General features: G+C 42.0%; 1 protein-coding gene across 3 annotated transcripts; it reads right to left on the bottom strand.

Annotated features, from left to right (window-relative positions):
- Positions 1 to 75,758: 75,758 nt before the first annotated feature.
- PDZRN4 (PDZ domain containing ring finger 4) lies at positions 75,759 to 267,022 on the bottom strand. Of its 3 annotated transcripts, none has more exons than XM_088456403.1 (8): positions 266,781 to 267,022; positions 142,121 to 142,374; positions 141,173 to 141,275; positions 118,156 to 118,254; positions 113,653 to 113,715; positions 93,576 to 93,677; positions 80,808 to 80,924; positions 75,759 to 77,433 (listed from the first exon to the last, which is right to left on the bottom strand). In XM_088456403.1, exons 1-8 carry the CDS (start codon positions 266,847 to 266,849, stop codon positions 75,910 to 75,912), a joined length of 2,331 nt encoding a protein of 776 aa, XP_088312529.1. In that variant the 5' UTR covers positions 266,850 to 267,022; the 3' UTR covers positions 75,759 to 75,909. The 3 variants fall into 3 exon arrangements, with proteins under 3 accessions (XP_088312529.1, XP_088312538.1, XP_088312546.1); XM_088456412.1 differs by having other exon boundaries at positions 75,759 to 77,430; XM_088456420.1 differs by lacking the exon at positions 80,808 to 80,924.
- Positions 267,023 to 288,358: the final 21,336 nt, after the last annotated feature.

Below are 288,358 nucleotides of genomic sequence, written 5' to 3'. Positions count from 1 at the left end.
AAAAGATGCACTAACATTGGGGATCATGGTAGATGCCCCTGAATAGCCCTGCTGAAGCTATTAGGGGTACTTAAATGCTCTCATTAGCTGCTAATTAGCGTCTTTGCACAAGTGGTGAAGAATAGCATTTAGCAGTTTTTTGGTGAAAATAACTAGTCCCAGCAAATTTGGGGTACATGAAAATTGATGCTAACATGGTTAAAAATCACTAAAGTGAGGATTTAAAAAAACATGAAAAACACACCTTTAGCAAGCACCTGCAATCGAAAAACCCCTCCCCCATACTTGCAGATCTCGCCAAAGTCTATTTCGCTAGTTTTTAAATTTGTACCCCAACTTTGTACTTTTTCGCCGCCTTTTTCAAAGTAATTTTTTGAGGTGTTCTTTTAAGTTATTTAAGTTCTTTTAAGTTTAAGGATTTTTTTGACGCAGTTTACCTTTTGGGACCTGTCCTAAGGATGTAGGGTGGCAAAGGAGGAGGGAGTGATAGACAGAGAAGAAACAGTGGATATGAGAAGAATGTAGCAGTTCTCCAGCCTCAGAGCTCCAAGATATTTATATATATATATATATATATATATATACGCGATGGCACACAATATCAACAGGTCATGTTTTAAGAATGTCTGTCTGTGGAAGCAGGTCTGATAAATACAGACCCATTGGTGGTACTTGGGGACTGGAGTTGAGAACCCCTGGTCTATGGAATGGTTGAGAGTCAAGGTTATTTATTGGAGGACGTGTGGGGTTGGGGGATGATAGTGAGAGTTATTTCAGTGTTTGATGAATGGTATCTTAGAGTAGGGAGTATATTTACTAAAGGTCCATTTTCATTGATTTTAAATCAATCAAAATCGATTAAAATTGACCTTTAGTAAATATACCCCTAGCAGTGGTAAGCGAGTACTGTATACAGCATTGGAGGATGAGCGAGAGGCATATCAATGGGTGGGTGGTGTATTAGGTTAGGGGTATGTGTGATGGGTGAGGTAGTGTTGTTATGGCAGTAGTAATTACACCTAAATTGGCCCCGGGCACTAAAATGTATTGATACAGCTCTGCATCAGGGGCCAATTGGGGTGACTGATGTCAGCCCATTTGAGCTGCACTGCCTGCACATGAAGATGTCTGTCTGTCACCGAACTGCACTGGTCAGACAGTGACAGGTTATGACATCACATCACTAGTCACACCCACTCAGGGCTGGTCACACCCCCTATGGTGGCACACAATAGGTCCTTCATAAATTTCAGCTCCAGGTGCATGTGGACCTTAATCTGGCACTGTGCGCATGCAATGCATTCCCCTTGTCTGCATATGCCATTCTACGCTATGGCTCATACTGCATTCACATCATACATCCCTATGGAGGCATGGTCACGTATGCAGTGTGCATATTCGCTCTTGTACACGTGTCTCGTGCTATGCATAGCATGAGTCACCATGCCATTGGCAACAATATAGCTGGAGCTCTGAGGACCTATGCCATCATGTGGGAGGCTTGTACCAAGCTTAGTTCCAGTGAGGTGAAGATGCTTGCACGGTGACTGACCTCATCTCCAGAGTACGTGATGAGAGGAGGAGGTAGGGACGGTGGATCTCCAGCAGTTGGAGGTATGGCGTCTGGAAATCTGAGGTCTGGACCAGGTTTATCTCCAGTGGAGAGGAGATGATGCTGCAGTGACTCGTCCTGCCCTCGAGGTGAGTGTGGAGTGGAGGAAGTGCCTGACGAGGGAGGAGAGATTGTGTGGGACTCGGGTGAGTCCTGGAAGGAGACCAGGGACCTGGGTGTGGCCAGTAGTGGGAAAAACACATGCATAAAAGGGAAAGGATGGAGTCCTAACCCATGGAAGTATACAGGCTAGAATTAAAGGCATCTACATTTATAGATATGTGCTTGAAAAGAGAAACACGGGAGAGGTGTGAGATCTAAATTATCTACTATTTGCTTGGGAAAAAAAGAGACTTACTGTATAATGGGGAAAATATAAAGTGAATAAGTGGCGAAAATACAATGTAAAATAAAGACTATTTGAATTTATTGAAAAAGAAAGCAGGGAGAACTCTTTTTACAAAGAAGAGAGCGTCTAATATATTGGATTGACTTTGGTTATAAATTGATTCTTTTTTGCAACAGCTTGGAGAATTAGCTAAATATAATTATTAGCATAATAGTGTATGGAGAGATATTTGTTTAAACCAATGCCGGGCAAACAACAAAAATTTAAAGGCAGAAAGAAGACGGGCTATGCCCATACCTAAGATGGCCACTGAAAGTTCACTGCAGTTTACATCTAAAGCCAGTTCTATTTTCTCATCACCAGAAAGTGTGGAGAGTGGGAATACACTTTCATATGCAGATATTGTCCAAGCACTAATAGAAACTGTAAGTCCTCTGTTGAAAGAACAACCGAAAGAACAAAATGTGAAAGTACAGCAAGCACTCAATTAAATAATAGATGAGATGCAGCAAATTAATCAAAATATCTCTCTAGTGGAACAAAGATGTTGAGAAACTTTCCAAGATATTCCAAGTATTAAAGCATTATCTGGAGAGTTTCAAAAATCAGAAAGACAAATATGATCAAAGATAGACAATATAAAAAATAGATCGAAAAGAATAATGGGATTGCCAGAAAGTGTAAAGTGCCCAGCATTGTATCAATTTCTAAGATAAACTCTTCCAGAACTGCTTAAGATACTAGAAAAATGTGTCGGCATAGTAATAGAGAGAGTCCACAGAATGAGACCCCTAGGGTGTCTCATGAGAAGACTCCAAGAATGGTTTTGTTTAAGTGCCTGAATTTTCTTCATAAATAAGCCATTTGGAGTGTGTCAAGGAAGAATAGAGAAATTATTTGGAATGACTCCAACTTAAAAATATTCCAAGATTATTCAGCAGACCTTGGAAGAGCCCAGAAAGCACTTTCATTTGATGCTCAAGACTACTGAAGCTATGGCGAAAATTTTCCTTGATGTACCTGGCTCGAATCCTTTAAGGAATTTTTGATGTTATCGAAAGTTGAAGCATATGCAAAAATGATAACCCAAATGGGAGAAGTATAAAATAAGCCTGAGATCAACTAGATGGGAGACAAACTTTTGGTGTACTTTTTGCTCTCTCATTTTATCACATTCTCTTCCCCTGTGGGATGTGTTTTTTTTTCTTCTCCTTTCACACTCTTCCCTCACCCATCTCTAATGTCCCTATTTATAGAATTAAGATAATAGATTGAGGGATAAGTTGACTGACACAGAGATGGATAGAGATATGTGGAATGGGTAGTATGAGCCAAAGAAAGGAAATAATATGTATTAGATAATAAGGAGATGAAGCACTGAAAAGTGGGTGATATGGGAAGGTTGAATATAGAATAGATATGGGTATAGTTATATCATAAAGAAATTCACTGATGTGCAATATAGGGGTATGGACAGATAAATTAAATTAAGGTAATAGTAACGTATAAAAGTAAAACAATTACGGATAAAATAGATAAAGATTTTTTATATTTTAGAATAAGGGAAATTGATTGACAGATGAGGTTAAAGCACAATTAAGGGAAGTAAGGGGGAGAGAGGAAAGAAGATAGAAGAGAAAGGGAAAGGGATGGAAATTTGTAATTTTTTCATTATTAATATTTCCGTTGGTCTAACAAGGGGAATTTGGAAATTAATAATAAAAATAAATAAATTATTAGAATGGAAGAACTAAGCATGATAAAAGGCAGGTACCACAAAGGGTATTATAAGGAATTTTTAGGGTAAGCTAGGATATATATTGTAGTAGGAAATTGGGGAGGAGAAAGTATTAAGGTAATAAATAAGTTAATGGAGCATTAGATAATTTGAGAGGAGAGTTAAAATTGGAAATACTGTAAAAGCCAAATGTGTTTTTTTTGTACAGTATATAAAACAGAGAGTGCTTGAGCCAAGATAAGAGCCTACAGTATATACAGTATTAGAAAAAATAAATAAAAATTGATAATAGGAAGGAAGCCAAGAAATATAAGAGAGACATTGGGCTGAAGAAGGTTCTAAGGATTAGGGAATGTTACTGCAAAGGTATGAATGGGGTGTATTTGTAGATATCAATGGTTTACACTTGATGTGGTTTACAAGGGGTCTGAAAAGTTCCTGACATATGGGAAAAATATTGGGATAATACAGAAAAAAGAGAATTATATACAGAATTATGAGTAAGAGTAAGATAGGATCGGAATGTGGGAGAAATGCATTCCCCAGTTAAAAGGAAAAATTTTTTAATGTATTGCAAGAAGTTGCATATGGATGTTATGTTATTATTATTATTATTATATTTTATTTATAGGGCGCCTCAAGTGGTCCACAGCGCTGTATATACGTCAACAGTAGGACAGTACAGGGTACACAGAACATTACATTACAAGTAACCAAAATATAAACCAAACACAAGTAACAATTAGCAACACAATTCTCCATACACAATACAGCTGGGAAGCTGAAGGCTGTCATTGAAGAGGGCTATGAGACAGTGGGGAGGAGGACCCTGCTCCTATGAGCTTACAAGAAACTAATTTGCTTCCCCCGGAAATAGAAAAGCTAAATATATTACGATGGAAAGTTGTGGCATCAGCGCCATATAATTCAGGGGCTAGAGGAGTACTTGTTTTAGTAATAAAAAAATTACATATAGAATATTGAGATCAGAGACAGATCCAGATGATAGTTATCTGATTATGGATAGTAAATACACAAGACAGCGTGGCGATTTGTGATGTATACTCACTTAAGTTATATGCAAAATAATTTTTTAGAACATTTATGAAAATTGTATCAATATATGTCGCTACCTTTAATTGTGGGAGGAGATTTCAATTTAATTACATTGAGATATTTGGATACAAATTCTAAATCTAGGAAGAAAAGGACTCTCTCTAAGTTGGGGATGTCACATTTTATGGAACAATTAAAGTTGTTGGATGTTTGGAGAACACAGCATCCACTGATTAAAGAATGTACATGTATGTCGGCAGCATATGGTACATTATCTAGGATAGATTACATCTTGGTGGCGGATACTTGTTCTCAAAGGTAATAATTGTAGAAATTGGACCCATATGCATCTCAGACCATGCTTTGGTTTGGGTTTAGTTAACAATGAAAATGGATAAGGGTGAATTTAGGCAGTAGAGTTTTCCAACATATGGGGAAGAATATAAGGTGAATAATATTCAATGTATAAATGAAAATCCATTACATTTTTGGCAAGCATCTAAATCAGTGATTAGAGGACGGATAAGAGAATATACATCTAAAAAGACAAAAGGAATTGTTATCAATATGTAAACAGGCACAAGAATCTTTGATGAAATTAAATATAAACTGACCCTTTCCAAGAAACTAGGAGGAAGTATAGTGATGCTAAAACACATTTTAATTAAATAATGAATAGGATGGAGAAAAATATTAATTTAACAAGCAATAAAAATTCCATGCATATGGAAATAAAACAGGGAAATTAATGTCAAACTATCGTAGAGGCTCTCAATCGACACCTATAGTTACTCACCTACGTAAAAGTGATGATACTAACACTAAAAACAGAAAAGAGGTTGTAGGAGTTTTTAGATTATTTTATAATTAAATATATACACAACAAGCAGTAGATGTTCAAGTGAAAAAGGAATTTTTGGATAAGGTGCGAATACCACAGATAGATAGAGAGATATTGAGCTGGTTATATATTCCAATAACTAAGGAAGAAGTAAAATGAGTATAACAAGATTAAAAATGGGGAAAACACCAGGACCCGGTGGTATGTCAGGAGAATATTATAAGATACTGAATAGTAGAATGTTTAATGCCCTTATGATGGCATTTAATTAAATTATAGCTACATATTCCATCAAAAAAATTTCTATAATGCTATTATAAAAATTATTCCAAAACCAGGTAAAAATCTTGAGTTACCAAGTTCATTACTATATACAGATTATAAAATATTTACAAAAATACTACTGGAAAGAATTAGGATGGTGTTCACAAGTATCATAGAGGGAGATCAAACAGGAATTATAAGGGGGAGACATGCAGAAAGCAAAGTAAGGAAAGTATTGACAGTGGGACAATGGATATTGAGTAGAACCACAATTTATTTTATTGATAAATGCTGAAAAAGTTTTTGATTTTATTGCTTGGGATCGTCTTTATATAACCATGGGCAAATTTGTGTTCCCAGATTAATTTATTGAATTACTTTCCACATTGTATTCAGAAGCAGCATCTAGAATCAGGGGTGCAGAGAGGGGGGAGTGGGTGCTTGCTAGAGGGGCCCAGCGGGGGCCCAGGTTTGGCACTGCTCCCCCTCCCCTTATCTCACAGCAGCCCAGCAAACACTGTGCAGTCTCCGATGCCTGTGGAGGGTAGCGATCAAACTGATCATGCTCCCATAGCTTTGCGCCAGGATGAGGGGCTCACAGCGCCCCCTTCCAATGCACAGCCACATCTTCTGTGGTTAGGCCACTCCTCCTTTACCCAGGCTTGGCGTGGCTCTTGATACCCCTGACTAGAATATCATATCTATCAGAAGAAATAAAAATACAAAGAGGCACGCACCGGGGATGTCCATTGTCTCCCTTATTATTTGAGATGGCCATTGAACCTAAGAAATAAGGGAGATTTTCAAGGATAAAAATTAAACAAACATAATTAAAAATAGCATTGTTTGCAGATGATTTTATTTTATTTATAACAAACCCAAAGAAAACTATTCAAGTGGTGCTAAAAGAAATTGTTACATTTGGCCATTTGACAGGGTTTAAAATTAATACATCTAATTCTGAACTTTTACTATTGAATCAGAACCCTCTTAATGTAGAGACTCTCGAAGAAATAGCACTGTTTCAAACTAATTCACATAATATTAAATATTTAGGGATACATATTACATATCCCTTAAAATATATATATTGTATATAGCTAACTAAGGCCATTATCATTATTAGGAAGACCGGCAGTAATAAAAAAATGTAATATTTCCCAAACTATCATATATTATTCAAATGTTACCAATTAGAATAACAAAAGCAGATAGTAAATTGTGTGAATTTTTTTCTCAAAGTTCTTGTGGGGGGTGGGGAGACCGTAACTACTGCCCCCGCAGCCCCCGCAGTGGCTTGGAGGCGCCGGGTAGCTTGGAGGCGCCGGGGGCAGTGGTTACACCACTGCAACTGTGAGCGCTGGCTTCTGAAGTGATCGGAGGCTAAGGAAGCCTCCGATCACTTCAGAGGCCAGTGTTCCCAGTAATGCATTGCGCGGGTGACGTCTTGACGTCACCCGCGCAGTGAGGAACCTGAGCGGCCGCGTCTGCAGCGCGGCAGTTGGGAGAGACAGCCGGATGACAGCTGCAGCCTGCACGGAGTCAGGTAAGTAGAGGGGGAACATCTACAGGGTGCACTAACTGAAGGGGCACAACTACAGGAGGCAGTGGGCACTACTTGATGGGGCACAACTTCAGGGGGCAGTGTGCACTACTTGAAGGGGCACAACTACCGAGGCACTTCTTGAAGGGGCACTATTCTAAGGGGCATAACTACAAGGGGCAATACTTTAAGGGACACAGCTACAGGGGGCACTACTTGAGGGGCACAACTACAGGGACACTACTTGAAGGGGCACAGCTACAGGGGCACTACTTGAAGAGGAACAATTACAGGGGCACTACTTGAAGGGGCACAATTACAGGGGGCACTACTTGAAGGAGCAGAATTACAAGGGGCACTACTTAGAGGGGCACAACTACAGGGGCAATACTTTAAGGGGCACAACTACAGGGGCACAGCTACAGGGGGCACTGCATATGGGCACAACTACAGGGGGCCCTGGATAATGGGTACTACTACAGGGGGTATTGCATAAGGGGCACTATTACAGGGGGCATTGCATATGGGGCACAACTACAGGGGGCACTATATAAGGGGCACTAATTTAATAGGTTATAAACTATGTTCCCAATAATCTGGTTCTACATGGACATAAAAGCTGTGCAAGCTGTCTTGAGCTGAGGTGACAGTCTGGCAGGAGCGGAGAGGAGGGTTGATGAAGTAAATCTGTCAGGGTGGGATGTAATGGGCATTATTGTGTGGCATAAAGTGTAATGGGCATTACTGTGTGCACAATGTGCTATTAGGGGCATTACTGTGTGGCATTATGTGTTATAAGGGGAATAATGTATAAGGGGCATTACTGTGTGGCATAATGTGTTTTGTGGCATAATGTGAAATAGAGGCATTACGGCATGGCATAATTTGTTATAAGGGCATCACTGTGTGGCATGTGTACAGTGCATTGCTGTGTGGCATAATGTGTTGTAAGGGGTATTATGGTGTGACATAATGTGTTATTGGGGCATTCCGGTGGGCATAATGTGTTATAAGTGGTATTACTTAGTGTGTCATAATGTGTAAGGCACATAACTGTATCATGAACATGAAACCGCACACCTTAAATGTCGTCTTTGGGTGTGTTCGTTTTTTGGGCGGGGGGCGCCTTGAACTTTTTTGGCATGGGGGAGCAAAATATATAGTTACGCCACTGTCGTATGTATATGGTTAAGTTAAAAATGAAAAGACAGGAAGGAGGCCTGGCGGTACCAGATATCGGGAGATTCGCATGAGCAGTTAATTTTAGATATATAGTAGATTGGCTGTTAGACAAACAAACATACAAATCTGAAAATACATTAAGAAATGGTACAGCCATACTCGCTTAGTGCTTTAATTCATACCTCACAAAATTATTACCCCCACAATTAACTGAAATCATGATACTTAAAGATACATATTTGACGTGGTGGGAAATAAATAAAAGGGTACATAGAAATCCACGATTCTCTAAATGTGTAGAGATTTGGGGAAACCTTTGTTTCCATCCAGCATTGGAGAACAGAATGTTTGATCAATGGAGAGAGAAGGGAATAAGTAAAATGTGTTTTTGACCTGGGAGGAAAGTTATTATCATTTCAAGAATTGGTTAATAAATATGGAATAAGTAATACACAATTATATATGTATTTACAATTGTGTCATTATATTCAATCAGAGGTGACATCAGAAGAATTAATGAAAGATATCGACCCAGTGATGATAGTTTTATCAAAAGCAAAATTAGAAACATATAAAACAAAATTTCTGATTTGGGAAGTAATATATCAAGATAAGGAGAAGATTTTGAAAAAGACGTTCGGAAAATAGACAGATGATTTTCAGGGCATAACTCAAATGTCAGACATTGATGGGAGTTTAGATAAAACATTAAAATATTTACATTCAGCACAGCTGCAGGAAGTACATATAAGAATGATGCATAGGGCGAATATAGCACAGGGACAGAGTAAACATATGATTAAGGAGAGACAGGTAAATGCCCAAAATGTGGAGTACAGAATGCACTTTTTGTTCATAATTTTTGGCATTGTCCTAGAATTAAACGGTTCTGGAATAAATTAGTAGTGTTTCTGAATACAGTTTAAATTATCCTTAAAATTGGATCCTCTAGCGTTAATGTGTGCAAATTTTAAGGTATGGAATTTAAGGCCTGTTTATAAACATCTTGAGCCTGTGCTGACGGTCATTGTGACAGTGGCAAGGAAAGTTATTTTGTCTAAGTGTATTAAACGTAATGCTCCTTTGGTAGAACACGTGACATCTATGCTTTTGAAACAAATTTATTTAGAAAGGCAAGAAATCGGGTCAGATTTAGAAACAGGAGGTGTGAGATTCTTTAAGAAATGGGGACCCTGTATTAAGATATTAGGGAATTCCACGCAATTATGAGATTCTTTGAATCTACAAATTGGTATATGTATCAACTGGAAAATGAAGAGAAGTTAGGATGATATAAGAGTATTAAATGAATCTGGTAAAGTAGACCATAGAAGTTTTTGATTATTGAATGTAGTAGGAGAGCAAGAGGGAAGGATGGATTGGAGGAGATTAGAAAGGAAAGTGAAAGTAAGAGGAAATATAAGGTGATAACAGAATGGAGTGGATTTTCAGAGATAGATATGTGATATATGTGTGAGATTTTAGAGATTGTATTTCAATGTATGTAAGAAATCAATTTGAAAATTAATAAAGAGAATTATGTATATAAAAAAATAATAGCAGTAGTAACGTGTACATAGTAAGCACAGCTCACACTCAAGCAGGAGGAGCCTGTCTCTTTATCTCCCCTTGACATGTACAGTTTAAAAAAACTGTGGGGCTGATTCAGAGATAGACACTATTGTGGCAGCCGCTGCATCGTTGCACTGGTTGTGCAACCATATGTAAATGCCGCAGGAGGAATCTTGTGTAAAACGATGCCTCCTGCCGTCTTCTCCAGTGTCAGACTGGGACATAATGGGCTCACAGGTGAATGAAATGTTAGGGGCCCGCTACAAAACTGCCAACCCGCCGTAGAACACATTTTATTGCCCCCTCCAATAGACCTCTAATCTAAGTACCCGCTGCATGAACCAGGGACTTGGGAAATGTAGTTAGTATAGTATAGACGGGACAGGCAGACACAATATAAGGAACACAGGGAGGACAGGCAGAAACAATATAAGGAACACAGGGAGGACAGGCAGAAACAATATAAGGAACACAGGGAGGACAGGCAGACACAATATAAGGAACACAGGGAGGACATGCAGACACAATATAAGGAACACAGGGAGGACAGGCAGACACAATATAAGGAACACAGGGAGTACAGGCAGACACAATATAAGGAACACAGGGAGGACAGGCAGACACAATATAAGGAACACAGGGAGGACAGGCAGACACAAAATAAGGAACACAGGGAGGACAGGCAGACACAATATAAGGAACACAGGGAGGACAGGCAGACACAATATAAGGAACACAGGAAGGACAGGCAGACACAATATAAGGAACATAGGGAGGACAGGCAGAAACAATGTAAGGAACACAGGGAGGACAGGCAGACACAATATAAGGAACACAGGGAGGACAGGCAGAGACATTGTTATGGAACCCAGACAGGCAGACACTAAGGATATGGAACACAGACATGACAAACACTCACATGGTATGGAACACAGACAAGACAGGCAGATGTAGGATATAGAACACAGACCGAATTGGCAAACACTGGGTATGAAGCACGGACAGGACAGGCATCAAACATCTGACCACTTAGCACTTACATTTACTGTGCTGCTATAATGGTCACTGTAGAGCTGGTAGCTGGATGAAACCATGTGAAGCAGAGGGGAGGGATTCCTACATGTGGAAGAGCAAACCACACTCCAGAGGCTTCCTCCTAGTCCATCTGTGTTGAAGCCCTGAAGGACAGCCACAGCGGTGCTGGTTGGCTCCTGCTCTACATTCTGGATGTATGAATGCTCTACATTCTGGATGCAGGACCTCTTGACAGCAAGAGGTCCTGCATCCACAGTTTTGAATACAGTTATGTATTCAACTGTATTCATTTATATTCAGTTTTTAAATTTTTACACACTACTTGAATAGCAGGGCCAGTTCTAGACCAAGAGGAGCCCAGGGTGAGAATTTCCTCAGGTGGAATAATCCCCCCTCAGACACACTGCCCCATACCCTCACACACATGCTGCCCCCATACCCTCACACACACACTGCCCCTATAGCCTCACACTTATTGCCCCCATAGCTTCACACACTCACTGCCCCAATGGCCTCACACACACACTGCCCCCATAGCCTCACACACACACTGCACTCATGGCCTCACACACACACACTTCCCCCATAGCAACACACACACACTGCCCCCATAGCCTCATACAAACACTGCCCCCATAACCTCACACATGCACACACTGCTCCCTCTTAGATCACAATGTCCCCACACACAGGAACCCCCTCACAGATCACACTGCTTCCGCACACAGGCACCTCTTTAGAGATCACACCGTTCCCCTTCACAGACACTGCCTCCACACACCGCCCCCTCACAAATCACACAGCCCTCACACACAAGCCCTCCCCTCAGATATCACACTGCCCACACATGCAGGACCCCCTCACAATTCACACTGACCACACACACAGGTCCCCCTTTAGAGATCACCCTGCCCTCACACATAGCCTCCCTTTAGAGATCACACTGCCCCCACACACAGGCACTCCCCTCATGGATCAAACTGCCCCAAAACAGAAAGCCCTCTACCTCACAGATCGCATTACCCCACCACAGTGTCCCCCTCTAACAGATCACACTACCTCCATACACAGGCTTCCCCCATTACAGATCATACTGTCCCCATACACTGGTCCTCCCTTCACAGATCACACAGACCCCACCACCCTCAAAGATCACACTGTCACTGTCCTAGATCAGTCTTATGATTGGCTAGGAGGGCAGACACACTGGGCAGATCCCCCACCCACCCACCCACCACCATCGTGGTCCACGTAGCACCCACCGATTGTGGCCAACGATGTTCTGCCCCTGATCACGTTCCACGAAACCCTGCCCCCTCTCTGAAAGTGGTGTGGCTTAAAATCAGTGGGGCCCACCATGGAATTACCCGGCTCCCCAGCAGCCCAGTCCAAGTCTGGTCTTCTCTGATCTGCTGCTGCATCTGAACGTAGCACTGGATCAACTACGTGAACAATGTACATCTGAGTAATACTCAGGTTACTCAGGATGTACAGGTAAAATGACACAACCACTGGTTTCGGCATGCCCAAAAAATTGGGCTGACATGCCCCTTTTCTCTGGAACGCTGACCCCGTCACTGCCCCCAAACACCAGCAGCATGTCAATCATGCTGTGGCATTTACAGCACTGCGACCAACATCACAGAAACAGATCTGCATGTGCGCAGTGCTGCTTCTATGCATACGCAGATCAGCAAACATCAGAGACTGACATAAATCTCTGAGTCAGGCCGTGCGCTTTTCTGTACACCAACACTGAGCAAACTAGATCTTTGGTCAGCTAAGCTTGAAATCACAGTATTTTCTCTGCCCTCATACACAATATAGGTTTTGCAGCACCTCATACAGTAACCTCCAGATGTGTAATCATGTTCTCAGCATAGATACCAAATTAAATATTTTATGAAAAATTGCATGTAGCAATTGATATTGTTTATCACAATTTGCTAAGCACTGGGCTTATTTTATTATATTGTATAGAACATTTCCAATTGTAATTAAAAAAACATTTGCAGTGGAATTATTTACATCACTGCAGTAATATAATAATGTCTCTGAACTATCAGATTGACTAAGTATAAAGTTAAACAATAATAAAGTTAAGCAATTTTCAAACCAATCAAGCAGCCGCAGCTCATTTGAAATATTTGAGGATGTAAATACAATTGTGACATGTTATCTAAAATAGGTTTAATATTGTCATACACACTTGATATGACATATGGCAGTATCATGCTAGAAGCTGATTTACATGTTAGACATCTATGAACATGATTTTTCTGTTATTTACTGCTGAGTCAGATTAAAGTGCAGGTGTAAACTGCAGACATTAATAGAGCATAGTAGATTTATGAAATACCTTCCTCGAGAGGTGAGGCTCACACAGATATCTATCACTTCTATTTAAGTTGCTCTTTGCTTTGGGAAAATATAAAGTGGTAAATCCTCTTTCTAATGTAATGTGAAGTAAGCATATGTGAGCCATTCTGGAATAATGAAATTTCATGTGCAGTGTTTGGTATTCCAGGATTGATAAAGGTTATCAGCAAGGCATTTATAATAAAAGCCCCTGTCCCTTTTTCCTAGCATGCATTAGGAGGAAGATGGTGCTATCAGTTTGACATTTCTGTCAGAGCTGGTATTTGAACCACTGGATGCTTCTTCCAAATGCCACTGCTGTCATCTGCTCAGTTTTAATTATACCTGACTGAAGTTTTCAATGGCAGAGAAGAATAAAATGCTTAATTAGTTAGTTTAAAAGCTGATGTTTAGTGAAGTCCCCACCTTGTGATATACAAACACCATAACTGCTTTTCTCCATTGGGTTTTCCTATAGTAATATAGACAAATGAAAAAATGATGACTTAGATACAAATTAAAATACAGCCGCTGCAAAAATGATACCTACTACAATGCAATGAGTGTCACTGCTTTTATGACTTTGCTAATTTATTGTCAAGTCATTTGTTAATGAGCCAGATTGCAGTCCCATAAAAATTAATACCTGCTGTCTGAATCTTGACAGATAAGCAAGGAAGAGCAGACTTTATTAGAACAATTACAGTGTATGTTTAATGATTTCTCTATTAAATGTAAACCTCCTAGTCTCCCTGTTTATGAAGTCAATAAAACTCTGTGCCCTTTCAGCCAGAGGAGTAATTAAAATGAGCACTGTTCCTGGTCCTGTTTAATAGCACAAAACACATTATAAGGCAAAGCGATTAAGTCATTTTTGCCAGTAACCTGTCTGTACCATAACAATATAATATAAAAGGAACTGTAACAAGTTGAAAAGGTGTTAGTGCTAAGTTATATATTTCAGATATATACATAGTTTACTTGCAGGATTTTTATCCATTGAGGTCAGTAGCCTGGCAATAAGAATCACAGCATTAGCAATAGAGATGAGTGGCTCGGTTTTGCTGATAATCGAACACACCCGAACTTTGATGTCCCGAGTCAAACAAAGTCCCGATTTGGATCACTTTTGGGGTTCTGAGTAGAACAGAGTCCCGGCTTGGGTATTCACGCAAGTCATATATTGGATCTAAAAGACGGATCTTGTTTTGATTGCATGATAGTCCCTCCCTTGTGATTTCAGGTGCCAATATTGGTTAAAATTTACGGGTAATGACTGGAAATTAATGTTATTGATGTTAATAATACCATAGGAACAAAACAGGTCCAAGTTACATGATTTTAGCTGTTTTTATAGATTTTATAAAGAAATACAAAACCAAATCAAAACACTTACGAGTAATTTTTGCATAAACAAAATGTGGGGGTCCACACACATCTTTAAATAGTAATTGTTATGAGGATCAAAGCTCAAGCTAGGTAAGTACAAGGCAGACACAAGGGAGGTAAGCAAGAAATAAGAAATACGAGTCAACAGGCAAGACACAGGAGTATGTGGAAGAGATAATGTGAAGATTTCAGAAATATTACAGAAAAGCAATGTCGGCGAAATTTCTGTGGTTGAAACTTGAAATACTTTGGGTGTTTGTGTGTTTTTGTTCATGTGTGTGTGTGTTATTAGCTAAGTGGGCTATGAGGAATGCCCAGCTCATATATTGCACCATGACCCAGTCGCTATGGCCATAATTTGGTTTGCTTGGTGCCTTGAAAGGCACTCTGCAACCTGAAGATGCACCTACCATATGCCTGGCACAACTTTAGGACACGTCCAGCTTTCAGTTTCTGTGGTCTGGCTCTTTCTTTGTGATATTATGTCATCACGTGTGGGTCGGGGCTAACCCAGAGCTCAGTATTGCCCTGCTCTGGTGGCATCAGTGGCCATTAACTACTCCACTGAATGGAAAAAGTCTAGCTGTACATTGCCTTAACTTGGTAATGGGATTTTGAAAATGACAAATCTGGTTGTAACCTACATTCTCCATTTACTGAGAGGGCATATGCTGCAATATTGCAGCCACAGGAGAGAGGGCTGTAGGGGTGCAGAGTGGATACTGGAAGTAAGCCTGAAAGTCTGCTCCTGGCACCTGGAGGAGAACACTTCCATTGACTCCAGAAGTTACATCGCTAGTTAACCTGCAAAACCAAAGTGTGGCCACAACATCCACTTTTTCTGTGATGAAAATGTTGTACTAGTATCATCTACACTGCCATGTTATGAGATAGTTCTTGGCTATCATTCAGTCAAAATTCTTGTCAGGTGGAAGCAACAATTATAAGCCAACATGGTGCAGGCAAAAATGCTGTGGGGCCATTAAAAAGATCAGTGACCCAATGCAGAAAAGGATTCCCTATCATCAAAAGATGCATTAAATTGAAGGAGGGAAAGTCTGCAGCAGCCAATGGTGGTGGTCTCCCTCAGGGTGGAACATATTGTACATCCTATGAAGAGGAAGTGCATCAAATCCTGGCCTCAGAAGTTATGGAAGGGATAAATGTGCACAACTCAAATACACCACCTTGAGAATCTCAGATTGGTGAGTGGGCTATTTATTATAACATTTGATAACAAATGTGTGTAGTAATATACTTGGTAGTACTATATACTTATAAAGATATCTCATATTATTAAGAATGTGCGCCGACCCCCATGTTTTGGTTTCCTGTTTTTTTATCTGAATTTGGTTTTGCCAAAACCACCCTTGTGTGTTTTGGTTTGGGATCTGTATTTTTTTTCTAAAAAAAATCATAAAAACAGCTAAAATCACATAATTTGGGCCTGTTTTTGTTCCTATGCTATTATTAACCCCAATAACATTAATTTCCACTCATTTTCAGTCAATATTGACCACATCACAGCTCACAATAATGATTTTATCTGGTTTAGGCCAAAAGGTTGCATCCAACTAGCTGGCTGACAACAGCGGGCGACACTAACATGTGGCAGTTCAGCTTCCAACATGGTACAGAGTGGTACTTCAGTGGTAGACAGGATGGCAGTTTAATAAACTATATGACCTCATAGGAAGTATAAAACCCAAGAATGTTTTTATTAATCAAGAACTATGTCAGATGCCCAAGGGAGTTGGAATATGTTTAAGGACTAAAGTCAGGGAAAGGATGGAAGGATTGATTAGTTTTTAATTTATTTATTTTAATGTTTTGATTCTTAAAAAATTTATGATGGATGATCACTGTAGAAATAAGTTCTTCAGCTGATGAAAGACATTGTTGATCTGGAAAAGGATTTTATACAACTAAGAAATGTAGTGGCCTTTTTGTGGAGGTGCAGGTAGTACACACTGTTGTGCTCAGGGAGTTGTTAGGGATAATGGGACCAAGACTTGCTGTTTACATTAAAGGAAAGCAGCCTGTAGCTCTCCAGCTGAACTAGAACTTCAAGCATCAATGTTATTCAAGAGGCCTGGAAGGGAGTTGGAGTATGTATGTAGTTGAAGGCAGGGAAAGAAAGGGTTGATTAGTAGTAAATTAAATTAAATTTTTTTATTCCAAAGCAAATTTATGAGAAAAAAGGGGAGGAGGCATTTACAAAAAATATTAAATCATTCACATCAGTCCTTGCCACAGAAGAATCCTTGAGCGCTATGCCTGATGCTGCTCCTGGGAGTGGATCTTCATCCCAGTAGTAGTTTAAAAAACAATTGACTGTTAAACAATCCTTTGCAAGGGGGAGCAAGTATGACAGCAGTCACCCAGTTGCACAGCGGATCACTGACACCATAACATCTATTCTGGTATTAGATGTGCATCCAATATCCAACAATAATGCAGTGAATTTAAGTTTTAGACAGTTAATTGAGGTCATGAGAAAAACGGGAAAGGGGAAAGAGGCCATTGAAATTCACCAAACCAATCTTGAGTAGAACTGTATAAATAGAATGTATTGTGGTTGCTCTAAGCACCTAAAAAATAATTGGATACGATAATACCGATAGTAATATAGGGTGGTGGTGCTACCCAGAGTAAATAAGTAGGAATCAGAAAAAAGGGGGTATAAGTTCGTTGAACTTCAAGCAAAAAACTCTATGGGGGTGCACTCTAATAGCTAGCATAAGAATAAAACATAACATTTATTAATATCTGCAATAAACTAAGAATAAAAGAGACTAACATAGATACCAAGCTTTATCTGACAAAAAGGGAGGGTTACGGTTGTAATAACCCAGATAAAGTAGGCAAAATATAGAGAAAAACATATAATAGACAATACAACATTAAACATGTATAACAATGATAAAAAACACCAGGTCAAAGGTATTGAAAAAGTTGCATCTAGTGAAAAAAAGTTAATTGGCAACCATGTGATGATACTGGATCAGAACCTCTATATACCACTGCCTATACCTTCTAATATCCTACCTATAAACCTCTAAGGATGACGCTAATTTGCGTACGCAGTCATACAGTAAATAAAGACTTAAGACCTGGAATCTGTGGTTCCAAAGCACAAGTATTATTCAGGTAAAAGTACAGTCAGTTACACGCTATTGATCCAGACACAATTCGGCGCAAAGGAATTATACAGACCCAAGTACAGTATACATACGCAGCACATTCTGGTCCAGATGTTAGGCATCAGCAAGAAACCCCTCAGTCAGCATTCAGCAAGAAGACTAAAAACCCAGTGCTTGAGCACACATATTTATACCCCCCCAGAATAGACAGGACAATAGAGAAGTTTCTTGCTTATGCCATTGGTTCTCAGGGGGGAAGCATCTGTTACAGAGCATTTAACAGGCTGGTTCAAATAGACTCATTCCAGCCTCTAACAACTGGGGGTCTCTGCCCTCCCACCCCATGCAATCATCCTAACAGTTGTTCATATAATATACATTTTGTTGCTTGAAGTCTCTCCGGTCCATAAGTTGAGAATGCATGATGCGATCTCCACACCGATAATACCGGAATTCTGTTGAAAGAGTACGCATCAATACGAAACCAAACACGGCTTTCTTAGCATGTATAAAACCTTAGTTATCAAATATCTTTATTTCACAGCATTTATACTAACTGAACAAACTTAAATCTTATACCTTAAAGCTTATTAAACCTTTTATGTGGATATGTAATGTGTGAGTATGCGGGGTTTGATATAAAGATGCTAGTTAACTTAGGGCAGATGCGTGCGCATGAAGCTAATAAAACAGTGATTTCACACAAGGTCTTATGCATTCGCTAATATGCAACTAGTTAACAGCGCAATTGTGTGCATTAATGTGTGTATGAGGAATGGTGCACTTAAATCTCACTTACTAAGTGAACACCTAGCAATGTTGAATGTTGAGCCTTATAGTTCCACATGCCCCTTCTCTCAGCAGCCCCCACCTTTCCCAGGCTCAAAAGAAAAGGCCCTTTATTCTCCCAGACTCTTATGTGAATGCAAATTAGCCCAGCTACAAGACCCAGACCTAAGATGACACTCTTGGCTTTGAAGTTATTTCATTGCAGGAAGCCTGCTAAGGTAAGGTGTGTATTCTAGCCAGGCCACCTGGAGTGAGAGCAGACGTTATCCAGGAAGCTTATCTACACAAGCTAGTTGTCACATGGCCATTTGCTCTGTTCAGCTAATGCAATCCAATTTTGACATACTGTAAAGCCATTTCTGAAATATATCCTTTATAATACGTAAAGTCATGAAATGGGCTTTTGGTAAATCGCCGTAACTTATGGCGATGGTCACAGATGCATTCGCATGATGCTAATAGTATTATCGCCACATGTACTAAAGTGTGAGTTTATCTAAAATGGCGCTTAGGTGACCATTCACAAAATGGCGTCTTGCGGCCAGTCGCAAGATGGTGTCGCTGCGATTCAATTTTAAACTGATCTTGTCTCAGCCAATAATCCAGTTTCGACACATGTGTAATAATGCCCTGTTGGGATCGTAACAGAAAAAATTAACAGGAAAGTATGGATAGGGAAGTTAGGGGTATCAGATCCAACACTAGGCTCTGCTGCTCCTTTCACACTAAAAAGTGGAGGAAGCAGAGTGAGAGATCTGCTAGTATGGTAACCTCTAAGAAAATAAGTCAACAGTGGTCCTAGTCATCAACCCCAATTGCTGCTGTCGGTTGTCTTACCAATGGTATAGGACAACAAATGAGTGAATCATTAGGTTGGTACGAGGGCCACTGGGAAAAAGTATAGACAGGTGCTAAATGTTGAAAAAGTGAATAGAGTAAAAGGGAACTAAAGATTCCGCAACTAGGCTCTGCTGCTCAGTCTCATACACAATTGTAGAGGAGAAGGAGTGAGAGATCTGCTAGTGAGGTAGTCCCATAAAAATAAAGTCAAGAGCGGCTTTAGTATTCAATTCCAATTTCTGCTGTTAGTTCTCATACCAAAAGGCCTTGGATAACCAATGAGAGACTCCTCAGGTTGGTAAAAACCGCTAGAAAAATAGAGATAAATGTTATATGCTAATAATCTGTAAACATCATACTTAAGGTGATGCACCCTATTGAATCATCAGAATACACATGCTTGGTCCCGAAGCAAAGATAGGTAATGGTATAAATACTTCACAGTATAATTCTGTACGTAGAGTGTCTATCATACAATCATTGTATAGACAATAAAGCAAGAAATAGATGACATCATGTGAAGTTTGACATTGAGGATGACTCTTAGCTTCAGCATATAACATAAAGTCTTGAAGACCAACAAGTTGATTAGGAATTGGTATGATTACCACCGGCCACATGGCCGGCGGTTCGATTCCCGTCAGCGGCAGCCTGGCAGGAGCAGAGTGCGACGCAGCGGAAGCCCGACAGCGCTGGAAATCCCGATCGTGGATAGGTAAGTATCCACTAATCTAACCTAACCCCCCTAACCCTCTTTAGGGGCGCCTAACCCTAACTTCCCCCCAAGTGCCTAACCCTAATCCCCCCTCTAAGTGCCTAACCCTAACCACCCCCTTCCCCGCTGCCTAAACCTAAGTCCCCCGGGGGGTGCCTAACCCTAAGTCCCCCCCGGGGGTGCCTAACCCTAACCCTCCCTCCCCCTAGCCTAACCCTAACCCTCCCGGGGGGGTGCCTAAGCCTAAATCCTCCCCAGGAGCCCTAAACCTAACCCTCCCCCCCCCGCGGCTGTCCGCTCGCGGCACCCGGCATCACTACGATCGGGATGCCGGGCGCTGGTCTGACAGCGTCGGGGAAATGCGGGTGTCTACATCTAGACGCCCAGCATTTCACCCTTGCCGGGATAAGACAGTCGGGAAGCCGGCTGCCGGTATTTAGGCAGTCGGCTACCCGATTGCCTCCCGTTGATTATACTATAAAAAGATCTTTATCAACAATGATGATTCCTGTTTAATCTGTATAAGCATATCAGGGTAACAAGCAGTTCAATAAACCATGGCAATCATATAGTTAATGAAAAAGTCATACTGCAAATAAATGCATGTGTAAAAGGACCCTTAGTAAATGCTGTGCATCAGTGCCAATATCGAGTGTGTCTGAAAAATCGACAAACACGCTAGCCAAGAAAGGGTAAATCATGCAAACATGTGCCATCTAATGAAACATCATGACGTAAGATGCATATATATAGATCCCTAAAAAGTACTATTCCTGTAAAATCTGATGCATACATATCAGGGTAACAAACAATTCAATAAACCATGGCAGTCATATAATAATGAAGTAGTCATGTTGCAAGAAAATGCATATGTAAAAGAACCCTTGATATATGCTATGCATCAGTACCAATATCAAGTGCATTTGAAAATCAACAAAAACACTAGCAATGAAGGGATAAATCCTGCAAACATGTACTGTCTAATGAAACATCATGGCATAAATGCATATATATAGATTCCTAAAAAAGTCCTGTCCATTTAACTGTTAACCAATTCATCAAGATAGGTACAAACACAGTGGCAGTGAAAGGGTAAATCCTAACTGTCGCAGCATGCACTAATAAATACACACAGGAATAACCTGCATTGTGGCACTGTGTAAGGGCATGTCCCTAGGGACTGCAACTGGACCTGGTGTTGGGGTGTCCCGTACTGCACAGTCACGGGGCACCCGTAGTACGTTCCGAGATGCGTTTCGCCTGGCGGGCTTGCTCACGGGGATACAGCTCACTCAATCTCCTGAAGTGCACATGTCTAAGCACATTCATGCATCCAATCAGGAGAACTGAGCGGAATGACAGGCAAAACGTGCGGACGGCGACTGGGGCAGTAGCTGGAGCCGGAGCAGGGATTCAGGTAATTTTATTTTTCTATTTTTTACTTGTATTTGTCTACACTGGGGGGACCACTACTGGGGGCACTACATAGGGAGGACCACTAGAGGGGGCACTGTATAACGGGCACTGGATAGGGGGGATCACTACTGGGGGCCTGCATAAGGGGGATCACTACTGGGAGAAGTGCATAGGGGGGACTACTACTGGGGGCACTATATAAAGGGCACTGCATTGGGGATACTACTACTGGGGGCACTGCATAGAGGAGGACTACTACTGGGGGCACTATATAAAGGGCACTGCATTGGGGATACTACTACTGGGGGCACTGCATAGAGGAGGACTACTACTGGGAGCACTATATAAAGGGCACTGCATAGGGGGTACCACTACTGGGGGCACTGCATAGGGGGAAGTACTACTGGGGGCACTATATAAAGGACAATGCATAGGGGGTACCACTACTGGGGGCACTGCATGGGGGGAGTACTACTGGGGGCACTATATAAGGGGAACTGCATAACGGGGGCCACTACTGGGGCACTGTATAAGGGGAATTAATGGGGGGCTGCATAAGGGGGACTACTACTGGGGGCACTTTATAAGGGGAACTAATGGGGGGCTGCATAAAGGGGATCACTACTGGGTACTGTATAAGGGGCACTACTAGAGGCCTGCATAAGAGGGACCACTACTGGGGACATTGCATACTGGGGGTACTGTATAAGGGGCACTACTGGGGTTAAGGTGCATATGGAAAGGAATGTTCAGAGTGATGAGAAAGGGGTGTGTGTCAAGTTGACACGCCCCATTTTTAAGTGACCATGCCCCTTGTGTTCACGCCCATTTTTTGCCGTCTGCGCACATAGGGGCGGGGGGGCTCCATTTTTAAATTTGCCTTGGGCTCCAAATACCCTAGTAATGCCACTGCAGTGGTGTCTGTCACTGTTAAACAATATGACATACCAAGGAGCCCTTGCAATTTTTAAAACATTAATCCATATTGTATGTGTAAAAAAACAGGTTGTAGGCCAAACACTATTCAAATTTTAATTGTGCCACAATTTGTGGCTTCTCTAACCACAAATGTTTTGACATTTACTTGTATGGCTGCCCTATTGTTATTCCAGAACTGCATGTGAATGTGTGAACTGTCAAAGTTGGGTGACACATATGCAAAGGGAACCAGACATAGCCAGATAAGTGGTATGAGTTGTCTCAGAGATATTTTAATGGTAAATTGGGCATAAAGAAATATTTTCTCATTGGCCCAATAGTCTTTGATTCAACCTCATTCATACAACAGTATACTGTACATTTGATCCACTTAATTCCCCAGCTGAAATGCAGTTATTAGAAAACCATATGTGTTTAAAAAGCACAGGAGAATCATAAAGAGGAGAAATACCAAGCAAAATACAAAGTCCTTGTTAAAAATAGAAAAATCTGTGAAGACAAAATACTAAAACCAGAGCGACATGAATAATTTACTCATTGGCGATATAAGTCAGATCATAATGTGCGTTTTTCGCCATATACTAGTGGATCTATCAGATGAAATATGGAAATTACATTACTTAAATAACTTCCTATATGAACGATGATGAGGCCGCCTAAATGATTAAGCGGAAGATACGTTATAATGAACTAAAGCCACTCGAGTGTAAGGTAATTTTAATTCAAATCTCCATCTGCTTATGTATAATTAAGACTCATTTAACAAGTTAATGCTTGGCAGAAAGAACGGATAAGTTAGGTATTTGAGATTCCTGCTAAAGTAAATTAAACTGTTGAATGGAGCTGTGTTTTTTTTTTATATGCTTTACCTGAATATAATGTAGGATCTAGACTTTGCAAATGCTTGCTAGAAAACAATAGAATTCTTTGGTAGAGCGCACAAGAAAGTACAGAAAAAATGGCACCTATTTTTTTCTTTGATACTGAATTTTGACAAGAGCTGACAGCACCACTGTTGACATAAATATTGATGCTATTCATCTTGTTCCCAGTATAACATGAATTATTGTAAGAATGTACAGCCTTTGCCTTCAAAACTATTTTTGCATTGCAGAATTTGCCATCTGAGTTATATTTAACTAAGAAAAAAGGCTATTGTATTCTGTTAAAATTCAAATTAGACATTATGTTAATTCTTTGCTAATACATATTCTAGTTCTGTACTAACTTTGCTGCTGCAAAATGTCATAATGTGAGTATACAACTAGGGTTGTATTATGAGTAACAGGAGTTAGTATATACAATATGATTAAATTATGTTTCAAAGCTACTGTGTATAGCTTACTTGTTTAAAACTTGTTTAGAACTATGATATCAGAACAGTCATTGGTCTTATGTAATAATATTATTATGATACATAAGAGATGCTAATATACTGTATGTATAATCTCCTCCTGTAATTAATGCCTATAAAAATTGTGAGTCATATTGCCATTTACAGTTACTGTTTGTCTGGAAAGTTTGTGGACAAAAACATAAACACAGTTTGAAACCTTGGACTTTCCTGCTAGAATTGGAACACTTGACAGATCATGTAGCTATGTCCTACCTCTACTTGCAAGTTGCAACCTTTAGTACTGCTGCTGCTGTTTTAAGCTCATACTTTCCAACTCTCCCTCAATGTCAGGGAGACGCCCTGAAACAGTAGCAATCTCCCTGTCTCCATAGCCTAGCAATCTCCCTGATTCTACATACCTTAACCCCAATATGAATATGTTATATATAAAAGTAAACAGAGATATTTACATTCAAATGGGATCATTAGTCCCTGCATTGGTTATAAGGCACAGTGATGCCTATGGCTACATGCATTTTCTGTAATATATTAGTGTGTTTTCATCAACAAATAGATCTTACTATCTGCTTTTGGCTTGTTAACATTAGGATGTAAGTAATTTTATGACACGCCTCTCAGATGTGGCAGTACACACCCACTTTACTGCGAGCTCATAGGTGCTGCTTTCACAATCTCCCCGAAATGCTTTTTCAAAAGTAGGCAAGCATGCTTAAGCTTTGTTGTTGCATGGCTGGAACTTGGACTTTTGGGTCTTGCTTGGAAAAGGGATAGGTTACTGTACTATTCATCTTCTTGAAAACTAAGCAATGCAAGAACAATCTAGGCCAATGTTTCCCAACTCAACTCCTCAAGAATCCCTTAAGCTGGCCATACACATAGTGATATTTTACCAGATCTGGACGATTCCAACACATTGTAATGACAGATCGTGTAAAATATGGTCAAGTCCTCAGTAAATCGTGAGTCTCCACTCACGATCACGATGCGATGCGCGTCCCCGCTGGTCGCACATTGCTTCGTCAGATCTGCCGTGCAGTAGGGCAGATCTGACAATCTAGGAGGCAATACACTGTGAAAGTCTGGATGCAGGAGAGATCATATGAAGATTGGACACCAAATTGTGTGCAGATTGTGTGGAGATCGTGTGCAGAGCTGCCGGGGAGAGTTTCAAGGGAAATCGTACACAAATCGTACACTTCGGCTGATCGTGAGCAGATCGCCATGTGTGTGGCCAGCATAACAGTGCATGTTTTACAGGTCTCCTCAGTATCACTATAGAAATTATTAGCTCCACCTGTGGATCTTTTAAAATGTGTCAGTCATTAATGAATACACCTGTGACCACATAGGAGATCTGGAAAACAAGCACTGTTAGGGGTTCCTGAGGACTGGAGTTGGGAAACACTGGTCCAGGTCCGTCATGCTACCAGCTTAAATATATATATATATATATATATATATACAAACAAGAAGCTTGCACTCCACTGCTATATATCCGCATCCAATTTGTGTTTGGTGCCTGCCTAAATAGTTCCCAAGCAAGGGTAACAAAATGCAAAGGAGGTGCTGGGCAGCATTACAGTATCCTGATGAAAATGCATTGTGCATTGATACGTTGATCCAAAGTACTTGCGGTCTCTGTGTCTTCTTCAAACAGCTGTTCTGAGTGCCGCCCAGCACCTCCTTTATATATATATATATATATATATATATATATACAGTCAGGTGCATAAATATTGGGACATTGACAGAATTTTCATATTTTGGCATCTATTCACCACCACAATGGCTTTGAAATGAAACAAACAAGATGTGCTTTAACTGCAGACTTTCAGATTTAATTTGAGGGTAATTACAGCCAAATCAGGTGAAAGGTGTAGGAATTACAAAGGTTTCTATATGTGCCTCCCACTTTTTAAGGGGCCAATATTTATGCACCTGACTGTATATATATATATATATATATATATATATATATAAAATGCATATGCAATGCGGCACTCTAAGAACAGATAAAAGTCACAAGACTTAAATGTTGAACACAAAACTTGACACAGTTTGCTGTTTATTCCTTCTTTAGATCCTTGGAGTGCCGCCATGCATGCATTATATTAGAGTTTGGTTTACCCTGGAGGGCACCTGGGCAAGTATACCCAATGTCATGACCACATACAGGAAACTTTGGATAGAGGGCTGGTAGTTGGGGTACTAGGGTGTGGAATGACAGCAGATGAGGAGGAAGTAGGTATGTCTCCTTAGCTAGATCTGAGTGTTGGTGAGACCTGACCTGAGGTCACAGAGTCTAACCCACTGGTGGTTTTCACCAGTGACCCCTCCATTTGAGATTTGGGCTTCACGGCATCCAGTGAGCAGGTCATGACCCTACGATCAGGTACCCGGAAACTACTGTAGCAATGAAACATGGTGGCAGGGTAGAGAGAGATAGCTACCCACACTGGGAAATTGCTTGTAAAGAACACACTGGTGAGAGACACGTAGAGAATGTACTTGAAGGATGACTCATAGATGGTACACTGGAGGATGGTACATTAGTGTATCATTGGAGAAAGGCTCGTAGAAGATACACTGGATAATTACACGTAAAGAATACACTGGAGAATTGCACATAGAAGATTCACTGGAAAATGGCACGTGGAAGATTCACTAGAGAATAACTTGTAGAAGAAACGCTGATGAGTGCCACGTAGGAAATACACTGGAGAATTACTCATGGGGAATACACTGGAGAATTGCTCATAGAAGGTTCACTGGAGAATAACTCGTAGGAGGTACACTGGGGAATATCACTAGAGACTAGAGAAAGTGTATTGAGTGCACTTGTGATCCAGGCACAGGACAGGGTACTGAGAGCACTTGGGATCCAAACACATAATAGTGTACTGCATGCACAATACACAGGAGACCAGCACAGAGACAGTAAAGATATATACTAGAGGTCAGCATGTGAGCTGAAACAATTAACACAAGGAATCAGCATGAGAGCTGAAATAATTAGCACAAGGGATCAGAGTGAGAGATGAAATAATATAATACAAGGGACCAGTATGAGAGCTAAATAATACAGCACTAGGGATCAGCGTGTGAGCTGAAATAATATAGCCCTAGGGATCAGCATGAGAGCTGAAATAATATAACACAAGGGATCAGCCTGAGAGCTGAATAATATAGCACTAGGGATCAGCATGTGAGCTGAAATATATGACACTAGAAATCAGCATAACTGAACACCAGAAATCAGCATGAGAGCTGAACACTAGAAACCAGCATGAGAGATGGCACACATGACACTAGAATTTGATGTGAGGGCTGAACACCAGAAATCAGCATGAGAGCTGAACACTATAAACCATCATGAGAGTTGAACACCATAAATCAGCATGACAGCTGAACGAGCACACTGGAGATCCTAAGGTGAAGAAGCACCAGAGAATATCTCAGCATGGAGCCTGGAGTGATGTGACAGCCACAATCACTGGAGAGTGAACAAAGTTGAGCAGGCCCCTTCCTGTTACCTGGATCCTGCTTATACCCTTAGGTAGCCGTCCATTGGAGGAGAGAGTCAGCTGAGAGCTGGCAAGGCTACCACTAGCTGAGGAACTAGTCAGGTGATAGGTACCAACATGGCTGCACCCATGACTGGACCACGGAACCAGGACACACACATGGAAGTCCTAGCAGACTCAGAGGAGAACTCTGGGTAGATAGTTCCTTACCAATCAGTGTGTAGCTAATAGCAGGGGGGCTGTGGTTAGAGTGGATATAAAAAGATTTCCCCATGTTTGGGAAAGACTGATCTACGAGGTAATACTTTGGTCAGGGTGATCTTGCCATCTGTGTGGAACTGGATAACTGGGACTTTGCCACTGTGCCACTTTGGACTCTTAACTGCCACCTGCTTGACTCTGCTACATACCAGGTTAATATTATTTATGCTTTACACTGTTGGCTTCCAGTATCATTAAGTGTACCTTCATTACCTAATAAATCTTCATTGGATTCATGTCTAGTGTTGGCCGGAGTGATATACAGATCCCTGTTTCCTCACAAATTATATATGTTTTCTTGACACATTTCTGTCTGGAGAATCTTCTCTATAGGTGCCCTATCAAAAATAATTTTCTGTTTACAAATTGTGCCCCTTCTGGCCATAAATGTCAATGTCAACTAAAATGCCTTGTGTTTTTTTTATATAATTCTATCGTGAGCATAACTATCCCTGGTGCTTTTCAGTTAGGCAAGAAAGTAGTTATCATTCCACATTTTCCACAGTAATGTGAGAATCTAAATATGTTTTACTATTATTGGATAATTTAGGCAACTCAATAACATCAAAATATATCTTATTAAAGTGATAAAAAAATACATCTGCAAATTCTTTCAGAAAAATTTGTTTTGCATATTCAGCTATTGACAAATAATCCAAAAACTTCCATTCCTATGCAATTGGTCTTAATGGACATGCCTGAAAAATAGCAGCCTGCATTTGATTATGATAGATAGACCAGCCAATGTTTTTGGGCTATAGTATATAGTCTAACCATATTGGAGTGTGATATTAAATATTGCTACAGATTTTAGCATTTTGGCTCTAATTGAGCTTTTTGTGTGTTTAAATTTCTGCTACTCAGTTAATAAGAGTATCCCCCGGATATGCTTCAAATTCATCCTAAAGGACAGGTGACTCCATTGTCTATGAAATCCAGTTCCCAATGTAAAAGCAGTTCAGAGCCTCCCATTAATTATTTATATATCCCAAATTTTTGTGCTTTTGACATGGCAAAATCAATGGATAATACCAGATGGAAGTGAACAAATATACCCCATGGCTTATAACAAACTTCTAAATAAATAATCTGCTATAAATAAGCACCAACTCTGTTTTGTAGAGTGAGTGATATAAGCTTGACAGACAAAGTTTCCAATGATTGACTGCTTTTAGAAGCCAACAGATAGAAAATTTACCCCTTGGGGGATCTCGCCGATGCCGGTATCTCGCAGGCTGTTACATTTCTTCCTGGGCCTCTGTGACCTAATGACTGAAACTCCAAGAGAGAGAAAAAGAGAGACTCTTTGTTGGGACACTCTTATCATGAATTATGTAAATTATGTAAAATTTAACCTTTATTTGGTCCTATTAAAAAGTATATAGTAGTTTTCCCTTTTCGTGTCAAACCAAAGATTATAAACAACAATCAATTTAAAATTATGCCCTCTTAGAACATATTATGCTCACTCTCAGCAATTATGTATGTCATACATCTATGTGCGATGAACAGGAAGCTGCTCTCCCGCTTAAAGATAACGACATAAGAAGCTAATCAAATTGTAATGTGAGATAATACCATAAATTTGGCAGGGTAGGTGTGTCAATTCACCTCTTCTGTTTACCTAATACCCCTTTGACACATACAACCTGGGAAATTTCCTCCTCAGACACGGGAATTTCTCCTGTGTAAAATCCCAGGTATTTGGTTGAGACCCCCCTTTCACACTACAGCTTAGACCCCTTTCAGACAAAAGCAGGATTTTTCAGTTTTTTACACTGGATGTCTGATAATAGCTGGTGTTGTAGGTGCTTTTTTAAAGTGAGATGGCTGAGACTGCAGAGTGAATGTTTTACGATCCTCCGCTCCTGCAGCTTCCTCACCTCTCACTTTCTCTCTGATGGGACAGCGCCACAGCCTATTCCAGACATGTCGCCCGCGATATTCTAGGGGACAGCGGGGGACTAGCCAGGCTAGAGCCGATACCGCCATCTGTAAGGGATCTCACAATTTAAGCCGGGATGACGCGCTGCGCTAGAGCCAAGCTCAGTGACCCCAGAAAACCCTCCCCAGTGACCAGGAGCAGCGGAGCCACCTCTTCCAGCATCCCCGGCTCTGCTCCTCACCATATCCAAGATGACGGCGAAGAATAGGAGCTACTGAAACACATGCACTGGCTGGACTTCAATGACGGTGAGGCAGCGTCTCTGTCAGTCATGACAGGAGTGACCGTCAGCCGGCCAATCAGAAGTAACTTACGGGTAGCACCATTCAGACATGAGCCGGGTAATTTCCCGGGAAATTCCCTGGCCGATTGAAGGGTCGGCTACCCGGGAAGGTGTTCCCAGGTAGGTACCTTTCAGACATATGTGGCAAACCGGGAATTTGGCTGAGGCAGGCCAAATTCCCGGGATTCTCGGTATGTCTGAAAGGGCTATAAGGGGCATCGAAGGTGAAAATATTTAGAGCATTAATGACCTAATAATCACACCAATGTATTTGATAATAAAGGTTCTATTATACCATTCTTCTTGTGTCCATTAATATGTCGTATATTATAAATTTTCACGTTATGTTAGCTATAATATAGCCACTTGCGCACAGTCACCATTTGTTTATGTCAACCAATATTAAATACACAATTTGTTGCTATGGGTAACCAATAAAGGTTACCAGAGAGTTTTTTTTCATCTTACAACTTGTTATTTCATAAGTTTGTTATTTAGCCTATAGTTGTTCTTATATAATGGCATGTAACAAAATGATCCCAATGATCGGCTATTCAGTACACAAAAGTATAAGATAAAAAGAAAACCAAATCAATTTAACAAAATAAAGAATAAACAGAAAGTTAAATCAATTTCAATTGAAGGGGATGGATAGTTATACATCAAATATTGTGGTGACTGCAATCATCCCAACACCCTCCTTATTGTATAGGGAATGTAGTGAAAAATTCTCAATTTATTGTGTGTAAATCACAGTTGATTCAAATATACATCCCCGATGGTCTGTACTTCACATCTATAAACCTAAATCAGATATCCTGTTATGTTTCACGTACAAAAAAGCCTTACTGATCATGCATTTAGGAGTTATCCAGAAAAAGTCATAGCTGGTTCTCAAAGTACATTTCATTTATTGCACATATTTGTGTGGTAGGACACTGAACCATAGATTAGAATATCTTGGATGACATTATAACATAAATTAGCACCTGTTACATTAAAGTGTTGCTTTCTCAAAATTCCACATCTGGCTTTACCAGAGTTTATTTCGCAATATACAAATAATATACGTCACCTGTGAAAATAAATGGTGTTATCATCTCTAAGTTATAACCATACATTTGCTAGATCACATGGTAATATACTCATTATTTTCAACATCCATTTCTGAAAATACTTTTAAGTTAAGGTGGGTACACACCTGACAGATATAACTGCAGATGATGGTCGTTCATACACACTGAACTGCCATCATCTGTTTGTGCCCTCGGGTCCCAGCAGCCGGGTGGCGGGGCCCGGCGGCTGGTGGGCATGTTGGAGGCGTGTCCCGTCTCCCTCCTTGCGGCTGCCGCTTTGTGTGTCTGCAGACCGCCCGTACACACCTGCCGATAGACAGATATGTCTGCAGACATATCTGTTCATCGGCTATGCAGCAGAGCCAACGCAATATTTTGTTGAACGGCGACGTTCACCGACATATCGCGGATACACACTTGCCGATGGGCAGCAGATACATTGGCCGATCAATTGATCGGCCAATGTATCTGTCAGTGTGTACCCAGCATTAGTTAAGGCTGTAAGAGGTAATTTTCCTGCTTCTGCTGCTCCTGTGTGTGCGTTCTGCAGTGAACACAGATAGTGAGAGAGCTTACTTTTCACCTCAGCCAGGACCGAAGAAAGTAAAAGGAATGGAATCTGCTTTTACCAGAGCCCAGGACATGGGGAGACAAAGAATAAGAGGACAGTCTATTATATAGTTTGAGCCAAAGTTATTTGCACTTAAATAATTGTTTTTACAGAGAAATAAAGTTTTAAATATAGAACAAAATATTGTAAGTTACACTAATGAGCAGACGTGTCAATGTTTTGACTTTGGGACTGATTCAGATTTGAAAAGCAAAAAAGGAGTAATTTTGTACTTTGGCAAAACCATGTCGCTCTGCAGGTGGGGCAGACTGAAAATGTGCAGAGTGCTGTAGATTTGGAAGGGGCGTGTCCTAGTTTAAATCTAAATTGCAGTCTATAAAAGAAGCTGTCCAACAATCATGGCTACATCTAAATGCAGACATATTTACTCTGCATGCAAAATAAAAATAAAAAGTAAATAAATAAATGTATTTGCATCCCTATCATTGCAACATGGGTTGTCCATGTGCCAAGTTACTCATTTTTTTGCAGTACCACTTGTTGCAGTACCATGTGCCTATCGGAGGTTAATTTGCTCTACTGCATTCCTCAGCAGTTAGCAAGCTGCACCCCTGTCTGACTGTTAAACCTCTGGCACTCACAGCCATCAGTCCGCCATTACCGACTCACTTGGGTACTATCAATGTCCCCTTTTGCTATGCTGACCTCCTTCTGGATAATAAAAGTGTAGTTTAATATGTGTAGTTTGCTGTTCCATCAGTTGCCCCAGCTACTTCCTGCCACTATTACAGTTTGAATACCATAGGCGGATTTCTAATACATGTTCAGTGTATGTTGCCTCTTCTTTTCCTGCTGCTCACTGTCCAGGATTACTAGGAGAGGCTGAGTGGTACGCAGAATTCAGCCAGCACTCTCTAGGTGTGGTGGCCCTGATCATTTGTTCGATTTCCTCGCTCATAAAGGAACAAGCCTGATTCTGGCTATCACTGGGCTTACCTAAAAAAGGGGAGGGTCCTTCTTTTACTTCCCTCCCTCTACCCATCCCTCGGCTTGTCAGAGTTTACTGCAGTGTATTTGCTGTTTAAAAACTGTAATCAAGCATTACCACATCCCCCTGCCCATACCAGCTACACACACTCATAATTCCTGCAGTTCTAAAGTGGTGATTAATATTTGTACAGGTTTGAATGCTATAGATGAATGGGTCTCATTCTTAGCATTTTCAGGGTACAGTGTATGTGGAGGAGTTCCTCTCGTCATTATCACCGAAGAGCTCAGACATGGAAAAGTGCATATGCAAATTGAATGTATAATCAGTATTAAAACAGTGAGAGCTTTTCCCAGTCTCTTGTAGTGCTGGACTTCTCTCCCAAGAACAGCCTTGGTTGGTGGCTTTATGATGAAAGGACATCCTATTTGTAAATCTTACATCTGACATAAGCCTTATCTATCACATATGAGCCCATTACAAAAGCTATGTACTAAAGATGTCATTCTCCTGACTAATACACAGCATACAGATTGGGTTTTGCTGTGTGAATAAGAATATCAGTTGAACAGATGATCTTCAGTATAGGCATTCTCTTTCTGTCTGATATAGACAGTGTGCATTACACTGATCTGTGGAAATAAGCTTGTACTTGTTGCTAAGCATACGTTGAACAGTCAACCCCAACCACAGTAGTAGTAGGGCTACATACTAAGAACCAAATGCAGGGCCGGATTAAGGTTTGTGGGGGCCTAATAATATAAGGAGGTGGGCCTCCAGTGGAGAGTGGGCTGGGGTGGAGGTGGACGGGGCGGTCTGCATCCTCCTTTGGTGGGGTTGGATCAGAGCAGTGAGCTGCACTGTGATGTGGCCAATAAGTCGCATTGTGATGACGTCAGTGCAGTGCAACTTTTGACAGGGAAATATTTGCCAGGTGGACCCCTAGAAATATAGCGTGGGGAAAAAGCTTTATATGTGTGTATGTGTGTGTTACAGTCTTGGAACTTTTTATTTAATGTGTACTATGTGTGTATGTGTGTGGTGTGTGTCTCGATGGAAATAAAATAGGGCAGCAATCTGTAATATATATATATATATATTAGGGGTGTGCATCGGCGACTTTTCGTGTTTTGTGTTTTGGTTTTGGATCTGGATCTTTCTTCGTGTTTTGGATCTGGATTGGTTTTGCCAAAACCACCCTTCCGTGTTTTGGGTTCTGGGTTTTGTGTTTTGGATCTGTATTTTTTTGAAAAAAAGCATAAAAACAGCTTAAATCACAGAATGTGTTGGTTTTTCTGCTCCTATGCAATTATTAACCTCAATAACCTTCATTTCCACTCATTTCCAGTCTATTCTGAACACCTCACACCTCACAATATTGTTTTTATGGCCAAAAGATTGCACCGAGGTAGCTGGATGACTATGCTAAGCGACACGAGTGGGCGGCACAAACACGTGGCCCATCTAGGAGTGACACTGCAGTGGCAGACAGGATGGCAGTTTGAAAAACTAGGCCCCAAACAGTACATACTGCAAAGAAAAAAAAGAGGTGCAAGATGGAATTGTCCTTGGGCCCTCCCACCCACCCTTATGTTGTATAAACAGGACATGCACACTTTAACAAACCAATCATTTCAGCGCCAGGGTCTGCCACATGACTGTGGCTGAAATGATTGGTTCGTTTGGGCCCCCACAAAACAAGCTGGCAATTAATGTGTCCCTGCACAAACTGGCTCTACGGAGGCAAGATGTCGTCCTCATCCTCCTCATCCACCGATTCCTTGGATAAAACAGGAAAAAGGGATTTAGGTGTCCCTGGACTGCTTACGGTCTTAGCCAAAGTTTCTGAACTTGACAGTAACTTTTTATGAACGCGCTGCAGGTGCCGTATAAGGGAGGATGTTCCTAGGTGGTTAACGTCCCTACCCCTACTTATTTCACCTTTACATATGGTACATATGGCAAGACAGTTGTTGTCCGGATTTGGATAGAAATATTGCCAGACCAAAGAGGTGGAATGTTTGGTCTTCTGCCCAGGCATGACCGTGATGGGCTTTTTCATCCTGATTTAAACAAGCCTGATTTAAACAAACCACATCACCATCAGAATCCTCCTCGCCAGCTTCCTCCTCAGTGCCAGCTACACCAGTATCCTCATCCTGTTGTACTTCAACAGTGACATCTTCAATTTGCATATCAGCAAGTGGACTGTGGGTGCTCCTTTCAGCACTTGCAGGGGGCGTGCAAATGGTGGAAAGAGCCACCTCTTCCCGTCCAGTGCTGGGAAGGTCAGACATCGCAACCGCCACCACACTTGGACTCTCCTTGGGGATTTGTGATATCTTCTTAGAACGCACAGTTCTTCGCTGTGCTTTTGCCAGCTTAACTCGTTTGATTTTTTTAGCGGGAGGAGGGCTTCCATCGTCATGTGAAGCTGAACCACTAGTCATGAACATAGGGAAAGACCTTAGCCGTTCCTTGCCACTCCGTGTCGTAAATGGCATATTGGCAAGTTTACGTTTCTCTTCAGATGATTTAAATGTTTTTTTCAAGGTCATTTTCCTGAACTTTGTCTTTTGGGATTGTATGTGCCCTCTACTATGACATTGGGCATCGGCCTTGGCAGACGACGTTGATGGCATGTTATCGTCTATGTCATGACTAGTGGCAGCAGCTTCAGCACTAATAGGAAGTGGTTCTTGATCTTTCCCTATTTTATTTTTATCGGATAAAGTTTGGTCCTCCATTTATGTTATATTGATATATACGTGCGGCTAAGGCGCACACAAACACAGAAAATAATTTTTTATTTTTGTTGGAGACTAGTGCACTTTGTGGGTTACACCACCCTTTAAGAAATGAGCCAGCCGGCCCTTTACTTATGGGACACAGGCGCACGCTTGGCGCTGCTTCTTCGTTGATGCACGTGCAGCCACAGTGCACACAATTCACAAACACAGAAAATATTTTTTTATTTTGTTTGGAGTGCCCTTTGGGGGTTACAGCACCCTTTAGCAGTCAATCCAGCCGGCCCTTTATTTATGGGACACAGGCGCACGCTTGGCACTACTTTGTTGATGCACATGCGGCTACTGCGCACACAATTCACAAACACAGAAAATATTTTTTTATTTTGTTTGGAGTGTACTTTGGGGGTTACAGCACCCTTTAACGGTCAAGCCAGCCGGCCCTTTACTTATGACACAGGCGCACGCTTGGCACTACTTTGTTGATGCACGTGCGGCTACTGCGCACACAATTCACAAACACAGAAAATATTTTTTTATTTGGTTTGGAGTGTACTTTGGGGATTACAGCACCCTTTAACGGACAAGCCAGCCGGCCCTTTACTTATGACACAGGCGCACGCTTGGCACTACTTTGTTGATGCACGTGCGGCTACTGCGCACACAATTCACAAACACAGAAAATATTTTTTATTTGGTTTGGAATGTACTTTGGGGGTTACAGCACCCTTTAATGGTCAAGCCAGCTGGCCCTTTACTTATGACACAGGCGCACGCTTGGCACTACTTTGTTGATGCACGCGCGGCTACTGCGCACACAATTCACAAACACAGAAAAAAAATATTTTTTTTAGCACTTGGGGGGAGCACCCCTGACGGACAGAGCACTCCCTGGACAACACTACAGCACCCCTTTAGGACTGGGACACTGCACAGGACTTTGGAGTGGACACAGCCCCTATGGACAACTGACTGCACAACACAGTCCAGCCAGCCCCTATGGACTTTGAAGTAGTGGACACAGCCCCTATGGACAACAGCAGCACAGCACAATACAGCCAGCCCCTATGGACTTTGAAGTAGTGGACACAGCCCCTATGGACAACAGCAGCACAGCGCAGCACAGCACAGCACAACACTCCTCTGCACTACACTACACTACACAGCCCAGCCAGCCCTAACTCCCACCCTCCCTCTTCACTGTCCACAGCCGAGTGAGAAAATGGCGCCGACGCGGGTACCTTATATAGGATCCAAAACCCGCGAGACCCGGAAGGCGGGATGATGACGTTTTGCCTCGATTTCAGATCCGAGTCAGGCGGGAAAAGTCGAGCCTGACTCGGATCGGCCTCGGATCGGGGGGGCTCGGGGGGGTTCGGATTTCAGAAATCCGAACCCGCTCACCCCTAAAATATATATATATATATATATATATATATATAGAAGAAAGTCATTTACAGGCTATTAAACTATACAGGGATGCCCTAATAAATTGAGCAGAGGAATGCAGGATAGTTAAAGTCTGACCTGCACTCTGAACATTCAGTCATTAATTAGTTGTTTTATTGCTTTCTGTCCCTACAGAACCTCTCTGTAGTTGACAGCTATGCTGTTTTTTACAGAACCACAGAGAAGGGATTGTTTAGAGCAGTCAGCTGAAGTGTAGGGTGGATGTGTAGCGCTGTGATAAAAAGTAATTTATAGCAGACCTTGCTCCGGGTGTCCTGAAGCAGGTTTTTGTTACTGAAGGAAGGAGTCACTGCTCCGAGTTCATCCTCTGACTTCTTCCCTCAAAGAGCCTGCCTGCCTCAAATTCTGCTGTTCACTAGGGGAATGTCCGTTCCTGAGGCTGCCGCCCCCTGCCTGCCTTATGGGGAGGAACTACCCGCTCTGTCACAGCCCCTGCTGCTCGTACTGTCTGAAGGAAACTTCTGAGTCCTGGCTCTCTGTTACTGCTACAGCTGGATGTCAATCAGAGCTGCCGCTCGTCAGTCCCCTCAGGAGTGCAGGTAATGAGTACACAGCAGGCAGGGTAGTGAGCTCCGCGGCGGACGCTGTATATGGAACAGCTGAGCTGCCGCCGGCGAGAACCGGAGCGCAGGCAGCGATATCCTGCTCTGCTCTCCTGTGTGGGGGCCCCCTATGTGTGGGGGCCCAGGGATGACTGCCCCTGTCGCCCCCCCTTTAATCCGGCCCTGTCCAAATGCATCTTATTTCAGGTAGCATGAAGGCACCAAAAATGACACAATTAAAAGGAACATGCATTGGGTTTCTTGTCTAAATGTCACAAAGTGAAATCTAGCCTGCGAAGAATATTATGCTCCCTAACTTTACATGTCTATATCCAGGCATGCTATATTCCAGCGATCTCCCTGATTGCACCTTACCCCCATTATGAAGCTATTATATAAAAAAAATAGAGATATATACTTTCAAATGAGATCATTAGTATAATTTCTATGCATTGGTTATAATAATAATGATCCCTATGGCTACATGCATTTTCTGAAAAGTGTGTTTTCATGAATAAATAGATCTTACTAACTGCTTTTGGGCTCGTTTACTTTTGGATATAAGTACATTTTATGGCAGGCCTCTACTGCACGCTCATATGTGTTGCTTTCACAATTTCCCTGAAATGCTATTACAAAAGTAAGCAAGTATGTGCTGATATTCAGCTTCAAAATAGGATTTTTTTAAAATCTGGAATTCTAAAAAAACGGTCAGCCTTTATTTATATTTCATTAGCATTTTGCACAGTGCTTTACAACCAGGGGGAAATAAAATTATCATACACTGATTAATAAATAAAGTAACATACAATGAACCAGAAGCTAGAGCTTATGATCTATAAATACAAACACATCAGGGACAAAATAATAAGGGGACTCATTTTATAACCGAGACTGTCCAGCAAGGCATCTCAAATTATATATATTTTAAATATCTAACAACTCATTAAAATATAAATATTAAAGTAGAATTTTTATTTAAACATTGCGTTTTGTTACTGCATACTGCAACAATATAAAGTCTCTGAAACATGCAAATTGTGTACTTTTCTATTATATTTACAATAGAGATTATTTCTTGGTTGATGGCTGCCTTATTTACAAGTGGGATTTAACGGAATAAAGGTTAGAATATCTCATGAGAGTATCTTCTTAGCAAGCACTTTTCCAAAGTATGCTATGAAATTATTTTTAACAAGCGACTTAGTAGAAAGTCGCATGGTTGGTTACCTTGCACAAATTAATTGCTTTGTATTTTGCATAGAAAACTGAATTGGTGTAAAATATTGATGGGCATGTCATTGTTTAAAGCTGACAATCATTTTATATTTAGGAATAAATATTTTTAAGTCATCATAACCCTTTTGTGTTTGCTACCATTATCTTTTCTTTCTTTTTCATTAGATTGCTGTCTAGAGACTTCCCTCTGACATTCAGAAGAGATATTTAAAAGCAAAAGAAAATCATCTCTGAGAAGCAATGTCATTCATTGATTTGCTAAGAGTTTACAATGAATTTTAATGTGAATGATAACTTGTAAATCTCAGGAGCAGCTAAGGCTGACTGAGTAGATAAAGGCGATTTAAGAACAAAAGGAAAATATACATATTATTTCTGATCTAATGAGGTCCTAGTACTCTGCTAAAACCTTGTTTAAGCCACCACAACCATATCTAATCCTGCTACTGGCTGCTTTGCTTAGTTATTGTCAAAACTTATGCACATTATATCTTTTAAAGGTAAATCCCCATTCACATTCTGCTTAAGTATTTACATAAAACTCTAAAAAACATTTCATTATAGTATGTAGAACAAACACACTTGTCTTTAGCATATATATTATATAGCATAATGTACTTTACTGTTCTTTATCTCGCAATTACAGAAAAAATAAAGGAATAAAAGAGAACCAGTATAAATGTAGCACTGTCTAACATCCATCATGACACCCACATAAAGCTGGGTATATCGTTCCGACGCGGATCTGAACTATACAGTATATTGTACACATCGTATAGGGTGCACGCCCAATCCGTCATTCCCAGGCATCATACATTGAATTGTCCCATCTGCTGTCCTGCACGTCATATGGGATGATGCAATGAATGACATGGTGCTGTTACATGCAGCATGTAACAATACATTGCACCATTGTACGACGGAACGTGCAGAGTGTACGGCGCTCGAGATGTATCATTACGCTGGGTCACACCATAGTATGGTGTGTACCCAACTTAAGAGTTGTTATCTTCCAGACAAAATAACCTAATTTACAGATGTAGCAAGCTTTTACACATACTATGAAAACTACTAATTTAACTTATTGCACCAATTATGTGTTATAATTTTGCATTGCATGATTATACCGTCCTCCGATTGGTAATAGTGTGTGACCAGTGTTGCCACACAGTGCGCATGGCTCTGTGAGTGGCCCCAACCAACTCCAATGGCACCTGCAACCAGGATCACGGCTGTGATAGTGCCAGAGCATCCTTTAGGCACTCCATACAGACACCCTGCAGTGTGTGCAGCTGATCTGGACCTTCCACAGGATGCTCCAATTCAGCGCTGCACTTAATGGTGCCACCTCTGCCTGATGTCATAATATCAGCAACAATGAAATTGGGGCAGGCAAAGGGTGCATATAAGCCCTGTTACAGCCCTTCCAGCATCTGACAGGTAGAACCGAGCTGGTGGTCACTAGGATCTACTGGAGCTCAGTCAGACAGGTCCCACCTCTGAGATGCGCTACTTTGCATGCATTGTGTCTCCACACATATTTACTGCCTGGCTTTCCATGAGGACAGACAAACCCAGGAGACTCTCACAGTATAGAGCCACCCAGAGCCACATAGCTGGATCGCAAGTCTACTATGCCACCAATGTTATAGTACAGGGCATCACCGCCTGTGTAATAGTCACTACCATGATGGCACACCACAAGGTCCAGCAAAACCCTGAGCTCCAGGTTGTCTATATGTATATAATCTGCAGTGATGTAGTCAGCATCCTGGCATGCGGGATGCTGACGGTCAAAATATCAGCGCTGGAATCCTGATAACATTGGGATCCCGACTCCAGAATCCCGACCGCCAGCATCCTTAAGGGGTTAGGGGGAGGGTTTGGTTTAGGGTTAGGGTTAGGATCAGGCACTAGGGGGAGGGTTAGGCACTAAGGGGGGAGGGTTAGGTTTAGCATGCAGGAAGGGGGAGGTTTGGTTTAGGCAATAGGGGAGGTTAGGGGCAAGGATTAGTGGTAGGAGACTTACCTAAAGGTGTCAGGATTCTGACTGTCGGGAGGCCACTGTCAGTATTCTGACCGGCAGGAATTCCAACCGCCATGATCCCATACCCAACCCAATCTGCATACTGCTGTTACACCTGTGATAACCCAGTGTAATTTGCCACTTATTGTTCTACCTGATCCAATAAATCTACAAACTGGTTAAGTTGTACCGCATTTGGACTGACCACCACCAGCACCAACAACTGCGTTATATACTTAACACCACATGTTTCTTGGTCAAGCACCTTAAACCCTGGTTTAACTATGGTCTGGAGGACTACTGCTCCCAGCACAATCTTCTTGCTCAATATAGTGACAGTCTACACTGTTATCAGGTTATAGCAAGCCTGCTGTTACCTGTATACTTTGCTAATATGTAAAAAATATGTACACTGTTGAAAATTTATGTTTTTAAACCAGTTTTTCATCAACTTGCATGATGCTGTGATCTATTGTCCCCTTGGAGCACAATGATATTTTCTTTAACTTTTTCATCTGTGTTTATCACAGTCTAAGCCAGTGCATACCACCAAGTGCACTGCCTTCAAAAACCTTGCCACAAAGAAGACCATCATTGGTGTAACTTCTGTACGTCTAATGATGTAATGGGAGAGCAAAATGCCTACTGACAGACATGTCTATTCATTGTCTTTATGTCTGTGTCAGACATTAGGTGGTGTATCAGGCATGAAATGGTACAGGAATGTAGCAACCAGACAGGCTATATATCCTCAAGGCATTATCTTTAGATAGAGATGCATGCGTTAGATTTTAGAGGGTCCTTGTCAGTAATTAACCAATAGAGTAGTTTGAAATAGGGTTATTCCCATATTAGTAAGTGTTGGTTGGGCATGACAAACAGGATGCTATATAAGTTTAGGACAAAGGAGATTCCAGTAGCCTTTGCCTTTCCATGGACCTTATCTGCATTTGGTGACCAGGAAATGATTTCTTTGAAATCCAGCTCCATTTTGTGGGGAATGAGGCTCCCGGATTAAGTGTCTGGTCATTTATATCCCAAAGCTCGAAGCTACGTAACGTACTATCTGCATATGTTGTTATTTTGTAATAAATAGAATTTTTCTGATATTGGTTTGTGTGGCTTGATTAACTCTTTGTATCCAAGAACCTTATTTTGTTCCACCGAGAACAAATTACTTCCTTAAATATACTGCAGGATAGCACTACTTTCACAAATTTCTCGACACAGCCAAACAAACATATATCTTATCTCATATCTCCTGCACTCTTCCAAGCCTTACCCAACATAGTTAATCTCTTTCTGTCTAAAGGGGCATATTTATCACAGTCTGCATCCCAGATGTGGATGGGATGTGATAAATTCTCATAAAATCAGAATGCAACAGTTGAATATATCGCAAGGTTGTATCAAATATCGCATACAGGAACAAAACTTGTGAGAAAGCTCTGTCCCTGCGAATCCTCTCCCCATACTTCTCATGGTATATTTCACATAAAATACAGACACTGTGCTTCCCCCATTATTTTTTCACAAATCAGTTTTAGTAAAGTTGAGAAGATCACATTTCTCATAACAATTATGGTACATGTGATCTGCCGACTAAAAAAAAAGTGATAATTAGGTCTTGGAGGATAATTTTTTCTCCTACAATTGCCCTTTAGTACATTTAGGTGATACTAAAATTATGTGAAAAGGGTGTGAAAACACCTGTTTTCACTATATTTTAGTAACAATATTTATAAATATGCCTGCTAGGGTATCTTTTCAGAATTATTTAAGTACTACAATTCTGTAAATAATGAATTCTAACCTAATACCTCTCTCACATGACCATGCCATCTTTCAACTCCCATTTCCCCCAAAGCTTTTAGAAAGGCTCACCTACAGTATATTCAACTCACATATTTCCTTTCTTCACATAACCTAGATGACACTCTTCAATCAGGCTTTCACTCCCAACACATCACAGGAATTTCACTGACTAAACTGGTACATGATTTCACCATTGCTAAACAAAAGGCCATTACTCACTCTTGGACCTCACTGTCGACCACTCTCATCTTTTCATACAAATCCTATACTCTTTAAGATACTCTCTTATCCTGGTTCTTATCCTACTTGTCAAACCATTCTGCAATGTACTTTTTCCTGCATACACTTCCTATCTGAATCTTCTATTGGCCACAGTGCTGTACCAGAAGGATCTGTACTAGGCCCTCTAATGCTACCTCACTTAATATCCTAAAAACGAATAATCTTCTGTGGATTTCAGTATAATAACCTCTATGCAAATTATTATCAAATGTTTCTATTCTCTCTGGATATCCCACAATCTGTGATGACTCTCTGACATTTCATTTTGAATTTCCCCCCACCTCCAGCCAGACAAAGCTTCCTATAGATATGTCTATAGCTGTGGATAATGCAAATATATATATAGATATATTAAATCCACAAGTCTACACTCAAGTACATTGGCAGATATAAAGGGGTGCATCCTTAGAAATAATCTATCCAGAGCATCCACAAGCATTGGAGTAAAAAGGGCATTCACCAAATAGAATTAACATGTCAAACAGAACATTTACTGCAACATAATAAATTTAGGTCAATCGACATTTTGGTTCTATATAGAAGCCATTGTTCAAGACAAATGCAGCAATAAGCAAGACATCATGGTGATGGACAAGGTAATGCAATTTTACTACTCACATTGTGAAACCACATCTCTATACTATCATGGGAAATATCTATGTATTTAGGCTGGAATACATCTGGCACCATTTCTGGTATTTCCTTGCTATGATAAAGATCCCTCCAGGGATGAAACATCAACTACCACGCTGACAGTTCTCATTGGGGAGGACCTGCAGAAGAGAGCTGTCGTTTCATGCAGTGCTGGGGGCCCAAAGACTGTCGGCAGTAGGATGACAGGGTCAGGACGTTGCTTGAGCTGGCTGCAATACTGGGAGTAGCTGACAGCTCCCTCTGGAGAGAGGAGCCAACATTACCCGAGCACTGCCGTCGGCAAATGTTGTTGCTGCTACATTACTGGAGTGGTTGACAGTCCCAGCCAGAGAGGAAGGAGTGCTGCCAGAGAGGTAGACAGTCCGGTGCCACCAGCTGGCTGTTTGGCATTACCGGCAAGAGTGATCAGAGACAATCGGATGCTGTGTCTAAGAAAAAGGAGAGAAAAGGGGTCTGGAGCTATGGAGGGGACCGGCATCACCACCACCACCTGGTAAGTCAGTGTACCCCATGTTCTAAACTTTAACCATGGAGTGCACTATGGCAATGAGTGGTCACTGTATAGGATGTGTAATTCCCCATAGCGATAAAGATACAGATGGTGTGGTGCAGGTGTAAGCTGGAGTTACTTTTATGGTGGCTCAATCTTCTGACTTCTTACTTTGGTTGCAATTCATTAGTCCATACCTCAGCAGAGAGGAAAGGGTTCCCCAACCAGACGCAGACAATGGGTGACAAAACTTATGCACATGCAAACTAGATTTATTTCTAGTAACCAAAAATTACTGGAATGGGTCACTGCTATAGAATAATGTGTTTGGTCAATGAACAATAAACATAAATAAATTACAATAACACACACTATTACAACTCTATTAACTACAGTTTTACAGATATTTCAAGAATATTCAAAGATCAACTATATTACTTAAAATTGCTAGAATTGGCTATTTGTTTCTTAATTGACTATTCTATACTCTAAGGACCTGATTCCTTAGTGCAAGACTTGGAAAGTTGTGGGATATACTACAGTAAAACTATTCCCAAAAATTAGATATACCAGCTTCTCCATGGATTTTGGACCTAGATGACCACACTTCCTACCCTCGATTTGAGGTCTCATACCCCTCAGTCTTCAGTGGAGTAAGAAAAATTAAAGGATCCAAAGTGAGACATAATAAAATGTAAAAATAAGTATGTACCATCAAAATGTTGTGTGCATGCATGCTTGTGTATGTGTAGGGGGTCTGCTGGAGGTCATTCAGAACCTTTGATCAGGCTTTGATAAATGCTGTAAGTTGTTACAAGAATTAAAAATTGATGTACTAAACGACATAGAGAGTTTAGAATACAGAAGTGTGACGGCTCTTTTTGCTGGGTAGTGAGTCATACATTCCCTCTTGCAGTCAGGTAACAAAACAAATGTGTGTGTCATTTGAACTAGGCAGGAAAGTTGATATAATTCTATAATACAAATGTATTTTGTCTGCATTGTATTATTGGTAGAGATGTGCGGCGACCCTCGTGTTTTGGTTTTGGATCTGAATCTGGTTTTGGATTTTTTTTCCTTGTTTTGTTTTCGTGTTTTGGTTTTGGATCTGGATTTTTTTCTTAAAAAAAACATAAAAACTGCTAAAATCACATACAATGGGCCTGTTTTTGTTCCTACAGTATAATTAACCTCAATAACATTTATTTCCAGTAAGTTCCAATTAATTTTGACCACCTCACAATATTATTTGCTTCATCTAGTTAAGGCCAAAAGGTTGCATCCAGCTAGCTGGCTGACTAAGCTAAGTGACACAGTGGGTGGCACTAACATGTGACAGTTCAGCTTCTAATTTCCAACATTTATACAGTCTGTTATACAGTGTGGGTTGGATACACCAATAGTGCACTTACTGTGACAGCAGTGTCGGCAGAGCGGGGCTGCTGACGGTGTCCTCAGTACATGGAATGGCAGTGCTGCGGAGCTGGCAGAGTCCTCAGTGAAGGGTACCGGTGATGTCGGCAGTGCGGGGGTGCCAGCGGTGTCTTAGTGCAGGTTTGCTGGCTGTGTTGGCAGTGTGGTGGTGACAGCAGTGTCGTTAGTGCAGGTTTGCTGGCTGTGTTGGCAGTGCGGCGGTGCCAGCAGTGTCTTTAGTGCAGGTTTGCTGGCTGTGTAGGCAGTGCGGGTGTGCAGCGGTGTCTTAGTGCCTGTTTGCGGGCTGTGTTGGCAGTGCGGGGGTGCCAGCGGTGTCTTTAGTGCAGGATTGCTGGCTGCGTCGGCAGTGCGGAGGTGCCAGCGGTGTCCTCATTGCAGGTTTGCTTAGTGTATCGGCAGTGCAGGGGTTGCTGGCGGTGTCCTCAGTACATGGAATGGCAGTGCTGCAGTGCTGGCAGTGTTCTCAATGCAGGTTTGCTGGCTGTGTCGGCAGTGCGGGAGTGTTCTCAGTGAAGGGTACCGGTGATGTCGGCAGTGCGGGGGTGCCAGCGGTGTCTCAGTTTCCCGCCTCATGCAAATCCTAACAGTTGTTCATATAATGTACATTTTGTTGCTTGAAATCTCTGCGGTCCATAAGTTGAGAATGCATGTTGCGATCTCTCCATCGATATTACCGGAATACTGTTGAGAGAGTATGCATCAGTACAATACCAAACATGGCTTACTTATCACGTATAAAACCTTAGTTACGAAACAACCTTTATTTTCTAGCAATGATAATAAATGTGCATACTCGAATCTTATACCTTAAAGCTTATGGAATCTTGTATGTGAATATGTAATGTGTGAGCATGTGGGGTTTGATGTAAAGACGCTAGTTAACTTGGGGCAGATGCGTGTGCATGGAGCTAATATTCAGCGTTTTCATACAGGATCTTATGCATTCGCTAAATATGCGACTAGTTAACAGCGCAATTGTGCATATTAATGTGTGTATGAGAAATGGTGAAAGGTGCAATCGCATGATGCTAATAGTAATATCGCCACATGTACTAAAGTGTGAGTTTACCTAAAATGGTGCTTAGGCGGCCATTCGCCAAAATGGCGTCATGCGATCTCATTTCCAAGATGGCGTCTTGCGGCCAGTCGCAAGATGGCGTCACTGCAATCCAATTTTAAACTGATCTTGTCTCAGCCAATTATCCAACTTCGACAATCTACCCTTTGATAGTGAACAACATGCTATCACAATCTGATTTTAAAAATTATTTTAGGCTTACATTTATGTACTAATTAGTGTTATTATGGGATGGCACAAGGTGGTTCTTAATCCATCAATAATGTGTCTCTGAGTGGGGACATAAAACTACTATTATACGCACACCGCTGATCTTGGAAGATCATGTGAAAGTTGTGGGGATACACCAGTCCTATAAAGGCAGTCTTGAAGGGGGAAATTTGAGACGTTACATTATCTGAGGTGTTTTAAAATAACATTTCAATAATACATTCTGTGCATGTCTAAATATAATACATTAAATGACGGTATTTCCTAGATCAGGGTTGTAATGCAGTTCTGTATTTACCTCAGTATTCATACTGACCACCATCATAATTTCGTTCTTTCGTTTTACTCTATTTTTACATTTTCCACACTTCAACACAATAGGAACACACCGGACACATATGCCAATTATTAAGATGACAATCAGTATAAGGATTAAGAATTTGCCGATGCTGGCGATCACTTCCTGGACCCATTCCCCTAGACCTGAGAACCATTTCACTGGGTTCAGCCATGAAACCTATCCTTCTATCTTCTCCACTACTTCAGCCACTGAAGCATTAGGGTTCTTATGAAATTCCCATTTTAGCTGCAGAATTTCATCCATCTTCCGGTCTATCACTTCCTTCGGGTCGCTGGTATCATTGGTGACATAGTTGCAACATTTTACTCCAAATTGGGTGGCCAACATTATGCAGTACCCTTCAAGAACAGCAGTTAAATAATGTAACACTAGCCTGTGTTGCACCAGTTCTTTCTTGTATGCTTGCAATTCTCTCCCTGTATACCTGAATGTGTCATCGTACATCTCGTGATATTATCTATCAATTTAGCAAGTTCCTGAATATATCTAAAGTTTAATGTACCCTGAGCGATCCTGGTGGGATCCAATGCGACTAGAACTTGAAAGCCAGTTGTCTCACTAATTAACTGAGTGGCTTTGTGCACGTCACCAGGTATCATATTTCGTTTGCCTCTGTGTTCATATTGTGTGCGAAGATATGGTGATGGTGTGTTTTTATGTATACCAAGCATTTCAACATGTGTGAGGGTCATAACTTCTGGGACTACTCTTCCCAGGTAACACAAACCTTCGGAACTCAGGGAGAGCCACTTATACGCTTTTCTTCCACATATAAAATATACATTATCAGGGAGAACATAAGGAATGGTATGCATCATTATCAATAGGCCGATTTCCCTTGCAAACAATCCTATTTCTGGGTCTTCCATCTGGTACATTCAAGTTTCTGGCTGTATTATTTTAGCACAATAACCATCTGGCACCTTACCAATAATTTCTTTAGTGGAACTCAATGCATACCGGTACCTAAAATGTCTCCCACTAGATTTAATTGAGCGTAACAGATCATGGTTTATGGACTCATTATCAGCTCTTTGTGAGAAGGTCATCGTCTGATTATTCCCTGTCACTTCCCAACTCCCGGGTTTATTGGGGTTGGTTATGTTTAAACACAAAAGTGATCTATCTACTTGGAATTGATAGAGTTTGAAATGAGGTGGTTTGGATGAGAGGAATTTTCCATCCAAGGTTTTCCCTTTCTGTAATTGTAAAATTTCCATGATATTCAGCGAAAATGGCACCAACCCTACATTATGCTGTCCCTATGTCACATGAGAACACACCCAGCAATCAGTTTGATTTAACACTTTGCCTACCATGCTATGATAATCCTCTAAAGGATACCCACCCCAGTACGGGTTATATTTAGGCTGGCACCGCTGGATACAATTCTCATCAACTAGGGACCCACAAAGCTCACAAATACAGGAATCTTCAGACGATAAACCTCCACACCGTCCCCGAGTATCAGGAATAACAGCTCTCTTAACAATAACAGTACTAAGATTGGTCAGACACTCCCCTGATTGGCATTGCACTCCTTCTGACTCCACTCCATCAGCACTGCCATCAACTCCCCTCTCCACAATCGGTCCCCCTTCACAGAAACCGGACATTCCCGAACCGACCAGGATGATGAACACTCTAAAAGAGAACATGAAAATTAACACAGCATGCCCATCCATTGCCACAACAAGACCTGCAGATTTTTTTTTCCAGGTATCTCACTACAACCTTTTCAGTCCTCCCGGGACAAGTTCGCGAGCCACAGGTCCACGCTATCAGCCTTGTCTCCGACTTGTTTCTCCACCGATTGATTGACCTTTTTGCAGTGAGTGGAATGGACCCAGGTATCTCTCTCAGCCACCTGTTTTAACTGCTTACTCATTGATATAAGATACTTTACAGTTACCTCGTTGTTACCTTTCAAGTCTTCCTGAGGACTTATAATCAAATGAGGTTGTCTACCGAACAGTATTTCAAAGGGAGACAGATTTAGAGGGGGTCTGGGAGTGGTCCTTATACTATGCAGGACCAACGGTAATGCTTCTGGCCAACCTAGTCCAGTCTCTGCCATGATTTTACTTAACTTATTTTTAATAGTCCCGTTCATCCTCTCTACCTTGGCACTGGATTGCGGTTGGTAGGGGGTGTGAAGTCGGCTATTAATACACATCAGCTTATACATATTTTGAAAAACATCACCTTTGAAATGAGTACCCCTGTCACTCTCGATGATTTTAGGGATACCATATCTGCATACAAATTCCTGAACTATTTTCTTGGCAGTAAACGCAGCAGTATTAGTGGCCGCTGGGTAGGCCTCAACCCAATTAGAAAATACATCAGTGCACACTTATACATACTTAAGATTCCTGCAGGGTGGTAATTGGATGAAATCAATTTGTATCACCTGGAAAGTGTCACAATCACGGGATTTAGAGGCTGTGTTCCCGGACTGGGCCTTGGACCTGTACTACTTGGCGCAGATGCTCGCTGGAGGAGACTTGGCTTGATAAAGTTCCTCCGCATGAGAGGGTGAAGTGAACTGATAAGGAGTTTGAGTATTGCAGAAGTAGCATGGTAGCTTGGAAGCCACTTGGAACGACTGGATAGCCTTGAGTGGACGTTAGGAGCTGGGAAGCTACTTGGAGCGGCTGGATAGCCGTGGGTAGACGTTTGTAGCTGGGTGGCTACATGGAGCGGCTGGATAGCCATGGGTAGACGTTGGTAGCTGGGTGGCTACGTGGAGCGGCTGGATAGCCATGGGTAGATGTTGGTAGCTGGGTGGCTACGTCGAGCGGCTGGATAGCTGTGGGTAGATGTTGGTAGCTGGGTGGCTACATGGAGCGGCTGGATAGCCTTGGGTAGACGTTGGTAGCTGGGTGGCTACGTGGAGCAGCTGGATAGCCGTGGGTAGATGTTGGTAGCTGGGTGGCTACGTGGAGCATCTGGATAGCCATGGGTAGATGTTGGTAGCTGGGTGGCTACTGAACTACATAGCAGAAAACACCTTTGGAGCACAGTGGGAAGGCTCACTTAGTAAACTAAGAAACTAGTTGCACTGGCAACTTGTGTCAGCATTGGGGATCCTTTTATAGTGGATGCTGAGAGTTGACAGGCTGAGAAAGAAGGAGAAGATTCCTCATTGGTGGTAGTGGAGTCACATGGGCAATCCAAGATGGCCATGCCCATGGACCGGAGGACAGCGCTTCTTGGAAGTAGCCAGCGGGGACCAGCGATCAGCAGGAGCCGGCGTGGAAGCAGCACAGCAGAGGGTCCCTCCAGAGGACAACAGCGGAGACTGCCCTGAGAGAGGAGGAAGCAGCATACAGCACGGGAGCCAGAAGACAGCGCCCGCAAAGGTAAGTGATGGGGTCTGTTTCTGGGGTCTTCAGAGCAGCGTGTGACAGTACCCCCTTCTTCATGAGTGGCCACCGGACACTTCCTTGGTTTATGAGGAAATTTCATATGGAACGCTTTGACCAGACGGGGCGCATGGACATCGGAGGCATTTATCCAGATTCGTTCTTCCGGACCATCATTTTTCCAGTCGATGAGTATGAGGTATTGTAGACGGTTGTATCGACAACGGAATCTAAGATTCTGTCAACTTTGAACTCCTCTCCTTGCTGTGTTTGAACACTAGAAGCTTTGGAAAGGACCTTCTGAAATCGGTTTAAGACCAGTGGTTTTAGAAGAGAAATATGGAAAGAACTTGGAATGCGAAGAAATGGAGGAAGTTTTAGCTTGTAAGCCACAGGATTCAAGACTTTGATGATTGGGAATGGACCTATGTATCTCGGGGCAAATTTCATTGAGGGTACTCGGAGTCTTAGGTTTCGGGTAGAGAGCCAGACCATATCCCCAGGTTGGAAATTGGGAACTGCTCGTCTTTGGCGGTCAGCAAATCTCTTGTACCGGGCTGAGGTTTTAGTCAGAGAGGAACAAACCTTTTCCCAGATGTTGGAGAACCGTTGAAGAGACATCTTGGCCACAGGCACATCTAATGTTGGAAGAAGAGGGAAATCTCGAGGATGATGAACAAAAACTGTAAAAAAAGGAGTTGAGTTGGTGGACGTGTGATAATGATTATTGTGAGCAAATTCGGCCCAAGGAAGAAGTTCAATCCAGTCATCTTGGGAGGAGGAGACAAAAGTGCGCAGGAACTGCTCCAGGTCTTGATTAACCCTTTCGGTCTGACCATTGGTCTGGGGATGATAAGCGGTAGAAAATTTGAGTTTTACTTGAAGGGCTGAGCAGAGTGACCTCCAGAACTTTGCTACAAACTGTACTCCCCTGTCGGAGATGATCTCTTGAGGAAGGCCGTGGAGCTTGAAGATCTCTTTTATAAAACTCTGGGCAAGTAGAGGTGCCGACGGAAGCACAGTAAGAGGTACAAAATGAGCCATTTTAGAAAAGTGATCCACGATAACCCAAATGGTGTTGTAGCCCCGAGATGGAGGAAGATCAGAGATGAAATCCATAGAGAGGTGAGTCCATGGCCTAAATGGAATTGCCAGAGGCTGGAGTTGACAGTGTGGAACCCGTCGAGGTATTTTGTGTTGGGCACATTTGATGCATGACGACACATAAGACCTGATGTCCTTTTTCATCGAAGGCCACCAATAGGACCGCTGGATGAATTCAAGGATTTTATCCATACCCAAGTGACCAGAGAACCGGGAAGCATGGGCCCAATGCAGTAACCTCTTGCGGAGTTCTGTAGTGACGAAAGTCTTCCCAACCGGGGGTATAGAAGATAATTTGGTAGAGGCGAAGAAAGCTGGATTCAGGATTGGTTGGGGCTGTTCCATGGGTAGATCAGGGTCGCTCGTCATGGAACGGGAGAGTGCGCCGGCTTTGAGGTTTTGTGAGCCGGGGCGATAGGAGAGTTTGAAGTTAAATCTGGAGAAAAATATTGCCCACCGGGCTTGACGAGGGTTCAAGCAATTTGCAGATTTAAGATAAAGCAGGCTCTTGTGGTCTGTAAAAATGGTAATGGGGTAATGAGCTCCTTCTAGAAGATATCACCATTCTTCGAGGGCTAGTTTCATGGCGAGTAACTCTTGATCTCCAATGGTGTAGTTCTTTTCTGCAGGCAAAAACTTCCGGGAATAGAAACCACAGGGATGAAGTTTTTCATCTTCAAACCACTGGGAGAGCACAGCACCGACACCTTCGGAGGATGCGTCCACCTCCAGGATAAATGGCCGGGTGGAATCCGGTTGCTTTAAGATGGGAGCGGAGATGAAGGCTTGCTTAAGAAGTTGGAATGCCAAGGTAGCTTCGACGGGCCATTTAGTTGGATCTGCTCCCTTACGGGTGAGGGCTGTAATAGGAGCTACCAGTGTCGAAAAACCTTTCACAAACTTGCGATAATAGTTGGCAAATCCTAGGAACCTTTGTATGGATTTTAAGGAAGAAAGAAGAGACCAATCAAGAATGGCTTGTAGTTTTGAAGAATCCATTTGAAGGCCTGTTCCGGAGATGATGTACCCCAGGAATGGTACACTTGAGACTTCAAACAGACACTTCTCTAATTTGCAAAAAAGTTGATTGGACCGCAACCTCAGAAGGACTTCTTTCACCTGGTCTTGATGAGTTTGGAGGTCTTGAGAAAAAATCAAAATGTCATCCAAGTAAACGACCACACACTTGTACAAAAGATCCTGGAAGATTTTGTTGACGAAGAACTGGAAGACGGCCGGAGCATTACAGAGGCCGAAGGGCATAACGAGATATTCATAGTGCCCATCCCTGGTGTTGAATGCCGTTTTCCATTCATCGCTTGGACGGATACAAATTAAACTATAGGCTCCTCTTAGGTCGAGTTTGGTAAAAACTGTGGCTCCCTTGACTTTATCGAATAACTCTGTTATGAGAGGAAGAGGGTAGCGATTCTTAACAGTTATTTCATTAAGACCCCGGTAGTCAATACACGGGCGCAGCCCACTGTCTTTCTTTTTTATGAAGAAAAATCCAACCCCGGCTGGAGACGTGGAAGGTGAAATGAAGCCTTTACTTAAGTTTTCCTTAATGTACTCTGACATGGCTTGAGTCTCAGGGAGAGATAGAGGGTAGGTTCAGCCTCTAGGATTATTCTTCCCGGGAATCAGATCTATGGGACAGTCCCAATCACGATGGGGAGGTAATAGATCTGAGCTCTGTTTGCTAAAGACGTCCAAAAACCCTTCATAAGCTTTGGGCAGGTCTGTAGAATCCTGTACGACGGAAGATTGGACAGGTACTACCCGCTGAAGGCAGCCTTTGAAACAATTGGAACCGCAGGAGGTTATTTGCATGGTGGTCCAATCAATTTGTGGTGAATGTCTCTGTAGCCAGGGTAATCCAAGGACTAAAGAATGAGAGGCTTTGGGAATCACTAGGAAGGACAGTTGTTCGAAATGGAGAACCCCAAAGGTAAGTCTAAGTGGTGTTGTACGATGGGTGATGGTTCCACTAGTAATGCAACTACCATCGATGGCGGTTAAAGTGATGACTCGAGGCAACACTTCTATGGGGATTTGATGTTTCTGGGGAAAGTTCTCTGCCGCTCCAGAATCCAGGAGAGCTAATACAGCTTTGGAACCTCGAGGACGCTTTAAATGAGCCTGGATGGTGGGATCAGACTTCCTATGTGATTCAATGGCAACTCCTAACTTAACCTCTCTATCATAAATTAGGAGGAGGCGTTTCCCGGATGAATTGGACGGATGGGACAGGATTTAACTAAATGTTGAGGAGATCTGCAGTACATACAGAGGTTCTGTCTCTGCCTTTTCTGTCATTCCACAGCCGATAGACGAGAGCGGTTGACCTGCATGGGTTCTTCGCCCATAGGAGGAGAGGGTAATCGGGAAGCTGGACGTGGCCTTCCATGATCAAGTCTGCCTCTTTCCAAGGCACGCTCCCTGTGACAAAGATCCACCTTGTTGCAAAGAGAAATTAAATCATCAAAATTGGTTGGAAGGTCATGGGAAGCTAGGTCGTCTTTGAGTCTTTCTGAAAGACCACTCCAGAGGGCAGCGATGAGGGCATCCTCGTTCCAATTGATTTCTGAGGCCAGAGTTTGGAACTGGGCAACATATTGGCCGACGGTCCGGCTGCCCTGACGGAGGCGTAGAATATCAGCTGAAGCGGAAGTGGTTCTTCCAGGTTCATCAAAGATCTTGCGAAATGTGGAAATGAATTCAGGGTAGTTGGAGAGCAGAGGATCTGACTTCTCCCAAAGGGGCGAGACCCAGTCGAGTGCTTGGCCAGAGAGCAGAGAGATGATATATGCCACCCTGGTTCTGGCTGTCGGAAAGTTGGCGGATTGTAGCTCGAACTGGATTTCGCATTGGTTTAAAAAACCCCTGCATAATTTGGGGTTGCCATCGAACTTGCTCGGAGGGGGAAGCTGAAGATGAGCAGGAGGTAGAACCGGGGGAGCAGGTGACACCACAGGAGGAGAGGCAGCTTGGGAGCCAGCGGGAGCGGGATGAGCCAGTAAGGACTGAATGTTGTCCAGGCATGACGACATATCTTGGTTGAACTGGATCAACTGGGCCTGAGAGGTCTCCTGTCTTTGCAGACGAGATAGTACATCCTGCGAGGGATCTACCCCAGACCCCAGATCCTTGACCACTTGCCGAGTCCATCTGGCCAGTGCAAACTGTCACAATCACGGGATTTAGAGGCTGTGTTCCCGGACTGGGCCTTGGACCTGTACTACTTGGCGCAGATGCTCGCTGGAGGAGACTTGGCTTGATAAAGTTCCTCCACATGAGAGGGTGCAGCGAACTGATAAGGAGTTTGAGTATTGCAGAAGTAGCGTGGTAGCTTGGAAGCCACTTGGAAAGACTGGATAGCCTTGAGTGGACGTTAGGAGCTGGGAAGCTACGTGGAGCGGCTGGATAGCCATGGGTAGACATTGGTAGCTGGGTGGCTACGTGGAGCGGCTGGATAGCCGTGGGTAGACATTGGTAGCTGGGTGGCTACGTGGAGCGGCTGGATAGCCGTGGGTAGATTTTGGAAGCTGGGTGGCTACGTGGAGTGGCTGGATAGCCATGGGTAGACGTTGGTAGCTGGGTGGCTATGTCGAGCGGCTGGATAGCCGTGGGTAGATGTTGGTAGCTGGGTGGCTACGTGGAGCAGCTGGATAGCCGTGGGTAGATGTTGGTAGCTGGGTGGCTACGTGGTGCGGCTGGATAGCTGTGGGTAGATGTTGGTAGCTGGGTGGCTATGTGGAGCAGCTGGATAGCCGTGGGTAGATGTTGGTAGCTGGGTGGTTATGTGGAGCACAGTGGGAAGGCTCACTTAGTAATCTAAGAAACTAGTTGCACTGGCAACTTTTGTCAGCATTGGGGATCCTTTTATAGTGGACGCTGAGAGCTGACAGGCTGAGAAAGAAGGAGAAGATACCTCATTGGTGGTAGTGGAGTCACATGGGCAATCCAAGATGGCCGCGCCCATGGACTGGAGGACAGCACTTCTTGGAAGTAGCCAGCACGGACCAGTGATCAGCAGGAGCCGGCGTGGAAGCAGCACAGCAGCGGGACCCTCCAGAGGACAACAGCGGAGACCGCCCTGAGAGAGGAGGAAGCAGCATACAGCACGGGAGCCAGAAGACAGTGCGGGTCAGCGCCTGCAAAGGTAAGCGACGGGGTCTGGTTCTGGGGTCTCCAGAGTGACGTGTGACAGAAAGGTCAATCAGTCGGTGGAATGTGGGATGGTTCGGTAGGAATCGTTTTCCCTATGTTCTTCCTCAAGCAGGTCAGACAGGACATTGCTATCTTTTCTGCTTGTGAAGAAAAACCTGGTGCGCACCAGTATGCTTTCACTAACTTGCACATACCTTGCTTTCCCAGATGAGTCAGACCGTGTGCTGCCTCAGCCAGGCTGGGGTAATATGCCTTGGGGGCTACTGGCTTAACTTGTCCGTCCCTCCAGAGCCTGGAGGACTCTTGCCCACATCCCTTGGACTTCCAAATGGACTTTTCCTGGATTGAACACACATTTTGCATCTCAATTAATTTCAGCATATCAATTGTTTGGAAAGACATAATTTTTTCAGTGGGAGAAAACATTTTTAACTCTGCTGCCCATTTTGCAGATTCATCGGCTCTGTTGTTGCCCAGTGACAAAGGGTCATCCTCACATTTATGGGCTTTACATATGATTACTGCCACCGCTTTGGGCAATTGGATTGCTTCTAAAAGATGTTTTATGTGTCGGGAAAGTGCAACTGGTGTGCCTGCTGCTGTCATAAAATTTCTAAGACACCATAGAGCCCCGAAATCGTGCACCACCCCAAATGCGTACCTCGAGTCAGTGTAAATGTTAGCAGATTTGCCTGCTGCCAGTTCACACGCTCTAGTTAGTGCTACTAACTCTGCCACCTGGGCTGAGTGAGGGAGACCAAGAGGTTTGGCTTCTATGATGTCTGTGTCATTTACAACAGCATAACCTGTACATAATTCACCTGTGTCTGTTTCTCTATGACAACTCCCATCCGTGTAAAAAGTCACATCTACATTCTCTAAAGGTGTGTCGTGTTTGTCAGGTCTAGCAGTAAAGGTCTGATTCAGATATTCCATACAATCGTGTGTATCATTATGTCCGCTGAACTCACCCTCCTCCAGCAACTCGTCTCCTTCCACCCTTTGTACATCATGTTGTACATATCAGTGCTCGAAGTGGGAATTTAGAGGTGGGGGTATGGTGAATGAATCTCTTCCCCCCCTCCCCTTGGGCCCCTGCTTCCATATCAGCCCATTGTACGTCTCACCCCACCCCCAGCTCTCCCTGCCTGCTCCCCTCTCTCACTAATTCCCTCTCTGTCACCCCCTACAATACTTACTGCCTGCCTCCCTACGTCTGCCCCTCTCTCTATTTCCTCTAACTACTTACCTCTGTCCTGCGCTCAGTGCGCTGCTGGAATGGAGCTGCCAGGACTCAGGAGCACCGGGTCCCACATTGCTGGTGCAGTTGTGCGAGCCAATGAGAAGCTGCCACTTGGCAACTTCTCATTGGCTGGTGGCTGCGAGCCCTGTGATTGGCTGACTGCCGCTAGGCCTGTGATTGGCTGGCAGCTGTGAGCCCCGTGATTGGCTTGCAGCCGTGAGCCTTGCGATTGGCTGGCAGCAAGTGTGTGCTGACTGTAGCCGGGACCGGATGCTTTGTCCCGGCTACATGCCAGCGTGTCCGCTCCTGCCGATCGAGATGTGTCTCCTGCGGGACACATCTCTACACATTTCCACCGCTGCTCCAGCGCTGGGATGCCATACTGCATCCCAGCGCTGGTGCATTCTTTTCTGCGGCTAAAATGAAGTGGGGTCGGGAAGTGGCGGAATGTCATACCGCCGTATACCACCCCACTTCGACCACTGGTACATATGGTAAATACGTTGCTGGATTCAGCATGCTGCAACATTTAACAGTGATGTTCGCAGGTGCGATTAGAGCTAGTTCCCATTTGGTAAACCTAGCCGAAGAGACGTGCCTGGTTTGAGCAGAGTTCAGCAGAGCAGATACAGCGTAGGGAGTATAGACAATCATATCATGACCCAATACTACGTCCTCACTTTTACTCACCAATAGAGTGGTAGCTGCTACACTTCTCAAACAGGTGGGGAGTGATCTTGCCACAGTGTCCAATTGGGCACTGTAGTATGCTACAGGCCTACTGGCATCACCATGTTTTTGTGTAAGGACACCTGCAGCACAACCATCGGCTTCCGTACTATACAAATCAAAAGGTTTTTCAGAATCAGGTATTCCCAATGCAGGTGCTTTGGTCAGACTATCCTTAAGATTAAGGAAAGCCTGCTCTGACTCCTCTGTGTGTATGACACGATCGGGCTTTGAGGAAGAGATTAAGTCCTGCAAAGGCAAGGCCAAAATAGAAAAACCTGGGATCCACATTCTACAGTATCCACACATTCCCAAGAAGGTATGAATTTGCTGTTGATTCTGCGGCAGTGTCATGTTCTGTATGGCCTGGATTCTATCATTTGTGAGATGTCTTAACCCCTGGGTTAGGCAGTGTCCCAAATATTTTATTCTGGATTGGCATGGTTGTAGTTTGTGTCCTGTATGCGAGAGATGTAGCAACAAAAGTTTAGTATCAGTCAAACATGACATAAACGAATCAGAACACAGCAATAAATCATCCACATATTGAATTAGAACAGATCCATTTGCAGGTTGAAAATATTGTAAACAGTCGTATAATGCTGGGAATAGATACTGGGGCTGTCTATGAAGCCTTGGGGAAACCGTGTCCATGTATATTGCACACCTCTGTATGTAAATGCGAATAGATACTGACAGTCAGGGTGGAGGGGCACAGAGAAGAAAGTAGAACAGAGGTCAATGACAGTGAAATGGGTTGCGTTTGGAGGGATCTGCATAAGAATGACAGCTGGATTTGGCACTACGGGGAATTGGCTCTCTACTACCTTATTAACACCTCTAAGGTCCTGTACCAGCCTATAACCCCTCCCACCACTCTTCTTCACTGGAAAGATGGGACTGTTAGCTACACTAGCTGTACAAACTAAAATTCCCTGTTGCAATAATCGTTCAATTATTGGAAAAACCCCTAATTCTACCTCCTGTTTTAGTGGGTACTGGGGAATTTTTGGAGCTTGCCTACCGCTTTTCAAATTTACCATTACGGGGCTTACATTTGCCATTAATCCAGTGTCCTGTCCATCCTTAGTCCAAAGGGAATCTGGAATTTGGGACAACATTTGATCTACCTGGGATAGATTTTCATTTAAACTGGTAGAGTGATACATTATCCTTTGGGGAGTGTCCAACATATCCTGCACCTCATGCGCAACTCTCTCAGGGATATCTAAAAATACACCATCAAGGGTCCAATATATAACACATCCCATCTAACATAAGAAGTCTCTACCCAGCAGGTTAGTTGGAGCCGCAGCAGCCATAAGGAAAGAATGCCTGGTATGCAACGGCACAATAGTAACCTCTGTGGACTTTGTTAAAGGATAATGTTCAGGGGCTGGCTGGCAACTTTTAGCCTGGGGGGCAAATGCATGCAAGCGGCCCTGGCAGAGGAGTAACGTGTAGCCAGGGTGCCCAAAGAACGTGCATGCTAAGGTGACGCCCCCCCTCAAGTGTTTCAGGGAGGAGGCGGGTCCGGGTCCATATGGGATTAATGTATGGTAAAATAAAGAAATGGGCAGTCGTAGTGCCCATATGCAGTGCCCCCATGTGCCACAGGAGAGAACACCCTTATGCAGGCCTCCAGTAGTGCCCCCAGTAGTGATCCCCCCCTATGCAGTGCCTCCAGTAGTAATCCCCTTATATAGTGCCCCGAGTAGTGGTCCCCCCTGTGCAATGCCCCTTGTGCCCCCAGTAGTAAGCCACTTATATAGTGCTCCCAATAGTGGTACCCCCTATGCAGTGCCCATTATATAGTGCCCCCAGTAGCAGTCCACCCCCCATGCAGTGCCCCCAATAGTGGTAACCCTTATGCAATGCCCCTTAAATAGTGGCCCCAGTTGTAGTCTCCCCCTATGCAGTACCCCCAGTATTGCCCTTTATATAGAGCCCCCAGCAGTGGTCCCTCGATGCTGTGCCCCCAGTGGTAGTCCCCTCCCCCTATGTAGTGGCCCTAGTAGTAGTACCCTCCCCCTATGCAGTGCCCCTAGTAGTAGTCCCCTCCCCTTGTAGTGCCCCTAGTAGTAGTCCCCCCCTTGTAGTGCCCCCAGTAGTAGTACCCCCTTGTAGTGCCCCCAGTAGTAGTACCCCCTAGTAGTAGTCCCCCCCATAGTAGCCCCCCCTTGTAGTGCCCCCAGTAGTAGTAGTCCCCCCCTTGTAGTGCCCCCAGTAGTAGTAGTCCCCCCCTTGCAGTGCCTCCAGTAGTAGTAGTCCCCCCCTTGTAGTGCCCCCAGTAGTAGCCCCCCTTTGTAGTGCCCCAAGTAGTAGTAGTCCCCCCTTTGTAGTGCCCCCAGTAGTAGTCCCCCCCTTTGTAGTGCCCCCAGTAGTAGCCCCCCCTTGTAGTGCCCCCAGAAGTAGTAGTCCCCCTTTGTAGTGCCCCAAGTAGTAGTAGTCCCCCCCCTTTGTAGTGCCCCCAGTAGCAGTAGTCCCCCCCTTTGTAGTGCCCCCAGTAGTAGCCCCCCCCTTGTAGTGCCCCCAGTAGTAGTAGTTCCCCTTTGTAGTGCCCTCAGTAGTAGTAGTCCGCCCCCCTTGTAGTGCCCCCAGTAGTAATCCACCCCCCTGGGAGTGCCCCCAGAGTAATCCCCCCCCTGGTAGTTCCCCCAGTAGTCCCCCCCAGTAGAGAGAGACTTAATAAAAAAAGAACACTTACCTGAAACTCCCACTTCTGGTCCCGACGCTTCTACCTGCTCCTCCGGCCGCTTTGCATTATGGGAGAGACGTCGGCTCCGGCGGCTGTGTGTTTGTGCTGTGTAGCGCTGACCGATCAGCGCTACACATGCAGTGCAGTCTGTGTCACAGTGACACAGACTGCCCACGCCCCTCAGCCTTCATGACGCTGCAGCCCGGGGGGCACATGGCCCCCTGGCCCCCGGCCCAGCCTGCCACTGATAATGTTGAACTTTACCTGTTACACCCATTGTTGGTACTGTCTCGTTGGTCACCTGTAAATTAATGGGAGATTTTATCACTGACCTGGTCGCCCCTGTGTCTACAAGAAAAGGATATTCAGTACCAGCTACATCAACCATCATGACCGGTTCTTCCCTAGTACTTCGCGTTAACCTGACTATCTGTAGACTACAGTTATGACCTGACCCCTAGCGTTGGCTACCATTCTCCAATAAAGCATTAACGGCCACAATTGGAGCTGGTGCTTGCTGGATATTTGCTGGTCTCTGTGCATATCCCTTATGGGGATATCCAGGTACTCTCTGGTTTGGAGGTCCTACCCTTTTTACTCTGCAGGTTCTACTTAAATGTCCTTGCTGGTTACAATTAAAACATATTCGTGGATCGGGTGAAGACACGGGTTGTTGTGAGGTTTGAGCAAGGGGAAAAGGTGGTGGATATGGGTAGGGATATGGAGGATAAGGGTATTGTGGGGGATATGAAGTTTGTGAGTAGTGTGGGACTTGTGGTTGTGCAGGGTTAGTAGAATAGAGCTGTGTTTGCTGTTGCATGGGATTAGTGAGGGCATATAACTGTTCAGGTGTAGGTGTGTGTGTAGATGCTAGTGTGTCTGTTGGCTGTGATGTTACCATCATTCCTTCCAGAGCTTGAATACTGACAGCCATTAGTTTTTCACTCTGGGTCTCTCTCTTCTTTGAGATGTTCTTATCATGTTCTATGGCAGATTCTATGAGTGTATCTAATGTGACTGCCCTCCAGCCAGGTTGTGAGGTCTGAACCCGAGTCTTTAAGTTTTCCTTAAGACCATCCATGAGTACCGTGACTATCATTCCCCTGTGGTGAGTGCTATCTTTAATATCTTCTATCCCAGTGTACTGGGTGATAGCCTGCAGAGCCCGGTCGCAATACACTTCTGCAGATTCACTCTCCTCTTGCTTTATGGTGAAAATTTTGTTCCAGTTAACTACTACCGGAAAATATATACCCAATTGAGTTACAATGCGGGAAATGTTACTTTGGTTTACTTGGTCCGTTAAGGGAACGTCACCATCCAATACACAATCCGTGATAAATTTTGTCACGTCTGTATTGCGTGGTAGACAGGTCCTTAACACCACAATCTTTATTAGTTGGCTCATGAGAACTACCCAAATGCCTCAAAAATCTCTGATATTTGCTTAGTTCCTTTTTGGGATCTGGGAAATCTTTTATGATGGAATTTAGTTCTGCTCTTGTCCAAGGACAATGCATTACCACTTCCCTCATGGGCACTACACCGTTCGCATCTGCATTTCCATTCGAAACAGTTATTGTCTGAATGGGATGCAGACCGGTAGCGCTGCTACCTTTGACCTTGTTACTTGGCTGGGGGTTTAATCTGTTGCTGCTACGTATGGTATTAACAACTTCCTCTACGGGTGCAGAGGGTGTTAACACTTCCCTTGCTGTTACCGATGGAGATGGCGGCACCACTCGTGATTGCCGTGGCGTAGCATCTATCATTTGTACAGCACAGGAAATGGCAGACATTACAATAGGCTCATCATCCACATCATGAACATTTTCTTTATAGTTGCTTAAGAGAGGGTACAAATTGCGCACGCAATGCTTGTTTGCGTCGCTTGCGCATTTTTAAACCACGCATCCCCTTCATGCTGCCACAACTTTAAACATTCATAATATTTGACCTTTTTCTCTCGGGAGCGCATCAGACTGATGTGATCCCGGACATTATCTAATACATCTTTATCAAAACTACCAATTCTGGGAAACGGTCTAACAATCTTCATTGTCATTTTAAACCATACATCACAATACCTTATTGCATAAGTACCATACTTAGTATGCATAATACGACAGGCCGATCCAAACGGCGCTTCCATTAGCAGCACATCATTGTCTAACATCTCTATTGTTTGCATGGCTCCCATTCTGAGACAACTCCTATGTTTTTCAATAAAGATTTAAACTGGTGAAAGACAGTCAAGATACTTTCACTTACCTGTGGACGATTTAAACGGCAGCGCCCACACACCTGTGAAGATTTGAAGAAGGCTACTCCACACACCTGGATAAGATTTAAGAAGGCAACTTCCTCACCTATGGAAGTTTAAGTCGGCTACTTCCACGCACCTCTCTACAACAAAGACAACATGTACACCTGCTACTGTGTATAGAACGGTAAGCTGCTTACCGAGCAGTTAGCACTAAGCCCTTAAAGGTCATACGGTACCTCTAACTTTAGGGAACAAGTTACCCCTACCAACAAATACTCACTGTTACACACTTTTTTCCTGCGCAGAAAAATACACGTTAACCCAGATATTGACAACAATTGAAAAGAATGTAAACCTCAACGGCTTTGTTTAAACACGTGGCAGCATGACCGGAAGTATGTATACGCTATTGTGTGACCAGTCGCATACACAATAATGTGACTACCACACAACCATATGACAACCTTTAGCTGCGTACACAAAAGAGCGTCTTTACTGTGCGCAAAACTGCGACTCAGCCGCGTGTTCAAAACTGCGGCACCCCTTTAAATGTTAGGTTCTATCAACAAAGGAAAACAAACTTTTTCCTCTCTTGTCCCTGGATTCTAGTCAGCATCCCTGGCTCAGATGAAAACGGGTAGCGATCTCTCAGCACTGAGCGGTTGCAGGTAAACCCTGCATGTGGCCACTCCACCCTTTGGTGAGAAATCGATAACTGTATGTGCCGTGTGAGCGGGTAAGCCCCCAACTAACGATACTGCCTTTGAACCTCTATATACCCCTGCCTATACCTTCTAATATCCTGCCTATAAACCTCTAAGGATGACGCTAATTTGCATACGCAGTCATACAGTAAATAAAGACTCCAGACCTAGAACCTGTGGTTCCAAACCACAAAGTATTATTCAAGTAAAAGTACAGCAGTTACACACTATGATCCTCATATAATCTTAGCGCAAAGAGATTATACAGACCCAAGTACAATTATACATACACAGTGCTCTCTGGTCCAGATGTAGGCATCAGCAAGAAACCCCTCATCAATCAGCATTCAGCATGAAGACCAGGAACCCAGGGTCAGAGCACACATATTTATACCCCCCAGGAATAAACAACACAATAGAGAAGTTTGTTGCTAATACCATTGGTCCTAAAGGAGAGGGCATATGTTACAAGGCATTTAACAGGTTGGTTCAAATAGGCACAATCCAGCCTCTAACAACTGGTGGTCTCTGGTTTCCCGCCTCATGCAAATCCTAACAGTTGTTCATATAATGTACATTTTGTTGCTTGAAGTCTCTGCGGTCCATAAGTTGAGAATGTATGTTGCGATCTCTCCATCGATATTACTGGAATACTGTTGAGAGAGTACGCATCAGTACAATACCAAACATGGCTTACTTATTATGTATAAAACCTTAGTTACGAAATAACCTTTATTTCCTAGCAATGATAATAAATGTGCATACTCGAATCTTATACCTTAAAGCTTATGGAATCTTGTATGTGAATATGTAATGTGTGAGTATGTGGGGTTTGATGTAAAGACACTAGTTAACTTGGGGCAGGTGCGTGTGCATGGAGCTAATATTCAGCATTTTCATACAGGATCTTATGCATTCGCTAAATATGCGACTAGTTAACAGTGCAATTGTGCGTATTAATGTGTGTATGAGAAATGGTGAAAGGTGCAATCGCATGATGCTAATAGTAATATCGCCACATGCACTAAATGTGAGTTTATCTAAAATGGTGCTTAGGTGGCCATTCGCAAAATGGCGTCTTGTGATCTCATTCCAAGATGGCGCCTTGCGGCCAGTCACAAGATGGCATTGCTGCGAGCCAATTTTAAACTGATCTTGTCTCAGCCAATTATCCAGCTTCGACAGTAATATACAAAAAAGTATTCTGATGTTGTAGGTCTGCAGTGTAATATTTATAAAAGTATTGTGATTTGTGATGCTGCCATCTGTACTGCAGTGTAATATTCATACACATATTGTGACGCTGTAGGTAATTCCTACGCAGTGTAATATTCATACAAGTATTTTGATGCTATAGGTCATACTGCAGTGTAATATTCATACAAGTATTGTGATTTGTGATGCTGCTGGCCATACCGCAGTGTAATATTCATACAAGTATTGTGATGCTGTAGGTCATTTGGCAGAGTAATATTCATACAAGTATTGTGACGCCGCCGGCCATACCACGGTGTAATATTCATACAAGTATTGTGATGCTGTAGGTTCATAACACAGTGTAATATTTGTACAAGTATTGTGATGCTGTAGGTCATACCACAGTGTAATATTCATACAAGTACTGTGATTTGTGACGCTTCTGGCTGTACCACAATGTAATGTTCATACACGTATTGTGATGCTGTAGATCATTCATACCACAGTGTAATATTAATACTAGCAGGGCCGTAGGGAGGGTTGTGCGGCCGGTGCCTCTGCACAGGGCGGAATCTTCCAAGGTCACCGGCCGCAAACTGCCGGGCTCCGTAGTTCTGCATGAAGATCCCCACCCTCCACCCATCCCCTTGCAGAAAAAGGTATGCACTCAGGGGGAGGATGGGAGCGAGAGGGGTGGAAGTGCACCACAGAGTGCACTGCCATCCTGATATGGCACTGAATACGTATTGTGATTTGTGATGCTGCCGGTCGTTCCGCAGTGTAATATTCATTCAAGTATTTTGATGCTGCTGGCCGTACTACAGTGTAATATTCAAACACATAGTGTGATGCTGTAGGTTCTACACCAGTGCATTCACATAAGCGTTGTGACTCCGCAGTGTCATTTGTGAACAAAGTTTAAAATAAACTAAGAAAAAAAATTTGTTACAAATTGTGGTGTGTGTTGTACATGATCAGAAGTAGTCCTGCATCCAATTTGATAAGGACAACTTAGTCCTCCCCTATCCAAGATTCCTCAGAAGAAGCCTTGAGCGCTACACCTGCTACTGCTGCTGCTGCTGCTGGGAGTGGATCTTCATCCCAGAAGGGGACCAGGAAGACTACTAGTAGAAGTTTTAAAAAAAATTGACTGTTCAACAATCATTTGCAAGGGGGAGCAAGTATGACAGCAGTCACCCAGTTGCACAGCGGATTACTGACGCCATAACATCTATGCAGGTCTTAGATGTGCTTCCAATATCCATCATTAATGCAGTGGGTTTTAGATATATAATTGAGGTCCTGTGTCCCCGCTACCAAATCAAATCTAGATTCCACTTCATTAGAAATGCAATTCCCAGCCCATACAGGGACGTTAAAAAAATTTAATTAGTGTCCTTTAAAATGGCGTTGTACCCACTGTCCACTTAACCACAGATATGTGGACAAGCGGAATAGTGCAAATGCAAGATTACATGACTGTAACAGCCCACTGGGTGGGTGTATTGCCTTCAGAGGCACCAACAGCAGCAGCAGAATCTACGAAACAGCAGCTCGTTCAGAGGCAGGCTACTCTGTGTATCACAGCTTTCAATAAGATGCATACCACTGACAACCTTTTAGAAAAACTCAGGGAAGTCATTGCAAATTGGCTTACCCTGTTTGGACTCTCCTTGGGATTTGTGATTTCTGACGCCACCAATATTGTGAGAGCATTACAGCTGTGTGAATTCCAACACATCCCATGGTTTGCTCACACAATCAACCTAGTGGTGCAAAAAAAATTTTTAAATTACAGGGCCATGCAAGAGATGCTCTCTGTGGCCCACAAAATTTCTGGACATTTTTGCCATTCAGTAGGTGCATGTAGAAGATTGCAGCACCAGCAAGAAATGTTGAATTTGCCCTGCCACAAGCTGAAGCAAGAGGTAGTCCTTTATATGCTTCAGCGGATGGAGGAACAGCAAACAGCCATCCAAAGCTACACAATGAGCTATGACATAGGAAGAGGAGGGGGGGGTGTACCTTCCTCAAGCTCAGAAGAGAAAACTTTCTGTATTGTGCAAAGTGATGAAACCCTTTGTAGTAGTAACCTGTGAAGTGAGTTCAGACACTGCCAGCTTGAGTCAAGTAATTCCCCTAATTAGACTGAAATGAAGCGATTCCTCTAAGTATGTCAGACTTGTAGATCAAGTCCTTTATTTGCTTCGCCAGGGTCCAAGGGTTGTCAGGATCTTCCAATCGGATCAACACATTTTGGCGACTGTGCTTGTTCCTAGGTTTAAGCCATACATTGTGTCTTTCTTCCCAACATTCACAGATCTGAAGAGATGCAAAGAACTGTTGGTAAGCAAATTGTCAGCTAAAGTGGCACGTGATGCAGCAATAGCTCCTCCTTCAGTTTCTCTAGCAAGTACAGCTGCCAAAAAAAATAGACTTTCCCAAAAGACCATGCAGATGAGTCAACACTATCAAGTTTTGACTTCTGGTCAAGTCTAAAAGAATTGCCTACAATTAATGAGACCTCTGCCATGACTCCATCTGATATGCACACCATTCAAAGTATGGTTGAGGACTATTTTAATTATAGCATCCAAATAGGCATGTCAGACAGTCCATTTGACTACTGGCAGGAAGAATAGGCAATTTGGAGGCCATTGCACAAACTGGCATTGCTCTACTTGAGCTGCCCATCTTCCAGTGTGTACTCAGAAAGAGTTTTCAGCACAGACGGGAACCTTGTCAGCAATCGGCATAGGAGGCTACTTCCTCAAAATGTGGAAAAGATAATGTTCATCAAAATGAATTACAAATTCCACGTGGAAGACCTTTACCGCCAATTATGTTAAAAAAAATACAGAGGCACCTGTAATGGTGGATTCCAGCAGGGATGAATTAATATTGTGTGAAGATGATGTACACACTGATGAGGGTGAGGAATCTGATGATGATGGCAACAACATCTTGCCTCTATAAAGCCAGATTGTGCATGTAGATATCATTGCCAGCAATGTTAGCTGCCCATTGGTAGCTTGTTATTTTTTGGCCCAAACAAACCAATCACTTCAGCCACAATTTACAGTCCCTGTCACTGAAGTGATTAGTTTTTTAAACTGTGCATGTCCTGTTTAATATATACAACATAAGGGGGGGTGGAAGGGGCCAAGGACAATTCCATCTTGCACCTCAGTTCTGTGCATTATATGCTGTTTGGGGCATTGCTGTCTTTTTGCGTAGATGACAAAAATTTGAGTTTATTAAACTGCCATCCTGCCTGCCACTGCAGTGCCACTCTTGTTTACTAAATGTGTCATGTTAGAATTTGCACTGCCACAGCTGCTGAAATCTTCTACATGCTGTTGATTTCTCCTGAAAATATCCAGAAATTTTTATGGCCATCGACAGCATCCCCTGTATGCCCCTTTCATTAGAAAAAAAATTCTGATTGATTGGGTGGGCAAAACATGGTATATTTTCAAATATACCCAGGTTTTTAATTACTCCCAACCCCAACTGGTTGCCCCAGGACCCTGGTGAAGTAATAGGCTGTTATACATAATGGTTCAGCTCAATAAATGCTTGTATCCTTGTATGTAGGTGACTCTAAGTGGAATAACTGGATAATGCACAAAGCATCTTCCTGTCAGGATGTGTGCAATAAAGTGCAAATACGTTTAATACAAAAATTAGTTGTGTATATTGGTCACATACATACATATTTACATGGTATATACCGTGTGTAAAGCAGGCTGAGGTAACCTGAGGCACGCCACCTGTTGTTGACAAACAACATCCAGCAGACCCGGCAAACAGCATGGATGCTGGGTGTTGTAGTTCAGCCGAAGAGCTACAGGCTGCTTTCTTCTGATGTAAACAACAAGTCTTGGTCCCATTATCCCTAACAACCTCCCTTAGCACAAAGTAAACATCTGTTTACAGTGTGTACTATTTAGCAGCACCTCCACAACTAAGGCCACCGCATTTCTATTAGATATATAAAAAACCTCCTCCAGATCAAAGATGTGTTCAGTAACTACATCCTACAATTCCTCCCTCGTAAATTTTCTTCAGAATCAAAACATTAAAATAAATAAATTTACAAACTAATCAATCTTTCCATCTGTCCCTGTCTTCAGTCCAGAAACATATTCCAACGCCCTCATACCTCTGACCTAGTTCTTGATTAATGAAAACATTCTTGGTTTTTAAACTTCCTTTGGAGTCATATAGTTTATTAAACTGCCATCCTGGCTACCACTGCAGTGCCACTCTGTGCCATGTTGGAAGCTGAACTGCCACATGTTTGTGCCACCCACTGCTGTGACTTAGCTTAGTCAGTCAGCTAGCTCCATGCAACCTTTTGGCCTAAACTGGATGAAATCAATATTGTGAGCTGTGAGGTGGGTAAAATTGACTGGAAATTACTGGAAATAAATGTTATTGAGGTTAATATACTGTAGGAATAAAAACAGGACCAATTATGTGATTTCAGCTGTTTTTATGATTTTTTTAGAAAAAAATACATATCCAAATCCAAAACATGCAAGGGCGGTTTTGGCAAAACAAAATCCAGATCCAAAACACAAAGTAGATACAGATCCAAAACCAAAACACGGGGTGGGTGCACATCTCTAATAATGTGCATATTTTCCGAATTGATACACATACACATACATGGAATGATGACCCTTGGGGCTATAGTTGCTGAGCAGCGAGTTTGCCGTCTATTTAAAAACTAATGGGCATCTATTGCAGTTTGGGGGGCTCAAAATGCATTGTTTACTACCCATCAGTTTTGATGACCACTTACTATGTCCAAATTTTCTAAACACCCATACCGCCACAAACCCATTGTAGATCTGACACGGTTTACAGGTACTCTACTGATCCTTAGGATCTATGCAGGCTTGTATATAAAGACTTTATTTAGACTGGGCTAAAACACTGTGCTTTGCATTAGCAGAGGGATCGAATAGATGCTGCCGGTGTAGCTATGCGCCTGATTCAGAGTTGGACGCAGCTACTGTGCTAAAATATGCTAATGCTACAGGAGGTGTCGGCTTCTGTGATCCACTGCTGAGTCCAAAGTCGCAGCATTAGATAACTTTGCGTAAAAATTGGTCATCTGAGTAACCTTCAGGTTACTCCGGATGACCGGTGTTTTCACATAGCAGAAGCCAGTGAAGCGGTGTACAAGCTACAAAGCCACTGGATGGCTTCGGCACACCCAGAAAATGGGACTGATGCCCCTGTTTACTGGGACACCATCCCCAAATGGGCACAGCAAGCGAGCTTGCAGGACAAGTTCTGCACATGCCCAGTACAGATCCTGCTCAGGTGCAGATCAGAACAACTCTGAATCGGTCCCTATGTCATAGTGTCCCAGATACCACGCCTTGGAAGAGATGGCAAGGACAGGAAGCAATGATATAATGTACTAACAGGCAGGACAACATCTCTTCTTCACACATGTAGAAATTATTATGTTTGGCAAAAGGCCAACATTGTGTACCGCCCACAAAGAAAAACGCATTTTTGCTATGATTTATACTTAAAGAAGTTTCAGATGTTTGTTACTAAGTGCATCAAAGGAATATTTGCAAAATAAGTTAAATCTTATTTGAAGGTCAATAGGATGTTCATCTTTGTAATTAAACTAATTTCTATTCTCTACCATTTATATTGTATTTTTCAGTATTCACATTTTACAGACTTGTGATTGCAAATCTTTTACAGCCTTATGGAATATGTTATTACAATAATTGGGCTTATTGTAAATGTTATTCATCTATAGACAGTTAATTTGTTAACTTACAGTAGAAAAAGCCTGTGATGACAATCCCACCTGCTGTGTGTTAGTACATAGGGCCTGATTCACTACGGATCGCAGATACTACAATGAACACACGAAACTGGGATCGATTGCAGATCTGCGATAGGGATTAAACACACCCTCCGGTACACAGTTGCTTATGCAATCGTAACTGCAAACAGGATAGCAAATGCAATTGCAACCAGGAGCAATCGCAACTGATCACAGATCCTGTATAGCTAAAGACGTGAACCAGTCTTGCACAGCATTCTGTGTTCTTGTTGTAATTATTGTTTGATGTAATTGTTGTGCATACATGCTAATTGTACCTTTGATCTGGCTAATGACCTACATGAAAAGACTAGTTGTACAAAGATATTATCTTTTTCCTATAAATCTCTTGTGTGCAATGTGTACAACTAAAATAAGATGATAGACAGACAAAATGACAATTTAAAAAAATGAAAGTGTATTGTTTTTAATTAATTAAATACAAGTTATGTGTCTTTTCTTTTTTGCTGTGTATATTGGGGTGATTCAGCATTGCACTTGCGTACTTGTGTGTGAGCTGATAAATTTCGGACCTGTGTACAGTCTAATTGATTACTATGCATCTAATTGATTACTATGCGTTTTGCTTTTGTTGCAAACAACAGATGTGTGTAAAATGTTTTCAAGCACAAAAAAAAAAATTAGTGAATCCATTATTTGTTTACATTTTATTTTCTTCTCATATATTTTCTTCAGATGAAGTGACCTTCGCAGCAGACTCAAGAGCAAACTGATATCCCGGAATCGAGCATGAAAAAGGGCCAGGTGGTCCCCTCCCTCAGATCTTGGAATTGACCCCACAAGATTTCAAAATTGTGGGGACCTTAGAACGGTGGTTGTTGACAGATGCTCACTAACAACATCCTGTGGTGCCTGCCACTGATGTTTCACATGCTGTGTCTGGTACTTGTGTATATTTAAAGTCTATCAATCTATCTATATATGTTTTTTTACCTACAAATTGTAAACATGTTTCTTCTTTTCTTTCTTTTTCAGGAGATGACCACCGTCAATGGCTGCAGTTGGGGGAGGGGGGAGTTACAACCTCTACCATCAGTGTCACCCCCATCCACCACTGCCACCCTTGTAGAAGTCATCAATCTGCTTAGGGTGGCAGTGGAGAGACAGACTGCAGCCAATGAGTCAATGCATGATACAATCACGACCAGCATGCAGCAGAACCTCTGTTCTTATGGAAATTTGCTAAGATCTGAGGGAGATAAAAGAAAGACTACTTGGCCCAAGTGCAAGTTCCCAAGAGGTGGACATGTGCCCTGCCCAGCCAGGAACCAGCTCTGGGCAGGGTACACGACTGTCCACTCGGATCTGGGGATAAAAGATGAGGAAGCTATAAGTGAGATTGATAATAAACAGGAAAATTGACAGGCCCAAACTGTGCCCCCTGCCCTGAGGTGCCCTGTGCCAGGGCACTGGCCACACTACCCTAGTTACGGCCCTGGGCATCAGCACTTGACTGTGCCAGACAGGGCTGTTGGTGCTATAGCAGGGAAACCTACAGCACAGCATTCCCCTGTAATAAATAAAAATCATCTCTAGGTCAGTCAGCACAGAAGTCAATTACCTAGAATGACCAGGCCCACAAAATAGGGGAGTCCTACGAGATTAAAAAACAACCCAGCCCTGTACTGAAAGCACTAGGGCTCTTATGAAACACACCTGTTAGATGGGTTGTGTACAACTCCAATGGTGGGGGCACTGCGCATGCGCAGAGATTATAAAGCATTTTGACAGTGCACACCTTTAAAATGGTTGGGTAAGCTGGCAGGGTTGGGTGGCACATTTAGAACTATAAGCTCCATCTTGAACACTGTGTAAAATAAATTTATTATAAATTTATAAACAGGGCTGGTTCTACGTATACGCATGGTATGCAGTAGAGTAGGGCGCCACATATTGGAGGGTGCCTCAGCTGCGACCATGCGTGTCGAGGGCAGACTGTGTCTCTGTGACACAGCTGCACCGCGCATGTAGTGCTGACCAGACGGAGTTCAGTCAGCACTACACAGTGACAAACACACAGCCTCCGGCGCCGGCAGCTGTTTGTTTGTTTTAATTAGCAGTCAGACTCTCACTGACTGCTGCACCCACTGCCGGAGCCGGGCTCCATCTTCTGGCTCCCCTCAGTGGGTAATGGGAGAGACATCATGATGTCTCTCCCATAATGCAGAGCAGCCCGGGAGGACAGACAGAGGAGTGGATGGTGGCTCACTGCAAAAGGGGATCACTACTGGAGTCCTGCATAAGGGGGACCTCTCCTGGGGCACAAGGGGCACTGCATAGGGGGGACCACTACAGGGGGCACTGCATAGGGAGGACTACTACTGGGGGCACTATATAAGGGACACTACTGGGGGACAGCATAAGGGGGACCACTCCTGGGGCACAAGGGTTACTGCACAGGGGAGCCAACTACTTGGGGCACTGAGTAAGGGGCACTGCATAGGGGGGATCACTACTGGGGGCCAGCATAAGGGGTGTGTGTCATGGTTATGGCTTTTTCCATGAGACCACGGCCCCTTAATTTATTTGGGCACGCGCAACAATATGTCTGGGGCGGCAAAAATATACTCGCTTACCAAAATTTTGGGCTAGGGCCGGCCCTGCGTATAAACACACACATTCCCAAATACAATGCTTGCTAACCTAATTCCTAACGCATGGGCCTTTCTAGAGGTCCAGCAGGCATTACTAATAAAGCCTCAAATTATGCCATTGTAGATCACTGTTGCAATTGATGGAGAGACAGCCTTGCTTCAATTATACAGTGAGAAAGTACCACATTCTCCTAGAGCAAGTCCTGGGAAAATTAACCTTTATTTACAGTGTCTCCCGTGCACCCTCGGAATAAAAGGCTAAACCATATGACAACCATTGTCAACATTTTGTGAACGAAGTACAGAAGTGGTGGTGTAAAATGTACAAAAGTAAATTACTATTTAAAGTATAATTTATTTCTTAAAGAAATCTGTTATTGTGTTCAGCTCAACTGATTGCAACGCTGACTTTATCCTGACAAAACATTGATGTCAGGGCCTTTAACTAGGGATTGGCCAGGAGGGCACTTACCAGGGGAGCTGGTTGAGGGGGTCATCACCAGGTTCAGTCTACCAACCAGTCTGTTACCCGCATGACATTGCATTGTGCTTCATTTGTTCTGTTCAGCGGATTCTTGACAATCAGAGCAAGATTACTGAGCATTTGCCATTTGCATTATTACTACCCGGATTGCAGCCACTGTATCTCAATGATCTCTGTCAATGATGATGGAAGTGTCATTGACACTGAAGATTTAGAAGTGAGGAGCCCGCAGCATGCTATAACTGGACATTGGACACAAGGAGCTGCACCATGCCACCACAGTGAGGGTGAGCTGTCTTACTGACCTTTTCACATTGGTGTTGTTAGTAGACAGAAAGCTCATATCGTTCTTACTAGACCCTGCAGAACATCATTCAGGGGTAGTATAAAATGGCATATCATCAACTGTTTTCCTAGGTGGAGGACATGCAGGGATGTGACTAGTGTTTTAGAAAATCACATCACCCTCTAGTAATTCTATGCATAGGACTGATTGGATCAGCACTGCCTACATGTTGTTTGGAGTTGATGGACTCCACAAGGTAATGTAATGTAACTCAGGTCATGCCCTTCCTGCATTCTCTATAATTTGCCCAATGTTTGCATACATTCTACAAGGCCTCACACCTTGCCCCTTGCTCCTCCCCCCTCTTGTCTTCCCTTTCCTACTTCACCTTTCCTGTGACCCCTCGTTTTTCATCCCTCGTGCCCAACACCCCTACCCTCCTACCACTGAAATTGCACAGTCTCGTCCTTCCTTGTTTCCACTAAGGAAAGTTCCACCTCCCCTCTTATGTCTTCAGTAATATGCGCTATACAATACAGATGGGCAGGGAATAAACAAAAATTATTATATAAATGATGGGAAGGAGGGGGGCTATCAAGTGCTTCACTTTGCCAGGGGCACCTTACCCCTAGGCTCTGATTGATGTTGTCAATTTCTTTGGAACTATCTACACATTTCTTGTAATGTGTATCTAAAATATTTTTCTGACTCTAACCACACGCTTTTTGACAATAGCCACGTCCCCTCCTTTGGTATAAGACACATATGATATGTATGGCTGTAAGTTGGGGGCAAATGAACAATTTAATTATATCACCATTGGAATAACAACTTAAGTAACATGTGAGGATCATACTGTGGAAAAAAAATCAGGAAATGCTCTATTTAATTAAGGTGAAGTTTAAATTGGAAAATACTGTATGTAGTGATTTGACCTGACACCCTTGTGTACAGAGGGAGTTCAAAACACCTGGTACAAGAGGCCAGCTGGCAAGAATTTTCTGCATATGTTGTGTGTGAGCATGTGCTTGGTGTTAAGAGTGTACAATACCCACCAATGGGCTAAATGACACTCACTACTTCATTTGTGCTACAATATAAATGGGCCCCTTAGTCACTCACAGTAAAACAAAGACATCATCACACTATATCATCACACTATATCATCACACTATATTTTTTTCTTTCAGTAATGTTTTACTGTTTCAGTCTTCTTGCAGCTTTGCATGAGCGCTCCCATTTCTTTATTATTCCAGTATTCTTATATAAAGATCTTCTCAAATGGCCAGGTTATATCTAAAGCATTAGAAAATAGCTATAGTATAAATATTGTATAGGCACATGAAGCAATAAAATTTGAATTAATCTATTTCATAAAAATAATGTGTATCCAAAGAATTAGCCATTGAAACACTTTCATGTTTGTTTAAAAGTGAAGTAAAAGCAAACTAATCCAGTCATTATCAGCAATTATGTATAATAATTTATTTGAATTCCATCTCCACAGTTATATCTAGCTACATGACTTATGCCAACACAAATTGTGGCAAGGTTGCCCACTGACACTTGACTTGGACAAATACAGTTGTAGATACATATTCCATGTACACCATCTCAATCAAACACGTCTGAAGTATAAGATGAGAAGTTGTACATTACAAACTTTATCTGTATGTATTCCAATGACCAGGTATATAAAACAGTTTATTTTGGTATTAACTGTATGTTATCAGTAAAGTAGAAAAAGAAAATAAACTAGAGAAATAAATTGAAATTTCAACTTACAATAGATACATCATAGTAATAAAACAAATGGCTTTTTTTTCAAGTTTAATTTTTTTTAAATAAAGAACCATGTAATAACTTTATAAATAATTCAGTATAGATAAAGAAAAAAGTAGTATATGAAAAAAAAGTGTAAAATTGTCAAATAGGTTTGCTTACAAAAAACAAACTATAAACAGTCACAAAATATATAAAATGCCACATTGAACGAGGCAACTGTACTCTACCTAAAAAGGTAGCCTACTCCTTGACAGTCCTACTCAAACGGTAGTGACTGATAAAAAGGCATTATGTACTCTGGCTCCATCAGGAGACTTTTCTCCATGTGTCATTAGTTCTTGAATTGTCATCCAGTTGTCCAAAATCTTTTTGTTTCGCTTTTTCATCATTTTTTTGTGACTCAGTTCAATTATACTTACTTCCTTTTTGCTTTCGCTGCCACTCTGTGGACTCTCTTTAAGACACTCCAACCTACTGCGCATCATGAATTCCCTCCTCCTTCTCTGCTCCTTTGCTCTCATAAGGTGCTGTTTTCTTTCCTCTTTGCTCCAGTACCGCCCCATTTTCAGCTCACTCATCGTATCATCATCTGTAGTTATTCCACTTCTCTCTTCCTTGATTTTTAAGGCACGCTCTTTTAGAAGCTTGTCTCTTACTGGCCTTTTAGTGATGTACCTTGTCCCATCACTTCTTATTTTCACTTTCCATTCCATTCTTGGCTCTGATAACCTTTGTGACTCTTTGCACATTGTTACCAGATTTAGTTGACTTTGTGCATACTCCACTGCTGATTTTTGTTGGATGAGTTGCATGTAACTTTGATAATGTCTCGCATGGACGGGTATATTTCCATATCTGTATGTTGAGCTATGGTAAGGCGAAAGGTAAGGAATTGTCTCAGTGCTTTGCTTCCTGTAGTCTGAGAATGTACTGCATTCTAACATATTTCCATGGCCTGGTATAACAAGGTTGTGATCATTGGTTTTAGATTTGGTTGGGGTGTTTTCAATGCTGCTTAGTCCAGATGATAAATGGTTTGTAACAATAGTGCTTCTGATGTTTTTGCGGTTTGTGATACTGATTATTCTTTGAAGAGAGCTGTCTGGTGACCTGTCTACAGTCAGAGGTGTGCTTCTACAGCTTTCAGCTGTGTTATAAGCACTGGAACTGTCCTTGTCAGAGCGCTCTGTATGTTCTCTGATGTAACCTAGTTTACCTCTCTGAAGTTCTACACTGGTGTTATAATTACAGATTTCATCATCATTAATTTCCCAAATGTTTCCACATTGATTATTAACACTTTGGCTTCGGTGGGCCTGCATAATACTTTGACATTCAAGTTCAATATTTCTCAGTTCTTCATTCAAAAGTTGTAATTCATGTTCTACTCCACTGTTCTCTGTTCTGCTACATTCAATTGTGCTGCTAGAGTAGTACAGATCATACTCTCCTCGGTTGCGGATTTGGCACTTGAGCTCAAGCAGTTGTCGAAACCTATCACATTCCTCTTCCTGATTGATAGCAGGATCAGAATCTATGTATTCCCCAGAAACAAAACTTTCATTACACTGTAGTTCAGTACTTCCTAATGTGAGCTGACTCTGCCTTAACTCTGTATTTTTCTGCAGAGTACTGTTGTGACCTTTAACTATATTTTCCATCTCTGAGCTCTCATCATGGTGCTGGCTTTCATCAGTACGTCCTATACCACTATCTTTTTCATGGTTATTGGATGATGAAGTTGCTGTGTCAGTTGTACCATCTTCCTCTTCTGGCTTTTTCTGCTGAAGAGAAGAAAATATTTAATTAACTCCTTTTAGAGTTTTGCAACCTAGGCAATAGTAACTAGAGCATGGCATTGTGCCTTAAAAGAAATATAGAATTTACAATTTTTACTGGTAACAAAAATGTTTACTTTAGCAAGATTTCTTTATTTTTATATCATATAATGAAGAAGGAATGTATTTTTGAATTTTATTTTTTTGTAAAAAAAAAAAAAATTACAACACATGATAACAGTTTTAGTACTAAAATTCTCCAGCACATATGTTGTTTTTTTATAATGTTAAGGCAGTGTTCTGTAGGAGTTAAATAACTAATACAGAGTGGTGTTCTAGTTTCTTACGTTATTACCACTTTATAGCTTTCTATACTGTGTTTTTACTGAAATAATTTTCATTATGCTTCCATGGATGATAAGTGCAAGATACCCAAACAATTACATACATTAAATAGATCTCATTAGCAATCATGTTTGTTATTTATGTACATGAACAGTTGTTCAAATCATATAAGGAGAAAATGGAATATTTGATTAGTGCTATTTTAAAAATATATATGGTCATATGATGTATTTTTTAATAAATGTCTTACAAAAGAACACAGAATAAATATTTTCAAAATAACATGATCTGATCATTTTTTTTTGCATTTTATATAAATAGTAGAGTAGAACATTTAAAAAAAATGCACATTTGCAGAGGCAGATGAGAACACTAACTACAGACTCTAAGGGGTAAATTTACTAAAGGTCGATGTTTGTATTTTGAGTGATTTGAGGTGTGATTTTCATTTGATTTGGATACGATTTTTATTTTGAGTATTTACTAGAGGCCAAATTGCATGTAAAATCGGACTTCAAATCGACTTTGGACTCAAATCGCCCCTCAAATCGACCATCTGAAAAACATTGGTACTTTTACATAGCCTAACACACAAAACCCTTATTTACTATCATTCGATTTGAAATCGTACTCAAAATCGGACTTCTAATCACTCTTCAAATCTCCAATACAATAGACCTGCATCATGCTTTCGATTTGAGCATGAGCAGGTTGGATTCACACAGATACATGCAGGCATCAGTGAGATGCCTGCATGTATCTCACTGTAAAAAGCGTCTAAAGAGTTAAATTAAGAAAAAAAAATGTGAGGTCACCCCCTAAAACACAACCAGCCCCGGACTTTTCCAACCTTGTTCTGGTTGACTAAGTACAGAGAAAAAATGACGTAGGGTCTCCCTGTACTTAGTACAACTAGCACAGGACTATGGGAAGCAGAGCTGGTTTTGGATTTACAGGGAAAATTTTGTGTAGGGTCTCCCTGTAAGATCCAGAACCAGCCCTGGACCCTTTCTAATGGGGGGCTGATGCCACAGCCAGGGGAGATCTATTACTGGGCCCCCCAGATGCAGCATCAGCCCTGACCGTTAGTCAGCTAAGGCCAGGGATCTGTGCGTTCATTGGCTGAAAGAGGTCAGGCCTCGCCTCTCAGCCAATGAACGGCTCCACCATTGTACTCAATGGTGGGAGCCGCAGGGTTACTAAAGTCATCAAAGGACCAGCTCTGCTTCCCATAGCCCTGTGCTGGTTGTACTAAGTACAGGGAGATTCTACATCAATTTTTCCCTGTACTTAGTCAACCAGAACAGGGTTGGCAAAGTCTGGGGCTGGTTGTGTTTTGGGGTGGTGACCTCACATTTTTTTTCCCGTAATTTAACTCTTTAGACGCTTTTTACAGTGAGACAGATGCAGGCATCTCACTAATGTCTGCATGTATCTGTGTGAATCCGAACTGCTCAGGCTGAAAGTGAAAGCATGTAGCAGTTCGTTGTGTCGAGGATTTGAAGAGTGATTTGAAGGGTGATTTGCCGTTCGATTTGGACATGATCTTGCCAAATCACTCTTCAAAACCGACTCAAATCGAATTTGTTTTGCAAATCGCAAAACAAATCGACTAATAGTAAATGCAGTGAAAAAACGGTTTTCACTGCATGCGATTTGAGTCGATTTGAGAAGTGCTAAATCACTCCTCAAATCGACCTGCAAATCGAGCAATAGTAAATGTACCCCTAAATGTTTCCACAGCAAGCTTCCACACCTGAAATTGCTCATGTGTTCATAATTAACGCAACAAAATGGTTTAATCTCCAATATATAAAATTAATGCACAAAGCTCAACAAGTTTGTTAATATATTTTGTAATTCTAAAAACTATGACTGTTGTTCCCTTCATCACATAATAAAGCAAACATTTTATTTACTGCTATACAATACAGAAAGCATTTTAGTTAACAATATACAATCTGTAAATCTATAGCGCATCTTAATGAACAATATATAACACAGTGAGACTCTTACAAATAATATACTATACAGAGAGCATCTTTAAAACAATATACAATAGTGAAAACATAATTGTGACATTGATACCATACAGAGAGCATTCTTTTGACCAATACAATAGAGAAGACATTATATTGATCTATATACAATGCAGGAAATAAATTGTAGTGACTATATGCAATACACAGAACATTCACTCTAATCAAATTTGTGAGTAGCCATTTCAGAGTGTGGGACAATTAACATGGTATTGCTACTAGCATCATGATACCCATTGTTACTGATTCCTCTGTTATTCAATAGAAGAATCATCAACATTGGTAATGTTATTATAACATTTCTGAATGATATTATTGAATGCTATATTGTTTGTGCTATTGTTCAGCTAATTGTTTGTGCCAGAACTGCAGTAGTCTCTTATCAAATACTATCTACATTTCCTATAGGCATCTCAGCCACTTCATCATTTCTCTACCACTTATTTTTTAAGTAACTGGTCTACAGGTTACCTGGTCATTTAATAAATGTACCAAGTGGCTTTTACCTGGTCTGTGTCTCTGAGTGACTGATGGGCATTTATTGGGAGTTTGGCTAAACAATCCTGAGTCAACCACTTGTAGAACTTGTCATTATCTGCAGTCCCCAACAGAGAACACAACTGGAGTATATGAAATAATTACTGCTACACCTTCCAAGTAAGCTTATTTACCGAACGTTGTAGGTGCTGTTCTAGTGACTACTATTCAATGTCAATGATGTACTAGACGATACTAAAAAATGCAGACCTCCAAAGCACTGGTGACTTTACAATGCAGACCACTAAAAATGGAGTTGGATTTACTATAAAGACCACAGACATAAATAAAATAATAAATTAACTGAGTGACTATTACTGAAATAATACATGGAATCTTGATAAACTTTTCTCACTAACTGGACCTTTGAATACTTATAAGGACTAAACTTAGCATCCATCACCAATTCCCATATATCTATCTGTCTGTGTGCTACATTTGATGTTTAATCATTTATACCTGTTGCACTTCATTAGCTATATATTGTGGTGTTTCATGTTGTTGTTCTTCTAGCATTTGCATGTTCAACTCTTCCAAGAATTCATTCCTTTCATCATCGAGCCAGCCTTCATCCAGCTGTAAAGAATACATTAGAACATCACATTAGTACTAACACATGGTAATATGTTGTATGCCTTAATAGTAAAGCCTGGCCATTCCTTTCATCATAATGATTCTTTTGAAATACAAGCTTTTTATACTTTGCTTTACACCAACATAATAATGATAACATATTCATTACCAATGCCTTTCATCCTACACATAAACAATAAAACTAATTTGTTGATAATCTGCAAGCTCTTCTTACATTATGAAAAAGACATAAGTATCAATAAACAGTTGTAAATGCATATGTCAAAGTAGGGTGTTTGCTGGTGTCATATGCAGGGCATGATGTTGCTATGGATAAAACTACTCATATTCACCATTATTTAATATTTTCACTTCAAAGCTAATTGTGCTGGAAAATGATAAATGATTTCAATGCCAGAAATAAGTTTGGCCTGGAATCAGTAGATAATTTGCTACCGCCATGTATATATCTTACAGACACTGTACTTTAAAGATGGTACCTCAGAAATGTTTAGTACTTTTATGCCATTTTAAATGATGGATACAGTCTCGGGCTTCCCTTTGAAGATAGAAATTGTGCTCTACATGCAGGTATGGTATGCTACATAGACTTGGATACCTGTGTGCAATGATTAAGAGGGGAGACAGGGGCTGTCACTATAACATTTGAATACATGGCTGCATCTATGCAACCCTCAGGCTCTCATTGGCAGCAGGTTCTGTGCTACAGGGAAGGTACCAAACTATACAAATTACATTAATGACACTGATCAACCGTACTGTGGACCTCGTTCAGATGTACTCAAACCCAATGGATTGACATGCTGCAGCATTTGTGGGGCAGATCATGGGCGTGCCTGGCCAGCGTTCCTGAAAACTGGGGGCATCCCTTATTTTCCAGGAGGGATGCAGATTTCCAGGCTGAGTAAGTCTCAGCTCACACAGCCTGGCCAAAAGAGCAACCATCACGACCGATGGCTACGGTGGTGGTCCAAGGCAGCATCTACGGACACTGAACTCAGGTCACAGATATCAGCAAGGTGGTGTCTATTTCATACAGACACCTCCTGCTGCATTTGCATTCGAGTTGGACGATAATGCACAGCCGCTTCTTTCCACTTTAGAAAGCACTTTGAATACTACCTGGTATAACCCAATATACACAATATGTTCCTATGCCTGTGCATCTTTTTATAGTGTACAATGAGAAAAAGAAAGATTAAAGTCAGACTCATCATGTCTGCTGACATCTAAATTGCTGCAGATTGCATTACTACCTTGTATTAAAGGATTTGAGGACAATTGTTTCAGTACATAAATGTGCCAAACCTGTTAGGTCTATTTCATAACTACAACCCCTCTATTTTCAATCTTTTTGGTACCTTATCTGGTTATAGTTTCATGAATTCCAGGTACCTGCTAAGATGTACAGTTTCCTCCCTATGTGCATTTAAATGATCTGAAGACAAAGGCATTTGTCCCCCACTTCCTCCTGTTAGGATTGGCTGCTGTAGATTAGGCATTGTACTCGGAGGATGTAGTGAAGGGATGCAGAAGGGGAAGTAGGAAGGCCTTGGTTTGTAAGAGAAAGTAAGTGGCAAGCAAACTAAAGTGTAGGCAGCATGATGAGAGGATCTCAGAAGGACATGGGAACAGCAAAATTATGGAAGAAAATTATGTAGGAAGAAGGCAGAGCTTATACCAAAGACGAGGCAAATGGAGGAGGAGGAGAGTACATAGGAGGGAGACATGAGACAAATTAGGTAAGAGTCGAGGAAACATGCTCTATGTATTGTATATTGCTCAGTAGAATGCTTACTGTATTATAGAGATAACTAGAATGATCTCTGTATTGTATATCGGCACTAGAATACTTTCTGAATTATAGATATAACTAGAATGCTATCTGTATTGTATAGCAGTCAATGGAATGCACTCTGGATTGTATATTGGTATTTCTTCTTGCAGCAAGTATTTCTTTTTGCTTTGTTTCAAAAACCAGCATTTGGAAACAGCCCTTTAGAAATTGTTGATGTTCCCCTCCTCCTGCTGTTACATACTCACTCTACTATAGAGCGCATCTAGTAAACATAGGCAGGGCTAGAATTTCTAAAAACTCAATCGATTTTTTGAGAGTGGGCATATACGTTATATTCTCCATAAAATGCAATTACTACTTTCTTTTCTAATTGAAATCTTGAGTGTTTTTTAGGATTCTAATTGAGTATCAAAAGTTAAAAGGAATAAAGTCCTATTTCTCCTTTAAAGAAACAGAAACTTAAGTTAGACACACACTAGCTTATACTTCTGCTGAGTCTGATCTCCTGGGCCACATAAAATGGACATCAGTACCAGTATTCAAACTGGTCACATTCACAAGTGAAAACCAGCTGGATACCTCCTGACTTGCTTGGAACCTGTAGGCTATATTAGGACTATAATAGCATGTGTAGTTTAATAATTGACATCTTTCAATCACATTTTTCAACATGCCCTATAACAATCTGATCAATTTTGATTGCATTGTTATCAGCATCAGGCTGAGACATTGACCCAATTTCCAATTATTGCAGCTGATATATAGTAATTAGGGGTGTGCACCGGCCACTTTTCGTGTTTTGTGTTTTGGTTTTGGATCTGGATCTTTCTTCGTGTTTTGGATCTGGATTGGTTTTGCCAAAACCACCCTTGCGTGTTTTGGGTTCTGGGTTTTGTGTTTTGGATCTGTATTTTTTTGAAAAAAAGCATAAAAACAGCTAAAATCACAGAATTTGTAGGTTTTTCTGCTCCTATGCTATTATTAACCTCAATAACCTTAATTTCCACTCATTTCCAGTCTATTCTGAATACCTCACACCTCACCATAGTGTTTTTATGTCCAAAAGGTTGCACCGAGGTAGCTGGATGACTATGCTAAGCGACACAAGTGGGCGGCACAAACACGTGACCCATCTAGGCGTGAAACTGCAGTGGCAGACAGGATGGCATTGAAAAACTAGGCCCCAAACTGTACATAATGCAAAGAAAAAAAAGAGGTGCAAGATGGAATTGTCCTTGGGCCCTCCCACCCACCCTTATGTTGTATAAACAGGACATGCACACTTTAACAAACCAATCATTTCAGCGCCAGGGTCTGCCACACAACTGTGGCTGAAATGATTGGTTCGTTTGGGCCCCCACAAAACAAGCTGGCAATTTATCTGTCCCTGCACAAACTGGCTCTACGGAGGCAAGATGTCATCCTCATCCTCCTCATCCACCGATTCCTCACCCTCTTCAGTGTGTACATCCTCATCCTCACAGAGTATTAATTCGTCCCTGCTGGAACCACAGGTCCCTCTGTACGTTCTGGAGGCTGGTCTCCCTGGAAGAGTTGATAATTCATTTTATGAACATCATCTTCTCCACATTTTGTGGAAGCAACCTCCTACGCCTTTCGCTGACAAGGTTCCCGGCTGCACTAAACACTCTTTCGGAGTACACACTGGAGGGGGGGCAACTCAGGTAAAATAGAGCCAGTTTGTACAGGGACCTCCAAATTGCTTCTTTTTCCTGCCAGTACAGGTACGGACTGTCTGACATGCCTACTTGGATGCTGTCACCGATGTAATCCTTTAACAGACAGACGCACGCTTGTCGCTGCTGCTTTGAGGATTCAAGTGCGGCTACAGCCCACACAATTCACAAAGACAGAAAAAAAAAAAGAATATTTTTATTGTTTGTGGAGCACACTTTGAGGGTTACACCACCCTTTAACAGACAGACGCACGCTTGTCGCTGCTGCTTTGAGGATGCAAGTGCGGCTACAGCCCACACAATTCACAAAGACAGAAAAAAGAAGAATATTTTAATTGTTTGTGTAGAACACTTTGAGGTGTCACCACCCTTTAACAGACAGACGCACGCTTGTCGCTGCTGCTTTAAGGATGCAGGTGCGGCTACAGCCCACACATTTCACAAAGACCGGAAAAAAAAGAACAATATTTTAATTGTTTGTGTAGAACACTTTGAGGTGTCACCACCCTTTAACAGACAGACGCACGCTTGTCGCTGCTGCTTTAAGGGTGCAGGTGCGGTTACAGCCCACACAATTCACATAGACAGAAAAAAGAAGAAGAATATTTTTATTGTTTGTGTAGCACACTTTGAGGGTGTCACCACCCTTTAACAGACAGACGCACGCTTGTCGCTGCTGCTTTAAGGATGCAGGTGCGGCTACAGCCCACACATTTCACAAAGACCAAAAAAAAAAGAACAATATTTTAATTGTTTGTGTAGCACACTTTGAGGGTGTCACCACCCTTTAACAGACAGACGCACGCTTGTCGCTGCTGCTTTGAGGATGCAAGTGTGGCTACATCGCACACAAGTCACAAACACATTAAAAAAATAGTTTTTTATTTTTTGGAGCACTTTGAGAGTTACACCACCCTTTAACAGACAGACGCACGCTTGTCGCTGCTGCTTTAAGGATGCAGGTGCGGCTACAGCCCACACATTTCACAAAGACCGAAAAAAAAAGAACAATATTTTAATTGTTTGTGTAGAACACTTTGAGGGTGTCACCACCCTTTAACAGACAGACGCACGCTTGTCGCTGCTGCTTTAAGGATGCAGGTGCGGCTACAGCCCACACATTTCACAAAGACCAAAAAAAAAAGAACAATATTTTAATTGTTTGTGTAGCACACTTTGAGGGTGTCACTACCCTTTAACAGACAGACGCACGCTTGTCGCTGCTGCTTTAAGGATGCAGGTGCGGCTACAGCCCACACAATTCACAAAGACAGAAAAAAGAACAATATTTTAATTGTTTGTGTAGCACACTTTGAGGGTGTCACCACCCTTTAACAGACAGACGCACGCTTGTCGCTGCTGCTTTAAGGATGCAGGTGCGGCTACAGCCCACACAATTCACAAAGAAAGAAAAAAAAAGAAAAATATTTTAATTGTTTGTGTAGCACACTTTGAGGGTGTCACCACCCTTTAACAGACAGACGCACGCTTGTCGCTGCTGCTTTAAGGATGCAGGTGCGGCTACAGCCCACACAATTCACAAAGACAGAAAAAAAAAGAACAATATTTTAATTGTTTGTGTAGCACACTTTGAGGGTGTCACCACCCTTTAACAGACAGACGCACGCTTGTCGCTGCTGCTTTGAGGATGCAGGTGGAATCTAGACGGGATTTGGAACCGAGGACACACTACCTCCATCAATTGTCTAAATCCCACTGCACTAATGTCGGATACCGGACGCACGTCTAACACCAACATAGCAGTCAAGGCCTCAGTTATACGTTTTGCTTCAGGATGACTGCTGTCGTACTTCATCCTCATCGCTAGGGACTGTTGGAGGGTCAATTGTTTAGTAAAAGTAGTGATGTTCCTACTTCCTCTCTGGGATGATGAACAACTCCCAGCAGCAGCAACAGCACTAGGAGGAAGTGGTTCTTGATCTTTCCCTATTTTATTTTTATCGGAGAAAGTTTGGTCCTCCATTTATGTTATATTGATATATATACGTGCGGCTAAAGCGCACACAAACACAGAAAATATTATTTTATTTTTGCTGGAGAGTAGTGCACTTTGTGGGTTACACCACCCTTTAAGAAATGAGCCAGCCGGCTCTTTACTTATGGGACACAGGCGCACGCTTGGCGCTGCTCATTTGTTGATGCACGTGCAGCCACAGTGCACACAATTCACAAACACAGAAAATAATTTTTTTTTTGGTTTGGACTGGAGTGTACTTTCGGGGGTTACAGCACCCTTAACGGTCAAGCCAGCCGGCCCTTTACTTATGACACAGGCGCACGCTTGGCACTACTTTGTTGATGCACGTGCGGCTACTGCGCACACAATTCACAAACACAGAAAATAATTTTTTTTTTGGTTTGGACTGGAGTGTACTTTCGGGGGTTACAGCACCCTTAACGGTCAAGCCAGCCGGCCCTTTACTTATGACACAGGCGCACGCTTGGCACTACTTTGTTGATGCACGTGCGGCTACTGCGCACACAATTCACAAACACAGAAAATAATTTTTTTTTTGGTTTGGACTGGAGTGTACTTTCGGGGGTTACAGCACCCTTAACGGTCAAGCCAGCCGGCCCTTTACTTATGACACAGGCGCACGCTTGGCACTACTTTGTTGATGCACGTGCGGCTACTGCGCACACAATTCACAAACACAGAAAATAATTTTTTTTTTGGTTTGGACTGGAGTGTACTTTCGGGGGTTACAGCACCCTTAACGGTCAAGCCAGCCGGCCCTTTACTTATGACACAGGCGCACGCTTGGCACTACTTTGTTGATGCACGTGCGGCTACTGCGCACACAATTCACAAACACAGAAAATAATTTTTTTTTTGGTTTGGACTGGAGTGTACTTTCGGGGGTTACAGCACCCTTAACGGTCAAGCCAGCCGGCCCTTTACTTATGACACAGGCGCACGCTTGGCACTACTTTGTTGATGCACGTGCGGCTACTGCGCACACAATTCACAAACACAGAAAATAATTTTTTTTTTGGTTTGGACTGGAGTGTACTTTCGGGGGTTACAGCACCCTTAACGGTCAAGCCAGCCGGCCCTTTACTTATGACACAGGCGCACGCTTGGCACTACTTTGTTGATGCACGTGCGGCTACTGCGCACACAATTCACAAACACAGAAAATAATTTTTTTTTTGGTTTGGACTGGAGTGTACTTTCGGGGGTTACAGCACCCTTAACGGTCAAGCCAGCCGGCCCTTTACTTATGACACAGGCGCACGCTTGGCACTACTTTGTTGATGCACGTGCGGCTACTGCGCACACAATTCACAAACACAGAAAATAATTTTTTTTTGGGTTTGGACTGGAGTGTACTTTCGGGGGTTACAGCACCCTTAACGGTTAAGCCAGCCGGCCCTTTACTTATGACACAGGCGCACGCTTGGCACTACTTTGTTGATGCACGTGCGGCTACTGCGCACACAATTCACAAACACAGAAAATAATTTTTTTTTTGGTTTGGACTGGAGTGTACTTTCGGGGGTTACAGCACCCTTAACGGTCAAGCCAGCCGGCCCTTTACTTATGACACAGGCGCACGCTTGGCACTACTTTGTTGATGCACGTGCGGCTACTGCGCACACAATTCACAAACACAGAAAATAATTTTTTTTTTGGTTTGGACTGGAGTGTACTTTCGGGGGTTACAGCACCCTTAACGGTCAAGCCAGCCGGCCCTTTACTTATGACACAGGCGCACGCTTGGCACTACTTTGTTGATGCACGTGCGGCTACTGCGCACACAATTCACAAACACAGAAAATAATTTTTTTTTTGGTTTGGACTGGAGTGTACTTTCGGGGGTTACAGCACCCTTAACGGTCAAGCCAGCCGGCCCTTTACTTATGACACAGGCGCACGCTTGGCACTACTTTGTTGATGCACGTGCGGCTACTGCGCACACAATTCACAAACACAGAAAATAATTTTTTTTTTGGTTTGGACTGGAGTGTACTTTCGGGGGTTACAGCACCCTTAACGGTCAAGCCAGCCGGCCCTTTACTTATGACACAGGCGCACGCTTGGCACTACTTTGTTGATGCACGTGCGGCTACTGCGCACACAATTCACAAACACAGAAAATAATTTTTTTTTGGTTTGGACTGGAGTGTACTTTCGGGGGTTACAGCACCCTTAACGGTCAAGCCAGCCGGCCCTTTACTTATGACACAGGCGCACGCTTGGCACTACTTTGTTGATGCACGTGCGGCTACTGCGCACACAATTCACAAACACAGAAAATAATTTTTTTTTGGGTTTGGACTGGAGTGTACTTTCGGGGGTTACAGCACCCTTAACGGTCAAGCCAGCCGGCCCTTTACTTATGACACAGGCGCACGCTTGGCACTACTTTGTTGATGCACGTGCGGCTACTGCGCACACAATTCACAAACACAGAAAATTATTTTTTTTTTGGTTTGGACTGGAGTGTACTTTCGGGGGTTACAGCACCCTTAACGGTCAAGCCAGCCGGCCCTTTACTTATGACACAGGCGCACGCTTGGCACTACTTTGTTGATGCACGTGCGGCTACTGCGCACACAATTCACAAACACAGAAAATAATTTTTTTTTTGGTTTGGACTGGAGTGTACTTTCGGGGGTTACAGCACCCTTAACGGTCAAGCCAGCCGGCCCTTTACTTATGACACAGGCGCACGCTTGGCACTACTTTGTTGATGCACGTGCGGCTACTGCGCACACAATTCACAAACACAGAAAATATTTTTTTTTTTGGTTTGGACTGGAGTGTACTTTCGGGGGTTACAGCACCCTTAACGGTCAAGCCAGCCGGCCCTTTACTTATGACACAGGCGCACGCTTGGCACTACTTTGTTGATGCACGTGCGGCTACTGCGCACACAATTCACAAACACAGAAAATAATTTTTTTTTTGGTTTGGACTGGAGTGTACTTTCGGGGGTTACAGCACCCTTAACGGTCAAGCCAGCCGGCCCTTTACTTATGACACAGGCGCACGCTTGGCACTACTTTGTTGATGCACGTGCGGCTACTGCGCACACAATTCACAAACACAGAAAATAATTTTTTTTTTGGTTTGGACTGGAGTGTACTTTCGGGGGTTACAGCACCCTTAACGGTCAAGCCAGCCGGCCCTTTACTTATGACACAGGCGCACGCTTGGCACTACTTTGTTGATGCACGTGCGGCTACTGCGCACACAATTCACAAACACAGAAAATATATTATTTTTTTAGCACTTGGGGGGAGCACCCCTGATGGACAGAGCACCCCCTGGACAACACTGCAGCACTCCTTTAGGACTGGGACACTGCACAGGACTTTGGAGTGGACACAGCCCCTATGGAGAACTGACTGCACAACACAGTCCAGCCAGCCCCTATGGACTTTGAAGTAGTGGACACAGCCCCTATTAACAACAGCAGCACAGCACAACACAGCCAGCCCCTATGGACTTTGAAGTAGTGGACAACAGCAGCACTACACTACACTACACTACACAGCCCTAACTCCCACCCTCCCTCTTCACTGTCCACAGCCGAGTGAGAAAATGGCGCCGACGTGGGTACCTTATATAGGATCCAAAACCCGCGAGACTCGGAAGGCGGGATGATGACGTTTTGCCTCGATTTCAGATCCGAGTCAGGCGGGAAAAGTCGAGCCTGATTCGGATCGGACTCGGATCGGGGGGGCTCGGGGGGGTTCGGATTTCAGAAATCCGAACCCGCTCACCCCTAATAGTAATGTATGTGGTTAGCTTTACTCAATCCATAAACAGGTTATTTTTTAAATATAACTTCTCATCTGCAATTTAGAGACTATTTAAAGCACTGTGTGGCCTATTCATCATCGGGGGCTGCATGGCCCCCAATGATTAAGTAATCATATAGCTGCAATGGATACTTTACACCTAAGCAATTAATCATTGCTCCTGTGTGGGGACAGCTGCTCCAAAAAGCAGCTGTCCCCATGATTAGTAGCTCTGCTACCTCTTCCCCATTGGCCCCTCTACGCAAAGCCGCCAGGGAGGTAGTGAGAAGGCGACAGAGGGATCCACTAGGATCTCTCTTCACTTCCCTGGAACTCCTTCCCATAGGAAGGAGCAAGGATCCGAGAATAAGCACCATCTGAAGATGGCACTTTTCTTGCAAGCAAACTCTGAAAACTTTAAGTTTTTGAAAATTGTTGAATATCAGGTGGTCCTATTCGGACTCCTGATAATGATTGGCCCGATAATCTAAATATGCAGAAATTAGCATTTCTGCATGGTTACCATGCCATTTATCAAGTACATAAGAGATTCATAATGTTCTATTTGCACTATCTTGATTGTTATTAAATTCTACCCAGAATATTAGAACTAGGTTTACTCTTTTTTCTAAATCTGTCTATAACGCCCCCTCTGTATATGTTTGAGAGATCCCCCTGAAGCATATTACATGAGTGGAAGAGGTAAGATGTGTAGTGATGGAACTGGAGTTACAGTATAAATATCCCCTCTGGTTCCTTGGGAAAAAAACTGTGTGAACCCCCTATGTCACCTTTGAGTTTAATCCTTTATGTTTGGGCATAACTCTTGGTTCAGTATTAGTGCCAAAATGTAGCCAACAATTAGTGTATTGGAGCTAGAGATAGGGATAGCTTCAGAGAGTGGGCCAGTGGAGTTCTGAGAGGGATACTCTGGGACTGTGCCAGTGAGATGGAGTCAGAATTCCAAAGGGGGATATTTTTGTGTTTTGTGCCTACATTAAATTGTTAATTCAAAATCTTGCAGAAAAGTGGAAGACTGTTCAGATATCAGAGTATACATTAGTTTATGTTACTTATTTCTCAACACATGCAACCTAACATATTTGGAAAGAGCACTGATTGAAGGGTTATTGTTTCTTTGTGTAATTACAATTTATTTAATATTGTAATGTTTCACTGCACCATAGTGCCCTGTATTGGGTACTGAGGTCTTTTTCATCTGTATTGATTATCTTAATGACAAAACACATTATACTCATCACACATAGGGACGGATTCAGCGGTGGACACGGTGGCGACGTCAGATGCAAGTGGACAATATTTTCAGTCTGCACATGTGTCCAAGTGGCACTGTGCATGCGTCCCAATGGAAGCGGCAGAACCAACTTGGACTTAAGAGCTGGGGATTTCAGTGGCCATTCCTTGGCAGCATCATGGGAGTGGCCAGGCAGAAACGGGCATGTTGTGGTCTAAAGACGCAGTTGCACTGTTACAGGTGGTCATGTTTAGACAGAGAATCTGTACTTCTACAGGGCTGGTGCAATCTTCATGGTGCAACCAGTGGTGCATCTTACTATGCACAGCAATGGATTAGTGCCACAGATGGTGGACGTCTCAGTAGGAAGACCATCGGCTACAGCATTAGCATAAAGATGTTTTTGTGACTGCAGCAAAAGATGCAGCCATGGCTGCAACTGTGGGCTTGATTCAAACCTGCTTGCTAGATCCGTTTGTGCGCACCCAGTGTATGCATGGCAAGGCATTAGCAAGCCCACTATGTCTCAGCGTGTGATCCCTCTGTGTATGCAGACGCCCACCAGCCTGTCTTAAGATGCCCACTTTCCCACGTCATGTCCAGGAAGTGTTTTCATTGGTAACATCGAGTACCATCGGATGTGATCGCAGCGCTTGTGACCATACCCTACCGCAAGCACTGCGAGTGCTTCAGTGTGATTTTCAACCATGTGACGTGTACTATGATGCTGCCTAGCGAGCGGGTCTGAATCGGGTCCTGTGTCCACTGTGTCTACTTCTGAATCAGGCCCGTAATGTGCCTGTAAATAAACAGTTTCTTGATAACAGAGAATTCAAGAAATGATTATTTAAATTCTAAAACATCATCACACATGTAAGGACTATAAGCCACCTAGCGATTGATGGTCTCCACAGGCCCTAACCCCTAACTGTAATTATACTCATAATAAAGACCAGGCGTCAAATTTGGCAAAATACTGTAGGTCAGAGTTTAACAAAATATTTGGATATGGTGGCTAAGAAAGCACATGCATACTATCAACTCCAGCCAAAACTAGTCTTCATTCTAGCACCCAGCACCTGTCACAACCCTTGCAGTTCCTCTATCCTGCCTGGGGTGTTGCTCTCTGCTCTGGTGTTTCTAGCACACTCAGCTGATGCAACAAACTGCTGAGATTCAGCAATTTGTGTGCTAGAAGCACCAGAGCAGAGAGCGACACCCCAGGCACGAAAGAAAAATTGCACAGATTTTTTCAGGTGCAGTGTGCTGGAATGAACACTACAAAACAACAATAAGCCATTGGTGGTGGCCGTGCTATGAGATATTGGAGAATCCACACCCCTTCTCCTGGCTCAGCACTGGGCTCCTTCAAGAGTGGTGCCCTGTACCTTCTGCAAGGGTGGTGTCACAACTACAGGTGTACTATGAAGGAGAGTGCCTCAGTTTTCCAAAGGTTAGATCTGTGTGTCCTGTAACATTGTTATGTAACACGATTAATAGTTGTATTGTATGTTTTGAATTAGTCATATTTTTTAAATGTTTACCACCACTAAAAGCTTATTATTCTACATGTAATGCTCCCAAACTACTAAGTTGGATTCATGCTGTATTTTGCTGAGGGTGACAAGTATTGTCTCCTCTTCATTAGTGCTTTTTTGCTATAAAAGAGGATTTATTTAAATTACCTTCTTCATTTCCTAACCCACATTCATCTTATTCAGGTCTTCTTTATCTCCTGTTAAACAAAGTTTATGTATCTTATTCTTGTACTGTATTTAATGTTATATAGTGCTACTTAGTAAACAAATAAAGATGAACATGCAGATCAAACATTTTCTGCTTCTGAAGTGTTAGTCTTTTGTCATTTGTGACCTGACACATGCTTTTTTAGTGTAAATGTATTTTTATTTTGCTTTATTGCTAACAATGAATTGATATGTTGCTGTTAGCGCCACAGCTGTTATTTTCACTGAATGATGGATTTCCAAACTTGAAAAGAGCATCATTTCAACAGCACGGAGACAAAAAAAGGTCAACACTCAGTAAGTAATCATTTTAACAGAGAACTTTAAACATTGCCTTATTGTATTTAGCCATATATCTCTACTAACCGGTAAATCCGGCCTTGCAACCAGCAGGATAATCTTTCTGCATTCATCACTGGAAAGTAAAGCCACAGCCTCTTCTCTGTTCTGGATATCTTGTCCATTAATCTAGAAAAACAATTGAAACCTGAAAATTAGTCTCTATTTTAACAAATTAGCACACAATAAAGGCTAGATTCTGTTCATTTCTGGGAAGTGTGCGGACATCAAGACTCACAACGGACTCATCGTCGCTCTCAGTGGTAAATGCCTTCACTCAATTATGCGCTTACTATAAGAACAGTATTGATCGGTGAAGGATGCCGAGCATCAGAGGAAGCAGTTATGTTCATAAATGTCCAAGCTGTGCCCCAGTAACATACATCTAGCAACACAATTAACCAGCTCTGACAGGTGACGTTCATCTTTCTCCGTTCAGAGTAATGGAAGTGTCACTCTGAGATAATAGTGCTGGTGGTAGGAAGAACAGCAGCGCTACAGCTAAGATCAGTCATACTGCAGGCTTGCACAGAGCCAATTAGAGAGCTACACTAATATCTCTCATGAGGCAATACTTAAAAGACAATGTTGATTGTAACTCAGCTTTATCATTCTAAAATCCTGTACCAATTTCAATACAGAGCAAAATAGAAAATATAAACAAGAAATTCAATTTTGTAATGTGTTTTGGCTGTATTACAACACATAACCAGCTACATAAATTAAACAAAAATAATTAGATGACGGTGACATTAATGCTGCCAACAGTACAAATAATTGACATTAAAGTAATGAAACACTTTAATTAGTGAGACTGACTTTTAATACAGCTATATTTTTATTTTATGAATGGATGATAGAAGAAATGTATGTTCCTAGAGCTTTTAAATGGTTCCTTGCACCAGTTCTGTAACTAGAACATCAGCATCATGATTCATGGACTGAGGAGCTCTGTGAATCAAACATGTACATGATGAAATATCAGTGGTCTGTGCAACATAGAGACCCAATTATAATAATGAACGTCCCAGGAGATTAGTTAAAAAAAAAAAAGTTCTCTTTGGGTGAAAAAAAATCTTTTACATGCATGGTTTTTCCTAATTACAGGCAATTTCTTGTAAGGGCATTTCATTTCAGAAGCTTTTCTGTCACTTAAGTACTCGGCTTATGTACAGATTTTCATTTACAGTGAATGCTCACAAATCACAAACAATGCTATTGGTATAGGTAACTATGGCAAATAATGTAACTATTATTTTAATCAGAATGATACAGTTCCAGAATGTGTGTATGCAGTGTTCATCTGGAAATGCAAGCAGCAAATATACTTAGAGGATCTGTAAAGCCTGAGGGTAAAATGATGGAGATAGAAAGAAGAAGCAAGAAGACATATGTACTTACACTAGATGTGACTAAGCTAGTTAATATAGATATTGTGATCAGTTTCTACACTGTTTAAAGGTATTTCCTCCCTAGACGTATTGAAATGTATGATTGTAATGTGCCTCTGGGTACTTGTTTTATTTCAGTTATGCATTTTATTTGTTTATTACAAGTTAGAAAACTACTGGGCAAAACCACTCCTCCGAAACACAAAGAATTTAGGGAGAAATGTATTAAATATTCTAAAGTTGAGAATTGCCCGTAGCAACCAATCAACTTCTAGCTAGCATTTTCCAAGTACAATCTATAAAGTGATAGGCAGGAGCTGTTTGGTTGCTATGGGCAACTTCTCCACTTATCTATTTCTACACTCTATAGAAGGTTTGATAAATCTCCACCTTAGTATGTTTACGCAGAGATGAGACAAGTGGGCTCCATACTTTTACAAAACAGTAGATTTTGACTTGGATTTATAATACATTATGGAGTAAAATCCTAAAGTTCCAGATTAACTCTATTGAGTTATATCTGAGTCTGACATTCTGGGTGTAAAAGGATCACTCTGCAATAGCCAGGACTATAGATCCCCATGATTCACTTGAAAGATGAGGTAGAGAAATAATAAGCTATTTTTGGATTTCCGCTATCCAGAATCTCTCAATACCCACTACTTCATCATAGCCTTCCAGCTCTCATCCTCAACCAATGCTCCATACTCCTTCCTCAATGTTTACCCCATCTGTGTCTCCCCTGTCTGTGTGCCCCTTAGACTGTAAGCTCTCACGAGCAGGGCCCTTCGCTTGCACATACTATCATCTACTCCTAACTCCCCACAAGGGCAGCTAAAACTTGGTTGCTGACGCCCTGCTGCTTGTTGAGTGTTATGATCGCTAATGCAGTAATGTGTATAAACTATGTCCTTGTCCTGCATTGTATTGTACTGTAAGTCACTCTTTTATTGTTCCATCATTTGTTCATGTACTTTGTAAGGTGCTGATGAACCCTGGTGCCCCTCATATAAATAATGTATAAAAATAATAATAATAATCTATTATAGGGAGGTCTTATTTTTCATTCCTTGACCCGATAGTCCTTCCATCACTTTAGTAACACACTGCACATCTCCCCAGTATTCTCTACCATTTCTGTATATTGTGATTATCACTGGACTATCCTGTTTTGCTACTGGAAATGTTTAAAATTGAAATAAACCTGGAATATCTAAGATAGCATTTGGCAAGTAACATTTTATTTGGAGTGGCTTTTAAGGAACTGTTAAAAAAAACTTGATGACATATGAGTGTCCAGAATTTCAGCCTCAAATTTGCTTCATGGTCATTACAAGGGGATAACAGAAAGGGCCATAGAATTGAGATGTCTGACTAAAATCCTATTGGTTTATCATCTCAATAACTGCTTAGAGTTGAATGGTTGAAAATAATGGTGCAGCCTTGATCATCTCATGGACATTTTTGTTAATGAAACATTTTATTTAGGTAAAAGTAACAATCAAGATTAGAGGTTCAAAAATGAAAATTTTAAGTTACAGTGAAATGAATACCAGTATAGGTATTTCCCAAATTGAGGAGGAGCAGTAAATAAGATATTTAGACATACACAAATAAGGAAGAAAAAAAACTCTATATTAGGCCAAATGGTCCATCAATGTGATTGTTGTGCTCTTATCTAATGCCAAAATGAGTAATGATAGTGCTCCCTCTCCTATCACCCCATCACAGCTCTGTCAGCAAGCATACATGTTTCAGGAGATGCTTTTCTTCTTCAGACTTTCTCTTTATAGGCCACACAGATAGATAGATAGATAGATAGATAGATAGATAGATAGATAGATAGATAGATAGATAAATACATCTGAGCCAAAAATGTAATGTGTTTAATTTAAGATAAAAAAAAAATACTTGTTGCTTTCAAAAGACTACCGATTTCTAACAAAATCACTGGCAACAGCGGATGTTACACTTGTTCTTGTGTGGGAAAATTGTCACTAGTCCAGGCTTAAGTTTCCATTAAGCAGACACCAAGCTTGTTGTATCACTAGTAACCACATAAACATAATGCTGATAGATAGATAGATAGATAGATAGATAGATAGATAGATAGATAGATAGATAGATAGATAGATAGAGCATTCTCTCAGAAATGGGTGTGTGGAGTTTAGGTAAATATTTGGAACTGTAATGCTTTAGATTCCTGAACTGGCAGGTTCATTTAGCTGTGCTACACAAACCATTTCAATACTTGGATTTACTTAAGCACTATACATCAGTAAATAAATATATAAATTGCTTTTAATTGATCATCATCAGAAAGGAACATTGCTCCAGTGGGCGAGCACTTTCAACAGACTTGAGTCCTCAGAATCCTATCAGCAGCAATGTACACCTCTCTTTATATCCCACCTACAGGGGCGGGCTGGAGCGGTGGGCAGGGTGCCATGTGCCCCCCGGGCCGGTAAAATTTTAGTGACCCAGGGCCGCCCACAGCCGTGCTCTGCATATACATAGCAGCGCAGGCTGTGGAAGGCCGTCGGCTGGGGCTGGTCCTCTCTGCTCCATTGGACGTCCTACCGCTTGCCCCGCCTCCTGTTCTCCGTCCTCTCGCAGCGGTCCCCAGGCCATTAATTGCAGCTGCAGTCGGTGACAGTGTCACAGTGCAGTGCAGTTCAAAGGAGGCTGACAGGGAGGCGGAGTCGGGACAGGAGGAGGGGCTACACGGCAGTCAGTGCCAGGCCAGCAGTAGCAGCATGGGAGAGAGGGGATGGAGGAGACAGAGTTTATAAACAGTGAGCATACTGTACCCTGCCTGGCTGTAAGGTGATTGAGAGGGGGGGAGGGGTTCTGTGACTGTGTATGTATCTGTGTGTATAAGTGTGTAAGTATGTGTCTCTATAACTGTATGTATGTATCTATCTATCTATGTGTATATATGTGTCTCTGTAACTGTATGCATGTATGTAGGTATCTGTGTGTATATATGTGTCTCTGTAACTGTATGCATGTATGTAGATATCTGTGCGTATATATGTGTCTCTGTAACTGTATGCAGGTATCTGTGTGTATATATGTGTCCCTGTAACTGTATGCATGTATGTATCCGTGTGTATATATGTGTCTCTGTAACTGTATGCAGGTATCTGTGTGTATATGTGTCTCTGTAACTGTACATATGTGTGTTTGACTGTGTATGTGTTTATATTAAGTATGTTTATGCATGTTTGTGTGTGACTGTGTGTATGTCTGTATAAGTATGTGTATGTATGTCTGTGACTGTGTGTATGTGTGTCTGACTATATTTATGAATGTGTGTGTGACTGTATATATGTGTGAGTATGTGATTATATGTGGACTGTGTGTATGTATAAATTTATGACTGTAGGTGTGTATTAGTGTGTTACTGTATTATGTGTGTATTAGTGTGTGACAGTGAATAAATGTGTATAACTGTAAGTATGTATGTATGTGTGTATGTGACTATGTGTGTGTATTAATTTGTGACTAGGTGTGTATTAGTGTGTGACTGTATGAATATGTGTATTAGTGTGTGACTGTGTATAAGTGTGTCTGTATGTATGTGTGTAACTGTATGTATGTGACTATGTATGTGTGTAACTGTATGTATGTGACTATGTACGTGTGTTACTGTATATGTGTGCAGTGGCATAACTACTGTAGGTGCAGTAACTGCGAATGCTATGGGGCCCGGACCGACCCGGATGCTATGGTGGCGGACCGACCCGAGGCGCAGCCGTCCATCTGCATCTACAGTGCCAGGCCTCAGTCTGCGCCCCCCACCCGGGCCACTTGATTGCATGTGCCCCCCAGACTAAAAGTTGCCAGCCAGCCCCTGCCCACCTATACCTTGCTCTTACTGTACTCTGCTTAAGCTGGTTGTAGGAACATCTACTAACAGCATCTACCAATGGTGATATGATAGCATTCAGGTTGTTCCCCAGCAGTGACCTACAGTACAGCAACTGAATGCTGTCAGTTGCAGTTTCAGCTGTTGGGAGTTTTTGTCTGAAATGGGAGATATTGAGTTCAGCATTAGGCTGGCAACAATGAGAAGGCGTTACAGTATGATGATTGCCATCAGAAAGGACAGCTTTGTGTAGAATGGGTTCTTTATTGTAGAAATGCTTTCAAACTGAGCTCTACTTTTATACTGTATGGTGTACATGGGGCTGTATATGTTAGACACAATATGCTAGGTGTTACAGAGTATGCTGAATTGTTGGGTCTACTATGCAGTGTGTTCATACATGGTATGATAGGTACTTGTTTTGTTGCTGTTCTATGTATGGAACACTAGATACAACCATTTTCATCCCATAATCATTAATCATAATGCTCAGTGTTCTATATATGTCACAAACTAAACCAGTATTTGTCATAGCAGGTGGAGATATGATTGGCAAGAAAAGAACATGCCAGCAAAAAGTATAGCACCAGGCCTAATGGATTCTATAGATTGTAATTCTAGTTTTAAGTTCTGATCTGCCACTGGAAGTGGTCCAGCTTTACAATGTAAAGTGATTCTCATTGTGTCCTTGCAGGACCACCCTGGCTGTGATCTGTAAGGTGGTGCCTGTGATCTGTAAGGTGGTGCCTATGATCTGTAAGGTGGTGCCTCACTGCTTCTCTATGCATAGTCAACTTCATCCATCATCCTTCATCTGTGTCAACTAAGAGTATGAAGATTGAATAGATTTTCAGCTTCACGATGAGCTGTAAACCCTGAGAAGGGCTCCCATAAATCTTGACAAAAGAAAACAAGACACCTATTTAAAAAGAAGTTTGCACAATCCTAAAACCCACCCTGTGTGCTGTCATGGGAACTAAATGTAACAGAACAATTGTAGGAACTTTCCTTATTGTCATGTTAATTCATGGGTTTTAGGACTTAGAAATTTGGGAAATGGAAAAGGTAACTGTCAAATTTAATTGACAACTAATGTCATAAAATTAACAAATCTTTTGATTACAGCCCATTTGGAAGTACGCACTAGTCTCATGATGCTTTAGTCTCATGGACTGTACCCTCAATTTCTTTGTTTAATTGCGATTAGTAAAGGGACTGTTATATATTGCTAGACATAGTTTAATGTTCTCTCTTTACATAGGCTAAGAGCACATTGAGGGCTTCTTACTACCTTTGTGCTATCGCCAGACCTTTTGTTTGGACCTGGTTATACCCCCAGTTATGTTGCATGCAATGTACTCTTTGCCATGGTTATAGTATTAACAAAGGTTTATGACACCTCAATAAGATTGCAAAGTTTGGGGTGGTAAGCTTATTCTGGGTAAGGGAGAGTAAAAAATTGAATCATACTAAATAGTGGGCTTTGTAAAATGCTGACAAAACTCTCGCTGGGTATGGATGCTAACTGTACTAATAGGATTGGCGTAGACCTTCACAGGGGATCTCCGCAATTAGATTTGGGCTTCGCTGTGCCCAATAAGCAGGTCACAGCCCTCTGACTGGGTTCCTATTTTATGGGCTAATAAACACTGGAAAGTTTAAAGGCGGACATTAAGACTGGTTACTGAGAGGTATACAGGAGCATAGTCACCAGACACATGTCAGAACCGGATGGGCAATGTGGACCAGGGGGTAGGCAGGATCAGGTCAGGAGAAGCCAAAGTCGGAACCAATAAGTCATAAGAAGCAGTACCAATGGAGCAGGAGAGGATAATCATCAGACAGACCAGATCAGAATGGAGGTAAGAGAGCTAGCTGAATATATATAGGGATTGGATTAAAATTGGGCACCAACGTGATACCTGTGCTTTTAAGATTTGAACAGTGGTGTGTATGTCTATATGGAAACACCTTCTGCCGCTGGAGAAAGGAGCTGGAGCTGCCTGCAGCAGCCACTGGCAAGAGGAGACACTGGCAGACGCAGCTGCTAGCAGAAGGCAACATCATAGTAGTGGAAGACTGGCCCTGCCTCCAACAATTCATCCCTGTAATTTACTTTAAACAGATATAAAAGGAAGATTAAAAAGCCCCTTTGGTAATTCCTCCATTAGTGAGTTTTATTAAACAATTTGGCCCTTTCCTATACATAAATTGCATTGCTCGTTTGAGCTGATGGATAGAGAGCACAGAGAACATACAGCAACTGCATCCTAACATTTTTGGGCCAATTAAATTTCCAGGGAGCTGCCGCTATAACGGGTATACACATCTTCCGTGTTGGGACCCGGTGGGGGAGCTGGCATTGGCAAATGCATACACACTTGCCGATGCTGGTAGCAACGGCGGGGGCCATGATGCATTCCGCAACATGTCCCTTGCTAACGATATCCCCCATCAGCCCTGCATGCAGGGCTGACACAGAGTGTTGCTGACAACGTGCAGGAGCGCGCTTTGCCAGCGACATAGCGGGTACACACTAGACAATGTGCCCGATATGTCGCTCTGATCTGCCAGATCGGACAACATATCATCCTGTGTGTGCCCAACATAACTCATTTCTTCTCGGACACTATGGAGGTGCAAAGAGAAATCAGGCTGCCATAATTGCGCATTGGAAGCTACCCCTTTGTTTGTGTTTCTCCACCCGTCAGATTCTCATTAGCTCTCAGTATAAAGCTGTCCATGGACACATGACTCGAATTACATCAAATGACCATGGATTGTAGATTAAAAAGTATGATAATAGCAATTTACTTTTCCAGCCACATATTGGAGAGGTTCAGTAATTCAAACTATTTAGCACCACTTACCTCGAGAAATGTTATCATAAATAAGTCATTTTTAAAGATCTAAGAAAATGATCACATTACAAATTAGATTAGATACTGCAACTATTAAGAAGTATGATCCAATTATGTATATAATAAGAGATATGGTAAGAACTTACCTTTGTTATCTCTATTTCTATGAGGTTCATAGGATCCACAGGAGACCTTGGGGTATAGGCATGGCTTCGTCCATCGGGCACCACACAGTTAAAAGTTTTCCTCCCAGGATGCACCGGGGCCCCCTCTCCTATACCCCGTCCCCAGGCCAAGGCACCTTCAGTTTTAGTAGCAAGCCATAGGCCGGAGGAGGAGAAACAGAGAGAAGAATGTCTGGAACACACAAGAGTCACACTCTCACAAAGCAGGAGATGGAAACAAACATTAACCAGAACAAAACCCATCTGAAGCACAGGTGTGACAGGATGGGAGTCCTGTGGATCCTATGGACCTCGTAGAAATAGAGATAACAAAGATAAGTTCTTACCATATCTCTTATTTTCTACTTCAGGGTCCATAGTCTCCACAGGAGACCTTGGGGATGTCCCAAAGCAGTCCCTTCAAGGGTGGGGACACTCCTGTGCTGAAAGGAGAATCCGCTGCCCGAAGGAAGCATCCTGAGAGGCAAAGGTATCATAAGCATAATACCGTACAAAGGTATGGACACAAGACCACGTGGCTGCCCTGCAAAGCTGAACAGCTGAGGCACCAAGGCGAGCTGCCCACGAATGACCCACAGACCTCGTAGAATGAGCAGTAACAGAGGGAGGCACTGGAATGCCCTCATGAGTGTAAGCCTCAGAGATCGCCATGCGAATCCAGCTGGCCAATGTCTGCTTGTTGGCAGGCCAACCTTCTTATGGAAGCCATAGAGGACAAACAAGGAGTCCGACTTCTGAAGGGAACTTGTACGGTCTACGTAAATCCGGAAAGCACGGACCACATCCAATGAGGCCTCACCTGCTGAAAGGTCTGGTGAGTTAAAGGCCGGCACTATAATTTCCTTGCGAATGTGGAAACCAGAGACCACCTTAGGAAGGAAACCAGGGCGAGTCCTAAGAACTGCTCTGTTCCTATGAAAAATCAAAAAGTGAGGGCGACAGGAGAAAGCCCCCAAATCTGACACCCTTCTAGCTGAAGCAATAGCTAGAAAAAATACAGTCTCAGCTGTTAGCCATTTGAAGTCCACTGAGTCTAGAGGTTCTAATGGAGGACCTTGGAGAGCCCTAAGAACCACAGCCAAATCCCAAGGAGCCACTGGGGGGACAAAGGGAGGTTGAATGCGAATGGCCCCCTGCATAAAAGTGTGGATATCAGGAAGCGGAACAATCCTACGCTGAAACCACACAGATAGTGCGGAAACATGAACTTTCAAGGAGGCGAGGCGAAGACCTTTATCCAAGCCCGCCTGTAGGAAAGCTAGAGCCCTGGATATCCGAAATACCTGGAGATCGTACCCCCTGGGCCGACACCATTAAAAATATGTATGCCACACCCTATGGTAAATCCTGGCAGAAGCAGGTTTCCGAGCTACAAGCATGGTGTTCACCACAGAACTGGAGAACCCCTTAGCCCTGAGGAGGGATGTCTCAAGAGCCATGCCGTCAAAGACAGACGGCCTAGATCCGGGTAGAGGCAAGGACCCTGAGACAACAGGTCCGGACAGTGAGGCAACAGCAACGGAGAGTCAATGGAGAGACTCAGCAGATCTGACTACCAGTGACGTCTGGGCCACACTGGAGCCACTAGCAGGATCGTGCCCCCTTCCAGCTTGAACATTCGAAGTACTCGAGGGAGAAGGGTGAACGTAGGAAACAGATATGCAAACTGGAAGGTCCACTGGACCAACAGAGTGTCCACCAGGAGAGCCTCTGCATCTCTTGTACTGGACCCATACACCAGCAGCTTGCAGTTGTGTCTGGAGGCCCTGAGATCTGTTTCGGGAAAGCCCCACTAGTCCACTAGGAGATGAAATACTTCCTGGTGCTGAGACCATTCCCCTGGCTGACAGTTGAGTACTCCTGAAATGAACACTGCCAATATGGCTGTGAGATTGCCTTCCACTAAGAAAGCAGGATACCTCTTTTAGGGCCACCTGACTTCTCGTTTCTCCTTGATGATTTATGTAAGCCACCGTGGTGGCGTTGTCTGACTGAATTTGCACGGGTTTCCCCTGCAGCATGAGTCTTGTTTGTTGCAGTGCTCTGAACACTGCCCAAAGTTCCAACACATTGATCGGCACAGTGCCCCAACCCTGAAGTGAGGCATCCGTTGTTAGGAGGACCCAGTCCGAGATAAAAAAAAGAGGTCCTCATTAATCACCAAGTCAGAGATAGGCGCACCTCCAGAGACAGCACAATCATTTGTGTCTTTATTCGACAGGGTAACCCGTCCTATTTGGAGAGAATCAACATCCACAGAGGTCTGGAATGAAACTGGGCATACTCCACCATGTCGAACGTCGACACCATGGAACCCAGTAACTTAATTTCCGAGTGAAGGGACAACGGTGACCCTGGAGGCAATTGCATATCTTGGACTGTAACAAGGAGATCCTTTGTCCTCTGTCAAAAAGATCCTTTGTTGCTGAGAGACCAGCAATGCCCCCAGATGGACCATCCTCTGAGAAGCAGTTAGGGAGGATTTCTTCCAATTCACCAGCCAGCCGTGAGTCTGCAACACTGATATCATCAGGTGCAGATGGTTGCGAACAACAGAAGGTCATCCAAGTAGGGTAACAGGCGAACCCCCTGTAACCACAGGTGAGCCACCATGACCGCCATTACCTTTGTAAACACTCGGGTGCCGTAGATAGGCCAAACAGCAGAGCCTGGAACTGGTAATGGAGATCTAGTACCGCAAATCTGAGGAAACGTTGATGAGCCCTGGCAATCGGGATATGCAGGTAGGCATCCTGAATATCCAGAGACACCATTAAATCCCCAGGTTCCATAGCCAATATAATGGAATGCAGAGTCCCCACCCAGAACTGAGGGACCCTTAGAAACTTATTCCAGGACTTGAGGTTGAGGATTGCACAGTAGGAACCGTTCATTTTTTTTTGTTTTTGTTCGAACCAGAAAGAGATTAGAGTAATAATTCCCCGCAGGGGTAACGGAACTGGCATTATGACCCCCATATGGAGCATAGAGTGCACCAATCTGAAGGAAGGCCAGCAGTGAAGAACTGATGAGGAGGCCTGCTGCGGAAGGAGAGAGTGTACCACTGATAGACCACTTCCCTTACCCAAGTGTCTGTGTAGTCTAGCACCAGCACTGGGCGAATTGCAGCAGTCAGCCTCCCACCTTGGGGTCCCCCAAGGGGAGGCCCGCCCCATCGGGCTGAAGATTTATCATCCAAGTAGTCGGCTGGACGTCTAGCGCTCTGAGCCTGTTTCCTGGTCTAACCAGAATTTCTGGCCCCTGACGGTCTCTGAAAGGACTGTACCATAGGCTTACCCTGGCGTTGATAGGCCAGATAGAGCCGGAGCTGAAGGTAGACACTCAGACTTTGCTACTGCCAGCGTGTTCCCTATTTTGTCTAAATCAGGGCCAAAGCGAACCTGATCATTAGAAGGCAGACCTTCTTGGATTCAGCATCAGCTCTTCAAGAGTGCAACCACAAGGAGTGGCGTGCTGACACTGCTGCCGTGGAACTCTAGAGGTCAGTAGGCTCACCTTCAAAGCTGCTTCATTAGTGTATGCAGCTAAATCTCAGAGATTGCCTACTAACACCATATGCTCCGTGGGAGCATCAGGGAGAAAATATGCCTCCAAAGCATCCGCGCACCGTTCAATGACCTGAGCCACCCAACAGACTGCCATTGCCAGTCTGGAGGCTCCTCCGGTGAGGTGAAATAGACTTAAGACTAGGGGTGTGCACCGGCCACTTTTCATGTTTTGTGTTTTGGTTTTGGATCTGGATCTTTCTTCGAGTTTTGGATCTGGATTGGTTTTGCCAAAACCACCCTTCCGTGTTTTGGGTTCTGGGTTTTGTGTTTTGGATCTGTATTTTTTTTTAAAAAAAGCATAAAAACAGCTAAAATCACAGAATTTGTGGGTTTTTCTGCTCCTATACTATTATTAACCTCAATAACCTTAATTTTCACTCATTTCCAGTCTATTCTGAACACCTCACACCTCACAATAGTGTTTTTATGTCCAAAAGGTTGCACCGAGGTAGCTGGATGACTATGCGAAGCGACACGAGTGGGCGGCACAAACACGTGGCCCATCTAGGAGTGACACTGCAGTGGCAGACAGGATGGCAATTTGAAAAACTAGGCCGCAAACAGTACATAATGCAAAGAAAAAAAAGAGGTGCAAGATGGAATTGTCCTTGGGCCCTCCCACCCACCCTTATGTTGTATAAACAGGACATGCACACTTTAACAAACCAATCATTTCAGCGCCAGGGTCTGCCACACGACTGTGGCTGAAATGATTGGTTCGTTTGGGCCCCCACAAAACAAGCTGGCAATTAATCTGTCCCTGCACAAACTGGCTCTACAGAGGCAAGATGTCGTCCTCATCCTCCTCATTCACCGATTCCTCACCCTCTTCAGTGTTGTGTACATCCTCATCCTCACAGAGTATTAATTCGTCCCCGCTGGAATCTACCACCACAGGTCCCTCTGTACGTTCTGGAGGCTGGTCTCCCTGGAAGAGTTGATAATTCATTTTTATGAACATCATCTTCTCCACATTTTGTGGAAGCAACCTCCTACGCCTTTCGCTGACAAGGTTCCCGGCTGCACTAAACACTCTTTCGGAGTACACACTGGAGGGGGGGGCAACTCAGGTAAAATAGAGCCAGTTTGTACAGGGGCCTCCAAATTGCCTCTTTTTCCTGCCAGTACATGTACGGACTGTCTGACATGCCTACTTGCATGCTGTCACCGATGTAATCCTTTAACAGACAGACACACGCTTGTCGCTGCTGCTTTGAGGATGCAGATGCGGCTACTGCATATACATTTCACACACAAACACAGAAAAAAAGAAGATTATTTTATTTTGGTTGGAGCGCACTTCGGGGGTTACACCACCCTTTAACAGACAGACGCATGCTTGTCGCTGCTGCTTTGAGGATGCAGGTGTGGCTACAGCCCACACATTTCACAAAGACAGAAAAAAAAATAATATTTTATTTTTTGTGGAGCGCACTTTGGGGGTTGCACCACCCTTCAACAGACAGACGCACGCTTGTCGCTGCTGCTTTGAGGATGCAGGTGGAATCTAGACGGGATTTGGAACCGGGGACACACTACCTCCATCAATTGTCTAAATCCCACTGCACCAATGGCGGACACCGGACGCACGTCTAACACCAACATAGCAGTCAAGGCCTCAGTTTTGCTTCAGGATGACTGCTGTCGTACTTCATCCTCCTCGCTAAGGACTGTTGGAGGGTCAATTGTTTAGTAAAAGTAGTGGTGTTCCTACTTCCTCTCTGGGATGATGAACAGCTCCCAGCAGCAGCAACAGCACTAGGAGGAAGTGGTTCTTGATCTTTCCCTATTTTATTTTTATCGGAGAAAGTTTGGTCCTCCATTTATGTTATATTGATATATACGTGCGGCTAAGGCACACACAAACACAGAAAATAATTTTTTATTTTTGTTGGAGACTAGTGCACTTTGTGGGTTACACCACCCTTTAAGAAATGAGCCAGCCGGCCCTTTACTTATGGGACACAGGTGCACGCTTGGTGCTGCTCCTTTGTTGATGCACGTGCAGCCACAGTGCACACAATTCACAAACACAGAAAATATTTTTTTATTTTGTTTGGAGTGCCCTTTGGGGGTTACAGCACCCTTTAAAGGAGAAGCCAGCTGGCCCTTTACTTATGGGACACAGGTGCACGCTTGGTGCTGCTCCTTTGTTGATGCACGTGCAGCCACAGTGCACACAATTCACAAACAGAAAATATTTTTTTATTTTGTTTGGAGTGCCCTTTGGGGGTTACACCACCCTTTAAAGGACAAGCCAGCTGGCCCTTTACTTATGGGACACAGGCGCACGCTTGCCGCTGCTCCTTTGTTGATGCACGTGCAGCCACAGTGCACACAATTCACAAACAGAAAATATTTTTTTATTTTGTTTGGAGTGCCCTTTGGGGGTTACACCACCCTTTAAAGGACAAGCCAGCTGACCCTTTACTTATGGGACACAGGCGCACGCTTGCCGCTGCTCCTTTGTTGATGCACGTGCAGCCACAGTGCACACAATTCACAAACACAGAAAATATTTTTTTATTTTGTTTGGAGTGCCCTTTGGGGGTTACAGCACCCTTTAACAGACAAGCCAGCTGGCCCTTTACTTATGGGACACAGGCGCACGCTTGGCGCTGCTCCTTTGTTGATGTATGTGCAGCCACAGTGCACACAATTCACAAACACAAAAAAATATATATTTTTATTTTTTTTGGAGTGCACTTTGGGGGTTACAGCACCCTTTAATGGTCACGCCAGCCGGCCCTTTACCTATGACACAGGCGCACGCTTGGCGCTACTTTGTTGATGCACATGCGGCTACTGCGCACACAATTCACAAACACAAAAAAATATATATTTTTATTTTTTTTGGAGTGCACTTTGGGGGTTACAGCACCCTTTAACGGTCAAGCCAGCCGGCCCTTTACCTATGATACAGGCGCACGCTTGGCGCTACTTTGTTGATGCACGTGCGGCTACTGCGCACACAATTCACAAACACAAAAAAAAATATATTTTTTTTGGAGTGCACTTTGGGGGTTACAGCACCCTTTAACGGACAAGCCAGCCGGCCCTTTACTTATGGGACACAGGCGCACGCTTGGCGCTGCTCCTTTGTTGATGTATGTGCAGCCACAGTGCACACAATTCACAAACACAAAAAAATATATATTTTTATTTTTTTTGGAGTGCACTTTGGGGGTTACAGCACCCTTTAACGGTCAAGCCAGCTGGCCCTTTACCTATGACACAGGCGCACACTTGGCGCTACTTTGTTGATGCACGTGCGGCTACTGCGCACACAATTCACAAACACAAAAAAAAAAATTATTTATTTTGCACTTGGGGGGAGCACCCCTGATGGACAGAGCACCCCCTGGACAACACTACAGCACCCCTTTAGGACTGGGACACTGCACAGGACTTTGGAGTGGACACAGCCCCTATGGACAACTGACTGCACAACACAGTACAGCCAGCCCCTATGGACTTTGGAGGAGTGGACACAGCCCCTATGGACAACAGCAGCACAGCACAACACAGCCAGCCCCTATGGACTTTGGAGGAGTGGACACAGCCCCTATGGACAACAGCAGCACAGCGCAGCACAGCACAGCACAACACTACACTGCACTACACTACACTACACAGCCCAGCCAGCCCTAACTCCCACCCTCCCTCTTCACTGTCCACAGCCGAGTGAGAAAATGGCGCTGACGCGGGTACCTTATATAGAATACAAAACCCGCGAGACACGGAAGGTGGGATGATCACGTTTTGCCTCGATTTCAGATCCGAATCAGGCGGGAAAAGTCGAGCCTGACTCGGATCGGCCTCGGATCGGGGGTGAAGAGGGGGGTTCGGATTTCAGAAATCCGAACCCGCTCACCCCTACTTAAGACACAACTCCACCTCACAGTCCGTAGCATCAGTCCGAGATGACGCGGACGGCACAGGTAAAGTTGCACTCTTCACTAAGCATGTTTGCCGAGACTCTCCCCCACCTAAGAGGGGGGACTCCTATATAGTGAAATAGCTGTCTGCAGAATGATATGCATAAGCCAAGCACTTTTGTGGTAGTAACCGCTTCCCCGCAAACTACCATGTCTCCTCTAAATGATCCACCAATTGGCCAGATAGGGGATAAACAGCAGCCATACCTTTAATATCCTTGAAGTAAGCATATGTAGGAGTAACCGCAGAAACGCAGTCATCTGTAATGAGCATTGTCATACAGATGACCCATATGCGGCCTGGAATAAACATTTTGGACTTAACCTCAACCTCCCTAGGAGGGGGCACAAAATCAGATAAATCCAGGAGTTCACCTCAACAGATATCATGTCATCATCATCATTATACTGAGTGATTGGGGGTGACAACAACTGTCTCTTGGCGGACCTAAGCAGAAGTTCTTGTAACATATCCATAAGGCTCTGCACTGTAGTGGACAAAGTGTTTCCCAGACAGGTTCCACAGGGGGATCATCTGCGGAGGGGAACAATGGGTCACCATCATCAGTCTCGGGACCCCTATGACATACTACTGCCTGCTGCTGGAACCCCATTGGGGAGAACGCAGGAGGAGCAGACAACCGATCCACTAGGGCTTATAAAGCCTGTGTAAGGCGAGCCCATGGAGACTCTTGTGACCTTGACGGCACAGTAAGGGTATAGGAAAGGCAGAACAAGCTGTCATAATCCCTCCTGAAATACATCCCCTTCTCCAATACCTACCGTACATCTGGAGCAGGTAGACAGGAGAGGAGCACTAGTAGTCTGCAGTAAACTGTCACTCCCAGACATGACAATCAATGTGACCCACCATACAGTGAGAACTTCTGACTGTGAGGTAATTTCCCACCCTGACAGTACTGGTACCGAGATGGCTGAAGGGAGGAAAGATATATGACAGATGAAATCAAACACACAGCGCTAGCAAAAGTCACAACTATGCAGAAAAAAATGATTACCTGCACGATGGCACTACAATCAACTACAAGACCTAAAGTCTAGTAGGAAATAGCGCTACATACACTGACCTTGCTGGAGGAGAGGTATGCAGGGGGGACCCAGGCATCGCACTGCATTGAGACCAGCGTTGATTGCACAAAAAAGATGGCCACCGGAGAGCTCAGAATGGGCGGGCCCGGGGGAGGATCGCTGGTACAGCCCGCTTGCTCAATGGAGAAAATGGCGCTGTGTGCAGTAGCGGAGGCGTCGCCTGTGCTGTACAGGAAAGCGCGCTCCCCTGGCATGCATTTAACCCCCTGGATGCTGGCGTGCAACTCTGCAGCGTGCCAGCCCCATATCCGGGCAGTTCTGTGTCAGCGCAGGCTATTGTCTGGCTCCACAAGCAGCCGTCCCCAGGGAGCCCCCAGCCCTGGGGACAGTGGACTGTGCATCAGCGGGCACCTACCGCAGACGTCCGCTGCTTACCTGAGCTGTCTACCTGCGTTCCGGCCATAGGGCCTGATTCAGAGCTGGACGCTCCTGAAGAGCGCTCGCTCTGAATCAGGGCGTTTTTTTTTTGTTGGCCACTCGCTAAGCTGTGGGTGACCATCGCGACCATCGGGGCTTGCGATGAGACCCTTGTGGTAGGGTCTCGTCCGTCGCAAGCCCCAGAGAGCTTCCTGCTCTAACAGAGCAGGAAGCTCTCCACTGACATCACTGGTGATGTCAGTAGTGCCTCCCACAAACGGCAGGCATTCCTTCGGGAACGCCTCCGTTTGTGTGGCCACCCCCCCTGCCCGCCTCCAAAACGGGGTGAGCTGTCAATCAAAATCGACAGCTGCCCCCTTTTGGTGTGAGACCCGTAGCGACGGAGTGCCCGTTGCTGGCTGGGTCTCGCGCATGCGCACGCCGGAGCCGGCTCCGGCGTACGCAGTGAGGGACCATCGACCCGCTCGCGAGCGAATCAGGCCCACAGTCCATGACTCCCCAGGGGTTCCTGCTAGCTGGAACCCCCAAGGGCCCGCCGAGTTCCCCAGATCAGTACGGGTGGTCAGCGCCTATACCCCAAGGTTTCCTGTGGAGACTATGGACCCTGAAGTACAAATATATATATATATATATATATATATATAGTTCATAGATTAATAGTGTCCCACTGCTCAACTGGTCTTTAATGAAATTGAAATAATTGACATCATGATGCTGGTACACTATCTAAAGCAGGGTACACATTAAACAATGTGTGTACCCAGCTATGTTGCCGCCAATCTCAGCACTGACGCGCTGACATAATGGGCGGTCCGTACATATTGGGTGGTCCGTACACACTGGGCGATCTAGTGCTTGACCACCCAATATGCCGGCCCCCTCGTATATCGCTCCAGATGGTGAGCCGCATCGCCTGATCTTACATGCTGCACGTACGATCAAGCGATGGGGTTGATGACCCCATTGAAGCACGCACTACACAATGTAGTGCATACACACTAAACATTTTTAACGATTTGTTGTTCCGATGTGTCAGAATCAGCCAAATCGTTAAAGATAGTTATGCAATCCCAGGTGTCTTCATGCAATTTGTAAACAACATGAATACAATTTTAGCTACTTGCCTTCAGACCACGGGTGGGCAATAAGCAATTCTTTAACTGCTGGGTAACTACACAGTCCAGCATGCCCTGCCACAGGTTTGCCACTTGGCCATGCTAAAACTGTGGCAGAGCATGCTGAAATGTGTAGTTCACCTGCAGCTTTAGGGACGCTTTTTGCCTGCTTTAGACCTTACAAAATGAAAGACACATTTGTAAAGCCTTTATTAAGACCAAAATGACTCATGTTCTCCAATTTCTATCAATTCTGTTTATATTTCATCAACACCTTATCCAAACTGCCTTAGTGGGGTCCCAAATTGATCTGTTTAACGCAACAAGATTGTAGAACATTAGAATTCCTGTTCTGTTCCCAGCCAATGCCTGCAATAATGCAGGGGGGGTTTCTGAGCACCCAGAAAACCCTCCGACAGCCTCGAGAGCAGACATAATGTTACTAGACTCCGCCCCCCTTGTGGCAATACATTACCCCTTGGAGGTGTGAAGTCTGCACTCTTTAGCTGAGCAAGTTCCCAACTGTAATCCATTTCTTCCATTAAATTCATTTCATTTATTGAGGATCCATTCATCTTGTTCGGGCTCATACTCACCAGCCTTTTTGGAGGACACCCCGTACTGTGACATCTCGTGTAAGAAACAAATTACACCTGTAAGCTTGCTCAGCTAGAGACTGCAGATTCTACATCTCTAAGGGGTAATATACTGGCCCGGTACATCTATACTTATCACACTCTACCACGCACATGTTGAACCACAGATATTGCAGCTCAGTCCGCTAAACATCAATATTTGTTTAATTGTGTGGGGAAAACTTGATGCACATACTGGTGTAATACTATTTCTACCAAGGAACTCGGTGTGCTCTGTGCTGATATTTTCAGCTGGAATTTTACTTTCTTTGCGTGTGCTCTGATTATTATTTTTATATTTTAATAAAATGTAAGTTCTAATAGTTCTGATAAAAGTAGAGGCATATGTATGTGCAATAAAGTCTGTTCGATCATAAATTCTGCTGTGTAAAGCAATCACTCATGTATGCACATTTGTTATTTACACTTCCTTACGCTTTGAGAGGCGAAATGGGTAAATGAAGGGGGTGCAAACGCTGACCCAGTACAGTAAAGGCATGTTGCTGTAATTATAAACTGAAGCAGACACACACAAATATGCATATACACCTGTCAGTGGCAGTCGGGGGCCTGAAGGCTGGTGCAAATACATACTGAAGATGATAACAGTCACCAGTACTACTGAGCCGCTTCTGATTAACTAACTGATTCACCTCTGAAGCTTTTTTTCATTGGATGCATTATTCACTAGCAAAACAAAGGTTAATAAACTTCTCTTTTGCTTATGACCTGTCTTGGTGAAAGTGTTCAGGGTGTACAATAGGTATGCCTGACGCAAACCTGGTGCATACAGATTGTGGCTGATATAGAACTGGATGGATCCTGACTGGCCCCCAATTTAGCATATGGTTGGGAGTTACTTTCATATGTTGCCATTTAACGCTTACTTTTTTTGTGTGACTCAGTATGAGCTTCATTTTGTTTGGTAAAGCTATACACGGGCTTTCCCAACAACTTTGTAACTTTGGCTCTGCGGAGGGTGACTTTACCATGACAGCAGTAAAACTAATCAATTCTAAACAAAAAAAAAAAAAAGATTTTATAAACTGACCTGCAAAATCCTGTCTCCTTCTCGTATGCGCCCATCCCTTGCTGCAATACTGTTAGGATCAATCTATATGAAAAGTGAAAAGAGGGAGAAAAAAGTTGATTATTTATGCTGCAAGTTATTAATTGCCTCATTATTATTTACACCCAAGATGTCACGTATCATACAGCCTAATCTTTTGGTGGCTTTGAAGCCAATAAGGGGTTACTTTAGAGCTGCATAGGTTCAAGCATTTCCTTAGTAAAATTAATTTCAGAATTCCTTTCAGCTCAGTACTTACAGTACATATAGTATCCACCAGTCTACTGATTTCCCTGACTTTCAACTATGTAGTCATGTGACAAATAACTTCATGATGCAAATACTAGTCTCTTACTTTACCATTTACAATGTTTCATTGGCTGTCTCAGATGGCAGTCAAATGAGGCAGCCAATAACAAACAATAAGGAAAAAGATTTGATAACTTTGCTGAAACAAAGATTGTAAAGGGGCATTTAAGTAGGAAGCCAGGTAAGTGTGAAGCTAGCTGGACATTTACTATATACAGAGGATGAATTATATTAATATGCTAATAACACATTTATTGGAAATTCTTAATAGATGCCATCAATGTATAAATAATCCATGACAGAAAATTCAGGACTAAAATAATCCTCTTTTTTGTTTATTTAATATACTGTTAATGCAGTGCTATTCATAAATTAAAGATATACAAACAGGTATTTTGAAAATAAAATCTGCACAAAATATATTACAAAACTACTTATATCCTTTGTCAAATAATCCTATAAGGTACACATATAATTTTGTACCACTTCAAATAAGCATTATTAAATTTCTTGCAATTGTTATTGTTGATATATTAAGATAAATCTTGACAGCCATGAAGGGCTCTTGAGCTGTTCAGATGTTTAATATTTCTGTAATGAATAATGATCCAGTGTCCAGACTGGGAACACTATCTATCACCTTCAGTTGATGGTTATCCTAAGCCATTTATTTGGCCATGTCATGCCACAAGCTATTTTTCAAACAAAACACTTCAAGTGTAGCATTTGCTTTAGGTTACATTTCATATAAAATGTTCAATAATTTGTTTTAATAATAGCATGTTGCCAAAATAATAAACCAAAGACTGTTGTTTAATAGCAAAAGACAATGCAATTATAGAGAATTTTAAAATATTATAGTAGCATGCCCAGTAAAGAAACCTTGGGCTGATTAAAAAGAAATAGTGATTTTATGCTTAAACCCGAAAACAAAAGTAAAAAAAAAGAAATGACATTTTTGTTGCCGTTATTTCTTAGATCCACAAACAGTAAGGGCAAGGAAAAGTAAATATTGGCCCTCATTCAGAGCCGTACGCTCTGAGCAGAGCGCACGCTCTGAATGAGGGCCGGGCTCCATTTTCATGGAGCGTCCTCCTGGACGCTCGTATAGCTGTGGGTCACCACCCACAGGCTATACGAGCGTGCATTTTGATGGCCGCGATGGTCGAGACCATCGCGACCATCGAAATTGCGAGCCGGAGCCTGCGGTTGAGGTTTTCAACCGCAAGCTCCGGAGTGATTTTGGCTCTATCAGAGCCAAAATCACTCCCACTGACATCACTAGTGATGTCAGTGGGCCGGCTTCTGACGGGAGGCGTTCCCGTGGGAACGCCCCCGTCAGGGAGGCACGCCCCCGGCACGCCCACCAAAGGGGGCGTGCTGTCAATCAACATTGACAGCACGCCCCCTTTGATCGGACACAACGAGCGAAGGAAAGTCCTTCGCTCGTCGTGTCTGGCGCATGCGGACGACGGAGCTCCCTCCATCGTGCGCATGCTCAGTGCAGACCATCGACCCACTTGCGAGCGGACAGCCGCTCGCGAGTGGGTCTGAATGAGGGCCATTGTCCCTTATTATTACTTTAAGCAAATATGGAAATTAAACCTGGCCAAGCATATTTTGTGGTGTACTGTATATTATATAGGGATACTCAAATTTTGGATGCAAAAAAGTGTCATGATTTAGCATACTAAATATAAACAGTGATAATAATTAGTATTTTATTCATCTCTATGCATAACCTTATGCCCACTATATAGTGCCCCATAAAAAGGAGCAGATTATCCTATTGAGGGCTTGTCCTTGTGGATGTGGGATCGGTACACCTCTGGCCTGTGCTATGCCTGGCACACCACACACAGAGTATGAGATCTATAGCACAGGGCTTGTCTGATTACTAGTCTTACTCCTATGGATATGTCAGCCATTGGTGAGAATGGCAGCACTGACCAAAAAGAAGTAAGCTTCCTATAGGTCTGCAATGACACATTATGCTCACCTGTGCACGCAGCACCCACCCCCATGCCATCCATATGGATGTTGTTAAACAATCCCCTGCCCATACTCAGCAAACAGCCTCATACTCACAAGTCCTATGCTACTAGATAAAACCTGGTACCCATCATTACACCAAATTATGTATGCAGTATGAAAACATGAAAAATGAAGCCCCTGTCAAATAAATAATATTTGTCCCTTTCAATTAATAATGCATATACAGTATGTGCCTCTTTTTAATGGTTACTACTCACCTTCCTTCTTCTCATCTTGATCCTACGCAGATAAAAAGCCCGGAGGTATGCAGCCATTACAAACCCGTTTGGAAGTTCCACCCTATTTTTCTTTTTATATATATTTTACTATTTAATGTGTCAATTTTACATAAACATAAATAAAAATTCTGCTTATGAATGTAATTTGTTATTATTGTGAAATATCCTTGTAAACCTGAAGCTCTCTTCTCATGCTAGGGGGTTTATTTACTAAGCATCGGATTCTAAAACCAGCACTTCCAATCGTGTTTACCCCCAAAATTTAAAAGGGCAATGCTTCTACTAACTGTGTTTTGCTAGTAATAGCATTGCCCTTTCACATTTTGGGCATCAACATGATCGGTAGCGTCGGGATTTAGAACCTGACGCTTAGTAAATAAATCATTTATTTTAGCTGTCCTTTGCTGTGTGGGAGACCTGGGAGTCCCTCTGTGCATGCGCAGCAGTCGGCCACAGGGGACCCTGGGAGGGATCATATTGGATCCCTCTCGGGAAAGTCTGTGATAAGAAGCCCTTAGGCTTCTAGTAGACAACACTATCTATAGAAGGAATTACCTATCGGGAATATGCTCCAGAAAGCGAAGGTGCATATGGTAATTGTGGTCAAACCTTCAAAAACAGCATTTTCAAAAGTTTGGTAACATTTTCAGTAAAGTGCATACCGCCGTATGGGCCTGATTAATCTTGGATCGCAGTTGCAAAGGCGCACGCAATCAGTCGATTGTTGCGTTCTGCGCATGCATATGCATTGCAGTGCGTATGCGCGAACTAGCAATTGCAAACAGAATTGCGATTGCAGAGGCTAAATGCAGACCCAGAGCAGAGTGATTGACAGGAAGTGCCGTTTGTGGGTGGTGACTGGGTGGTGGTCAGGAAGTGCGTTTCAACGGCGTTGGATGGATGTGCATAAATTTGCCACTGTGTGGCCATAAGCAGCCAAAGCACTGATAGTGTGCGTGGATGTTAGCAATTTCTGAGTAAGGTCAGGGCTTGTACAAGTGTGCATATGGGTCTGATATTACCGATTGTTTTGCTATGTTCCCCTAGTATACGGATGTGAGTAAGGGGAAGTGGGCATCCTTATGTCAGGATGCGATCACAATGTGAATGCAAACATGCATGCGTATAAACAGAATTGCGTTCCGTAGTGAATCAGGCCCTATGTCTGAAATAAATCAGGATCAAAGAGATAGAAGATAATTTCATCAAGCGGATTGCTACTAGAAAGGTCTAGTGCAGGTTTAGGCAACATTTTACTCTTTGGGTGCTAGATGGTCAACATTACAAACAAAAAAACTTTCCAAAGTGCTACCCCATTACAAAATATACAAACATCTATAAAAGTAATAGATGGGTACTAAAAATGTTAGCAGCTTCCTTATCCCTCTTTTCTTTAAGTTAGATTGCTCAGGTTACATTGGTAAATTGTAGTCTGGAGACATGATTTTGCACTCTTATAGTATTCGATTGTGAGCAGAACTATGTCTAGATCCCACACCAAGGGCCAGGCATCACTGGGTATGTGAGCCCTACTTTGTTTCTTCAGCTATGTAGAGAGTATAGTGTGCCAAAAGATTACTCTCTGTGAGGATGGAGGTGGAAGAGGAGGAGAGGAGCATGCCTAGTATGAGAGGGACTGACTTGATGAGTGCCACCTTGTGACACTAGTGCCAGGGGTTCCCTACCACTGGTCTAGAGGAAAGTTTATTTTTTATCACCTTATAGAAATATCTATATTAGTACTCACAAATTCATTCTATTTATATACAGTGCCAGTATCTTGACCAGTTCTGTTGCAAAATCTATTGTCTGTAGTCCAGAACTAACATACTCGTATAAAATCCCTCTGGTGTATCTTGTCTCATTTCTCTCCCATACACCAAGACAATTCTGATCTCTTTACCTCACTGACATATATTCCTGTATCCTCTTCATCATCTGTTCTGTAGCAGACAGTTAGGCCCAGTCTATCCTGATTATTTAGACGACACAGTTCAACTTCCTAAAAGGTGAATAAAGAAAATTAGATTAAAACATTACTCTGGATTTCAACTGGAAATCCCGGGTTCTGGAAATCTAAATTCCCATGTATTGTAATAGATTTCAAATAGAACATTTGGCAAATGCTTGGGAATTTTAACTACAAAAACAGTTTATGGCACTGATTCTCAGTAGGGAGCAAATAAAAGCAAGTAGTAACTTTACTGTACACCTTGGCAAAACCATGCTGCACTGTGTAGAGAGGTTTAGATTTTAGAGGAGTATTTACTAGCTCAAACCTAAATTACTGCGTAAAAGTAAAGCTTTCCAGTATTTGTCAGCTACATGTAAAAGCAGACAGTATTTACTCCTCATGCAAAATATGAAAAAAATAAAAATAAAAAAAATGTATGCTTCCTGTGCATTGCAACATGGCTTGTCCAGGTGCCAACTTACTTGCTTTCTAATTGTTTTTGCTTTGCTTCCAACCCTATATGTCCATATAACGCATCATTCATGCTCATTAAGGGTAAAATACATATCATGTGTTGTTGCTTCAAAATGAAAAGATTTAACAAAAAGGAAATTTTGTCCACCTCACTTGCAAAATAGCTCAAATAGCATAAAGCATAGAATAGCTTTCAAGTTCTAAGAAAGTAATGTTAGTGTATGCCATATAGCTTTACAAACTTCTGTATGATTACTTAATTTTTACTTTAATTTCACCAGTTCTTACTTTAGTTTCACCACAAGCTGTTACTGTAGCTTACATGTCTTTTCAGCTTTTAGTATTGTATGTTTTTTTTTTAGACAATGGACACATTTTGAGACATTTATGAAGACAGGTGTAGTGGGGTAAAGGGTGCTGTTACCCATAGTAACCATGAACATGTTACCTAAGCTGCACTAGAAAATAACAGTAAGGGGTATATTTACTAAAGTGTGGGTTTCAGAAGAGAAGATGTTGCCCATAGCAACCATTCAGATTCTACGTACATTTATCTAGCACTTTATAGATGATAATAGCTAGGCTCTGATTGGCTGCTATATACAACATCTCCACTTATAAAACCCCACACTTTAGGAAATATACCCATAAAGGGGCATACACTCTAGACCAGTGGTTCTCAAACTCGGTCCTCAGGACCCCACACAGTTCACGTTTTGCAGGTCACCCAACAGGTGCACAGGTGTAGTCATTACTCACTGACACATTTTAAAAGATCCACAGGTGGAGATAATTATTTCACCTGTGATTTTGTCAGGAGACCTGGAAAACATGCACTGTTTGGGGTCCTGAGCCCCAAGTTTGAGGATCTGTGCTCTAGACGATAAAGTGAACGATATGGATGATAACGATATCATTATCGTTCATATCGATCAAGAGCGTCCAGAGTGTATGCACAATATCGTTAATGATGCGTGCTCCCGCGCATCATTAACAATGTGTTCCATCTCCTAAACTTTCAGACCAATCTGTCGATATCGGCAGATTCTGCAAGTTCGGGTAATGTGGCCGGATGATGTCACTGAATGATATCGTTAACGATATCTTTCAGTGTGTATGCTAAAATTGTTTGCCCGGGAGAACCCTGGACTTAAGGGTCTGACTGGTTGCTATCATTATGTTGTGTGATGATTTTCATTGATGTCCACCAGTCACATGTTTGGTTAATCTGTGCTGAGAACATTTATGTCGTTAGTCCAATTAATCTGATTTTAGTAAACTTTAAGGTTAATTTATGATGAGATTGTTATGTCAATTTTAAAGGTATAGGAATCATTGATCCTAATGCATCTGCGGTTCAGATATGTGGTAGTGTATTTAGATGGGCTAACCCTAAATAGAAAATTTAGCAATCACTGCAATCTGTCAGAATAGCAAAGGAAATACATGTGTTGTGATACTAATTATCCACACTCATCTCCATCTGAATAGGCATTTAAACAGCACAAATAAATTATCAGGAAAAACTTACAGAGATGTCCCTTAGGAATGAGTGGTCACATAGCTGTCAGTGAGGCTACATATGTGTGGAATTTAAACATTTCACAGGGAAGTTATGTAATCTAGATTCACACATTGTGATGTACTGTACACTGAAAGGCAATGGACATTCAAGATTACAACATAAAATATCTAACATAACAGATATAGATTGTCTTTGTGCTGTTACTTCCCTTAGTTGTCTAATATTAAAGTCACACAGCTAATTGTTAGTGATAAGATAACACTGATTGAGGAAGCAATGCATATATAGTGTGGACTTACAAAGAGGTCACGAACCAACTAATCCTACTACTTCATAATTGCCTACTTTTGAAAAGGCATTTCAGAGAGATTGTGAAAACAACACCTATGAGGGCGCGTTACAGTGGCCGTATACTGCTACATCTGAGAGGTATCATAAAATTGACTTACATCCAATTGTAAACCATCCCCAAAGTAGTTAGTAAGATCTATTTGTTGATGAAAACACAGTGGGTTCTTTTCAGAAAATGCATAGGGATCATTGTGCCTTATAACCAATGCAGGGAAATTATAATTATGATCCAATTTGAATGTATATATCTGTTTTTTTTAAATATAACAGCTACATAATGAGTGTAAAGTGCAATCAGGAAGATAGCTAGACTCTTCAGGGAGACAGGAAGATTGTTACTATTTTAGGGAGTCTCCCTGACAATGAGGGAGAGTTGGCAAGTATGTACTACTTGTATTAGGTAAATTGTCATGTGTCCTAGTATGAGCTAAGCACAAAATAATTTGCTGTACAGTAAAATTCATAGGCAAACGCAGGGGGGGGTTTCTGGCTGCCTGGAAACCCCCTCCCCAGCCCACGCCATAACCACAATAGAAATAGTAATATAATAGAATGTTCTAGTGCTGCATGTTCTTCTCAGTATCACAAATTAAATAATTAGTACCATCTGTGGATACTTTAACATGTGTCAGCCAGTAATAAATACACCTGGGCACCAACTAGGAAATCTGGAACCTATGGTTATGTTAATGTAATTTAGTCATAAGGTAGTCTTTCCGCTTGAGGCCACATGCCTTATTGTGAGACCACACCCCTTACAGTGAGGCCACACCCTCTTTTTGACGACACTTGATTATTTGGAAAACCCCCTTTCAAAATCCTGTGTTTGCCACTGAAATTAATGGAGGTTCCCAAACTCGGCCCTCAGGGCACCCTAACAGTCCAGGTTTTAAGGATATCTATACTTGACCACAGGTGACTTAATTAGTACATCAGTCAATTTGATTTAACCACCTGTGCTCAACTACGGAGATCTCTAAAGCTTGAACTGTTGGGGTACCTTGAGGACCACGTTTGGGAACCTCTGCACTAGTCTATTGAGAAGAACTGTCCTTAGTGCAAGATGTCATAGCAAGTTGCAAACTGACTACTCTTATTCACCCCACATCTTTATTTAGGAAACTGTGCTAGCATGTGTGGGGCAAATTGTGTACAAAAGTATCCTTAAATTAAACTAAAAGTTTTCCATAAATATTGAAGAGCATTTACTGCAACATTGCACCTGAATTTGGATGAAAGACATTTTATTAGACTTCCTTTGTAAAACAAATATTAAACAAAATAATTTATGGACACTAGTTTAAGATTATTAAGTACTGTTAAGACACAAAAAGGAACTGTTTAACATGCATAAATGTTTAACATCCATAAATGGAATAATATTAAAGGTAGTGTCAGTATATAAGTCGTCAAATAGCCTCTTACCCAAAAATGAAATATGGGCTGCAATTGGCACATAAGGGATGACCCAACAAAAAATAGCTAATCAATATTCAAATGATTTATTCGTTAGATTAACTGCATCACAATATGGGATGTAGTTTAAATCCTGGCTGTCAGGATGCTGGCGCTAAGAATGCAGACGCTGGAATCCTGACACCAGTAATAATCCTGGCGTCAGCATCCCGATGGTAAATTTTGGGCTAGGGGGAGGGTTAGGGGTTCGGGTTAGGCACTAGGGGAAGGGTTAGGTTTAGGCTGTGGGGGGGGGGTTATAATTAGGCTGCGGGAGGGAGGGTTAGGTTTAGCGGTACGGTTAGGATACTTACCAACAGGTTTTCGGTATCCTAGCCCTGTTGGGATGCCGACGACTTCAGAATTCTGACCACCGGTATCCCCAGCACCAGTATCCCATACCAAACACCTTAATACAGTTCACTATTGTCATTTATAAACCATTTTCACTATTGTAGACAACAATGGCTAGAGGAATAATAAAAAATACAAATAATTTAAAATTAATTTAAAACCACAGAATCACAAGTTAAAAATCAGGTTTAAAAAGAAAGCATAAAACAAAAACAAAAATCTCACATCAAAACAATTCTCACACCAGATGCAGTGATGGCAGATATCAGATTCTAGCAATTATCTTCTAGAAGGTGCTAGATAAATGTTAAGTAGAATCTGATTGGTTGCTATGGGGATCATCTCCACTTCTTAAAACCCACACTTTAATAAATATACCCCTAGTAGTTTAAAACAAAACAATCATTTGCAAAAAAAGGCATGTATGAAAGCTGCCATGCAGTTGCACGGTGGATCACTGAAACCATGACGGCTAAACTAGCATTAGATATGTATCCAATATCCGTCATCAATGCATCTGGTGTTAGACAGTTAGTTGAGGTCCTGTGTCCCCACTACCAAATGCTATCTAGATTCCATTTCACCAAAACAGGAATTCTTCGCCGGTACCGGGAAGTTAAAAAAAATGTATTCTTGGCCTAGAAAATGCCATTGTACCAAGTATCTACTTAACTCCAGATATGTGGACAAGCCGTACTGATCAAACTGAAGATTATATGGGTGGGTGTATCAACTTCAGCAGCAGCAGTATCTAACACACAACGCCAGCCCATTCATAGGCAGACTACTCTCTGTATTAAAGGCTTCACTTAGAGGCATACCAGTGTCAACCTGTTGGAAAAACTCAGGTATGTGATAGTTAATTGGCTTACCCCGCTAAGACTATCCTCAGGATAGTTTCCGATAATGCATGTAAGATTGTACGAGAATTACAACTAGGTGAATTTGAATATGTACCATGTTTTGCGCACACATTAAATTTGGTGATTCAGACTTAAAAAACAAAAAATGACAGGTGAATGCAGGAGATGTCTGTGGCTCAAAAGTTTCTGGACATTTTCAGCATTCAGCAACGACATGTAGAAGATTGCAGCAGCTGCAAGAGCAATTCCATTTGCCATGCCACCAACTGAATCAAGAGGTAGTAACCAAGTGAAAAACCACCCTTTATATGCTTTAGCAACTGGAGTAATAGCAACAAGCCATCCAAATGTACACAACAAGCCACAACATAGGGACTGGGAGAGGGAGGGAAATGTACCTTACTTCAGTACAGTGGAGAATACTCTCTGTTTTATGCAAGGTACTGAAATAATTTTAAATAGTAACCAATGAAGTGAGTTCATACACTGACATAGTCAATTGATTCCCTTAATTAAAACACTGGAGAAGCAGCTAGAGAAACTTAAGGAGGAGGTGAATCTACTTGATTCTGCTAAGTTTATTGGACTTGTAGATCAAGTAAAGTACTTGCTTCACCAGAAACAAAGGGTTTGAAACATCTTGCAATTGGATCACTACATTTTGGCAATCATGCTTGATCTCATGTTTAAGTCATAAGAAATGTCTTTCTTTTCAACTGACACAGATCTTAAAAGATGCAAAGAGCTCCTTGCAAATAAGTGGCAAATGACACAACAATGTCTCCTGCTTCAGTTGCTCACAATGCTGCTGCCAGGAAAAAAACTGACCTTTTCCAAGAGAATCACTGGTGATGAGGATAAGTCAACTCAATGCACCAGAGAGAAACACCTTTATGACATCTGGTCAGGCTTAAAAGAACTGCCCAAAATTATTGATACTTCCAACATGATTCAATCTAATACAGTAAGCATCAATAGAATGGTGGAATATTATTTTAATGACAATGTACAATTTATCATGTCGCACAGTCCCTTTGAATACTGGGAGGGAGAAAGACAATTTGGAGCCCCTTATACAAACTAGGATTGATTTACTTAAGCTGCCCACCTTCAAGTGTGTATATGGAAAGAGTGTTTAGCACAGCCATAAACCTTGTGAGCGAGACTACTTCCTAAAAATGTGGAAACACTGATGTTCATAAAAATGAACCACAAATTCTATGAGGAAGACCTTTGCCATAAATTACAACAAAGTACAGAGACTTTTGTAATAGTGGATTCCACTAATATTGTGGAGCTATATTCAGTCCAGGCATATCCCTCATGCCCGCATATGCTGAACCTAACCAGCATGTACGGGCGATGTTGGATGTCGTAAGCGACCAGCGGGCACGCGCATCGCTGGTCGCTTCCTTCCAAAACATGCCCGATGCATGCACGATGCATGCGATTGCACGATAACGACGTCGTTATCGTGCAATCGCTTGGTTAAATCGCTAAGTGGATACACCCCTTTATTCAGGGAGATTTGGTCAGGCCACTATCTATCCTTTGGCTAAACAACAATGAGATATTCCTCATTCTGACCTCAAGGAATGAGTAAGCATTTAGGGAAAGGGATATTTTAAGATTTTTTTTTACGATATAATTCCCTGACATGGAGTAGGCCTAGCTATGAGTGTACATAACATGATAAGGATTTTAGATACAATAGTGCATGAAATCATCTCAGTTTAAGATACATTAATTTAAGCGGTAAGGGCTAATAGAACTGTCTGTTACCCTTCAGTATAGATATCCCTTATATATCCTATTAGCCAGCAATGAGATGTATGTGCCTTGGTAGGTCATGTAATTTTATAAATAATAATTCTATAGAACTTGTATAGAATATAAAATACAGTAAAGAAAAAAAAAAGCTGAGGTATTGAAGCAACTGAGGCATATTTTCCCTGTCTAGAGCTCTGGGAACCAATACTGAATCTTAATTTTTATATGTATGATTTATTTGCTTGGTATGTTTATTAATGCTTTTTTACTGAAATATTTAACCAGTTGCACAATATTGATGTATTTAAACAAAATGTGTATGTCGTATATATATATGTACTGTATGTGCCCTCCAAAAAGAATATCAAATAAATAACTGGAAATGTATTGGATGATGAATATACCTTAGAGAATACTTGAAATATTGTACCACTAAATTTTGTAGCTCTATCAAATATACAAAAAGGGTGGAATTTCTCAAATAAATATACAGACTGTGTGTTCTAAACGCATAAAATTAAAATAAAATGAAGCACAAATATGGTTGCGAAACAGTAAACACAGTCAATCTGTTGAGAGCTTTGCAATCACAAATAAAATTGGATTCCCTTATGTCTTCTCACTTATCAGTGATGACAGGCTCAGAATGGCATGACTTTTTGAAAAGGAGAGAGAGGGGAAAAATCTGAATTGATGTCAGATTCAGCTAAATAGATATGGGTGGCGGTGCAGTAGAAAGACATTTGTGTTTATCAATCCCATGTGCTCGATGGAGATAATGCTCTGGCCAGAGGACTGGAACATGTATTATTTTTCAATCTTATCTAGGGCTGGCATATCAGATAGGATGCTCACTCTACAGGTGAAAGGCATTTATTTATTAAAACATAAATGAATTGGTGAATTTTCTATATACAATTATTTTGATGTCTATCAAACTTACAGATTACATTATTTGCACTCCTGATGTCACAAATCTTGATCATATGGATACATTGCAAACATAAGCTTTCTATAATCCTATATATATAAGGCACTGCCATATTAGGTGATGCAATGCAGTGGCAAACACAGGATTTTTAAAGGGGGGTTTCCAAACACTACATTACAGAACCAATGAAAAAATTTTAACCAGAATAAGCCTGCAACATATATTTTATAACACTTGAACTACACAATAAAGTGTATCTACAGTATATCCCCCTCCACCGGCACCCATTTACATGCAAGTCAGACAAATATCTGCATTGGCTATCAGGACATCGGGAGTGGAGAACAGTGAGTGCCTCACCTGGCCAACTTCATTTATTAAAGACTACCCACCCCCACCCCAGGGGGAGTTACAAGGAGAGGAGGGACACTGAGGGGGGGGGGGTACAGAGGGCAGGGACACTGATATAGACAGACAGACAGACATACATACAAACAAACACACACACAGTATATACACTTATCTTTTCAGAGTCTTTCTAGCTGTGATGGGACTATAAGTCCCAGCACATCCAGTTGACAAAGTGTGATGGGACTTGTAGTGTCATCACAGCTGGACAGACAGTGATCTGGTTGCACATACTGCCGTATAGGACACCTGTTTCTTACCTTTCCAAGTAGAGCTCAAGCAGGTCATGTTGTTACAGTGCAGCTGCAGCAGGGTCCAGTATCACTGTGGTCAGACCGGGCTGGACCACTGGGAAGGGGAGCTGAGGAGGATGAAGAGTCGCCCTGCCCTCAGCTACTTCCGCAATCGCGACCCGCTCCAGAGTCCTGACAGCTTCGGTGAGTCGTTTTCGGCATTGCCCGCTGTCAAGTCCATGCTGCTAAGGGGTGGTCTTCTGCTCCAACGGATGCCCCTTGATTTCACACGCAGCTACGCGCTGCGCCCGCATTGGTTCCCTGGCTGGAGCACAAGCTCCATACACTCCGCCCCCGCTCTCCTGGCTAACGGCAGCCTGAAGTGCCTGTTAGCTGTAGCAAAGAACAGCCTCCTATTCGCGTTCCACGCTGTGGAACTCAAATCCAGGAAGCAGGCATCCGGCACATGACTATGAGGCTCAGCAGCTGCATTACAAACACGGCCTGCCTGAGATACTTTAAAAAAAAAAAAATCGGTCAGCTGCATGGATGGATCAGCGGGACAGGGGGGGTTTCTAGGTACTCGGATACCCACCCTGTGTGCGCGTATGCATTCAATGAATGTCAATCAAAACTACAATGAATGTCAATCAAAATTACAATGAATGTCAATCAAAACTACAATGTGTAAAATATGCGCTGCATTAGCCCAGTGTCCCCCAACATCACTGAAGAAATATCCATAAATATATAGAAGGTATAATTTACATGACACCCAGATATCTCCATAGAACTTGGGAGGTTTGTAGTAGAGGACTATACAGTTTACACAGCTATAATCAGGGACGTATCTATAATGGGTGCAGGGTGTGCGGGGCACACGGGCCCCTGGGTCCAGGGGGGCCCGCACCGCACACCCTGTACCCATAGTTTTACTTACCTCTCTGGAGTCCCATGTCGGCCTGGGGTCTGGCGCTGTAAAAATGACTGGAAAATGGCCGTGCGGCCATTTTCCCGTCGTTTGCGCATGCACAGTACAGGGGAAATGGCCGCCGAGGCCATATTCCCGGTGCCCTGCGCATACTTTATAGACTCTGGGCGCACTCTAGTGCCCAGAGTCTATAACTCCGGCGCTGGCCGCGCACAGCTCAGTACGCTGCCGGCTGCCGGATAGAGAGGAGGGGACCCATGTCGGAGACTGCACACGGGCCCCCTCCTCTCTAGAAACGCCCCTGGCTATAATCAGTGCACCAAATCTTCACCAACTGCAATCAATACTCAGGTGATGGATGAAAGGGTTTTCCTGACTGCAGGTAGACCAAATGGGATCGGTATGAATGACCGCCGATAGCCCTAACAGCGCAGATCCCGACAGTGCTGGTAAGTACGCTATCCCTAGCCCTCATCCGCCCTAACCCTCCCTTAGGGGTGCCTAACCATAACCTCCCCCAGTGCCTAATCCAAACCTCCCCCTAGCAGTGCCTAAACCAAACCCCCCCTCTCCACACCCTAAACCTAACGCTCCTGGGGGGGGTGCCTAACCCTAACCTCCCCCTGGGGGTGCCTAACCCTAAACCCCCCTTCCCCTAGCATAACCCTAACCCACCCGGGGGTTGCCCAACCCTAAGTCCTCATGGGAGCCCCTAAACCTAAAACAGCTGTCCGCTCGTGACACCCAGCTTACCTTTGTTCGGTATGTTGGGCATTCGGATTTCAACGAGTGGATAATGATAGGCGTTGGGATTTCAACGTCTATCATTAGTCCATTGTCGGGATTTCACAGTCGGGAAGCCGGCGGTCGCCATTTTGACCGCCAGCTTCTTCACTACATACCTTCCAAACATTACATTCATCCAAATTGTTCAAACTTCACTTTATATTATTTGGTTCTTACAAAATGTAGAGATAAAATACATGACAAATATAGCCCACAAGGGACTTATGGTGCAAGCATAGGAAAATGGAACTTAAATTCAGTTTCCTTACATCCATTTCCTGATTTGGACCATTTTACTTGCTTTTATGAAGATAAGAACTACAGGTGGCAATTTGAGTTATCTAAGGTGAGCCTGTAACATTGGGACATTGTTTATTATAAATAAAAAAGGCAAAGTAAATGAAACACAGACATTTGAAGTCTACAGTGCCTATAATAAGCTAGATAAATGTCTCAACCTATGCTAGAAATACCAAAACAGTGATTGCAATAAATTCATGTTTGTAAAATATATTTTTACCATCTCCTTTACTCCTCCTTTTGTTGTTGCCATTACTAACACTATTGGGCAGCATTGTGGGGCATGATGGGAAGCATGAGTCCATTATGACCAGGGGGTATAGTCACAAAGTTTAAATTTTGTTTTCTGTTCGATTTTCCATTCGATTTTGGTTCGATTTTCTTAGAGGAGATTTACTAAAGCCTAAATCAAACAGAAAAAAGAATTTCCTTTAAAAGTGAATTTCTACAAAACATTGATGTTTTCCCATAGAAGAATATAGGATCCCTTCATTTACTAACATTCAATTTGCAAATCGAAATTAAAAAGAACTCAAAATCGAAATTCAAATCCCCAAATGAATTGAAGTTCTTCATGCTTTTGATTTTAGTATGAGCAGTTCTATTTGACACAGATGCATGCATGCATCAGTGAGATGCATGCAAGAATCTTAGTGTAAAGTGCTTGTTAAGTGTTAATATAAAAAACAAATTATGTGGGGTCCCCCCCTAAATGTACAACCAGCCCCGGACTTTTCATAGCCAGTCCTGGTTGTGTAAATACAGGGGAGAAAAGGCGTAGACAGTGGAGCCAGGTAAGTCTTTCCGCTGGGGGTGGAGAGGGTTAGGTTTAACTAACCCCGGGGAATTTAGGGTTAGGCATCCCCCTCGGAGAGTTAGGGTCAGGCTGTGGGGAGGGGGGTTATGCCTGCGTGCTGGCAATATAACTACATCCCACTTTGATGACTAAACTAATTGTAAGCTTCTCAGACTGTAGCATGTGCACCATCAGGGAAACTTTAGATTCAAAATATATTTACCTCAAACAGAGTTTTAAATAATTGGATACAAATTACTAAACAATACAATTTATATATTCGCAATTTAGGCTGTAGATATTGTTATTTATTATGCATGATTAAACATTTACAGGTATTAGTGTACTGGAAAATATTGTAAAAAGTTAAGTAAACTATGTATATATTACAGACATATGTGTGAATATAATGTAATTAGGAGCGGATGCTAAACACTGATCTAATAATAAGAACTGACTACAGCACTAAGGATCGGAATACTACTCTGCACATTCAGTAATACATTAATGCAGAACATCTCTCAAATTTGCTTGATTAACTGCAAATCATATACACTACTGCATTTTATATCTTGTACAGTCAGAATTGATAATTAAGGGGGGTATTTTGAGAACTTTGATAAATATGCCTTTAAGGCTTTTGTATTCCAGGACATTTTGTTATGTGTAAAGTGTACATGCTTATAGCAGCATTTTTTAGATCTCAAATAAAAGTGTATTTTTATTTTATAGGCATGCTTTAATAGGCACACATTTGGTGCTCAGCCTTACTTATAAAAATCTTATTGTAGGGATTATCTGCTTTCAAAAGAAAAAGGCAAATATGTTTCTCCAACAGTAAGACACATTGAAAACTGTTCACTGTAAGCATTTATTGAAGCTTTATCAATTACTACTTATATTATCTCCTAATGTCAAACAGCTATTGTATTTAATGAAGTATAAAAATAACTCATGACTCTCAAACCTAATGTGTGCAACCAGCTAGTAATATATCTTTCAGGGCCGTAACTAGGGTGGTGCGGCCGGTGCCGCCGCACAGAGCGCAACAACCCTGAGGGTGGAACTGGCCGCACACCACAATCACTATATGCCTGGCAAGCGCTGCTATATATCTTAATAAAGGTGGGGCGCCCAGCTAAACTGAAGCGCATGCGCCCGTCCCAGCCCCACAGCTCCGAGTCCTCACCGCTTTAGTAACTGTGGGAGAAGAGACATCTTGACATCTCTCCTCCAGCTCCTAAGGTAAGTGAGGTGTCTGAGCTGTTGGTACCAGTGAGCAGTCACAGTGTGCACTGTGCAGTACAGTGTAGTGAGTGCTGCTATACAGGTGATCACAGTGACAGGTCCCCAGTTGACGTCCAGTATGACAGTCACAAGGTCCCCATTTACTGCCAGGCCCGGTGTCACGTCCCCAGCAGCAGGTGTGTGTCAATGGGGAGTCAGTGTTCCCACTGTATATTATATATTTCATTTTAATTTACTGGCCAAGTGACAGCTGCATGATCTGAGAGAGACAGGGTGGGGGATGGGGAGAGCAATATCCTAAATCATATCAACCATATTTTTTTGGGGGGTGGGGGTGGCACCAATGCTCTTTTTCACACAGGGCACCAAAATGTCTAGTTACCGCTCTGATATCTTTATTATTATTATTGTTGTGTACAAGCAACCAAATAATTTCTCATTACATTTTTAACAATAATATATTATTGTGGATAATGTATTTGTAGACAATTTTTCTGTTATTTAAATTGATCACTGGACAACAAAGCCAATTTGGTTCCATTCTAATCATCAAATGTAAATATTTGTTGAATTACTGGATTTTCAGGAAATATTTACCAGTCATTTATGAATTAACTTATTTTTTTTGTATTGCTCTCATGTCATACCAAAAATCTATATAAAATGTATGCATATTGATAATTATATTGATGGTGCCTATTTTAGGGCAACATCTAAAACTCAGAATCAAGGTTCAGGTTCCAAAGAGTAATTTTATTTTAAACAGGCTTAAATAATTGCTCTTTTATGAGCAATTGTAAGTATAAAATATATAATCAGAATCATTAAATTGATTTTAGCATAATGTGGGCTAAGAGGATACAGAGTCAGTGTAGGTTTTGCGCTGGCAGTGTCGAAGTGCAGAATTTAATGAGTCCCTCTGTCTTTACCAGGAACCGCTCAAAGTTGGCATGGGCTTTGCTCACAGGAGCTCACAGTTTATAGCCCTCTATTTGCCCCCTGGACATGATTAACTGGGAAGTTGGGATAAGTAAAGCAAGTAATAAAATCAGAAAGCAAGCATGGTAAAAAGATAGCCACGCTCAGGTTCACAGGTGTAGGATCAGAATGGGAAACAGTCTAAGGTCACGGTCACAAGATTAGTTGCACTAACAGTAATTCAAGCTGAGGTCAGGCAAAGGTTTAAAGCCATGAGTAAGCAGGGATCTGACAAAAAAGGAGATCCAACATAATGCTGGATCAAGGGAGTGAGATCTTGTCACAAAACCGGGACTTAAGCTGGGTACACACTTTCTCGATTGCAGGCTGATCGGGTAAAACTGTCCCGATCAGCCGTGCAGTCTGTCCCCAGTGTGACCCCGTCAGCCGCGTACACACTGTGCAGACATAGCACAGTGTGTATGGGCTTCTATGGGATCGGGAGGTCGAACCGATAAATATTAAACCGTACATAAGATGCGACCTACCGATCCGACCGTTGCAGGAGCATTAAAAGCTGTTTATCGGCTAACACTCCTGCATCGGGACAGCACACACACCTACCTGTATACAATCCAATGGCCGTTCTCTCGATATTAGATGAATGGCCCAATGATTGTATAGGTGTATACCCAGCTTTAGTCATTGTCGCCCTGTCCAGCAGTGCTTCATCAAGGTGGGCCATTCTTTTCCAGAATGCTATCACTGCATTTCTAAGGGCCATGGGGGCAGCCGTGCTGGTTCTGATCATCTGAACATCAGTATCCAGTCACTACCTGTCTGCTGCAGCCACATGACTGTTTTCTCCTATCCTCTGCAAGAGCACCCTATTTAAAGCTACACCTGCCACTAGCAAACCTTTGGAACAATACTCCTCTGTGTGCTCACTCACTAATGTGCATCTCCAGATTCCAATCCACTGCCTGAACCTGTGCTCCTCTCAGCTGGACCCATGCTAGCTGCTTCCTCTAAGTCTGCTTCAGTTGCTCTGCAGCATAGCGCTGTTACCAGTATCCAGTCTGCACTCCCCCAGTCTGTGTACAGGTTACTACCTGTACTGGTCCCAGTCTGGTTCAAGCTGCTGTTTCACCTCCGGTCCCAATTTGGTTCAAGCTGATGTTTCTCCTCTGGTCCCAATCCAGATCAAGCTGCCTCACTCACCTCCGGTCCCAGTCCAGTTCAAGCTGCTATTTCACCACCAGTCCCAGCCTGGTTCAAACTGCTGTTTCACCTCTGGTCCCAGTCTGGTACAAGCTGAGGTTTCACCTCTGGTCCCAATCCGGGTCATGCTGCCTATTCTCTTCCGGTTTCCGGCCGGTTCAAGCGGCATATAAATAACACTGGCTATAGACTGCATCAAAAAGCCAAATACGGTTGGCGTAATAAAAGCAGAAGCAGCTTCCCATTGGAAGTGCTTTCTGCTGACAGTCCGGGAACACCTCCCCCTGGGACTGCCTGTATGACGTGTGATTAAAAGCGCTTCCAATGAGAAGCCACTACTTTATTGCTAACTCACTGGAGGACTGGGTGATCACAGGGGAGTGGCAGATTTTACTAGGGGTGCGGCCAATTTGCCACTGGTGAGGAGGGAATGAATAGTATAGAAACCTGCTTCACCATGTTCCCATCAGTACCCAAAATATATAGTGGGTACTAGAGAGGCTCAAGTAGGTTTTAAGCAAGCTTTTTTTTAACTAGCACAAATAAAGATTTTTGCTGCTCCTGAGTCTAGAGAGGCAGAGTCCTATAACTTTATCAGAGATACTGAGACATACCAAGGTGTAAAACAGAGGGAAGCTTTCAAGGAAGAAGAGTAACAGAGAGAACCTAGAGTAGCCTCGGCCTAGTCCTTGAGGTTTCCCAGCTTCTTGTGATATTCAGTGACTAGATGACCTGGAATTTCACTATAAAGCCATAGATTATTTGTTAAACAATTTTCTCATTCCTGAGTGGACAACTTGGAATAACATAATTGCAAAATTTCATCTGTCGACGTTACTGGAACTACAATATGAGGCACCATCAGCTACTGGAAGCCAGGAGCCAACTTGAGTCCCAAACATCAGACAGTATATTTTTCCTGAGTCCTCCCCCTAAAGCAGTATGCACTTTATTATAAAGAGAAATAAAGTCATCAAGGAAGAAAGGAAGTTTTCTGGAGATGAGCTCATTGTTGATCTTTTCATTAAGCCCCAGCCAAAAAAAAATGTCCTCTAGGGCCGCATTAGTAATGTTCAGCTCAGAAGCTAGGGTTTAGAAGTAAATTTCATACTGAATGAGGTTGGAGGTCCCCTATGTAAATATAAGAGTCTTGTTGCTGCCAAAGCAACCCAGCCAGGTGCATCAAAGACATTTCAGAATGCCAACAGAAAGACTGAGCAATAATGTAACAACAGATCACAATGTACTCACTAAGGAGGCGCTCAAGCCAATGTTTGATCTGATAATAAAGAAACTAAGAAAGTAAATGTACCCTTCTCTGTTTCAATTTTCCCAGGAAGAAGAAGTTCAAAATATATGGAACATTTCTTTTAGAACCCACAATTCTTTTTAAGGTCTCCGTCCTACTTTGCAAGATTGGGAATGCACAGCTGTGAAGCACTTGGGATATCTGGTGGATTTTCTTGAGAAAGATTTGCCCCCAAACCCTGCACCCTCAGTCAATTAAAGCACTGTATATGTGTCTGCTTCTTTACTTCCTGCTTCTCTAAATGAGTAACTAATTGATGAACTAATTGATTTTGGTGACAGATTTCCAGCAGCATCCATTTCTTTTTTAGGCCAGAGTATACTGTCACAAGTTGGTATAAAAGGATACTGTGCTAGTCTAGAGTTGTGCTGACAGTGTTGAGGCTGTGAATCTAATGGACCACAGGATTCAAATTTAACCACCACAAAGTGGTATGGTCTTTGTTTCTGGGAGCCCATAGGTCACAGCTAACTAGCACACTCAGGGACCAAGACCCGATGGCCGGAAGAAGCACCAGATCCTTACAATGATAAATTTACAGTATTAACAAACAAAAATAATTATAAAATTAATTTAACTTTAGTGTATTGTGTATGTTCTAGGATTTAATTATATTGCATTATATAAATCTATGTATTTTTTTAATAATATACTATTATGTATGACAAAAAATGTATAGCACTGTGTAATATGGTGGCATGAAATAAACAATAATAATGCATGTTTGCCTATAGTAATAATTTTTCTAAAATAAAATTTTATATAGTGTGAGAAAGTTGAATATAATATAAATCTGGTATTTATGAGGCTTTTCAGTAAAGATCTACAGTTCCCAAACAATATATTGTTCAAACTTGTAGCTGATCCCGAAGAAAGACCAAATGTACTGCTCAACTGACCTCAGTCTAACAACACAACTAAAAGAAGTAACAAAAATAATCTGTGGAAAATACAGCTTTACTGTGACTGATACATCTCAATCTTTTTTTTTTCATCAAAAGGCTCTAGTATCACCCAATGCAAACTCTTTTTATCTAGAATTCTATAATGACATATAAATGGTTCTACATAGTACATGTTAAATGGAAAATACTTAATTTTCCTATATTTTAATATTTTTGTCCAATATGATAATGTACTTCAGAGCCGTAACTATGGATTGGCCAGGATTGCACTCGCCAGGGGCATTGGTCAAGGTGGGAACCACCTGGCTCTGCCCACTAACCCCTAGGGAGCCAGACTGCTACCCGGATGACCCATTATGAAGCCTTTTTATTATTCATGACATTGGGCTTCATTTGATCTGTTCAGCAGATTCTTGACAATCAGAGTAAGGGAACCAAGCATCCCATGTCTAGTGCCGGACTGCAGCCTCTGTATCTCAGTGTGCATGTCCGGCAGCTGTATTCAGACAGCACATCGCAAGATGCTTGGGCTTTCTCAATGATGACGGAAGTGACGTCAGCACGGAAGATTTAGAAGTGAGGAGCCTGCAGTTTGCTATCTGCAACCTAGTCACTGCTAGAACTAAACAATGGACAGCAGGAGCTGTGCCCTGTATCCACAGTGGGGGTGAGCTTTCTTATTGACCTTTTTGCACTAGTATTGTTAGCATAGAGAAAGGTCATATCATTAGGCTTATACCCTGCAGAATATAATTCAGGGGGGATATAAAAGGCATAATATTGGTTTTCCTAGGCAGAGGGAACATGACTAGTATTTTAGAAGATCCTATCTGTGTAATACAGTACATAGGACCGCTTGGAGCGGCACTGTCGTCATTTTGCTTGGAGCTGATGGACTCCACAAGGTAATGCCACCTAATTATTGATTCTGCTTCAGGTTATGCCCCCTTTCTACACTTTAACTCAGGTCATGCACTCCATGCATTCTCTAAAACTTACCCCATGTTTGCATATATCCTACAAGGCTTCACATCTTGTCCCTCTTGTTCCCCCTACACCTGCTTTACCTCCCCCCTTTTTCCATCCTTCATGCCCAACACCCATACCCTCATGCCACTGTTATTGCACAGTCTTATACTCCTCAGTTTCCCCTAAGGAAAGACCCTTAAGAAAATATTTAATAATATGTGCTATACAATACAGATGGACTGGGAATACTGTCAAGTCCTTCACTTTGCCAGGGTTGTCCAGACCCCTAGGTACGAGTCTGGTGTACTTGCATACAGACATAAATCTGAAAGATGAAAGATGTTATACAGTACCTATGTGGGTAACAATTTGGGTCAATAGTTATCACTAAAGTAAAATCCACAATGGTGAACACATCTTTTGATGAAAAAAAATATATAATGAAACACTTATAGGACATGTTGCACGTACTGTGCACCAGAGATGAGTGTTAAAAGAATAGTAATTATTCTGTGGTTTCATATTTCAGTGCCGCTGCTGTAAATAATGTACATGGTACATGTTGTTATATATACAGATGTATCCTCGTACATCTAGCCTCAATATGCCACACAGCGCCAAGCGTCTTCTTTGCATCTTTTTTTGCCGAGGATGCATCTAAGTGGCAATATATATAAAAAAACAAAAACAAAACATATTTTTATATATATATATATATATATATATATATATATATATTTCAGACCCCATGTTAGGGAAAGAACTCCCTTAAACACCCTTATTGTTATAAAAGCATTATTAGACTTGGATTATATACATGTATGCCTCCTTCTCTTGAAATATAATGGTGGAGATGCAGAGTGTTTCCCCGGCAATTTTTGAGACGTTTGTCTGACTCCACATTAGAGGTGTGATACACTGCAGCCCAACCCCTTTGTATGTAGAAAGTTACAATAGACATTGGTATGACATGTAGGTACACAGGTGCTTCTGGATGCTTGTAAACCGCTATGAAGGATACCGTCCCCCTTCTGATTTGACAAGAGGTCCGTTCGGACATTGTCCATTAAGCCAGGGCTAACCAGGCTACAATGGAGTGATGTGATTGCTAGGAGGCACTGGGACAATCAACGTGACACGGTCCAGGATTTATTGAATACAGGTGATCGAACAGGTATTTATTTGTGAGTTTGTTTGACATGTGGGTGCACTGATCCCTTGACAAAGGTGCAGCAAGGACTGAAAGGGCTGCCGTCAGGTTCCATATTACTATGGGGTCTATGTATCAAACAGTTAAAAGCATAGTGAATTGAACCAGTGGAGAAGTTGCCCGTGGCAACCAATCAGCTTTGAAGTAGCATTTATCAAGTATAGTCTATAAAATAATAAGTAGGAGCTGATTGGTTGCTATGGGCAGGGGTTAAAGTGGGCCAAAACGGGGCGGAACTGCATTTCGTTAGTTCCAATTGTAGATGGAACCAGTTCCGCTTGCTTAGGCCGACCTACTGTAACCAAGGATGTCAACCTGGTACGCAGGGAGATGCCAGGTGCCTCCTGAGATTTAGTTACCAGTGGGTGCACAGCTCCTTCCTCACAGCAGCAGCCGGAGGCTGGAGTTCACTCCAGAGCTCTGGCTTCCGCAGTGTGCACTATGGGAGAGACGTCATAACGTCTCTCCCATAGTTTCGAGGAGCGGACGGCCAGACGGATGGCATTGGTTAGATGCATGAGCACGGCTTAAGGTAAGTAATGTGTTTTTTTTGTGTGAGGGGTACTACTAATGGGGGCACTACTACAGGGGGCATTACCACTGGGGCACTACTACAGGGGGCATTACTACTGGGGGCACTACTAATGAGTGCATTACTACTGGGGGCACTACTAATGGGAGCATTACCACTGGGGGAATTACCACTGGGGGCATTTCCACTGGGGGCATTACCACTGGAGGCACTACAGGGGGCACTACTACAGGGGGCATTACTAATGGGAGCATTGCATAGAGGGCACTGCATAAGGGGCACCACTCCTGGGGGACTGCATAAGGGGCACTACTACTGGGGGCATTGCATTAGGGCCACCACTACTGTGGGCTCTGCATAAGGAGCACTACCACTGTGGGAACTGCATAAGGATCACCACCACTACAGTGGGCATTGCATAAGGGGCATGCATAATGTGTAATGGGGACTACTGCTGTGGGCATTGTATAAGGGGCGCTACTACTGTGGGCATTATGTGTATTAGGGGCACTACTACTGTGGGGATTGTGTATAACTGGCACTAATGTGGGCATTGTGTAAAAGGGGCACTACTGTGTGTCATAACATGAATAAGGGACACTACTATGTGGTGTAATGTGAATCAGGGGCACTATACGCAGTGTAATGTGGATAAGATTGTTCTACTGTGTGGCATAATTTGAATTGGGAATACTATTGTGTGACCACGTCCCTTTCTATTTGAGACCACGCCCATTTTGGCAGCCCTTTATTAAATAAGCAACGGGGGGGGGGTGAGTTCCACTTCCCTACGACCACTTTAAGCACTGGCTATGGGCAACTTCTCCACGCTTTCGATGTGAAATAAAGTGCCTATATTTGCATTTTTATCTGGGTGTGGTGGAGATGACATTATTTTACACCATGCCCCCAAATGTTTTAAATATGTTAATGTGGTCACAGGTCTTGAAATCTTGTAAAGCAGACAGTTAGGGGTCTATTTACTAAGCAGTGTTAGGAGACAGAGTGAAAAGTGATAAGAAAGTTATAAGGTGCCAGCCAATCAGCTCCCAACTGTCATTTTTCAAACACAGCCTGTGAGATGACAGTTGGGAGCTGATTGGCTGGCACCTTATCACTTTCTTATCACTTTTCACTCTGTCTCCTAACACTGCTTAGTAAATAGACCCCATAGGCACTTATTCAGAAATCAACGTTTCAACTTTATTAGAAAACTTTTTTGCCAGGATGTAAGTTTTTGTAAAAAACTAAAACATCGACCTATGAATAAGATCCTAACCATCTGACTTTACAAGATTGGAAGACCTGTGAGTGCCGCTGCTATGCTATTCTCTGAATTAATCTACATTCCTTTTCAGAAGACCCCCAGTACCAGAGGCAGAGTGGGGGGGGCACAAGTGCGCATTCACAAAACGCACATTTAACATTTTATACCAGCCTTCTATGCACATAGATCATGATCATAGTGCAGCCCTGTGCACTGTCTAAGGTGAAAGATACTGCAATTTCAACAGGCAGCATGGTATGTCTGTATCATACTTCACTATATTACTTTAAAGGTTAGAAGAAAAACTTTGGTGCCAATAGCGAGTAAAACAAGCTGTATAATGTATGGCTGTCCTGGAGCTGTGGCTGCAGTGATTAGCCTTACCAGCTCGGTTACTTACTTCAAAAGAACAGGGAAGGAGAGATAAGGCTAAGGGGAGACGAGGGACAGCAGCTGGGGGGTTACAGGTGAACAAAAAAAGATTAGCTGGGTAGGGGGAGAGAAAGAGAACAACAAATAGAAAAAAGAGGGAGAGGTAGAAGAAATCAGATATAAAATAAGGGAAAGAGCAGGAGATAAGCTAAGGTATGGCAGGCTGAGCACATAGTACAAATGAGAGCAGAGGGCAATAATGCTGTTTGGCTGAGGGCGATGAACTGGTGAAAAGAGCCCAGGATAAAGCTGGTGCTCAGCTGGGAGGGGACCTGCAGACTAAGGGCCTGATTCAGAGCCGAACGCTCTGACCAGAGCGCTCGCTCTGAATCAGGGCTCTCCTCAATGAAAATGGAGCGTCCTCCTGGACGCTCGCATAGCTGTGGGTGACCACCCACAGCTTATGCGAGCGTCCATGATGATGGTCGCGATGGTCAAGACCATCGCGACCATCGGGCTTGCGACGGAGACCCTGCGGTAGGGTCTCGCTGCTGCAAGCCCTGGAGTGATTTTGGCTCTATCAGAGCCAAAATCACTCCCACTGACATCACTAGTAATGTCAGTGGGGCCGGCTTCAGACGGTAGGCATTCCCGTGGGAACGCCTCCATCTGGCAGCCACGCCCCTGGCATGCCCACTAAAGGGGGCGTGCTGTCAATCAACATCAACAGCACGCCCCCTTTGGTGCAAGACCCGGAGCGACGGAGAGCCCGTCACTATCCAGGTCTCGCACATGCGCACGACGGAGCTCCCTCCGTCGTGCGCATGCGCAGTGGGGCAACATCGACCCGCTTGCGAGTGTCCTGCGCTCGCGAGCGGGTCTGAATGACCCCCTAAGTTCAGCAGAAAGAGAAGGAATTGGATCAGTTGGCAAATCTGGAACCTCTGCTGCCAACGGTCTTGAGGGTTAGTGTGTGTTTGTGTGAATGTATAGAAAACTATAAATTATTCTGTAACAAAAATAAAATAGTGTTTCAATTTTATTTTACTAGATCTGTATGACTGTGTGCAATATATATACAGTTTGTATATATATATATATATATATATATATATTTATATATTTGCACCCCAGCAGCTGTTGAAGTTGTAGGCTCGAGAGTGCGGTTTCTCCGTTGGACTATATACATATATATTTATCATTTAATCCTGCACTCTCTGTAAGAACCACTGTTGATTAGTAATTTGCCTTATACATCAATACAGGTGACTGATGGTGGAGATTTTAATTACACATTAATTTCCAGAGTTCTTCACATACTATCTGTTGAGTGGTAGATTGAACTTTCATGGGGTGATTTTAAGTGTATTGAAACTTTTTTTCCAGTGGGTTATGATGCCTGGCATGGTGTTGATGATTTGACACCATCATTTTTTGAGTTACCTGTATGTGTGTCATATACTGTATGTAATTAACTTGCAGCTTCAACATTCCACTAAGCTTAGTGCAGCAAGGAGTTAAAGTTAAAAAAATAGCATCTTCTCTGTTGTGATATATATTGTCTATTTCTGAAGCTGCTATAAAGCTTTCAGAAGTATAGTCTTTACAGTCTAATAAAGAAACAGAACAACTTTAAAGACCTACTGCCAACACTTCGGGAAGTTCATTATAAATAAAGAACAGAACAAGTGATTTTCTTTGTTTGACACAAAACAGAAATACACTAGGCACTTTGTGATTAAACACAGCAAATAATAAATGTAAACATAATTATTAATGAGTTCAGCTATGGATGGGGAGAAAAGCTAAACATCAGCCATAATGAAATATCATCTCACCTCGTACTCTAAGTCTTCAGTTCTATCTCCATCAGCAGGCAGGCTGGAAAGATACTCATTACCTTCATAAAATTCATGCTCCAATGGATGAAGAGAATGGCAGCTATGTGGGAAAAATTGGTACAAGAAAGCCAGATGAGACAATGTTCTTCTTTTTAATTAAAATATGACAAACTTATCTACCGCTTTCTCGTTTCAAGAGGTTAGGATGGGTTGCTAATCTAAAGAAACACTGAACAAAAAGATATGTTTCTTTTCATTTACTGCACACTTAGAGTAGTCATTTTCATAGCTTAAACTGGATTCCAGGCAATGATCTGTGTACCAAATCAAAAGAAATCCAGCAGTACATTCATAACAAAGGGCTGGCAATGTTCCACAGCTGCAGGATTCCAATCTGTCTTTTTGAAACTCAGCCTTTCTGCTAATGAAGCCATTTCCACATTTTATTTTCAGTAAGATCTGGACACAATAACTTCAATAAATAGAAGCACATTTAGCAATAAATCGAAAATACTTTCATTTACTATGAATATCTGTGAATAGCTTGATGTGCAGCTTGGTTTCTTAATTCGCTTACAAGTTTGTATTATCTGTCTTATCTCTACATGGAGTCCAAGAGGCAAAGAATGATTATAAAAAAGAATACAGTCTTTTTTCATTGTCGAAAAGTTTTAGGAACATTAGATGTATCATATGCTATCCAACATAGTTTTATTGATGGGGAAAAACAGCAGGAAGTAAAATAAGATTCTTTACTGCAGCTGGAGCCAAGACATTGCCTGTATTGTGTGGCATCATCTGGCTCTTGAGCCCCGAGAATAGAAAAGTTCAAAAATATAATTTATTGTAAAGGAATCAAAGGTCACTTTGTATGTTATTATTCTTTTATAGTATAGAATTTAGCTAGGTCTTGACTAAAATAATTGGCAAAGAAAAATCCCATACCTGTCAGACAGAAGAAAGGGGCAAATATCAGGAACTGGTGGAGTGGATGGTCTCAGTTTGGCTAAAGCCATGATATGCTCGAATGTGATGTCTGTTTGTGTGCTCACATTCACAAGCTGCACTTCCTGTGAACTTCCATGGCCTCGATTAACAGGTGTTCTTCTTAAGACTTGTACAACTATTGGCTCTTTAGCATTGCGAAAGGCTTCAACTGCTTCCTCGTGAGTAGCTCTGGAAATATCCTTCCCATTTACCTGTTTTAAAGCACAAAGCATAACATTTAATTGTTTTTACCTTTCAACATTAAATTAGATTACTGTATGGTCAGCTAACTGAAGCTAATGTATATCTTCATTGCAATTTAAAACCATCGGGTCATTTCTTGCTTTAAAAAGCAAATTTTTGCATCTAACACAACTGACTATACGAGAGATACATCACAGACTTAAAACCCCAAAGTGTTCCAGGCTGAAGAAGCACACGTAATTAATGAGAGATAATCACATACACAATGGCTGCTGCCCTCTTCAGCTCATAGCAGCACATTGATTTAAGTTTGTGAAGTGTCACCTGTCCAATTGTGTTAAATACAGCTATTTATTCTTTAATGCAGATGGAAGACTAACCACTTTATTGATGTAGAAGCATAAAATACATTTCACATTATTAGATTTATACTGTAATTGCACTTTACCACAAATGGTGCATTTAGCAAATTTAAAAAAACATCACAATACTTTCTTATCTCCATTATAGTGTGTTTTCTTTAACTACAAACAACTACAGTATGAATGACAATAGCATTTCATACTCTAGGGCTAATGCTTCTAGTTGTAAGTATTATGTTGGCTATAAAGCTGTACAGGGGCATTTCTACAGAGGAGGGGGCCCGAGTGCATTCTCTGTCAGGGCCCCCTCCTCTCTCTGTGGCTGTGGACACGCTCAGCACCGCAGCACTTGTAAACTCTGGGCACTAGAGTGTGCCCGAAGTCTACAGTGCATGCACAGGTCGCAGTAGGGTTATTTTCCCAGTGCACATGCGCAGAACACCGCTAAAATGGACGCAACAGCCATTTTTCAGGTATTTTCTCCGGCGAGACAGCCCGGCGAGGTACTTCGGAGGGGTAATTAAAACATATGGGTGCAGGGTGTGCGGTGTAGGCCCCCCCCGGACCCAGTGGCCTGTGTGCACCGCACACCCTGCACCCATTATAAATACGCCCTTGAAGCTATAATATTACTGCATAAAGTAACACTTATATATTGTTTCATCCCAGTTGAAGATTTAATTTCACCAGAAGTTTACAGAATACGGATATACCTGGTAACTTGTTCTATTGTATTTACAAATGGAGAAGGCTTACTTAGAGAGGATGACACAAGCGGTCATTGGAAATCTGTGCGCATAAAGGGCCTGATTCAGCTGCAGGAGCATTGTAGCAGCTGTGATAGCACTAATATGGTAATGCAGCAGGAGACGTCATGTCTACTGCATGCATTACTGATCCGAGTTGTCTTCTAGAACATTAGATCATCTGCGATCACATCGGCCGGCTAAGTGACCCATGAGGTGCCGCAGATGCACAAAAGAGGTCAGGAAATCTTCGGCAGCTGATGGAGATCCTGGACTCGTCACTCCCTGCCAAGGGGCGGCAAAATGCCTCTGTTTTGGGAAGCGGAGGCCGTCGCCTCCCCCTGCCTACCCAGAAACATCAGCAGACTATCAATCAATGACAGTCTGCTGCCGAAATGCGTGCGTGACCACAGACCCGTACTGCACATGCGCAGTACAGGCCCGGCGCGTGCGCTGATTCCTGAATATCGGGAATCTGCATGATCCATTCAACTTCATCCTCTGCTGAATCAGACCCAAAGTCCCATTAAGCTACATCCCTCTACTTTGTTAAAGATGCTGCTCAGGCCTATGTAGATGCATAGAGTCCATTCAGGGAATCATCTGACAATCCCTTTAGTGATAACTGCACTACATGTATCTGTATAATTTGGAGGAATGTTATAACCAAGTACTGAAACTACAATCATTATTATTTTTTTCTGGTCTTTATGTTTAAAGGAAGTAAATGTCACAGTAAGATATTTTTACTAATGTACCTAATGTAAAATACATATATTGACAAAACTTGGTTCAACCATAAATAATTCATACTAATCAACATTTATCCTATTTGGTGCAATGATCACTTACAATCTCAGCCTCTAGTTAATCTTGCAGTTCCCACCTGTGAGGTAGTGGCACAGTGAAGACCTTTACCTGACTCCTATGTGGGTAGGTACACCTGTAAGCTGAGATCTGTCCTACAGTATGTGTGGGACCTCCATGGTATGTGTGTGCTGGACATGCTAAATATACTAAGATTGAAGTTTCTAAATCTATTCAAGGTAAATGTGTTTTCAATTCAATTTCCAGAGATCCCCAAGTTCCGGTGACCAAGGGGTCCCATTGCATACCTATTTGGTCATTTTGCTTCCTAACGTTTTTTATTTAATTTTATCCCTAGAATTAGCTTAATTATTACTGTCAATTTTAATTCTTGAATTTTCTTTGCATTTCCCTTTTTTATAAGGGTAACTTTATGTTGTGACAAAATAAATGTCCATACCTTTTAGTTATTCCATTTAGATTTTTTTCATAGAGAAAAGATACTCTCTGAGATTCAATTGAACATATATTGATGTTTTAGTTATTCGTCTATACATACACTGTACAGAGTGTGGGTGCCATTCTTATACCCCAACCTTTTCTGCTTGATATTCCAATTCTTTGTCTTATTTGGGTAATGATGATGGTGGACCTATTTTTATGTGGAGGCCTGGAGCTGTACCTGCCCCATTGTTAATCTGGCCCTACACTCCTTTTGCTGTAATAGTATTTCTTCCTGCACACTGACCAACTAGTTAAGTTGTGACTGGCAGTGGTGAATAGAAGGAAATTTTCCCATTAATGATGCATTTTAACCCTCAGAACTAGTGTCTTTTACTTGGGAGAAGATTTTGTTTCCATCTGAGAACAGTGGATATCTAAGATTATGCTGAAGATCATGCAGGAGGCTGGCTAGTGGAGACTTGTGGTTATCCCCAATCTACAAAGTTCACCTGTGACATATTTCTGTGTAATAGTGGATTCATTTTCAGGCTACTCAGAAACAATTTGCTAATCTACCACTACTGTACAGAATAGGATTTGCCTTATTGCCTTATTTAAACAATAAGTTTATTTTATTAGCAGTGACTTGCGGTATAATCACAAATGATCAATCATATCCAAAATATCTGGCTTTATTCTACAGTGCATCAGATATATTGTTATTACCACTATTTTGAGCTCTATTTACATTAACATTACTTGCCATCAGCATCTATATAACGTCTTAAGGATGATCTTTACATAAGTAATGTAAGTGCTATTATTATTAATACGTGTGATTCTTTATCCTCAGGACATTTATTTATATATATTTTATATTTGTTTCATGTGTTTCTTTTAATTATAAATTCTATCAGTCTTTGAAATGATATATTTCAGTTTTTTGATATTGGCGGTTTATATAATAGCACTCTGGTTTTTTATTCTAATACAGATTGAGTCTCCCATATCCGAAAATCCAAAAACCGAAATATTCCAAAAACCGGAATATTTCAGGGCATCTGTGACGTCACGACGTGACCTGACGTCATGACGTCACTAGTATAGTGGCCAATGAATAGCGGCGTGGACGTGGACCACATGCCAGGCCACCCCCCCGCAGCACCCGCCGGACCCCCAGTGGCAGCCGCCGAACCCTTCTGCGTCACCCGCCGGTCCCCTCGTGACACCCGCCACACCCGCTGCACCCTTTCACCTTACCCGCCGGACCCTTCCGCCTCACTCGCCGGACCCCTCACGACACCTGCTCCACCCGCCGGACCACCGCAACATCCACAGCACCCGCGCGACACCATCCGGACCCACCCGCAGCACACACCAGGCCTCCTGCTGTGCTCCCCCTCAGGTATTCCGAAAACCGTAATAATCCAAAATCCGAAATGCTCCTGGTCCCGAGCATTTCAGATATGGGAGACTCAACCTGTATTATTTAGTTTAGTGTTTTTTAAAACTGGGTAACTTAGGAAGACCACACATAAATTATTTGTACATAGAAAAAGATTGAAATGAAGAAATACAGCTATTGCATTATTATTTTTTAATAGAATTTGAAAAATGTAAAAAAAGGAGAAATCAGTGCTTTTAATACAATCATGTACTCTACATGAACTTTGTTAAACTGACACCCATATAAATGTCTCTTTTTTACCAGTAATGCATTTAACTTTTTGACCTTTAAACAGATCAGTCGTGCACATTTTTATCTGATACAAGCAGTTATGACACTAGTAGAAGTTCATCAACATACTGCTAGTGAGCAGTAAAGGTCAGCAGTGTATAAATCATGCTTTCCACTATTAAAATAGACTTAATTGCACTCATCCAAAGGCAGTTGTCTTTGATGGTTAAGAGAAAAAGATATTTATACATCTATGTAGATGCTGTGTATATAGATAGATAGATAGATAGATAGATAGATAGATAGATAGATAGATAGATAGATAGATAGATAGATAGATAGATAGATACAGATGTAACAAGCATCACACAAAAGTTTTAACTTTGTAATTTTCGCTATATTTGTAACCTATGCAATATGCATTATGTTAATAAAAACCAAACCAAGGATTTACTTGCAATACCATGACTGCATGATTTCCTGTTGAATAATTTTGAACATATGAAGTCATGGTAAGAATGACAATTCACATTAGATGCCGAATGTTGGTGAAAATAAAAGAAAAAAAGTAATTTTAAATTAATGAATCAACAGTGTTGTCTGATCACTTATAAAAAAGCACAAATGTGCTGAATAGGGAGAAATGTAAGTGATACCGCTTTTATACCTAAATTCCGGGTCTGACCCGGAGGTTGGAACAGGGTTCCAATCTGGATCATACCCGGAATTTAGCGGCACCGACCCAGGATATTCCAGAGTTGGCGCGTTCACACCGGAGCCGGGTCTGCAGTGACCCGGCTCTTCCAGCGTGGAAGTGGACGCTTGGAGATGACATGCGGCACGAACCAGGTCATCGTGACCTGGTTCGAGCAGTTTACACTGCAGGGTTTCTTGGGTCATTCCCGTGTAAAACTCTGCAAGTTACCTGGGTTGGATTGCCGGGTCACTCGAACCGGAAATCCAACCCTGTCCCCTTTTACACCAAGGAGCTACCCAGGTTAACCCTGAAATAACCTGGGTTTTAGCTCTGGTGTAAAAGGGGTATGATTGACAGTTACCGCTGTTTAGATCACAAATGTTGCAGTGTGTCAATAATAATAATAATAATAATAATAGTAGTAGTAATAATAAAACAGGCACAAGGACTGTTCTTTTTACTGCTATAGGGAAAAGCAGACCCATCTGTCAGCAAAGGACTGGTGCCTCAATAAGGAGTAGGGCCACAATAAAAACAGTCCTTCCCATTCGAGGGGCTACCAGTTCCCTATGGTAATTAAATTTGATCTATAGTGTATGCTTTCCCACTAAATTACTGATTTAACAATATAGCAGTAGTAACCCCCAGCATCTACAGTACCAGTCAAAAGTTTGGACACACCGTCTCATTCAATGGTTTTTGTTTATTTAAATTATTTTCAACATAGTAGATTAATACTGAAGACATCAAAACTATGATAGAACACTAAGTGAAATTATTTTGTAAACAAAAAAGTGTTAAGGGGCCTATCCATTAGCAGATGTTTTTCTGAACGATGAAAGACAAAAGATATCTATTGAAAATTCCGGTGGCTGTGCTGAAAGATATCTGTCATGTACATGACAGATTTTTGCAAAAGACGAACGATGAATGATATTGCATGACATCTTTCAGAGAGTGGAATTTTTTCTCTCCAGTGCATTCTAGCTGCTGTTAATATTGTTCGTCGTTTACCGCATATAAACTGCCAGATATTTCTAATATCTGGCAGCGATATGTGATAATTGACCAACATGTTGGAGAGACGAAAGATAAAATTTATCGGCCAAGGGAGTGTGCATCTGTCATTGTTCAGGGCCTATCCATTAGCAGATAAATTGGACAACTGAACGATATATCGTTCAGTCGTTCTTATCTGCTAATGGATAGGCCCTTTTAAACAAATCAAAATATGTTTTATATTTTAGATTCCTCAAAGTAGCCCTCTTTTGCTTGGATGACAGCTTTGCACACTCTTGGCATTCTCTCAATCAGCTTCATGAGGTAGTCTCCTGGAATGGTTTTCCAACAGTCTTGAAGGAGTTCCCAGAGGTGCTGAGCACTTGTTGGCAGCATTTTCCTTCACTCTGCGGTCCAACTCATCCCAAACCAGCTCAATTGGGTTTAGGTCAGGTGACTGTGGAGGTCAGGTCATCTGACGCAGCACTCCATCGCTTTCCTTCCTGGTCAAGTAGCCCATACATAGACTGAAGTTGTGTTTTTGGTCATTGTTTTGTTGAAAAACAAATGATGGTCCCAGTAAGAGCAAACCAGATGGGATGGCATGGCGCTGCAGAATGCTGTGGTAGCCATGCTGGTAAAGTTTGCCTTGAATTTTGAATAAATCACCAACAGTGTCACCAGCAAAGCACCCCCACACCATCACACCTCCTCCTCCATGCTTCACAGTGGGATCCACACATGCAGAAACCATCCGCTCACCTTCTCTGCATCTCACAAAGACACGGCAGTTTGAACCAAAAATCTCAAACTTGGACTCATCAGACCAAAGTACATATTTCCACTGGTCTAATGTCCATTCCTTGTGTTTCTTGGCCCAAACAATTCTCTTCTTCTTGTTGTTCATCCTCAGTAGTGGCTTCTGCACAGCAATACGACCATGAAGACCTGATTCACGCAGTCTCCTCTGAACAGTTGATGTTGAGATTTGTCTGCTACTTGAACTCTGTGAAGACTTTGCACCTCATTCAGAGTCAGTCGAAGTGGCCGCACGGTCGTACGGGAAAAGGGGCCGGATATTCAAATGATTCCCTCGCAAGTTGCGTCCCTAAGTTCGGATCGGTAGCTGGCCGACCAAGGGGAGGAAGTGGTCGGAATTCAAAAAAATACGCCCCCTTCTTGTACGCATTGCACGTCATCTCCGGGCATATAAGGATTAATTGAGACCATCGGGAACCATCGGAACTGGTCGTAGAGCTTAAGGTTGACCATACCCTCTCTTAAGCTCTACGATCATGTCAGTGTAAAAACCTCCCATGTCACATGTGCCATGACGCTACTTTGTTAATTATGCACTCCCATAAACCGTATGCACTCCCATAAAATGCTGTTCGCATAATTAGGCACGCCTGCGTTCGGATCTCCACTCCCCCGTTTTCAAGCACCTTCCCCTGTTACCACCCACAAACGCCTCATTCTGTCACTCAAACTACCGACCTGGCTGTGTTCAAGCAGAGAGAAATTTCTGACTGTAGCGGCTAGTTTGCGCACGCGCATTGCGAACTTTATGCATGCGCAGCATAGCGAACATCGGTGGCGTACGAACGTGCGGCCGCAATGACCGTCTCTGAATGAGGTCCTTTATGTGGTCTCTAATCTGAGGTGCTGTTAAGTAGCGGTTTCTGAGGCTGGTAACTCTAATGAATTTATCCTCTGCAGCAAAGGTAAATCTTGGTCTTCCTTTCCTGGGGCGGTCCTCATGAGAGCCAGTTTCATCATAGTGTTTGATGGTTTTTGCAACTACACTTGAGGATACATTCAAAGTTCTTGAAATTTTCCATATCGACTGACCTTCATGTCTTAAAGTAATGATTGACTGTCGTTTCTCTTCACTGAGTTGAGTGGTTGGTGACATAATATGGATTACAACAGTAGTCAAATAGTGGTGTCCACTGTGTACTAACCCTACCTCTGCACAACACAACTGATGGTCTCAAACACATTAAGAAGGCAAGTAATTACACAGATTGACTCTTGACAAGGCACACCTTTTAGTTCAAAACCTTTCCAGCAGACCTCATGAAGCTGATTGAGAGAATGCCAAGAGTGTGCAAAGCTGTCATCAAAGCAAAAGGGGGCTACTTTGAGGAATCAAAAACATAAATCATATTTTGATTCAACACTTTTTTGTTTACAACATAATTCCATATGTGTTCTTTCATAGTTTTGATGTCTTCAGTATTTATCTACTATGTTGAAAATAATTTAAATAAACAAAAACCATTGAATGAGAAGGTGTGTCCAAACTTTTGACTGGTACTGTATATGAAGACCTGGCCCCTTTCCAGTTATAATTTGGTGATCACATGTGATAACCAGAAAATTAACTTGGACACTACAGAAAGCATTTTATGAAAGGTTGTGTCAGGGCCAGATTAACAATGGGATAGATGGAACTACAGCTTCATGATAGCATGATGGATGACTAGTGCCCAGTTGGCCACACGTTGGGCCATAGAGTATTTAAATAAATTGTGCTTTATTTTTCCTCACACTATGATGCGATTTTCTACTTTTACGTATTTAGGGAGACATTGGGGCTGATAGTGTAGGGGTGTACACACCCCCTTGGCACTAACCACAACCACACAGTACTGGTAACAACTCCTTCGCTTGATCCTTTTCAGTCCCAGGACCATGTTGCTGTTAATCTGGCCCTGGGTGCTGTAATACCCATCCTGGCTCCAAAAATCTTTGAAACAATGTGCCCCCTTAGTAGTTATTGTCATTTTCAATAAGTAGTCCAGAGATGGGGTGGAGGTTTCTAGGTCTCCCCTATGCGGGATGAATAATCTCAGAGGTATCCTAACTTGATGAATTTGTTTTTCTAATTTTCAAAATGGTATATCTTGTTCAGCTATCATATTATATGTAAATAATTCATGTGTTTACGTCAAACTGGTAATAGAAAAAAAACATTATTACTTTCAAGTGCAGAATACTCCTTGTTGTTGTTTTGGAAAGGGTGGTCAATGAACCAGAGCAGAGAGCAACACCTCAGGCAGGAAAAAGGAACTGCACGGATTGTGACAGGGGCAGGGTGCCAGAATGAACACTAGTTTCTGAATATTCAAAGTATTCTCACAAATTTTGGGTGGGTACTTCATAAACAAATTACTGATATTGATGGAATTTGACCAGCACAAAAATTGAAAAAATAGGCTCAGCCCATAGGTAAGAAAGGTATCCAGATCTAGAGATCTACAGTAAAAAGGTAGACAATGTCTTGATAGACCCCGGATGTTAGACAGGCAATAGGTCGACAGGGACAAAAGGTCAACAGGGACAAAAGGTCGACACACTAAAGGTCAACATGTAAGAAGGTCGACAGATACAAAGGGTCGACAGGGTCAAAAGGTTGACATGAAAATGGTCGAAACATGTTTTTGTTTTTTTAAGTTAGGGTTAGGCACTTACCCCAATGGTTATGGTTAGGCACTTACCCCAACCGTTAGGGTTAGGCACCAGGAGGGAGGGTTAGTCACTAGAAGGGACGGTTAGGTTCAGGCACTTACCCCGACAATTAGGGTTAGGCACCAGAAGGGAGGGTTGGGGTTAGGCACCAAGGTGTGGGTTAGGATGAAGATTAGGGTTAGAAAAAAACAACACATGTCGATCATTTTCATGTCGACCATATGCATGTCGACCTTTTGGCCCTGTTGACCATTTGCACATGTCGACATTCTTACATGTCGACCTTTAGTCCATGTTGACCTTTTGTCCCTGTCAACCTATTGCCTGTCTAACATCTGATGTCTATCTAGATATTGTCTACCTTTTACTGTAGATCTTTCAATCCATAACCGGTGAGAAAAGCCTTAGCAGCAAATGGGATTTATAGTGTTAAGCAAGAAATGTGTCTGAAGGATGACAGCTCTCCTAAGTGTGCTGCACTTTGGTTACTGTTCTGTAACTTGATACATTTGAAAGAAAATATATTTTGTTACAGTCCTGAAAGTCAGTGATTAATATGGACGTGGGTTTACCATATAGATGTAATGTTATATAAAGTATGGGCCTGAATTAGATTTGGCTGTAAAGCGGTGGTAATTGCAAACCCATTACGCATTCAGATGTAAATGCATATCTCTGGCTGTACTCGGAGTTGGCCGCATTGCCCCTTGCATATGCTGGTGAAAATAGGCATCTTCATTGTAAACATACATTTGCACCAGCACTAACACTGGTGCAGTACATGCATCTGAAGTCAGGTGGAACTCTGCATAGGCTTATCTCTGTATAGCCCAGAATGCCATCAGCACGGCCATGGAATACTTTTCCCACATGCAAAAGCCTAGTTGCCACCCTGTTACATTCACTCAGTCTCATGTGGAGATGCCACTGAGATGAGTAGGAGTCTGAATTGCTGGTATATGCTGACAATATGCAGGCCCCAACACATGCAGTTTGTTAAAAATCACTGGGCCAGTATGCAGACGGAATTGTGTGTAACTCTGAAGCAGGTCCTATGTGTTTAGGTGAGTGGGCAAATATGTCATTTGTGAGTGACTCCCGAATCTGTCAGTTTCTTACAATTGCTGCATTTCAGTGAATGTGCTTCCTGATTATTCCCCATTAAACCTTGGAATCCAGCCTTCATTCTTCCACAGGTGTGATAGCTCTTTTATTAAAATCAAAGCAAGTTGTTAGTTACAATAGGGGGCAGTTAGTGCTTAACAAAGAAAGTATTTTAGAGTGAGTGAGTCGAGAAATGGGCACATGTAGTTCAGCACGAAATGAAACATGATAAGCAACAGACCAACTCAAAGTAGAGATTAAATGAGGTGTTATTAAGGCTCTATTGATAGAAATCAGGCAAAAAGGCACAACACATAGGATTAAACTGTCATCCAGAATCTCAAATGTAGAGTATAACAAACAACTAAATAAAGCCATCAAAAGCTAAAGGTGTTATGATACAAACTCAATTCCATAAATGTTGAGGTTGAAAATACCAAAATGATTCATAATCATACATATGTCACATGACCATATACCAATATCAAACAAAATATAAACACAAACACAAATAACAGATGAGTGCAACCTATAGTTTAAAGACATGCAGGGCCGCCATCAGTGGGGGACTGCTGGGACTTTAGTCCCGAGCCTGGACACTTGGGGGGCCCGCCCGTCTGCCTGCCACTTGGCCGCCCGTGTCCAGTGCTATCCCCTCGCCGCTGCCGCACAATAAAATTAGTAAGTGATTACTAAGTCACTTATCACCCAGCCGCAAGCCCAGATAAAGGGGGGACACTGGGGGTAAGTATCCCCAGGCCACCCTCTCTGAGAGGGTCCCCCACCACCCAGCGCACCAGCTTACTTACACTAGCAAAAGCAGCCACTGCACTGACTGCCTTCATACAGACGGCACCACAGAGAACTGGGGTTTGTCTGTGTCTTTCATTTTGGTAGGGTTCTGAAGAAGACCGCGTTTCAGCGGTCGAAACGTTGTCTCATTATGCACCTGACTATGTTGTCATGATGGAATAAAACGTGAACTTTTTTTTACAAAGAATTGAAAAGTCCTGGTGAGTAAATCCTTTTTTCTGGAGTTATATTAGTGGGTTCCCATGTGGACCTATGGACTTTCACCCCTGGTCATGAACAGCCTTTTATACAGTGTGTGCGGACTTTACATGTGCTATATATGAGAAAGGGGAAAAGTGCCAAGCTGATAGCTGACAAACACACACATGTATAGAGGTAATGGGCACTTCAGTGTCCAAAGTTTTCTCAAGGGTGCCAGAATACAGTAGGTGCAGCATAAGTGATGGAAAATGACACATAAGTTGTAATTCACAGCTTCTGAAATATACAGCTAGATACACGACCCTGGCTTGCTGTATATTTCAAATGCTGCAAAATAAACACTTTGGATAATTTTCTATATGAAATATATATATATATATATATATATATATATATATAACAAAAAAAGAGTGGCACTCACCAGGCTTGTAAAAAGTTATTCCAATTTTAATTCACATAATATAAATCACTCAACGTTTCGGTCACAATCTGTGACCTTCTTCAGGAGTAGCAACACAGGTTATAAAGGAACAGCATCTACAACAATGGATACAGGAATATCCATTGTTGTAGATGCTGTTCCTTTATAACCTGTGTTGCTACTCCTGAAGAAAATCACAGATTGTGACCGAAATGTTGAGTGCGTTATATTATGTGAATTAAAATTGGAATAACTTTTTACAAGCCTGGTGATCGCCCCTCTTTTTTATGTTTTACCATTTAGGACTCCATTGTTGTGGTGGACACCCCAGCATTATTTGCATAAGACTGTGTTTGATGTGAGTGCTGCCTTTCTTTTTGATACATATATATATATATATATATATAATATGCGGGAGAAGATATCAGCACTCCACATATATTATTTGCATTAACACACTCTCTAATGATTGATGACACTATGAGGGAGGTTGTGGGAGGAGGGGGGTTAGGGGGCTTGTGGAGGGGGGGCGGGGGAGGGGTGGTTGAAGGATTTTGTGTGGGGTGTCCTGCCCATTTTGTAAGTCCTGGGCCCCACAATTACTAATGGCAGCCCTGAAGACATATGCCATGGAGAATTTGCAGGTGTGACACAGGGATGGTAGATCAGAGAGCTTCTAGACAACCAATGTGTCCTTTGCCTATCTAATTTACATTACGAGCCATATAAGACTGCAATTGGCTACAACCACTTACAGAATATTCTGCGAGTGCAGCACAGCAAGAGGCAAGTGGCTCAATTGGCACTTTGTATCAGGTGCCACTTGTTCTAAAGAACCTTGCTCCATTTGTACATGTATTTAGCTTAGTTAATGCGATTGGTAGATTTCAATTGTTAATAATAATAGTATTCATAATAAGTTTATTTTAATAATAATCACTTTAATATACATCAACTTATTCCAAACCACTATAAAGTATGTAGCAAATGAGTAACATATCTACTATGGGTGCAGGGTCTGCACCGCACAATGGCTGATGGGTTACAGGGGCCCACACTGGTACATTGACTTATGGGCCTACCATGAACCCATGTCACTGAATATTTCAGGTGACCTCTGGCTTTCTCGGTTGTCTCGAATTAGAGCAGTTGATGGCTGTGTGGCTTCATCTTTTACTGTCATACTATTGGTCCTACAGTTAACCCATAGCCTATAGGAGTCATATAGGAGCAATGTTAGTGAATGAAGCAGTTGCATCAGGTAGTGCTTTATGCAGCCCCTCTTTGCTGACTAACACAGCTAGATATACCACTCTTGAATGTGCAGTCACGCTCTGATATACGCATGCCAATGCTTGCGCTTAACAGTCCGCAACTGCATACCCAAAAATGGTATAGCTAGGGCAGGATTAAAGCATGTGGGGGACCCAGGGCAACCAAGTTGTGGAGACTCCCTTCAAGCCACATAGATCCCTCCAACCCCCTTCCACACTCCACCGCCCAAGCCACACAGAGCCCTACTGCCTTCATGCCCACCCCTGATTATTCACCTGTCACCTCCCGATTCCAGAAGAGCTGCTCTGTGGTCACCTCATCAGCATCACTGACACTGCATACAGCACAGCACTGCCTGTAGAACACAGCCGTGGAAGCTGAGCCCCATCCAAGTACAGGTGCCACTGGGCACCTGTTCTCAACAGGGTCGGGCACCTGTTCTCGACAGGGTTATCCCCCCCTTTAATCCTGCCCTGGGTATAGCTATTTTATAAACTTGGTCCTATTCAATTTCTTTGAAGAGATCATCATTGTACCAGTCATCTTTGGTGAGGATTGATGTGAGTTTCTTTGAGGTATGTGGTAATTCTGCCATTTTTTTTAATCTTTCTGCCAGATATTTTTTTTCTGTCAGAGTGATGCAGTGATGTGCTGATTTTCTTTGAGTAGTCTCTCTGTGAGTGATGTTATTGTTTACACTTGTGGAGTGATACCACTATGGCTTTGTGATTAGGTTTTGGTCATAGTTGGAAGTAGTTCAGGCTTGTGGTCATGCTGGGAGGTGTACAGTCTTTGGAAAATAATGCACTGCCATGTGATCTAGTGTGTGCATTCATGTTAGTGGGATTTCTGTAATTTTAATAAACAATATATATATATATATATATATATATGTGTGCACATACACACACATATACAGTATTTTCTTAATAATGTACTGTATGTATCTGGTGCTGCCCACTGTTTAAAGTCAACAGCTACAAAGAGGGAAAGACATTTTCAGGAAGTCTAATAGAGTAAAACAATACATTAATGAATGCTGCTATTGAGTTTTTGAAAAAAAAGAAAATGGTAATAGTTACAAAATAATTTTCTCTATTACTGGAAGTAAACCTGGTAAAATGTTTTTTATATCTTGTACAGAAGGAGGAACTGATGTGTCTCGTCTGTCCTTGAATGTCAGAACAGTTCAGTTTATATGGAGTACCATTTAGAGTTGTCTCTTGACACTATCAAAATAAATTTTAAATTATAAGTTAAGTCACCAATGCTCCCGGCATACCACATAAGCTTCACTTACTGTCACAAAGTTTTTTAATAATGTTGTAATATATTTTTTATATTGAGCATGGTATTATGTATAATGGTGTCCCATATGAATAACAATTAACAGTCTGTCATGTTAATATTAGATCATAAAAAAGGAACTGCCATATTATCTAAGCATTTAGATATTCCAAAAAGAGGAGTATAGAACATCTGATACAGAAGAATTATGACAACAGATAAAATTCATAAAGTCTCATAAAAACTACTCACACATTGAATTTTGGAAAGTTCTTATTGTGAAGATGCTTCTCCCCTTACACTTGACAACTTGAGTACAATTATACTTAGAGCCCGCTCTTGATATATCTCATAAAATGCAATGCACAGCCTCTTGTCTTTTATAGATATAGTTATAAATTATATAGAGTTGTATATCTACAGTAAAATAAACAGCAATATTAAAGTATTAAATTAGGTGATAAAAATGTGTGATCAGTTCACCATCAATAGAGAATCCAGTATCTAATGAGTATTGAACAAGCTATCACATTAGCATCACCTATGTCACTATGTTAATATTAGTTCAAGTAAATATGTGGTGTATTTCGAGACCAGCGTCCTGCACCTGCGGAGAAGTTCTGGCAGCGATATCTCTGCAGTGGCGTTCTGGTGAGTATTCTACCATCTACTGTATGCCTAATCAGAATCACTAACCATTCCCCTAATCCCCCCTCACAACTTAACCTTAACCTCTCCCAACAGCCTAAGCCTAACCGTCGGCATCCTCAGAATGTCAACATTCCACATGGCAATATAGCAGATGGTGTCACTCTGGACATGTCTACATTTCTAGGGTGTGTTTGTTTTTTAATGTCATGATAATGTTTCATATATTTGTACAGCTAAAAACTGTGGCTGTTTGCATCTCTGTTTACAAACTATTGTGTGGTAAGGCCCATGTTACAAGAACCACAATCAATACCAAAGGCAGCCGTAAAGATTCTTGTGTAGCGCATTGATCCTTTTAAAAATAAACCAATACAAATTATGAGAATGAACAAAGATTATTTAAATGTCATATTTATCTGTACTACACATTGAAGCAAGGGAATTAATTGCAATATTTGTTTAAACATATACTGTATACAGTACTGTGCAAATGTTTTAGGCAGATGAGGAAAAAAAGGCTTCAAAGCAAGAATGCCTTCAAAAATAGAAGTGTTAATAGTTTATTTTTATCAATTAACAAAATGCAAAGTGAATGAACAGAAATCTAAATCAATTGTTGTGACCGCCCTTTGCCTTCAAAACAGCATCAATTCTTCTAGGTACATTTGCACACAGTGTTTGAAGGAACTCAGCAAGGAGGTTGTTCCAAACACCTTCAAAATTAACCACAGATCTTCTGTGGATGTATCCTTCTGTCTTTTCATGTAAACCTAGACAGACTCGATGATGTTGAGATTAGGGCTCTGTGGGGGCCATATCATCACTTGCAGGACTCATTATTCTTCTTTACAATATCCATTAGCATATATGCACCACTGGACAATATTAATAATAAGTGCTGCCAGGGAGTTTTCTTTATAAATTAGTTTTTGGACTTTTCGGTTGATCAACAAAGGAACACCCATAGGTAAAATGCTAATCTCTATATTGTGGATATTATTTTATTGTGTAAATAATGTCAAATATAGTGCAGACTTTTTTTTTATTTTTTGAGTATATTGATCATCCTCCTCGGTGTCCTTATTATATTTTTTTATTTTTAGTATTTTTAACTTTTTAGTTTTATTCTTTCTTTCTTTCTTTCTTTCTTTCTAAATGTTTGGTATTATTATTGTTTTTGAGTAGTGGTTATTCAGTTCTATTGTGCTTTAGATTTTGCTGTGCATGGTAATTGTACTCTTTATGTCTAAAACGAATCCGACTGCTTTTGTTGAAGGTCTACTTCAGGCTGCTGAGTATGGTCTGGTATCACTTACTGACGATGTGAATAAAATATATTTTGATCATCTGGAGTTTGCTAGTTTACCAGTTGAAAAGTCTATTGACAGTTATCATAGATTGTTCCGGTTGAAGCGTAGAGAGATTGAGTTTGCGCTACACGGATAATTCTATAGGTCAAAACGCATCCCACCTGGCTGTAGGATTTCCAACCTACCCACCATTGGCCGCACCAGTGCCACCTTCTGTGGCAAATGGTGTGGTGTGCTCAATAAGTGTTTGCTCGATCTGATCTTATTAGTGATAGAAGAGGTTGGATTAGAGGTAGTCAAGATCAGACAGGAGATTAGTGCCCTGTGAAATACTAGCCTTCCCACTTTAAGATCAGATCGGGTGGACAACTGGTGTGATAAATTACAATCACAGATAGAGTAATTTAAAGATTAATTGATTTCCTTTAAGAGTAAGAAATTACAGACTGTCAATAATAATTATTTGACCCATCAGGTCTATTGTTGGCTGATGGGCGAACCGTCCAAGGGATGTCAACAGAGATTCTTTAGAGTACCCCGACCTAGGGGGATTGAACAGCTGGATCAGCATCCTCACAATCCTAGTCTGACTTTGACACTCTGCTTTCCTCACCCGAGTGTTTTTTTTAGGCCTAGGCCCAAGGCTGCAGACCGGGGGCAGTATAGGAGATCCCGGAGGCTCCACCCAAGGCGAGGGAGGCACAAGGAGAAGAGGCAGATATAGGAGGATTTGAATTTGATATTCAATCTATCTGATTATCAGTTGTCCACTCACAAAGTGTCATTATTGTCTTTAGGTATGTCATTTGAAGCTGTCATGTTTAAATGATGGCACAATCTGGCAGTTGATCAATTCAAATTTGGACGTAAATTAAGACTGAGGGAATATTTTGACAAGGCAGGGAAAGATCAAATCTCTAGTGAATGTACCATCTTGCCATTGTGTAAACCTAGCTTATTTGATCCTCAGTCAACCAACGCTAGTATACGCACCTTCTTACATATGACAGAACAGGATGCTCATACGTTCATGCCTAAACAGAGATGTGGCAACTTGACACCAGAGCATAGGAAAGCTCTAAACTCACTGCGGGGTCCTGCAGATAAGGGCGGGGCAATTGTCCTGCAGAAGTCGTCTGACTATGATTGTGAGATCAAAATAAACTATCAGATGGAAATACCTATCTGAAATGTGAATGTAATCCTACGCCTAGAATCATGGGGATTATTGATATCGTTGTTGACAGAGCTGTGAACTTTGGGTGGCTGACGGAGGACATTTCTCTGTTCCTGAAGGTAGAATATCCAATATGTCCAGTTATCTACACCCTACCCAAGGTCCACAAAACCCTGGTGGATCTCCCTGGCAGACCGATCATTTCTGCCAGGGGTTCCTTATTACAACCTCTAGCGGTCTTTGTGGACAATTTCCTACAGGAACTTATCCCCTTGGTTCCTAGCTATGTGAGGGATACATGTGAAATTTTTTGATAAAATTGGATCTTTGACTGACTTAGAGGATGAGGTCCTATTAGCAACACTTGATGTGTTTTCGTTGTACACAATTATCCCTCATGCAAAGTGCCTCTTTGCAGTAAGGTCACTGCTGACCAGAAGAGGCACTGGTGGGCCTCCACAGTATTAAACTAGGCGCTGAGAGGTAGTGATTTATCTGTACACCACCAAAAGCAGCTGCAAATGGGTAGCCAATCCAATATTAAAAAGATAAAGAAAATATAAGCGGCACTATAGTGGTGTAAATTAATCACAAATACATATGGGTAAAATACCTTATTTATTAAAAAATATATAATATATTCTATTGATCAACCTATAATCATAAGCATCCTGGACAAAAACTTATTTGCAAACATACAGTGTGCATACAAATTACATCAACCAATATGTATAGCAATTTGTGTGCGAATATATAAAAATCTATTCATAGTTAGCTCAATGATTTGTTAAGTTCAGTCCAGAGCAACGTGAGAAAAAAAACAGAAAGCAGTCTTTGCTAGTAAATATGTGAGCAAAATGATTGATGGAGCTGGCTTGCCACCTGCCGTGTGCTCCAATACAGTCACACACCGCCATTATCCAACCACTGTGCTGTAAAGAAGGGGCACACTAAGCTGGCTTGCGGCCTGCCAGATGACACTCCTATGCAATTGTATCCCCTGATACCTCCGTTATACACTCTCGCTTGTCTCCAGATATTGAGATATGTAGTAATGAGAGGGCCAGTGGAGCTGGCTTGCGACCTGCCAAATGTAGCTCCGATGTGACTAAGACCCCCCTGATCTCATGAATACTGGATCTCTATTGAGCGGAATGTAATGTAACCTCAGCGGTGCGACAACATGAAATAATTATCTCCTGGATAATAGCACACCAGTGTGTATATTGTCATGGATAGCAATAGGTAGGAATAATGAATTTCCCAAGCACACCTTCTCTCAGCAGGTATAAATAATGAATTTCCCAAGCACACCTTCTGGTGGGCCTCCAATTGAATTTATATTGGTACTTTTTGAATTCATTTTGTTACATAACCATTTCATGTATGAAGGTAAATATTTTATACAAGCAGCAGGCACCCCAATGGGCTATAATGTGGCACCAGTGTATGCCACCATCTACATGCATGAATACGAAACTGAGCACATCATGCCTAGATTTGTTGATGATATGGTGTATTTTAATAGATTTATTGATTATATTTTTTTGATTTGGAAGGGCACCAAGAAGGGGTTTAATTTTATGTTGAACGAGCTGAATCATCTCGACAGCACAGTATGGCTGACTGGCCACTATAGCTTATATTCTGTAAATTTTTAAGACGTTACCATCACCCGTGTTGGTACCAGGCTTAGCATGATGCTTTACAGAAAGGATACAGATCAGAACACCATTCTGTATGCTACCAGCAATCATCCACCCAATCTCAAGGATAGCCTCCCAATATCTCTCAGCTGTGGGAGATGTTTGATCGCTTTCTCAAGAGGGGTTACAAACGTAAAACAATTGAAGGGAGCCACGCCAAGAAAGTGACTGTAAATACAAGAAAAGCTAGAGATTGGATGATTTTTGTCACTCAATATGATGAAGTATCCTCATAGGTTGCACAATCTATTAAGAGACACTGGCCTATTATTGGCACTGATCAGAGTTTGGGCTGAACATGTAGGGATCCACCAATGATGGCCTATAGGCGAGGTAGGAACCTGAAACACCTATTGATGCATTTTAACAGAGATCCCGCACCAGGTGACCACACATGGCTTATGACCCAAAAGTCAGGTTGTATCAAATGTGCTGGAAGCACCACATGTCGCTCTATGGTCCCAGGTGTGAATTTCCCTCATTCACAAAATGGCAGCCCTATTCAGATTTTATATAAATTGCATTGCCAGTTAGATCACGTGATATACTTGCTAACATGCCCATGTGATCTGTCGTATGTGGGGATGACCACCTGCAAGCTTCGCGAAAGAATGGCGAACCACCGCCAGTTGATAAGACAAGCCCTAGCAACTGGCATGACAGATAAACCGGTTGCTAACCATTTTTTACAACTGGAACATCAGCTGACATCCTTGAGATGCCGTAGAATTGATTGGGTGCAGCCATTGAAGCGCGGAGGTGACCGTGCCTTGGTGCTAAAAATTCTTCAAGCGAGATGGATTTTTCGTCTTGCGACAGTAACCCCCCATGGCCTTAATGAATGCAATCCGCTCAATATTTTTTTGTGGTGATTCAGTCTTGGATGGATTAATTATATAGAATTTTTTATATCTATCCACTCATATGTATGAAGGAGTGGATGTATACATTTGTACATTATTCTTTGCAATATATTAATTTTGACCTTTGTTTTTTATTTTTTGCTTTGATCAATACACTCTCATTATATAATTTTTTGTATGTGTTTTGTATGTATGTTTGTACGTAATAATAATTGTATATATACATGTGTATATGTACTGTATGTGTATGCACTTATGTGTGTACACATACATATAAATTTTTTTATGTAATAACACTTTTTTCTGTAGGTGGGTAGTTGGTATTTAATTCTATATATTTATTTATATAATGTTGCTGTTGAAGTGGTCTATGTGTCCCCATAATATGAGTCTCTAATATCCCTAATGATTACAGCTAGTGGTGTCAGTATGCTATTTAATTATGCCTTATGGGCTGGGCGCTTTATTGTATCCTATGTTGCCTAGGAGATGCTTTCATCTATTAGGCACGGCTCCTATGGCATCCGGGCGCAAAGTCTGATGTATACCTGAGTCAGGTGGTACAATGTATGCCTGAGTGGTAAGTAACATGTGCGCTTCATCTGCCGGAAGTGTTTACACGTGACCCCCGAAACGTTGACTTGCACTTGCACAAATAAATCCCTCTGGTGAGGGTGTGAGGTTTTCAAGTCTCTGAGTGCCGCCTTTCATTATGGAGTTCATGGAGCAGGGGCATTGTCCCCATAAGGAGGGCACCAGAGCCAGCTTGGCTATATGCCAGACAATAGCAGAGTGCCGGAGGAGCATATGGCATATATATATATATATATATATATATATATATACACACACACACATACACACATATACACACATATACATATATATATATATATATATAGTCCAGAATAAGCTGCACTCACACCTTCAATTGTTATTAAGCACTGTGGTGTCACCCACGATATCTAAAAAAGGAAATCCACAATATAGAATAAAATTAAGGGCACTCACCAGATTTTGCACATAAGTACCGGTAATATTGAAGTTTAATCTTCGCATAATGAAAAGACAGGAATAGCACTCAATGTTTCGGTCCAATCAGGACCATCCTCAGGAGGTGCAATGATGCACTATATACAACAATGTCAACCAGTCCACAGAGATCCAAAAATGAGCTGAATCCCATCTAATGGGCCCCTAAATACCCCAAACAATTAAGCAGTGGCGCCAGAGAACCAACCAATATCCACCCTGGGACGCAGTGACATAATTAACTGGCATGTAGAAATTATGTCCAAGTCGGTGTATAAGCATCAACATCAACATATGGCAACAAACTTACCAGACAATGAGGCTATCCAGTACCACATACAACACTGGTCACACCAATGCTAATAACTCTCACTGTGCACCGGGATGGTATCAGAATGAACACGGTGATACTTCCGGTAGTTAGAGTGCACGCGAAGAACAAACTCGTATGACACCCCTTCCTCAGGATATATATATATAAATAGTCCTAAGTATGTTATACTGGGAAACAGTCGGGAAGCCGGCGAATGCAATGCCGAATGCTGGCTTCCCGACTGCTGAATCCCCGGCAACGGTTAAATGACAGGCGTCGAAATCTCAACGCCTGTCATTTTACCTACGCCGGGAGACCGGCACCTGGCATCCCAATCGAAGGGATGCCGGGCGTCGGGTGCGGACAGCCGTGGGGGGGAGGGTTAGGTTTAGGGCTCCCTGAGGAGACTTAGGGTTATGCACCCCCTGAGAGGTTAGGGTCAGGCTAGGGGAAGGGGGGGTTAGGGTTAGGCACCCCCCTGGGGGGAGGTTAGGGTTTGGCACCCCCCCAGGGGACTTAGGTGTAGGCGGTGGGGAAGGGGGGGTTAGGTTTAGGCACTTAGAGGGGGGATTAGGGTTAGGCCCTTGGGGAGGTTAGGGTTAGGCACCCCTAAGGGAGGGTTAGCGGGTAGAATAGGTTAGTTTATACTTACCTTCCGACGATCGGTATTTTCACCTGTGTCGGGTTGCCGCTGCCGGGATTTGAACCGCGGCCGGCTGTAAATCATACTGATTCCGTTATACTTCTGCATTGCTGGCTTTCTATTATATTATCAATCATTAACTGAATAGCCAAATATATGTGCTATTCAAAAATACTTTTCAAGTTTGATCCAGACGGTACTGTATTTATATATCTGCTATAAAATAGTATTGTCTCACAAAACGTAATAAATGAAGATGGAGATGTTTGCCATAGCAACTAATCAGCGTCTAACTAGCATTTATCAAGTACATTGTAAAAAATTATAAGTAGATGCTTATTGGTTGCAATGGGCAACCTGTCTACTTGTCTACTTCTCCACTCTGTAGAAGCTTTGATACATCTTTCCCATACATCTTTATATAGTGAGACTTGCAAATCATTCCTTATGTGTCCCTGTACAGCAGCTATGTATCCAGTACTGTACAAATCACCCTAATCTAAAATGTATAGTTTATATGGGTAAACCACATTCTATGTTATAGAAGCCATTGTTGCAAATCATACACTGATGAGTGCTAATAGACTTTATGCAAATTAGATATATAGTTCTATATAATATTTGGCTGTGTCTGTGCTATAAACAAACTGTGCTGGATGAATAACTGGCCTATAGTAGCATATCCAATTGGCTGCAAGATTTTGCCTGCAAAAAATTTTGCAGACCACGCAACCAAGTTTGGATTACCACAGGTATGCGCGCTCCTGATACCCGTGATATCCAATTAATAAAAATTGTTTGTGGGTTTTTTCGCCGGCAAAATCATGTGGGGGAGATGCAGCCACACTCACCTGTGTTCCGGCGCTCTCAGCTGCAGCATGCTCCACACACCACCAACACACACAGGGGACACAAACACACTACTGACAGGAGGTCTCACACACATACAGGAGAAAGACACACACACACACACTACTGACAGGGGGTCTCACACACACACACTACTGACAGGGGGTCTCACACACACACAGGAGACAGACACACACACACACACTACTGATAAGGGCTCTCACACACACACACACACACACACGAGACAGACACACACTACTGACAGGGGGTCTCACACACACACAGGAGACAGATACACACACACACTACTGACAGGGGCTCTCACACACACACACGCACAAGACAGACACACACACTACTGACAGTGTGTCTCACACACACAGAGGAGACAGACACACACACTACTGACAGGGGGTCTCACACACACACAGGGGAAACACACACACAGGACACACACACACACACTACTGACAGGGGGTCTCACACACACACAGGAGACAGACACACACACACACACACTACTGATAGGGGCTCTCACACACACACACACACACACACACACGAGACAGACACACACTACTGACAGGGGGTCTCACACACACACAGGAGACAGATACACACACACACACACACAAGACAGACACACACACACACTACTGACAGTGTGTCTCACACACACACAGGAGACAGACACACACACTACTGACAGGGGGTCTCACACACACACAGGGGAAACACACACACAGGGGACACACACACACACTACTGACAGGGGGTCTCACACACACACAGGGGAAACACACACACAGGAGACAGACACATACACACACTACTGACAAGGAGTCTCACACACACACTGATACCCCTCACAGACTCCCCTTACACTGACAGACACTGGTAGCACCTCTCTCACACACACACTGCCAGGGGTATATTTACTAACGTGCGGGTTTTTATTAGTGGAGATGTTGCCCATAGAAACCAATCAGATTTATTTATTTATTTATTTTATTAACAGTTTCTTATATAGCGCAGCATATTCCGTTGCGCTTTACAATTGTCAACATTGATAGAACAAAACTGGGTAATAACAGACAGATATATAGGTAGGAAGGCCCTGCTCGCAAGCTTACAATCTATAGGGAATTAGGCAGTAATACACAAGGATAGGTGCTATATATTGCATTTTGGTCCAGCCACAATGCACAGATTCTACTTAACATGTATCTAGAAGACAATAGCTAGAATCTGATTGGTTGCTATGGGCAACATCTCCACTTCTAAAAACCCACACTTTAGTAAATATACCCCTGACAGTGGTCACACTCACGCTGCTGAAAAAGATGGAGGCAGAAGACTTCAGTCAGGGAAGTCTTGGAGGAGGACTAATTAAGCTGGAAACTTCCAATTGCTTAATTAGCCATTAGGGGGAGTGTTTAAAGGATTCCAAAGCAAGTGCCAATAATTGTTCCTTAAAATATGGATTTTTAGAAATAATTTGACCTGCTCTGGAGGTGTGCAAAAACCCCCGCCCCAATTGAATACCAAAAATCTTGCACCTGCAGGAAAAGTTTTGGTAAGCTCACACCTAATTGGATATGCCCCCTAGAGACATTTACGAGATGGTTTGCATTTGTTGTCCTTTTGTTTTGTTTCATCAATGCCAATTTATATGGTAACAGTGGTATGTAAATACCTTCTGTTTTCTTTAAGCCCACATCACCCTAACCTTATTGGGTATTCTATATAAGTCAGACAATATGAAAAAAAGCCAAGTGCAAGCTGCTCTCCAGACTCTTATATAAATAGCAGTCCATCTTAAATTCACCCACCTACTGCTATTGATAGAAAAGCTGGTGCCCTGTTACTTCTGACCCTCTTGAAGAAAAAAGGAAATGTATCAATGAACTGTCCACTTCAAGAGCGATTTACGGTTTTCAATTCATTGCAGGAAAACAAAACATAGGCTCTGTAGTAGACAGGTCAAGGCTTCTTTAAATTGTTTTTGCCTGGGCTGCGCCATATTAGGTACAATTGCCGTTGTCATATTTTCCACAGCTATGAAAATAAATGGCAGCTTTCACATGCATGAGTGAAATATGTTCTTGTACATATCCTTGAAGAGGACAATGAATGCTATCCTATACCACATGTTATGTGATCTATGAATATGCTCTCACCATACATTATTGCACAAAAAAGTTTTGTAGATCACCTATAAAGTCAAAAGAGTAAAGTTTTATTCTCTTTTCTTAAAATTCACTCATACCAGTGGTTATCGTACTACATTCTAAAATAGTTGTATCTTGATGGAGTTAGTATTATTCATGTTTGCAATTTGCATTGGTGTCCACCGATTCACTTGGTTTCATGCCATGGTCCATAGACATCCTAATAAGTTATTGGTTTGTAATTAAATTGTATACATTTTGCTGCCCGTAGTATGGAAAATAGATTGCAATGTTCCTGGGGCAGGAGCTTATGTGCCTCAATAAAACTCTATAATTGTAATGTACATGTTGAGAACAGATAAATTAAGGATAATAAATAGTAATAATGTAGTCTAAACCTTTTTGTATTCTATGGCTTTATGATTTTTTTTTAAACTTTTAAAATTACCTGTAGAAGCAAACAGAACTATATTTTTAATGCAGACATTAAAATGACTGTAACATCCATACACAAAATGGTACAGTTTAATAAGTGGACAAAAATATGACATAATTAGTTGATGTGGCTTATCATAGACCACAAGAAGCACAAAACATTATATTGCAGTATCTCTTAAGTATATTTAGAACCATCCAATTTCATGGAGGACATAAAAAGCTTAGTGATGATAATCATTTAATACATCAACCAACAAGCATGTTTTCAAGCAGGAAAGCTAGTGGTGTGGATTAATTTGTGCATAAGAAATATTTCAGAAAAATCTATAACAAAACGACATACGCAAGAAGTACAATTCTCCTGTGCATAGCACATGTATTGCAGTCATATACTGTATTTGAACAAAGGAAATCACAAATATGCTTATACATAGTATGTTATAGTATGGTATATTAGAGCAGTCTTTTTGCCATGTTCTTATCAACCTGTGTCAACACAACAATAACCACATGTGAAATTACTTTCAGCTGATAAAACAATCAATTTGATAACTGGTCTTCGGTCTTCAATGTTCCGTGTCTGCACAGATCACTTTGCATCATAGACAATTTTATGAACATTGAATCAGTTTGAATTAATTTGATGACACTTGGAGCCAATTGAACTCTAAAGCTACAACTTTTCTTCAAAATGTACACATGGCCAATCTGTGTGTCTTTAAAAACAATTTTAATTAAAAATACTAAAGGAATTACTCAACTGCAAATATTAGAAGTTACCAGAAGGACTTAGAATTGCTAATTAAGTATGTTTAATCAAATAAGTTGTGGCTGTAATTAATGGTCTATTTACCTCAATGAAGTATGCAGACATTCTTTATAATAATGCTCTTAAAATTGCATGAAATAAAGGAATTCAGAAAGTATACAGGCATTTAAATTATTTACTCATAGAAAGAAAAAGTTAGTTGTGATTTTCCAAGTTATGTAAGACATAGGGGGGAATTCAATTTGCTGCAGTACTAACTTAACTAGCTAATTGATCCACCAGGGACTATTCAATTAGCCCCAAAGTCAGCAGGTCTCGGGCATTTCTTTCATCTGCCTCAGGCAAAAAAAAATCCCCAATAATGATCCCATTTTTGCGTTTGCAGCCGCAAAAACACATAGGTCCGTGCACTTATCACAGGTTCTATGTGTTTCAGGTGAATACTCCAGTTTTTCACCTGTAGGGCTAATTGAATTCCCCCCATAGAGTTAAAGGCACATTCTGATGGTATCCTATTGCAAAATTATTTAATATGTAGCCACATCTCTATTCTACTAGTAAACAAGTACCTGTATTCTTCTTATGTAGAAGGTGCCATTAGGAGATCCCCAAAGTCTCTCTACTCAGGAGAACCTGAGATATTGTGACTCACTAGCACTTAATAATATGCCACCCTCTACAACGCCGTGCGCACCTCCAGTACTTAGTTCTAACATCTATTTATTTCCGTTGATAAAATACAAATGACAGAGAAGTTGTGTGAAACGGAATCGGTATGTAATGCCGGTGGCTGTTTAGCCGACGGTGCAAATATCTACAGCGGCAGTCTGATGGGTCGAAATCCCGACAGCAGAAGGTAAGTACTCTAACCCTCCCCTCTCACTACCCCTAACCATAACCCTCCCTTAGTGGTACCTAACCCTTACCTCCCACCGTTAGTGCCTAAACCTAACCCCCCCTCCCCGCACTGTAAACCTAGCCCTCCCGGGGGGGGTGCCTAAGCCTAGCCCCCCTAGTGGCGCCTAACCCTAAACCCCCCCTTCCCTACTCTAACCCTAACCCTAAGTCTTCCCGGGAGTCCATAAAGCTAAACCGCCCCCGCGCTTACCTTCATTCGGTATGCCAGGTGTCGGGATTCAGTAGTGGGGCTAATGATAGGCGTCGGGATTGTGACGCCTATCTTTAGTCCCATGTCGGGATGTGAGTGTCGAGATATCGGCAGGTGGGATAGCGCCCGCCAGTATCCTGACCGCATCCCGTGTGGATCAGTACAAATATTATAGAAATAACCTATTAGGTACAGAAAGTTAGTGTGAGGGTCAACACCACCCAGGGAGAATAGGACCTGCACCTTTGTTGCAGTTTACTCTAGATTTAGGTTACCAGTGTTTGCAGGGAGCGGGGGGAGTAGATAAACACCTGACAACATTTTTACAGCTCTGGTGCGGATTGATGAAAAGCAGTACTCAGCACTTACAGAAGGCAGTGTCCAACCAATTCAGTTAATGGTATAACTATTCATACTATAACCTGTTCCTGTCCATTCCTTTGTGTAATCCAATGCCTCATTAAATGGGGAGCAAACTGATCACTGATGTTTTATGATAAATGAAAAACACATTGACATAGACATTGAAAAAAAAGATTTAAGTGCCAGAAAAACAAAATAAAAAAGGCTGCAGCCTTTATGCAAAAAACCCCAAAAGAAATAGTGTGTGAATGCACAATCAGGGGCGAACCAGTGAGTCACTGAGACCCACAGCAAACTTTGAGTAGAACAAGAGCCGCCTCCTCTGTGCATGTCGGCCTTCTAGAGAGCAGAGTGAGGGTCTCAAGGGGAGCAGTGGTCATGGAGAGTGGGGCAACCCAACATTGCCAAACCCTACTCACCCACAGGGCAAAACAGCCACACCCCCTGTAATCCCACCATAATACTGTACTTGTGGTGGGCAAGTAAAAGGTTGCTTGATGGTTAATTCACTTCACACTGATTTTCACACACTGCCAAGTTGATTTTACAATTAAAGCAGATAGTTTTAAAACAAAACCATAAATAACGGCAATACCCAGAAACAATGCTGAAACATTCCTTTGCATTTAGGACATTGTTATTATGAAAAATTAACATATTAAGCTAGAGACGACTACATAAAACATTGACAAGAATCTATTAATTGCTGATATATAGCCGTGATATGAAGTGATTTAGTCAATATAGTCCCATGCTCTTACAAGATATGTTATTATTCATTCATTAAACCAAGCTTGGGGCAGAAAACTGATAATGTGAGTATTTTAATATTCTTGATGAGCTTACAAGAAAATTGCATGTCAAATATGCAGCATGGAAGCTAGGAAAGTGGAATAGCTTCAAAATGCTTTCCCTTTGATTTACTTTCTGAGGCAATTTAAAAATACTAAAGTCTCTTTCAAGCCGGTAGCTAGAAAATAAACTTCAGAAAGTTTCTTGAAGACATTTTTATTTTTATTATAACTTTTTAAGCACAAGAGTGATTCTCCCATGCAAATTATTGAGGTCAGTACTGTACTATTTTGGATTGGCATCTCTGATTTGTCATTTTATGCTTTATAGTACACAAAATATACTGATAAATACACTGTGCTCCATTGCACTGCATATAGGAAAATTACCCCAAATATGTCCAGTGGGTGGTCGAAGGCAGGTGCGAATATACAATGATGAGGATGACAATCGTCAGCACTAGCAAACCATTAAACTCCCTAACAGATGATGTATGTTAACCCCATTAATAAATGCTTATCAATTAAAAACCTTAATTAAAAAATAATGACACATGACAACTGAAGTTGGCGTTTAAATTTGTGAAATTTATTTTTACTTTTAAATGAATTATTGTGTGGTTGACAAAAAAAATCCATTCTTTCTGCCACCAACAAATGAGAGGACAACAACAGAAAACAAAGGTGGGAAGGAGGGAATTTTCAGAAGACGATAGGAATGTTGCAATCTGGCACCCCCTAATAAAAGATAAGAAACTCTGCCCCTCACACACAATAGGCTCCCTCATGACTAAGTCATAAAACATAACATCTATAAGTGTCAATCAGAATCTTTTAAAGGGATCACTCAACTAATCCTCAGGGATCTACATGGTCTCAGGCTTAAAGTCAGTATTAAGCCTCTCTTCTGATTGGCTGCAATCCCAACATGTGTATATGCATGCAATTGCTGATTTCATAATGAACACATTTAGGTCTTCAATTTGTAGCCAACTCTGCATTTGTCCAATAGTCTAGTCTGTGGAGAAGTCTGCTCTCAGTATACAATACTTAGCAATAGAGATGGGTGAATCTATTCAAATATTTTTAAAACATTCACCATCAGCACATTAATTTGCATTTCCAGTTCAATTCAATTAGGGTAGGTGAATTGTCGTTGCAACGGCGTATAAACGCCAGCAGCAGCAAAACTCGCCTTTGCACGATCTCGCCCTGGACTCACTGATTTTTGTATACAGTCCTATTGGGACTGTACCATAAGTGTGGCATGTAACCACACTTACTTGCCCAAACTCACGGAGGCGAGTTAATTGAATCAACCCCATATAGTACAACCAGTGAAGTACTGCATGTGTGTTCTTTTACATTGTATTTTTGTAGGTTTGTTACATTAAGTCAGTTTCATCTTTTTATAGTGCAGATAGTGGAATAGTTTTTAATTTGATTTCTTGTGGAGATTAAGGCAAATTATAGTCACTTATTATTACTTGTACTAGGGAAAACAATCTGTGGATGGTCTGTGATTAACTGTTTAAGCAAAATTTACTAAGCAGCGGTTTTGCAGTGGTTTCTAAATGACAGCCCTGTTCTATTCTATTCTAAAATGTGTTTTGACTGCGGTTTGGCGGCGGTTTTGCTATCTGCAGATTTACTGATACCAAAACGGCTGCAAAACTGCAGTCAAAACACATTTTAGAATATAACAGAATAAGGTTGTCAATTAGAAACCACTGCAAAACCGCCACCAAACACCCGGGGTTTAGAACAGAATAGAACCCGCCGTCAAACCGCCACCAAACCCCTGGGGTTTAAAACCCGCTGCTTAGTAAATTTTGCCTGAAGTATTAAAGACTACTCTGTCCTTGTGTGTATACTGTACATATATGTCCTCATACACTGTGGTTTCAGTTGCGCCAAACAGCTTTTTTCGGCATGCCAGGTCCCGGGTGATTCATCCACGCGGTGTGTCTTTCTCACTCAAAGGGGGCAATTCAATTGTTTTATCGCACTCAAGCTCCCATCTAAAGTGACGGGAGATCGTAAGGCGATGTTCAATTTATTCAGATATTGCGACAGTCGCGCCCAAAGGGGTTGGGCTCAGCCACGTAAAACAGCTGGAAGGCGTAACTATAAGGGAATCAGCAAAGCCTGTAAGGTGTAAGCGAAAGGGACTCAGCAAAGCTTCGATAGTGTAAATGGTATAGTCAGGTCTGGCGCTAGAACGCCGGCTCCTGTATGGGCGCCACTGGGTCTGCCCACTTCATAAATGAAAGATGTCTCTGAAAGAGACATCCTTCTCTGTAGGACCTCTCTCTACTTCTGTTTGCCGCTAGCACTGACAGCGCACAGGGACTGGCACTGACGCTCCCACCACTTTTACATTACACAAGGTATTGCTTTCTTATTCTGGGACTCTTTCATTAGTAGCTGCACTTCACGTCCTGCAATGTCTCTGATATCAGCACGGTGAAGCTGCATGCATACCAAGAGCAGAAGTACCCTCTCTCACTGTCTATCCAAACAAGCATCCTCCTCTTGCACTCTCATCCACCGTCCTATGCTAACAGCATGACAGTGAGACAGTAGATACAAGGGGAATCAGGCAAACTAGACTCAATTTATCTTTCACTGTGACATATAAACAAATTGATCTATTTAAGTTATATTACAGGAGGTGTACATATGTATATTGTTGGAAATAGCATATATCTTAGTAATGTTTATTTTACTATATTTCAATGACACTGATATGTTGGTTGGCTCTCTACCTCTGAATACAGCATATGTTAAAAATGCCTAATTTACACTGTCATTACTATATGCATAATATTGTTGGAGTATCTAATTGCCTAAATAATAGGAAGAATTGCTTTTACTTTGAGAAGTCTAACTACATTGTGCTATACCATGAACAGGTGGATATACTGAATACAGCTTATATGTTCCTCTGATGTTCATTATATATTCAGTGTGATTTTCAAAGACAGTGTGCACAATAGCATAAGAAGTCAAGTTTTTATATGAGCAGTTGGGAGGAGGATATTTGGGGGAGCAGGGGCAGTACTGTGTAGCTTTGCCTAGGGTGCTTAGAAACCTTGCACCGGCCTTGGGTATAGTCACAGATAGAGGTAAGCTAGATTACTGCAGTTTGCTAAATGCTGAATGGAGGTCATAGCGAGTGCTAAAGGAATTATGGCTTATTCTTAAATGGAGCCCTTACACAGGGCATTAAAGAGACATAACCTACCCCAAGTATATCAATTAATGGCCACCTGGGAAGTTAGCTAACAAGAATCTCTTTAAAGCCATGTACTAGCAGACATAAACCCATGATAAAAAGCATAGTTTGTATATACCTGGTGGCCAGGGGCGTAACTAGAACTTTTTGGGCCCCATAGCAACATTTTTAAGGCCCCCCCCCCTAACTTAGGTCTTACACAATAACCACAGTAGTTCCCCTAAAACATTAAATGCCCACTGTAACAGTGCCCCTTATGCAATGCCCACTGTAATGGTGCCCCTTACGCAGTGAGCCCCCTGTAGTTGCCCCCAGTAGTGAGCCCCCTGTAATGCCCCCAGTAGAGAGCCCCTTGTAATTGCCCCCAGTAGTGAGCCCCCTGTAATGCCCCCAATAGTGAGCCCCTTGTAGCTGCCCCCAGTAGTGAGCCCTGTGTAGCTGCCCCCAGTAGTGAGCCCCCTGTAGTGATCCCCTGTAGCTGCCCCCAGTAGTGACCTCCTGTAGCTGCCCCCAGTAGTGAGCCCCTGTAGCTGCCCCCAGTAGTGAGACCCCAGTAACTGCCCCAGTATTGAGCCCCCTGTAGCTTCCCCTAGTAGTTGCCCCCAGTAGTGAGCCCCCTGTAATGAGCCCCTGTAGCGACCCCCTGTAGCTGCCCCCAGTAGTGAGACCCCAGTAGTGACCCCCAGTAGCTGCCCCCTGTAGTGAGCCCTCTGTAATGCTCCCAGTAGTGAGATCCCAGTAACTTCCCCCCACGCGCGCGCAAACACAAAAAAAAAAAAAAAAAAACTTACCTTATCCCCGCTCCTGTGAAGCCGCCGACCGCCCCGTCGCTCGCTCCTCGGCACTATGAGAGTGACGTCATGACGTCACTCCCATAGTGCACTGCGGGACCCGGAAGACGGAGCTCATTCCTGAGCTCCGTCCCCGGCGTCCGCTCCTCGGCACTATGGGAGTGACGTCATGACGTCACTCCCATAGTGCATTGCGGGACCCGGAAGACGGAGTGAGCTCCGTCCTCCGGCTGCCGCCGGGGGTTTGAGTGGGAGTCGGGCGTCCGCTGGTAACACAATCTCAGCGGGCGCCCGGCATATGGAAAGTGCAGGGGGTGCGATCGCTGGGCCGGCGGGCCCCTTAAGCCGCCGGGCCCCATAGCAACCGCACCCCCTGCACCCTCCATAGTTACGCCACTGCTGGTGGCAAACATTTTGCAAGTCAGTGTAGGGACTACCCAGGAGGGAGGACTGTGACGTAGTTGTCCAGCATGACAAATGATTGCAATATTTTGTAGCAAACATTCCCTGAATGTAAATGAAATACAATTTGGAGTGCAATTAGGTGAGTGCAGAGCATGTATGATTTTTTTTTTTCATTTTAATGGTGTGGTCACATACTATACCTCAGGCACAACAGGTGATTGACTGCCATGGATTAAAGCCTATTGTTTATAATAACATTTTGTGGTCACATTTTCTCTTGCACCCCATTTTCCCATACGTAAGCCAATTATTGTCAGCTAACCTCCCAGGTGCCCATTAATTGTTATGCTTCGGGGAGGTTCTGTCTACTTATTTATTTCAATAAAAAAAATTTATTTTTTTTACAACTTTTTTTTTTTTTTTTTTATACAGGTCCCAGCATGGTCCAGCTTCCAAGGCAAGCTGGTACTTGGAGAACCTCAAGTGCAAGTGTGCTCTTGTACCTGTAGTTCAATATCTAAGGCATTGAATTTTTTTTAAATGTTAAAATGTACTCTTCGGACTACTTCTAGACCAGTTAAGTATAAAATAAAAACACAAGGAAAACAAAGGAACAACCGCACCATTTTGTGACGTCTTCTAATTATATATATCTGATTTCTTTATTATTTCCGATTCTATACTAAAGAGATATTACCCACTAAAGAATTTGGACAGTAGATGAAAAACAAAGATAGTGTTATGGTGCACTGGTCACATCAACTCACTAAAATATAACTTTATTTAATTTCTTAAAACTCTTATTGGATAAAAAACCCCATAAACCTACAATAATCAAATATTCAAACAATAAGGTAGGGTGGGATAATATTCATGTGATCTGTGACAGGGATTTGTTAAACAGACAAATTAAGAGGCAGTAAAATCCCCTAAATCTGGGAGTGTGATGAGAAGATATTATTTATGTATCCTAACCATGTCCATAAATTGCAAGAATAATTACCATGTTGCACATTGCTCTGTGTGCAATGGAGACTCATAAGATAATATTTGTAAGTGCAGACAGCACAAGTCTGCAGAGGAGCCTGTCATATCCCAAAACACACAATTCTGCAGGGCGGGTTGTCACCCCCTCCCCCCCAAACACACAAATCTGCAGGGCAGGTTATCAGCCCCTCCCCCCCAAACACACAAATCTGCAGAGCAGCCTGTCACCTAACACATAAACGTACACCTGTAAATCACCCCGAAAAACAAACTCAAACAAGTCTGCAGAGCAGTCATTCACATTCTCCCCTCACCCTCCTGAATGTGCTTACCTGTGTGACAGCTACTAGGCCCTGGAATTTCATCACCCCGAGGGATGTGGAAAGGTCAGGCGTCCAGGGAGGGCAGACTATTGCAGGTAAGCAGTTTGGAGGGGTAAAGCCAGATGTTAACTGCTGGCAGAGAGCGGGAATTTGGAGCCAAGTGGCATGGTGAGGAGTTCCAGGTGAGCGGAGATAGGGGGTGTGGATCCAGAGAAGCAGCATTGGGACGTCCGGGGGTAGACCCCGGCCAATGAGATCTGAATGATCCTGCTCCTGGGCGCTGTGAGTGATCTTATGTGCTCCCAGCACTGTGATGGTGCAATTCTGCCCCAAGAAAGTGCCCAGTATAGCTTGGAACAGTGGTTGGGTGTCCTGGAGCATGCAGGTGTCTGTTTTCTGATGACTGCAGTGTTCTTGTGCTGAGCTCCAGAGGTAGCAGGGACCAATAGCTGACTGTCTTGTGACAGAAGTAGGCGGACAGTGCCGTTCTAGATTGGTGGTGACCGGGCAAAGATGCAGCAGCAGCGCTCCTGGCTTTCCGAGGGTCTGCCCTGTGTTGAGGATCAGGTAACACACATGACATGCTGGAGAGAGGTGACTGTGACAAAAGTAGGCGGACACTAGTGGCCAATGTTCACCTACTTATTGTTTAGTTTGGGGGAAAGTTCCCCTTACACTAGAACGATTAGTTGTGCAAAATCAAGCAGTTTCCCTGATTTTTTTTACCCTTTTTCAACAGTCAAATGAAAAAGTCCTACTAATTGTTATAAAACAGTATAATCATGCACTTAATTATCAGTTAATGCCGTATAGATTTAATAGAAAACAAGCCTGGGAGCTTTGGGTGATACTGGTTACAGTGTAAATAAACATCTGTAGAATATTTCATAGCTTGTATGTTAGTGCATAGTTTGCTGATGATGTGATATAAATATAATTTACCAATATGAGCTCTATTAAATCATGTAACAAATCTTACTAAAGTTGCATATGATTTTGAGTATGCAACTGTGTTATTTAGTGAATAGCTTTTGGGACTATATTTGGAAAGCAGTTAATTACATGCTAAATTATGAAACAAGCAGTAAATAATTCATTACTTGAATGAATATGCTCATTTTATTACAATTTCAGAATGGCTTGCTGGGAGAAAGCTACTATTTCATATAAAGTATACAAAGTAAAATCTCGGGGGGCATGTGTAACTGTGTGAAAACTGATCAGGAAATTGTGTTTCTTATGATACAAATTAAAAAAGAAAAATATTATCTTATCATCTTACTCAGGTTGCGAATTATATTTTTTTCATCAGTTTAACAATATTCATTTAGAAATAATATTTATGCTAATCGAATTGAATGTATGTTTATAGTTACAGTAAGTTCAGAGTTGCTAACTTTATTTAGTTGCCAAATATTTAGCATTTAAGACATTTTTCCTATATATATATTTGCACAGTACTATTTATCTTGTTGAAAATGCCATATTTTCCTAGCATCTTCTTTATGGATGTTGTACAACCTATAATTTGAAGTGATACAGGACTATTTTGTTGTGAGTATATGCAATAGCTTAGAAGTTAGGACATGAGTACAATACTCCGACATGACATAAGCTTTCTTAGACTTAATTTGCAGATGAATTTGCCTGCAGACCAGCAAATCTCCCTAGGCAATCTTCTATGGGACATATTTATTAAAGTATGCAGCCAGCCCACGAATATAAGAATTTTTATTGCTACAGTACATATTGTGGCAATAAGGAATTTTTTACCACTCTTACTACCAGATGCATTAATTTAAATCTCCGGATCACGGATTCTGATTCGAGCCAGTCCCAGCTTTCAGTAAAGGTGCGTACACACGGTATGATATCTATGAACGATAACGATGCACGTTCCTGCATGAACCATAACAATATCTATGATCGTCCGTACTTGCAGGCCAACTTGCACAATATTGTCAACTTTGCCTGTTCAGAGATGTGACAGGATGACTTCACAGAAAGATATCTTTGAAAAATATCTTTGCAAGATTTATTTTGGTGCGTACACACGGGACGATCAACAACAATATCGTTGTACGATCTCGATATCGATCATCCAGCTCACCACCAACTCACCAATGACTAGAACGACCTGTGATCAACGATTGCAGGTCCTTATAGTAACCTGGTCGATATCGACCAGGTTGGCCTGCATGCACGGTCGATGGATGATATCGATATCGTCCATACATGCCCATGCATCGCATCGTTCATATCGTCCATTTTAATTGTACTGAGTGTATGCACCATTTGAAAGATATCTTTGAAGTCATTAGTGGTACAGATCGTATTGAGTCAAGTGTATGCAGCTTTAGAAACAAAGTGATCATATACACATACCAGTTTCCACAAATGCGGCTCACTTGTGCCGCAGCCAGAGATTTCAGGATACTTTTCGGCAGCCCACATACTCCCTTGGACCCTTCTGCCTCCAGGGAATGCAGCCTCTGTAGCTGATCTGAAAATACTACTGGTGGTCTCTGCTCTCCCTGAAACTTGCCACCTTAACCACAATCCCGACTGCATCAATCATTGTACAGTATCACGATTCTCCCGCTATCCATTACCTTAATGGTAAAGGCTTTTACAGCTTATTTTCTGTCTGGTACTCTGCTGCCTTTTTACTATTGCCTATTATCAATTTTGGAATCGGTATGTAATCCCGGCTATCGGGATGCCTCCTGTCACAATACAGACAGTGGCATCCTGATGATTGGTATCCCAACAGGGGTCGAGTAAGTATACTTATCCTCCCCCCCTAACCCTCCCTTCCTTTAGCCTAACCCTAACCCTCCCCGTTAGTTCCTGAATATAAGTCCCCCTTCTTCGTGCCTAAACCGAACCCTCTCCCCTTAGTGCCTAAACATAACCCCCCTGGTGCCTAACCCTCCCTCCTAGGGGTGCCTAACCCTAACCTCCCCCCAAAAATCCTAACGCTAACCCAGCTAACTGCCCTAAACCTAACCCCCACCACGGCTATCAGGACTGGCACCCCGGACTTACCTAGTTCGGGGATGCATCCTCCTGGATTCCAACGTCGGGAATGAGATAGGAGTCGGTATTTTGATGCCTACCTTAACTCCCTTGTCCGGATTTTAGTGTCAGCATAGAGACTGGTGGCCTCGCTACTGCTGGTCTCTTGACTACTTCCCATCAATTTCTACTATTGTATTTTGTCAGTTATTGCCATGGACTGACGAAAATTGCCTCAGCTCCGAGCTAATCCATTTTACTGCCATTCATTGTTTTCACATTACTACTGTCATGCTGCAAATTATTCCCATTGTATTCTCACCCTTCCCTTATCTCCCATATTCACATACTCCCTCTCTTATGGTGGCTACACACTATATAGATATATCTACAGATCGAGTGATCTGCAGATATATCTGCAGATGATGGTCATTCATACACATTGAACGGCCATTTTCTGTGTCTGGCCACGGGTCCTGGCAGCCGGGGGGCGTTCTGTCCCCCTCCCTGCGGCTGCCCGTGTGTACGTGTATGGACAGTTTGCAGGCTGCCCGTATACACCCACGGATGGACAGATATGTCTGCAGACATATCTGTCCATCGGCTGTGCAGCACAGCCAATGCGATATGACGGTGAACGACAATGTTCACCTGCATATCGCAGGTACACACTGGCCGACGGGCAGCAGATATATTGGCCAATCAATTGATTGGCCAATATATCTGTCAGTGTGTGCCCAGCTTAACCTTAACATACCCTTAACTCTAGCCCCTGCAAGGATTTACTGCATGTTGGTCACTACTGTCTGTACTGCATGATAGTCACTGGTTAATGTCTGTACAGTATGGTGGTCACTGGAGTGCTGTCTGTACTGTATGACTGTCACTGCGATACTGTCTGTTCTGTATGCTGGTCACCAGGGTATTGTCTGTATAAAATAGCAGTAACTTGCAAGCTCTCTGTACTAGGGAGGCCAATCCCAACATCGGTGAGATCCTGGGACTTTGGCCCAAAATTGCTGGGATTTGAATCCCAGGATTGGTGCGTCCAATCCAGGGATTTCTGGGATTGCAGTACATATGAGCAGTTCAGCCGGGCAGTGGTCATGCTGAGCAGCCCCACGCCAGTCCCTTCAACAGCCATGCCCACCTGCTTAAGCGGAGGTGACACAGTGAGTGCCATGGCTGCGTGGTGACACAGTGAGTGACACTGTCACTGTGTCACACTGTCTGTGGCCAGACTCCAAAGTGGGACTGTCACTGCTCTGACTGTAACTTGTTGGAGTGAGGAGGACTAGGTGTCATTAGTCACCGCCGGGTACCTGTGCTGCTGCCTGCTGTGCCAATGAGTGTCTAGGCTGGCCCAGCCTGCACTCTCTCTGCTCTGCCAAACTATGCTGCACTGCTCAGTGGACTGATTGCTGTAGCTGATGCTGTGTGTGTGCTGCTTCAACAGGAGTGGACTGTGGTGGAGGATGTCAAGTACATGTTTTTCTTACTGTGGGGCTGGGCCATGTTGATGATTTTTGTTATTTTATTCCTGTGGTCTGGGGGCTGGGGGAACCATGACATTTATTTATTTCTGTAGGGGGCTGGGGGCTATGAAAGTTAAATTTTTTGCCTGTGGACCTGTGCTTCTGGGCAGGGGCGTATTAAGAGAAGAGGGGACCCGTGTGCAGTCTCGGCCCGGGGCCCCCTCCTACCTGGCGACCGTCAGCGCACTGAGCGCAGCAGTAGGCTCTGGGCACTAGTCTGTGCCAGAGTCTACTACGCATGCTCAGGTCACTGGGAAAATGACAGTGTAGCCATTTTCCCGGTGATTTCCCTACTGCGCATGCGCAAAAATGCTGGGAAAATGACCACGGTGGACACTTTCAGGGCGATTTGTACAGTGATGCTGCTGCAGACTTGGGACTCCAGAGAAGTAAGTATTGAATTAATGGGTGCAGAGTATGCAGTGTGGCCCCCCTGGACCCAGGGCCCAGTGTGCATTGCACATCCTGCACCCATTATAAATACGTCCCTGCTTCTGGGCCAGAAGCATAGGCCCACAGAAAAATATAAAGCTTTCATGGCCGCCCACACCACAGGAATAAAATAACATTCATGGACCATAGATTTATGGCCCTGAATACTATTTTCATTGATCAACTCAATCCCAGGAATTTCCCAAATCCCAGGATTGAAAAAATGAGGCAGGATTGGCTTTCCCTACTCTCTATGGAATGTTCACTGTACTATATGACTTGGAACAAGTCCACATTCTGTAGCATTTACTATAATCTCTGTACTGTATGGTGGTCACTGGGATGCTTTCTGTACTGTAATAACAGTCCCTGGGATGCTGTCTGTACAGCATGGCTTTCATTGAGATGCTCTCTGATGTATGGCAGCCATGCAATTCAACTAATGAAAAGCACTTTTAAAAATGTTGCTTATTATTATTATTACTTACTAGTACTACCAGTTATTTATATAGTGCGCACATATACAGCAGCACGTTACGGAGAATATTTGGCCATTCACATCACTCCCTTCCCCAGTGGAGCTTACAATCTATATTCAGTGCCACATGTACACAAACACACACACTGGTTAATTAGCACAGGTAGAATATACATACTCCACACAGTTGGGGCCGTGGTGGGAATCAAAACCAAAACCTCAGTGCTGTGAGGCAGTAATACTAAACATTACAACAACCGTGCAAGATCAAATACCTTTGTCCTCAGTTTTCTGGCCCCCAATAATAAAGTATTGCGGCTGTGGATAGTTAATTACTGAAGCAATTCATTATTGTTCTGGTGTGAGGAAAGCTTCCCCAAAAGCAGCTGTCCAAGCGATCCTCTAACACTGCTCCAGAAGTAGCAGCAGGGGCGGATTGGAGGTAGACCTCAGTGGGAGTTTCCCCGGGGGGCCGGGCCGTTTTGGGGCCGGTGTAATCAATTATCACTTGAAAAAAAAAAATAAGTCAGTCGGCGACGGCCAGTGGCGAGCGCTGATTGGAAGCTGGCAGCCGTGGATCTGGGGCTAAGGCCGACATTGTTGATGGTGGCTGACCCCTCCCCAGGGATCAGCCACCTATGGCTGTGCTTCTCAGCCCAGCCCAGCCCGCCCCTTCCTCATTGCAGACTCAGATCTCTTTGTGATGCCAATCATCTTCTAGTCCAGCCCCCTAGTACAGGAGTCCGGATGCCAGGCCCGCCCCCTTCTGCAGCCCAGCAGCATGTCTCTCACCACCCGGCCAGGCCAGCTAAGCCTGTAGCAGCCAGCGTTACTGCCAGGGATTAGGTAGGAAAAGGAGCCATGGATCTGAAGCTCCCCTTGCAGTTGCAGTCACCACCTCCTGCGCTGTGGTTGACTTATCACTGCACACAAGTCAGCATGCTGCGGCCCCCAGCACCAGGTCCACCGGCCAGGATATGCCTGGGAACATGCACACTTACTTACTGACAAAGGGCCACACACACACAGTCATATTGATCAGGGGCCACTATCACACTGTCTCACTCCAGGGGCCAGTCACACTCACCACAGTCAACTCACTCACTGTTACACTGACCAGGGGCCACTCACATGTTGTCACACTCACCAGGGTCCACTCACACACTGTCACACTCACCAGGGTCCACTCACACATTGTCACACTCACCAGGGTCCGCTCACACACTGTCACACTCACTAGGGTCCACTCACACATTGTCACAGTCACCAGGGTCCACTCACACATTGTCACAGTCACCAGGGTCCATTCACACACTGTCACACTCACCAGGGTCCACTCACACATTGTCACACTCACACACTGTCACACTCACCAGGGTCCACTCACACATTGTCACACTCACCAGGGTCCACTTACACATTGTCACACTCACCAGGGTCCACTCACACATTGTCACAGTCACCAGGGTCCACTCACACACTGTCACAGTCACCAGGGTCCATTCACACACTGTCACAGTCACCAGGGTCCACTCACACATTGTCATACTCACCAGGGTCCACTCACATGTCACACTCACTAGGGTCCACTCACACACTGTCACAGTCACCAGCGTCCCTTCACACATTGTCACAGTCACCAGGGTCCATTCACACATTGTCACACTCACCAGGGTCCACTCACACACTGTCACAGTCACCAGGGTCCACTCACACATTGTCACACTCACCAGGGTCCACTCACACACTGTCACACTCACCAGGGTCCACTCACACATTGTCACACTCACCAGGGTCCACTCACATGTCACACTCACTAGGGTCCACTCACACACTGTCACAGTCACCAGTGTCCATTCACACATTGTCACACTCACCAGGGTCCACTCACATGTCACACTCACTAGGGTCCACTCACACACTGTCACAGTCACCAGGGTCCACTCACACATTGTCACAGTCACCAGGGTCCACTCACACTGTCACAGTCACCAGGGTCCACTCACACACTGTCACAGTCACCAGGGTCCATTCACACACTGTCACAGTCACCAGGGTCCACTCACACATTGTCACACTCACCAGGGTCCACTCACACACTGTCACAGTCACCAGGGTCCATTCACACACTGTCACAGTCACCTGGGTCCACTCACACATTGTCACACTCACCAGGGTCCACTCACACATTGTCACACTCACTAGGGTCCACTCACACACTGTCACAGTCACCAGCGTCCATTCACACATTGTCACAGTCACCAGGGTCCATTCACACATTGTCACACTCACCAGGGTCCACTCACACACTGTCACACTCACCAAGGTCCACTCACACATTGTCACAGTCACCAGGGTCCACTCACACATTGTCACAGTCACCAGGATCCACTCACACATTGTCACACTCACCAGGGTCCACTCACACACTGTCACACTCACCAGGGTCCACTCACACATTGTCACACTCACTAGGGTCCACTCACACACTGTCACAGTCACCAGGGTCCACTCACACATTGTCACACTCACCAGGGTCCACTCACATGTCACACTCACTAGGGTCCACTCACACACTGTCACAGTCACCAGCGTCCATTCACACATTGTCACAGTCACCAGGGTCCATTCACACACTGTCACAGTCACCAGGGTCCACTCACACATTGTCACAGTCACCAGGGTCCACTCACACATTGTCACAGTCACCAGGGTCCACTCACACTGTCACAGTCACCAGGGTCCACTCACACACCATCACACTCACCAGGGTCCACTGTCAAACTGTCCAGGGAGATGGTGCTAGGGAGACACACAGGTCGATGGTGCTAGGGAGACACACCGTGGGATGGTGCTAGGGAGACACACCGTGGGATGGTGCTAGGGAGACACACAGGGGGATGGTGCTAGGGAGACACACAGGGGGATGGTGCTAGGGAGACACACCGTGGGATGGTGCTAGGGAGACACACAGGGGGATGGTGCTAGGGAGACACACAGGGGGATGGTGCTAGGGAGACACACCGTGGGATGGTGCTAGGGAGACACACCGTGGGATGGTGCTAGGGAGACACACCGTGGGATGGTGCTAGGGAGACACACAGGGGGATGGTGCTAGGGAGACACACCGTGGGATGGTGCTAGGGAGACACACCGTGGGATGGTGCTAGGGAGACACACCGTGGGATGGTGCTAGGGAGACACACAGGGGGATGGTGCTAGGGAGTCACACCGTGGGATGGTGCTAGGGAGACACACCATGGGATGGTGCTAGGGAGACACACCATGGGATGGTGCTAGGGAGACACACCGTGGGATGGTGCTAGGGAGACACACAGGTAGGACCACTGGTACAAAAAAAGGCTGGGGGAAAGTAACCTTCAGTAAGACACCATCTGTTGCATAATGATGATATTGCCTTTATTCCTACACAAACAGGCGGCTTTCAGACCATCTGATCTTCTACATGAATAGTGAATACCGACTCAAGAAACTGCCTGTCCAGGGAGGATCAATTTCTTCAAAGGTTCCCAGTTGCAGAGAAATCATATAGGTAAGAAAATACTCATTCACATGCTCGCTCTATTTATTCACTGTAGAGAGGGACTGGGGGCATGTACATCTGCACTCAGATCAGTGGGCATGCCCCCAGCGTGATGAAAATGAGGGGGAGAATGGCTCGCAAGCATGTAATTTCAAACAAAGGCCACACCCCCTTTTTCGCGCGTGCACATAGGGCCACTTTAGAAGAATTTTCCAGGGCCACTTTGAATTCCCAATCCGCCCCTGAGCAGCAGTATTACTTACTGACGCTGTGCCGGGCTTCTGCGTATGTGTGACCTTGTGGGTCACCATGCGGAGGTGGCGGAGGGATCCAATTGAATTAGTCTTCGCAACCCGGGATCTCGTTTCCAATTGAAGGAATGGGGCACCAGGAACCAAAGCCATTGCCCGCAAGCAAACTCTGAAAATTAATAATGAATGGGCCTGTGTAATGTGTAACAGGCCCATTTGTGATCATGAATAGTCAGCTATGTGTGGTAAACACTGAATTCTGATATCATTTCCTCAAATGTTTAACACTGTGGAACTGTATCAAATCATAGAGACACTATTGCATTTGTTGGATACAAAGGCTGTACCAATCATAGAGATAATATTGTATCTGGATCTCTCAAGGTTCCAGACCTAACTTTATGACCACAAGTTTTAATCTGCTTGTTTACAAGCAGATTACAGTAAACAGTCACTATCTTTGGAAATAACATTGGGCATATTTACTAAAGAGTGGGTTGTTAAAGGCATCTCTCATCAGTGTCTATGCCTTAGAGGGCCTTAATCTGAGTCTTACGCAATACCTATATTCGCAGAAATAGTCAATGTTTTTCAGCTATGCATGCATTTAAGTTGCTAAGAAATAGATTGCGTAGTGCAGCGATTGTAGTAGCAATTGAGACGCAGTGTCTCAGAAATGTATTGGAAATGTATTGGGCGTTCCTGGGTGGTGATTGGGATTTGGCTATTCAGATGCATGGAGATACACTATCTTATGGGCGTGTCACATAATAGATGTTAATCAATTACATTGGTGCCATACTCTGATGGAGAGTCTGCACCTAGCAACATTCGATGTTGTGATGTTGTTCAGTACTGAGATGACCATTTACAGTAGATGTATGCTTGTACACCTGGGGAAGAGCTAGAACTAGAATTAACATAACATCAAGATAATATATCCCACCAGACCCTCAGCACTTCCACCCCTCCTTTCCCTGACCACTCCTCCCCATCCATCTTACCAACTTCGACATGTATCTGGAGAGGAATTCATGGCCCTCATCTGGCCCCCCTCTCCACCTCTCCCCCTGACCCTATCCCTTCCTGCCTTCTCTGCTACCTCTCTCCTTTTGCCTGTTCCCATCTTGCCTACCTCCTCAATACTCCCATTCATCAGGCACTGTCCCTTCTGCATTCAAGCATGCCCTAGTCTCCTGTATTCTTTAAAAACTACCATTTATCCTGACATTCTCTCCAACTACCACCAACCCATCTCTTTCCTCCCTTTTGCCTACAAACTCCTAGAGTGTATTGCTTACAAATGCCTTACCACCCTATCTTTCCTCCCACTCCCTGCTTGACCCATTTCAGTTTGGCTTCCATTCTCACTACTCCACTGAACAATTACCTTTTTGCTGACAAATGCAAGGGTCCCTACTCTCTGCTCATTCTTCTTGACCTATCTGCTGCTTTTGACACTGTGGACCACCCTCTCCTCTGCAAATCCTTCATCCATTGGTTTACATGAAACTGCCCTCTCCTGGCTGTCCTTCTACCTCACTGACATTCCTTCTCTGTCTACTCTCATGACTCCTCTTCTCCACCCCAGTTATACTAACGGAAGGTGTTCCCCAAGGTTCTGTTCTTGGGCCTCTCCTATTCTCCCTCTATACATCTTCTTTAGGTTAACTCATCAGCTTTTTTGGCCTCAAATATAATCTCTATGCTGATGATTCTTAGGTCTACCTTTCCTCCCCTGACCACTCTCTGTCTCTCTTCACTCATATCTCCAACTGTCTCTCTGATATCTCTTCCTGGATGTCCCACCACTTTCCTAAATTTAACATGTGAATATACCCACAATTTTATAAAATGTATTTTAATAAAACATATATCAACACTTTAGTAATAAATGTTCAATACATAATAGACATCACAATAAGGGCCTGATTCAGACCAGTCTCGAGCGATGAGCGCTCGCAAGCGGGTCGATGTTGGCCAAGTGCGCATGCGCATGATGGAGGCGGCTCCGTCGTGCGCATGCGCGAGACCCGAATAACGACGGCCAAGCCATCGTTATGGGTCTCGCACCAAAGGTGGCGTGCTGTCGATGGTGATTGACAGCATGCCCCCTTTGGTGGGTGTGCCGGGGGCGTGGCAGCCCAGACGGAGGCGTTCCCATGGGAACGCCTACCGTCTGGGGCCGGCCCCACTGACATCACTAGTGATGTCAGTGGGAGTGCTTTTGGCTCTGATAGAGCCAAAAGCACTCCAGGACTTGCGGCAGACGAGATCCTACCACAAGGGTCTCGTCGCAAACCCGATGGTCGCGATGGTCTTGACCATTGCGACCATCATTTTGGCCGCTCGCTATAGCTGTGGGTGGTCACCCACAGCTATGTGAGCGCCCAGGAGGCCGCTCTTAAATTCAGAGGGACGGCCCTGATTCAGAGCGAGTGCTCTGTCAGAGCGTCCGGCTCTGAATCAGGGCCTAAGTTTGAATCTTGTCAATACAATGTAAATATGTAGCAATATTTTGATATATTTAAACTGTAACAACAGTAACAATAAATGTATCTAAATTCCCACAGCTCCAATACAAACCCCAGGTAAATGTATCCAATTAAATCCTCTCAGCTGCATCCAGCTGGAGAGGAATGTCGCTGTATAGAAATAATTGCTGGATCTACAGATTGGCTGTGTGCATTTAATAAAAAGTAAAAAATATAAAAATAATAAATAAAAAATATATGGTATACAGTCACCTTGTAGGGACTCTGCTCAATTAGAGCTTTGTTCGAATAGCCCCCAAAATGACAAGTCTCCTCTGTAAGGATACCTGTTGTGTTTACTGCTGATATGTCTGGTCAGCAATATTGCGGGTTTAATCACTTGCCAGTTTTTTTAAACATCGGTGAACAACCTCCTCAATGTGTTGGCAAACGTTAAATGCTGTTTTACTTTTATACAGCCATCACCATAGGAGCAGCCAGCGGGTAGCAAGTGAAGCGTCGTCTGCCGCGGGGTGATCACAATGTAGCAGCTTAGCAGGTCCCCCGCTCTCTGTACCTCAATCCGGACAGAGTCATTTTGGGGGCTATTCGAGCAAAGCTCTAATTGAGCAGAGTCTCTACAAGGTGCCATACCATATATTTTTTATATGTTTTACTTTTTATTAAATACACACAGCCAGTGTGTGGATCCAGCAACTATTTCTATACAGAGACAATCCTCCAACTGAGAGGATTTAATTGGATACATTATTTACCTGGGGTTTATATTGGAGCTGTGGGAATTTAGATACATTTATTGTTACTGTTGTTGCAGTTTAAATATATCAAAATATTGCTACATATTTATATTGTATTGACAAGATTCTAACTTAGGGCCTGATTCAGACCCGCCCGCGAGCGCTGAGCGCTCGCAAGCGGGTCAATGTTGGCCCAGTGCACATGGGCACGACGGAGGCGGCTCCGTCGTGCGCATGCCCGAGACCCGGATAGTGACGGGCAAGCCGTCGCTCCGGGTCTCGCTACAAAGGGGGCGTGCTGTCGATGTTGAGTGACAGCACACCCCCTTTAGTGGGCGAGCCAGGGGCGTGGCTGCCCAGACGGAGGCGTTCCCATGGGAATGCCTACCGTCTAGGGCCAGCCCCACTGACATCACAAGTGATGTCAGTGGGTGGACTTCTTGCTCTGTGGGTACATTCTTTCATTTTCACACCGCTGTTTTTTAAGTATTAATTTTCTCTTTTTGGTTTATCACCATGTAAACAGCTTTTAGCACCGGAGCTACTATATACCATGTCTAAGTCTGAGCTGATCATCTTCCCACCCTCCTGCATAACCTCACTTCCACAATTTCATTATGTATTAACAACACAGCCATCTCCTCTAGCCTCCAAGTGCGCTGTCTTGAAGTTATCTTGACTCCTCCCACTCCTTAAACCACACATTCAGTACCTCTCGCAGTCCTGCCATTTCCATCTCAAAATATTTCCAGGACCAGACCCTTTCTCATCATGGATGCTACTAAGATCCTCATCCCCTCACTGGTCATCTCCAGATTGGACTACTGTGACTTCCTCCTATCTGGCCTGCCTGTCTCCCACTTCTCTTCTTTCCAATCTGTCTTTAATGCTGCTGTTTGGATTATCCTACACTGGCTCCCCTTCCCTTTAGAACCCAACTCAAGGTTCTTACACTCACTTACAAAGCCCATACCTAATCCTCTCTCATTCGCATCTCAGACTTCACCTCCCCTCACACTCCTGCCCACTCCCTTCGCTCAACAAATGCACACCGCCTCTCCACCCAACTGATTATTTCCTTCTACTCCCGCCTCCGAAAGATTTTGCCCGTGCTGCTGCCTACCTCTGGAACTCTCTCCCGCTCCCTATCAGACTCTTTAGCTCACAACAAAACATCAAATAGATCCTTAAGATCCACTACTTCATCATAGCCTTCCAGCTCTCATCATAACCTGCTGCTCCATGCTCCTTCCTCGCTGCCTACCCCATCTTTGGTCACCCGTTTGTCTGACCCTCTCCTCTTTTTTTATGTACTCTGTAAGGCACTACGGAACCCTTGTGGCACCATATAAATAAAGTATAATAATAATAATAATAATAAAGTAGCAAAAATTACTATAGCAAAAGATTCTAGAGCAGTCGCATGCAACTCTGAATCAGTCCCATAGTTTTCAAAATGGCAATAGTAATAAATGGTAAACAATTTAAAACTATTGGTCTAAGCTGCAAATGATCAGCAGCTTTCACAACCCACTCCTTAGTAAATATTCCCTCAGATAGTAAGAACTGCGTTTGAACAAAATGTGAATATAATCAGAATGCATGGTGAGTTATGTGTATATACGGGCTGTAGTTAGCAGACCGGCGGACGGCATGCTGCCGATCTGAATCCCGACGATGGAAACTCAACATGGGACTTAAGATAGGCATCGAAATACTGATGCTTATCTTAAACCCAATGCCGGAATACAAACGTAAGCCCGAACGAGGTAAGTCGGTGGCACCTTAGCTGTTAGCCACAGGGGGGAGTGTTAGGTTTAGGTAGCATTGCAGGGTTAGCATTAGGTTTTGGGGGGAGGTTAGGGTCAGGAACCCCTAGGGGAGGTTAGGGTTAAGCACCACAGGTTTAGGCACGAAGGGGGGAGTTAGGTTTAGGCACAAATGGGGAGGGTTAAGGAGCGGGGTGAGGAGGGTTAATGTTAGGCTACAAGAAGGGAGGGTGAGGGGGAGAAGGGGAGAGGGTAAGTATACTTACCCGATTCCTGTTGGCAGGGGCGGATTGGGATGGAAAACCAGCCCGGGAAATTTCTGCAGCAGCCCTAAATGGGAGGAGGTGGAGTCTGTGAAGGGGGCAGGATCTGATGACATAGCTAAATGGATCGGATGGTATATAGGGGGCAAGTGGAGGAGAGACAGCAAGAAATCTCAGAGAGAGATGGGGGAAGGTAGAGAAACAAAAACGAGAAAGATAGAAAGAGAGAGACTAAAGCTGTTTTTTTCTTCATCAATAATAATAATAATAATAATAATAATAATGACACATATCAGTGTATGCTTGGGGCTGTTTTATTCCCCCTCACATCACTGTATAGTGCCTTCACCTCAATATAATATTAATACCACATATCAGTGTGTGCTGGTGGCTGTGTTATTCCCCATTCTATATCTCTGTACTGTCCCATGTCACCTATAAAATAATAGTACCACATATCAGTATGCTAGGAGCTGTATTATTCCCTCTCATATATCACTGTACAGTCCCCTCTCCCCTATATAATAAATTAATACCACATATCAGTGTGCACTGGGAGCTGTGTCCCCCCCTCTCATATATCACTGTACAGTCCCCTCTTCCCTATATATTAATAACAATACCACTTATCAGTGTGTGCTGGGAGCGGTGTTATTTACCCTCATATATCAGTGTACTGCCCCTCTCTCCTATATAATAATACCACATATCAGTGTGTGCTGGGGGCTGTATTATTCTCCCTTTTATGTCACTGTACTGTTCCCTCTCCCCTATATAATAGCAATGTCACATATCAGTATGTGTGTGTGTGTGTGTGTGCTGGCAGCTGTGTTCAGCCCCCCCAGATGGTCACTTACTTTACCAGCCTTATCCAATCCTGGTCTCACTGCTCCACCAGCCGTGTTCAGATCGAAGAGCAGTTCAGCCAGTGACGATGCACAAGCTGTGCTAATGAGGAGGCCACACTGGAGTGAGACACCTGGTGGTGGGGAGAGGTAACTGTAAGGCAGTGTTAATGGCAGCCCTGAGAGACCGTGCTGTCTGCACGGCCCAGCCACCTGACATCTTCGGCTTCTCCACCGCCGCCGCTTCTAATATGCACGGCCACAGCAGTGAAGGCCCTGACGGGGCTGCTAATGACAGAGATGTCCGGCCCAGCGGAAGTACCCCGGTTTCCCGGCGGCCCAAGCCGCCCCTGCCTGTTGGGATATCGACCATCGGGATGCCACTGTCGGTATTTTGACACGGGGCACCCCGACTGCCGGTATTACATACCGATTCCATATATACAATAACAATATATTATATAAAAGAGTTATCTGGTTGCCGTTTATTTGGTAAAGTATACTTTACACATAGTTTACTTCACAGGGACATACAATTACATCAGCCTATTTTCTTAGTCTTCAAATAGGTGAGTACTGGGTTTTTTAAATATTTCTGCTATAAGTACCTGCAGTACCTCCCTTCCAGTACATGCAGCATCTCTTTCAGCCTCTCTGCCCCCACTCTGTCCCACTCCATCCCACTCTTTCCCACCCCTGCTCCATCCCGACCCCTAACACCCACCCCTGCTTAGTCCTGCGCCCCCCATTTCGTTTTACCCCAAACTTAAAACATTCCCAGCAGCATGTTCCTCCTGGCTCCTGATAGGCTAAGACTAGCAGTGGAAGCCATTGGTGCACACGCATGAGACAGACAAACCTTATACAAATTATATATTATACACACAAATCTATATATAAACAAATGGTAGTCCAAGTTCAAGACTCACCTCAATAATCAAATGTACTGATGCTTTGTTTATCATTGATAATATACCATGGAAACTGTAAGCCAAGGGTCTTCAACTCGTGGCCCGCGGAATCATTCCCCGCTGATGGTTAATGTAGTGCAGACCACAGTAAGTGCAGTCTGCACTACAGACAGAAACAAACACACTGCCGATGGCGCTGGCAGCAGTGTGTTTGTTTGACAGCCAGTCAATGAGAGTCAGACAGACTCTCATTGGCTACTGCGCCCACTGCAGGAGCCAGGCTAGAGCTCAGTCATGAGCTTCATCTTCCGGCTCCCACAGTGGGTAATGGGAGAGACGTCATGATGTCACTACCATAATTCAGAGCGGGCCAGCCCGGAAGGAAGGAGGAGCGGATGGCGGCAGGAGCGGGAGAGGGGATTCAGGTGTTTTTTTTTCTTCACATGTGTTTGTCTGCACTGCTGGGGGGGGGTGGACGGACAACTGCTGGGGGCACTGTATCAGGGGGGGACTACTGCTGGGGGCATTGCTGGGGGGGACCACTACTGGGGGTACTGCATTGGGGGGGACTACTACTGAGAACACTGCATCAGAGGGACCACTACTGGGGGCACTGCATCAGGAGGGACCACTACTGGGGGCACTGTAAAGGGAGGACCACTACTGAGGGCACTGCTCAGGGTTGACCATTACTGAGGGCACTGAATAGGGAGGACCACTACAGGGGCACGGTATAAGGGGCACTGCATAGGGGGGACCACTACTGGGGGCACTGAATAGGGAGGACCACTACAGGGGGCACTGTTTAAGGGGCACTACATAGGGGGCATCACTACTGGGGGCCTGCATAAGGGAGACCACTACTAGGGGCACTCTATAAGGGGGACCACTACTGGGGGCCTGCATAAAGGGACCACTACTGGGGGCACTGCATAGGGGGCACTACTCATGGGGGCATTACATAAGGGGCACTACTGGGGCACTGCATAGGGGGGACTACTACTGGGGGCATTATATAAGGGGGACTACTGGGGGCACTGCTTAGGGGGACTACTACTGGGGGCACAGCAGGGGGGGCTACTACTGGGGGCACTGAATAGGGGGAACCACTACTGGGGGCACTGAATAGGGAGGACCACTACTGGGGGCACTGTATAAGGTGCACTACTGAGGGCACTGCAGTGGGGGGCAGTTATGGGACATAATTCAAATTGTGTGAGGGGGCAGTTCATAATTGCGTGAGGAGGGGGCAGAGTTTAAATACCGCAGTATAGCTTAGTGGCCCTAAGCTTCGTTGAATTTTTTAATGTTGCCCACACTGCCTTAAAGGTTGAAGACCCCTGCTGTAAGCCAAGAGATGTTTCACACTATTAAAGCACTTCACCAATATAAAATACAAGAAAAGAGGCCTTTACGGTTATGCCACACCTGTCAACATTGTCCAAGTTCCTGTTGGAATAGAAGCTTCCATACCATCATGTAAGGGAGTGGCTACATCACATAAGGGGAGTGTTATTCCCTCCATAACACATTTCGCTCCCATGCTCTACTGTAACATATCTACTACTGTAGTATTTCTGTATATGCATTCTAGTATTCCCTGTATCTGTCCTGCTGTGTGCCACATAACATTTTGTGAGACCCAGGTAGTATATCTGTGCTATTCTTATCTGATTCTTCTTCCCAAGGCAGTAACTAGGGTGGTGCAACATGTGCCACAGCACGGGGCACCGCAGAGAAGGGAACGTGATCGGGGATTCTCTGTTTAGAATCACTCTCACTTGTAGTTTCTCCTTCTTATATCCCCAGCATATATGTGTAATGTGGGAAGGGGTTAAGTACGGATGCCGGCACTCAGGATCCTGGCAGTCAGAATCCCAAAGCCAGCATCCCAACTGGGTTAGAATACCTACACCTGCTGGTAAGTACCCTAACCCTACCTCTAAACCCAACTCTCCTTCCCTGCAGCCTGAACCTAACTCACCCCCCCCCGCAGTCTAAAGCTAACCCCCCACCGCAGCCTTACCCTAACCCTCCCACCCCGCAGCCTAACCCTAAACCTAACTCTAACCCTAATACTTACCATTGGGATAGCAGCGGTCGGGATGCCGGTGCTGGGATTTAGACTGGTGTTGGGAATCCGGCGCCGGCATTCTGAGCACCGACATCCCAACCACCGGGATCCCAAATATATCCCATGGGAAGAGGCATCATACTGTAGCTGTGCTTACTCTGGGCACCATGGCTTGGAACTTTACCTCCAACAGGTCGGAGTGGGAGAGGATAGGGGAGGCCCTGACTGCTACATGTATACTGAGCCCCACAATTTCTGGCACATGGTACATACACAGACCTCCACTACAAGCAATCTTTCTATACCTTCAGTCAGTGATCTACACTGCTGGCTCCAGGCTTGTGCATGGCTGTTCTGATGGACAAATCCTGCTTCACCAGCGCTCTCCCACACCTAGAGCTGGTGAGTTATAGTGCATACTTATGCATGTATCATCTCTGCAGCCATTGGATTCACACTATATTTAGCAGTGCCATCTGGATAACAGTGGTACAATGGGATCGGTACCCCTTCATCATCCTACGGGACAGATCAGATTTGTCATGTTCCTTCCCCATGAGGCCATGCCCCTTTTTGGGGTTCACGTGTTATTCCCTATTTAAAAAAGAGAGGCGGGGGCGCCAATGCTTATTCTTGCCCAGGGCACCAAAAAGTCTAGTTACTGCTCTGCTTCTTCCCAAATAATGAGCACATAAATGTGTTCCTATTTACCTGAAACAAAAGGCAAATACTTGTCAATTAAATACTACAATTTAAGGTAAGAAAGAAAAATATATTAAAAAAGTGTGTCAATATTATTAAAACATAATTTGGCTAGGCATTACCTATATATCACATACCCCTTCCAAATTAATCATAGTACAGTGTGACATAATTTTCTAAAGTTACAGGCAGTTTTAAGAACAATGTATAAAGAAAATACTTCAGTATATCCAATATATAGATTAATTCAGGGCATTCAAAGTATACCAATAACAACAATAGCACACAATCTAAAACCCCTGCATTCTAACTAACGGGTTGGGTACGGGATCCCGGTGGGTTACAATGCCAACACCTACCGGTAAGTAGGCTAATCCTCCCCCTAAACCTAACCCCCCTCACAGCCTAAACCTCCTGCCCCCCTCCCCCACAGCCTAACCATAACCCTCTCCCTAGTGCCTAACCCTAACCCAAACCCTAACTCCAATACTTTCCGTCTGGATGTCAGTGGTCGGGATGCTGGAGCCAGGATTCTGATTGGTGTTGGGATTCCGGCTCCGGAATCATGGCCGCCGGGATCATTTAAGAATGTTGTAGAGTAAAATTCTGTCTTATAAGCAAAATAGATGCACAAAAATATTGAACTATTTTGCCTCCACCAGATGTATTAGTTAAATTCCATCAATATAAACACACACTGCAGTTAAGGCCAGGTCTATTAATACTACAAAAAAATTGTTTTTGTTCTTTATTTGCTAGTTGATTATGCAAGGCTAAATCTTGACCTAATCTTAAATGCTGAAATTCAATTATATATTACATTGCATGATAGTAAATTATTAAAAGAAAAACTTTTCTTCATCAAGATAATTAGCAGTTTGCATTTGGTGATTTTAAAGCTGCCACTTATTGTGAAATTGTTCTAATGGCCTCTTCCTCCTCCAAACCAAGGGACGGGGATGTGAGCAGGAGGGCCATTCATAAGCCACAATCAAAAGATTGCAGGTTTTTATTGTCCCTCTCACTCACACATTATCATCCTTCAAAACTGATTTTCTAACTAAGTAATACAAAAACAGCAGAAACCATGGAGAAAAAATTACTTCTCTGGACTCTGGAAGATTCTACATTTTACAGTAGGTAGTAGTGCAACATTTTACAACACAGTAGGTAGTATTGGGACATTGTGGTAATGGAACATTTTACAGTAGGTCATACTTACCGACTTCTGAGATTCCCTTCCTGGGAGAGGCCCGGGGAGGAGAAGCAGGTGGGCAGTGTTGGGGGCGGGGCCAGATGGGTTGCATCGTTAAGCCTCACCTCCTCACGTGAATTTGCCGGGAATGCTGCATATTTCATTTTAATATTCTATAGAATCGCATCATAAGTCCCCGCCACCTACACATGGACCCGCCGATCCTCGGGAATATGCTCCCCATTCTGCCCACTTCACTAGGAGGTGGGCAGAATGCGTGAGAAGTGCCTACTCCTCTGGGGGTGTGGGGGGTTACCCAAAAAATTGTGAGCCTCCCGCTTGTCTCAGGATGGTAGGCAAGTATGCAGTTGGTGTTAGTGCAACATTTTACAGTAGGTGGTAATGGAACATTTTACAGTAGGTGGGGTAATGGAACATTTTACAGTAGGTGATAATGGAATATTTTACAGTAGGTGGGAGTTCAAGTTTAATTGTCCATGCACGTAGCTCATTTCTTCTAATTGGAAGTTCCAAAATAAATGTATAGCTATATTTACAAAGTGACAGTGGGTTTGATCTTAAAGTATAAAGAGGCACAAATATTAAGAGCAAAGCCCAGCGTGTTTTGAATTTATTATTAGAGACGCTTTTTTGAGGTCAAACTTGTCAAGATGCTGCTTTGTATATAAACCCCTTAGAATTTAATATATACAGTATTAGAATATGTGTACATCTGCAGACCAGTATAAAGAGTTGGACATCTAACATGTATGCCTGTGGCATTAGCACAAGTGGGCTAACATGCAATGAAACAGCTTGCCACTTTGGAATTAGAAAACAAAAGTGTAGCATCTTTAGTTTAGTCCACACACTTTATTGTACTGTATCTTAGCAGTAGTTGATTTACTATATATATACTGTATTATATCTAATGACACTTACTATAGCAACAAGTTCCATGGACAACTTTTATAGCAGCAGCAAATTCCTACATTTGCAAACACTTCTGATGTAATTAGTAATTCCTACAGATGAGTTACCCAGGGTACCTTTATTATTATTATTACTATTATTATCCTTTATTTATATGGCGCCACAATTGTGTTCCGCAGCGCCTTACATAGTACATAAAACTAATAAGTGAACAAGAAACAAGTAACTTACAGTACTTTACAGTGCAGGACAAGGACACGATTTATATACATTGCTGCAATAGATTAAAGCACTCACAATAAGCAGCCGGGAGTTGGCAGTCACATGTTAGGTGCCCTTATGGGGAGTAAAGAGTAGAAGAAAATGTAAAGAGAAGCACATGAGGGAAGAGGTCCCTGCTCGTGAGAGCTTACATTCTAAATGGGTACATTCTAAAGGCATACCTTTAGAGTAATACCCCTTTCACATCGCTATTGGTGGGTCGCACCCGGGATTTGTACACGCATCGATCCCGGGTACGACCCACCTTAGTCCCCTTTCAGACTGGCAGCCGGACCCGGCAATAATGCCAGGCGGCTGACGTCACCGCCATCGTTGCTGTGCCGGCACTTGGAGATGATCTTATCTCCAAGCGCCAGCTCTCCCTATGCTGTGAACGGGACCCGGGTCGCGTCTACCTGGGTTACCCGTTCACGCCGCACCACGAACCAGGTTGAACTTGTGTTCAACCCTGCTCATTACCCAGGTTGAAATGGCGGGTTATTTCAACTGGGGCCTTTCACACTGCGCAGTAACCCCTGTTGCTGCGCGTTCATGTGCAGTAGCCCGGGTTATTTTATGGCAGTGTGAAAGGGTTATTTGAGGTAAAGAATCCATATTTCCAGCAGTATGAGGATATCACTAATTAGAATCTTGGTCTGAAATTCTTTCACTAGGAAATGCAACCGTCATTCAAATGGGTGACTTTGCAGATTTGCCAATATTGTAAATAATGTTTTAGTGAGAAGTACTGTACCCAGGCCATGGGTTGGGATATTGCACGTAACAGAATACTGGGTAACTAGTGGACAACCCTTCTCCTAGCAATACAACAATACTGCAAATAGTCACCAAAATCACACAAAAACATACATTCCTTGCATTGTATGTTTACAAAAAACAGTGTTTTTGATAATCATCAAGAATATTAGTACAAAATACAAATACAGTAATGCATTATTTATCAATATTTTTAGAAAGATAATCTGAACTAGTTTAAATTCCTATATCTGCTGAGATACTATAAACAAATGTAGATTCAATGTACTAAATAATAAAGGAATAAAAGAAAATATTTATTTTTAATACAGTCAATATATATTCAAAAACTCAATATATATCACATATGTCACCACATCTCACAGAGTTACTGGAAAGTAACACATCTGACTAAAGGGTAATTCTACCATGTCAAATACATAAGCATCAAGCTGACAGGAATGGTCCTTTACTAACTGCAGAACATATATGTGCGAGGCACATTCATTTTATATTCTATCTGACCTCCAAACATGAACAATGAGAACATGAGAAATGGTAAAAGTGAAAACATTAAGTCCTGCATACTGACACATTTGGACCAACGCTTTTTTGAATCTCATTCATGTCTTAAATAATTAATGCAAGTTTATTTCATATCAAATTTCTACATTAATATGTAAAAATTGTAATTGGTATTTCTATGCATAAAAAATGTGCTTCCATGTACAAAGCACAAGGCTGATACAAAAGACTTTCACCAACAAAGTGCAGGTAGCTGCCCAATATTCGCTACCTCTGAGCACATGCAATAACCGAGTTGCTTTGTGTTGAAGCAGGAACATTCCCCTACATGTTTAAGCCCCAGCCCTCGAAGGTCATTTAAATATGTCCACTTTGTAGAAGTGTGCAGTTTGTTTCCTGTGAATAGTAGGCATTCAGTCTTCCAAAATATATTTATTTATTAAATTGGGGAGTCTGCATTTTTGTTACATAATATAAATTGTTTTGCTTAAACCTTGTCTTATTCCACATATAACAGCATCTGAATATTTGATTACCCCATTTCTCCCTGCCTCCATAAGGTCAGATAGGACCCCTAGCACTAGACCTAAATCTAAAGCTGCAGGGGGACTGGAAGAGCCCGCAGCATTGAAGGTGGGTACACACCTGACAGATATACCTGCAGATGATGGTCATTCATACACACTGAAAGGCCATCATCTGCGGGTCCCGATGACCAGGGGGCGTGTCGGGGGCATGTCCCGTTGGGTGGGGGGCATGTCCTGTCCCCCTCCTTGCGGCTGCCGTTCGGTGTGTACGGGCGGTCTGCAGACCGCTCGTACACACTTGCCGATGGACAGGTATGTCTGCAGACATATCTGTCCATCGGCTGTGCAGCAGCCAACGGGCAGCAGATACATTGGCCGATCAATTGATTGGCCAATGTATCTGTCAGTGTGTACCAAGATGGCACATATTATATTGCCCAATCACCCACCACCTGCAGGAGGACAGGTAGATTCATTTTGTTCACTCTGCCCCTTGTTTCAGGCTATTGCAGTGGCCTGAGATCTCCCATAGGAATAATTTGAAATATGTCTACGAAAACATCTTCTATAAAAACAAAATATTAGTATTATTTAATGTGACTAGCAAAATAACAATGGACTTACTTAGTATGCATAAATTACAAAGTTCAATAAATGAATGGACCTGCATTATTAATGCTTATGAAATATAAACAGGTGCAAAAACTGGAACGAATACTGATCGCTGTTATACTACATTTTAAATAAACAGTAGATATAATAAGCAATACTTGTTGAAATTATTTCTTTACTTTTTTTTCTATTTACTCAGCTCACTTGGCATGTTAACAGACATGTGACAATGTTTCCCGTAGTCGGTTTTACCTACTGCACATCTTGTCATTAATGACTGCAATGAAACGTTCTTTGTGTGAGAGCCTGTTCATTTATTTTCATTGCAGAGAGTGCCATCAGAGACCAGTGCTGCAATCACAGCTACTTACTATATAATTTCCAGCCAAATTTATGGCCAAATTGAAAAATGAATGCATTGCAGCCTGATGCAATATGCTATTGTCTGAAGTACCCTTATGGAATCATTAGATTTGCATTAATCTTTAATCTGCAATTAAACAATCACTTCTATGTAAAAGATAGCTGCAAACATCTCTTCAAAAAGCACTAAAGCATGTACTGTAATAAGTGTCGGAAGGGACAGTGGTAATTAAGGAACAATTCATCACTGGACACCAGATCAATGAAGGGTTTCCTTAGGAAAAGAACAACACGCTTTTGCTGAGATGGTAGCTTGCTAGTCTTAGCATACCACAAAAGACTGTAGTGAAATGCTTTGGGGGTCAACAACAGAATTATTAAAACATACAGTATATAGCAGACGTAGATATATAATACTATGTGTTAAAGAAAGTTAAGCAAAAATAATAAAAATAGTAAACCTTACACCTTAGAATAGTAATTATTCAAGTATACAGATCTGTGTGACAAAACATGAGGCTAGATGCAGCAAATCACTTGTCTAGCTGATACACAGACACACTAGTGTTGTACAACATGACAAGACAAATGGTCTGATACAGAGATGCACATAAATCAGGTATACTATGCATCCTCCTTACCTAGTTTGCAACTAGTCACTAAAAGCAACATCAACGCACACTTGCAGCTACCCTATTCAAGGCCCAAGTCTGCACTGACCATAGTTGCTGCAACAATCTTGCCAATGTCAGAACTCCTCGTTTCAACCCAGTTAGATGGCTTGTGTAATGCATCCGATAAATGTGTAGATGCAATCTAAATGTATACAACTACATCACCATGTGCCCATTGTCGAACTACGCACAGTAGTAATTCCCACAAACAGGTGTATATTCAATTTTCTATAACCCTAAAATTTAAAATATTTTTTAAAATAGTCGCTTAAAAGTAAATATGTTTTTTCTCACAGTCTACACAAGTGAATGTTTATCTTGGTAACATATTGAGACAAATATTGTTTACATATTGTTTTGTTTGAATAGAATATTACACAAAACTAAATTGATACATTGATTTCAACAGCTTCTTTCATTTATAATGATGCTTAATATTTGTGATATATTATTGTATCTACCCACTAATATGTGTCATATTAAATGCTATATGTAAATTATGTGTTTTATTTTTACTTTTGACTTTTCAATGTATTTAACTCCCAAGGGACGACATTATATATTTTTCCTTGTTAGTGACATATGCGTTGTTAGTCCATTCTTTCCTTGCTAAGTGAGCCTCAGTAGGACTATTACTTCTGATAAAGCACAAATGACATCTCGTTGTCAGAGATATAACGCATTAGTTTGATATCTTGATCCAGTATATGGCAATTAAGAGGCGAGTTGAGTCTCCTATAATAATTGCTCAAATAGGCTACATTTGATTTTATATATTGTACATTAGCAGTTTTATCTAGGAAAAAATTGTAACTGTTATGTTTGGTATCCTTTAAGTTTCTGGTCTCCATTTCTTTGAAAAAAATCAACCATTGGACATCTGAAAGTATTTTCATCTAAAGGTTCAAAAATTATTTTGGGTCAGATAAGCACATTTATTTTTATTGTTGGTATGGGGCCATCCACATTATCACATAATGATAAATACAATTTGCACTATCTGAGCCATTGTACCAATTAGGATCCCACTTGTATTTCAAAACATCTAGACCCTTTGGTGCCTATTTTTTTATCTTGGCTCCATCTTATGTCAAACGTTTGCTAGGCCACCGCCCTAAATATGTTCACATCTTTATCCAAGTAATAAAAATAGATAAAGAGAACCCAGTAAATCAAATAAAAAACATATTTTCATTCATTTATGGTGTGACCCACTTGAACATCAGTGATTTCAATGGAATGTTTATAGTAATATTGATTAGTCCTGCACATTAGGATGGAGGAAAATTGGCTTGTTCTTCCTTACAGAACTGCTTCCACTCACACATGCTGATGGGCTTTCTTGCATACCCTAATACACCACTACAAGTTCAACCAAAACATTTATACTATGCACTTTGAATCGGCCATTCCAAAACATGAAATTTCTTCTGCTGTAACCATTTTTTTGTAGACTGACTTGTGTGTTTAGGGTAGTTGTTTCTATTCATGGAGATACCCTGACATTCTCCTGTAGAAGGCAAGCTGTCCTAGTACCATGAGAGTAAAACCATGATACTATGATACTGTCACCATCATTCTGATGTTAGAATGCAAAATGTCTCTCACTTAGGAGGAGATGTACTAAGTCTTGGATAGAGATAAAGTAGAGAGAGATAAAATACCACCCAATCAGCTCCTTTCACTTTATAGGCTGTGTTTGAAAAATGACAGGAGCTGATTGGTTGGTGTTTTATCTCTCTCCACGTTATCTCTCTCCAAGGATTAATACATCTACCCTTAATCTCTAAAGTTTTATTTTAGAATCATATATCCACATAATGGTTGCAAGCAATGCTGATATTCGCGCAAATGGTTGATGTTTTTCAACTGTGCAGGTATCTAATTCACTAAAAAGTCCCACAGTACATGCGTTCCAACTTGTGTACAAACAGCAGCGCAGTTGAGATTGAGTTAAAGTCTTAGAAATTGGAAAGGAATTGGGAGGATATTCAGACCCATGGAGATGTACCATCTTCTGGGCGTGTGATGGGAGTGTTGTGGCTATGTCGCTGAAGTGGTTACAAACTTAGATGGTTAATCGCTTACCTTGGATCCATACTCTGACAGATAATTTGCACCTAGCATATGACAGGTGCACGTTTCAATGGCACTTCCGTTGGTTGCATCTAAAGATGCAAAAAGTGGGCGCCTCAGTCATTGCCTATTCTGACGCACACTTATACCTCTTTTCCACCAACCTTGGTTTTCAGACATGGTTCCAACCCAGGTCACACACCAGTTACACAGCACCATCAATCTGGTTTATTCTCAGGTCAGCCCCTTTCACACTGAACCTGGGTCTGCCCTGCTAAATTTGTGAGGTCATAAAAATTGCTCCACAACCACCAATCAGCTCATTTTAGGCATGACCCAGGTCGGATAACCTAGGTTGTGCCGTTACACTGCACCATTACTCAGGTCCATCCTGTGTCTGACCCTGGTAGCTACCTAGGTTGGATTGCCGGGTCACTCGACCCAGGTTATTTTCAGGGACCCTTTTACACTGAGCCGCAACGTGGGTAAACCCAGGTTTTTGCTCTGGTGTAAAAGGGGTATTATACACCAGGGGGAGGGCTGATACTAGCATTAGCATAAAGTCACAGACTAGACCAGTGGTTCTCAAACTCAGTCCTCAGGACCCCACACAGTTCACGTTTTCCAGGTCACCCAGCAGGTGCACAGGTGTATTCATTACTCACTGACACATTTTAAAAGATCCACAGGTGAAGCTAATTATTTCATTTGCGACTCTGCGAGGAGACCTGGAAAACATGCACTGTTTGGGGTCCTGAGGGCCGAGTTTGAGAACCTGTGCCCTTGTACACAAGGTCTCAAATGCGGTCCTCAGAACCCCAAACAGTGCATGTTTTCCAGGTCTCCTCACAGAACCACCTGTGGATTTTTAAAAATGTGTCAGTGAGTAATGAATACACCTGTGCACCGGAATCGGTATGAAATACCGCCGGCCCTCTGGCCAGCAGTTCGAATCCCGGCAGCGGCAGGCAGACAGAAGCAGAGATCCCGGCAGCGGAAGCCCGACAGCGCTGGAAATCCCGATCGTCTGTAGGTAAGTAAAAACTAACCTAACCCCCTAACCCTCCTTAGATGTGCCTAACCCTAACCTCCCCCCCAAGTGCCTAAACCTAATCCCCCCAGTATATGCCTAACCCCAACCCCCCCTTCCCCGCTGCCTAAACCCAAGTACCCCGGGGTGGTGCCTAACCCTAAGTCCCCCCGGGTGCCCTAAACCTAACCCTTCCCCCTGCGGCTGTCCGCTCGCGGCGCCCGGCATCCCTTCGATCGGGATGCCGGGCGTCTGTCTCCCAGCGTCGGGAAAACGACAGGCGTCTAGATATAGACACCTGTCATTTAACCCTTGCCGGGATAAAGCAGTCGGGAAGCCAGTTGTCGGGATTAAGACAGCCGGTTTCCCGATTGCATCCCCTGTGCACCTGCTGGGTGACCTGGAAAACGTGAACTGTGTGGGGTCCTGAGGACAGAGTTTGAGGACCACTGAACTAGACTACTACAAAATATGCTAAAGTGGTTGCAGCCCCAATCATTTTCTAGTCATCTTCTTTAGCAAACTTTAAAATAGCAGCAATCTTCTTCTTGGAGAGTAGTGGGTTTCTCCTTGCTATCCCCATGTACCAATATTCTAGATCAGTATTTGTGTGATGGTGGATTCACGGACCCTGCCATTAGCCAGTGCAAGAGAACCCCTACTTTGATGTCACCCTGGGAAAAGTATAAATGGTGTTGATTAGTCTGACAGTGTATTGGTGAAGGCCAAACACTTTGGAAATTGTTTTAGAACTGTTTCCAGCCTGATGAGTATCAAAACCCTTTTACATGGGTCCTGAACAACCTCCTTTGATTGCATTATGGCATGTGTTCACAAACCCGTGTAGCATAGACCAGACTTTGATAGCGATTGTCACCCCATTGATTAACACTCCTGACTCTAATCATTCGCTTTATTGAATTTAAAATACTATAGATTCACATTTTTTCAGACAAAGAACTTTGAATAACTTTCATAAATCAATAAATTAATGAAGAAGTGTTTGTTGATTTATTGTTTTCTCTTTATCTATATTTATCTATATTTATGACTTAGAATAACATCTGAAAACATTTACAGTCACATTTATGCCACAATTCAGAAAGGGTTGACAAATTTTCTAGCACCTTTGTATGGGTCATTATGGGCAGTATTGAGAGGCCCCATGTCAGGGAGAGAACTCACTTCGGTAGCTCAGCACAGGATCCTCTCCCCCTACTGGTGACTGGATGAAGGGGAGCTACAAATGTTACTGTGCACAGAAGATGACTGGACATTTGACTATTTTGTTAGAAAATATAACAGTGCGGTTTGGATTCAAATCTCCCAGTAAATACAGAAGGCCTTTGCCACACTGTTGGAGGTGAGACAAAGTGTATTATTTTGTTAGACTGGTCCTTTAGAATGTTTTATATATTTGTGATAAGGCATAAACTTTGACTGTAGTATTGGCGATGCAATAAAATCACTTAATCAGATTAATGTTTTCATGAGTGTTCTACAGGGGCCTGTAGACATGGCCTTATGGTGGCTAATTAGAAAGGTAAAAAATGCACCGTGGGCTTCTTGAGTAGTGCTCCCTTGTGCATAGTTTCCCCGATATAGTCATTTTTTTTCTACAGCAAAAATGTAACTCCGTATGCACATAATTTAGAATTTAGCTTCCTTGTGGTGTATGTAAATGATCAGTACCACTAGTGACAGAAACCTTCAGCTGCTTCACTGTTATTAGCCCTCAGTATAGTGCTGCTAGACTGAAAACATTGCAAAGCCCTTTCTGTAACTGGGAATTATGTGAGGCAAGTGCAAATTCTGGGTGTGTTTAGTTAGATAAGGACAGGATCTCAATTTATCTGCGGCGTGGCCTAATTGTCCAATTCTTATGTTCCTTTTTCAAAGGTAAACAATGTGTATAAAATTGTTTTATTTGGAAAGGACTTCATACTTAGCACATGGTATAGAGAAATGCTGCAGCCTGCAAGCAGTCTTATAGAATAAAGTATTATATAACAGGATGGGAAGCACCTGAAAAAGGCTGGCATAAATTAAAGGTCATGTCTCTATTCTTAATGTTAACTCATTTTGAAACATTTTAATAGTCACGGAAAAATTATTTGTTACCATATGTTGCATTCTCATCGTCTGTGGGATGGTTAGTGCAGATGTCAAAGGAGGTGTCCTTAGCACCATCTTTTGGTAATTACACATGTAATTAAGCAGGATGTAGATTAATTTTAATGGCTCATTAACCTTTTACTCTGTTTCAGCAGTACAAAGGAGAGTTTAAAATAACAATGGACGTGCCTTTTCTTGTAGCAAATAACATTGTGGGAAGATCTCGTGTTATAACAGGCAAAGATGAGGAATGACCAAAACATGGGAGCCAGAAATTTGTATGTAATCCACCAAAATAGAACAGAATTGTCACTGATAATTGGGTATAATACCAATGCTCACTTAAAACTATTTGACAGTGTTAGAAATAGAAAACTGATCGAAATACCAATAATAGACGTGACATACTGTAAGCACCACTACAATAAAACAGCACAAAGTAAGTAACATTAGGTTATAAGTGAATCAATCTTGTGAAACCTGCTGAAAGATTGCTTCTCTCCAATTACAGGGCCTGTTTCCAGCTCAGACAGATGCTTAATTGAAGGCTCAGACTGTTAGGCAGGTTCCTTTGCCACAATCATTAACAGGTAGTTTCAAACCATTAAAGTGTTTGTATTTGTCGATTTCTTTTTTTTGTACAGCATGGTCATAACACAGTGGCACCTTACCATAACAATATAGCAGATGTTCAGAAAATAGTTACTATATAGCAGAAAATGAGCTACTATTTAGTAAATGAACACTGGTATTGGTTTTATACAGTTTTCTTTGTGTTCCAGGTTCCTAATTATAAACATCCTGCTAACTGTCTACAGTGGGGGGCAGCAATATAGTCGTCTGAATACTAGTAGAGGAGCAAATAGTCCCATCAATAGGTGAACAGCAAACATCTGTTTGAGAGGGTTCTCAAATTATAGAGGACCTGGTTTTGAGATTTATTGAAATACTCTAAACCAGGGGTCTTCAACCTGTGGCCCTCCAGCTGCTGTGGAACTACACATCCCAGCATGTCCTGCCACCGTTTTGATATAACAGCATGCTAAAACTGTGGCAGGGCATCCTGGGATCTGTAGTTCCACAGCAACTGGAGGGCCAAAGGTTGAAGACCCATACTCTAAACCATATCTAATCAAGCTCTTTGGAAAAGGTAATATCACTGTATACCTTAGAAAATGTCATAAAGTGGTTTGTTTTCCAGGTACACATATATAATAGGCTGGGGAATTAATTATAACCGTATATATAAACCCTAGTCTATGATAAAGGCATTATAGACTGTCTGGCAATTACATTATCAGGCTATGTCAACAGCAGTAATGTTTGCTTACAAATTAGAAAGTCATTCTACATAAACTGTAACCAAGATATAATGAAAATGAAAGTCTTTGTGTACAATGTACTGAATGCTTTTTATGAATAATCCTTTACCTTTTGCATTTAGCTAAAGAAGCTGAATAATGCAAATAATTGGAGCTACTTGAACTTTTAAAGAACTAATATCTGGAAATTTTAAACTATTCTGAGCCATGGGCTAAATCTACAATATCATAGTTGTATATTCACAATTTCTTGGTGTCACTACAGTGAAGAACATTCTTGTGAACAAAGATGTGATATATCATACTTTTTTAAGATTAAAACTTACGACAAAAAAATGTTTTATACTTTAAGGATATTCATTAATTCATTCATTATCTCATGTCTAATAAATAGTATTGGAAGTGTGATAATGTGACTGTCTACTGTATATTGGTTGCTTCTGCATATCTGCACTAGTACACCTAAGCCTGTGACCTTTCATTCAGTGGCAGGTAATATTAGTCATTCTGAATGGTAAGGAACTAGCTTATGTCCGGTTTAGCTACAGATAACCTTCCCGGAATTCATTTCAAGTTATCCTGATTTCAGAAGACTGTCCATTTCTTACAGAACATTCACACATTCCCTTATGGGCTCATACAGAGAATTATCAAAATTATATATTTATAATTTACTGTCCTTATTACACAGACACCTAATGCCAGCCACATCCCCTCTTGTGCTACTTTTATGATCAAGTACAAAGTAAAAATATAAAATAGATTTAAGAATAAATGAAAAGGTACTGGCACACTTAGCTTATAGCTGCCTTAATGTCCAGACAATGGTGTCCACCAGCACCAAATATGCAAATGTCAATATAAAAAAGGATGTCCGGATATCTGTGGCGCTGCTAGTTCTCAACAGGGTCAATATGTCAGTCCATTAAAATGGATACATTTCCCAGAGAAAAATCCCAATTAGGTATCCTTAATGTCGTGATGGAATTCTTTTGGAGCCGTCCTCATAAAATGTATAAAAAAAATTTCAAATAGTGAAGTATGTCAAATAAAGTATATTTATTGAGAATTTAAAAATTGTGATTAATATATCGCAGAATGTAAGATATAAAAGTTCATATAGTATTTGATCATTACAATAGTACAATATATTATGAAAAAAATGTAAACATTCAGCAATGTGCAAATTACCAAGTAATATATTTTGCTATTCCCTTGTCAGTAAGATCGATAAAATAAAGTGCAATATCCGCATTGTGCAATAAACATAGCCTTAAGTGCAAATGGATGGAACCGTACCATATAGGGCACCCAGATTGGTGCTGAAAGTGAGCATAAATGGATAGGTTCCGGAATTCTCCTCTTTCCCTTCCAGCAAACATTTCCAAAGCAGCTATCAGCATGTTTCGAGTGTAACCACTCTTCACCAGGGCTGTATGGACTAGACTGGTTTGGACTTGCTATTTAAGGGTCACATGACCCGTAAGGAATCTATTGTATTATTTGCAGAGATAAGACTAATTTAGATAAAATATCATAACAATTTGCTCCTAAATGCAAAAAATACCTTTTGCTTTTCAAAAAATTATTCCCAAGGTATAACTATGCCGTTAAAAATAACTTTTAATCTTTCCCTTCCGGGTCTGGGTAACGTTCCTACCTCGTGGATGTTCTATTCTAATGATGCAGCTTCCGGCGCTTAGTTCAGTTGCCGAAAAAATATAACATAGCTGTAAGTACACCAATGCTATATCTGGTCTAATATGTTGGTCTCTTTGACAGTAGACACTAGAATTTGTAACACCTGCGATTTACAATGTTATAGCTGGCTATAAAAATGAATAAATAGGATATATATATATATATATATATATATATATATATATATATATATAGTCATAAAATAATAAATGTTGCCCAATCATAAAAACATTTTTAAAAACACCAATTAACAATTCATTAATATTGACCCTTTACTATAATTCATACATAAAAATGCTCTCTTAAAAAAATTAAATAACAATTTTCATCATAATATATTATTAACATTGTATTTCCGCCATAGCATAATTATCAATGTTGTCAGCCTTCTTATTCAAAACATAATGATTGCCCTCATTATAAGTGTATTGTAATTACTCACCTTCTGTTTAGCTAAATAAATGCAGGGATTTTGTGGCAGGTTTATGGTCGTTTAGTCAAAACCTCAGGAAAAAAAGACACAAAACCCCATGAAAACTGGAAAATAGTAAATTCACCCCTAGATCTCTTCTCTAGGTCCATGCTCAGTAGGTGTTGTGGTATTACATATATATAGGTTTAAGCATTCTTTCTGCCCTGCTCCCAATGGTAATAAACGGCTTGGGTATGCTAGTGTTGTAGAACAGTAGAACTAGAACAATCATGCCATAAATATCAGGCTGTGTAAGTGGATATATTCCTGTTTACTTATGCCAACAAAAGTTAGTGTTTCAATAACAGTAGAAATAAATACAAAAGTTAGGTAAAAAATAAAACATTTAAGTGATATAAAACTAAAAAAGGTTCTGATGGAATGAGATAGGGGAATCCATGAAAAGGTGCAGCATGAGATAAGTGTTGGAGTTATGAGAGGCAAAGCTGTTTACGTGGAACATTGTGGGAGATAATAATACGGAGGACGTCCCGCCTTGCATTCCGATACAAGATTAGACAGGTAAAGAGGAGCAGAGAGATGGCGGGCTTTGTACTGTAGGTAAGAGTCACCACCTCTGACCGTGTAAATGTCACTACCTCTGCATGTATTGGGACAGTCTGGTAGCTGCATGATGGTCGGACTGATAGAAGGCTAGTGGAGAGGTGGTGTTTGGAATAGAAGGATATTATGTGCAGTAGTTAGTGAAATCAGGTATAAGAAAGAGCTGAATTCACAGGTTGCACAGGCAGAAGAAGAATGAATTGGAGATGGATATGTGCTATTGTGGAATGATTAACAGTATGGGAACTTTCAGAAATCAGGTTGAAAATATAATGCTGAAAGAGTATGAGCTCTGTCTATTCACACTTGAATTTAAATATTTATCTGCATAAAACTATTGTTGGCTTACAGTGAATTATATATATATAACCAGATTCTGGAGGAAATTGGGCTGGTAGTACACTGGGTACAGCAAATTTACATTTATTCTAAACTTTATTTTAACTTAAAGATATCACTGACGCTTGTATAGGGACTGATTCTGAGTCACGGGTGTCCATGCATCTACAAGCGCAAAGCCGCGCTGCCCACTGATTTTACACCAGCCACCGAAACAGCCAATATTACTATTAGCACTTGCACCAGCCCCATGCAAGCGATCCATAAGAAACAGACTTTCCTTCTCCATACGCTCGACTCGGAATTCCATGGAGCTTTAGATACACTCCCATGACACTCTGCTGACACTCTTACAAGACAGGGCGGCTCCGTGTGAACGCATTGCGCCTTCCAGTTCCTGCTCAATTTCATGGGAAGACAGATCCGGCCGACTCAGAATAGGATGGACATATGCAAAGATGCCTAAAATTCCATCTGCACATGCGCTTTATGCAAAAACTCAATTTGCGTCTATGGGCAGTATTCAATTTGAGGCGAAAAGCCGTTTCCGCGTGTTTTTGGCGAAAACTTGATGTCATTTTCGCCTGTTTTGATTTTACTCCGTATTCACTTTGAAAGACTTTCCACCTAGGTGGAACGTCAATGCAATGTACTAGGCAGAAAAGTTTCGCCTATGAATAGGAGGCGGAAAAAAGTGCCGAATTGGGGTTTTGGGGTGCAACGTTGCGGGAACCCATGTGCAGCCTTCAGACAGTCCCCCAAAGGTAAACTGTGTAAAATTTTTTAAAAAAAAACACTTAAGAACACCCCAAAAAAAAATACAATTTGGGGGCTTAAGAAAAAAAGGATGGGGTACAAAGTTAAAAACTAGCGAACTTGACTCTGGGGGGGTCCCCAAATATGCCCCAAGTGTTTTTTTTGATTACAGGTGCTTGCGGCAGGTGGATTTTTCACAATTTTTTAAACTTTACTTTAGCAGCTTTTAAATATGCTGACCCCCATTTTCAAGTACCCCAAATTTGCTGGGATAAGTTATTTTCAACAAAAAATACTCCTGAATACTATTCTGCGCCACTTATTAAAAAACGCTATTTAGCAGCTATTGAGCCTGTTTAAAAACACCAAATACCTTCAGCAAGCCAAATCGGGGGGTACCATAGTTAACCCCCATGTCAGAGCATCATTTGGGGGGTGTCAGGCTGATTTCCCCAAATCTGAAAGTACTTTCCGCCTGTTCAAGTTTCGCCGGGTCCCGTTTTCGCCTACTTTCAAATTGAATACGGCAATACGCAGGTACGCGCACGATACTTTTCTGCCTGCAAAACAGGCGAAGTAGGCGGAAAGTCTAGGCGAAAAAGTATCGCATGTCCGCTCTAATTGAATACGGTTCTAAGCATAGAGATACATCCGACTCAGATCCAGAGTATATCTATCATATCAGGAATTACAAAATAGAATGGGCAGAAGAAATTTAAGTTAATTAGACATTGTACATTTTAAGGTGTTCTCTTTAAAACAATCTTTAAAATTATGCTACTTTATACACAGACTGTACCTGACTTCAGCCCTTCAAACATATTCTTTTTACTATGGGAAGTGATTAAAGAATAACTTATCAAGTGTCTCTTTTCTTTAGCATATACAAATAAATAAATAATGATAACCTGAAGTAATATTGAACATGCTCTTATGATGGAATATCCTGAATGGAAGAGTGGGAAGTGGTTGATCCAGGTGATGGTTGATTTAGAAAACCACAGACAGGAGATCACAGAGGCGATCACATGACCAGAACAGACAGGAATGTAAATATATAAAGTAATACAAATATTAGTCTACATACTGTACACCAGGGGACATTAAGATCCAGAAGAGGTAGACAAACTTCATATATCTAGAGTAATACATAACTAGCAGGATTAAGAAAATGCCTGTTCACTAAAAATCTTCAAGTGTGACCTTGGCGTACATATACCTATAAGTATTTTATGCATCTGGAATAAGCAAGTGCTCAGCATGTTAATTTGTCATTACTATGCTGTAGGCAGGGGCGTATCTACCCATTGGCCAGGATGGCACTCGCCAGGGGCGCTGGCCAAAGGGGGGTACCATCCGGCAGTGCCACCAAGAGCCAATGGGTGGACTACCCCAGGGGCGGAACTAGCGGCAGTGCGCCCACCGCTAGTCCCCTGGGCCCCACAAGTGTGGGGCAGACCGTAGTGACAGAGGTCTCCCCTACACAGTTTACAAACACACAGCTGCCAGTGGCAGCAATGTGTTTGTTATAGCAGCCAGCCAATGAGAGTCAGACAGACTCTCGCTGGCTGCTGCATCCACGGAGAGAGCCGGCTTGAGCTCACTCATGAGCTCCGCCTTCCGGCTCCCCCTGCAGCGGGTGATGGGAGAGACATAATGACGTCTCTCCCATAGTGCACTGCAGAGCGGGCTGGGAGGAGCGGACAGTGGCGGTCGCATCAGGAGTGGGAATCAGTTAATTTGTGTTTTGTTTTTTTTCTTCTGCGTGTGTGTGTAAGCCTGGCAAGGGGGGGGCTACTGGGGGGCACTGTATAGCTGGTGGCCACTACTGGGAGCACTTTATGGGTGGGTGGCCACTACTGGGGGCACTAAATAGGGGGGGCGCTACTGGAGGCACCAAATAGGGGGGCCACTACTGGGGGCACTTTATGGGGGCTATTGCCGCTACTGGGGGCAATGTATAGGGGGGACTACTACTGGGGGGACTGCAGCATAGGGGGGATTACTACAGGGGCACTGTATAGGGGGGACTACTACTGGGGGCACTGCATAGGGGGGTAGCTGGGGAATCATTTTAAGTACTTATTTAATGTATAGTGTAATTATTCAGAAATTATGGGGGGAGGGGGCGCCAGTCCATTAGTTTGCCAGGGGCGCTTGGATCCCTAGATACACCCCTGGTTGTAGGTTATTTGCAGCGAATGTCATGAAAGAGAGCTAATATACTGTAACTACATGCTGTAAATTTAAACTTTACACTAGCTACAACGTGATTTGTTGGGATGGAAGTTGTTGGCACTAGGAGCAGACATAACTAACAGACAAACAGTAAGGATGATGATGATGATTCACATAATGAATAAAGGTGCGTATCCACTAGCAGATAGTGGAATGACAGTACGATTACAACATTGTAATCATACAGTCGTTCCTCTTCCCTTGCAGTGCCTACATTGAACAATATGTCGTTCAGTGCAGGCACCCTCCCTCAGATTGACCAGCATGTTCCGGCGATGATTGATGTCGAAAACGACCAGCTGGAGCGCGCATCACCGGTCGTTTTCGACACTCTCATGCCCAATTCATGCACGATTAATGAAAGGATTGTACGATTACAATGTCGTAATCGTACAATCGCTCATATATATCTGCTTAAGACTTTGCCATCAAATACAGTTCAGCTGTATATAGTAAAACATTTAAACTGAATTTTTTTGTTACCATGTACTTTTTTTCTGTATAAGATTATGGCATACTATCCTATGAGATAATTACGGTCACACACTGGTGTATGGTATCTGAAGGCATTGCAACCGGGTTTCAGTGGCAGTATACATCCGATATACAGTACACACAAGCAACTGACTGCGCTGACAGCTTCATATTGTCCTTGTGTCAGGTATGAGAAAGTTATCTATTCTGGTGGCCATGCTCAACTTGGTAATTCCAGTGATTTACCCAACAGACAAGACAAGAACTAATGGGTCTATTTACTAAGCCTTAGATGAAGATAAAGTCAACGGAGATAAGGTACCAGCCAATCAGCTCCTAACTGTCATTTTTCAAACACAGCCTGTGACATGGCAGTTAGGAACTGATTGGCTGGTACTTTATCTCCGCTGACTTTATCTCCATCCAAGGCTTAGTAAATAAATCCCTAAGTCATCCTAGATCAAATAAGTCAAACTGTGACCATTTTCCAATGTAAAAAGAGAACAAAGGTTGTCCCAGTTTTACTTTTACTACTATGGGAACCCTAGTGCTACAGTAACCACAGTAGAAGTCTTTAAGATGAAGAAGTAGATATAAAGAAGCAAACATTACATAATGACTTTTTTGTGTCTTGTGACTGGGACTTGTCCTTGGAGGATGCTTTGCTACCCATGTACTGTGTGATGGCCAGGTTTACCAGTTCAACAGCACATTGATAATACAAATCTCTGCTCCAGAACCCTCTCATTCCCTTGATGTCTGACCATTGGCAGATGGCGACAGGCACAAGTCAAATTTAATCTGTTACTTTTCCTACTAGGTGCATGTGCTATACAACGAACTGGTACATAGGAATATTATATACACAACTGGTAGTAAAGGTATATATAACAGAAGAAGACATATAAATAAGATTTCCTTTTACTATCAAGAAGCCAGCATAATATAGGCTGCAGAGAGGAATAATGCATACTGTAAGTAGAATTAGCAATCATTTGAGATTTTAGAGGCATGTTGATTATGTATATTGCAAACAAGCTTTACAAGTATACAATTGTATAATAAATTAATAATCAATTAATTGATTATTTCATTAAACCTGTAACTGTTAACATTTGACATATGAAAGTATTTAGCTCCTTTATCCTATTTTATAGTGAGAAAATGAAGTGAATTAATCATCCTGCCTCTTTAAATGCACTGTTTCCAATCAGATGTGTGCAAGTGGGAGCATAGTTGTTTAGTAATGTAATGCAAATGACTAAATTCACTGAGTAGGCTTTGTTATTTATTTATTCATTGTGTTTCTTATCAATCCATTCCCAAACCCTCATGCCTGTGCAGTGAGCAGAGAGGTGTGCTAACAGCAGTATCAGACACTGTCAAGCACATGCTTATCAGTCCAAGCAGGGTGCAGTGGGAATGACCTGCCAAGAAGCAACCCTCCTCTCTCAACATCCTCTCTCCGGTCTTTACAGTTCTTTTGTGGAAAGCAGGATTCTTTGTCCTCATTATGTGATCTGTCTCTTTCTACTGTGCTGCTGCAAACTCCTACATCTAGTAGAGTGATCTTGGAATGGGAACCCGATTAGGTACAGGGGAACTCTTCTTTCCTTGTCACCAACTATTTACTTCTAAGAAACAAACAACTTCATCAAACTCTCTAAGGAAGCTCTATGTTCTATATAAACTCCTAATAATGCTTGTATATCAGTAGTGTACTCCCGTAAATCTCACAGAGGAACATGAGAGATTGAAAATGATATTGACAATTTCAGAACGGAAGAAACAGCCTGGAAGATACAAGGCATCCTTCATTCTTACACTACCAGTATATTCCCCTCTCCCCCAGAGACGAGCTGCTGTGCTGACAGCTCTGAAACATTCATTTTACTTTAGAGGCCTAACAGAAGTATCATTCAGTCAGTTAAATGATGCATTTAGTAAACAATATGGTCTATATGAAACTCTTTTTTTTCATACTCAAAAAAAACATTAGTTTGCAAGAAAAGCATGACATTTTTTTTTCTAATACCTTATTTCAAAACCCTTGTATTTATTTTGTTACTTATTATATTCAAAGGAATTAAACAAGTGGCATTACATATTTGATGTTCTAGCCTTGATAAAAATCATACAGTACATAAAATTAGCACAAAAGGAAGAGAACAGATGGCAGTTGTATGCTATAAAAGAAATGTGTGTCATTGCTTATAATGGTTAAAAAGATCAAATTAGGTTAGTGATAACCTACTGACATTAATGGGCTGTTTGGAGAATCTATGTGTAAGGCAAATAGGAGCCATTTGGTCTACTCTAAACTGCTTTAGGGTCTGTAAGCAGAAACAGTGTTTGGTTACTTTGTTATTCTGCAAAAGCCTCTCTGTGTAATGTACAAATTTGCTGTTATTCCGCTAATAGTATACTAACTCATGGGCATAACTGCCATAGGTGCAAGGGGTGCAGCTGCTATGGGACCCAGAGATGAGGGGCAGGGGCAGATTGGGTTGGAGAACCAGCCCGGGAAATCTGCGGTAGCAACCCTAATGGGGGCAGGTCTGTTGAGGGGGCGAGGTCTGTGAAGGGAGGAGAATAATTCCATCCAGGGGCGGTGCTAGGGTGTTTGGCGCCCTCCTGCAAACTATTACATTTGCGCCCTTCCTTCCAGTTTTCTACAAAGGGACAGTGCGCGCCGCAGGCGCACGGTACACAAAGGGGTGTGGTCTCACAAGGGGGGGCGTGGTCATACAATAGTTTCCCCAATTCAAATTAAACCACACAGTAGCACAACCTTATTCACATTACACTGCACATAGTGCCCATGATTCACATTACACCACATAGTAGTGTCCCCTATTCCCATTACGACAGTAGTGCCCCTTATACACAATGCCCATAGTAGTGCCCCTTATGCAATGTCCACATTAGTAGTGCCCCTATTGCAATGTCCATAGTAGTAGTGGAACCTCTTTTGCAATGCACCCTGTAGTAATAGTGTCCCTTTTGCAATGCTCCCTATAGTAATAGTGCCCCCTATGCAAAGCCCACTGTAATAGTACCCCTTATGCAGTGTCCCCAGTATTAGTGCCTCTTACTCAGTGCCCCTTACGTAGTACCCCCCAGTATATGTGCGTCTTACTCAGTGCCCCCAGTATTAGTGCCTCTTACGCAGTACCCCCGGTATTAGTGCCCCTTACGCAGTGCCCCCAGTAGTAGTGCCCCTTACACAGTGCCCACAGTAGTAGTGCCCCTTACGCAGTGCCCACAGTAGTAGTGCCCCTTACGCAGTGCCCCCAGTAGTAGTGCCCTTACACAGTGCCCCCAGTAGTAGTGCCCCTTACACAGTGCCCCCAGTAGTAGTGTCCCTTACACAGTGCCCCCAGTAGTAGAGCCCCTTACACGGTACCCTCAGTAGTAATGCCCCTTACGCAGTGCCTCCAGTAGTAGTGCCCCTTACACATAAAGTCACAGACACACACACACACCACAATACTATACTTACCTGAAGCCCCGCTCCTGCGTCTGCCACTGTCTAACTACTGCTTCCTCGGGCTGGGCAATATGGCAGAGATGTCATGATGTCTCTCCCTTCACCCACTGCGGAAGCAGGAAGGCGGAGCTCAGGAGTGAGCTCCAGCCTCCGGCTGCCACTTTAGGGAATGAGCTGCTGGGTGCCCGCTGGTAACAAAATCCCGGGAAATGGAGTAGGCAGTGGCGGCGCCTCCCCAGGCCACCGCTTCCCTGCAGCTCAGGGCCAGATGGTTACGTTGCCCCGACCATGGCCCTAATCCTCCCAACCCACAGCCTACACCTAACCCCATTAGTGCCTAAACCTAATCTATCAACCCCCCCTCGCAGCCTAAACTTTACCCTCCCCTTAGTGCCTACCCCTAACTTTCCCCCTAACCCCAGTACTTACCTCCGGTATTCTGATAAGTGTCAGGTTTCCAGCGACGGCATTCTGACCGCCGGAATCCCAACAGTAAGGAATATGAGTGCATCAATAATAAATAATAATAAATACTATATTTAATATTTTGAATTAAATATACACTGTATATATTTCATTTAAAATATTAAATATATTATTTATTAAACGAATACACATATACATATTACCTTATTAAATAGATATATTATAAACATTTAAAATAAAACACTTACCTTTTTTTCTGCAATTATTTGCTTCTTCTGTTTTCTCTTAAGCTGGATGCCATCAGCACTGCAGACTGCCTTTATTCAGAAAGCCAGGTCAGGTGGAGAGGAGAGGAAAGCCAGGTCAGGTGGGGAAGAGAGCCAGGTCATGTGGGCAGGGGAAGACAGCCAGGTCAGGTGGGGAGTAGAGCCAGGTCAGGTGGGGGGGAGAGCCAGGTCAGGTGAGGAGAGGAAAGCCAGGTCAGGTGGGTAAGAGAGCCAGGTCAGGTGGGGGGGAGAGCCAGGTCAAGTGGGGAGGGGGAGAGAGCCAGGTCAAGAAGGGAGGGGAGGAGAGCCAGGTCAGGTGGGGAGGAGAGCCAGGTCAGGTGGGGAAGAGAAAAGAGCCAGGTCAGGTGGTGAGGGGAAGAGAGCCAGGTCAGGTGGGGAGGAGACGAGAAAAGAGGGGACTCAGGGGGAGATCCGGGTCACTGGCCCGAATCCCGGCTTTTTAAAAAAGGGGCAGAGCAAAATGTCAGGAGGGGCGGGGCTTAGCTGGCAGCTTCGGTACAACAATGCATGGCAGGTCAGTGCGGGCTCCTGTGTCCTCCTGTGCTGTCTGATATGTGTGTGCAGGGCAAGGCAGATTGCTGCAGAGATGCCAGATGAAGAAGGGGTGGGCCACAGACGGCATGTAGGCAGAGCCCTCAGTGGTGACTGATGGGTTCCGCAAAGGCTTATGGGAGGAGCTGCTGTGGCTGCTCCGATCACGCCAGCTCAGCCACTAGCAGTTCAGCAGGGGTGAGTGAAGGAAGTGCCGGCCCTGCTTAGTGGTACCTATCTTTCTTGTCAAAGTTACATGTGTTATATACATATTCACCATTGGGTGGTATAGCAGGGACGTGCGGTGAGGTCAATGGCTGGGGAGGCATTGGCTAGTATCAGAGCGATGTCATGCTGGGTAAACATTACACAGAAGGTGCCAGTTCCTGCATAGTGACGAGGTGCCAGCTACTGGTGTCTGCAGGGAAACCCCCTATCCTATTACACAGTGATTTACAAGCCCCCAGATAGTGTCCTGTTGTCCAATGCAGACCCTCCTCACCTTTTTCTCCTTTGTGTATTTCCTCTATCTGCATATTCCTATATCCTTCCCTCCTCAGTGCTGCTGCTGCTGAGCTCCGATGCCCGAGTACTTCCTGTAGTGGTCACCTGATCGACAGAGGTGTCCATTAGAGCTCAAGTCATGCACCCTCACAGTAAGGCATGCCTCCATTAGTTCTTTTTCTCTGTTTTATTGGCTGTTTCATGATCCAGCCCCCAGTTCCAGCTATCAGACGTGAGGCTGAGCTCTTACTGCCTCATCTCCCATCTCTCCCTGTATTTCCAGAGAGTGCTGCAATTTCAGAATAATACAAAAAAAGATATTTATAAGTTATAAATATCTTCTTTGTATTATTCTAATCATTTTTATAGTCAAATCTGCAGTCTGACAGGTAGTATGACAGAAGGCTCTGCCTACCCTGTGCACGTCCCTGGAACCTTACAAACTTTCACTATGGGGCCTTCAAATACCAAATAATGGCCCTGGACTAAATAGATGTGATTTTTGCATTTTACAACTAGAGTATTTGATGGTTATATGAACTTTTTGCATACCTGTACATGTCCTGTTCATGTGGGGTTTTGTATGTTATAAGTAGACTGAGACTGAGACACCTCTCAATATATTCTCATAAAAATTTATAATATGAAATAAAAAACCTGTCTTTTTAGTAGGGGTGGTTAAAAATATAGTTTCTAGCATTTATGTGCATTACAAGATATGAAGGCTTTCCACCTGCTGATAGGAAGAGCAGAACTGGTTATTGTTTCCTACTCACACTTGCACAAGATGTCGGAAAATGACAACCAGACAAGATATTTCAATGAGTTGTTAGACATAAAGCTTCCATATATTTGACATAAAAACCAACCTGGTTTGGCCTTTCAATGATTGCGGTTTTAAAAATACATCCAGACGCTCCTAAACCTCTCCCGTCTGCAATTTGGGTTATTACAAAAATATGCTGGTAGGTTTATTGGCTCCCAACAAAAATTAACCCTAGTCTGTACATGTGTGAGCATGTTGTAGGGAACATAGATTGTTAGCTCCACTGGGACAGGAACTGATTTGAATGGCCAAATATACTCTGTTAGGGCTCTGGAATATGTGTGCGCTATATAAATAACTGATAATAAATAAATATCACAGAACCCCCCTAGACTTCAACAACAAAATGCACATCAAGATAAAGTAATATGGAATCTGTACAATAAGCTATAAATCCACAAATGCAATAAAATATATGGGACCTAATTTACAGACTGCACTCAATACACATCTAAAAAAACACCACAATTTGATCTAATACAACTATATGATACGTCCAGCACCCTTCAAGGTGCATATATATTCTTCATTCAAGGATTTGTAAAAACATTTAGAGGCTGATGTAGAGCGAGTACAGCACCAATTAGCACAGTGTATTTTTTTTGAATTTTGAACTGAACATGCAGAGAAAATGAAAATACATATTGCAGTGTTGCACACAGCTCCAACCTAAATCTCCTTATGACTGGAGAGGTGGAATAGGGGAGGGAAGGGACATTCTCTCATAGCATGAATATAGTAACGGCATGTTACCACAAATGCTACCAGATACAGCGCTGCAGAAATACACATATATGCCTGTCAGTAGGCTGTTTCTGGGGGATGTAGTTTATATCCCAGCTGTTGGGATGCCGGCTACGGAATCCCGACCCCTGTCAGAATCCCAGTGCCAGCATCCCTGCGGTGAGTATTGGAGATAGGAGGAGGGTTAGGGTTAGGCAAAAGGGGGAGGGATAGGTTTAGGCTGCGGGGGGGAGGGTTATGTTTAGGCTGACGGGGGAGGGTTAGGTTTAGGCTGCGGGAGGGAGGGTTAGGATACTTATCTGCAGGTGTTGGTATCCTAATCCTGTCGGGATATCGGCATCAGGATTCTGACAGCTGGGGCACCGACATGCCATACCCAACCCATTACAGGAGCCTAAGGGGCCTATTCATCATCACTAAAAAAATCGATGGAGGTAATTAGGTTTAGAACTCGCATGGAGTTCTACCTAATTACCGGAGGAATTCATCATTCCTCCTCTCCATTAGTAATACAAAAAACCCTTAAACAGGCGCTAACAAGTGGTTAATAAATTCAGTACTGGGTATGCAGCTGTGAGGAGTAGTGTCAATACCCCCAATAAAGTTCAAAATAACTATTATAGAGAATATATATAGAAATCACAGCGCCAAAACTCAGTATCAACAAATGAATAAATAAAGAATAAGTAATAATTCACATTCAATTATACATATATAAAATTCAATATAAAAGCAGGAATATTCACGGTAGAACTGGTACCAGTAGTAAAAGAGATAATTATAAGCCCATATATATCATAGCATATAAATAATTCATTAATCAAATTTCCAATGGGAATTAGTCAGTGTAAGCTGGAGTATTGAAAGTTCTGCCCTCCTCAGGAGGTCTCCTATAGTGCTTATCCAATAATCGGAAAATGTCCCAAATATAAAAAATGCTGTTTGTATGAGCAAACCAATGACCCTTGACTGGAAGTCAATTAAAGGTGAGTGCTGTGTATGTGCAACAAGCTCTCACCTATGGATGAAATATCCAGGAATTAGTGGGGCTGCATGTGTATTCCAAATGCAGCAGTTGTATAAGCCGCGTGTGCCTCCAATTGTCCGGCTAGCGTGTGGACATGAGTCGCAGCTTGTCTAGCTTTGAGATGGACAAGGAGTAGTATGCAGAGTCCTGTTCCGGTCCTGGTGAGTGATAACAGTCTGGGTCGTTGTCAAAGTTGCGTCCAGAAAGGAAAGCCGTCAGCAAGTGAATCTGAAACTGGAATATTCAGTCATCCTCTAAGGTCAGTAATAGCGGCAGTGGCTGACGAGTTTCCCTGTGGCTCCTCCCACGGCTTCGTCAGAGGCATATGCTGCTTGCTCCAGACATCAGAATTAAAGAAGACTACTAACAAGCAGATCCATTTCAGCTGTAACTAGTTGTCTCATTTGTATCCAAATGTAACAAATAGAAAACATGTCAGAGATCAATATAATATATGTTATTAACATAGAAGGCAATCTAATATAGAGGAAAGTGGCAAATCTATTGTATGTAATTAGACAAGTCATTAGATTTATAATTGATATATAATTAATAATTATATCTAATGTACTGAACTAAAATAAAATAGATTATATAAGTGCAAAAGAGATGAATGAAGACTTAATTTAAATGTATGTACATATTTTGGAAGATATTCATTCAGTTAAAGAAAAATATATAATAATAAATCGGAAATAATAAAAAAAGAATAATAATGAAAGAAGAAAGGATAAAATAAATTAAGTCAAACCAATCTCTAAGTCAATAAGACATACTAGAATAAATAGAAAAAGCAGAGGAAAAAAGGAACAAAGGAAACGTGTAATGGCTATACAAACAAATAGAATTCCTCTAGCTACATTGTGTCACTGATAATGATTACAGAACAGAGTTGAGTTCTATAGATTCATTGAGACCCTCTGGGTTGAGGGAACTCAACTTAAACATCCAGAAGACCTCTAGTTTGCAAAGTTTTTGGAATCTTAATCCTCCTCTGACATTATGGATTATTGTTTCCAAACCAATCAGTTTCAAGCAATCCAGTTTGGCTCCATGTACAGTATTTCATTAAATTGTCGAGAGACGCTATGTTTTAAATATTTGTTTATAATGTTTCGAGGATGCTCCATAAAGCGAAGCTTTAGGGACCTTGTTGTCCGACCCACATTTGTTAAGTTACAATCGCATTTTAACATATAGATATATTAATTGTGATTCAAAATTCACTATGTTTCAATCTCATCCGTCTTATCCTCACCAGTGCAATAAACAGATATAGTGTTATTGGAAATGTAGCGACAAGTAGTGCACCTGGATTTGCCGCACTTGAAGAAACCTTTTGGTCTACTTTTAGCCAATTTTTCGTAATTAAATTATTTTATTCTAAAGGTTTCAAAAATCTGGGCGCCAATAATGTTTTAAGAGACTAATTCTTTGTATAAATAACCAAAGGTTTTTTTGGGATGCTTTTTTTAAATAGCATCATATTTTAGAATTTCATAGTTTTTATTAATCATTTTCTTTATCTTAAAGGAAAAACTATTGTATTTAGAAATAAAGGCCAAGTCTCTATTTGTCTGATTATCTCCAATATAATTGTTATTACATTTCTTTTTTGATACATTCTTATCTTTTAGAAGGGAATATCTATTTCAGTGTAAGCCTGGGGTTTTGGGATAGGGGGGACCCCTTTTTGGGGGTCCCCACCTCCCCTGAGATCCCTGGCTTGGGCTGACCGACTTGGGGTGTTAATGCTTTGGCCCTGGAGCCCCAGTGATACGTGGCGCTTCCCCCCCCCCCCATATATAAAACCAGCACTGGCCCTGCAGCCAGGTGCTGGTTCCTAAATTACGGGGGAACCCTACTCGTTTTGTTCCCTGTAATTTTGGGAACCAGGACTGGCTGAGCAGTCCGGGGCTTTAGGGGGGGATGCTACGTAATTTTTTTACATTTAACCTGTTTTTTACAGGTACAACACACAAGCAGCCTTCACATATCTCACTATTATGTGCAAACTGCTTGCTCTGGAGAGTTTTGCAGAGAGAAAACACTGCAATCTCGGGTGAGTAATCTCATCTAAACTTGCTACTCGGGGGAGAAATCTCGATCTGCTTCACAATCGGCCATCTCACTTACAGCTAAACTCACTTCTTAGTAAATTTGCTAGTTTAAAAACTGGAAAATCACCCGCATTTTGGCTATGCAAAGCGAATTTAAAAAAACAAACAAACTTGATCAGACTCGATTCTTAGTAAATTTACCCCATAGGATCCGCGAAAAATGGCAGACCTATGTATTTTCACTCCCACAATCAGGAGAAAAAATACTTCTTACCAAGGATCTGTTTTCACCTGCCGGAGGCAGACAAAACAACATTCCATTCCGATAAGTGCCAGCATCAGGGCTAATTGGATAGCCCCGGGCGAGGTAATAGCCACAATAATTTACCGTGGCTAATTGGATACTGGCCTTCGATGGAGATTCAAATAGCCACAAAGGTTCGTCAGAACCTCATACACTAATATAACATGTGTTATTCAGGAAGGAAGCCTTGCGTATTTCTGCTTACACCCTTATGGAGCTCTGCACAAAAACTAGCAAGGTCTTCCTTCTCCTCCTATAATTTTACACAAAGTGTGTAACCATCCATCGCATTATGATTCAACCTCACACATAATTGAATCTCTCCTTTGCTGTCATTTATGTGTTTCCATGAACCTTCCCATATAAGCAGCAGCTCTACTTGACACTTGATTGGTAGTTCTGACAGTTCAGAATGGCCACTGTGAACTTCATTATGTTGCTAGCTAATTTATTCAAGCTTTCACAGTTGATCTGAGCATGTAAGCTTGTTAATTAATATAAATAAAATTTACCTTCAACAGCATTGTCCAGGCATAATGAGGTTATGTTTTGTTAATGACAAAAGGTATAAACTGTTTTTTTTTTTTGGATGATGATATCAATCTAATGACTAGTGACTAGAATAAAATGCTGAAGACCCCATTTAACAACAATCCTAAATACCAGCAACATATTTTGTTTAATATCGCAGTGATACAAACAAATATGACACTGGTATTCATCATTATTTATCTCACCGGCGGGGTCCAGCGACATCCTCCTCATTGGGGGACCTCTGCTCACCTGCTGGCAGCCTATAGCTCTCAGTGACAAGCTACTCGGTCATGCACCTGCCCGACGGTCTGACTATTGCTGTACCCAACTAACTCCAATGCTTCAGCTTTGCTTCTGTTATAGTTGGAAACAGATTCTGCTCCTTATCATGCATTGACATCCTGCTTACAGATTTACAAGCAGCAAACACAGAAGGAGATGTGTGGAGAGGCCATCTATCCAGCCTTTCAAAAATCTTCTGAAGATTGAGATCCAGTGGAGGATTGTACAGACCACCGGTAGGCCAGTCCCTGCTTCGACGTGTCAAGAACTTGATAATGGGGAAAATGTTCAATTAATAATTGAATAATAATTATAATGCAATAATAATTACGGTATGTGAAATATATTCAGTTGTAAATTCATGATTCTGGTTTGATTTACTGCAATAATGTAATAATAATGTGTCCTGGAAAAAAATGAATTCCATCTGTCAGAGGATATAGTTTTCTTTGATTCAGTTGCTGTGTCCCCAAAGTAGTGCATGGTTATCAATATCCCCCTCAGTACTCTTAGGGTATATTTACTAAAGTGTGGGTTTACAGAACTGGAGGTGTTGATTATGGCAACCAATCAGATTCTAGCTGTTATCTTCTAGAAGAAGCTAGATAAATGATAAGTAAAATCTGATTGGCTGCCATGGGCAACATCTCCACTTGTATAAACCCGCATTTTAGTAAATATACCCTTTATTCTTCTAGTAAGCTGGGCCAAAATTGTGCGTCCTAGCACTTTGTAATTGGAAATCAGGGATGCTAATGCAGTCCAGCACTTTCCTTAAGGAACACAAAGTTTGATATATTTATGTTCATGCTTTCTTACATTTTAATTCAATTTTGCAGAAAAAAAATTAAAACAAAAAATGTTGAAATGTTTCCTCCAAATATAAGTGCACATCCTCTGCCTACTGTAGAGAAAGCTTACAGGATCTTTAGAAAAGACACAACACTAAATGCATAATTAACCAGTGTTAAAGCAAATTCATAGATGTGAAAAATATTTTTTAGAAAAGCGCATTAACTATTCATCAAAGCACAACAAATGTGTGGGGAACTGCTTCAGAGAACATGCCTAACTTATCCTATGTGTATGATCCTGTGACAAGGGATGTATAAAGAGAAGCGGATTACCGCTCATTCATAAACGGGTAATGAAGCAAAACTAAAAGCACATGCATGCCATCACTCAAGTGCAAGTCATTTACAACTTCTTGATGTCACACGCAGAGAAAGCCTTGTTTCTCTCACATAACGAGGAACAAAGGTAATTATAGAGGGCGGAGGATTTGGCCTCTGCACAAGCAGCATGCTGTAATTGTACTGTAAGTTTCATTTTTCTAAAACTAATATTCATTTAATGAGAATTGCATCTACATTATGAATATAGGTGACAAAGGGCACTCTTCTTTGAGACTTGGGAATTAATCAGTTTCACACATTAAGGAAATTGTGGAATATTAACTTTATATATGTACTTGTTAAACATTTTTAATAAAGATATTACTATATTAGTACTTTTGATAGTTGTAAAATTATGTTGGCACACATTATATATTTTTTTTAACCAGTAGAAGGGGCCTGATTCAGTCATGTACGCCGTGGCTTTGTATACAACGGCTGTGTTATAATATGCTAATGCCGCAGTGGCGTCTTGTGTAATAGATGGCTCCTGAGAGCTTCTCTGATCCACTGCTGCATCCTAGGAAGCAGCATCAATCATCTGCCAACCCTCAGGTTACTCAAGATGCTCGGGTAATTCACGCTGCTCAAGCTATTGATGCTGCATCCAAGGACACAGCCACTAGCTTCAAAGTGGCGAGAAAATGGGGGTGACGTGGTGTATATAGTTCCCATTGCTCTATATGTATTCTAGTGGAAGGTTACAACGGATCTTATTATTTGTGTGTATTAGTTGGTATATCAATCTCTATTCTGTGTCTTTGGTTATCTGAAGTTTTACAGTAAAGAAGCAGGCAACACTCACTGTGTCCAGGTTATTAAGAAACCCTTATTGAAGTATAAGTCACAGACTTAACACTGCAAACCAGTGATCAGTGGAGCACCAGTGGACTGACACAGCCCAATTGTGAGGTGCAAGAGGAGCAGTACCTACAGACTGCCAGAATCACCTAGCCTGAATAAGGGGCAGGTGAGTTATATCATTCTTTCTCTAAGGAAGGGAGGAAAAAGGACATAAAGGCAAAATGTCAGGATTTACTGGCACAATATCTGCTTTTGATAGTACTATAGAGGACTGGGCTACATATATTGAGAGAGTGGAATTACACTGTCATGCTAATTCTGTGCAGGAAGAGACGAAAGTAGTAGTCTTACCCAGTGTAATGGGTGCCAAAACATACAGTTTGCTGAGGAGTTTAACAATACCTGAAAAGCCAGCCACCAAGTCATTCACTGACATAGTGGACATTTTAAAAATGCATTTAAACCCTTGACCATTAGTGATTGGTGAAAGATTCAGGTTTCACAGAAGGAATCAAACTGAAAGTGAAAGTATATCTGAGTACATTGCTGAACTGAGAAAGCTATCTGAACACTGTGAGTTTGGAGCAGGCTTATCAGATGCCATTTAGTTTGTGGGATGACAAGTGCAAGTATACAAAAGAAACTGCTGGCTGAGCCTGAACTGACCTTAGAGCGAGCACTATCCATAGCTATTTCATTGGAGACTGCAACCAGGGATGCATCAGAATTACAACAAGAGGGACCAGAATGTACTGCTAATCCAATTCATTGGAATCAGAGACAGTCTTGTGTCTGCTGTGGCAAGTCCTCACATGATGCCAGTCAGTGCTGGTTTAAAGACAAAGGGCCCCATTTACTAGCGAGTTTTATCACCAAAACGAGTGATACATTTCACTGTGTATGATAAATGGTGCTCCAGCCAATCAGCTCCCAACTGTCATTTTTCTAACATTTGACAGTTGGGAGCTGATTGACTGGAGCACCATTTATCATACACAGTGACATTTATCACTCGTTTTGGTCATAAAACTCGTTAGTAAATGGGGGCCTGAGTCACACAAATAAAATAACAGTTAAATGGCTGGATATGAAAGTAACTCCCATCCATATGCTAAGTCGGTGGGCCAGTTAGGATCCTAGATCCCAACGGGTGAACCTGTAGCCCCGTTGGGAAAAATAAAAGTATTTGTGAAATACTGTACAAAGGCAATACCCATAAGATATATTTATATGTACTTCCACAGGGTGGGCCGGCGCTACTGGGCTGCGAATGGATAAGGAAAATCCAACTTGATTGGCAGTCCATTCACATGATTCAGCCAACCACATCTAATGTATCCAAAAGTGACGCAGCTACTAAACGACTTTCAAAATTGTTAGCTGCTGCTCATCCCACTTCCAACAAGGGATGGGCACATTAAAGGGCATTAAGGTCAGTATAGAGTTGGATCCAAATACTGTTCCAAAGTTTCATAAAGTTCGTACAGTACCATATGCTATTCGACCAGGGGTTGAGGAGGAATTATGGAAACTGGAAGACTCTGGTATACTCTCCCCTGTAGAATGGAGTGAACGGGCTACGCCCGTAGTTCCGGTAGTAAAGAAGGACAAAGCGGGAAGGAATGTCACGACCAGCCGACCAATTCTCCAAATACCTCAATCTGAGAATCGCCACCAGTGATTTATGGTTACCTCAGCACGTGCGGTTAATCTAACATGGTACTGCCACCACCAACGATGTTCACGGGAGTCGTTAGGTTCTCCCCTCAAATATTAATATTGCACACTCACTTACATATAGGTATGTAGCTTTGACCTCACAGGCTCGTGAATTCGACAATGACATGGAGAATACACTGGATAAAGAATGTTTAATCTGAAAATTATTTCCAAGGTTATTAGTTACAGAAAAGGTAATACAAATATGGATAATACAAATATATTACAAATAATTTCAGAAAGTAAATGGAATTAAAATGATATAAACTCAGAGTTGCTACACCTTTTAGACTCTGTTGTGAAGGAGACACAAGATCATCGGGTCCAGGCCAGTCGTCACGACTCTCCTTAGGCACAAAGAACACTTATCATTGAGGGAGAAGCACAGTTATACCCTCTCAGCTATGTCAGCCCCCACCCATTTTTGTTTTTTTTAACTCTTCCTTTGCTGTACACTGGACTTTAAGAAACCAGACACACCCTTCCACATACTTGTCTATAGGAGATAGCGGGCTTAAAACAGGGTGGATTGGGATTTAGAAACCAGTCAGCAGGTAACATAACATACATTCCTGCCATCATCCATCCTCAAGGACTTATATCCCATGGCTTGGGTTGTCCAGGTCTGACCATCTGAAAATTAAGGATTCATCTCTCCCCAAAATATATGGCCTGTAGAGATAAGAGATGGTCATCTGGAGGTCTGGTTCCAGGAAATCAGAACTTGCTCCTTCTCCCCCAAGCCTTGTAGGAATACAGGTCAAATACAGGACACAGCCTAGAAACCATTTTGACACACATTTATATATATACATTCACATGAAATCATTTTGGGTGATTATTCCTGAGATTAAACGCCACAGGGAAATATCCGCATTTGCTGAGATTTCAAAATGAGAATAAATCCAGTGCTACGTACTGTACAGTTTCCTTTGCCTAAAATAGAGGACATCTTTGCAGCTCTCTCAGGGGGCGACCGCTTCTCCAAAATTGACCTAGCTCATGCGTACTTACAGATGGAAATAGAGGATATGTCCAAGAAATACCTAACCATCCATACACGCAAAGGCATATTACAATAAAACCGTCTTGTGTTTGGACTATCTTCTGCCTCAGCACTATGGCAGAGAGCAATGGATCAAGTCCTACAAGGAATACCAGGTACACAATTTTACCTGGATTACATAATTGTAACAGGCAAAGATGATGTGGACCATTTATATAGTTTGGAAAGAGTATTAACCCGACTACAGGAATATAGACTCAGAGTAAATTAAGACAAATGTGCATTTTTCAAAGAAAGCATTACCTATTGTGGACATGTAATTGATAGAGAGGGCTTGCACAAGTCAAATGATAAAATTGAGGTAGTACTGCAAGCACCCTGGCCCCAGTCTGTGTCACAACTGAGATCTTACTTGGGCCTAGTGAATTATTATCACAAGTTCTTACCAGACATCTCCACAGTACTACACCCACTAACTGCCCTACTACAGAAAAATGCACGCTGGAAATGGACAAAAGATTGAGAAAGCATTCTCGGAAACAAAAAAAATGATTACATCTGATAAAGTCCTTACTCATTTTGATCCACAATCGTACATCAGACTGGCATGTGATGACTCTCCATTTGGCATTGGAGCAGTGTTTTCACATCAACTAAGAGATGGAAGCAAGAAACCCATAGCATTAGCTTCACGGTCCTTGACAGTATCTGAGAAGAATTATGCTCAAGATCAAGAGGCCTTAAGTCTAGTATGGGGAGTAAAGAAATTTCATCTATATTTGTATGGACAAAGGTTTACATTAATAACTGATCATCAGCCATTGGCATCCATTTTTAACCCCCTAAAGGGAGTCACAGCCATGACTGCTGCTCGACTTCAATGTTGGTCATTATTCCTGGGTGCACACACATATGACATTGAGTTTAAAGGAACAAAATTGCATGGCAATGCTGATGGTCTATCGTGTTCCCCCTTGCTCCAAAGTGAGGAGGACAATGGTAGAGACCCACTGGAAGTGTATCACAATATGTTAATAGAACAGCTACCTACTACCAATGACATGATCAATCGGGAAACACGGAAATACCCGGTGCTATCTAAGGTTATGGATTTAACTCTTAAAGGTTAGCCTAAACATGGCAATGCTCAATTATATGGATTTTCGGCCAGGAGAGATCAACTTTCTGTCTATCAAGGAACTCTATTGTGTGGGTTCAGAGTGGTAATACCACCTAAATTGCGAAACAGAGTTTTGGAAAATTTACATGAGGGTCACCTGGGCACGGTGAAAATGAAGAGTCTTGCTAGAAGCTACGTGTGGTGGCCAGAAATCGATAGTCATATCTAAACATTGACAAAAGAATGTGAAGGATGCCAAAGGGTTCAAAATTCACCGCCGTTAGCCCCGTTACACCCCTGGGAATGGCCATCATCTCCATGGCAGCAGGTACATATTGAACTTTGCTGGTCCATTCATGGATTGTATGTTTCTTATTGCAGTGGATGCTCATTCAAAATGGCCAGAGGTAATAACGATGAAATCCACTACATCGGAGAAAACAATTGCTGTTCTGCAAACCATCTTTGCCAGAAATGGTCTACCGGAGCAAGTATGCAGTGACAATGGGCCACAATTTATGACCACGGAATTCAAAAAGTTAATGCGAGACAATGACTTTAAACATTTTACACCAGCTCCACACCATCCAGCCACTAATGGTTTGGCTGAGAGATTTGTATAAACATTCAAAAAAGCTATTAAGTCCATGCACAAGAACATCACAACATAAGATTGACAACTTCCTGTTTATATAAAGTAGAACTGAGCACTCCACTACCATGGAGTCACCTTCTGTGCTCTTTATGCAAATGAACTTGCAGTCTCAGTGGGACTTGACCAAAACGGATGTGAGACTCAAGGTACACGACAAACAGTTTCAAACTGTTTATCAGAAACCTACTCTGACCTTCGACATTGGCCAAGAGGTGCTTGTCTGTGATTACAGAGAAGACAAATGGCAACCGGGAATAGTTTCTTCCAAATCCGGCCCTCTGATGTTCGTGATTGAAGCGTGAGAATTGTGGTGACGCCACATTGGTCAAATAATTGAGGCCAGGAGGCAAACTGACTGTAAGTCGACATCTTGACATCATAGGCAAATGCAGGGGGGGGGTTTCCGTCTCCCTGTAAACCCCCCTCTCCAGCCCACATCATGACCACAATAGTAATATAATGGGATTTTACTAGCGCTGCATGTTTTTCTCAGTATTATAAATGAAATAAATAGCACCACCTGTGGATCTTTTAACATTTATTAGCCAGTAATAAATACACCTGTGCACCAACTAGGGGATTTGGAAGACATGCACTGTTAGGGATGCACTGCTATAGGGCCCAATATTTACATATATGTCCAGGGCAGTGCTAGGTTCTTCTGCTGCTCCCCCAGACTCCCTCCAATGATCTGGAATGGTGCTCACATCTAAAATAAAAACATTCAGCTCAGACAGGATGGCCCTACTGCCACATCTAATGGCTAATGCTGGCCATACACGCTGCAATTATCGGGACGATCCGCCCGATATCGGCGGATCGCCGCGATAATTGTAGCGTGGGGGGAGGCGACCGAGGGTTAAATATTGCTCGGTCGGGCATGCTGGATTGTCCAGCATGCCCGTCCGATGCGATATTTACCCGGTAACTGTCGGCCGCATCGGGCAGTGTATGCCCAGCGCGGCCGACAGACAGACATTTCCTGTGTTCCTTCCTACGGAAGGAACAGGGAAATGTCTCCTCCCCCGGGGGCGGAGCGCAGATGTCGGGCTATACACTGTGAGATTTCTCTCACAGTGTATGCCGGCGACATCTGCGGCTGGCAGCCGGCCAGATAAAATGTCTGTCGGTCTGACAGGCATTTTATCTTGCCGTGTATGCCCAGCATTACTGTGATTGCTGGTCCTGTATATGCTGGAGTTATGACAAACAATACACTTTGTATGATGCATATTAAAGCTGGATAAGTGGTAATTATGCCCTCTTCATGGACTGGCCACACTCACTCTAAAATCAAGCATTTGGAAACCCCCCTTTAGAAATCCTGCATTTGCCACTGGACATAGGCAAGCAAGTGATGTGGGCATTTATGCATACCCCTCCGGGTCAGCTACAGAGACTGTTTCTGACAGTGTAGAGAATGTATACCCCTCCAGGTCTGCTACAAAGACTGTTCTCAAGCCTGTTATAGAGTCACCTGAGAATGAGGTTCCCTTAGTGACAACAACTGATCCTGAACCTTCTAGTGTGATTTTGGTGGAGCAGCCTGTCACTCTGGGATTTAAACATCGTTACCCAGACAGAGTTCGTATGGTACCCCAAAGGCTTGATTTGTAGCCTTCTGGGGAAACATATACATTGCATAGTGTTAACCTCTTTCTATGTCAGCATTTATCTAAGTTGGGAGGAATGTGGTGTATATAGTTCCCATTGCTGTATATGTACTCTAGTGGAAGGTTACAACGGATCTTATTATTTGTGTGTATTAGTTGGCGTATGAATCTCTACTCTGTGTCTTTGATTATCTGAAGTATTACAGTAAAGAAGCAGGCAACACTCACTGTGTCCAGGTTATTAAGAAACCCTTATTGAAGTATAAGTCACAGACTTAACACCACACACTGGGTACTGAGAGCGACCTGGATCTGCACATGCGCAATGCGGCTTCTGCACAAATCTAAAAACATCAGAGATGTACATAAACCTTCGGGTCTGCATACATCTCTGAATCAGGCCCAAGGCTCAATGAGGCTGATGCAGAAGGAATATTACACCAGTTTGTGTAGCGTAACTTATGCATATTTGTTCTGCACAAGCTCACAAAGCAAACTGATGCATATGCACGGAAAGGCAGCCAAGCCTCCCAGCTGCCGCCTGACCCCCCCGACTACAACTAGAAACCCCCAGCAGCGGGGGGCCCGATGACGCTAAATTGCATCATCGTGGCTTCGCCCCCTCCTTCACAATGCCTTTATTTTCGGCATTGTGAAGAGGGGGCGGGCCCACGATAACATGATCGCCCCATGCGGAGTCAGTGCCCGGCCACGGCCCCCGCTGTGTGCAGGCATTCAGCTCCCTCCCAGACGGAGGGAGCTGAATGTCGGCAATTATGTTGCAGACCTGTGAGTAGCTGGCATGTACAAGTCCTTATGACTGGAGCGGTGGAGCAGAGGAGAGAAGGGGTGATGCTGACAGAAAACATTAAAGGCGTGTTTCTGTTTACACAAGTGCGGCTCATGCTGACCTACAGAAACATGAATAAGAACCTGATAGGAGACAAATCTATTTGCCCCTGCTAGAGGGCAGGTTAAACACATCCTGCAGAAAGTGACTAGCATAAACTAGGTGTATATGATACCGATACGGAGCTGGATACATGTCATAGCTCTACATCTGGGCAAAAATATGCTATTTTTGCAACTGTTTTTGAGTAAACCATATTTTGCAATCAAATTGCATTAACTTCATAGTGCATGCAAATAAAAATTTTCAGTACTATCAACACAAATTCCTTGGGCTTAAAAAAATAAATAAAAAAAAGGGACATATGTAGTTCCATGTTAGCACTTCCTCTGATTACATACTGTCATCAATCCATTTCAGATACCATGTAAAAATGTATTAAATAAAACATACATAGCATTGCCTGTATAATTTAACAAACTCCCTATTGTGTGAGTCTCTGGTAGAAAAGAGTGGTGAGAGACCCCTTAAGCCTTCAAAATATGAAACCACAACTCCTTACTCAATACTATCTTACATGTGTGCACATCAAATCCACATTCCAACTGGATCACTTTTCCCTTAGTTGATCTTTAGGTGATTTTTCCTAGTTGGTATGTGAAAAGAAAGATATATACACGCTAGTGCAACACTGTGAGGCTAAACAGAGTATGTAATACAAAAAAAACACTCACAGAAAATTAAAACATCAAGGCATGTATCATAACCACCACAAGGATTGTCTCCCCCCCTTCATCAGACCTGATGGTGGGAAAAAAACATCAAACAAACAGCAACGGCAACATGCAGTTCATGGCACGAGCGTCCCTCTTGGTCAGTATGGATGGGAAAAATAGGTCGCTGGTGCAGGAAAGTAAAAGTCCATATGACACATTAATGCATTTCAAAGATTATGTTCTTCATCAAAAGCGGTTGTGGCTACTAAGTCCCAGTTCCCCTTATATACCATAAAAGCACCAACACAATGTCCATTTAAATTCTTTTAGCTGATTCATCCAGTGTGGATTGTGATCATAAAGACCAGATCCAATATGGCCACCCATACCAATATATGCGTTCCAGCATGTGTTCCAAATCATTCTGGTCCAGAAATGATGATAGTATATACCGGATCCAGTATGGCGTCCGCACGTATTAATGTCCTCCAGTGTGCATTCCAAGAAATAATAACCAGATATGGCATCTGTATATAAGAACTGGTGTAGCTGTCATAATATATTTGTGTTCCACATCACCAAATTTGCATTTTACTTACCTATATTTTTGTGATTATAATTTATATTTTAAGTTTTTTTATTTTCTCTTACCCCTTAACAAACGAAATTGCTAAATATATTTTAATGAAATATGAACAATCATTGGCGGAACGCAAATACTGTGATCTCCTGAAGGCTTCTCACTACACTTTTCCTCCAGTGCCTCTCAAAATAAGGTGTTTGCTAAATAACATTGATTATCTCGTTACAAAGGCACCTAGCAATGTCTTCTGGGGTATCTTCTGGTATACAGTGGTTAGTACCTACCAAAATTGGTACATGGAAGGATAACCAGTGAACTGGTGACCGGGTCATGGGCAACCAAGGCTCACTGATGTGCATGGGAAGAGAAAGCTAGTCCATCTGGTCTGATCACATAGAAAAGCTACTGTATCACAAATTGCTGAAAAACTTAATCCTGAGTATGATAGAAAGGGGTGAGAACACACAGTCTGTTGCAGCTTGCTGTGCATGGGACTGGTCACAGTGCCCATGCTGACCCCTGTCCACCACCAAATGTATCTACAATGGGCATTTGTTGGTAGAAAATATACACCAGAACAAATGTCACTACAGTAAACCATTCCTTCTGGAATTATTTAAAACGCTGCATGTTGCACGGGACTCTGAATTTGTGGTATAGAAACAATTCACTTACTTGAATGTATGTAAAAGTCTTGTGTGTCACACAGAGAATCGCCCTAAAATGATATATATATATATATATACTGTATATATACATATATATATATATATATATACAGTCAGTATATATATAATATATATATATATATTTAAACATACACACATACACAGTTATGCACAGTATAAATAGAAATGATATATATATATATATATATATATATACATACACAGTATATATAAGTATATATAGTATAAATGGAAATGAGTATATATATATATATATATATATATATGTGACAATTGTGATTTCTAATTTTAGATGTTAAATCAAATAAAAGAGGATGAAAGAATATGGGTCAAGAGTTCACAGTACTCTTGTTAATAACCTGTGTTCATCAAACCATGTCTACGCAGCACATGGAGGTGCTGTAGTATCCTTACAAGAGTACATGAAAGTGACAACATAACACATCATAGGTGATATACAAAATGGAAATGCACTACTAAAACAGGCACATACAGTGTATTTTTATAAGTTTTCCCTTTTTCATCAAAAGGTCTTGTCTCTTGGGATACTGAATATAAAGGTTTGCAATCCTCGCTACGACCTCAAGACAGATCATGACCTAAAGGTTGTGGAGTTTGCTACACAAGGGAAATTATATGAGAGGTCCCAGTCATGTTTAATATATTCACCAAGCATGTGCACAGCGTGTTTTAATCTAAATCACAGTAGTAGTGAGAAAGGACTATGGATAAACACACCATTAGATTGTTTTACTTTCATTAGGGATTATATAGTCACACTTAATTTCATACATTGTATTTTACACATAAAAATCTTCTTTGCCAAATTATAATAGTCCAATTATTAGTTATAATTAACTACAACTAAAGCAGGAAAATCATATTTGCTCAAAGAACAAGATATTGGCATACATTTCATAATGGGAAATTTTAGGTTTCATATTAGCCAGCGCTTTACTAAAATTAGTATTATATATTTTGTTGTATCTGACTGTATATTTTTATATTTTAAATTACAATTGCAGTTTGTTTATAAATGATTTATATTAATAATATAATAGTAGTAGTAGTAGTAGTAGTAGTAGTATGAGATGGCACCCACTTATATATCACAACCATGATGTTGATAGATATTTGCATAGTACATAGGCACACAAATACATATATAAAGGGTAATGCACATATTTATGAGACCGAGGTTATAGAGTTAAACAATTGTAATTGCAATCAATTCATGTAAGAATTGAATAGAACAGTAATAAGAGCTGCAAAAATAATCTTACTTCTTTTTTCTTGAGATCTCAGTAGCCTCATTTGCTCTCTGAAAGACACAATCAATTGAAGGACACATTTTTCTTCTCTTTGTTCTTTTCCATCAATTTTAATGGGTATAGAGCATCATTCAAACAAAATGTAATGGGACAAGAAGATGGATGAGTACATTTGAAAGTACTAGTCACGGGACAGAAAACATCCTGATGAGGTGAATATCAGCACTGGAGGGTTCTGTCGCAGAACTCAAATAATATTTAGAAAACAGAACACTATCTGTGTAACATGGTATGTGAAATACCATGCACTGATGTTCATATATTTTATTTTCCAATGGCAGCTACCGTGCACAGAGGACTCAGTGTAATTACAGAGAGATGCTAGTGCAGCCAATGACTCAAGTCAAGCTCCAGAAAGAGAAGCAATCATGAGAGGTTCTCTGCACTGGAAAGAGATCCATTATGTTGTGATGTGCACTCTTTTGTGCATATAATTGTAATTGCCAATGTAATGTTCCAGTGATGTTTGTATTTTTCTATTATTATATTCTGTGGTAAACAAATACATGATGCACATTGGTTCATATACTGTAGCACAATGGTAGAGCTTATTTCCCCTTCGCACTAGGGACCTGGAGTGATGTGGGTGAGGGCGGTAGTGCGATCCTATGCCCATAAAGGCCATCTAAAGAAGAAAGTTGTCCCCTCGCAGGCTCACTTTGCTCAGCACGCTTTGAGCTCGGTGGCTCGCTACGCTCGCTACAAGGTTATTTTCCCCCTCTTCCACATGGATGGTAGGGAATGACGTTGGACAGTAGCAGATGATGTCAGGGTCCTCTCCGTGAAGGGAATCTAGACACTACCATAGCACATTCACACAAGCAATTTCTGCAGTGTGTGTTGTCTGTGGGTATCATAGTACTGGCTGGGTGAAAATGACAGGGTTTTTTAATGAAGGGTCCACCTACAAGGACCAGGGGCGCCAAGAGGGGGGGGAGCGGGTACTAATTACTCGGGCCCTGGCTTGCTGGAGGGGCCTGGTACCACCCCCCTCCCTCTTACATCACAGCAGCTCGGCACACACTGCTGTATGCTGGGCTGCACTGGGAGACTGTGCTCGCGGCAGCCGCGGCAGTCTCCTATGCCTGTGGGCGGAGCGATCACACTGATCACGCCCCCCACTGGCTATGCACCAGACTGAGAGGGCTCATAGCACTCCCTCCCCAGCATGCAGCACCACTTCAAGGTGTTGCAAATATGTTATCTTTATTATTATTTTTTGTCTAAATGGGTGTGACCATGCCTCCCACAATTAGGCCATGCCCCCTTTACCCGGGCCCAGCGCGGCTCTTGGCACGCCTGACCAGGACCTATAGTGCAATGTAGGAAATGTGTTGCTCACATGAAGTTCAAAGGTAAAATACAGTATATAGCTAGGCAAATAGGAAAGTAGAGAATGTAAAGCCATACATGCCTACCCTTCCGGAAGTCGCAGGAGACTCTCCATTTTTCGGGTAACCCTCCACACCCCCGGAAGGGTAGGCACTTCTCCCACATTCTGCCCACTTCCTAGTGAAGTGGGCAGATTAAGGAGAATTTTCTTGCGGACCATCGCTATCGACAGCTACAGCCTGGCGATGCCCTATCCCAACATCAGGGACAGCGCTGTCATTGCTGTGGGGTCTGCCGGCTCCATGGCTGCTTGGGGAATCTCATGATACTTGCGAGATCGCACGCATGCTCAGTGGAGCCGGCCGGGACTGAGACACAGCGCATCAGCACTAGGCTGATGCACTGTGGTCTCTAGCGGGCTCTGGCCGATGAGATGTTAATACATCTCATGGTTAGTGCTTCCTGCTTCGCCTCGGTAGCAGTGTATCATCAGGATGCTGGCACATCTGTTTTAAGGACTTAGTAAATTATTTCAGTTAATACAACTACCAAGAATACAATTATGAGCTTTGAAGTATTATATAATTTTGAGACTAAGTATTAAAGTTACCGATCTACAGTATTTAGCAGATCAGAGAGAACTTATAACTATGTAGTTGTTGTGGAACTACAAGCCCCAGCTTTGCCTTGCAACCTCTGAACTACTAGCCTCTGACATGCTGAATACATGTACAAAAAAAAAAGACACCACTCAATTACATCCATCAGCTCAAGAGTGGAGGAAAATGGGGGAACAGAAAAAACATCACATTAGATGTATTCGTAAATTGTTCCTCAAGGCAAAGACTATGGCAGGGTCAATCTGCCTTCAACATAACATATCCAACTGTATTTCTTCAGTTCAGTAATAGAACATCATAGCCGAATGATAGCTGTTGCATTGATTCACAGGCACCAGCATTCTAATACACAAAGACCCCCATTTATTAACGAGTTTTATCACCAAAACGAGTGATAAATGTCACTGTGTATGATAAATGGTGCTCCAGCCAATCAGCTCCCAACTGTCATTTTTCTAACAGTTGACAGTTGGGAGCTGATTGGCTTGAGCACCATTTATCATACACAGTGACATTTATCACTCGTTTTGGTGATAAAACTCAAACAATAAATGAGGCCCATAATCTATAGGATATTGGAATGATGGGGTGGACTCTATTTTGCTGTGGCTACAATAAAACTAAAAGTTATTTTTTCTCCTAATTTAATAGGAAGTGAAGGAGGGAAACTAAGAGTCCCCTCAGAGGGTATAGAAACAGTACATTTTACCATACTTGCCTACTTTAGTAATTTCCTCTATGGGAGAAGTCTGGAGAGGAGACGCAGGTGGGCTATGATGGAGGCGGAGCTGGACTTTTCATAACAGTAGGTCCACCCCCTCACTGTAAAATGTCACAAATTGTGCATATTTAAATAGGAGGTGCGGTCAAATGATACAGTGATCATAGCCTCCAGCAGGTTCCTGGACAGTATGTAAGTATTCCTTCTACATACCTTGTCCCCAAAAGTCTTGCACCATTGTGTTGTAATGCCAGGTATAGTTACCACCTGTCTACACTGACAGAAATACAATGGCAAGTGAGAGGGGTCAAATTTATGAAACTTACTGGTTGTCACATAGCACCTGAGCATTAAATTGATAGCTGTTTTCCTGATAAAAATACAATTGAAACACTTCTTAAAATGAGGGCATTAAACTCCCTATAAGCTACCTTCTTCACACAGACCCTCTTGAATACTTATCACTAGAAAAACTTATCTAATAAATAAACACACGGACAACCAGAGTTGGGATAAAAAAATTTAAATCAAATTTATTTTACAACCAAATTGGAATTTAATTAACTATTTTTTTTTGATGATGATAATAATAATAATACTAAAGTGTGTAATTAATGTTAGTATGGTGGCGGACAACAGAACGAATGACAATAACAAGATAAGCAGATTTATACAACCAAACGTTGGCATTCAATTCTCCATAAATCAATAACACAATAAACGGCATAAAAAACACAAACAAGTGAAGGTGGGTCGGACTTCAAGAAAAAAAGATGGAGAGCTGACAGCTGACAGCTCTATACAAACAAAAAACAACACGCCCCTCACACCACCATTGGCTACCTAAATTGTCAATCACTTATTTGGATTACAATTTAAAGCAGCAATGAGTTTAAAGGGGACTAGTTTAAATCCACTGAGGGGTTTGCTAATGTTCAGCCAGGTCCTTGGCTTGTGTTTCAATTCTTTGTGCAAAATGGGGAACTACGTAAGAAGGTCACATCAGTAGCATCCAGCACAAAAGTCAGGATCAAAATTAAGGAGGGTAAATTATACCATAAGGGGGAGATTAATCTTCTAGCTGCAATTTTTTTAGTACAGTCTGTGAAATGACAGAAGCTCATTGGCTAGTACTTTTTCTCTCTCTACTTTATCTCTATCCAAGATTCAATAAATCTCCCCTTAAATGTGAAGCCACCAGGGCAGTGGTGGTTTAAGAAAGGAAGGGGCTCATATGCAGCCTCCGTGTGGGTCTCCTCCTCTTTGGCAGCACAATATGTTCCTGCGGACATCTCTAGTTCGCATACACAAATAACAGGGAAAATGGCCACCAATTTATTAATAGCGGCAGAGGGAGAGGATTTACCCACAGTAGATGTGCCGCGACTGTGCTAATTAACATCATTATGGCTAAAACTATGGACTGATTGTCTAAAAACTGCGTGATAATTCTCATACGGCCACTAACCTCTATGCATGTGCTGTGATCAGCACAAATTTGTATCAAAGTGCTTATTTCATGGATGTGGTCGGTGGCTCTTTAAGAAATCTAGAGGAAAAGATCCAATTTACAGATTGCAATTATTTATGATTGTTTGGAACTTTTACTTTTTCTGCTGCTACAAAGTTTCAATTGGATGATCGAGTTGCACACAGAGATGAAGAGGGGAATTCAAGTAGAGGTGAAAAGCCATATTCGCCTGTTTTTTTGTGAAAAATTTGCCTAAAAAAAATTCGCCAAATTCAATTCCAGGACAATTTTGCCTAAGTGGAAACAATTCTCCAAAAATGATTCTCCAATCAATAGCTGGTGAAAACAAATGCAAAATCTTTATTTTGGGGTGCAAACGTGGGGAAACAACTCAGACCCCTTGGGACAGCCCCCCAAAAGAGAAATACGCAAAAAAAACCAGACACTAAAACCTAAGAACACCCCAAAAAAGACATGTCATTTTTGGGGTGTAAATTTAAAAAGTGGGGGGATAAACATTAAAAGTAGCGAAAAAGACTTCTTGGGGGTCCACAAGTATGGGTCAGGTGTTTTTGGGATTGCAGGTGCATGCAGCAGGTGGATTTTTCACGGTTTTTAAAAGTTCACTTTAGAGACATAAAAACATGCTAGCACCTATTTTCAAGCACCCCAAATTTGACAGGAATACTTATTTTCACCAAAAAATACAGCTTTATGCCATTCTTCACCACTTTTACAAAAATGCTAATAGCAAGCAATTTACACAACTTAAGTACGCAAAATAGTTTTATAAGGGCTATTAGTACACATCTATATTGATTCCCTATGTTAGAGCATCTTTTTCTGGGGTACAGACTGATTTCCCCAATTCTTTCAGTACTTTTCACCTGTTCCGTATTCGCCTATTTCCGTGTTTGCCTGTTTTGCAATTGAATTAGGCGAAAAGCGGGGACGAGCACGGAATAAATTCGCCTCTGAAACAGGCGAATGAAGCGAACAGTCGGACAGGCGAAAACTTCGCCTCTAATTGAATATGGCTCGAAGTTTTAAATAGCCTAAAGAGGTTTTTTTCTATTTCTCAGAGTCGCTACAATTTATATGAATGTGTGATTTTTTTTTATGTGTTTGATGTTTACAAAATATAGCCCGGTTCATTTGTCTATTACTGAAGCAATGTTTTAAAAAAATATGACATTTTAGGTTTTTATATTATATACGGTTATTGTGAACATTTATATATTGATGCATTTACGTACTATATATTTTAATAATAAATATATTAACAGACAAGCGCCTCCTTATCTTTTTGGTTGAATTGTGATTTTTGTGTGGTGTTCCAGATCCCCAATTTATGAGAGCAGCTGTCTGTTGATTTGATATATTACAATTACATCTGCATTGTCCACCCAAGAGTTAGCGCTTGTTGTTTTTTCTGTTTGCTTTTGGGACTGATATCTGCTGCAGTCCCTCAATGGTACAACAACAGGATGCTTAATATTCATGGGTACCACCTTGAAAATTTGTGTTTTGGGGGGATAGACTGCAAATATGCTTTAATAAATATGCCCATTTGTGAGGATGATATGGAGGGCATGAAAAATATATAATTAAAAAATAGATCCTATTTTGCTACTACAATCCTATCCAATAAGAGTATTTACTTTCCAAATATTGTATTCTTTTCCTATGTGTGGGGACAGATTATACCATCCAATTACTTCATAGAGGTGACTAAAATGAACTAATTAGCTGTTTAATAATAGCTAGACAACAATTGGATGTTCAAGGCTTCTGTTTTAGCTAAATTGATTTTAAGACCAGAAATTGTAGCAAAATACACTATATAAATTAAAGTATTTTAACTTAAGTATATTATATAGAACAATAATTGGGATTGTATCTGTAAATGTCAGGTCTTTAATATATGAGGAGACCAAACCTGAGCTGCTGATTATTTGAACATGTGCAAATGGATGATCGTCAGTCCAAAAAGAAAGCGAGAAAGTGAGCACCTCTGCCTAGTTCCACTGCGGATATCAGAGACTGGTGTTACAGGGAACATTTGTTAAACATTTTGCTGGATGGCTATAAAGTCATCAAACAATGATGTAGCACATAGTTTAGTTTGTCAAAGGATTTTTTAATATCAAACAAATTAATCAACATGGGGATATGAGCATGTACAGCTTGATCAATAATATTAATGAATCCCCTAACATTGTCTGCAATCTTACATCCCAGGATGAAGTTAGACGGATCAACACGTACCATCTGAGGATATAAAACAGTCAATCTGCTGGCCATTACCTCAGTGAATATTTTAATAACTATATTAGTTATATCATTTTGTCTATAATTCTGAACCACAGTATGGGGTCTATTCATCAATGCAATATATAGCTTTGTTTAGTTTAAATTCATGTATACTTACAGTACCTTCCTGCGAAGCGATCCGATAACCAGGGCTCCAGCAATGCAGTCTTCTCTTGTGATCCCCTGTATTCAGTAAAGCTCTCCCTTCTGCGCACGCGCCGGGTCATCACGCCATTGCTGCGGGGGCTGTCGGGCAGTGTGAGGTGGGAGCAGGGGACAGCGGGAAGTTAAGAGGTGGTGACCCGGCATATGCATATGCCGTGTGACCTTAGTAATGGCGGCAGGATTAGGGGCAGAGTGCTCTTCACCCCTTACAAGCCTCCTTATGCCATCCGAAGATGGTGAATGGATTTTGCAAAGCAAAAGGAAAACTGAGCCTTCTGTGTTTCTGTTAATCTCTGGTAAGCAATATCTACACTAATTAAAGGAACTGCTGGAGAAATCTAAAATTTCTCCACGGTAACCCCTTCTCTGACTATGAGGAAGCAATGAAAAAAGCCCTGTTATCACTAAAGGGCTTTTCACTGCCGCATGAATAGACCCATATATCTCTTCCAGACTTGGGTATTACTGAACTTGAGTACAATAAAATCCTGACCTAATGCATGGTGTGCTCCTGTAGAGACTTGCTAAACAGGGATACTGAGATTTAACATATGGTGAAAAATAGTTATCCCTCAGCATGATTATTTTGAAAGAACACTTTGAATTGTCTTATCATGTAGACCACAGTGTTTGTCTAAGAGCCAGAGCTTGTCCGGAGAGCAAGTGTCCAAAAAAACAGTTTGGACCATCTCACGCCTATTCCCACTTTGCCTTGTAGGCATTTATTAAGATTTTGTATAACTGCCTGGAGCTGACGCTGGAGCTGCAGAATAGGGAAAGTCTATGTTTTTCCTGCAGTGTGCACATGCTCATAGGGATCCTATTTCTCTTTCATCCTGTTATTTGTGATGAGAACCTATTTAGACCAGATAGTACTAATTGCTGCTATGCCAGCTGAAATGTTAGAAAGTATTCTTTCAGCTAATTCCCTATGGAGGAAGAAATTTCTAAATCAGAAAATAAGGATTCATATTCAATTAATACAAGGCAATGGAGACTCAATACAAATATAATGTAACCTTTCCATTATCCAAACAAGTTGAAATAAGTTCTATGGAGTATTTTATGCTGAAATAAAACAATTTATAGTGGATACACTTTGGTGGTGATATGAATGAAAAGTATACTCTATACAAGTGCAGTAAAACTACTTCCCAATGTCTACTTACAGTTTTCTCAACAGTATTACAAAGTGTCTAAAGGCCACTGGAGTACATTTTTCTAAAGGGGAGGCTTATTCAAAAGTAGGTTCATGTATAAAATACCAGCATCCCATCTGATATCTTAGTTTAGTCTCATCCTTTATGAGAGCTATGTCCATCTCTTGAAGTATTAAAGAGCTGTCCCGGCTGGGTGTGGTATAATATGTTGACATGGTCATGATGTCGACGTTGACTATGTCAACATTCATCATGCAGACACTAATGAAATATCTACATGTTAGAATGTCGACATATCTTTCATGGTGGCCCAGTGACATTAGGCAGGATGCACTATGATCTATCAAACCCCCTAAAATGCCATTTTTGGGGGATTGACCAGTGGTGGCTCCAGAGGTGGGGCTGCAGCATAGTCCAAAATTCAAATAGGGGTCACACCAATTGCCCTTTCAAATGCTGCCAAACATCATTGGCTGGGACTCACTGGCAGTTGGTGTGGCTCCCCTATTTGATTTTGGACTGTACTGCAGCCCCACCTCTGGAGCACCCCTGGGATTGACTGCATTTCTCCTATTCACCAAGCTTCAGAAAGCAAAGCTTTCTGCAGCTTGGAGCTGGTGGTCAAAGCCGTCTTCAGATGACGCTGCCCAATAGAAGCCTATGGGCTTCTCTTCGCAAAGTTCACTGAGTGGGATGCAATCGGATCCTCCCAGTGTTCCCCGCAGCGCGTGCGTCATTCTGCTCCTGCGCAGAAGGATTCCAGAGAGATTTCTGGGTCATTAACCTGGAAGTATCTCTCTCGCATAGGAGAGCTAATATCAGGGGAGAGCTGTCCTTTAGGATTTTATTCATCTATACCGTCATTATTTACGCTGGCATGCATGCGACGAGTGGTGAGAGGCAGCACATGCAAAATGCGATGCTTGATGAAAATGATCAAGGCACATTTGTAACCAGGGGATATCTGTGATATCTCTTGTGTTACATGAATGATGAATGGCCCGGACACTTAAATTATACAAAAGTAGGTGAAAATTTTATTTTTCACCTGCTTTTGTATAAATTAAGTGATGATGAATAGACGGCTTAGTGCCTTACATTACTTCTGCTACTTTCCGGCGTTGATTACACATGCTCTGGTCATCGTGCTTTTCCCTTGCAATGTCTACAACTCATGACAGTACAGAACACTGTACATTGATTGTTAATCTCCCCCGGACACATATATTTTCTGGAGCTGCTCCCAGAGTTTAGCAATTTAGCATCCTCTTGTGCATTGCCAGACATGTACCCTTCTCAAAGGAAGAAGTCTTCAGTTATCCTAAATGTTTCTTTAAACAATGGTGAAGAAAGGCAAATGGTTTATTGGTACACTTAAAAGAAAGTGTTTTTATAATGGCTCAAAAACAATCTTCACATAATGAAACATTTTTAAATGGAGCCTTAAGGGGCAGATGTATCAAACCTTCTATAGAGGACAACTGTAGAAGGTGCACATAACAACCAATCAGCTGCTAGCTATCATTTATCAAGGTAGAAGCTGATTAGTTGTTATGGACAACTTCTCCACTTGTCCTCTTTAGAAGGTATGATACATTTCCCCTTAAGTTTACCACTTGGCTTCTTTTAAGCCGGCTAAGTGGGTTTTAGTTTTAGTGCCACTCATAACACAATCTCGATATGTGTAAAGCAGGCTAACAGGTAAGAGGACACGCTTGTGCCGCTCTGCATTCTTAAGATCCATCGAATGGCAAGTCAAAGGTAAATATGCGTTTATTTTATATATTAAGTTCTTTAAATGTGCCCAAAACTAAGTTAGTAGCATTCAGTGGAGTCATCCTTTTAATCAATCGGATTTGCATCAGTCACTAATGTAATGTGAAAAAAATGTCTGCAATTATTAAGATGCAAACTGATTCTTACTTACTAGCCCATATTATAGGGAACTTTTTTACATAAGAGGGAAAAACATGTTGGATCCAGTTTAATTTTCTCTCTTTATCAGCGAATTAAACTAAAATGAGATCCTTCCTTTTTATGACATATGAAACATTTACCACATTGCTTAATATAAGGGAGGAAGCGAGAAACTGTTACTCAACATTGTTTTTTCAAATAGCCTTTGAATGCAGTTGGGAACATTAACACAATCATTAATACAGACAGTTGGGAACATCAACACAATCATTAATGCAATTGGGTGTGTCAACACAATCATCAACACAATCATTAATGACAGCACCATGGCTTGATATATCATATATGCCAAAGGAGGTACAAAGCTAAAAGTACTCAAAGTAGTTATTCTTATTTACTAATTACCATGCAATCATATTTGAATAAATTACCTTTCTGAGTGTTGCATATGACAATCTTGACCTATGTGATCTAATCCTCCAAAAGATTATTCCTAATTATTATTGACCAATTTGCAAACAATTACATCAGATAAGAACTATTAGCCCAATATTACAAATAATATGAAGCATGGGAGATGTCTTCATCTGTATTCAAAAATTATTTATAATGTATATAATTTCTTTTTTTGCCCCTTTTTTCTGCTGTAGAACTACAAGTCTCAGCAAGGTAGCACCTCTTATGTTTAAATTAGGTTGTGCAACCCAGTCCCCCTTTTTTCCTATGTATGTGTGTATTTAAGGTACACTTGAAGATGAGACCCCTTCTCCTGGGCTAGCACTCCTCCTATTTGCCCCAGGGAATTGTAATTAGTATGGGTCCTGTGCATTGCAGTACACACATGTAATGGGTGGTATTAAAGGTAAGTCCTAGATTAATTTATACAATGTGCTAAGGTGCGTACACACTGGGCAATTATAGTGGACGACTGAACGATAACGATATCATTATTGTTCAATTGTCCACTTTATCGTCCATTTTTAACATTAAAACGATGAATGATAACGACGATGCGCGTTCCCGCGGGTCGTTCGTCATTATTGTTCATCGGGTAAACATGCAGGCCAACCTGACGATATTGTCAGGTTGCTGCATGTTGGGGAATGGCGGAGAGAGCACGGCGCTGAACGATATCATTAATGATATCGTTCAGTGGGTGTGCTCAATGTCATCAACGACATTGAGCACACCCTGCCGGGGACACACTAGACGATATCGCTCAGGGAGCATATCGTCTAGTGTGTACGCTCCTTAAGTATTAGAGATATAAGGGAGCCACCTGATAAGGTTCACCGTGACGTGGTAGGTGGGCAAACATCTTTGGACAAACGTGTGCATCTGCATTTCACCCAGGGGCTTATCTATAATGGGTGCAGGGTGTGCGGGGAACACGGGCCCCTGGGTCCAGCACGGGCCCCTGCGTCCAGGGGGGCCCGCACCGCACACCCTGCACCCATAACATTACTTACCTCTCCGGAGTCCCACGTCGGACGGCCATTTTTCCGTCTTTTGTGCATGCGCAGTACAGGGAAAATGGTCGCCGTGGCCATTTTCCCGGTGACCTGTGCATACACTATAGACTCTGGGCGCACTCTAGTGCCCTGAGTCTATAACTCCGGCGCTGGCCGTGTACATCTCAGTGCGCTGCCGGCCGCCAAGCAGAGAGGAGGGGGCCCGTGTCGGAGACTACAAATGGGCCCCCTCCTCTCTAGAAACGCCCCTGATTTCACCCCTTTTTTCTGCTGTAGAACTACAGGTCTCAGCAACGTAGCACCACTTATTATGTTTAAATTAGGATGTGCAGTCCAGCCCACCTTTTTTCCAAACAATTATATCAGATAAGAACTATTAGCCCAATATTACAAATAATTTGAAACATGGGAGATGTCTTTATCTCTATTCTCAAATTATTTATATTATATAAGTATACATAATGAGGTAGAGGGTGAACAAATTGTAAATACAATACGATATATTATAAACATGTGTATTTTATGCATACATGCCTACCCTCCCAGCTTTCGCAGGAGGCTCCCGATTTTTTGTGTAACCCCCCCGCACCCCTGGAAGGGTAGGCATGTCTCCCGCATTCTGCCCACTTCCTAGTGAAATAGGCAGATTGAGGAGAATTCCAGCGCCAATCGCGGTTCTCCGTGAAGGGGGCGGGGCTTATGTTTCTGCATGAATGACGTCATTTGACCCTGCCCCCTATGTAAATTATAGCCAATCGCGGTAATTTTACCACGGGTGGACGGGGCATAATGACGTGACTCATGCCCCGCCACCGTCGCCACCCTCCTGCTTCTCTTACCTGGGCTTCTCCCGGGAAGAGAGCTTTCAAGGTAGGCAACTATGATTTTATGTAACCATCAAGCTTGTGAAAGCACAGTACCATGTGAAAGTAAGATTACTAATTGGCAAACCCCTTGTTATTATCACTTGTCAGACTGGCTTTTCTTGAAACAGTCTGTGACTTTCTGGATGCACTATATAGTGTCAGTGATGCCATCTGCTCACCTATACTAGACTTCATACACGCAATTATCAGCTGGATAACACACCACCCGTCTAAAAAAACTGGTCAGCCATGCTGTCCTTGCTCCTATTGACCCGATTCTACTTTAGTCAGGCAGGCAGAGTGCTATCCACCAACATCATGCTGCCAGCAGCAATGTACAGGAGCAAGACAAAGGGAAATTTACTTATAAAGCATACTCCACACAAGTTCAGTAGTCACCATTACTGTTTTTTATGGCCTTTTCAATTTATTTCCTCCTCCTGACTAGCTAAGAGCTAGTACTTTCACCCACTGCCAGTAATGCATCCTGTATCCAGCCTTATATTGCTTTATCAATTCTTGTTTAAAAGCCTCTTCTCTTTTAATTGTAACATTGGATTTTATGTCTTCCCACAGATGCATCTATTATTCAGCACGTGAATGTCTTGGTCGTTCCACAAAGCACTTGGTGTTCCAGTAGCAAAAACTCTAGGACATCCTAACAGCAATTACAATACATCAACTAACATAATTCTGCTACTTTTTTACAGTCATAATTTATAAAAGGTTTGAAGTTTTTGTTATTAGTCAATAAATACATTAAACTGTTTGTAACCTTTCCTGTTAATGTATACATACAGCACACACCTTAAATATTGATCCTATACTAAAATCTTTTAAAAATACATTATGATAGCATTTATTTCTACCCACGTATTGTAAATGTTTATCATTGTGTGGTCCTGTAAAACATAGATTTGCAAAAATAAGATTTTCAAAATACTGCACATACTGGGTGCAATGGATTGAAAATATAAGTCACAGACGTGCAATGGTTAAGACCCGTCAACAACCAGCCAGACACTAAAGGCAATTTGCAATTGATTGTGTATAAAAATCTTTTCCTTTTTCAATCAATTGCAGATTGCAGAATTGCCACAATCGCTGAAAAAGGGAAAGATTTTTATACACAATCGATTGCAAATTGCACGTTTGCTGCAATCAATTGCTGATGTATGGGGGCCTATACTTTCATTAATTACTCACTGATAATCTGCTTGCAGTGGTAGATCCACAGAAAAATGCCAGGGGGATTCATAATCAGGTGGGGAGGGCAGTGGCAAAGGAGTTGTGGTTAAGTTTGTCTGGGGTTGTTGACAGGGGCGGGTTGTGCCGCCGGGACGCCGGGACGGTTTCCGCTGGGCCGGCCACATTTTTTCCTTTAGGGGCTGCCACCCTTCATTCACCCCTACAGCTGGCCGGCTGCCGCGATCGGAGCACAGCTTCGGCCGGCCAGCTCACACATGTAAACAAACAAAATGGCCGATGGGGGATCTGCTGCGCATGCCGAGCAGCAGCTCCTCCCATAAGCCTTTGCGGAGCCCGTCAGTTAGCACAGACGGCTCCGCCCACACCTTGTCTGCGTCCTGGTCCCTCTCCGGCGCCTGCCCTGCACACACAGGACACGTCGCTGACCTGCGATTCTGCCAAGACCAGCCAATTGTGTGAGTTAGCCTTTATATATAGTATGGGCCAGACCCTTTGGTAGCTGGTGGCCGCCAAGGTAGTCGATCAGTGACTCACCCTCCCCCGGGCCTCCACTCTCCGTCCAGCTGTGTATATACACACTGTGTGTGTGTATATATATATATATATATATATATATATACTGTGTGTATATATATATGTATATATATATATATATATATATATATACACACAGTATATATACACAGACAGTGTGTGTACATATACACAGTGTATGTATATATATATATATATATATATATATAAGAGAGACACAATCTGCCGGCACTCATAAGAATCAAAGGGCAACTTGCTCCGGTGCATACAGTAGCATAAGCGAAATCCAGTAGAAAAAGATCTGGCACTCGGAGACAGCAACAGGACAGAGAATATACATAATTTTTTGTCCTGTTGCTGTCTCCGAGTGCCAGTTCTTTTTCTTCTATATATATATATATATATATATATGTATATATACACACACACTGTGTACACAACACAGTGTGTGTGTATATGTGTGTGTGCATATGTACACAACTGTGTCGACGTTTCAAGGTCACTCAGGACCTTTTCCTCATGCACAAGTCCTGAGGAAAAGGTCCTGAGTGACCTTGAAATGTCGACACAGTTGTGTCGACACAGTTGTGTACATGTTGTCACTTTACTACAAATTTTTTTCTTCACCACCCATGGTGTGCCGCTTCTTCTTTCTACTGTGGGGCTGCATATAGCTCCTAAGGAGATATTTGTTGTGTATCAACTATCTAAGAAGGCACCCAAGTGACCCAACATTTGTTGCATTTATCATCCGGAGTGCCAAGTCACAAGTTTTATATATATATATATATATATATATATATATATATATATATAGGCAGTAGTAAGGTGCATCACTCTATATATAATAGAGAGAGAGAAACAACGATGATCCGGCACTGACTGAATTACTGAAGTATGAATGCTTCGGTGCCCTCCTTACAGGGAGCAGCGTCCCCACCATATACACAAATACAGTTCTGTATTTGCATCCTGAAAAAGGGACGTGTAGCCCCAAAACGTAGATGTTCTTGCAATAAATGATTGCTGTTTCTCTACCTTGATTTGAAGGTCTTCTGAGTGCCGCCTCTGTGATCTGTGAATGTATATATATATATATATATATATATATATATATAAAAAAAAAACAATGGCAGTTATTTTTCTGTCAAAGCTCTTGATTCTGAAAGGACAGTTGCCAGACCCTGCCCCTCAACAGACCCCACCCCACAACAGACTCCACCCCCATTTGGGGCTGCTTCCAGAAATTTCCCAGGCTGGTTTTTTGACCCAAAACGCCCCTGGTTGTTGATATGTGTCTGCTGTGAAGATAGGGCCAGCCTGCATTGTAGGGGTCCTTGGCAGCCTGAAGAGTTACTGGATAAAAGTTGTGATAATCCAATACAGAATACCTGACCATGCAGACCTAGTGAAAATACCTAATTATTTTTCTTTAGATTGGACCTCCTACCCTAGAAGGATATTTTAGCAAAAGGGGATTAAAAAATTGGTGCAAAAGAAATAGGCAACCCCTGGGCCCTTCATGTAACCAACAGGTGTGGCATAAAGAAATCCACAATGTTATATAGCACACAGAACATCCAAGGGACCGCAATACAGCATACTGTGACTGCCATACTGCACAGATAGCATCCCAGAGACCATCATAATGCACAGACTGCAACCCAGTGACTGGAATCAGTATGAATGACCGCCGGACGTCAGCCCGGCAATTCAAATCCCGACGCCTGCAGCCTGATGGGTGAAAATCCTGACAGCGCATCCCTACTCCTCTCCCCCCCTAACCCTCCATTAGGGGTGCCTAACCCTAACCTCCCCCCCAAGGGCATATCTATAATGGGTGCAGGGTATGCGGGGAACACAGGCCCCTGGGTCCAGGGGGCCCCGCACCGCACACCCTGCACCCATAATATTACTTACCTCTTCGGAGTTCCACGTCAGCGCGGGGGTCCAGCGCTGTAAAACGACTGGAAAATGGCTTCGGTGGCCATTTTCCCATCGTTGGCGCATGAGCAGTACAGGGAAAATGGCTGCCGCGCCCATTTTGTGCATACATTATAGACTCTGGGCACACTCTAGTGCCCACAGTCTATAACTCTGGCGCTGGCCGCTCACAGCTCAGTGCGCTGCAGGCCGCTGGGCAGAGAGGAGGGGGCCCGTGTCGGAGACTGCACACGGGCAACCTCCTCTCTAGAAACGCCCCTGCTCCCCCCATAGTGCCTAACCATACATATAAGCACTAAGAACACTGAATATCACAATATATATAATAAACTATCAATAAACATGGTTTTAAATTGAGGTTCTTAGTTTTCTGTGTATATAACTATTTTCTAGTGGGAATATACAGGAACTCAGTTCCTGAACTTCTCATTTTATATGTCTGGGCTACAGTATATTTTCCATAAGTTTAATTGTAAAAGCCCATTTGCAAGTTTCGGCATACGCAGTGAGTGCGTATGCAATCGCAGTGGCAAATTTATGCACGCCCATGCAATGGTGTTCAAATGGACAGGCAGGCCTGCGTTTCTCCAACCACTCCCCCATCACCACCCCCAAATGCTCACAGCCTGTCACTCATTCTGTGATGGATTCCTATCTGCATTCGTAATCGCAGTGCGATTGCAGTGCACGCGCAGTGCAGTGCATACACATGCGCAGTACTAAACAATCGACCGATCTGCATTTGTAGTTGCAACTGCATACGCTGCTGAACCAGGCCCATTGTTCACCAAATGTCTGTGTAAACAATATTTGCAGTTTTTCCTTCAGGGATTAACAGAAATAGATGCTTGGCACTACTAACTTGTGAGCAAGTCACTTAAAGGCTACTTATTCTACAGTAACACTGAAAGGTTAAAAGTAACATGAGCAGCAACTCTATGATATGTAGTATTTGTCTTCGTGCACCATCTACTGGATTGTCATGTATATTGCAACTTAATGAGTCAAGACAAGCTGCTTGATTAGTGCTTAATATATAGTTGGATTTTCCTGCAAAATAGATTTTGAGATATATATATATATATATATATATATATATAATGATAAACAAATCCTGCACACTCAAAAAATGACGAATTCAATGGAGGGTGCTAAGTCATAATGAATAAATACAAGTCCTGTACCAAAGCCTTGATACTAGAAAAAACCAGCACTCCAGAAGTTCATGCAAAAAAAAGTGTGTAATTCTCATAAATGGTGCATACAAGCACAAAAAAGGACTCCAGTGCAATGGTTACATAATTTTCAGTCACAAATCAAGTAAAGTGCAATGTGCCAAGCATTAGCAGCAATAATAGGATACTTGCGAATATGTTGCATACTGGAGCCAAAATACATGAGAATATGTTGTCAATACAGCCCGACGGCCGTTTCGGTGCTGAGTAGCACCTTCATCACGGGGCAACCACAGTCAAATGGGTAAAGTGACAACTGCTTTAAATATGGTCAAAATCGTGCTCAAATGAGCTCACCTGATTACTCACCTGCAAGTGCATATTCGCTCCACAGTCCGGTGTGCGCAACCAGCCAACGGAAGCCGGATGTAAAGCGCGCTGTACAGGAAGTCACTAAGATAATGGTTTGCATTCCAGACACCAGAAGTGTCGCATGATAAAAAACCGGAAGTGACGCGTGCGGTCCATCGCACGGCCACTAAAAAATAGGAACTCAATGCCGCTGAGCTGACTGCGTGCATTGCAAAAAGTGGTGTTCGTCTATGCCCCCGGAAGAGTTACGTGCAAGGCAACACTCCCCCATTTATGGAAACACCCAAACATTAGTTCCATTTTAATGTAATGTAAAAACAGTATACTGAAGAAAAAATATGCACGTGCAGGTGAGGAAATGGCTCATATAATGATTAGACAAAAAATAAGTCAAAAAAGATGAATAAAAATAAAAATCATAATTAAAGACATATAAAACACCAACTTATGTGCAAAAGAGAAAAATTTTAAAAACAATATAAATCAAAAAATGCATGACTAACAAAAAAACGATCATAATAATATAAACTACAAAAAACAAGAAAAATTTAGTTCCTCATTTAACCCTGTTGGCGCCAAACTATTTAGATCATAAATCCACCTTGCTTCTTTTTGAAGAAGCAATTTTTCACGGTTGCCTCCTCTTTTTAACGGAGCTATATGATCTATTGGCATCACTTTAAAATCCAAAATGTTGTGTTTCATATCAAAAAAATGTCTTGCCACCGGAGTGTGGCCAAGTCAACTCCAGTTAGGACTTTTTTAATTGACGATCTGTGTAAAGCTATTCTTTCTTTTAGCATTCGAATAGTTTTGCCGATATAGAGTCGTTTACAGGGACAAATGATGGCATAGATTACGAATTTGCTTTCACAATTCAGTCGATGCCTGATTTTAAAGGACCGGTTAGATAATGGATTGCGAAACTTGTCGCCTGTCATCATAAAGCGGCAGTTGATACATCCTGTGCAACGGAATGAGCCCACTGTAGGGGATAACCAGTTCCTTTGTATGCTGGATCCAATAATAGGGGACGTGATGTCGTCCTTTATATTGTTACTCCTCCTAAAACTAAATAATGGAGGTTCCTGGCTCAATTTGCCTAGGATAGGATCCATTTGAATTAAATGCCAATGCTTTTTAAAGGCACTCTTGATGATTTGTGACCCAATGCTGAAGGTGGAAGAAAAAATAAAACTTTCAGCTACTGTATCCTTTTTACGCTCCATTAATAATTCATCCCTGTCCATCATCAAACATTTCTGAATAGCTTTGTCAATATCTTTGTTTTCATATCCATGTTCTCTGAATTTATCGCCCATCACAGCCAAAGCTCCAGGTAAAGAGGCCTGATCAGATGTAATTCTGGTAACACGTATCATTTGGGAGTACGGCAACCCTCTCTTAAGTGGAGCAGGATGAAAACTATCGGCTGCCAACAGGGTATTTCTATCAGTTGTCTTAGTGTAAACACTAGACACATAAGTACCAGTGGTAATATCTAACAAAACGTCTAAATAATTAATGGTTCTATTACTAAAGTTCATTGTGAATTTAATTTCCGCACTGACTCTGTTGAGCTCATCAAAAAATGTAAGTAATAGTTCTTGTCCACCGCTCCAAATTAAAAAAACGTAATCTATATAGCGAACATAAAAAGAAATGTGTTTCGCTAATGGGTGCTGCATAATGTTAGATTCCTGAAAGACATGCATAAATAAATTTGCATATGACGGGGCCATATTTGACCCCATTGCCGTCCCATGGCATTGCAAAAAAAGGTGTTATCAAACAAAAAATAATTTTTATGCAAGATGAGGTTAATTAATAGGAGCAGGTAATCAACAGGTGGCCCAACGTAATATCTACTGGTCGTTACCATTTGTTTGATGGCTTCCATTCCCATAGACTGCGGAATACTTGTATATAGGTTCACTATATCTAAAGTTACAAGTATGTGGTCAGAAGTAGGTGGTGCAAGAGCCTTCAACTTATTCAGAAAGTCAGCAGTATCCTTTAAATAATATTTAGTATTCTGAACAACTGGCTGTAAGAGAAAGTCCACATACTGGGAAAGTGTCTGACACAAGGAGCCCCTGGAGGGGCTATATTTCTATATGCATACATATATAACTGTTTGCATTTGGGGTGTGCAATATATGTATATAACAACTATATATTGTTATTATATACCCCACAAATGGAACTTTCTTTTCTGTTTTGCCTGTGCATAACAAAACTTCATAAGTACAATACAGTACAGCTATACAATACTGATAACGCAATCCAAATTCATCCCATAGTTTTTGCATGATGCTGGAACAGATAGACAGACAAACAAAAATTCTTCAAAAAAAAGATTTGTCTCCACAGTTCATACACAGTCCCAAGGACTACATTTCCACAAAAAATTGTATAGATACAACCACTACAACTTTAGTATAAATAAATATATATATAAAAATATATATATATACACAGTATATACAGTATATATATATATATATATATACACACACACACACATATATATATATATATATATATATATATATATATATATACATATACATACATACATACATACACTACTGTAATAGACCAGGCATTTGTTGGATCACCTCAGTCTCCACACCCCATGGCTCCATGTAGCCCCCCTACTCCATCACACTTTCATCCTGGCCACACCCCTGCAGGTCTTTTGCAGCCGCCTCCACACTTCAGTTCTGTCACTACCCACAGTGCATATTACTACATTTTGTTATTTCCCCACCCTAGTCCCATCTTTGTGCCTCTACTAAGTCCCCCACTCCCTGACCCCTAGCTCTTGGAGGTCAATATTTCCATTGTCATCTGGAGTTCCACAACTGGTGCTCACTCTAGTATTCATTCCAGTTTTCATTCCTGTGCTCCTCCTTGTAAAGCAGTGTGCTGCTCCTAGAAGTTAATTCTAAACTCTTTAGGGCTTATTGCAGAGTTGGCTGCAATTGTTCTGCAAATCACAGGGGTAACATGCATTCACTAAAACTGTCACTATTGAATACATATGCAAAGATGCAAACATTCAACGGTTCAGGGTCTAAGGTGCTCAATCAGGGTTCACACATCTTTTTAGGTATAAATAAAAGTGTTTTATTGTCAGCATACTGTAGAAAGAAAATAACAAATTCCTAACCCCTGACTCCCTTCTTCACCCCTGACTACCTTTGGCAGCTAGTCTGCATCACAAAGTCTCTGCCTGCTAATCTGCAGGTCTATCACGGGCTCTAGCTTGGCTGCCACAGCTACACAAAGCACAGGTCAGTCTTGGTGACCTTCCCTGTCTCCTACAGGTATAAGTTCTGGCTTCCTCAGCCTGCTGCTTAGCTGCTTCAATGTCACATATACAGTCTGAGTTTTTTTGTCCTCCCTGCCTCCTGCAGGTCTGGCCTCCAGGCACACTGGGCTCTGTAGCTGCCAGTCCTCCTTGGATGGATTCCACATGCAGCCTGACTGTAGGCCTGCCTCGTTAGCCCTCACCTGAGCACTCTCCACAAGGCAGCAATTAAGTGAGCTAACACCTGGTTATCTTCCCTGTGTGGGCGGATCCCTCCAGCCCTACACAGAATCCATGGCTGACTATCGCCATCTTTGGTGATCCTTTCACAATACATACTGTATGCTTTTGCACATTGGGCCTGATTCAGTAAGGATCGCTATTGCGAATGCAATAACGATTACGCACGCAGTTCAACTGCGATAGTATGCTAATCCATTGCGATCGCAATTTCGCCGCAGAACAACATAAGGACGCCCACTTTTACCTTACACACATCCGTAATGTTTAGCTAGACTGCAAAACCATCAGTACAATAGAGTACCATCACAGCCTCATGCACACTTGCACAAGGTCAGACCTAACTCAGAAATTGCTAACTTCAGTGCACGCTACTAGTCCTCAAGCTGCGTAAGGCATCGCAGTGGATAATTTATGCCTGCAACAGCGTTCAAATGTACTGGCACGCCTGCGTATCGCCGACCACCCCCGCGCAAACTTCTACAAACGACACTTCCTGTCAATCACTCTGCGATGGTTCTGCATAGTCACTGTGATCAAAGTCCCGATCGCAGTGGCCAATTCGAGCACGCGCACTGCGATACATGAGCAGTATGTAACAATCGGCCGAATGCGTGCTTTTTAGCAGTTGCGATCCAAGCTAAATCAGGCCCATTGCCCCAAAAAATGAACAGCATTATTTTTACACTGACATTTAAATTTGAGTTTGGACACGCCCCTCTCAGATATAAATCTCTCTACACATTTTAAACTCCCCCACCTGCATTGCAACATGCATTTTGTCAAGGTGCAAAGTTACTTACTCTTTATTACTTTGATTCCAACTCAGAATCAGCTCCCAAAGGAGGTAATCATGCCTTTAATGCAGGCGGTAATGGGAAATTATCCAAAAATGGGCTATCCCTTTAATACAAAAGTTGTAGGGAGGCCAATACACTTGCAGTTCTACGGCAATGCCACCTGTGATGTTTCCAGGGAGGCGCAGAAAATTTGGTAACCCGGATGGACTGGCCAGGGCGACGCTGGACTGGTATACAGAAAATTTAGTAACCCGTATGGACTGGCCAGCTCAGAGTCCAGATCTAAACACCACTGAGAACCTCTGGGACGAATTAGAGCAACAGAGGTGTTCTAGGTTGATTTGACCTTCTTCAGTGTCACAGATGGTCACTAAACACATTATATATATATATATATATACTGTACATACACATACATACATACACACACCACATTGCTCAGGAAGAAAGTGGGAACATCCAACTGGCTGAGTTGGTTGGACACTGTGGTTTGTTGCAATTAGTAGCATTCATATATCAGTTTAATACATTATTTTGAAATAGGATATTTATTCAACTGTTTATGGTTATACCCATGGATTCTTGCAATGAGCAAAACGTGTAGGGTGAAGGTGTTGTACAGTTCATCATACAGGGCAGAGGCGGGCTGGGCCGGGGGGCAGGGAGCCATGTGCCCCCCGGGCCGCAGCAACATGCGGGCCGCAGGCAGTCTGTGTCTCTGTGACACAGCTGCCTGCACCGCACGTGTAGCGATGACAGGACAGAGGGCCTGATTCAGAGCCGCTCGTAATCGGTCGCTCGTTCGCTCCGAGCGATGTTCGCACATCTGCGCATGCGTATGGGTCGTAATGCACATGCCCCAACCAGTCAGTGCAGTCGGAAATCGTGTGTTCGCAAAATAGCGAGTGCCTGCTAATTTGAGTGACAGGATGAGGCGTTTGTGGGTGGTAACAGGGGAAGGTGCTTGAAAACGGGGAGTGGAGATCCGAACGCAGGCGTGCCAAACGGTCAAAACGGGCGTTTTAAGGGTGTGCATAATTAACAAAGCAGCGTCATCGGCCACGTCACTTGGTTGTCTCTTAGCCTGAACTGTTCACATGATTGCGGTAGGAAAATCCAACCACAAGCACTGCGAGCAGTTCAGACGCCTTTCGATGTACTCGATTAATCTAATAAATAGCGGAGATGACGTATGATGCAAACGGCCAGGGGGCGTCTTTACAAAATAGCGAGCGCATATTTCGTTCACTCGCTCAGACATAGAGGCATCAACAGACCGCAAAGAGCGAGCGCTCTATTAAAATATCCGGCCCCTTTTTCAGAGCGAGCGCAAATAGCGTCCAGCTCTGAATCAGGACCAGAGTTCGATCAGCGCTACACAGTGACTGACAAACACACAGTGGGCTGTGCCCACTGCCGGAGCCGCTCCATCTTCCGGCTCATGCAGTGGGTAATGGGAGAGACGTCATGACGTCTTTCCCATAATGCAGAGTGGGCCGGCCTGGGAGGACAGAAGGAGGAGCGGATGGGGGCGGTGGGAGCGGGGATTCAGGTAAGTGTTTATTTATTTTATTACGTGTGTCTACTGGGGGGGGCACTACTGGGGGCCCTACAAGAGGGGAGTCCACTACTGGGGACACTATAAGGTGGGGGACTACTACTGGCGGCACTACAAGGGGGAGTTCACTACTGGGGACACTACAAGGGGGGGACCACTACTAGCAGCACTGCAAGGGGGAGACCACTACTGGGGACTACTACTGGGGGGCACTTCAAGGGGGGGGCTGCTACTGGGGGCACTACAAGGGGGGGCAAACTACTACTACTGGGGGCACTACAAGGGGAGACTACTACTAGGGGAACTCCAAGAGGGGGACTACTACTAGGGGCACTACAAGGGGAGAGGACTACTACTAGGGCCACTGCATAGGGGGGAGGGGACTACTACTAGGGGACTGCATAGGGGGGAGGGGACTACTACTAGGGGCACTGCATAGGGGGGAGGGGACTACCACTGGGGGCACTGCATCGGGGGACCACTGCTGGGGGCTCTATGTAAAGGGCAATACTGGGGGGTACTGTATAGGGGGACCACAACTGGGGCCACTATTTAAGGGGCACTGCATAAGGGTTACCACTATTGGGGGCACTATATAAGTGGCTTACTACTGGGGGCACAAGGGGCACTGCACAGGGGGACCACTACTGGGGGAACTATATAAGGGGCTTACTACTGGGGCATAAGGGGCACTGCACAGGGGGGACCACTACTGGGGGCACTGTATAAGGGGCACTGCATAGGGGGCATCACTACTGGGGGCACTACTGGAGGCCTGCATAAGGGGGTCCTCTCCTGGGGCACAGGGGGGCACTGCATATGGGCACCACTACAGGGGGCTGCCCCTAATCTTTATTTTTACTTTACATTAATCCCATATGGACCTGTCTTCTCCCTGGTACACTTGAGGGGGGGGGCACCGTAGCACGCATGTGCTCCGGGCACCCTGGCTACATGCTACTCCTCTGCCAGTGCCGCCTGCATGCATTTGTGCCCCAGGCTAAAAGTTGCCAGCCAGCCCCTGATACAGGGCATGCATTATCATAAGCTCATACCCAGCCTGTTAGGTGAGACAGGAGGTAGAAAAGAGCAACCAAACGTGTAGTCAACCTATCAGCACCTGCTAGAAATATTATGTAAGCTTGGCTCTAAACTAATGTGAGAAATTATTTTTAATAAACATTTTAAACATTTATTAATACGTGGTCATTGGCCTTTTCTGGCTGTCTTTTTGGTGTGAGGGTCTACTCTAGGACCCAAGGTATATAAATAAATACATATATATATATATATATATATATATATATTATATACTACACCGGTTGAGTTGATGCAGCACTCCTGGCGTAGAATAATCACAGATACGTCAACGTAATAGACAACGTTTCAGTGCCCTTTTATTAATATTTGTGGCACTTTCATCAGAGACCGGACCTCTGCATATGGTATATATATATATATATATATATATATATATATAAAAACACATATATATATATATATATATATATATATATATATATGTATGGCCATATTAAGTAATGACATCCAATAAATAGTCACTGACTAATAATGGATAGATTACACAGTAATGCAGCAGCTGTGATTTGTCCTTTTTTTTGGAGCCATAATATTGATTTATGGTGAACTGTGCCAAATTAAATCAAATTCCAAAAGATATTAAGACAATTGTCATACCAATAGCTATACTCAGAAACATAGTTTCATATTTCAAAATGTTATTTCCCTGTATTGTCCCTTTAAGAGATAGTCACTGCGAAAGATAAGGCTTTGCTACCACCCCTTTCAGACAGATGACCCGGTGATAACTTGGGGTTTATCAACTTGAGAATTTCCCATGTCTCAGTCCCCGACCCTGGTACAGAGCAGTTGAGAGGACCCTGGACTTCGACCTTGGTCGTTTACTTTCACACATAGCAAAAACCTAGTCAATGTGTGTTCATGTGCAAAAACCCAGGTTTTGTACTATGTATGAAAAGGGTCATAATGTGTTTAATGCATTTTATTAAAGCCCATTCTGCATTCTATAGTTTGGAAAAGTGAGTCAGATCTTAAAATATCACAGGTTTTTTTTATGAATACATATTCAGTAAGTAGAAATCCCAGCAGAAGACAGACAAAATACATTACAAAAGAAAATTACACACAACTGGTGATTGCTCTCTGCAATTATCTCTGCTAAATGTCCAAGGTGAACTCTACTAATCAAAACATTACCTGCCAAGAAATGTTAGTCTCATCAGTAATCATTTGCTAATTAATGTATCACGCATCCATAACCCCCTTCAGCTCTCAGATTTTTAGATAACACAACTTTTATGTACTACCCAGACAGACCACGTCCAGTGCCTATAGTATGGTTGATAAACCTGGTCTGGCACTCAGGCTTACATTCTGGCAAATGTATTCTTGATTAGCCCTCCTGGCTGGTTGACATTTCTTTCATTCACAGCCCAATTCAGTCTATGCCAACCTATGTGCCATGCCAAAGGAAGAAACTCTTTAATCACCAGGACACAAACAAAAAATAGCAATGGTTCACACACACACTCTATATTTACATTATGTTAGCTACATATTATATTTATAGTATAGAGATGTATAGCTATAGTAACTGTACTCTGTGCTATCATATACCAATTATCACAGTAGTAAGTAACATTATCTGTCACACAGTCTAGTACTGACAGTGGCACATATAGCCTATGCCTGCAGACAGCTCATAGGACGGACTCACATTCTGTACAATCTCTCTTCAATGCTCATGCTATTGGTAACACTGGGGTGTATTGTTACAGACAACAATACATTGAAAACAGTATTTTGTAGTTTCACATTGTGTGTGTAATTACTTTTAATATGGAATAGAAAATAAACCCATGTCTGCTCTGCCACTGCACAGTGAACATTATTTTGTTGAGGAGGCATCTTCCAGGTTTATCCAGAGCTGTTCCGGCAGATCCAGCTGTGCTTCTAAATAAAGAGCCTGAGTGATGAGAAGCTGTCTTAGGGAACAAAGCACAGGTCACCTGTGTGGGTGATACCTGGAGCCTCACAGGAATTCTATACAAGCATAAAATGGAATGATATGATACAGAGTTGACCCTCTTTATGCCAAATATGCTACATGCAGGTAGAGAACATATCTGTATGTACAAATCATTCACTTGCTATATAATAGGATCATAAATGCAGGTGTTTCATGTACACACAATGATTCATCTAGTCATGCTTTGAAACTAAATCAAACCATGTTCGATTTTCTTTGCATCTCTGCCAACAGTAAAATGTGTATTTGAAATAAATATATATAATTAAGTGTGACATAGAAGCTCACATCTAACAGGTCACCTTCCATATCCTACCCACAGCTGGGCACAAAGGAAGATACAAACTCATAAATGAGCATCTTCCTGCCTCCAGCAACGCTATGATTTATTACAGGCTAGAAGACAGAAGCTGCAGCTACAGTACATAGATTGCATATTTGCTGCTAGTTTTTACTTTATTCTTTTCAGATACGATTTATCCTTTATTGTTGTAAAATCTGTAGCTTCTAACTATTTTGTAATTATAAGTTGTAAGGGTAAGTGATGATCCCTAGTTTGCAGCCTACAGTGGGTATCAGTTAACCCATACACAAACAGCTACAATGACAAGTGCTAAGAAAATGACAAGTACCTCAGGCTAATTAGGAGATGATCATGTGCCCTTTAAAAATCAAGACGACTGAAAATGATCAAACAAGGTTGTGACCTCAGAATTACAGGTCCATAAAATGAATGACATTTGATCCAGTCTAGTGGTAATGTTTGGGCAGATTTATCCATTTTCATCCATCAGATTTGGTTACTGCAGAGGTTCCCAAACATCAGTCCTCAAAGTACCCTAACGGTGCAGGTTTTATAGATATCCATGGTTGAGCAAAGATCATTAAATCAAATTGACTGAGGTACTAATTAAGTCACCTGTGCCCAAGCATCGTTATCCTTAAAACCTGGACCATCATCTCCAAGCGTCCACTGCAACACTGGAAGAGCTGGGTCACTGCAGACCGACTCTAGAGTGAACGGCACCGCAGTATTAGTGGGATAAGTTCTGAGTCTGATCCGGATTGGAACCCTGTTCCAACCCCTGGTTCAGACCCAGATGTTTGGTATAAAAGAGGTATGAGTGTTATTTTGGGCTTATGTCACCAACAGGTACATTACTCTAACCAGACTGGTGCCCCTTATAGCAGAGGTTCCCAAACTTTGTTATTACAGTCCAGGTTTTAAGGAGTTCAAATGATTAAATCAAATTGACTGAGGTACTAATTAAGTCACCTGTGCTCAAGCATGGATATCCTTAAAACATGGACTGTAATGGTGGCGTTTGGGGACCTCTGCTTTATAGTGTACGCGGGCACTCTCTATACGGATTAGGCAGAGGTTTTACTTTAGAGCACAGAATCAGAAGGTGTAACATGCACATTACTGCTCCTGATATTTAATCCTTATCAGTGACATTACAGCAACAATACAGTGTGCGGAGCAGGAGGCGGAGGGCATATTACACTGAGAAATTGCTCACATTTTTTCCAGGTATTAAACTTTATCAGAGAAGCAGCAGAGTAAAGGCCAAACACTATCTCATCTGTCTGAAAAGGTTTGAGGATGTATATTTTATGTATGCACTAAACCTGTTCAAATGGTCATTTTGTTACAGTCATATGTATATTATAAGAATAATTACTTCCACCCATGCAAGTAACATGGGGAATAACTGTCCCTAAAGCAGTTTGGTCTTATAAAACATACGGTACAACATAAAATAAAGTATGGTACATAGAAAGCCTATTAACATACACAGAGCACACAGGCTTATTCACATGCCCACGAGTTAAGGTTATCATGTGAAAGATGATATCATTTGATTTCAGACATTAGGGGAAGTGTTCCACCTACAGACGACTTGAACAGCTGACAGCTTATATGAGAGAGAATACCTATGATTTGTAAACTAAGCGAGCTTTCCAGGTCAATAACAAAACTGAAACAGGTTCTACCTCCAGCAATGTTAACAGTGTTAAATCTGTCTTTCGCTTTCAACAATGATAAAGAGTATTTTTTATGTTTAATTAGTGCTCAAGATCATTTTGGAAATGGGATAATGAGGCTGTAATCACATTACCATGAAAATGCAAATGGAGGAGGCAGCACCATGTACACGGTCCACTCTCCAATTAGCCGGCTGTGAAATGAGTCGCATCAGGGAGAGACTGGAGAGAGCTCAGTGCTCTGCCCAAGGGCCACCAGCGCTCCTCAGAGTGTCCTCCCCGATTCTGCTTATACTGCTGCTGGCAGCAACAATTTGTCATAGGCACAATAATCTAGCAATGGGGCAGCCGGAGTATACAAGGACAGCATCTGTGCGGCTGGTAAGGTATAACAGACGACAGACCATTTCATTTCAATGCACAAAATCACTACTACTTACATATTTATTGACAACACATAGTCTCAAAGTTCCAAATATTTATTAGATCTAAAACATTGTGCTGTCCATTCACATTCATATAGGCAAGAAAAGTTACAGCAGATTACTGAGTAGCAAAGTAGAAAAACAAATAATAAAGGGAAACTAAAGTCTTATAAGTAAGCGATGCATTGCCATAAAAGCAGAAAGTCCTTACTAGAATAAGCTGAGACCATTGGAGCCACTCACCTGCGAAACTTCATACAGCAGTTTGTAGTGTTCCTCTCTCTTCTGGAAAGTGCACAGATTGCAACCCATTGTAATTTACACGGACAGTGAAAAGTTTCTAATTCCCGTTTATCTGGATTAGGAAAGCTCTGCCAGGGAATCACCCTCCCGACTTGATTACTGCTGTTCATCAGTCACTGCAGCATATACACACAGACACACCACTGATAGCTGCAAGCGTGGACCAAGGTATTGCAGCATGATCCTCCTTCCTTCCTCCAAATGTATCTTACATTCGCGTATTCACACACTGTTAGGACTCAGGCAACACCCCCAGTGGCTGCATCACTGCACATGACTACACAGATCCCTGCTCATGAATATTAATACAAGATCATGGATTATTTATGACAGCCCATGTTAATAGGGAGGAGTGTCATAGCTGCTGCTGATAGCAGATGAATATTCACTAATTAAGAAGCAAATGTAGTGTGGTTAAACAAAATGCAGTTGTGTCAATGTATGCGACGTTTAACACAGGGATCATACAGAATATTATATACAATAAAGTAGAACAGACTGGACAATTTGATCAATTATTGTACATACTGTATGTAGTCAAGTCTGCTTTACTGTATGTTATACTAGATTAATTAGTGTAGGGTTATTAATATAGGTAGTTTAGATGTTCAAGGATAAGCAGGTGCATTATACATGTTAGAGAGTATGCTTTAAAATTAAAATAACTCATGTATTTATTTACTTACTGTATGCAGTATTTCAGCATTGCACTATTCATTTCTGTTTTGTGGAAACATACATTTCACAAGATTGATGTGTATGTGATAATACAATATTGAATGTCATATTAAAAACATTATAGAAGATATGTTAAAATATATACAAATGGCAGAAATGCTTATATACATGTTTATCTGTTAAGTATAATCAGGCTGTCTGGGTCACTGACAGTAAAGAAGCTGTTTATTACACATAGACCAGTCATGTAAATGGACTTTTTGTTACTAGTAACTGAAATGCATCTTACTTTGAGCACTGCCTGGAGAGATCAAGGGACTGGAGCTGTCATGTCCTAAAATGAAGACAACAATTTTTGGGAAGAGATTTTGGATGTTATCTATAAAAGAATGAGCATAGAAACTCAAGTTAGTGAATCACTGGCTTGAGAAGACATGCATAGAGATGCCGACTACATTCCCATAGAGGGACATTTTTAATCTTAAAGCTAACCTAATCATTTTAAACAATATTATATGTTTGTTAAATAAAAAGGTACTTTGTATATAAACTATTTTATTTCACAAGTTATTCAGTCTATATACCAGCACATAGTAGTCAATATAATTTATTTATTTCTGTTGCACCTTTTCATTAGGATGATGTGTACACTTTTTTCAGAAATAGTACATTTATTCAATAATTACCACATTTGTTATAAAACTAAAGTTATCATAGCAGAGATGCCATTTGTGTGTCAGTATGTCATGTCATATATTTGTAATCTTACATGTTAAATAGTGTTATAGTTGTGTTTTATATGATTAATGCCTACCTTACTGTAAAGTAAAATACAAAACTATAGGGTTCAAAATATTCTAACATATGTACATTAGACAATTCCTCTAAAAGTTTTTGCCAAATAACTTCTGTAACTTTTTGTTGACATAGAATGCCTCAGTGATGTCTTTTATCCCTAATAAAATATTATCCCCTGTCAATGTACCACCAGATAGCATTTCTATTTTAAAGTGTACTGTACCTGCCCCCCTATCTGATCTACAGTACAGTGACTTGCAAATACTTTAGATTACAAGAATAGTTTACTGTTTACTGCAAAGACTCTGAGTTGATATAGTCTGTAATTCTGGTCAGGCACTCTAGACAATTATTAGACACATCTTTAGAGATCTTACATTGTTGTAAGACTAGTCTGATGATGGCAATAATGATTATTACATATTCATACTATTGTCAGTTTAAAATAGATGTTGATAATTGTTTCCATTTTCTAAAAACTAGATATCACATCCTGTTAATTAAATTTTTAATGCCATACTACAAATTGGTAAATATAAACATTATATCAATGACAACATGAAATAATGGTCCTGCTTATTTAGTTATTTGTTTGTTTGTTTGTTTTTTTATCCCTTTGATAGTCAAACCACAGATCTAAAAGAAAGTTGTACTTTCCAAATGTAAACATGGTTCATTCTGTTTTATATGAGGATACAAGACAAATGAAAGCCTAGAGTTCCAGCTCTTGTTAGACCTGGATTACACCTGATTCAGTTGGCATAACCACAAGAAAAACCAATGGGGGCTTTCACTAGTAAAGCTCTCTATTCTAACTTTTGAACTCTTGCCCTAGACCTACTGTATCCCCGGAACCAACTAGCCGCATCTGCCAAGCCTGTGACACAATCCATTTCAAATAAAACTTAATTTACACAGTGATTCCCCAGACCTCTGACCTACAATAAGAAGTAGCTGCCAAATATAGTGACACATTTCATTATTGTAAAAAAATGATTGTAATATATTGATCTGTGTAATCCCCCATATAAACAGATAAATAAGTATTCTTTTATTTTGATATGCACTCAATTGTCAATACTATCTATTCATAAAATCTACATACCGTAGATAGTGTAAAATGTAAATTAAAAAATACTTTTGCAACAGGTATATTACCAGTATAAGAAGTAGTAAAACTTCCTCACATGCATACATGCCATAATAATTGGTATCTGTTAACGAGTAAAGTATAAGTCAATGCTGGTTTCACTATTTTATAAAAATCATCCTAAAATATTGATACTCAGTAGTATTAAAGCACATTAAGAAACATAAGGAAACCACATGCAGGCCTGCAGAGCCTTTGATTTGTCTGTCTCATGCACACATACAAGCAAGTGCATTCCAGTTTTGGTCATTGCCTGGAAAATTAACTGGAGACTACTTTCATTAGACTGTGGGCCAAATATAAAAGCCTGCAAATTGCACCAAGTGCTGAGATTATGGTGATTTAGATGCCAAATTTAAAGTGGCAATATTTTCAAAGTCAAACCCACACTGGTTTAGCAAAAAATGCAACTTTAAATATCACAGATAAATCTTTGATTTCTTGGTCCTAGCTGCAACTCGTAGGCATATATAACAATCTGGGCCTGATTCAGAGATGTACGCTAATGCAGAATGACCGCGGGAACAGAGACACGCTTTCTGCATACGAAATCGCAGTAGTATGCTGAGACACACCCCAAAAAATGGATGCAACTGTGAGCGGCATCACTAAGACATCTTGACACGTGCGCAGTCAACAATCGATCAACTGCGTAAAAATCAACATTGCGTCCACATCTGAATCTGGCCCTCTGAGTCCAACTTGGAATGCCAGTCCAAGTACAGTAGTCCTTATATATTTATAGTTTTGTCTTAAAAGTGTTTAGAATATTTTGTCAATGGTTAATGAAATTGATTGTTTGAACTAAGTTAGGCCAGTAAACCTCTGCTTAAAACTTTTAAATTATCTAGTTTCAATTAGTCAATCTCTTTTATATGTATATGGGACCAGTGCAAAGATATTGTAGGTGTATAGACCACTGCACGAAATAGATTAAAAATAAAATGTATTTGACATGATTCATAGATTTCTAATCCATAAAAACAATAAGCATTCTAATAAATATATGAATCAATAAGCATTCTGATAAATCTATGAATAAAATATAAAATTGGTGAATTAGATGGAAAAAAGTCCCGTATGGAAATATATAAGTCTCTGGTTCAAAAAGATAAGGCCTAGCCTGCAGGCAGGAAATAAAGTTGTTACCGTGTCCAAATGTGAGTGTCCATACCATCTGGTTAGAATCTTCCTAAAGATGAAATAATTCCTGCAGCTCCATACAGTCCCGTTGATGGGGTGAAGATGTTACGAGATGGTTACGAAATTCCTGCAGCTTTGTGCCCTCCCGCTTGAGGTATAACCTGTACACCTGAGGTGGTAATGGAGGTATGGCTGCTACACTCAAGAAGTTCCGTCCACGACTGACTACCATCTTCTCCTCTTTCCCTCATTACCGGCACTTTGGAACAATTCAGCGGTGACATCCTGTGGCCGCATATAGAGACGCCTTGGCGGCCGGCTCCCGATTAACACACTGAGCCATGCTGCTCACACACGGGAGCCTCATTTGGAGACAGTCCGGCTAACTGCTGATGCAGAGAGAGATTGCGGACCCAGTGGACATTGGTCTGGTCCCGACGGCTTCTTACAGCGCCGCTATCCACACTATAGGAGAAACCTCAGGAGACCCTAACGGAGACAGTCTATAAAGATACTGTTCCAGGCTGAGGTGAGCCGTTCAGACCCAAGTGGGAAATATACCACGGCACCCCCAAAACAACATATGCACCTCATTCATCTCCACCTTTAAAACTCCTGTGCCGGAAAGATTTTGAACTATCGGTTAATTTTCCTTTTGTCAAGTGGACCGGACATTTGCAAATCTTGTTCAGACTGGGTGAGATCCTTATTTATTCCATTAATTGTTTCACAATATCTGGACTTACATTTGTCAGGGAAACTATATTGAAGGAACTTTTTACCACCCCATTCATTTTTAGCAGCTCCATAATGATATGAGACACAGATCAGGTTCATCATATTATATGTTTTATGTGTATGTATGTTAAACCATGTTTTATTAAATGTATTATTGTTGTCTACTAGCGCTACACTTTCTTCCTTCTATTTCGTATATTTAGTGGGTTGCAGATCCCACTTAGTGTGGCAGCTCAGTAGCACAACCAGTTCAACTTCTCACACAGACTTATTGCGCACCTGTTCTCTATCACATATCAGTTTAAGGTTTAAGTTTGACGTTGTGTCTGGAGATCATTTAGAAAGCAGAAAAAGAGTTCCACCACAAGCGGCAGATGACTAAACTCACACACAAAGGTTTAATAGAAATAAATACAACACCAGATCAGATGTTTACCCTGAAGGGCCTGTCTGATTCATCATGGTGCCCCAAGACCAAGATTGTGCAAATTGTGCCAAAAGAGAGACTGACACCACGGCTAAACATAAGAGTCACCTTCTGGATGTGAATTGTCTCATTTGCATGGGGAAAACCCAACCCTCAGATGAGATGGATCTTAGCCAGTGGACAACATTGAAATCACCATTAAAAATTCATAATGGAAGACTACAGTGTGGAGACTCTTTCTTCACAGTCAGAAGAGGTCTAAGAGAACATGAAAAAAAGATGCTCTAGGTGCTGAACTTCAAGGGATTTCTCCATCATGTTCTGCAGTGTGGAGGTTTCATTCACATGTTTTCTATAAAGCAGTTCAAAGTTACAGCCTTCAAAGTGTCTGGCTATAACACCCATCTTTGCCAGGAATTACCAAAGATTATTACAAGCAAAGGATTCATCTGTCCGGAATCTGTCTGGGAATTCATGGATCGTATTTGGCCTGAATGCACTAAGACATCCAGTGATTCTGTCACTGTGTTCTGTAGCCCACTTTATTCCTACCTGAATGGCAAACTGAAATATGGAATAGTAAGCACAGACAACATGGAGGCCTTTGTTATTCCGCTGTCTGCATGCCAACCAATACCTTCCAACTGGGGGGACCAGTTGGGGGTACCAGGTCTTGACAATGACATCCCCATCTGTTGCTAGGCCTTCTTCTTCCAAACCATCCATCCTGGACTTCCTGTCCAAAAAGGGTGAGCAGGGTACAGAAAGAGGAGCTAGATGTCCCTGATGAATTTTTTTTTCATCTATAATAGATGATGTGGAGAGATAAGAGATTCAGATGTTGGAACAGGGGCTCCCACCTATTTGGCTTCCCTCCAGAGAACAGAGCTCTGTTCCTGAGGAAGTGTCTATGCCTGAGCTGATAGGTAGGTAGTCTCTGTCTGTTGGTAAGCACCCTTCAGAGAATGGCAACCCAAAATAACAACTACTATAATAATAATGTGTCCACTGATAATGATAAACAGCCTGATCCCTTAACAGCAACATACCCCATATGACCAACTCATAACATGACACCCAGTTAAAAGCCTCCTCTTCCTTATGACACTAATCCAGCTGCCATGGTTGATCAATCAGCCATGTGTGGTCCACCCAATTTTTGGCCTTCTACGTTAATTTCTAACATCATAATAACACACTATAACACACTAGACTTATAATCTTTGCTTTTGTTTAAATTTTTTAATAGAACAGTTTTAGAGTTTAGGATTTCTACTCTATATAGGTTTGTAAATAAATATAGCCTTTAGTTTTTTAGAACATATAACTTTATAAGCTGTTAGGATAACATTTCTGCTATGTTTAACATAAAAAAAAACTTTTTGTAACCCAATAACTTAAAAAAACAAGTTTTCATTGCAATATTTATGCAGCCCCTTGACAGACAGCAGCATAGCACCCCTGCACAGCTACGCGATGACAATGACAGCCAGGTGTGGCTGACACGCATACAATAAAAATTGTTTATTTTTTTATTTTGGGCAGCAGCCCCTCAACAGACAGAAGCACAGCACCCCTGTGCAGCTACGCCGATGACAGTGACAGCCAGGTGTGGCTGACACGCACACAAAAAAATATTTGACAAAAAAAAGACAATATTTTTTTATTGTTTTTCAGCTCCAGAACTTTGGGCCCAGCGCACAGATTGATGACAACTGGAGTCGGGCAGCACTAGGTTGCGTTGCCGACTTGCTAGATCTTGTGCGGCTAAGCCTAACATGCACAGACACACAGGCCCGCCAAGAGCCGCGATGGGCCCAGGTAACAGGGGGCATGGCCGAATCGCGGGAGGCGTGACCACACCCCCTTCCCGGAAAAAAAACAAGTTTTGCAGCACCGCGAAGGAGCGCTGTGCACTGGGGAGGGGGGGCGCTCTGAGCCCCCTCAGCCCGGCTCAAAGCCAGGGGTGGCATGATCAGTGTGATCGCTCCCCCCCACAGGCATAGGAGACTGTTGTGGCTGCTGCTCAGCAGCCACGAGCAGTCTCCCACTGCAGGTCAGCACACGCTGTGTGCTGGGCTGCTGTGAGGGAGGGGGGGCGGCGCCAGACCTGGGCCCCCGCCGGGCCCCTCAGGAAGCCCGGGCCCAGGTAATCTGTACCCGCTCCCCCCCTCTCGGCGCCCCTGCAGACACACAGACAGTTATTAGAAAAAAAATACTTTTTTTTTTTTCAGCTCCAGAACTTGGGCCCAGAGCACAGATTGATGACGACTGGAGTTGGGCAGCACTAGCTTGCATTGCTGACTTGCTGTATTTTGTGCGGTTAAGCCTAACATGCACACAGACAAATATATATTACAAAAAAGAATACACTTTATTTGGGTCCAGAACTTGGGCGCTGATGGACGCAGCAGACAGAACAGCAGACAGCACCAGCACAGATGGATCAGCAACAGCCCAAATGGACACAGCAGACAGCACAGCATCAGCCCTGATGGATCAGCAGCAACAGCCCAGATGGACACAGCAGACAGCAGAACACCAGCCCAGAATGGATCAGCATCAGCCCAGGACACAGAAGACAGAACATGACACAGCAGACAGAACAGCACAGCACCTCTCCCCAGCCCTACACTACCCACCCTTCCTGTTCTGTCTCCACAGTCGGAGTGAAATGGCACCTGCCATGTCTCTTACATATAGAGATGAAAGCTCGCGAGCCGCAAGATTTTGTCTCTATGGTTTTGCTTAGATGTTAGAGATCCGAGTAAAGCGGGAACATCCAAGCCGTCTTGGATCCGACTCAGATCCCCTTAGTTCGGGTGGGTTCGGATCTCTTAGATCCGAACCCGCTCATCTCTATTTGTAATAAATTGTTAGCAAAATTTAACTACAAATTCTAATAACCCCAAACTTACATAGCTAATAATACTGTATATAAGCCTACCCATCACATAACTAGTCGTTTCATTTATGCAGTCTGACACTATGTGCCATCGGAACGGCTGAGGAACACATTGCACATTGTAGCCACAACATTGCACATTTTACTTGTGCCCCCATACAGTAGCTGTGAGTAGTAAAATGTCCAGAATTATCCATGATGTGTGCAGCCACAAATTTGTGACCACACATTGTGTATGATTGAATATGTCCCTATAACTATAATGAGGTACAGTTAGTGCATACTTGCCTACTTTTGAAAAAGCATTTCAGGGAGAAAGTGGAAGCAACACCTATGAGCGTGGTGTTAAAGTGGACGTGTACTGCTACATCTGAGAGGTGTGTCATAATACTGACTTACATACAAATGAGCCAAAAGCAGTTAGTAAAATCTATATGTTGATGAAAACACACAGATATTTTTCATAAAATGCATTTAGCCATAGGGATAATTGTGCCTTATAACCAATGCAGGGAAGCGATGCTAATGATCTCATTTGAATGTATACAGTATATCTGATTTTTATTTTTTTTAATATAACAGCTTCATAATGGGGGTAAGATGCAATCAGGGAGATTATTAGACTTTTCAGGGAGTCAGGGAGATTGCTACTATTTCAGGGAGTCTCCCTGACAATCAGGGAGCGTAGGCAAGTATGAGTTAGTGGCAGATGTGATAGCTACAGTATCTGTGTGAGGCATGTAAAATATATATCTTGTTGCAGAGGAGTAACACCTGTAGGATGTATTTCTCTTCCATGCCTTATAGATTAATACTTGTCTATAAAAATATACATTGATGTTTGGCATCAAAATACTCTACCTTGTTCTTTGGCAAATGGCCATGGATTGTTTGCACAAGCAACTGCGTCTCCTAGTAGCTCATGTAGAGTAGATGTGCTGTTACTGGAAGGAATAATGGCTTGAATGGAAGGATGCTGTTTCTGCTCTTTTATAGGCCCCAAATAATCTTCTGCCATTGCCCAGGGATCCAGTCAGGCTAAACTACTATAAACAAGTGTCAGACAGGGAGAGTACTCACAGGGATCAGACTGACTGTGACATGTCCCACTGTTACAGTTGCCGTGTTAATCTGATGCCTGCTGTGTTGCTTTCTCTTGAAGAGAAGGATAGCTGCAGTAAGGCAGAGAGACTAGTTGATAAGATTGCAGCATATACCTTTGGGAATTGTCATGGAGAATGTGGAAACGTGCAGTTGATTGTCAGAAATCTCCTTCAAACACATTTGTCTCTGAAACAGGGTAAAGCTGTCTGACGGTACATACAGAGGGTAATGTAGAGGGAGAAAGGAAGTGAGACAGAAGTGAGACAGAAGTGAGTGAGAAAGAGAAAGTGGGTGAGAGATAGTGTGAGGAAAGGGAAAAAGGGAGCAGGAGAGAGGGATGGAAGAGAGGGGGAGAGAAAGGAAAGAGAAATAATTAGAGAGAGAGCATTGGAAAAGTGAGAGAAAAGGAAATTGTGATACAGTTAATCCGGGTACATAATAGATGACCTGTGTACCAGGCTGATGGCAGATACGACGGACGACATATCGTGAGGTCAGTACACACCACACGATTTGGTGAAAGACAGCACAATATGTTGTTCCCCCGCCACATCCAAATGCATGGGGTTGTCAGTTACATCTTCAGATTGAGCAGCATGTACGGCAGATCTGAAGATGAGATGGATGACACCGCAGGAGCGCGCGCATAGTGCAAACACACTGCATGATTTCAGCAATTTGTCGTTTCAATCAGTTGTAAAATGACAAATTGTTTAAAAAATCATCTAGTGTGTACCCAGCTTTATAGTGAGAGAGGGGCTGGGCGGATGAGGGAAGGAAGAAAGAAAGGGAAGGAAACTGTGAGAGAAAAAGGTGACATGGGAAGAGGGAGAGTGATAGAGGTAGGGAAAGGCAGAGAAGGGGAAGATGACGGAGAATAGGGGAAGGATTTTGGAGATAATGTACTACTAGGATCTCTTCCTCCACCACTCTTTGCTGGATGTCATTAATACTATAATGGAGCTTGAGGAGTTACTTTCCAAAAAATGTAATGCCTGATCTCTTGAGTCTTACCCCAAATGGATTTCACCATTAAAAGTTTGTAGAATGCTTTCATTATAAACTTTGAGCCTCTAGGCAGTGACCGCAAAACCGCCTATTCAACCTGGGTCTTGGTTGAATTATAATGAGTAAATCACTTTACATAAATCCTGTCCTGTCCCATAGCACCTATTTCCCATACATGTTTTGTCCCTTCAGTTTATCTTCTTAGAGAGGTGCCATTACTCCAGGTCTTCTAAAGTGTGTGTAATGATGACCACCATCACGGTGATGCAAAGGGCTCAATCCAATTAGCCACGAAGGGGGTGAGTTGACGTTGCAATGGCATAGAAACGCGGCCCAGAATGCACACCAACTCTGGTTGTGTATCTGAAAAGCATGAGAAACATTGTCCTTTAACTTTTACAAAGTCACTTGTTCGAAGTTCATTGAACATACTTTACAAAGAATAAAATATTTTTGGGTTAAATAAGGTAACAAGCATTTACATGCAGTATAGTCTTTGTTTTTGGAAAATGTGTGTGATCTAAAATACATGTAAATAACAGTGACATATATTTTTAAATTAAGTATTACATATATTTTAAATTAAGTATTTTCAATCTGTACATAGCTGTCATTCTAAATGTAAATAGATAGGAGATCACAATAATAGGGAAGGTGTACCATGCATAGAAAAAGCAGGTGTGCAAATCCACTGGAGCATTCCTACATATTTATTAGATCCCTGTACAGACCCTTTGTACAGCATTTTCAGAATAATTGGCATAAGGTTTAAAGGCTCATATCTGCAATATTAAATACATCATCTGACAGTGCTGCTAATAACAACATGTTTAGTTTTATACTAATTAAGTTTGATTTTTTTTTCCCACTCCACAGATACTGCTCTTTTATATATTATCTAATTTATGATATTAAAAATAATCAAGATCATGTTTTTTCCATAGTTTTATATATTGGATTTTTACATATGTACACCTATTTTTTTTCCATCATCTATGCAATGCTCCATGGCTGACCAATAAGTATGCCATTTCTAGCGCGAAGCGTGAGCGCGTTTGTGGCGTGATCAGCCACAAATTAACTGTAATATTAAAAGCACACAGGCTGGCGTAAAACTGTGAATTCAACTGTTCTATGCATTATACTAAGCAAATTGCTCCTTCTCTCAGGATAAATGCCATTTTATTATGATAATCTATGTGTATGTCTTTGTTAATACGTACAATGGTTGAGCAAGTAATGTTTTTTAAAAAGAAAAACCAACCTGGTTTAGCCTTTTAAATTATTGCTGCTTTAAAAATACATGCTAACTCACTGGAATGGTGTTTGTACCACATATGACAGGCAATTACATAAAGCCCTATGTAACCTATATCTGGCTTTATAATGAAGAGTGAGTCATTTAAACTTTGGGGGGGGGTGAAACCTCAGTGATATATAAATATCACTACTATCTTGTCTGCATGCACTGATGGAAGTTGCCACAAACTGGTAAGTAAATTATTATTTGATTTATGCTATCCACCTCCCCATAATTCCACAACTCTGTTGTTATACTAATGGATTGTTTGTAGATTTAGATATCCCAAGCATTAAATAAAAAAATATTGTTCAACATTATTGGCATGTCCTTAGTTACCCCATTTGTCTTAAATAAGTAGGGTTGATTGAACTCCATATAAATCCATAGGAATGCTTATGTGAAATATGTAATTCATCGTAATCAATTATAAATAATTTTATAGAGATTACAATTAGATGTTCCAGACAACTATACATGCAAGGCAAGATAATAAAACTATGATAATATAAAATTTAGGATTATCACACCAATTAAATTTGATTTATTATCCTTACCAATGTTCTAAACAGAGCCCTATAGTTATATTGTTTGTAATTTGTTTATTTTAGAAGGTAAGGACCATTTGAAAGTGTACAATGCTCATGTAATAAAGGTCATTATACTGTTGGTTAACTAATCACAACTGGCTTCTTAAATGTGAATTTGCTGTGAATAATCATTTAGGGGAATATTTATTAACATTATTTTTTTTTTAAATAATGTGAAAACTGGTGTTTTCACACCCTTTTCACATTATTTTAGTATCACATACATTTATTAAAGGGCATTTGGAGTAGTTTTTGTGATAAATTACTCTAATCCCTTCAATTTGCATAATTTTAGTAAGTAGATCGCATTTCCCATGCTTGTAATGGGAAATGTGATCTGCCCAGATTTACTAAAAATATATTGTGAAAAAATACCAGGGGAAGCCCTGTGATAATAATGTCATCTAAAGATGGCGCTATTAGGGCTTTTCCCTGACTCCTGCTCTGCTCTGACAGGCAGAGCAGACCTGGCCCCCTGTGATCAGCTTTGTGGTCTAAATAGACCACATGCTGATCACTGTTAAAAAAAAGTTAAAAAACAAAAACCACTTACCTGCATCCTGGGTCCGGAGGTTGGTGCTCAAGTAAGATCCTCTGGGGCTCCGGTCAGACCGGGGTCACAGTGCAGGAGCTGGGAGACCAGCTGACTGGTGCCCCAGAGAGAGAGAGGACCTCACCAGAGCATTGATCACCGAGGTAAGTGTAAGCTGAGCGGGGGGAATTGCAGTATGCAGCGGCGGCGCGGCATGCACAGACACATTCTTCTTTTTCAAAAAAATACAGAGAGAAGTGTGCAGATGGGATTCGCAGGGACAGAGCTTTATCGCAAGCTCTATCCCTACATGCAGATGTTAGTACATCCATGTGATATTTCCTAAATTTGCAATGCAAATTTAGTCGAAAATATCACACTACAACTGCGTTTTAAATGCAGGAGGGGATTGATTGAGCACTAGTATGTGCTTATGTTGTTTATGATGAATAAAGAATGGGAGGGAGCAAAAAATAAGAGAAGCAAAAAGATAAAATAACATATAATTATAAAACCAACTCAAACCAAGTAAAACCATAAAGGTAAGTCAAATAGAAAAAATGAATAAAATAAAATAAATGAAATAAAAACTCCAGCACCAATGTTTTTACTCTTTTTCAAAGAAGTGGGTTGTAGCCAGAATCAATAGCGGTAAACTATCCCTATCACTTGCCCTACCTGGTCTGGGTTCTTCAGACTGGCCCTGCAGTCCTCCCCGTGCCGGCTGAGTTCTTGGATGCCGCGTGTAGTGTTCTTGTTTAAAAACGGAAGTTAAAACCAGGAAATCTCCTTAATTTGGTGAAAATCATATGTCCCTTTCAATAATAGGATATTTCGTGTTTTTAACTTCCATTTTTAAACAAGAACAATAAAGTTTTGCACAAGTTTTTTCCCTATAAATAAGGACCAAGTAACTTCACTAGTTATCCTTGAAAAAGTATCCAAGCGCTACGAAACGCATTGGTCACATTCGAGCAAAGACAAAGCAGATTCACGCTACGTACATCTGAGCGGGACGCGCCCTCTGATGTCATCCACAGCTGTTGCAACCACACTACATTTGGCATCCAAGAACTCAGCCGGGATGGGGAGGACTGCAGGGCCAGTCTGAAGAACCCGGACCAGGTAGGGCAAGTGATAGGGATGGTTTACCGCTAGCGATTCTGACTGCAGCCCACTTCTTTGAAAAAGAGTAAAAATATTGGTTCTGGAGTTTTTATTTCATTTATTTTATTCATTTTTTCTATTTTACTTACTTTTATGGATTTACTTGGTTTGATTTGGTTTAATCATTATATGTTATTTTATCTTTTTGCTTCTCTTATTTTTTGCTCCCTCCCACTCACCTTCATTCTTTATACATCATAAACAACATGAGCACATACTAGAGCTCAATCTATCCCCTCCAGTTAATTATCATTTATTGAGCAGCTCCCTAATACAGACTGAGCGCAAATACCCTTTTTCATTTTAACTTGCATTTTAAATGCAGATTGTAGTAAATAGGGGCCTGTGTCTCCAATGCCCACATGCAAATTAATTTAATGAGTGATAATTGTTAACAAATTGGTAACTTCTAAACATCATCAACTCCCTAGTTCCTTAAAGTTCAGTAATTATTAGGGATGAGCGCTACGTATTCTGTGGAATCCAAACCGCTCCGAACATCGGTGACCCGAGTCCACCCGAACGCTGTTCGGGTGTTCCCCAACTGACTCGGATCTTCACGAGGATCCAAACGTCATCCTCCGCACTGACTTAACTCCGCCAGCTACTTGACTCACCTGAATAGCAAGGGGGGCAGTATAAAGAGCCCCCTTGCCGCCAGGCTTAGGCGTCTTGGAGTCTTCCAGCTTGACCCAGCATCTCCTGTCTTCCATTCCACTTCAGAAGCTCTTCTATGCTCCCCCTCGTACTGACCTCATGCCACTTGTTTGGGCTAATAAAAGCTGGTACAAGTGGACGGAGGGATATGACAAGCTGCAAATGGCTCGCCATGGGCGATGCTGATTGGCCGACAGTTTACAAGCTCCAAATTGGCTTGCGAATAGTAGCAAACTTGAAAAACTGCAGTGGCTCCGTCCTTGGTCAGAGCTGGGATTCGATGCCCAGGGGTACTCATCTCTACACCATGGGCAGAGACAGCTTCATTAGAGTAGTGGCCTCTGCACAGTCCAACCGTGGTAGCCCCCAATCAAGCTAGGTCACCCTAGCAAAGCAACTAGTTGGCCTATGCTCGGGACTGTCCCTGTGATTCATAGCCAAATAATGCCTAGCTAAACGCTTACCACCAATAAGCATCTATGATCAAACATACTTAGTATACCATTCGTGTTTATATCTCTTGAGTAAATAATTTGATTGAATACACCTTTATGTTTCCATTTCAATACATTCCTGGTACTTTATTTAGGCAGAGCACAGTAACTAGTATTGATTTCATCATCTCGACTGTTACAGCAGCTAGCCGCCCCACATTAGACACTATCCAAGAAAGTGAGCGCAGGTTCTGATTTGTTTATTATACTTAGTAAGACCATTTGCAAGACAAAAGTAGGAAGTTAAATTTTGTAAGCATATTCAAAAGCTAGGTCAGGTTTAAAACCTGTTCTGTTCCTTACAGCAATCATTTACTGCATTACTGGATGGCACAAATGCCTCTTCTGTTTTTAGAACATCTTCAGTTTAAAAAATTAACATATGTGCATCCAGATTAAATGTATAAGGCAAATGCAAAAAGCATTTGCCTTTGAAAGATTGCTGCCGCAAGAGACTGTGAGAAAATTGTCAGATGTGCTAATTCCGAGGTATGAAATCAGATCAAGGAATGAAATAGTACTGGATGTCAAAATGTCTGAACTGTCTTAGAATGTGTTCACAGCCCAAAATAGCCTATTTCTCTTACTAAAGTAAGACTTTACACTGAAAAAATCAGTAAAAAAGACAAAAGAAAATGTTACCTTTTATATGGGATTTTGTTTTTCGAATATATTGTAGATTAATCACTTTTTGTATTTCTATGCCGTAGAATTGCAAAATAAACTTTTAATGATCTGTATGGAAACAAAATGGCAGTCCTAACCATGCTTAGAAATAGCCTTAAAGCAGCATAAATAGACTGTGCTTTCTGATGCTATTACTTCAACTCTCTTTCAGCTGTGGCAAGGGGTGATAGTGATATAAAGTTGAATAAAAAAAATAAGTTTCACATTGCCTTGAGACCTCAGGTGATGCTAATGTGGCATTATATGAACCCTAGAAGAGGTGGCTTTTAATATTGGCAGAGGATAGAATTTATACGATGCTGGGGGTCTAGGCACTGGGGATCCGGTCTAAAGATCTACAGTAAAAAGGTTGACAATGTCTAGATAGACACCAGATGTTAGACAGGCAATAGGTCGACAGGGACAAAAGGTCAACTCACTAAAGGTCGACATGTAAGAAGGTCGACAGGCACAAATGGACGACAGGGTCAAAAGGTCGACATACAAATGGTCGCCATGAAATTCCCTCCCCCCAGTTGTTACCAATGCTGATTCTTTATCACGGGACTCTATTTGCACAGAATAAATGCACTACCCCTAGCTCTACACAGATTCCTCCGATAGGTGATTAGGGTTATAGTAACTTTTTCTATGTCCTAATAAAATTACCCTTTTACCAGATCTATTACCCAAATCTATACTAAAATTGACTGAGAACAGGGACATTCACTGCAGAGGTGATCCAAATTAATATACTGATTATATGTGAGTATGATTTTATATAGGCTTGAGATCATTATTTATAATTATTCTGTGTATATGTGTATTTTGTTCTGTGTATTTTATTCATGTGTTTTGCATATATTTATTATGCTTATTATTAAATTGTGTTATAATAATTTGTGAAACTTGTTATTGGCTCAGCCCTCTTTTTGAGTAGTTATTGTGTATATTGGGCATGATTCACAGTTGGTACGTTATTGCACAGTCGCAGGGAAGCGTGTGTGCAATACCGTACAACTCATATGCAAATGCAGCAGGAGGTGCCTGTTGTAAATAGACACCTTCTTACTGTAAGGCAGAGCCGAGTGCTACATCCTAAGATGCAGCATCAGATTTTATGCACTACCATTGGCCACCTGAGTAAACTCTGAGGTTACTCAGATCGCCTCTCACAGCTCCGGTTCCAAAGGCAGTAAGTCTGCATCAGAAGACACAGACCCTGGTCTCGGCAATCCCAGAAAATGGGAATGGAGGTCGGCCACACATCCAAACACTTGGGGGAACTGTGAGAGATCTCGCCGAGGGAATCCTGCACATTCATAGTACAGATCCTGTACATGCACAGGTCTCACAGTCTGAGTATTATGCATACCATCTGGTTTGTGTACCACTCTGAATTAAGCCCAAACTTGTTTATACTTGTTGTCATAATTTAAGATATTTAGGTAACTAATCCCATAATTGGTATTGCAATACATATCTAACAATCAGGTGATTCCAACAGCTAAAATGCTGAGACCCCATTTTGGAATCTGTCCAACAGATTTTGGCTCATACTGTAGACATTAATATTATTATTATTATTATTATTATTATTATTATTATTATTATCCTTTATTTATATGGTGCCACAAGGGTTCTGCAGCACCTTACAATGTACATAAACAAATGAGCGCACAAGAAAAACAGATAGTATCAGTACAAACAATGCAGGACAAATACAGGATTTATAAACATTGCTGCATAACACTTAAATAAGCAGCAGAGTGTCAGCAACCAAGTGTTAGGTGCTGTTGAAAATTAAAATATAAGTAAGGAAAAGAGAAGCACGTGAGGGAAGAGGGCCCTGCTCATGAGAGCTTACATTCTAAGTGCAACGGAATGTGCTGTGCTATATAAGAAACTGTTAATAAATAAATTCTAAAGGGGAGGGGTAAACATACAGGGATGACACAGATGGGCTGTATTGAGAGAAAGGAACATGGAGTAGTGGGGTAGGATAAGCACTGGAAAGCTTTGAGGAAGAAAGGGGTCTTGAGAGCTCATTTGAAGATTAGGAGCCAGGAAGCAAAGTTATCAAGGAATTTTGAGCTAAGGCCAGGAGGACGAAAAAAGGCAGATACTCAAAGAAGTTAGACGAGGCAAATGTCATGAGCATTGAATGGAAAGAATTAAATGGAGAGTTTAGAAGATAAGCGTTGGTGGGAGTGACCAGACGATAGAAGTAGCTAAACACCGTGGCAACCTCCAGGCCAGGGAGTGTGAAAAAATGTGAGGCCCCCAAAGGAGATAGCTGCAAGAAAAGTGGTGTCAGATGGGTAAATCCAGGATTTGGTGATGGCTAGAAGATTTAAGGATTTGGAGATGAAGCTGTCATGGACGGGGACCAGTTGATTATATACAGAACTGGCTTTCCAGAGGACGCAGGAGAGAGGGACAGAGTTTGGAGGAGAGAAGAAGGAGATTGTTAGGGTTGCTGTAGTGTGGGGTTGAGATTGATTTAGAGCAGGAGGATAAGGCGAGTGTGGGTATGTGGTGGGCTTCAGAATGAGGCAGGGTGACAGCAGGTGGTGGGCAAGGTGGAGGTTTAGTGTGGTGTGGGTGGAGAAGAAGAGAGGTGACTTGGAGAAAAGGGAGAGAGCAGGGCTTAGTGGTTGAATAGCAGGTCCATGGTGGAATAGTAAGTAATAATGGAGTTGTGGGAGATATGGTGGAGAGTAGTAGATGGGATGAAGGAAGACAGAGAAGAGGAAGGAGGGGGAGGAGAAGGTAAAGGAGACTATGGAGGGAGGAAACAGATGGGAACTGGTGGTAGAGTAGAGAGTTATGTAGCTGCTGAGTGAGGGGGGAGCAGAAGCAAAGAGATGGGGAAAAATGTGCGAAATTCAAATTTTTGGGGAAAAATGTGGGGAATTCTTATAGAACCCTTTGGACAGCCCCCTAATGATAGTTTAGCTAAATATTTTTTTGTAAGTTGCGTACTTTGGCGAAAAACGACTGCTGAAATTTAGGTCAAAATAAAAAAAATTTGTGAAAAATGCATTTCACATTTTGTGTCTGGTATTTCGGAGGGCAGTAATGATGTGTCAAGTGTTTTAAATATCACACATGGCTGACGTAGATGCTTTTTTAGCAGTTTTAAAAACTGCCTGTGCCAGCCACGTGCGATGTTTAAAACACTTGGCACATTCTTATGGCCCTCCAAAATACCAGACCCAATATGTTAAATGCATTTTTCCCCAAAAAAATGACCAAATTTCAGCAGTTGTTTTTCGCCAAAGTGCGCAACTTCCCAAATTTTTTTTGGCTAAACTATCATTAGGGGGGCTGTCCAAAGGTTCTGAAAGAAATCCCCACATTTTTACCCAAAAATAGGGATTTTAAAAAAAAAAAATTTGCCTGCCCTAGGCTGGAGAAAAGTTTTCTCCAGTTTTAAGGTGAAAAACTTACTTTTTTTGCCATCATTGGCAAAATCAGCCGCAAAATTGGCCAATTGTAGCCGATTTCACCAACGATGGCTGATTTCACCTCTAATTAAATTGCCCCCATAGTGTAGATGATGGAATTGGGAGAGAAACGGCAGTAGTAGTGATAACAATGAGATACAGGAACAGTACAGTTAAAATGTCTAAAAATCAGATAAAAGGAAGAACAGTGCTGGTAGATGTAAATACACAACTACGAAAGTATCTAATAAACAAAATGAGTTTGGAGCTGTTAAAGTTAAAGAGATTTAGGACAAAATACTCTTAAAGATGTATAGGTGTTAAAGAATGGTAGATGCTACAGTGGTATAGAGATAAATTGACAGTGGTACAGGAATGATTTAAACAGTGTAGAGTCGAAAAACATACATACAAAAATTAAAGTGCAGCAAACTAACTAGTAGTTGCTTGCAATGCTTAAGCAGGGTGTTGGCAAAAGGTGTGTCTAGATTATAATGAAAGCTGGTGGTTGAGTTGCAGGGTATCCAGAAGCTCAGAAGATCCTTTTCAATTGTTTCAAAGTTGTAAAGAATTCTTTTTAACTGTTGACCTCCTGTCTAACTCTTTAAATTATGCTGTGCATGTAATACCACTTAGAAAAAAAACACTTTGACATAAAAACCTATGCAGCCTTGTAACATGCCTGAAGCCTATACCCTACTAAATATAGTAGGGTACAGCATACTTTTGTAGTAACTGATTGCACCCCACCCCCCTGTAACCTCATCCACACCACATGCAGGTCATAAAATTCTAAAACAAACAGACTCTAAATAGCATCCCATGTATCTAGAAGATAATATATAGTTATATAGCCAGACCTTAAATCACTCTGGATTATGAAGATATTAATTAATGACAATATACCTAGAAAATCAGTATATTCAAACAGCACCGCTATTCTATATCAGATGACTGGTGCCAATAGATTTTTTACCTAGAAAATCATTCAAACAGCACTGGTATTTCTATATCAGATGACTGGTGCCAATAGATTTTTCACCTAGAAAATCATTCAAACAGGACTGGTCTATATCAGATGACTGGTACCAATAGATTTTTACCTAGAAAATCATTCAAACAGCACTGGTCCATAATCTATAATTTTAGAGTAGGTCCATGGTAGTATCAAGTATCAACAGGTTTATTAATAATCTCTAAGAAAATTCCCAGCATTTTCTTTACCATATTAGGGGATTCTAAATTTTTTAAAACAAGTTGCTGAATGTAATATTATAGACAAAGGCAGCTGTCCAGTTTGTTGCAACAAATGTAAAAAAAAAAGGAGAAGTTGAGTAAAAAAATAAAAGAAAGTTAACTGAATCTTTATTGTATTTTCTTGACCACTATAAAATTCCAGTTTTTAATTTAGCAAAAGGTTAAACGTACCAAAGGTATAAAATTACTGTGGCATGAACACAACAACATGTAAACTTAAATTGCAATTTAGTACATATTTCTGCAAATGTGTATTTGATGGCTCTGCAGTTCCAGTGATTACAAGTTATTGACCTTTGTTTTCTAGCTAACATTATTTTTTTTCTACTTTAATGATAATATACAATGATAATAATGACAGAACATCCTGTTCATATATTAGTATGATAAGCAGAATATCTGCATTTCAGTGACAGTTTAAATTAACTCTCATCTCAGACAGTTGAGACAGTTATTAGCATAATGCACCCAAAGTACTTCCAATCCTTGTCAGCAAAATGCTCTGTAACGATCTAAATCTAATGTGCCATCCCAAAACAGTCCCATAGCAACAATGGTTTACTTTAAATATCGCGTCCATTTTGAACAAATTCAGTGTGTTGCCAAGACATCATTAGCTAAACATTCCACTGCTGTCCAATCAACCTGGCTTTTGTTACCTCGCCGTCTGCTGCAGAAAAAAAAAATAATGTTATTAAATGTGTCTTTACGCAATATTGTCTGGTATTTGGTTACTATGCCAGCTGTCTAAGATGTGCTTAGGTCTGCTAGATGCTGACCTAGCTCATTGACTGGGTAAAGCCCAACTCTCAACATGCTACAATAGAAGTACTGTCTGGAGCCTGCACCAGATGTTTCTGTATTGTGTAGGTACTTAAAAGAATTACAGAATGACTTTGTGTACAGAAAAAAACATGGTTCTATCTATCTATCTATCTATCTATCTATCTATCTATCTATCTATCTATCTAGTATATTTGCAAAACCACTCATTACATAATCAATATTTTTCATAATAATTCAATAATTACCTTAATAATTAACATTTTATTATTTTACCTTTACTGTATTATGAATGGATTAAATATATAATTTTAGTTTGCTGAATTGCTACAATATAGCACTTTGTAATTGTACCAATAGGGCTGACTTTGATTAGTGTCAGGTTTATTGATTTGGTTCTTAAGAAAGGAGAAACTAGTGTTAATGTTGCTATTGACATTTTTATTTTATTTAAACATGTTTTACATTTATTTTGTTATGTAACTAAGTAAATAGATATTGTGATTGTGAATTCCACACAGATAGAGAAAATTTCTGGGTCCAATGTTGTTTAATTGTTGTCTATTTCAACGTTTATGTTTTCCAGTTCAGTTCATCTCAACAGCGCTGAATACATGACCTTACCATATACTTCAATATGGTCAATGTAAATGTTTCTAATACTGGCCACTT

This window comes from Taudactylus pleione, unplaced genomic scaffold (assembly GCF_031769625.1).
Source record: "Taudactylus pleione unplaced genomic scaffold, aTauple2 ptg000041l, whole genome shotgun sequence".
NCBI classification, from domain to species: domain Eukaryota; kingdom Metazoa; phylum Chordata; class Amphibia; order Anura; family Myobatrachidae; genus Taudactylus; species Taudactylus pleione.
This window is presented reverse-complemented; position numbering and strand designations above follow the sequence as displayed.

Coding starts and splice junctions, on each gene's coding strand:
- PDZRN4 (XM_088456403.1), bottom strand. CDS start 266,849: ATGGGTTGCAATCTGTGCACTTTCCAGAAGAGAGAGGAACACTACAAA. Junction 142,375..266,780: donor TGCTGTATGAAGTTTCGCAG/GTGAGTGGCTCC, acceptor GCTTTAAAACAG/GTAAATGGGAAGGATATTTC. Junction 113,716..118,155: donor CAGGAATATATGTCAGTGAG/GTAAAGAGATCA, acceptor CTTTTCATATAG/ATTGATCCTAACAGTATTGC.